Source organism: Vicugna pacos, chromosome 1, assembly GCF_048564905.1.
Source record: "Vicugna pacos chromosome 1, VicPac4, whole genome shotgun sequence".
Classification (NCBI taxonomy): Eukaryota; Metazoa; Chordata; class Mammalia; order Artiodactyla; family Camelidae; genus Vicugna; species Vicugna pacos.
The window spans coordinates 101447213-101735570 of record NC_132987.1 but is presented as its reverse complement, the minus strand read 5'-3'; the positions used below and the strand labels follow the sequence as shown (position 1 = coordinate 101735570).

The 288358-nt window shown below is 35.6% G+C and overlaps 3 long non-coding RNA genes across 3 annotated transcripts; 2 read left to right on the top strand and 1 right to left on the bottom strand.

Annotated features, from left to right (window-relative positions):
• The first annotated feature begins 78180 nt into the window (after positions 1–78180).
• Positions 78181–273084, top strand: LOC116278381 (uncharacterized). Its single transcript, XR_012075848.1, has 3 exons — positions 78181–78234; positions 122341–122409; positions 272955–273084. It is a non-coding gene; the product is annotated as an uncharacterized lncRNA (long non-coding RNA).
• Positions 130648–138692, bottom strand: LOC116278339 (uncharacterized). The gene is made up of 3 exons (XR_012077720.1): positions 138603–138692; positions 131799–131946; positions 130648–130786 (listed from the first exon to the last, which is right to left on the bottom strand). It is a non-coding gene; the product is annotated as an uncharacterized lncRNA (long non-coding RNA).
• On the top strand, positions 138821–165457 carry LOC140699470 (uncharacterized). The gene is made up of 3 exons (XR_012077683.1): positions 138821–139055; positions 142381–142760; positions 165390–165457. It is a non-coding gene; the product is annotated as an uncharacterized lncRNA (long non-coding RNA).
• Positions 273085–288358: the final 15274 nt, after the last annotated feature.

Here is a 288358-nt window from a genome sequence, read left to right as displayed (position 1 = left end):
CTTTGGGAATGGCTGTCTTCTTTTGGATTCTCTCACATTCTGGGCTTTTGAAGGGTGAGCTTTTAGCTCAGAAGAAGTTGTTGAAAAACAGCCTTTTTCATCTCCAAATGAAAATGCAATCTTTTTTATTTTTTTGAGGAGCAGAATGTAATTAGCCAAATTGGAATTGGGCCAACTAAGAAGTGTCAACAGGCTAAATGTGCCCCCAATTTTTGGAGCATCCCAAAGATGGGCTCATCCTTGACTGTCAGGAAGAAAAGGTAAAGCATCTACAGAAATCTAAAAGGGTGCCTGAGAGACATGAAAAGAAAGAAACATTTTAATTTTCTCACAAAGTAAAGATAACTGAGGCTAGCCACTGCCTGCCCAGTCTAAAAACTCACGTGACTAATTTTTCTAAGCAGGCACTGGAATGTTCCTGCTGGGAACAGGACGGATAATATATGTAGCTGGCACTCTCACCCGAGGGGAACTCTTGTTTCACTTGGGAAATGGAGGCCAGCTCCCTGCAACTTAGAGAAAAGCTAATTTAGGACACATCTGAAAGCAACCGAAATGAGAAAGGAAAAGAAATCTCAAGTTACTGTGCAGTGTGCCAGCTGACCAAATGTAAAACAAAACAAAACAAAACCAGATAATCTCCTCCTCCCCAGCTAAAGATGAAGGGGGAGAAGGGGCGGAGGGGGAGGGGAGGGGATGGAGAATATTTCTCTTTGTGCTTTCTCTGTATTTGCTTTGGCTTTTTTTTTTTTTTAGATACTTTCTGAAGTTTAAATTTGAAATTCGATGACTCCCAGGAGTAGACATGTTCTTTTCTCAGGTGTCATTTTTATATATTTTTGTCAAGCCCTTTAATAAGAAATCAAGAAGAACTATCATTTAAGTAAAAAAAAAAAAATACAAAACATGGTTGACTCCAGGATAAAAGGTAGTAGAATACAATAAATTCACCTAAAAAGGGGAGATTTCTTTGGTTAGTAGAAATAAGTCTGAGAACAGTGCCTTTTAAAATATGACATCTGGAACTCACTAGAATTTACTACTTAATGGAAAAAAATAACCCTCCAGATTTAAAGAAACAAACAAACAAAAACTTTCTACCCAGAAGTTTTATTTACCAAATTTATTTATTTATATATATACAGAGAGAGAGAAAGCAAGTGAAATTTAACTTTGTTTGCTATTTCATTTTAGGTAAAAAGATAAACGAAGTTTTGAGATAAAGAAGTGTTTATATGCTTTTGTAACTTAAAAGTGATTTTGATTTTAACATCAAACTCTTTCAGATTTTGGCTCATCATGAGAGCAAATGTCTTGGGGCATTTAGTCTTTAACTGAACTGCTTGAATGTGAAGCTTGCAAGAGACCGTCACAGTGTCCCTTGCAAGGACATTTCATACATGCAGTGTGGGCTGGTGGAGGGAACATTAGGCTCCAAGTTGAAACAACTGGATTTGAATCCCCAGCTGAGTGAGGCTGGACAAATTATGTAACTGTTTGGAAAATGGAGATAATAACATTTGGCTACTTATCTCATCCATTTATGGCCAGGATTAAATGAAATAATGAATGTGAAAGCACAGGAAAATCTATAAAAAGTTGTATAAATTAAGGTAATATTTTCCTTGGTGTGTGGTCTTTTCTCAATGCACTTGCTTTCTATTATAAATTTCTTTTAAAATCTTTGTTCCTATTTCGTTTCTCTGAGTTGTACTTATTTTACTGAAAGTTTCTTTAAAGAGGATTAAATGGATAGTCATTTACAGGGTTGAGTTTTTTTCTCTTCATGTGTTTCTGTCAATAATTTCTGGAGTTAATTTTAGAGATTTTGACTTGTGAGATGACTAACTCTCTGAAAATACCCTTTGTCCCATTTTACCACAATGCACAGGAATCCTGGATAGGAATGGAGGTGAGGGAGCCCAATGTGACTTTAAAGCTATTACCAACACTTTGTGTTCCTGATGAGAATATGAGCATTTATGGCTAAGTATGGAACGATTATAAAAGTGGGAAAGATATTAGAGGAAAATACACTTATAAAAAATGATAGCAGCCCTGGTAAAAAAATAGACAATGACATGGGACTGTGGAATCAGAATCAAAGAATGTTTTAGAATTATCTAGTAATACCCAGTACATGATAAATGGAAACTTTGAAATAACATCTCTAATGAGAGGTATTTATATTGATTTTCACTTTTCATTTGAGCCAAAGCTGTCGTCTCCTGAACAGCGTTTCCCAAACTTTAATGGGCATTCAAGTTACTTAGAGATCTTTCCAAAATATATATTTTGATCAAAAGCTCTGGGGTGGTGGCTGAACTAGTGAAAGGATCCAGTATTTCTGACAAACTCTCAGTCAATGCTGACTGCTGCTTCTCAGACTGTCTGGGTAGCTACACTGAATGTCACTATAATTATTTTTCCCTTGCAAGTAACACTTCAGGAATGATATCTGTGTTGGAGAAATTGTGGCTATGGAAATATTATTCAAGAAAAGTTTCCATTTTTGTATAGCTTTGAGATGAAATTGATGTACAACAATGTCATTTTAAAGTCTAAAATTGAATGAGTTTTGACATATGTATACAACAATGGAACCGTTACAGCAGTCCAGGTAATGAACATTTCTGTCACCCTCAAAAGTTCTTTACTCTCCCTTTCTAATCTTTCCCTTACTCCCCTCCCCCCTGCCATGTACCCACTAATCTGATTTCTGCCATTTTATGGTATTTTCCATTTTCTAGAATTTTATATAAAATATCACACAATATGATTTGTCCTGTTTTGTTATCTAGCATCTTTCACTCAGCATAAGTATGAGATCCATCCATTTGCTCATTTTTGAAAATTGGGTTTTCTATTTCATAATTGAGTTGCATGTACTCTTTTTTTCTTGAATAAAGGATTCTTTACATTCAGTAATGCTTTCCTATTTTCAAAATGTACTCGTTTTCTTGCTGGCTAGTATTCCATTCAATGTACGTGCCACTATGTGTCTATCCATTCAACTGCTGATAGACCTTGCATCATTTTCAGTTTTGGGGCTACAACATATAAAACTATTATGAACATGCAGGAACATATCTTTGTCGGGACATATTATTTTATCCCCAAGGGGAGAATGACTCAGTCATATAGCCGGTGTATATTTAGCTTTTTAAGAAATTATCAAACTATTGAAAGTGATGGTACCATTTTACATTCCTACCAGCAATGCTTGAGGATTCCATTTGCTCCCTTCCCCTCACTCAGCTGGTGTGAACAGTCTCTAATTCTAGCCGTTCTAGTGGTCACATAGTGACAACTCACTGTGATTTTTAACCTGCATGTCTGTAATAACTAATGACACTGAGAGGCTTTTCATGTCTATTGGTCATTCATATATCTTCATTTGTACAGTGTCTGTTCAAATTTTTTGCTCATTTTTGAAAATTGGATTGTTTGTCTTATTATTATGCCACACAAGTTCTTTACATATTCTGGATCAAGGGTTGACAAACTTCTTTAAAGGGCCAGAAGGTGAATATTTTAGGCTTTATAGGCTATGTGATTTCTGTTGCAGCTATTCAACTTGGCCTTGTATCATGAAAACAGCCACCTATAAGACATAGATGGATAAACATAGCTGGGTATTAATAAAACTTTATTTACAGGAACAGATCGCAGGTCAGACTTAGCCTGTGGGCTTTATTACGCTGATTCCTGTTCTAGGTGGAAGTTCTTTGTCAGACGCATGTTGTGCAAAGATACTTTCCTTGTTAATGGTTTACCCTTTCATTTTCTTAATAGTGTCTTATAAAGGACAAATGTTTTATATTTTCTGAAATTAGATTAAGAATTTTTCATCTACGTTCATAAGGGCCATTGATTTGTATGTATTTTTCTTTTCCTTCCTTCCTTCCTTTCTTCTCTTTTCTTTTTTGTAATTTTTTTTTCATGTTTTGTATCAGAGTAACAGTGGCCTCGGAATAAGCTAAAATATGAATTAGTGTTTTTTTCCTAAAATATTTCGTAGAATTCACCAATAGTCTTTCATATGCCTAGAATTTACTTTTGTGGAAAGTTGTTAAGTACAAATTCAATGTTTGATGTAGATACAGGGCTATTCAGGTTGTCTATTTCTTCTTAAATGAGCTTCAGTAGTTTTTAAAGAAATGTTTTTATTTCATTTAACTTGTTAAAATAATTGCAATGCAATTCTTCATAATATTCCTTTATTGTTATTTTAATGTCTGTAGCATCAGTAGTGAGTTTCCTGCCTTCACTTATGATATTGACAATATGTATTTTCTTTCCTTTCTCCTAGCTAGAAGTTTATCAGTTTTATTGATCATCTCAAATAACCTACTTTTGTTCTCATCGATTTTCTGTCTTTATTTCTCTTTCCCTCTGTCTCTCTTTCTCTGTCTGTGTATCTCTGTCTCTGTCTCTGTTTCTCTCTCTGCTTCTATTTATATATAGTCATTATTCTTTTATTGATTTATGCTCTTTTCTTTATTATTTTCTTTCTTTTGCTTACTTTGAATATTATTCACTCTTCTAATGTCTTATTTTAGAAGCTTAGTATATTGATTTCAGAGTTTTCTGTTTCTCTTACATAAGCATTTAAAGCTATAATTATCTCCCTACGAACTGTTTTACTTGCTTCCCATAGATTTTGACATATTGTGTTTTCATTTCTATCTAGTTCATATATTTTCAAATTTCCTTTGTGATTTCTTCTTTGACCCATCAATTATTTACAAGCATGTTGTTTTGTTTTAAAGTTATTTATGGATTTTTCCATATATTTTTCTGTTACTGATTTCTAGTTTAACTGAACTATGGTCAGACAACATACTTTTTCATGTTTTGAAAACTTTTGTATTCATTGAGACTTGTTTTATGGCCCAAAATATTTCCTATTTTGGTAAATATTCCAAAAGAATGAATATTTTGCTGTATTTTTCATCTTTAAAATTTCATTTTGATTTTTAAAATATAAAAAAATCATGTCTCTCCTTATTGTGTCCACTTTCCTGGACATATGGAGCATATTTATAGTGACTGTTTTAACAGTCTTGTCTACTGACTCTTTCATGTATGTCATTTCTGCATCTGTTCCTACTGATTGATTTTTCTTCCGCTTTGTACTCCTCGTGTTTTTTTTTTTTTAACTGGATGTCACATTGTGAATTTTATATGTGGTGTGCTACAGTATTTGCATTTCTTTTAATATTTTTTGGACTTTATTCTGGGAAGCAGTAAGTTACTTAGAAGCATGTTGTTCCTTTCTAGGTGTGGCTTAAAGCAATACGCTTCTAAGGACTCTGCCCAATGCCCCACGAGTTAGGAAACTCTCCACTCCTCAGGTACCAGTGATGCTCTTGCTCATGAGGAAGGCTCTAGGGGAACCCTCTGGAGACCTCTGTGTTCTCTCTCAAGTAGCTGCCTCTCAGCCCTGTGAATCCGAGGTGTATTGGCCCCTCTAGACTCTGAATTTGTCTTTCAACTCAGAAATACCTTCGGGCTCTCTTTCAGTTCCCTTTCCCTGTGCTATGTTATGAAAACTTCTCTAGATAGTAGTGTGGGGCAATTGTAGAGCTCACCTTGTCCCTCTCCCCACCTCTACCCCTGTACCTCAGAGGTCATCATTTCTTGCCGCCTGTTGTTCAATATCGAATATCATTGATTTTTAAAAATATTTTGCTGTTGTTTTTAGTTAAGACAAGGTATTAAGTCTTAGCCCTATTATTTCATTCTTTCTGGAGGCAGAAGTAAAAACAGATCACTTTTTTAATGCTAGTCTTACCCTAGACATAATGAGAAGTCTGATTCAGGTAGGTTCAGGTTTTGACAACATCAAGTGACCAATTATTTTTAATGCTATTGTATATACCTTTCACCCATTTAAAGTCTTTTTTTCTATTCTACCCACTTTAGGAGACAATCTAGGTTAAACCCAACTGTCCACATATTTAGTGTCTACACCTGTGCTATTGAACATCCTTGGAAAAAACACACAAGTAGGACAAATGTTCCCCCTTAAAATTCATGATCATTAACATATTCCTCTTAAGGTAGAAGACTAATATCAAGGTTGTTGAAGAAAATAAAACAGTTAAAATAGAGCAATTTGAAGAGTGTTACATAATCTTTATCTTCATAACTGGACAGAGTAAATGTTGCACAAGTGAATCCAATATACAGTTCTTGCCAAACCTGTACATTTGCAAAGAAGCCTCAGTGCAGGAGGCATTTCTGGAAACTGGTCAGGCACATGGAACTGTGAAGCAGACAGAGCTCATTTTGGCCCATGGGATCCTGAGGACATCAGAGCAATTAGAAGTGGAGATTGGGACTGAACTGAACTGGAGAGTAACATTAGATCTGTCCTCCACTGCCAAATACTTGTTAGAAATATGAGATCAAAGCCTAACTATTGGCCCAGGGCAAAGTCCTACGGAAGTCTTAACTAATGGAAAAAAAATGGACTCTATATTTTTTAAAAAAGCTTTTAATAGAAAATAGACTTAAAATAAAAGCTTTTATTGAATTCTGTTGTTTTTTCATTTATGCTAAGATTTTACCACTAATGGTAGGTGGCATTTTTTTATCAAATATTAATTGCATTCCATTTCAGGTGGGACTTAGTCACCATTAACTTGCACAACATGAATGTGCACATGTTCATTACACTCCTTTACTCACTTCTCTAATTCTGGCTTTGACACTTGGGCATACAATAATGCTAAGAAATACATGCCTAAGAAATATTTGAACTTTAAACATCTATTTAAAATTAAACAAAACAAATACTTTATTGAGGGTAAAAATGGACTCTAGACTCAGACTGAAGCAACACAAATTGTGACTTAAAAGGATGTTTGCCTTTTTAATTTTTTTAGATTTCATACTAGCCTAATTTTGCTAACTACAACCATACGTTAGAGTTAGAGTCAGGGCAGAGAGCAGAAAGTAGCTATGCTGTAAATTCGAGGAACAGTGTTAATGTCTTATGAAATATACTTACTGAGAACTGGGAGTTTTAGCACCACTTTCTGTTCCAAAAATCTATTATTATGTTAGATAAGATCTTTGATCATCTGTGCCTCAGCTCAGGCAATATTGTAAGGTTATCTTGAGACAAATGATTATTAGAGAATCTGAGGAATTTTCATGGGTCAAGTAACATCAGGGTGAGCCTGCCTGAAGTGGAGCTGTGGCAGGAGATCCCTTTTGCACACTAAGGGAGCTAGGAGCTATGATTTGCTACTTCTCACCATCTAAGGAATTGAAATTTATTTACAATATAATCTCTTTAGTCACTGTAATATCTGGCAGGCAATGCTGTTAAAACACAACTGACCAATAACATAATTTCCACTAAATAAATGTATTGTGGCTGCAAAAAGTTTAGAGACTCCTTGCCCACAGCCAGTTACTGAGTCAGCATTGGGCCAGGGATGGAAATAGAAAATTCAGTGACTTATATATCTTCAATATTTTTGCACACACAGAAAACTAGTCCATGAGATGAATGACATACAGCATGCTGAGTCTTTGTTCTCCCTCTAGATTGCATTAGCTTACCTTCATTGGTTTTTGCCCCAAGTTAATTTTACCTATTAGGTCTGTGAAAAACATGGCCATGTCCTTGAGGCCTCTGGACATGCACACTGAAACAAATCAATTATTTGAAATGCTACAGTATAAATACTATCAGAATAAGCTTCTTGGGAGAAGAAAGGTGTCATATAATTCAAAGCAATTTATAAATATCTTCTTTCAGACACAGTGTGAGACCTGATCCAAACTTCTTTGAAGGGGGTTTAAATAGAGCTGCCGATATTATGATTACATTTTCTCTTGTTTCATGCCTAGAGTAATACTAAGGCATCAGAGTTCAAGTGTTTTCTCTAATATTGGTGGAGCAGTGTAAAAATAATGTAATCACTTAGAAAGGAATATATGTAGAAAATTACTTTGAGTCAGATAGCTCAGCTTGTAAAGTAGTGATTTATTCCCACTGGGATAGTGGAATCTTCGTTGAAATTTCAATGCCGTTCTTTGAGTAATGAAAAATACAAGATTCTGAAGTGAATGCACTTTAGATATTAAGTGAACATGATCAAAGTTTTAATATATTGTTACCATGCATAATGAGGGAATTAGGGAAAGGAATTCTGAAAGTTAGCATAATAGCAATTGCAAAGAAGGCTTTTATGAGCAATGCATATTAAATAAGTGGAGTAAAAATATTGATTAAAATAAGTTTACATAAGTATTAAGGAAACTATAATTACGTGTGTAGTTCCTGAATTAAAGCACCTATCTATACAAACATAAGGAAGAAAATAGTTTAAACTCAGTATCCTGAAAAGTAAAATAGTTTAGTATCAAGATGACCATAAGCTAGTCATTAAAATTAGAAGCTGAGATTGATTAAGTACCCAACTTTCAATGTTAACGTTGTGTTTTGTGCTAGACAAATTGAGATCACAATTTTCTATCTCAAAGGAGATCAGCATTCACAACCTAGTGAGAGAAATAGACAAAAAAATCATTACAATGAAGTGGAATAAATGTATTTTCTGAGAGAGGTATGAAAAAGACTCTATGGGGTCTCAGAAGAAGTTATTAAATCTATATTTGTTTGGAAATGAGAAGGCTTTGAGTGGCTTTACCTGGAATGTAACTGGAAAAACATGCAGGAATTACATTTTTAAAATGTGCCTGGCCTAGGATATTAAAAATAAACCATATTCTTCATTTTATTATTTTTATTTTCATTATCATCTAAGTAAAATGAGGATAAAGACATTCTACTGAAGGTTGAATCACATGTATAAAATATGACAAATAGGAGATAGCATGGCATAGTTAAGAAACGCCAAGTGTTATGTATGAAGTGTGTAGGGTGTGAAGAAGAGAGGAAAAGGATGAGGTTGGAAAGAATCATCAGTTCAGATTCTGAAGGCAGAACTTAGATTTTTATATCCAAAGCAAGTGAGAAACATTGAAAATAATATGGAAAGAATCATATTTTATTTGCCTGTTTGTTGTTATTATTTAACTTAAAAAAGTAACATACTTGTGTGAATTAAGAATAATCATATCATTTAAAAGGATATAAAATAAAAATTAAGTATCTTCCTTCTTCCTATCATACGTCTGAGTCCAACTTCCCATTTTTGAACATTTTTAGTTGATTCTCTTTCAGGTCTCTGCAAGCTTACAATCTCTGTTTAGACGCCTCCTGTGTAACACTTCAAAACATCTCAGCCCCACGTTGACGCCAGCCACTGCTCCAGCAGCCAGTTCTGTGCAGATTTCCACCAGCCTCATGCAGATGTAACCTGTGAGCATCACTCCTCTGACCTGTGCTTACTTTTTGTTTCCTGTGCCAAGGCTTACTGATGCTACAGAGAACCAGCTCAGCACTCACGTGTGTGGAACACAGATATGTGGGGACTCCAAGCACATAGGGCCACTATTAGCCAAAAGTCGTTGGGAGTCAATGTGACAAATTTCATAAAATTTGTTAGATGATCCAGCAAGAAAGGGCACTAATTGCCTGAAGGAGTAGGCAAATCCATTGTTTGTCTTTGTATTAGCTTTCCTTACTCTCCTCTTTCACAATCCCTATGCCTAACTCCTAGTTCCTGAGCCTACTTCACAAATAAATTACCTGAACACACACCTCTGCCCCAGAACGTGATATGTGGAGAACCCATGCTACAACAACTAGCTCTGGGAATAGCCTTAAAAGCATGCACCCTGGATGGGATTTTGGAGCAGGATCATTTACTGTTAAAAAAGTAATAGTGAATCAGTTCCCACTCTTAAGAAGATGAAGATATCTCCTGTCCTGTCATAGCATAAAAGTACTGAGTCTCATCTCTTTTAGGCAGGATTCTCCAGAGAAGCAAAAAATAAGATGTGTGTATGAATAGAAAGATTTATGTTGAGGAATTGGTCACACAGTCATGGAGGATTGCAAGTCCCCTTCTTGTGAGGCAGCTCTAGTGGTCATGTACTTTCTCCGTTTTTGTTTATCTGAGAAGATCTTTATCTCTCCTTCATTTCTTCTAAAGGAGAGTTTTTCTGGGCATAGTATTCTTGGTTGGCTTTTTTTTTTTTAAATCAGTCTTTTGACTGTATCATCCCACTCTCAGTTGCCTGCAGAATTTCTTCTTAAAAACCTGCTAATGGTCTCATGGGGGGGGGTCTCCTGAATGCAATAAATCAATTTTTTCTTGCCATTTTTAGAATTTTCCCTTTACCTTTGACTTTTGACTATTTAATTATAATGTGGTTTTTGTGTAGATCTCTTCAGTTTCATCTTATTTGGAAACCTTTAGGCTTCATACATCTGGATGCCCATTTCCCTTTGCAGATTTGGAAAGTTTTTAGCCATTATTTCATCAAATAATCTTTTTTGCCCTTCTCCCTCTCTTTTCCTTCTGGGACACCCATAATGCATGTATTATTTCTTTTGAAAGTGTCTCATTAATCTTATAGGCCATTTTCACTCTTCTTTTTTTTTTTGTTTCTCTGACTGAATAATTTCAAACAATTTATCTTTGAGTTCACTAATTCTTTCTTCTACCTGATTGTGTCTGCTGTTGAAGCTCTATATTGACATTTTCAGTTCAGTCATTACATTCATCAGCTCTAAGATTTCTATTCAGTCTTTTTTTATGGTCTCTATTTCTTTGTTGAATTTCTCATTTTGTTCATGTATTATTTTCCTGATTTTATTTAATTGTTTTTCTGTGTTTTCTTGTTCACTGGGCTTCTTTAAAATGATTATTTTGATATTAAGTAGTTTATAGGTCTCTGTTTCTTTAGGGTCAGTTACTGGAGCTTTATTGGTTTCCTTTGGTGATACTATGTTTCTCTGCTTCTTCCTGATCCTTTTATCCTTGCATTCTGTCCTTGCATTGAATGTTACAGGCTGACTTTGTCAGGGAAAGCATTCACCAGTCAGCTGGCCTAGGATTCAGGGTGAGCCAGTTTGGGGGTATTTGTAATTGGGTAGAACATAATGCTGAGTGCTGTGATCAGCTGGGATTCTAAGGTTGTGGGGAATTTGTTACCAGGGTTCATGGTCAGCGGTGACCCACTGTCAGGGTTTCACGGTTGGTCAGAGACTACTGTTGGGGTTTCATAGTCAGGTGAGGTTCCTTAATGAGGCTCCACAGTCAGACAAGGCCAGTGGCAGGAATCCATAGTGAGGTGAGGCTACTGAAAAAGCTTTGCTAGTTGGGCAAAACCAGTAAGCAGGGCTCTGCAGCTATACTGGTGGGATTCCAAGATCGGATGAAGCTACTGATGGGGTTCTTTGGTCAGATGAAGCTTCTGGCAAGGCTTCTTAGTGGGGCCAGCCTCCTTATGGGGCTCCATGGTTGAGCAGAGACAGCAGGCAGGGCTATGTGGTCCCAAGTTCCCTGAAAGGGCTCCTGACTAGACTGTGATTAGGTAAAGATAATAAGGAGGCTCCTTAGTTGCAAGGCTGCTGGCACGGCTCCCTGGTGGGACAGAGGCTCCTGACAGCCCTCTGGGGTGGCTGGGGAAGTTCTTGGCCTGGTAGCATCTGTAGAAGGGGAGGCTCCCTGATTGGACAAAGCTAGCAGGGACCTGGAGGGGCTGCAGTTTGGCAGGACTGAAAAAGCCACTGGTGGAGATTAAGGGGCCAGTTTCAAGATTCCCACTTGCTGGTAACTGAAAGTTTTGATCCTTTTATTTGTTCCTGGCCCCCCTAGGCAGGCTATCCATGACAGTTACCCCAGTGTTCTGCATGAGTTGAGATGTAAGTGGGCCACTAAGATAGTGTCAAATGCTAAGGAAGTTAGATGTTCACCTTGGTCTTTCTTTCCCCAGGGGCCTGGGGGATCCTTCTCAGTCCTGTGCTATGGTGGCTTGAGGGATAAATGATACGGATAAAGTACTCTTCTTACCCATTTTGATGCAGTTTTTAAATTTGTTTTTTGCTCCACGGGTGTGCTGTAGCCTTTCCCCTGGGTTCCATAATTCTCACAAAGGTATTTTTATTCATGCATAGTTGCTTAATTAGTGTTCCTGTTGTGGGGAGGGGGTTGTTGGCTAGGACTGGGAACCTATATTCTTCCATCTTTCTGCCATCACTGAGACTGGCAAGTCCAAAATATGCAGGGTGGGCTGGTAGATGGGAGACCCAAGAAGAAATGATGCTGCAGCTGAGGTCTGAAGGTTGTCAGGCTAGGGAGTCAATGCTGCAGTTCATGTCCAAAGGCTGTCTGCTGGCAGAATTTCTTCTTGCTTGAGGGAAGCCAGTCTTTTGTTCTGCTTTGATGTGGTCCACCCACGTTATGGAGGGCAACTTTAATCAAGGTCCACCAATTTAAATATTAATCTCATCCAAAAGCACCCTCAGAGAAACCTCTAGAATAATGTTTGACCACATATCTGGCATCATCACCCAGTCAAGTTGACACAGAAAATTAACCATCACACACCTGTGATGGATTCAAATAAAAGTGTAGGGGGACGAGAAAGTGTTGGGTTACGCAGAAACTGTTGCACTTGAATGAAAGGGAACAATGGAAATTTTAAGGGGTGTGGAGCTGTCTGGCTATCGTAAACTGCTTTGGATGCACTGCAAAAAGGAAATGACTAGTTCATATTAGTTAATGATCAACCCAAGCCATACTGCCAAAGCCAGAGCTGCTGTATGCCAGCTTCTAAGGACATTTTTACCTATATTTGCAGGAAACATTGTTCTGAAAATTAGGCCCAGCATCTAATCGTAAGTGTAGTGGAGCGATGCAGAATGCATGGCCTTGGCAGTTCCCTTATGTCAGAAACAAGGCCTTGATGAAAAGGGACTGTGAGCCAGAAACGTAGGAAGAAGACATTATGGCTGGCAAATCTGGCACTATTGAACAGCCAGGTTTCCCCTAATTTTCTGTGCTAGCAAAGAATCTGCCTACTAGAGGGAAAAAAATGACTACTCTTGCTTGGAGAACATAAGAAATCCTCAACCAAGACCAGCATCTCAAAACCTGATGTTTTATAAAGTCTGCAACTTCCACCCTCACCATTCCCCATTTCCTCCAGCCCACATGGTGATAAGAGCTGAACACAGCCTTAGCTATGAAATAAAGTTCTTGCTATGGGAGAAAATAGCTCACAAACCAAAGAACTTGTAAGATTTGGCTAACGTGTGTCATGAGAAACCAGAGGAAAATGTGTGGACTCTTGAGGATGTCAGATTTCAAGGACTAAATGATAAACGTGGATAGGGAAAAACTTATTGGCATGGGGGCCAGGTTCTGAAGCCCTGGTAAGTTTAACCTATTCAGATATGCCTTGGAATGGCTTCTCATAGATTGTACATAACAATGGTCTTCAATAATAAAATGGAGATACTGAGACAGCTTTAACATGACATTAAAAAAGGGGCTGGAAACCTCAGGGAAATGGGCATGTTTGAATGGTTTTACTATGTGAGGCCAGAGAACCTATCTACTAATGGTATCCCAGGAGGTTCCAGAGGACATTCTCTTTGCCTAGACAATAAGAAATGTATGAGTGAGACAGATACGAGCTTCTTGGAGAATCGGTAGTAGTTAACATCTGTAAGTTGGGATTAGGAGTGGAAGACAATGCCGTGAGACTGGGCTCCCTATAATAAAGAACATGGGATTCAAGAAAGGTGGACGCCAGCTTGAAGCACATAATTAGATATAATTACTGAAAATGTGCAGCAGAATTGAAAATACTAAATACCCGGATTTCCCTAAATTATCTGTGCTAGCAAAGAGTCAGCTTGCTAGGGGAAAACAATCAGGATATTTTGTCTCACAATGAATTCTGGGCAAAACTAATGGATTATGGTATCCCACAGTGCCTGATAGACGATCAGTCAAGTATAGTACTTTTTGACTTACATTAACAACAAGAACAACAAAAATAGAATTTCTGGTGAGCAGAAGTCTGAAGTTAGAGACTGCAAAGGAAAAAATCACAGTGTCTCACCCAGTTTCCAAACATAAGTCAATTCACACACCCAGAACCCACTGATTGAAAAGAGGCCAGATTGCACTGAGAAACATCTCTGCAATAGCAACATATACAATTCTGAGAGAAATTCTAATCTTTCCCCAGATGGCTATAGTTATTTACCACAGTAGCTCTTCTGGGGAAAGGGTAATACCTAGACCCCATGAGGACTGTTTGAATAAAGACCTGAGATAAACTGATACCAAATGACCCAAAACGCCATTAAGGTCTTCTGGATAAACTGGGGGCTAATGGAGTCCAGGATATAAATGGAACTCTGGCTCAAGTTATTTTCTTGATTAACTCAGTGGTCCATGTATGTACTCTGAGCATATTTCCATGGCTACTGAGTGTATATTTTATGACTGGCAAAACTCTGAAATTTATTTCCTGATCTGTGAAGTAAGAGCCATCATTGTAGGGAGGGTCAAGTGGATACCCCTTAATCTGCTTCTTCTCTCCCAGCAAAAACAAACAAAAAAATCAGAAGCAGCAATACATCCCCAGAAGAACTTCATAGAGTAGTGCTGCCATGAAAGATTTAAAGGATTGTGGAAAGAGGAATCATATCTCCACTTAATCTACCTCTATGGCCCCTGCAAACACAAATTGAGCATGACATTGTGATGCAATAACATAGAGTTAAACAAATGGTACCCAGCTCTCAATTTCTTTGTTGGGTATGGTATCTTTACTAAAAAACATAAACACAACCTCTAGCACTTCATATATAGCTATTAATTTGGTGAATGTAATCTTCTTAATGCCAATCAACAGAGGATTAAACTCAGCTTGCTTTCACAGAAAGGACAACTGTACACATTCACTTGCCTGAGGTCTTTTGCTTTTGATCAGAGTCTTGATTATGTTGACATTAGATAGAACACATTGTTGGCTTTACCAGGGGGCCTGGGAGTAGATGGATAAATGCCTTCCTGTTTCATTTCCTGGGAGATTAATGTGAAATAATTTTTCTAATGCTCCCCAGAAAACGCATTAGAACTGAGTTTTAATCATCTGTTGTGGTAGCCAACTCAATAACCCGTTCATATATTTGCTTTTCTTCCTTCCCTGTTTCAATCACTGTTTTTCTCGTTCCTGGAATCACTTCCCAAATAAATTGCATTTATTAAAGCCTTAGTCTGAAGCTCTGCTTTGGAGAAAACCAGACTAAATATTTCACTACAGGACTAAATAATAAATACCTTTATCTTGAGTCACTGTATTATCCCCATTTGAGAGAGAATTATTTTAGGGTTTTTTCTCTTATCCCTTTCATTTTTCTCTTTCACCTTGATAAATATATTATTATTATAAATTCATCCATTGGTTTCCTGTAGCACATTAAAATATATTTATATTTCTATGTAAGAATTTTCAAATTTAGACAAGTTTCTACTAACTTCACTATGTAAAATGAAAAACATGGTACTCTAAAAAACCTTCCTCTCCATTCTCCTTGTTGCTACCTCTAGCTTTGTTTAATCTAGTCTCCATATCCTGTAATTTTTTTCCTCATGATTTTCCTTTCTCTCTTTTTTGATCCAGTTTATAAGAGAATTCCCTGACCCTGTCTGTTAGGCTAGAGTCTTTAGCTATTTAGTCATTTTTGTACTCAGCAATTTAATTTTCAATCTGGAAATGATACTTCTAACATTAAAAAAAATCCAAGTTTTCTTTATAGTTTCTTTGTGCTCCCTTTCGCATATGATATCCACCCCTCACTCCTGGAGTTCCTAGCACATAAGACTGCCAGATTCAGCAAATAAAAATACAGGATACCTAGTCACACTCAAACTCCAGAATAACAAATGACCTTTAATATAAAGATATCCCAAGCAGTACTTAGGATATGCTTATACTAAAAAAATCCTACGCATTGCTCACCTGAAACTCAAGTCTAGCTCAGAATCCTGCACTTTATCTGGAAACCCTACTAGCACAGTCCTATAGATGCAGAAAATATTAATTTGGTGATTTAATGGAACTTACATTTTTAATTTCTATGGATTCCTTGTTTTCTTATTCTTCTATGTCTGCAGCAGTTTCTTTTTATGAACTCAACATTCTCTTGATCTATTTGAGGATAATCATTGGCTTTTAAATACAACCATTTTCTCATCTTGAATTATTGCTTTTTTAATTTAAAGGTCAATTTGATTTGTTATTCTTTCATCTCTTCCTTGCTGCTGAATCCCTTTAAATGTTTAGTGATCCTGCTCTGACTGTTTAATAATCGTGCCTGAAGGACTACCTTGATCAGTATAGGTAGCTGCATTCCTTTTTTTCTTTTTCATTTGGCCACTGTGTGATTCTGTTTTCCTATGATGCCCTTCCTGTAGAGTATATTGACAAGGACCTGACACCTCTTACATGAACTCCAATAATTCATTATTGCATCATTTACCAAGATATTTGAAGATAATCAAGTTCCAAGGGAAAGAAGATACATTCAATGTTAGGCTTATTAAATTTGACTAAGCAGTGGATTATATTGTTAAAGAACTTATTAATCATTAATTAATCAACTGGAAATTCATCTGGAGCTTGGGTGAGTGGTTGCAGCTAGAGATATAGATATTGAAATTCCTTGTTTATAGCCAGTAAATAAACTTGGGAGAAATTCATTGGTACTCCATCCTAGTTATTAATGCTAGTGTTTACATAGTCAGAATCTTAGCTACCTATTGGCTTTTGATATACAAATAAAAAATAGCCTGGAAACAGATGTGCATTTGTATTTTCTGTCTGTAGATATGTTTCTGAAATCATGATTAGGAAACTGAATGAATCAAGGTCACATTGTTGCATCATTATGTATGTTTCTGAAACATTTCTGTTTAGTCAAACACTAAAATGAATAAATTGATGTCCTTGGTTAACAAAGCAGTAACTTCAAACAATTTTTAGAAATACCGGAATAGAACAACTATGCCATATAGATATATCAAATATATATACTTCCCAGAAGCTTTTATTACTCTTAATAATTTTTTACTTTCTTGCCCCCAAATTATTATTTTTGAATGAATACTTCTATGCTTACAGAGCATCATAGTGGAAAAGGCAGCTTACTATCTAGCAAAATGAATGCACCCTTTCAGGAGATAGAATGATGGCTGTTCCTAGCCTGGAACTGTATTTCTCTGTCCCATTTCCATCTGAGTATAACCTTGTGAGTGGAAGTCATGTGTTCAATTTCCAGGTAAGACTTTTAAGAGGCAAGAGTGCTTCTCTTTCATGTCCTAGGGCCAGGTAATGATATTGAAGTCCTGAGGGCACAGCAGAGTCACAATATGAAATTAGTCTGAGTCCCTAACTTTTTGCAGCATTAAGAAGAGTCTCCACCAGCCAGAAGCACACACCTATGACTGAGAAATAAACTCCAATTGTCTTAAGCTGCTAAAATTTGGAGTCCATTGACTACTTTAGCCTAGTTTACATAAATCATGTAATATTTCTATTTGATGCATTTCTCTTTCACTAGTGGTACCACATTTTAAATAAGTAGTTACGACTTAGAAACACTATCATTAGAGATGGAAAAAAACAGTTGTCTAATCTTGTAAAAATACTAAAGGAATTAATTTTGTATATTGAATCACTAATTATAAAATGAATATAGCACATATTTTCAGAGTATAATTTTTTGCCAATAGTTTCATCTGTGTTGATAAATTTCTGAGTATTATAAATTTCTCCTCCTGAAAAATAATTTGTAAAGGGGAAAAATAGGTTGTAATAAATTTGGGAAGTAAATACTATACAAAGACTGCTATGGACTGAATTGTGTCTCCCCAAACTCATATACTGAAGTCCTCATGATGGGATTAGGCCAGTGTAAAGGAGGAAGGGACACTAGAGCTGTCACTGCCATGTAGGGGCACAGGAAGGAGGTGACCACTCACAATGCAGGAAGAGGGCCCTCACCGGAAGTGGAATCTGCTGGCTTCTGATCTTAGACTTCCCAGCCTCCAGAACCGTGAGAAATCCATGTCTTGTTTCAGCGACCCTGTCTATAGAATTTTGTTATAGCAGCCTGAGTAGACTAAGTCATAGATGTAACATTTATTCTTTTTCTTTTGTTTTATTTTTCTAAAATCTTGGTCAGGTTATTGTAAGTATTTCTTGCTAACAATTTATTCTGAAGTGAAGTGGAAGAAAACTAAGCTATAAAAAGAACTTATAATATAATTGTGAAAATTGTTATAGGTCTTACATAGAGCAAAACCTTTTTAGGTTCCAGTGGGGGGAAAAAAAGTGTATGTGTGCATATGTGCTTATTCACAGACAGGAAATTAAAACAGTTATAACAGGTGGGTTGTAGTAGTAGGAAAGAAATGAAAGAACCCTACTTATAAATTATGCTCTGAATTCATCACTTATCATATCTTTTATTCTCCTCCCGTCTTTGGGTATAAACAAAGTTGTAAAATACCGCTCTAAAGCAGTGATTTTCTTGTGTATCCTCAATTATGCAAAAATTATTATGATAGAAACAAAGTCTACTCTTTCCATGTGTGATAGTTATATTCTTTTGAATCTGTTGTTGTCAATTAAAACCCTGGCCCTAACGGAGAGTCATGGTAGCCAATTCTACAAACAGAGGCCTCAGATGTTGTACCAATACCGATATAGGAAACTTCCAAAACAAGAAGTTTGGAGAGAACTGAAGACATCAGGCCAAGTTAGAAGGTTATTTTGTGCAGTTATTTACTGAGTATGTTCACACTTCGAAAGAAGAAGTAAAATTATTTGATAAAGTAGCTAACTTTGGTAACCAGAAATAGTTAGCCTTTCCATCTCCTGTCTTATGATTTAGGTTATCCGAAAGATGGAGTAAGGATGGGGAGAGGGAAAAGACAGATTGCCTGGAGCATAATATTTCTCAAAATCATTTTTAACTGAATATGTAGTAAATCTAATTTTCAGCGTGATGGATTTGCAGTTCATGACACATCTAGATGGAGTTTTTAGCTGTCTGGTTTCAAACTGTCAGTTGAGCATTTGAATAATATGTCTGGAAATTAAATGGAGAAAATTCCAGCCATGTAACAGCCATTATTTTTGATTAAATTTTACTTTAGCGTGGTGTGGCATAACTTCTGCATATGTATTTTTTGTTCCCCCTAAGCGCATACTCTGCACTGCCAGGGCTAATTGATGATTGAATCTGAGGACATGAGTTTTATTGGTTCTATGATGCAGATGCCCTCTGTAATGCCTCCAGCTCATCAGCAAATTCTAAAATAATAGTACTGTCTACTGCTACTAAACCAGGCCTTTGAGATGAATTTTTTTTCCCCCTCAGAACTGGATATGAGACAGTTTTTTTCTTTTTTTCATCTTTTTCTTATTTCTCAGAACTCTTTCAAGGTAGCTGATATCTGTAGATTTATTGACAAAGAGAAGAAAGAGATGGTACAGAGATTTCCTTAAATTATGACTTTTAAATTTTATTTTTATCCCCAAATTTCCTGAGGATAAGATTATCTTTTTCTCAGGGGAAAATGTGACAGTTGTCAATTTATTGTCTTTGTATTATTTCAAGACTACCTCAAAGGTCGCATAAGATCCTGGTCTGGTTTATCACCACTTTCTAAACAAATGCTCACACTTCTTTCTCCAGGTACTATACTAACAACTCTGGGGGTAATAAGTAGTCATCTCATAATCACTCTATTTAAATAGGTGAAAAAATATTCCAGTAATTGTTCTATTAAGCTTTTATCCTTTTTTCCTAGAATTACTTGGCAGGATATTATGTCTCTCTCAGTGAATGTATGTTATATCAACATGACCGATGGCAAACAACTTAGTGTTTTGTTATCTGTTTTCCCCAGAGTCTCTGGCAGTTTATCTTGAATTACATTTGTGAGCTTCAAGATGTACAGATGCCAAGAACATGCCTGATATTATTCATATATATTTTTTAATTTCAGAAAAATTGAAATGAGGCTAATGTGTGGAAAGCATTAGTGAGGACATGCCCTTAAAAATATAATGGTAGTTAAGAAGAAAAAGAGCCACTGGAGGGTAGAATTGCAAAAATAATTGTTTTTAATCCAATGAGTTGATTAAAAGAGACAATAATTTATATGTTTGATATTTTTACAGGGGAATATGTTAATATTTGCTTTTTAAAATTATTTAAAAATTAATGCAATGTGGACAATTATACTCAAGTGAGACAGTTATCCTTTTGGAAATGTTATTTTTCAATACCAGGAGGTGGGGAAAAGTGCAGTATATCTTGTTAGGTTATCAGATTTCTAGACAGTTTTTTTTTATCTTCTATAATGGTCAATTTAATCCTAAAATACAAATGCATATGATAGAGCTTTTGTTTTTAAACATAATAGCATTAGTCTTACATTGCTATACAATTTAGTTTTACCTGTGTTCAGGGTACATGGCAACAGAATTAGTGTTAAGATATTCACTCTGCTTAGATATATCTTCTGCCTTTAACTTCTTTATATTAGTATGGAACAAATGTGCGTTATGGTCTGTTACAGTTTGAACATAAGCAGTGAGACAGAGCTATATATTTCTGTAGTGGTGGTATCTTCATCAAGTTACTGCAATTCAGGATGAGCAGCTCAGCTCTGTGATTTTAGAAATGTGAGAGTTAATATGGGTAGAAATTAGAGGGCTCTGGGACTTAACTGGCTAAAGTCATAATAAATAAATATATAGCACTTAATGCTAGTTTTAAAATTTATAATAAAAGCCAATCACACCAGAGATCAGAGCTCACTAATCAGTATACTCACTTTAAAGGTAAATCACATGATGAAAATCACATAAGGTAATTAAAAAGTTGGTGGTAAGAACAGAATCGGAGGAAGGTGAGTTGGTCAGATGATTGAATGGCTAGCATTGCAGAGCTATGAACGTCTAGTGGATTCGTACCACCTTCACAGTCATAGTGGCCACTGGCTTCAGACAATTTCTTTCATGGCCCAGGACCTTCTTTTCTTTGAAGAGTGATGGATAGATTGACACTTCCTCCTTTGTTGGCATTCTAGTTTTTGTAATTATAATCATTGGCACCCCCTTTTGATGAATAGTTATTTCTTTAGTTATGACAAAATCTGCCATTGAGTTCTTGTATAGCCTCAGTCTAAGGACCATCTGGTTATTTAGTATGGTTTGGCATAACTCTTCTCTGATCCTCATAGACATGAGCTATCTTGTATACTTCATTCTAAATTCTTAGGAAGACACTTTATTATTGTGTACATTATAATACATAGCTTCATATATGGTTTCTTTCATGAGTTACTCTACATTCTCTCATGAGTATGTTCTCCTAAAACAAAGTTTAAGTTCATACATCCTTTCATGGTTTAGATTCCATTATTCTCCATTGATGCAACTCCCATACTCACTAATAGTCAGTGACTTCCCGTTGCTTGTAGCAGGAATAACATACCACCTCACATTGCTCTTTTATCAAGACTCTCTTACGAAGGCTGAATGTGGTCTCATAATCCCTGTCAATGTATTTTATCAGAGTTGGCATTAGAGATGAAATCAATTCACCATCTCTCAGGTCTGAGGGATAAAGTCTTAGTTTTTTACCTGACAGCAACACAGTTCACATTATGCTCCTAATCTGACTTTACCATTAAGTATGATGTTAGCTGTAGATTTTTCATAGATGCCTTTTATCAGTTTGAGGAAGTGCCCTTCCACCCCTAGTATGGGTATTTTTTATCAGGAATGAATGTTATATAAATTTATCGAATGCTTATGTTGATTCCATTTGCTAAAGTTTTGTTTAGAATATTTGTATCTATGTTAATGAAGGATATATACTGTTGATTAAAAAAAATTGTGTAATGTCATTGTCTAGTTTTGGTATCAGAGTAACCTTGACCTTACAGGATAAGCTCAGGAGTATTTCATCCTCTTCAGTTTTTTAGGGAAAGTTTGTGAGAATGTGTGTTATTTCCTTTTTAATTACGGGACAGAATTCACCAGTATAGACATCATGAACTGGGTTTTTCTTTGGAGAAGAGTGTTAAATAAAAAGTCCCTTATATTTAATATATAGGGCTATCCAGGTTATCTATTTCTTCTTGAGAGAATTTTGGCACTTTGTGCCTTTTAAGGAACTTGTCTATTTCATCCAAATTGTTGAGTTTATGGACACTAAATTTTTAAAATATTCTTTTATTAATTTTTTAAATGTGTGGAGTATGCTATAATATCACCTCTTTCATTCCTTATCTTGCCATACTAAATAGAACTTCAAAAGAATAAAAAAATTGGTTGTCATATTGTTTTGCATATGGTTTCCTTTGCTGTGCAAAAGCTTATAAGTTTAATTAGGTCCCATTTGTTAATTTTTGCTTCTATTTGTATTGCCTGGGTACACTGCCCCAGGAGAACATTGCTAAGATTTATGTCATAGAATGTTTTGCCTATTAAACTACAGATTTTCAGTGGGAGAACTTCAGACATAACAACTGGCTCTGTGTGTGTGTGTGTGTGTGTGTGTGTGTGTGTTGGGGGATTATATGTTTATATAGAGTATCTACTCAGTAACTTTCAAACCATAAAAATATCCCTGATTACTTGTAAGTGTGGATGACCACATAGGAGCATGTAAGTACTCCAGAGTTATAGAGGATAATCTCAATGAATAGCCAGGAAAGAAAGAAAGAAGACTCTTCTGAAACAAAGAGATGACTTAAAGAGGTCACTCCCAAAGAGTGAAAAGTTAGAGAAAATGTTATTTTAAATCTCTGAGAAAGGAACTAGCATCAAAAAACAGGAAACCCATCAAGCCTCAACTTGTTTTCAGAAAGCCCCTAATTAAAGCATAAAGGTGAAATCGGGCAGGTACAAAACAAAACCTCATTTTAATGACTAACAGTCCCATAGCTTTTGTTTGGGGGCAACTTTAACATGGGTTCCTCTACTGTTTCATATTCTAGAATCTTTCTCTCTAAGATAACAAGACAGGAATCAATAGATTTATTTTAAACCTTACATCTAAAGCAAGGTCAAACAAGGTCTTACGTCTCCAATAAAGTGATTGTTTCAAGCTGAACTTGTGTATTAGTGCTGAGGCATGAACAAACAGGGCATTTCAACACCGGAGCAGGAGGGGTCACACACAATTCCACACTGAGATTTCTAATGCTAAGTGAACAGAACTGATCTTTTTCAAATTAAAAACGTGGCTGCTAATTTTTGCTTTCAAGGTACAGAAGGTCTCACACACACACACAATCACAAGATTTACTGCTTAATATCCTCTTAACCACTGAAAGCGATTCTGTTTATGTTAGGAAAAAGAAGCCAAGTAGAAAGGTCATTATGTTGTGTCTGCAGCTCTCACTCCTAATATGTGAGTCTCATTTATAAGGAGAGGAAAAAATCAATAATCCTTTTAAGTTGCCTTGGATTCCAAGTGGAAAATGCTTTAACCCACTGCACTGTGATGACTTAGAGCCACTGTGAGATATTATGCAATGTTGTTTCACCAAGGAGCCCAGCTCACTTCAATAGCTTTTAATTGCATGGTTGAGTCTGTCTTGGCTGGCGAAGAAAACGAATGCTGTCACTGTTTCCTGAAAGTTTAACTCTTTTACTCATCAATTGTTTTCTTAATCACCTTCTTAAAAGTTAATTTTGCTTTCATAAAAGTTACCTGGAAGACTGAAGTTTCAGAAACACAGTTCCAGAAGCCCAGAGATGAAAACCTTCAAGCTTTTAATTTAAATATGTTCAACTAATATTTACAAAGCACCAACTGCGTATAAGGTCTTACATAGTAGGCGGAGCAGTGGACAAGCAGTGAGTGAGATGGCTCCTATTTTCATGAAGCTTTAATTAACCAGGGAATGAGCTGAAAATCCAAATTTGAAGTTCTGTATAAATGCCATATGAGGAGAGGAAATAAACTTTGTCCAAAGTTCAAAGGTTCAAAAGAGCTCTGTCTCATTCACATCAAGGTAAAGGGAAGACAAAGGTTTCTGAGCCTTTGAAGAATGGATGGAAATTTGAAATGAAGAGGCAGGGGGATTGCCATGTTGGGGCAAGTGAATTGATAAGGAAAAGTGAAGGCAAGATAAAGACCAGACCTTTCCCAAGCTGGGGCCCAGGCAACAGAAGCGGATGAATTTAGAAAGTAGGTGGAGTTCATTTGTGAAGGGTGCTAACTGTGGTGCTTCCCTGAGAAAATTAGTAACAAGATCCAGGCAAAAAGCCAGAAAGAAGGTTGGTGGTAGAGGAAAATTACTCTGGTTAGTAGATAATGAGAAGACAGAACAAGGCAAGTAAAGACACAAACTGTATTAGGTTAGACATCAGATGCTTTGGAAGTATAATTTAACAATATCATATATTGAATGATTAAAGATGTAACTAGTTTCCTGGAGAAAGTTCCTAATTTATGCCCCCAAAGCATAGACTCTAATGCCATTTTTCTTCCATGAAATGTGTGTGCTTAGAGAGAATAAATAGATAAGTAACTAACTAACTAACTAAATTAATTAATTAATTAAATGCCAATTATATGCCAGAGACTATTCTGGACACTCTATAAGTATCTCTAATTTCCACAGCGATTCTTTAGATAGACAACAATAACTTCATTCTACAGATTAGAAACTAAGGCACGGAGAGTGTAGGTAACTTGCCAAATGTCAGAGAACTGATAAATTGCATAGTTGAGATTTGAGTCAAATATTTCTGACTCAAGCCTTGCTCCTCCAACTCTATGTTTGACTCAGTTCCTGCCCTGCCTTTGCTCTACAGTTTTTTGCACATTACTCAATATCTTAGTTTCCTTACCAGTAAACTGGGATAATAGCTTTAAACTTGCTGGTTATCAAAATTGAATTAAAATGTCTGTGTCACAGTGCTCCATAAAGTTACTCTTTAAAGAAAGCTGAAATTAAGGAGATTATAAAAGAGTCTATAAAACTTGTTTATATGATGATACTTCCTTGTCTCCAAGTAAATGTTTCTATTTAACAGTGATTTTTAAAAAAAGAACTTTTAGTCCTTATAGCCTCTCCATAATTTATCTCTAGTTCATATTCTTTTATTAGCCAAGCTTTTTTAAAATAATTCCTCCATCTCATACTGTGTTGCATATCACACAATATTCCTACAAAATGTCTAACTATGAACATGTGAATGTTCTGAGCATGTGTAGTATAAACACAAAGTGCTTCATTAATACATTGTATGTAACTTACTTTAATCTCCCTTGGTGAAAGATTGGGTGACACTGAATTGATTTTCCTTTCCATTTATTTGGTTTCCATATGCTTTCACAAATAGTATAGAAGAAGTTGGTAAAGGTGAGCGTTTCCAGGTGGTTCTGGTAGCAAATTAGATGCACACTGTGGAACAATGTATTAAATGTATACGTATCAACAAAGATATATTTTTTAAATGTGTTCATAAAAGTAAATAATAAATTATACAACAAAATATAACTGATATGAATTTTAAAAATATGTGTGTACCAAAAGTATGCATTTTGAGAGAACACCTACACACAAAATTATGTTAAGCCCATTAGACTGTTTGCCTATAATAGGAGATGGAAGGGCATGGGCTATGAGAATGTAATGCAATAAGTAAAGCAAGTGTGGGTTTGCGTGGGCTGGTGCTGATAACATAGCATGAAATGAGGACTGTGACTAGTCAACTCTGCATCAGAAGTCCTTTCAAAACTAGTAAAGAATGGACTTCTGATGAACTTTCAAAGAGGAGACAATCCAAGCTGGAGTCAATAAAGTTATCCTATGTTAAAAGGTAAAAAAATATTTAGAAAGGTAGTGTTTGATGATACAGGGAAAAACAAGAAATAGCAGCATGACAGAGGGTTAAGGATGTAAAGCTGTTTCCTGGCAGTCTCCACTGAACCTTATAATTTTTTGAATTCTCTGCTTCTTAAGGTTGACTCTACCCCCTTGGAGACAGCAGGGTTCAGGAAGAAAACAGTGATCTTTGGAATCAAGGATTGTTGATTTAACCACAATCCTTTGGAATCAAGGATTGTTGCATTTAAACAATCGCCATTGCTTATAGTTGTGAAGACCAAAGCATGGTAGGCAATCTTTTTAAATGTGAGTATCTTCATATGTAAAATAGCCACTTTACTATATTGATGTGAGAAACAAATGAGTAAAAGACTTAAGCATAGATCTAGGCTCATAATGAGCACACTATCATTAGTGGTTCCTAAATGCTCTTTCTCTCATGTTGTCACTCATGCATTCATTCAACTAACATTGTTTGAGAGACTACTATGGTTTATGCACTGAAAATACAAAAATGGAAAAGACATACCCATGCTTTCAAAATGGTAGTAGTCTAGTAGCGAAAACAGAGTTAAATCAAAAACTATACTGTAGGTTGAGAAATGCGATGGTGACTATATTGGGTGGTAGATGGACAACATGAATCAGACAACATGTTTTTGGAAGAAAAGATAACTTGAATATGATCATGTAGATTTGGTAAGAGATAGGGTGCAAAGTTCTGGAAGCATTCTTTTGTGTGAAGAAAATTGCTAACCTCTATCTTATGACCATTCCAAGGGTTAGACCTGATAAATGTATTTTAGTTGGTTCTCCATTATAAGATTTTATTTTCTAATAAATGAATTTGTAGTTCCTGTAATACATAGCTACACTCATTTTCCCACCATTTTCTTTTGTATGTTCTTTCACTCTGCTTTGCTATGAAACTCAAATGGTCAGTGTGGAGCTAATCTTGTCTTCCATAAGGTTAAGATTTTTTTTTTCAAGCCTTGAAATCCCTGGGAACTATTTTTCTAAACTCTGATTTAATCCATATATATTTGTTCAGTGTTTGTTTTTCGTGCTTCTTTTTGTTCAGTGAATATTATTTTAAACACACATATATACATAGATTTGTGTATGTACAGAATACACATCTTTTTGCTTAAAAAGAGAACATAAGAAAGGTTATGTTTGGACAGGATGCTATAAACCCAATACCCAATATGTGACAGTGCTGTCGAAAATGTTTTTCCTTTACAAATTCTATTGAAATGGCAAGACTTTCCTGAAACAACACTTGGTGTTTGTTTTTAAAACAAACTCATGGGTTTACTTTGTAAAAACTCATGAATGTTTTTTTATTCATCCCAAATCCTTTTCGAGGTTGCTCTATGCCAAAGGAAATATGATTAAGGCAGCTCAGGAAGAGTTTTGGTATGCAATAAGACACAATGGATGTATCTTGTGGGGGATTCAAAAGGGAGAATGGGAAAATCTGTACGGACACTCGAGCTAGGGCGCAAGTTATAACTCTTAAACTCTTGTCAAATGATAACTCAGACTTTTAAAATACCTCCACCTTCAGACTGATAACTTACACTTAGTTCCAAAGCTTCTGTAAAAAACAAAACAGAAACAATAACAACAAAACTAAGTTCTAAAAATTTTATAAAGCCTGTGGAAACACTAAAGCTGGTATTGACAAAACACTTAAATAGATTAACTCCGTGAGTGTTCACTCTCGTGGTTCAAATAGTTTAAAATGCAGTTTACTCTAAGAATTTGTCTTCCTTCCCTTAAGTATCGACAGAGTTTGAAATAAAATATGTTTACAATGAAATCAAAGAGAATGGTTTCTGTTGAAACTCGCCTGCTTCCCACCCCATCCCAGACTGCTGAATGCATCGGAGTTTAGAACTTGCTTTGGTGTCGATGGAAATGGGGCATTTTGCAGAGATACATAAAGTGGACAAGGTTAAGAAAGGAGAATGTTGCCAAGAATGGGTATTTAGAGTCTAACATTTTAAGGTGCACAAAAGACATAAAATAGATACCTTCTCCAAAATATATTCAGCCATTTAAGTCACATAGATTCACATTTTCCACCTTCTCTATGGAAATCTAACAACTAATGGCTCTGAATTTCTTCATGTGTCTAATGTGAATATACACAAAGAACTGAATCTGAGTTGCTTTCTGCAGGTGAGTATTTCAACAGCTCAGCTGATGTGAATCAGTCAGTTTTAATAATGAAGTGAAATTCAGTAAGAAAGTCAGTTAATAGAAAAGTGGAAGAGATTAGATTGAAAAGTCTTTGTTGCACTTTAAACATATGGTTGTCTCTTGAAACTGGATTTGTGACAGAAGATGTGTTATTTGCAAATTTTTTTTGTTTTACAAGAGAAGAATTAATAATGATGTTGGCTACCTCAAGCAAAGAGCATTAAGAATACCTCTCTGTGCATATTTGTTTTAGGCAAACTGTAAAGTTCACACCCTCTCTAGAATGTTAGGGTGGTGTAACTACTGCCTGGCAGGTTTCCAAAGAATACTGGGTGACATGTTTTACCTTGACTTTGTATATGTCTTCTTTGTATGTGCTAAAGTTCAACTTTGATCTTGGGATTGGCCACAGATACCTCATCAGCCTTGGGGTCAGATTCAACACTTGTGATACTAAATAGTGAATGCCTAATTCAGTGTCACTTTTTCATCTCCAATTAATATATTATCAACAATTATTTGCTCACAAAGGTTATCATCACAGTCAATCAATTTCAACAATACAAAAAACTATATCATTTGAATTTATTTTGGGGATCTGGTTATGCATTATAGATGAATAGAATGTTCTAGATGTAATGTGGAGTGGAAAATTACTAAATATTTTCTGTATTGAAAATCCATTAATCAGTTGAAAAGGATAGATATCATTTCAGAGTTAAAATACTTTACTAATTAATGATGATAACAAAATTTTATATTCAAGACTATATTGTAATATAATTCAAGATTATATTAAGAACTTCAAGTCATTAAACTAAGAAAATAGCATCTATATCATTAAGCTACTTTAAAAACGTTTTTGATTTTTAACTATTTACTTTTCATTAGTATATCAAGTGTCTTTTAAGAAAAAAAACTTACTTGTTTATATTTTTACATCTTGCAGAAATGAATTATATGTAGCATGTCCAACCAAAACATATTTGATTCTTACTAATTAAACCTCAAAACAATAGGTTCTAACAAATGGTTTAAGAAGACAGTTTCTTCTAGACCTGAATCTGTGGAAGCTAGACATGTAAACAAGGGTTTGTCAAAATTATTGCTATGAAATGCTTAGCATTTTTAGCAGTGGACATTAAGAGTTTATAAAATTCACCTACGGTGTAGGTCTTAGCTATAAAGTTCCACAAGAAAACATGAGAGAAGGTCTTCCAAATTACATTTGCTTTGCACAAAATCATTAGTAATATTATTGAAATTGTTATGTTTATACCTTATGTATGGGACACAGAGAAGGAACTAGGTTTTTTGCTTAAAAAAAATTGAACAGCAGAATGAAATAATGACTAATTCCAGGCTTCTACCTTAATCATTGGTTAGGAATATCTGAGTCTTACACAGCTTTTACATTACACTGAGTGTAATTGTAAATATATTTTCAGAATGGAAAACTTTACAGAAAATGTCATGAATTTGTCACTGATAATGTAACAAGCATTGAATTTTTTTGTGTTTACATTTATCAGTTATATGTTCAGAGAGTAATTAAAATATAACATAATCTAACCAGATAACTGGCCTTAAGCCAAAGATGAGCCACATGACATAAGGAGATATTCTAGTACTTTTTCAGTAATTTTTAGAGATATCCCTTATGTATTATAGTTATAATTACACACAAACAAGTTGGACTACCTGGAAGACATGGATACATTTCTAGAAATATACAACCTTCCAAGACTGTATCATGAAGAAATAGAAAATCTGAACAGACTGATTACTAACAAGGAGATTGAATCTGTGATCAAAAACCTCCCAAAAAACAAAATTCCAGAACCACAGGGTGAATTCTACCAAATACTCAAGAAGAATTAATACTAATCTTCCCCACATTCTTCCAAAAAAATAAAAGAAGAGGGAGCACTTCCAAATTCATTTTATGAGGCCAGCATTACAAAAATCAGGCAAGGGGACCACAAGAAAAGAAAATTACAGGCCAATATCACTGATAAACATAGATGCAAAAACCCTCAAGAAAATATTAGCAAGCCAAATTCAACATTAAATTAAAAGGATAATACATTGAGATCAAGGAGGATTTATTCTAAGGATGCAAGAATGGTTCAACATCAACAAATCTATCAATGTTATACACCACATTAACAAAATGAAGAGTAAAAATCATATGATCTTCTCTATAGGTGCTAGAAAAGCATTTGACAAAATTTAAGATCCATGTATGATAAAAACTCTCAGCAAAATGTATATGGAACGAACGTACCTTAACATAGTAAAGGCCATATATGACAAGCCTACAGCTAACATTATGCTCAGTGGTGAAGAGCTGGAAACTTTCTTCTAAGATCAAGAACAAGGAAGGGATTCCCACTCTTGCCACTTTTATTCAACATAGCATTGGAAGTTTTAGCCAGAGCAATTAGGAAACAAATACAAATAAAAGGCATCCAAATTGGAAAGAAAGAAGTAAAACTTGTTATTATTTGCAGATGACAATTACATATAGAAAACCCTAAAGACTCCACTAAAAAGCTATTAGAACTACTTAATGAATTTAGTAAAGTTGCAGGATACAAAATTAATATACAGAAACATGCTGCATTTTATATACTAATAAGCTATCAGAAAGAGAAATTAAGAAAACAACTCCATTTACAGTTGCATCAAAAAATAAAATAGCTAGGAGTAATTTTAACCAAGGAAGTGAAAGACCTGTACACTGAAAACTATAAGATATGGATGAAAGCAATTGAAGATACAAATAAATGGCAAGATGATTCATGCTGATGGATTAGAAGTATTAATATTATTAAAATGTCTATACTACCCAAAGCAATCTACAGAATGAATACAATACCTATCAAAATCCAATGGCATTTTTCATAGAACTAGAGCAAACAATCCTAAAATTTGTATGGAACAACAAAAGACCCTGAATAGCCAAAGCAATCTTGAGAACAAAAAGAAGAACAAAACTGGAGGCATCATGATCCTTTATTCAAACTATGACAAAGCTATAGTAATGAAAACAGTGTGGTATCGGCATAAAAACAGACACATAGATCAGTGAAGTAGAAGAGACACCAGAAATAGATCTATGCATATGTGGTCAATTAATTTATGGCAAAGGAGTGAAATAGGTCAGACAGAGAAAGACAAATTCTATGAGATGTTGCTTATACTTCTGATATCGTATTTAAGAAACCTTTGCTTAATAACAAGGTAGCAAAGATTTACTTCTATGTTTTCTTCTAGGAGTTTTATAGTTTTAGCTCTTGAATTTATTTCTATAATCCATTTTGAGTTAATTTTTGTGTACTGTGTGAGATAAGTGTCCACCATTCTTCTTTTGCATGTGGCTATCCAGTTATCCCAGCATTAATAATTGAAAATATTCTTTCCTCATTAAATTATTATGATAGCCTTGTCAAAAATCAGTTGACAGTAAATGTAAATTACCAAACCTAACACAATGGGATTACTTCTTTACTCTCAATCCTACTCTTATTACATATATATGTACGTATGTATATATGTATATCTTTTTATGTCCGTCTCACCCTTTCTTTTATTGTGACTTTGTAGTAAGTTTCAAGCTAGGAAGAATGAGTGCTCCAATTTTGATTTTTCAAGGCTGTTTTGGCTATTCTAGATCCCTTGCATTTCCATATGAATTTGAAGATAAGCTTGTTAGTTTTTGCAAAAAAAAAGTTGAGATTTTGATAGGGATTGTGTTGAATCTACAGATCAATGTAGAAGCATAGTTATTTTAATACTGTCAAAGCCCTCCAGTGTATTAAAATGATATTTTCCTATTTATTTAGATATTCTTTAATTTATTTCAACAGTGTTTTGTGGTTTTCGGTGTACAATTCTTGCTCTTCTTTTGTTAAAGTTATTGCTAAGTATTTGTTCTTTTTGATGCTATTGTAAGTGGAATTTTTAAAAAATTTTATCTCTGATTGTTCATTGTTAACATATAGAAATGCAATTGGTTTTTGTGTATTGATCCTGCAACTTAGCTGGACTCATTTATTAGTTCTAAAAGCATTTGTGTGTGTACGTGCATGTGTGTTTATAGAATCCCTAGGATTTTCTTCATACAAGATTATATCATCAGTGAACAGAAACAGTTTTACTTCTTTCCTTCCAATCTGGGTGTCTTTTGTTACTTTTAATTGCCTAATTGCCTGAATTTTTCTTTCATGTTTTTTGTTCTGCTTTTTGTTTGCCCCAAATGGTATTGCTGCCTCTGGCAGCTAGGATGTTAAGTAATTGCCCAAATAATTCAAATAATTACCCAATTTTTTTTTAAAAATAAATGCCCTGGAGAAAATGCTGTTCACACTGAGGGGGTTCTTAGTCAAGTCAAAAGAAGAGAAGCCCTGTGAGGTCGAACCGTGGAAGATTCTCTAGGGTTGCAGTTTTGGAGTAGATGCCAAGCCCCTTCTGCACCTCACCCCACATTGACTTTTAATCTGCTGTTTTTCACAGTTTCTGTGTTTGAGTGACTTGCTGATTTCCAAGGTTATCATGGAACTGGGGAAGAGAGAATGGGAACCGGTCAAGTCAAAGCTCACCACTGTTCTTACCAGAATTCAACTCTTTTTCTTGATAAAGGGCCCTTGGAATATTGGAAGCCTTTGGTTAACTTCCAGATTTCTGGAAAGGTTGATTTTGATAGTTTATCTAGTGTTTTTATTGCTTATGTGAAAGAATCAATTTTTGAAGTTCTCTACTCTGCCATTCCAGAATTGCTTGTCTTTGAGGACTGTTATTTTAAATCTAATTCTGAAAATAATCAGAAGGCATCGTCAATATTGCACAAAGCTTTAATTTTTGGGGTTGCTTTAATGAAATTGCATTGCCACCATCAACCAAATCTTTGAGGCCAGAAATGAAAGCGAAGATTAAGTCATTATTTTTCATAGGGAGAAAGTAATGCTAAGTAACTTGGGGTGACTTAACCAGCAGTGGTAACATATATAGCAACAAAATGAGTAATAAGCTGTCTTGTTTCTTCAATGACTTCAGTTGGAAGTGGGTATATGTTTAGTTTCATAATGCACATACTGTGCTCATAGGGGCAAATTGTTTCCTACACTGAAAAACAATTGTTCTTGTATGGCCATGTTAAAATTTAGAACTCTGACTAGCAAAACTTTAATGATAAAATTATAATAACAATTGATTTTAATACAATTTCTGATTTTTTTTACCCTGTAGTTTATTCTATGTTGTTATTATGTGGCTTTGGCTTCATATTTAATTAAATACATTTGACCCTTTCCATTTATGGGTCCATATCCTTGTATTCAACCAACCACAGTTGGAAAATATTTGGAAAAAAATTCCAGAACGTTCCGAAAAGCAAAACTTGAATCTGCTGCAAATTTTTACACAGTGTTTATATTGTATTAACAATTATTTACATAATGTTAACATTATATTAGGTACTAAAAGTAACCTAGAGATGATTTAAAGTATTTAAGAGAAGGTGTGTAGACTATATGCAAATACTATACCATTTTATACAAAGGACTTGAGGTTCCATGGATTTTGGTACCAGTGAATTATCCTGAAACCAGTCCCCTGCAGGTATCAAGGAACAACTCTATTTACCATAATACTTGCTCACTCAGCACTTTTCCAAATTACATTTTTATCACACTTCTGCTTTCTAAGAATAATTAGAACAACTTAGGTAGTGCAGGAAATTGTAACTACATAGTTGGTGTTTTTATAGATTTTTATACTTGTTTTATATAATGGCTAAGACAAAGAGACAACATGCATCATATGACAACATGCATCATATGAGAAGTTTGTGTCTGAATTTTATGTTTTCCTTCCTCATTTCAAAAAGGGTTATGTGGAAGAGTAGAAGGTAAGAGTTTTCTACAAGTTTCTATGGCTTTTTTTTTTTTTTTAACAAACTCATAAGCCTTTATGGAAGAACTGAGGACAGTGAGGAGGTAAAAGAGAGATTGAATTTGAAGATACAGCAATAGCATTATTTTGGATTAACTTTTAACTTTGAAGTAATTTAAAATTTTCAGAAGTGTCATAAGAAAATGTTCAAAGAACTGCAGTATAACATTGTGATAGTTAACCTGTGTCAACTGATTAGGTCAAGTGATTGCGTCAACTTGACTGGGCCAAGGAATACTGAGATAGCTGATAAAACATTATTTCTGGATGTGTCTGTAAGGGTGTTTCTGAAAGACTTGAACATTTAAGTCAGTAGACTGAGTGAAGAGATCCAACCTCACCAAAGTGGTGGGCATCATCCAAGCCACTGAGGGCCCAAACAGAACAAAAAAGAGTAGGAAGGGTAAATTCTCTCTCTCTCTCCTTGAGCTGGGACATCCATTTACTCCTTCATTTCTACGTCGGAGTTCTCGTCTTGGGCCTTTGTCCTTGGCCTGGAAGCTACATTGTCAGCTCCCCTGGTTCTTGGGTCTTCAGACTTGGATTGAATACCACTGCCTTCCCTTGTTCTCCAGTTTACAGAGGGCATATCATGATATATTTCAGCCTCCATAATCACTTGAGCGAACTACCATAATACATCTCCTTTAATATATCTACATGTATCCTATTGGTTCTATTTCTCTGGAGAAACCAGACTATTATTACAAGCCTTCACACTTATTCCACAATTTTTAGAATTTTACATTATCTTTTCTCTTTTTGTCTTGAGCCGCATGTAAGTTGCAGATATAATGCCCAAAATTCCCAAATTTTTCAATATGTTTCCTAAAGACAAGGGCACTGTTCTCTATAATTCTAGTACACACAAATAAAAAAGGGAAATTAATACAAATACGATACTATAGTCCAATCCCCAGACATTCACAGTTTATCAGTTTTTCAATAACATCTTTATAGAATAAAATAGCTTTTTCTTTTCCTCATTTCTTTCCTGGTCCATAAACCAATCCAGAATCACACATCCCATTTAGAAGCTATGTATTTTAGATTCTTTCAACTTTATTTTTCATAGCCTTGACTTGTTTTTTTAAAATATAGGTTTTCTATGATGTTTCCATGTGATTTATTTCCAGTTGGGCAGTTTTTGGCAGGAATATTACAAAAGTAATGCAATGTTCTTCTCAACCCATCCCATTAGGGGGCAAACAAGTTGGCCCACAACTGGTGATGTTAATTTTTACCACTTGTTTAAAATAGTATCTACCAGATTTCTCTGTTTAAAGTTAAGTAATAATTTTCTTCTAACTTATTGATTAACATGTAAATAAAAATATTATGTGAGAAATTACCTTGAGACAATGTAAATATCCTGTTCCTAATCAAACCTTGGTCAACTAATTTCACATCATTGATGAGTCTTTCCTGAATCAATTTTATTATTGTGATAATTGCCAAATGGTGATTGTCCAATTCCACTATTCCTTCTTTATTTGTTAGTTGGCATTCTACTATAAGGTACAGATTTCTCATCCATTTCTGTTTTCCTATAACAAATTATTATTTTTATTTATTTAGTCAGCAGGGAACCTTTAGGTCAATGTCTCTGCTCTTTTGAAGTTGCCCTATCAACCTTTGAATAAGCTCTCTTACTTTCTGTCATGACACAATTTTCTAGGTTAATCTTATATTTTTCTTAGCCCAAGCCCTGGAATCAGCCATTTTCCCAAGAAACTATGTTTTTGTTTTTTGTATTTTTTAAATTGGAGAATGGACTTAAAATCCCCAATCTGGAATCAGGTGTGTATCCATTACTTCCAGGGTGACATTGCTTTTAGGACTTCTTGGAGGGCAGTTGGAAAATACACATCTGTGTATACACACTCACATCTACACATATCTATGTCTAATTGTAAGTAAAAACTGTGAGTTCACACCAATGCCTTAATTTCCTCTACCTTTTCTCTTCTTTTATATTTGTACCTTTTTATCTGAGCATCCAATCTCCTATTGAGTGCATTTCTTTATTTGTTCAATTCTCTTGTCTTTAACTAATCCTGCAATTCTACGTGCTGTTTCCTTGGTGCCAGTCTTGTAAAATATGCCCATTATGCTGACTGAATTCCTCTCCGGCTCAAAAGCCAGTGATTCATGCCACTGAGCAGCTGAGTTCCCACAGGAAAGGAGAAGGAAAGGAGCTAGCTAGAACATTTTGAAGAGTTGTTTCTATCACAGACTCATAAAAGTAATTACCTTGGCATTAATGATGTGAGAAAAAGAAGACTGTGAATCCAGAAACAGTAGAGAATATCTTCTGCTTCCCAGGAAATGCCTCTAAAGAGGGATACATATGAATTCTAAAGAGAACTGGCTACATGGTGATTCTAGCAAGAAGAACCAAAGAAGAACTAAAGACTTCAAAATAACTGGGTCCCCATCAAGACATGGAAGCTGAAGAGAGTTGATGGTCCTGAAGCAAGATGGTCAGGAATAGGAGATGTCAGTGGAGAGAAATGATTAGTGAATAGAAAGTATCCCTCCCACAGTGCCTTGGCACTGAGTCAAGATACTGGAACCATGGAATGGCCTTGGGGATGGGAGAAAAGCTGAGTGACTGAAGGGAAAGGGACTTGGAATTAGAAATAAAATTGAGTTACAGAAAATAAAGTACTCTGTGTTTGAGTACTCAAGTTTATGGACTGAGGTTCATAGCCACCACATATGGAAATGGTATAAGATAGCCACACAAATATAAAATAAAGGAATTAAATATTAATGCATAACTTGCAGTGTTCTTAAAAATCATATGACTAGATATTTTCCAGTAGAGTTAATGAAATCATCACTTACTTGTCATAGTCTGGTGAAACTGGAAGATACCTTTCACATCAAATTCCTTTAAAAATTTTGATATATAACTCCAAAACATCCTTTTTTTTTAGGATAGCTTTTTAAATTTTGACACATTTAAGAAAGTCTATTATGATAAAAAAAAAAGCTTCAATGGTAGATTTTCTTTTTTGCAATGACCTCTACACTCATAAGTCTTTTTTTGCCCTTTGAAAATCATAATCCTAGATTGAGTTCCCAAGTGAGAAACACCATCCTTTGACATCACCTTGATAAATGCTCCATATTATGCACATCTTCTCTGCCTCTGCCAACATCAGGAACAGGCACTAGACTGTAGAATCTATTTTTGTCAAACAAGCTTCTCATTTGTTTTGCATGTCACAGCAGGTTATCTTGGACTTCTTTCTGCTGACTCTGCCTTTTCCTTCTTGTTCTGCATAATGCACACACTGTATGTCCCAGACATTTCAGCAGTTACAGAATTAGAATCACAAAACAATATGAAAAATTATGTTCATATCCTATTGCTTTGACCTAACCTTGCAGATTGGTTCCCTACTGTTCTAAGTATCCACCTTGTTTCCTGCAGTCTCCTTTGCTTGCATAATTCCCTCACCAGCTCTGAAATTTTAATTGTCAATTCCCCATTGTCCTTTAAGACCCTCCTTAAAACATATTTTCTAAGAGAACATTCCAGATCCTTTCCATGTGAATACATTTTAAAATCTGTTTTTGTATATAGTGGCTAAAATTTGCAAATCTCAAACTCCCAAATTTATCCCTTCCAACCCCCTTTCCCCTGGTAACCATAAGATTGTTTACAATGTCTGTAAGTCTGTTTCTCTTGTAGATTAGTTCATTAGTGTCCTGTTTTTGTTTTTTTTAAGATTCTACATATGAGTGATACAAATGGTTTTTTGATGAGGAAAAACTGTCATAAAAGGATCTAAAGAATCAAACATGATAGGATAAATTCAGGAGTGTAGAACAGGAGTCAGCAAAATTTTTCTCTCAAGAGCCAGATAGTAAATATTTTTGCCTTTGTAGGTCATACAGTCTTTGTTGTAACTATCAAATTCTACCATTGTGGTATGAAAATAGCCATAGATAATACACAAATGAATGGGTGTGGCTGTGCTTCAGTAAAACTTTATATTTTTATACAAACACAGGTAGTGGGAGGGATTTTACCCATGGGTCTAGTTTCCTGACCCCTGGGCTAGAAGACCTTGCTGAAGAAGAAAAGAAAGCTTCAGTTGTCTTTGTCATAAGAATATTTCCAATATTGGTATAACCAGTTTTTTTTTAATTGAAGTATAGTCAGTTACAGTGTGTCAATTTCCAGTGTACAGCATGATGTTTCAGTCATGCATATACATACATACATTTGTTTTCATATTCTTTTTCATGATAAGTTACTATAAGACATTGAATATAGTTCCCTGTGCTATACAGAAAAAATTTATTTTTTAATCTATTTTATATATAGTAGTTAATATTTGTAAATCTCCGACTCCTACCAGTTTTTAATCTTTTTTTGACAACTGGATTAATTTCCAACTTCTCACTAGTTCCATTGTATGTCCTGTAGGTACTTCCTATTCACCATGCCTAAAGCTAAACTCGCTTTCTATGTAGGATAAGGGTCCCAATCTATTTACAGCAAATATTACATAATTTTACTAGCAATCTAACTACTCAGTCTACATGCTTCTTTATTTACTCAATGCTCTATAAGTACCTGAGTGTATGTATCTATTAATTATTGTTGGGAGAGTATTTTCCATGGCTTTCTCATTTCTGAACTTCTTGCAAGCAGAGGCATTCACAGTTTTTTTCCAGAAGGTATGTATAACAAACATCCTTGCAAGATAAAGAAAGGATCTTTTCTCTAGAGCAGATGACAGGTTTCTTTTTGTCAAGTATCATAAAGATAGTGCATTTCTCCAGGGCAAAGTTTGAGTAGGCTTTCTTGCAGCCCATTATAAAAAACTAGAGATTTCTAAGATCGATTTCTCAGCTGTGACTGAATCTTAGCTGTGAATGGGTGATTCATCTGGAGGTAAAATTCCTCTCCAGCTGTGAACCTGTGAACTAGACAAGTTACGTGCTCACAGAACATAACAGTGTGACAGGCATCAGACAGACATTCTCATTTTAAAAGGGAGAAGTTAGAAAGAAGAATCTAGTTATGGGTCCCAAGCAAGTAAAAAACCTAGTGGGGAAATTCCTTTAGATTTCAAGACTTGAGATAATCCTCTTTGCTTCAGTGCTCTGTCCTCCAGGCCTACCAGCGTGACCATGGCAGCCTCATCTTCTGGGCCCACTGGGATGGCAGTGTTGCTCCCTCAGCCCTGGGCCACATTTCTTTCCCATTGAGACCAAGGGAAAGATAGCTTCATCTTGTCACATGTGCCTTTGCACCTGTAGTGGCAGTGGCAACCCTGCTGATGATCTCTGTATCACCTTCATGGTCTTTCTTCCATTTCCTTGAAAGAAATGCATGTTTGCAGCCAGACAGCTTAATTGTTCTATTCTATGGAATACCAGAAGTCTGACAGACTTCCTTTGTTTCATTCCCTCTCTGTCCACTTTAGTCCAAGCTGGCAGTGTTTCCACCGGCATAACCCCTTCTCTATTCTTTTCTTCTTCTGAGATGGCCTGTTTCTCTTGAGACCTCTCTTCTTGGCTTGCAAATGCCACCTTTTGGCTGTGTCCTCACTTGGCCTTTCCTCTTCCTTCATATAATCACTTTCTTGCGTATGGTGGCCAATCTCAGCCTTCCAGAAGTTCTTTCTCATTTGGAAGCAATCAGGCTCAATCTCTGTATATCTCTGTACCTATCCATCCATCTAATGTCTATCTATAATGTGCATACTCATGATGCTAATTTTTTATGGTACCATCTAATTATAATAATACAAAAATGTTTCCTTCCATTTGGATAAGTTTCCTAAAGAGCTGATCTAGTGCTTTGAATTCTTCCTCATTTAATTTTTGTCTAAGACCTGAGAATAACAGCACTTATTTCCATTTGAAAAGCTTCTAAGGCTACTGCTGCTAATGGGCTCTGGTAGAAAATGGATGCTTGATCTTGTAAAATCCTGTGGTTATGCGAATTACACAGTCCAAGATAAACTGTATATTCTCTGATTGACCCAACCATAAAGCTGGATATGCAGAGCAGCATTACTTTATAAAATGGAGCTAATAGATTGAGTCCAAGCCAAGCTGCTCTGGGAGACACAGCAAACAGCACAAAGGGATGATTTACTTTAACATCTTACACGTTTCACTGTTTTAGCACCATGGAGAAGGAAAAAGAATAAATCTGTCTTACTGGTAGGTAGATATGATTGTTATACCAGCACCAGCTGGAAGTAGACAGTGGTTATAGTGGATGTCATGGCACACTGCACAGGTTCTCTCCTCTGGGACTGAAGTGCTTGTTTCTCCTGCTGCTAGGAGTCTTGGCAGCCAACTGTTTTCTTTGTTTTAAATTGAAGTGCAGTCAGTTACAATGTATCAATTTCTGGTATACACCGTAATGACCTAGTCATGTATATCCATACATACATTCATTTTCACATTCTTTTTCATTAAAGGTTATTACAAGATATTGAATATAGTTCCCTGTGCTATGCAGAAGAAACTTGAATTTTAAAATCTATTTTTATATATAGTGGCTAACATTTGCAAATCTCAAACTCCCAAATTTATCCCTTCCCACCTCCTTTCCCCTGGTAACTATAAGATTGTTTACTATGTCTGTAAATCAGTTTCTGTTTTGTAGATGAGTTTATTAGTGTTCTCTCTCTCTTTTTTTTTTTTATATTCCACGTATGAGTGATATCTGTTTTACTTTCTCTTTCTGGCTTATTTCACTTAGAATGATGATCTCTAGGTCCATCCATGTCACTGCAAGTGGCATTGTTTTATTCTTTTTTATGGCTGAGTAGTATTGCATTGTGTAAGTATACCACCACTTCTTTATCCAGTCATCTGTCTATGGACATTTAGTTGTTTCCATGTCTTGGCTATTAAATAGTGCTGCTGTGAACATTGGGATGTGTGTATCTTTTCAAATTAGAGTTCCCTCCAGATATATACCCAGGAGTGGGATTGCTGGATCACATGGTAAGTCTATTTTTAGTTTTTTGAGGAATCTCCATACTGTTTCCCATAATGGCTGCACCAAACTACATTCCCACCAGCAGCATAGGAGGGTTGCTTTTTCTCCACCTCCTTTCCAGCATTTATCGTTTGTGGACTTTCGAATGATGGCCATTCTGACTGGTGCGAGGTGAGACCTTATTGTAGTTTTGATTTGCATTTCTCTGATAATTAGCAAAACTGAGCATTTTTTTCATGTCCCTATTCACCATTTGTATGTCTCCATTGGAGAACTGCTTTTTAGATCTTCTGCCCATTTTTGGATTGGGTTGTTTTGCTGTTGTTGTCATGAAGTTGAATAAGTTGTTTATATATTCTGGAAATTAAGCCTTTGTCAGTTGCATCACTTGCAAGTATTTTTTTCCCATTTCATAGGTTGTCATTTTGTTTTGCTTATGGTTTCTTTTAAGCTGTGCAAAAGCATGTAAGTTCATTAAGTCCCATTTGTTAATTTTTGCTTTTATTTCTATTGCTTGGGTAGACTGCCCTAGAACATTGAAGATTTAAGTCAGAAAATGTTTTGCCTATGTTTTCTCCTAGGAGGTTTATAGTGTCTTGTTTCATATTTAAGTCAAAATAAGTAACTTTTTCTGACTAACCTTATTTATTTGAATTTGGAGCTGCTTTATTCTGCTGAGTCAGTTGCTTTTGTCAACAAATTCTTGAAACTAGCAAGTAATAAACCATAAATTTTACATATCATGATAAAACATTATAATGAGGTCACAAATAATAAATTTTGAGATCATCTATATCTCTATTGTCTCCTTTATAGTCATGCAAAATTTCTCATGTTTTTATTACAGTTGTCTTATATTATATTGGAGTGTCACTTTGGTTATATATTTCAAAGGCAATTTCTTTTAATATGGAAAACATTCTAAAACTTTAAAAATGTCAATTTTAATCCTTTTAAAAGGGAAATAGTCAAACTTGCATAATTTATTTTTGTAACTTTTGTTAAAGATATTAATAATTTTCAACAGTTAATATCAACTTCTTTTGAATTATGCAAATTCAGTGTTATTTTATTTTTCACCAAAGGACAAAATTTGCTTCAGTTTGAGTTTCTTTGGTTGTTTTGCTTATTTTTTCAAGTACACTTTTTTATTTTGGATATTTTCAACAGCATTTAGTCAGCATTCCTATCATGCTTCCAAGAATGTTTATAAAATTGATATCTTTCTTCAAAATACCACATTTTTAGGCAGATTCAGAAATATCACATATAGTCTTTGAATTCTTCCAAAGTATTTCATCACGTCTTTGGGTCCAGTTGCAGTCTTCCGATGACAAATTCAAACTATGTGCTTCACATGGCATAAGAATGTTTCAGGATTATCCGCCAAAATTCTAGTTTGTAAAGCCTCTGCTTAATTAATCATTCTAATGACATTATCATACTGTTGTCCTCCACAATCTTTTTACCCAAGGCTTAAAAATGCCAGTTGTTTTTTTCAGTTCTTCAATCAAAACATGTACTTTTTAAAATAACAAGTGTAAAAATATCAAAAGACTCATTAATTTCAACCTTCTTACTTTCTTCCTCTTCTAATTCAATAATATGCACAATAAATGTCATTTTCAGCTTAGATTTTTTTTCCTGTACAATCTGGCCGAACAGAAAAATAATACTAGCTTTTCAATTTTGTGTAGAATTTCTTCTCTTACTTTATTATCCATTAAGTTAATAGTCTAATTTTGATTTCTCCATTCTAAGTAGTGATAATATTTTATTTTTTTAAATATATCTTATGTGTTTGGTCATTTTAACATCAATTTTGAAGTAATTTCTACTAAATCAGAAAATTTTTATTATTTTCTGCAGCCACGGTGCTATTTGTGGTTTGGAAAGCATCATTAGGATTAGCTAATTATTGATCAAATTACATATTCTTTAAGAACATTATATTTTGCATTAGCGTTTATTTATATTTATTTAATACTATTGGCCATTTGCTATTTATTCATCCCCTTTTATTTAAGTTCTGGCAATTGAATGTGTGCCTTTTTTTTTTCTGTGTAAATGAAGTTTCACATTATTTTTTAATCAAAAATCAAAGTGTTTTCAGTAAAAACTTTGGCCAAAACTGATCTTGAAAATTGTTTATAAAACATATAACAACAACCTGAAATATAATATTCAAGTTCGGTACTTCCTTTCTTCATTTGAAATAATTTTGGTGTATAATGAAATATTAAATTCTCTATTATGTTCATCCAGTGGAAAAAAATCTCAAATTTTAAATTGAGTCAGATTGTGTTCAGCTAGAACCATTCTTATACTGTGAAAGGGTGCAATAGCCATTTTCCAGGATCATAATTTAATAAACATACTAAAGCTAGAGGTTTTATTTTTCTTTTCTCAACTTCATGTTTTTCTGAACCTCATTTTTGTTATCTTTTAAATAGCAGGCCAGAATTGCATTGTTGCAGATCTGATATAAAAATTCTCTTTCTCAGTCTCATTGTTTTGATCAGTAATAAAATATTTATTAAATCATTAGAAGTTGCAGTGATTTTATTTAACCTGTTCCAGTTGTGAGTCTGATGAAAATGATTATATTGCTCATTCTCATTGTTTTGATCAGTAGTTATAACTTTTTAAAATAAAAATTTTAAATGTTCTGTTTCTAAGTTTTGTGTTGAGCCAGCTACCTTTCATTATTTCCGTTTTTAAAAATTAAAGCAATTCTCTTTGAAGATATTCTGTTTCTTTTATTTTTTCAGATTTTAATCTTTTTTTGGTTCTGCATTTCTATTTTATATTTCTATCAAGATATCAACTTGTACTCATTCATAGTATCAGAGAGATTGCAAATTAAATACATTAGTACAAATTGATAAAATTTGAACATATTTTAGTAAAAATATTAAGTAAATGTAAAAATGAAACATTAAAATTAATTAATTAAAAATCTATTAAATGTAAAAGGAAAGTTATAATGAACAAATATGAACATTTTAAGGAAAAAATGTTTAAATCTAATAATTTTGTTTTCATTTTTTGGAAAATTTAATTAAATCATAATTTTAAAAAATAAAAAACTTCATAAAAATGTAACTATTAGCCATGCTAGAATTCAATGTCCATCTATCTGGAAATATAAAAACCAATATTACTGTTCAAGCATATTATTCTATACGCACTTAAATAGGAATTTAAGAGCAATAAATTGTGAAATATTGTCAAATGTTCCCTAGTCACTATTACAACTGCTGCAAATACAGCACTAATTTGTAAGTACCTCACACAAACTGATATATAAAGAAAAAAGAATGGATATTTGGCACTATTGGGAAATCACATTTTGTAATGCAAGAATTTATTGCATTCATGAGATCTGAGGGGAAAGATTTGAAACTGTGTCTGAGTTTTCCTTTCCTAAGCTCTTCTGTCATTCAGATCCTCATAACTTCCCGTCCCATCTTTGGAGTAACACAACCCAGAGACTTCGACAACACTGGGATGCAACTGCCTTTGTTTAGAGCACATAGAGCCCTGATCAAAAGTATGTCTGGGGTTACTAATCCATCTTTCCAGAGCTGAGGGCCAAATCCTGAGGGAAGGAGCCTTCTTTACCATAATGTGTGAATGTGCTTGTGGTTCCCAGTGCTCCCTAGAGGTGCGGGGGCCCCATCTCCCCGAATCTTACCTTATTTGATAGTGCTTTGCAGATACGTTGTTTCTTAAAAATTGAAGGTTTTTGGCAACCCTACATCAAGTAAGTCCATCAGAGCCATTTTTCCAGCAGCATTTGCTCACTTCATGTCTCTGTGTCACATTTTGGTAATTCTCACCATATTTCAAACTTTATCATCATTATTATTGTATTTGTTATGATTATCTGTGATCATTGATCTTTAATATTACTATTGCAAAAAGATTATGACTTGCTGAAGGCTCAGATGGTGATTAGTATTTTTTAGCAACGAAGTATTTTTTCTTGAATTATAGTTAATTTACAATATTGTTAGTTTCATGTGTACAGCAAAGTGATTTAGCTTTATATATATATATATAAATATATATATATAAATATATATATATAGCTTTATATATATATATATATATATATAAATATACTTTGTAGATTCTTTTCCATTATAGGTTGTTATAAGATATTGAATATAGTTCCCTGTGCTATGCAGTAAATCCTTATTGTTTATCTATTTTATATATAGTAATGTATTTCCATTAATCTCATACTTCTAATTTATCCCTTCCTCTTGCTTTCTCCTTTGGTAACCATAAGTTTGTTCTCTAGGTCTGTGAGTCTGTTTCTCTTTTATAAATAAGTTCATTTGTATTATTTTTAGATTCCACATATAAGTGATATCATATGATATTTGTCTTTCTCTTTCTGACTTACTTCACTTTTTATGATAATCTCTAGGTCCATCCATGTTGCTGCAAATGGCATTATCTCATTCTTTTTTGTGGCTGAGTAATATTCCATTATATAGATACATGTATACATTTATTTATATATGTATATATATAACATATACATTTATTTATATATGTATATACATATATACACACACACACATGTATCACATTTTCTTTATCCATTCACCTGTTGATGGACATGTAGGTTGTCTTGGCTATTGTAAATAGTGCTGCTATGAATGTTGGGGTCCATGTATCTTTTTGAATTAGAGTTTTTGTCTTTTCTGTATATATGCTTAGGAGTGGGATTGCTGGATCATATGGTAACTCTATTTTTACTTTTTAAATAAACCTCTATAATGTTCTCCATAGTGGCTGCTCAAATTTACATGCCCACCAGTAGTGTAGGAGGGTTCCCTTTTCTCCACAACTTATCCAGCGTTTATTATTTGTAGACTTTTTGATGATGGCCATTCTGACCAGTATGAGGTGACACCTCATGGTAATTTTGATAGCAATAAAGTAATTTTAAATCAAAGTATGTGCATTTTTTTTAGACATAATGCTCTTGCATAGTGTAGTGTAAACATAACTTTTACACAAACTGGGAAACCAACAAATTTGTGTCACTTACTTTATTGTGATATTTGCTTTATTACAGTTGTCTGGAACCAAACTCACAATATTTCCGAAGTGTGCCTGTACTCCCAAAGATATTCTCATTTTTAAATCCAGTGCTGTGTCTGTATTTTATTTCCTCAGCCTCTCTGTTACAAGCCATACAACATTAACTCCCTCTGCATTCTTGATAATGTCATTTCATCATACTCTCCTACTGCTCCAAATATTTGTTTGTTTTTTCTATCCCCTCTTACTCTAGGCAGACCTTATATACATTCTACCAAATTTCTTTCCTTGACTCTTCTTTGTTTTTATACTCTCACTGACTTCAACTGTCATCTGTAAGGAGATGACACCCAAAAGTATATCCTAAGCTTGAGTATTACATTTGTGGTTGTGTGTTGAACACCCGAACACCTCTTGCTGGATGTCACATGAGCACCCCAACATGGTACTCCAAAGTTGACCATATTATGCTCCTCAACATGATATTACTTATTGCAAATTTTGTATCAGTTAAAGGCATTACTAACCTCCTACTCATCGAGGGTTGAAAAGTCAGACAACTTTGCCACTACCCCTCTCATTGTTCTTCATCTAATCAATTTCCTGATGTTGTTGCCTTGATTTCTGGAATTTTTTTTATATCTGTCTCCTTTTCTCCACTGCCCTCTTTTACTCACCATACATTAGTCACCATTTAATGACGACTGGCTTTATATGTAACTAAAACGCATTTTATGTGAAAGTGATGACATTTTATAGTTTCTTTTATAATACCAGGGTAACTCAGTTATTCAAGGTATAACTTTTGAAAAAAATTCTTCAAGTACAAGTTGGCTATCGAATTTTTTTTATATCATCATGCTTTTATTCTTTCAAGTAGTCGGTCATAATCTGGCCCAAATAATTAAATATTTTACTATAGCAAACTTAAAAGTGAACATCTATCTGATAAACTCTATGAACTAAATACTCTAAAATGGGTGTTGGTGAACTTTTTCATGGAAAGCGCCAAATTGTTAATATCCCAGGTGCTATGGACCACACAGTGTCTGTCACAACACTGAACCCTGCCGTTATAGCACAAAAGCGGCCAGTGATTATATCTAAATAAGCTATATTTCAGTAAAACTTTGTTTATGACTATTTAGAGTCCACATACAGGAGAGATCATGCAGTATTTGTCTTTTTGTGTCTAGCTATTTCATTTGGCATAAGGTCTGTTAGGTCCATGATGTTGTCACAAATGGCAGGATTTCCTTCTTTGTTCTAAGGCTGAATAATAGTCCATTGAGTATATTAACCACATTTTCTTTATCCATTCATCCATCAATGAATATTTAGGTTGTTTCTACCTCTTGGCTACCAAGAAAAATGCTGTCATGATCGTGGGAATGCAAGTATCTCTTCAAGATCCTAATTTCAGTTTCTTTGGATAAATTCCCAGAAGTGGGATTAGTGGATCATATGGTAGTTCTATTTTAAATTTTTTAGGGAACCTCCACACTAGTTTCCATAATAGCTCTAACAATTTACATTCCCACCAACAGTGTATGATCTTGCTTTTACGTGGACTCTAAAAAAAAAATCTAACTCATAGAAGCAGAGAGTAGAATGATGATTTCCACGGGCTTGGGGGAGGGCACAGAGGCTGGTGATGGTCAAAGGCTACAAAATTTCAGCTCTGCAAGATAAGTAAGTTCTGGAGATATACTATACTGCATGATGCTTATAGCTAAACACTGCTATGTTGTATGCTTAAAATTTTCTGAAAGAGCAGATCTTATGTTAAGTGGTCTTACCATACAAACATAAGGATATTAAAACCAAGGGGGCCAGGGGATACACTGGGAGGTAATGTATTGATGGTGGTGACAGTTTCACACGTGTATACTTATCTCCAGACTCATCAAGTTGTATACATAAAATATATGCATGTCAATTATAACTTAGTAATGAATTTTAAAAGCACCTTTACTTATGGACACTGAAATCTCAATTTTACATAATTTTTATGTCACAGAATATTATTCTACTTTTGATGATTTTTTTTTAAACATTGAAAAGTTTAAAAATCATTCTTAGCTTTCTGGCTGTACAAAACAGGGTGGTCCAGATTTGGCCCATGGTTTGCCATCCCCGCTTTTAAAATAAGCATTTTTGAAATTCAGAAATCCCAATTCTTATTTCCAGAAGAAGCCTAAAAATGAATATAAAGGGGCACATACTTTTACTTTCCAAAGAAATTACATATTTATTAATTCATTTGTTTTTGAAAAATAGCATGAAATATGCCAATAGGTACTGAATAAGGTTTGTTGGGAGATGCAAAGATAAATAAGATGCAAACTTTGCTCTTTTAGAATTCATACTCTATTAGAGGGCAAAGCAATGAAGCAAATAGCTATAAAATAAAACAGCATTAGATAAAGACTGCTTATGGAATTAAAAAAAAATCCTAAAGGAATCCAGGACAGTGATTGACTGATTGGGAGAAAAGAAAATATGTCATGGTAATGTTATTTAAGTTAGGACTTTGAAGAGTGACTAAAACCATGATGGGTAGTGATGGGTCTCGAATCAGAGGAAGTCATGTCATGAAGCTTGGGGATACTAGACAGCCTTGCTTGAGAGCAAGGGTTAGTGTTGAGCAGACATATTTGGAAGGATGTAAGTTTGGAAATGTTGAGATCAGGGTTTTAAAATGTGATAATTTAGATTTTATTCTTTCTGCAATGGGATTCACTAAAGGATATCAAGGAGAAGATGTCAAAGATTCCATTTCAAGTCAGTTTCCTTTATGGTGGTGATTAAGTCAGGAATCTAATCTTTGGACAATGATGGAAATTCTAAAAAACTGGGCTTAGATGTTATTATAGAAATTTGCTGTAGAATCCACACAAAAACATTGTTTTTAAGCCAAATGAAGAAGGTTAATTGACCTAGAGTTTAAAATGTCAATTCCTTCTTAAAGCTTTGAAGATTTGCTAGAAGACAACTTTTTTTCTTGAATTTATTTCACTATTGAATCTTACAGCTGCAATTAGCATGTATATGTCAATGTTATACTTTAATATACAGTGTACTGAGCAGCCATTTCTTCTCAACCTTACTTACTACATCTTATACATATTATGAAATAAATTCTTGGCCACAGTTCAATTTTTAGTTTGTAGATCTCATACTTTTCTGAAATTAGTAAAAAAAAAAAATTCCAATTCAACTGGGTTGTATATAAACTAAGGGCAAGTGGATGACAATGTGAATGACTAATTCTTTCTCATTGGCTTATTGAACTGTGCGTTTCCATCTCCTCTTTGTTATTTCTATTACATAAGAAAATTTGTCAATACACACATATATGAATTAAGAAACGAAACCAAAGACCATGAAAAAGGAAGTCATAACTGGAGGTAAAAACCAAATTGCATCGCGGGATTTGAATGTTTCTTATTAATCTATGGCATTTCAGAATTATATGTTGTACTATTTTAGAGCAGTTGTTTGACAAGGGCATTAGGAAGAAGTGACACTCCCTCATGATTTAAATAACATTCATGTTTCACATTTAAAGATTTATACGTTTTAAAAATTCTACTGAATAAAAATGGCAAACGACTGCTTTGACATTTAATGATTGCTTGTCTATTATATGCATTTTTGTAATAGTGCCCAGGTCATAAGAATTAATGCAAACATCCTTCAAATTTCTTTTTAATTCCTGAGAGTTAATAATAGAAAAAGCTAAGAAAAGACTATGATGTTTATATTTCATCTATCTCATATTAAGAGTAATAGGAGCACACATTTCATAATTCCAGCAATGTTATAAGATACAACAGTGATTCTTAGACTGCAAACAGGTTATTTCTTCAAATTTTTGCTATCCACCGGCAGATTTTCCTTGTTAAAAGAAGGGGAAGTTAAAGTGGAATGGTTGCTTTCTAGAAAGGTAGAAAAGACAGGTTCTTTCTTTAACACTTTATCTGTTTATTTTTATCAGAAGCTCTTTCATCTTATGTTAAATTATGCTTACCATTCATTTCACACTCAGAAGAGAAAACTACTCCTTCAAAATATATTTGGAAAATGGCTGTTTATAGGGAAGGAACTCAGTTGTTTACAACATGACCCCAATCCATCAAGAGCCCTACATTAAGAAAGTAGATACAAAATGTACAGAAATAGCAACAGTGTAAATTAGTTCTTGCAATGACCCATTTAGTTAATCTGATTATTTGATATTACCAAATAAAATCCTGTAGTTAAATTCTTACCACTTTTATCTATTTGCTCATTAAAGACCAGAGTGGATTATGTTGAATACCTTCCAACAAATAAACAGCATTTCAAACTGCTGCTCTTGGCAGTCGACAGCCAATAGTTTTATTAAAACCTTCATAGCTGTATTTCAGCAAAGGAGAGCTTTAGTGATGTCTCCAATCACAATTCTCACATCACCTTTGGTCACTTATTTTTATTTTCCAAGCTGAATTTACATTGAGCATTATAAAGAGTATGTGAGGGGACAGAAAAGTAAAACAATGAGAAAATGAGACTATATTGAAAATTCTCTCTAAAATATTAGGAAAAAAGTTCTTTAGTGAGGTACTTTAATTTTCAGATTCACTAAAGATATTTTTTTGTTGAAGAAATTATCTCAACTTTAACCTTAAATCTATTATTAATGGATATAGTGAAGGACTTTGTTTGCTACAGTAAAATTTGTCTCCAAATGTTCTTTTAGAGTCTTAGAAAGTACACTTTTGATAATTTATTACCTTATTATTTTTTATTGTTATATTTGTCTCACATCAAATGTATTACATTAGCACTATGATTTATACTCACAATGTTTATAGTACTTTAGAGATTTTTCTATAATCAATATGGCTAGTACATTTTATGTGGCTTCAAACATAATTTTTAAATTATAAATGTTTTAAAGGCTTTAGAGATTTATACAATATATCCTTGCTTTTTGAAATAGTGTTCAATATAGATCAATAATACAATCCATCTCTAAAATCCTTCATTTTTAAAAAATAAGAGTAGGAAAAGACACATGTAAATCATAAATTTGGAAAATTAATATTTAGGAGAAAGTGAGTAATAAAGATAATAGAATCAGAAAGTTTCAAGGAGTGGAATTATAAATCTAAATAAATTTTTAATTGTAAGTGAGTAAGTTCAAAAATGATTCTAAAAAATAGTCAGTTAAATATACGATTGCAATCAGGCAAAAAAAGAGCAAAAGCCATTCACAAACACACCCCTCAAATTTTTGAAAATGAGAAGGTATGTGTGAAAACTGAAGAGATTACAAATACACATTTGAGAGTTTCCTTGACTTGGATAGGTTATGGATAAACATGTATTATTAAAATGAAGCCAAGAAGTAATAGATAACTAAATATAGTAATAACCTTGTAGGAGGCTTTAAAAATACATCAAAAATCTACTTTGATAAGAGGTTCTGGGCCCAGATATTGTTGGAGAAAATTATATTCAAACTTTTATTGCAGCATTCTCTTCTAAAATTGTTCTGTACACACACACGTGCACATGCACGCACACACACACACACACACACACACAATGGAGAGGCTTCAAACTGCTTTTACAAAGCTAGTGTAACCGATATCAAAACCTGTCAAACACTGCCAAAAGTAAGAAAACTCCTCAGTAATCACACTTACAGAGAATAGAATAATCCTAAATACTTCTGACCTCAACATAAATTTCATTCTGCAAGCATTCTCTGAGATAACTGATTGTGCCTATTTGTAAAAATGCTTTTAAAAAGCATTATCCTGAGTATGTAAAAACAAATGCAGTAAATATATAAAAGTTAATATATATATTCATGCAAAAATTTAAAAAGCATACAGAGCATGCAAAATATATAATATATGTCTTAATAGGTATGAAAACCAGAAAGCTAACATTTGATTTATCTGTAAGATGGGATTGCACCTGATTTCATTTTTCATTCTTGCTGGAAATTCTTTGCAATTCTTAGTCATTTCTGTTGTTATGAAGTACGTAAATAAATCATTCATATTACTATTATGATGTTCATCTTATGGAAAAATATAATCCAGAGTGTTGCATGATTTTTAGGAACTCATGATGATAAAAATGACTGCCCATGAGTTAGGTTTTGTTTTGTTTTTATGTTGTACTGTGCCTCTCTGAGGAAGACTCGCTACTAACTGGGGCTTCCAAAAATTCTTTGTGCTACTTATGTGCCTGAGGGTACCTGTGAGGGAGAGGGAAAGTCTACTAGGGGAGAATGGAATCACCAGTCACCCAAGGGGGTGGATGCCAACACAGCAGGTCCGGATTATGTCACCCTCTGGCTGTTCACTGACAGTTACAACCAAGAATTGTGTTTTCAGCCTCCACTGACTGGGAATGACTCACTGACAGCTCTTTGATTTCACCTTTCCTTGCTCCTTATTATTTCCACTTAATGTTATTTTTTTCAGTTTTAGATGTTACTATTTTTATTTAAATTGCTAACACATACATATGGTAAAATGAAAAGAAATCAAAAGTTACAAAGTGACATATTGTGTAAAAGAGAGTTGTCCTCATTGCCCTAAGTCCGTCATATCTCTCCTCAGTGGCAGCCTTGCTTTCCAGTTTTCTGTATATTGTTCCAGTGGTGTTCTCTGCACATATAAGCTTGTAGGTATGTATCTTTCTGAGAAAATTAATGTTAGCATGTTATCACACTATTTGACATCTTTAAAAAATTTTAACAGCACATATTGGAGGTTTTTCCCATATTAAGTCATGTAGAATTGCCTGACTTTTAGTAATGACTGCCTATTGTTTTATTGAATGGCTACACAGTAATATATTTAACTAGTTATTTATGGAGAACATTTAGAAAAAATGAACAAAGGATGTAAAAAAGAATCTAATGTCATGAAATAAACATAGATCAAACATTCATGATGAAACAAAATATACTGTGCTAGTGTGGGTATGTGAATGTCTGGTGATAAGACAATAGATTAAAATCATTTTCAATGGTTTTTAGACTATATTTTTGCACCAAACCATAGAGGAGGAGAAAGAGAAACTAAAGACAACACAGTTTCTAGTTAGTCACTTTTGCTTGGTGAAGACATTTATGACAAGATAGCAAAAATTCGACAATGCAAAAGATACAATTTGGAATTAGTTTTCAGGAAGGTTTATCTATGATTTCCATTTTCTTAAAATCTATCAGCTACCAAATGTATATCAACCTAGCTAGCGTGGGTGTATGTGCACTTGACTTTATTTCCCACCGAAGAACATGAAGATCTTCCCACTGGATAACTTGTAGTCACACAGGACACAATATTTAGAAAGAAATCAAGGTCATTAAAAGAGAATAAGAAAGAGAAGCTCTTTTGAAAATAAACTCACTTTTGTTATTGGTCAGGCCTTGGCAAACTACCTAACTGCCAACAACACCCACCAAAAGGGCCTGTTCTAAATGTGATGGCCCCTTAATTCTAGGCGCCTGATGCCTACTGGAAAAACCACTTTCCTGGGATTCCCGAGGAAATTCGCCTTTGCCCCTCCTTTGCCTCTCATGACTGTGTCATAGGGCAACTCTCTAAACTTCTTAGGGTCACATTTTGCTCTCCTCTAAATGAAGCCTAGATGACCACTAACTTCTTCCAGATTCTGGGTTCTTCTTGATTCTGGCTTCTCATTTCCTTTCAAGTGGATACAAGCCCTGAGGGAATGCTGGCAGTTGTCAGCATTCTAAAAAGCAGGACCTGGTAATTATATCTACTGTGTAAGTAGAAGCTGGCTGTACTAAAACATATGCCCTACTGATATTTAAATCTACATGCTTCAGAGTGCTGTTTTTCAAAATTTGAGATTATGTTTTCTGTGTGCCCACGAATTCTAGATAGAAGAGAAACCCTAAAATATGATTACTTCAGTGTGCATTTTGCTTCAGTTTATAGTCATTAGCTAAATGATTGCTATTTTCATTTATAAATAAACCAATACCCAAAATAAATGATATTTATCCGTGTGTCATAATTTGATCTAAAAAGCTGTTCTGAGGGAAGGCTGTAGAATTTGGGCAGATTACATAGCAGATAACCACCTGCTGGAGAATGCAGAACCAGCTCAGGAGCTGACTTTGACAGTGCAGTCTGATTGTGTTTTAGGTACATCCCTCTATTCTGTTCCGGTGATGGTTGTCTGCTGGCCGACTTTGAAATAGATGTCTAGGTTTAAACCAGGTCTCATTTAATTTTGCTATGTCCCTGGGCAGTGTAATTGTACTTTCACAGATTCAGACTTTGTGTACTGAAATTTCAGACAATTACTTATATCATAATAGATCACTATTGTGAAACAGTCTATGTTGTAGGCAGGACACGGTGTACAGAACATTATATTAGAGAAAAGTCTTCCTCACCACTCATGATGATCACAAAAGAGTTTAAAATGGGATCTAAAGTGGCAGCACATATCGACAAAGAAGATAAGAGTAAACAATTTTTTCTCTTTTTATTTTCCATTGTTTTGAAATGAGTTCAACTCGAAGAGTAAGTGAAAAATAATATGATATATAAATTAAACCAAAGGGCTTAGAGTTTTAGTAAACACACATCTATTTTTCATAAACATCCAATGGATTAAAAACACAGTCCTTTATTTTGTTTCAGTCTTGATAATTTGCTGTTTTTATTCTGAGTGGGATGTTTACTGCATCTTTATGTTATCTGCAATCTGGGGTCCTAAGAAGTTTGCCTGCAAGAGGAGACACAATATGTCTCATCCCAGCATGTCCTGCTGACTGTGTGTGTTCGGGCCTTTGGATGCAGATGACACCTGAATGCAGACATACAGCTGAGAAGCAGCAAGGAGAGCAGAACAGGGTCACGGACAGGACTGGAGTCACTTCAGGGCACTCTTGGTTTACATGGCAGTGTACACATTTTATGCTCATGTGTAATAACTCACACGTTGTTATGTAACTGCATATGTGCGCCTTTGTATGCATGTATGTGTATGTGTATGCCTATGTGTCTATGTATCTAAAAAGACTGTAAACTTGCAGAAGGAAGCAACTACAATTTCTACCAGTGTGTACAATTCCCAACATTGATAACTGATATTGAGAAGGAATAGGCAGGGATTTGTAGCTCCCCCACACCAAAAAAAAATTAATTATTCATGGTATGATTTTCTAATTCATGATGCAAACTTTTAAAAACTCCACATATCATTGTTTATTCAACAGATATTTGTTTAGTTTTTACTTTGGACCAAGCACTGCCCTGGACAGTGGGAATATTGCTATGAACAAAATAAAAGTATATAAGAAGCATATACTCCAGTATAATATCAATGATAAAACATCATTTACTCTGTCCCTATCTAAACATTCTTTTTAATATTCCTAAATCTCTAACCATATATTAAATAACAACACTTTATGATCAGTCAATAATAACAGGATTCTGTGCTTGTTGTTCTTCATATTACAAGTATAGAACATAGTCTTTAAAATTAAGAATTTATAATCAAACAAAAAACCCCACAAGAAATGCACAAATAAAAAGTTAATTAACTGCAATTTAAAACTAAATTTAGACAAAATAATAAAATGATGATGAAGATGATGATGACAGTGATGATTTAATGATGACAGTTTACACACTACTGAGCCCTTGCTAAGTGCCAGGCATATTGCAAATTATTTACACATGTAATATCATTGATCACTTACAATAACCTTATGAATATAAGTATTGTTTTTACTCTTATTTGATCAGGTGAGGAAACTTAGGCACAAATTTTGTATACACACACACACACACACACACACACAGAGAGAAATCCTGGTAGTGATTAAACTGGGTGTTCATACATTATATCCACAATAACTTCTGCTGGAAGGAAGGACAAATATAATTCTCTCCAGACCAGGGGAGCAGGAAATCAAAGAATCAGATGAAACTAAATAACTTCCAAATAAGAAAGCACAGAAACATACAATACATAGAAATACACTGAAAAGACAGACATAGGACTTCTACAATAAGTATATTTTATTAAACATACAAAACATGTTTGAGTAAATAGAAAAGTATACCATGTCCTTGGATAGAAAGACTAAGTACAGTTTGCCTTTGAACAACGTGGGACCCTTGAATTGTGTGGGTCCACATATACGTGGATTTTTTTTTACTACAGTACTATACAATCTGTGGTTGGTTGAATTCCTGGATACAGAGAAACCACTGAAACAGAAGGCCAGAGGGCCAGCTATAAGTTATATGTGGATTTTCAACTTCACAGAAGGTTGGCTCCCCAACCCCTTGATTGTTCAAGGATCAACTGTATATGTTACATTTTAAGGGTAACCACTGAAAAATACATAGAAGGTATATTCCAAAATAGTACAAGGAAGACAAAGAAAAGGCAATAACACTCACTCTAGTGGAAGACTGGAGAAAGAAAACAGTTCACATAGAAAATCATGGTAAATAGGAAGTATGTTTTTTTTTCAGTTTTTAAAAATTGAAATGTAGTTGATTTATAATATTATATTAATTTTAAGTATACAACATGATTCAATATTTTAATAAGTTGAACTCCACTTAAAGTTATTACAAAATAATGACTGTATTTCCTTGTGCTATACAATGTATCTTTGTTGCTTATTTATTTTATATATAGTAGCTTGTATCTCTTAACCCCCTCCCCCATTCCTTCTTCCCATTGGTAACAACTAGTTTGTAATCTATATCTGTGAGTTTATTTCTGCTTTGTTATATTCAATAGTTTGTTTTAGTTTTTAGATTTTACGTGTCAGATTGGCTATTTTCAAAAAGTCTGCAAATAAAAAATGTTGGCAAAGATGTGGAGAAAGAAAACTATAGTACACTGTTGGTGGGAATGTAAATTGATGCTACCACTATGGAAAACAGTATGGAAATTCCTCAAAAAACTAAAAATAGAAATGCTATATGATCCAGCAATTCCATTCCTGGGAATGTATCTGAAAAAAACAAAAACATTAATTTGACTATGCCCAACATTCGTAGCAGCATTATTAACAACAGTCAAAATATGGAAACAACCTAAGTGTCCAACAACAGATGAATGGATAAAGAAGATGTGGTATATACACACAATGGAATATTACTCAGTCATAAAAAATATTGAAATTCTGCCATTCACAGCAATATGGATGGACCTACAGGGCATTACTTTTAGTGAAATTAGTCAGACACAGAAAGACAAATACTCTATAATAGATTTATTTTAAATGATTAAAATAATCTTAAAGATTATATGGAAGACTAAAGACTTTAATCTTAAAGATCTTACAGAAGATCAAAAAAGAGAAACTTACCTTTCCAGATACCAGATCATACACTTTGACATTGTAATCAAACTAATAGGGACTGGCATAGAAATAAATAAATAGATCACAGCAGAATAGGGAATGTAGAAATTGACCCCACTATCAACAAAATTTAATATAGTGTCTTTAATAAATTATAGTAGTAATTAAATGTAATAGAAAGAAGATAAATTATTTAATAAATAATCCTACAACACTCAATACACTAAGGGAAGATCATATACACTACAAACACAAAATAATTCTAGATTGCTTTAAAACCTTATGTAAATTAAATCAAACAGTTAAAATATTTCCCAAAATGTAGAATCATACAGGTACAGTATGAGCTAACCCTCTGGGCAGTCAAAAATCCACATATAATTTATAATCAGTCCAGTTAGGGAAGAGAAATTCTTAACTAAAAAGCCAGAAGCTATATAAGATAAAAAAAAAAAGTAGACAAAACTCTTTTTATTAAAAGGTAAAATTTTGATAAAAATTTATTAGGAAAATAATTAGAGAAAACATAGATGGGAACACAAGATTTGTAGACAGATGACAAGAGATTAATATCTATAATATCCAAAATATTAAAACACTGACAAGAATAAGGTACTTGGTTTCATAATTACTGGCAGAAAACATGATGCCTAGATCAGAGACAAAAAACAGTTCTTTTTTTCCTCACAGTAATGACACTAGCCAGAGTAACAGCATTGTGCCAGTTCTTCAAGCCCCAATTTCTACAGGGTGATGTGATGAGAGGTTACTGTTGCTTGCCCATTGCATTGCAGGCATCATAGGAATGGAACACTGATATTAGGAATCCTAGATCTTACAGAGGGAGCTGTTGGCGAGCATGACCATATTCCCCTCTGGAGAGAAACATGTTCTTTCTTACTCTAGAATACAGTGCAATGGAAGAGGGCTGCTTCTGTCTTTACTATCCTGGAATATGGATATCTATATCTTCCAAGCATCCTTGAAAATACAGTCCAAAGAAATTAGCTGTTAAGTCTTTTGAAGAGATGCACAAATATTTGAGACTCATGAAGAATTGTCCCTCAAAACTCAGTACTGAAGCATAGGGTGACTAAAAGGCGATAGGGACTCAACTAGAAGAAGGAACATCATCCAAAGATGGATAAAGGGACTTGTGTCTTCTTCTTGGGAGAGATTGTCATGTGATTAATTGTACGAGGGAGATAGCGTCATATACTCCAGAAGCATGATTTAAGAATTGCCTTTAATCAGATGCTGAGTATGGTTCAAAGAGGTGCATATATGTGAGAAGTGGTCAAGAGGTTGATTGTGGTGCCTTTTTTTCTGTGTCAACGTAAGTTAAGTCACAGTTGCATGCCTCTAAATATCCTTCCGCTGTGGTTCCAGGTGAGGGTGGCCCAGAGGAGAAATTTGCATGGGATTTGGAAGGTGAAAGCAAAGGAGTAGGCTCTACTTCCTGAACGTCGCTGTAGGGCACCAGCCACTGCTGCAGTTTTCTCCTGTTCCTGTGAATCTGCTAGTTCGTCTCGTTGCTGTGCAGCAGCAGCCAGGCCAACAAGCCCTCCAGATTTGACTGGATCTTCCCCTTCAGTATTTCCAAGTTCTGCAGCAAGTACAGTAGCAGCTCTGCAGCAAAGGGCACCAGGTTCTCCTGTAGGTCACTTAGGCCAGGTTAGAAGCTGCGAAAATGAGGTGTGGGTTCCAATTTAAATTCACGGGTTCCAGTTTATCTGAATGGGCTCCAGTGTATCCCCAGTCTATTCAGCATGGCTTTCTGTCCCAGGAGCTGACCCTGAGAACCAGCAGTGACTTCCGGCCCAGCGTCTGATACAGGTGACAAGCCTTTCCATGGACCTTCTCACCAGCTCCATAATTGTGTAAATCTAATCCTTATAGTAAACTCCTTATTCTCTGTGGTTCTACTTCTCTGATCAAACCCTAAATGATTCAACTCCCAGCTTTATTTTAAGCTGAATTCCTAATACTATTTCTATTACTTTGTAACAGTAATTGAGTTCTCTGTAATATTTGTAGAGTTTAATCTTAAATAGTTAGAACCATATTACCATCCTTATTACTTATAAGTGGAAGACATTAATCATATTCTGAAGTAATTTCCTATGTTTTTCTATTGCTCCAAACATAGGAAGAATAAATAAATATTATTTCTCAAAAGTAAACTAGGACCTACTCAATAACAGCTAATAAAAAATGAATATATTATTGCTTGTAGGATACCTGGCTACGCTGAACCACTGGAAAGGATTTGAGTGTATTAAGTCATAGAAGAGGAAAATAAGGGAGAAAAGAGCTGGAAAGAGAAAAGAACACAAAATGAAGCAGCAAGGTAAGGAAGGAAAAATAATATTTTCCCGAATCTAGAATTGATTGTCTTTCATTCTCTAGGCAAAATCTACATGGAATAGAGAGAAATCATTTTCTTTATTAGTCATTTACTGTAGTAAATGAATATGGATTTTTAAATAATGTTTAGAGACCTATATGGTTGGTTTTTAAATGAGTCACCACTGCTTCATTACCTCCTGTGCTCTCTAGAATTTTCTGTGATTTTACTGCAAGCCATGGTCTCCCTTCCCTCATTTTTCTGACAGTAGTCATCTTATGCCATCAGCAGCGGACTTTATCCCGACCAGCTAATGATCCTTTCTATTGTTTTCTACCAACTTATCCTATCTCACATCAAACACGCATGCGTGTGCGTATACACACCCACACACACACACTCTCTTACACTTACATTCGGGGGAATTTTAAAGTTTAAGGGAGATAAAAACTATTAATGGAGTAGTAATTCTCCTTTCCCTCCACTTTTAGCACTTTTTAAATACTACAGCTAATACATTTGTCCCTAAAGTTATATTTTAGTTTATAGAGTACTTTAGGGACAAGCTCTTCAAAATAAAATTGCACAGTTATCAAGCTTTGTGTACTCCACTGACTCAGCCCAAAAAAGATACCATTTATGCCAGAGAAGATAAAAAATTTTGCAAAACTCACAAAGTCACAGTAATTTTGGTCATAGTAGGTCTATTGAATGGATCAATAAAACACAAAAGCAGGGCATCTTCCATTTAGATAGAATCAAATGTTAAAAAAGGAAAAGCAACACCTGTTCCAGATTTAAAGAGAGGAAATAACAAGAAAGGGACGGATGAGGAGAGCTAGAGTTTGAGGAATAGGCAAAACAGCCATGAGCAATATAACTACTAAATCATCTTCATTTATTCATATATGTAAAATGCTTCATTCATCCTAAGTACCACCATGGGCTGGGGCTACTAATCAAAATAAAATTCATGCAAATATATGTACATGACTTGCAGATGAGCCATGGCCTCCAGGTTTCTGGAAAGTTGCCAGTATTTTCCTTGATAAAGCAAAGTTTAGGCCCTTCCTAAGCTCTGAAATTGTTGTTTCTTTGTTAGAAATGCAGCATTCATGAACAATGACGAGGGGAGAGAGGGAAGCAAGAGGCAGGGAGGTTAACCGGTCAGCATCTTTATTAGAAGCATATACCCCACTTTTCTGTACATCACTGGAGAATTATGAGCTCTGGGATATGTAATATTTCCAGATATAAAAAGACTCACAACAGCAATCAGTATGAAAGAATATATTATTATTCATAAGCAGATTTTAAAATTGTAAACAAATTGTAATTCTTAAAATTTCTAAGCATTGAAACAATTTTATAATTTAAAATTTATCTCATCAAATGTTCTGTTTGGATACTGTTAATTATAACTGGATTATCTTTCTTTTGTTCAAATGAGGGACAGATACTGTAATTGTACATTGTTGGTTCCATATTGTGGGGATGCTGTCCCAGAGAAATAGTGGGATAGAGTGTCATATACTGTTTTTTACCATGAGTATCTTTTAAAATTAATTAATTAATTAATTAATTAATTAATTGAAGTATAGTTGGTTTACAATGTGTTAATTTCTGGTGTGCAGCATAGTGATTCAGTTATACATATGTTTTATCCTTTTTCATATTCTCTTTCATTATAGGCTATTATAAGGTATTGAATATAGTTCCCTGTGCTGTACAGTAGGGCCTTGTTGTTTATCTTTTTTATATAATTAGTATCTGCAAATCCCAAACGCCCAATTTATCCCTCTGTTGTGTATTTGTCAGGAAGAGTATAAGAGTATAAGGTAATTAAGTAGGTGTTAAGAGGGAATTAAGAAAGTTTATATAAAATTCAATGAAATATTCATGAATGTAGGGTACATTTTTCATTCATCCATTCTTTCATCATGTAAATATTATTAAGGTATTGAAGTAAGATGCTAAGAACATAGTAATTAGTGAGACACAAGCCCTACCTGTAAAGGACTAAAAATCCAGTGGAAAAGATAGATGCATAAACAAAGTGAGAGGCATGTAATGAAAGACATAACAGAGGGTGCTGTTGCTTGTCAAAGAAAAGACTAAACCATTTTGCAAAGCTGGTGTTTATTTTTACTGATCTCCAAAGATGGCTACTATCATTTTCTTCCCTCTGTGGACACACTGGGTGCTCTTTCCTTCAAGAGATGGCGTGTTTTTCCCCTTCAGCATGAGTCAGGGTTCTTCAGAAAAACAGAAGCAGTAGGATACATATATCATCAAATGTTCTTTGATGAAAATCTTAAAGGTCTCTTGAAGAATGTGACTTAAAGGCAACTTGAAGAATGAGAAAGAGCACAGTCTGACAAAAAGCAAAGAAATGAGCAACTGTAGACAAAGGTGTGGCAAGTACAAAGACCTCAGGTAGAAGAATTTGGCAAGTTAGAGCAATGAGAGTATCTCTTGAGCAGAGTAACCAGAGAAGAGTGGCAAGATGAGGTAAGAGAGGAAGGAGAGGCTAGTTCATGCAATGTCTTATAAGGGACTTTTAAGCCACTGGTTTTTATTCTAATGGCTGTTATAAATATGCGAGTGTATTAGCTTCTATAGCTGCTGTAACAAATTATGACAAATTTAGTTCTCAAAACAATATACATTTATTATCTTATAGTTCTTGAAGTCAGAAGTCTGAAATGGGTCTCAGGGGGCTAAAACTGAGATAGTGGGGCTGCTATCCTTTCCAGAGTCTATTTGGGAAATCTATTTCCTTGCCTTTTCCAGCTTCTAAAGTCCACCTACATCCCTTGGCTTGTGGCTGCTTCCTCCACCTTCAAAGCCAGCAGTTTGGCATCTTCAAATATCTCTCCCCTCCTCTTCCTCCCACTTGTGATTGCATTGAGCCCTCTCAAATAACACAGGAAAATCTCCTCATCTCAAGGTCAGCTGACTAACAACCTTAATTCCATCTACAACCTGAATTCTCCTCTGTCATCTAACCTAAATTAGTCACAGGTTCTGGGGATTAAAACATGGATATCTTTGGGGGGCCATTATTCTACCTGCAATAAGATTAGCAGAGTGGGGTCATCATGGAAGAAGCAGCAGAGATGTTGGACTGGGCTGGCTTTCATATAGTCAGAAATTGTACCCACATCTGTATTTTTGTATACAAACATGTCCACTCCATTGAAAAACCTGCAGAGCCTCTGAGCCATCTAATAAATGTGTCTTGTATGTGCTACCAGCTGAATGCAAAAACAAAATATTTTAAAAATCTGTTTGTTCTAGCAATCTTGTGCCAGGCTGTGTACATGAGCATGAGAATGTTTCAATTTGTCCTGGAAGCATGTACAATTGTGGAAACATGTTCATGTTAATAATATCTGACTTGTACATAATTGACCCAGAGGAGGCTCAGCTTCTCCTTTTGATTTGACAGCTCTTCCTGTACTGTTCACTTGACAAATAGAGTGGCTCTCTCTCACACAATGGGGTTGATCTAATTAACATATGGAGGACACCAAACCTACCTAATTATTTCCCAACACCTCTCTTTTAGAAAGTAAGTGAGAAGCTTTTTTTTTTTCCACAAGAGAGTGAGGATGTAAAAGATATTTAAACAGTCTCATAATTCTGAATTTGGTAACCAAGTTTGGGAAAGTCAATATCAAAAAGATTGATAAAAGGACATTTGACCATTATAGCAAGATATAAACATAAATTTTAGGTAACAAACTTGATTAGTATTCATCAGAGTGATAACATATTAAAATAACATAGCAGAGGGTACTGTAATAAGGTAAATTTAGTTCTTTCAGAAGTGAGAAATGTTGTCATTTATTATCAAATAATTCATAAGCATGATAATAAAACAACATCTCAGATGAGAGAATTCTGGTGAGTTAAGGAAACTCTGCTACCTGTGCAGAATTACAGAGACCAATTCCTTATCTTTAAAAAAAAAAAAGATTAAATACTTCAAGGACAATTTTGACTTATCTGTCCTCTACTCTTTATCCTACCAAAACTTTGTCTAATGATTTAGATATGAGTCTACATAAACTTTTAATAAACATATGTTTAAGATGACAAAGCTTTCACCTTTAGCTTTAAGATACTAACTTACCAGCGTATTATAATGATATGTATAACTTGTTTAAGTTTCCACTTTAGAGGGATTACTCATTCATTAACTAGCCCAGGGTCTTAAGTCAATTAAGAATCTTGGAAACTATCTTTAAATTGGTTTGCCAAAGCAACACAATCAAAATAGCAAAAGTTTGTTAAAGAGATAATCTTTTTACAATTTTATCAAGAGAGTGTAGATGTAGTAACTAACTTCACATGACTTGCAACACTGTCTCCAATTCACATGAGTATGTCTTTTAAAAGACATCAACATTTATAATTCAATTTAGCTTAACACATATGTTTCTATCCTCATAACCTTAAATAATTTTATGGAAATAATAATAATTGATCTTTCCCTTAAACTTAGCATAGGAAATTTACCAAGCTTTAAATGATTAGACTCACCATAAAAAATGATAACCAAGTCTTGTGTAAAATATGCTTGCTGTGATGGAATGCAAAAATGGCCAGAAATTATTCTACTCCTTTATGGATCTTGCTCTTCGTAGTGTAGCTTTGCAGCTCATCCATCAAGAAGTAGAATTCATCTTTCCACCTCTTGAGGCTGGGCCTGATTATGTGACTTGCTTTGGGCAAAAGGGTATTATCAAAGGTAGCATAAGATGAAGCCAGAAAAACATAGTGCACTGGGAACGTCTCTTGCAACTCTCATGTATGCTACTACGACTAAAGGGGTCAATGTTAACATGCCAGATGATGAGTGAGTCATGCCAAGGTCATCCCCATCACCCCAACTGATATCAAATCTACTCCAGATACATGAATTAGGCTATCTAAAAATGTCTAGGACTAGACAGCTGGACAGAGAATGAGAAGGAGCAGGCAAATCACAGAATCATAAAAAATAATAAGTGTTTATTGTTTGCAGCAAATATTTAACACAGCAAAAGCTAATTAATGTAAAAACTGGTATCTGAAACAAAACCTAAAGTACATAATATTGTCTTTTGAGTCAGGCTGTAGATGGAGGTTGAAAAACAATGAGGCAACTGTTAGTAGAGACTGAAAAAGTGGTGAGCCAGGTTATGACACAGTGGACCATTTAGCAAGACTTTCTTCTACAGGAATTTGGACAATAGAAAATGTACCTAAAAGACCATGGATCTATCTAAGGAGAATTTTGGACAGAATGCGTAAAGTGTCAGTTGACTTCTGCATATGATACTACATGGAAAGAGAGATGAGCTAAAAAATGAGGTGTTTGAAAGATTTTTAGAAGTAATAAAAATTATCCAAGACTTGCTGCATTAAAAAATAAAATTAGATTTTATCTTCAGTCTCTCAAGCTGTTAAAAATTCACAAAGAAGGAAAGTCTTAGTGTAAACATACAATCAAGGGTGTAGCTAGAAGACCCTTTGTAATAATCTCTAAATCTTCTAAATTAGACAGAAGAGCCCTAGCAAGACAAATAGGCTCTTAATAATCTTAAGTGCATTTTTTTTTTCCTACAGTGGCACACCACATCTGAAGTAGAGAGAGGCCTGTCTTGCAAAAAATTGGATGCAAAATTTAGGAGTAGAGAATTTTAAGAATCACAGAGAATGGATGTGAATCAGATTCATGGGCGATCCATGAGGTTGTTAAGACCATTATACTAATAAAAGAACTGCCTGCTTTCACTCAGGGATTTCCGTAGTTCAAAAAGAAATAAGATTTCCAGGCTCCTAACAGTCTATGGATAGAGATCAGAATGAGAATCACAGCCATTTCTTACATAAAGAGATGAAAATCCTAGATGAAAATCCTTTCTTACATAAAAAGAATCCAGAGTATAGTGGACAAGCAAATTACTCTTAGAAAGCAGAAATGGACTCTAAACAAGGAACATTCCCAGATCCAGAGCAGGGGAACATTTTAACCTGTGCTTGGATGGATTACAGAATTGGCTCAGACCGAGGATTGCTCTGTGCCTATAGTTCGTTTTCTTTTTGATTAGAAGCAATTATTGCAGTTCTCTTGCTCTCATCTCATCCTGTTATAGTAGGTTAATTGGCAGTAGATAACTTATGCTTTTAGTTCACAGTTGTCTGGGTGAAGAGCAGCTGCATCCAATGAGCCACATCCACATCCAGACAAGCAGATCATGAGAACCTGGACTTCGAGCCAGATGCCATAAATGGTATAACTGAATCAGACTTTTGGCATCTGGGATGGGTGAACATATGTTACACATAGTAAGAATAATTTGTGGCCAGAAGGCAGTCTGTGGTAGATTGCAAAAATTGCTACAAATTTTCCATCTGTTTAACATATCTCCTTGCAATTTGACTTTTATAGCTCCTCCCATCAAGAGGTAGAGTCTATTTCTTGAATCTAGCTCTTGAATCTAGGCTTAGTCAAGTGACTTGCTTTGGCCAATGAGATATTAACAGATATGACACAAGTACAGGCTCTAAAGGACTTGTATATTGGGACTTGCTACCATTTTCTATATGTGGAGCTCTGCAACCACCACCATGTTAACAATCCTAGTCTGTTACATGATGGTAGCCAAATCATCTCTATCATTCCAGGTGACCCTGAGCCAACTGCCTGAGGTCATCCTAGCCCATCCAGCTTCAGCCCAGACAAGAAAAATTGCTCAGCTAATCCGTTACTTCATATGAAACAGTAAAAGTATTGTTGTTTGAAATCACTAACTTTTGAGGTATTTTGTGATGCATGAAAAGCTAACTGATATACTGTATTCCTCATTTCATAGATAGAAAGATAGAAAATGCATAGTTCATTTAAGACAAAATCAATAAACCAATCTAATTCATTGAAAGGTTTACCTTGATTAGAAGGAATATTACACAAATGAGAATGCTTATAATTCTTCCATATTTATTTGCCAAATATTAGCCATTTTAAAGAAGATTTCACTACCTCATTTAATGACTGTCATTAGCTTAATGATCATTTTAAAGTTTTTTTAAACTTTTTTAAACTTCATGTCTGGAAATCAACCTTTAACGTCACAGTTTGGCTTTTCCTGAGAATACAGAGAAAGATACTTTTTCTTTAAGGGACAACATATTTAAAGCACAAAGTATCTTTTTTTTTTTTACTTAACTCCTTTAAATGAAAGAAATTGTATAATACAGTCTATTAATCCGTCCTGAGGAAGACAAAGGTATACCAATGTGTTTTCTCAGGAAATATTTAACATTCATACAGTGAAAGAATCTTATTAAACTTTTGGTCAAGCTAGGGAACTTTTGTATTTCCTCATTCCTCCAGAATATGTCGTTATTTTTCAAAGCATTAAACCTTGAATATTTAGACTGGATTAAGATGTATAAGCTAGGAAAGTGTGGTGTGTGGAGTTAAAAATATTGTTAAAATTTTTCTACCAGTTTTTCCTATATAAAAAAGAGAAAATTATAGACTTTTAGAGATTTCTTGAATAGTAATTAACAGAAGGTCATGAAGCGTTATACAAGCCAACAGATCATTACCGTTTCACCTACCTTTTTACGTCAATACTCTTCTTGGGCTCCTTCAAATAAATGTTGACATCAAAACAGGGCCCTTTGCTCTCTAGTCCATGCCAAATCTGCTTCCTTTTCTTTATTTGCAAATCTTTCCATCCTTTTGACAATAGGCCTACCTGTTTTATTAGATATCCCTATAGTGCATGAAAATGAGCTTCTTATGATCTATAAACTTTTAAGAATAATTCCAAATAAAAATGGCATTAGGTAAAAGGAAGCACAATTACAGACTTTGGATTGTACAAAGCTAAGTCCTTTAATTCTGTAAAGATGGCAGAGATTTTTCTCAGTGACAAGCAATGGCATGCAGAAAGTGATAGGTTTAGACAGCTCAAGATGGATTGATTATAGGAAGGGAGAGAAATGTAGGAACCAAAAAAGACTTCCATGTTCTTGATGTTAACAGCAAATTGTTGCTCTTATTTATGGAAAGACAAATGAAGAAGGGAAAGATTTAAGGGAGTAAGAAAATGAAGAGTTAGTTTGGTATATGATACATTTTCAATGCTTGTGATATATCAAAATAGAGACATCAAGTGGGGAGATGGCTATATGAGTCTGGATCTCAGAAGAAATTTTAGGGCTGGATATATAAATTTGGGACGCATATTAAAGCTAATGGAATAGATGAGATCATTCAAGGAGAAAGTTAAGGGGAAGACCACAATAAGGCTTAAAATTGAATCCTAGGAAATAATTTCATATAAACTCACAAAAGGCCAAGTATTTGGACACACCTATATTTGTATTTAAGAGAGTGACATACTCAAGGGAATTCTCTAGGAAATGACAAATACATACTAGGCTCAGTCAATAATGTTTCTCTCAATAGTAGAAAACCAGGAATGATATATCTAAGCTGGAGAAAACTGAATAAATGTTGACTATCCTTATGATATTTCAATTAAGAGTGTAAAAATCTCATTACAGTAGAATTTTTTGGTGTGGAAAATTGTTGATAACATATGAATAAGAGGGAGAAGCAGACTAACATCTGTGTATGACAAAATACTATTTAAAAATAAATATAAACATAAAAATGACTAGAAATACACATCTAGATACTGAGTGGTTATTACATGCTACTGTGAATATAGTTGTTTCTGTGCTTTTTTCCTTTGCTTGTGGTAAAGATTTACTGCATTGATCATAATCATGCTTGAAAAAAAGATTATCTGAAGATTTCAAATGGAAAATCATAATAATAATGATAATAATACAGTAAGCAATTGCAACCAAGGAGATGTAGGAGGAGATTTTGGTGAAAATAGCATTATAGTTTCTGAGTGCTTTGCTTTTGCTTAGGCACCATGCTCTGCTAAGTACTTCATGTGGACTATCTCACGCAATTCTTATAAAAATCATATAAGATGAGACTATTACTACCTTTCATTAATTAAAAAAGTACTAAGACAATTTTTTTGAGAGCATTTTTAGGTTCAGAGGTTACATTACTTGATCGTTATCACATAACTACTAAACGTGAGAGCTGGGATTCTGCACAACATGTTTAATTTCAGAGAGAGGTCTGCTCATATCCAGGACACGCGCATAGGGGAATGACAGTCCGCACTTCCTGAGAGTTACCTCAGTGACTGAAGGAGATAGAGGTTAGCCGTTTGTCTTCATTTCTTCAATAAAACAAGCTGTATCTACACCTGAGTCCAAATAAACATCCACATAGTAATAATGATTGGCATTTAATGTATCATCATTTACTTATAAACTTCTTTCTTTTAACCTTAATCCTAATTATAATGTCATATACAAAAATATATTTGTGGGTAATGGATTAACATGATGATGAAGACAGTTTTTGAGGGCAATGAGAAAATAGAAGTGACCTCAGAGATACTCTGATTGAACACGTTCATTTTGCAGATGAGAATGTTCAACCTAAAGTGAAAAATCTGGCCAGTGATAGCACCAGAAACAGAAAGGAGGTCTGCAGCATTCCAGTCTGGGGCTCTTCAGCCATTCTAAAGTGTGATCTGGGGGTCCGCGGGACCTTTGCAGGGACCCTTAAGGTCAGACTCTTTCTTTAGTAATGCCAGCATGTTATTTGCCTTGTTCTCTCCCATTCCCTCAATAGTTGTCAGTAGTTTTCCGGAAAATGCATTGCCTGTGACTTCACAACAGACTGAAGGCAAAAGCAGACATGTGATTATAGCCAATTAAGCCAACCAATAAAAAAAAAGTTCACACAAATGTAAAACAATACAACTCTTCTCAAGTATCTATTTTTTTGGAAAATTGCACACTTTTTCTTGAAAAACGTATTGTTTATGTTAACATGCAATCTGCTTATTATTTTTATTTTAATAAATTAAATATTTCAAAAGTTTCTGTTTTAATTTCTAATAGAGTAAATAGGTATAATCTACATACATGTACTTTGGCATCCTCAATAATTTTTAGTAATTTAAAGGGTCTTAAGGTCAACAGTTTGACAACTGCTGTCAGATATTTACTGAAAATATTTTTAAGCTCTGTGCTTATTAGGAAATCAGTATTGTTTTAATAAACATTATATTTCAGTGTTTCAAATCTTTATATACTGTAAGAGTTTTTTCCTTAATTTTTTTATATCTGTGACCAAAAAAACCCCCATATTATAGTGAAATTTACCTTATTTCTACACATTCCATATTTCAATGTTTAATCATGCTTCCCAAGGATTAAATTAAATTTTACATAAGTGTATTCTTTTCTCATTTTCCTAGAGAATATTTCAGCACAGAAAGCAATTCTATAACCTAAGTTAGATTACTTCTCATCTTTATTACTAATTTAAATCATATTTCTCGAAGTTAAAGAAGCATACTGTTTCAGGAAAATGAGAAGCTTTCCCCTGGTACTGTGGCATGCTTAAATATATGTTAATATTGCAGTGAGAATCATTATTGGGTTTCTTTATATAGTGCTGAAAGGAAAAACAATTAAAACTGCTTTCGAGTATCAATAATTCATGGGGGAAAAGTCTATTCCTACTAGACTGTGCCTTAAAAAAAATCCTAGTGAGACAAGAGGGAGCCTCAAGAGTCTTTCCCAGGAGAAAAGCCCTTCCTTTTATGAAAGAGTTCATTTCAAGCTGTCCTTGGGCTTTTAAAAAAGCTATATATCTTTCTATTCTTAATTCGTCTCCTCCTCAACTTAACAGTGGAAATGGAGCTTTACAAGAAGCCGCTTGTAAAAGTAAATGAATGAATGAATGCATGTGTGCATGCCTGCCTAGGGAACACCTTTTGCATCTTTTTGATTACCCAGCAGAGCACCTAGCATGATGCCCTCCAAGTTAAAAGAGCCAGTAGACAGTGTTTAGACATTCCATCCCCACCTACATTTTAGATTTCCACCCCTCCAGCTCTGCTTCTTAAATCTCCCACTTGCTTGAAACCTGGGGTTTCCTAAATGATTTCCAGGCCTGCTGCCATATCCGATTTTTAATAGGAATCTCTAAAGTGAACTATAATTTGAAAATACGTAATCAAGGACGCTGTGGGATTCTCAGCTTTAGGCAATATGTTCTGTCGGGTAAAAGAAAGCTCTGGCAAACAGCAGACCCAGATCCTTTCACCAGCTGTGCCCCCGACTTGTTCTATAATTTCAATCAAGTCACTCTAGCAGCCATTGTCTGTCTATTTCAGCAGTGGATTCTACAGAAGTCCTAGCCTGCCTGCCTGACTCCCTAACAATGATCATGTGAGGATTAATGAGATAAAGGCTGTAGAAATATTTTGTCCCCTTGGGGAGAAACACTCTGAAAATAAAGGTATTAGAGAAAATCTCTGGATATGGCTTTCAAGAACTCAGATTCCCAAGTCTCATGTTGTATGCATGTTTTCTGGCAATTAGATCATTATTGTTTTTTCTCCTGTAATAAAAACAATACCAAAAATAATCTCCTTTTGACATTGAACAAAGAAAGCACACATTTCTTTTGTTTCTTTTGTGTCCGATGTATTTTCTGAATATAAGCATATTGCGTTACAGCACTAGTTGACAGTTTTCCCCTCAAATACACTCACATCTGTTGACTGGACCTCGGTTTTACACACCCAATTGCACATTGTTTAATTGTCCATCTCTGCCAGTACCATAAATATATTATATATTTATATTAGTAAGCTCCTGTATATGTTTGTACATGCATATATACATGTGACTCTGCTTTTATTGAGTTCTTGTGTTGCATATTTTTTTAAATATGACCTGTCTATGCATTTTAACAGAAATAAACCCCTTCAAGCTCTCTTTAAAATCATGCCCACAGGCATAGACTGAGAGGCATGCCTGCTATGATTTCACCTTCACATACTTCAAAAGAATGTGTGCGTGTCTGTGTTTGGGGAACGGATAATGGAGGGAAAGGGGAGTCGGTAGAAAATCCTTTGTGAATATAAAGTATTCCCAATGTATTCTTCAGCATCTAAATATCTGAATTCAATTCTTTCAAATGGTTCTTCGATTTAAAATGTTAGCCTCAACTATGTTTTTTATCATGGCCTAATTTAGTATTATCCCACCACCAAATACCCTGGGAACACTTCTTCTTATGCACCAATCTCTCAAAAAAAAAAAAAAGATACATTGCTCTAAACTCCACATTAAGACTAACAAAGCCTTTTGAAGAAGCTGCATAGTATTGAAAAATGAGATCTAGCATGAAAATGCCTTCCAAATAAACCACAAAGTGCCTCTGTGATGGTCCATGATGAGGGAACCTGCTGGCCGTGTGGTCGTGACGTGAAGAATTCCAACAGCTCCTTCTGAGCTGGAGAGATAATTGCTTCAATAGAGTTCATAAACTTGCAAGTTCAATTCATCCAGTAAAAAATCCTAAATAAACGTCACTGGAAAATAAAATCTCTACAGATGGATGTCTGCTGCTTTGCAACGCAGAGAACTACTACTCTGAAAAGTGTCAGTTTTGAAATCTAAAGTAATGTATTACCCTGCAGGGCCCCATCCATGCCAGCCAAAACAGATGTAGCATATTTGTTTCCGGAGTGTGCTCAGCTGGGGAAAAATATCTTTTTCTCCCCCTTTTTCATTTAAAGATTAAAGGTTAAGAAAAAGAAAACTTGCTTTTAGATTGTGATTATGCTACATTTCAATATGGGGCAAATATGTGTAACTGCTTTATAGGTGCCTGAAAATACAGGATTAACACAGGATCGTTGTCACAGTTCATGCCGTGGTATTAGCATTTTCTACTGTTGCAAAGTAGCATTATTTTAATATGAGAGGACATAACAAAAATATAGCATAGTTAGGAAAGAATTAACCACATATGGCAAATGTTTGACTTATCACTAATGTTCTAGCCAGAAAACAAACCCTAAACAGCAAAGTAACTGTGAAATTCACATTTGTTCATAGACTATGAAGTGAAATCCATTGCTAACATTCTAAAGCTTTTAGAGTAGCTTTAAATACACTTCAAAACTGAATACTGGTTACATCTTTATGTAAATTAATGTCCCCCTCCCCGACAAAAGGAAAAGGAAAATCTATGTAAGTCAAAGAACACATATTAAATAAATTAAGTCTATCTCCCCCAAACAAATCAGGCAGGACTAAATCATATATATTTAGACAGAATTTAAATTGTTTCAACTTTTCATGTTAATTTCATTGATTAAGGCATATTAGATCTAAAAGATGGTATAAGTTTGAGACTAATTTTCCCTTTTTGTTTGAAAAGCTATCAGTTATTTATCTTACATGCAAAGTCTCTGTAACTTTTGTGATCTACTATTTCTTGCCACAATGATGGAAATAAATCAGTGCTGGGAGGGAGGCATTCTAGTGGAAACGAGAACACAAGAGTGTCAAAAAATAATGTGATTTATATCAAAGGAAATGGAAACCAGCGAAATTCTATTCTAAAAGCCTAAAGCCTAAAAGGAAAATGAGTCATATTCTCCCAGCGTTTACACTGGGTCATGGCGGTTAGACAGGCAAAGTTGGAGGTTAGTGACCACTGTAATACCACATAATCTCTTACTAGATAATGCATTACAGTAAAATAAATAAGAGTTTTAGAATCAAAAAAGCTTTTTTTTTTAAGTTTCAAAGATGGACATCTATGTCTCTACTTCTTATTTTAAGGGAAAACCTTGAAGTTGGTATCTGGGTTTCCCATTTTCTTCTGAAAGGTATTTTCTTAGCATTATTACACTAATGTAATTAACAATTACATTAGCACACTCCTAAAGAAGTTGACTCTTGCTGTGGAAAAAGAAGACAGTGTCTCAGAGTTTAAATTCCAGTTTATGAATAAAAGAGGGAAGCACTCAACAGTCAATTCCTAAGTCTCTCCATATTTACTTTGGTTCAAACATATATACTTTTATAATACAAGAGCACATCCTAAGAGCATCCCTTCAATTGCCTTGTGATCAGTAGGCAGAGAAAGGGTTGCAACCCGGTGAAAATAGAGGGGAAGGTGAATTTTGTAATCATAAGTTAGCAAAGATCAAGTGGACAGCTTTAAAATGTTCATAGCATTTGTCCAGTAAAACAAAAAGTGAAGGAACTTAGAGTTGTGTACACTGATACCCTGTAATGGAGAGGCTGATTTATAGGAAGCTATTCCATAAAATCAAGTGCTTTAAATATGCAGGATATTAAATAACACATAATGGACTGAAATCTGTTGGTGCTTCTTTTGGATCGCCAAGAATTTCTTTTCCTGGCCGCTACAGTTAACTGCTGCTTAGATCTTGGATTGGAGCCACCTTGCCCCTAGCCTTGGTTATCCAGGTGACTGTTGTAGGGATAAATAAGCCCTCCTCTCTTACCTAAAAGCTGGAACAGACCTGCAGTGTACGTTGCATTCCAGGGCCTCCCATGGGATCAGACTGGGGTGAGACTTCACCTCAACCACATCTTAGTTTCTCCCCTTTTCCTTATCCCACTTGCCTGTGCATATTTTTCCTGGGAACATTCCCATGAGAAATCACTTGCACAAGAATTCCCATTATAAGAACTGCTTCCAGGGCACCCTCTCTAAGACATATTAGATAGTAAAACTGGCAAAGTTCTCAATGTACCAAGTGAAGGAAGAGTTTTACAACTTCATGGTCCGGTACAACCCAACTACACCATGTTAGAGCTGGCGATGACACTAGAATCTGTTTACTGCTGTGGAAACTTGGGAAACTAAGGCCCCAAAGTGACTTGTACAAGGTCATTCAGCAATTTAGTGAAAAGGTCAGGACCAGGACCCCAAAGCCCTAACTCCCAGTCTGGTGCTCATTTCACTCCGATACCACAAGACTATTTTTCAAATGCATTCTTTTTTTTTTTGACTTCCAGCTCACAAAATTATTTGTAGAATCGCTATTTTCAAATCTAGCTGTGAAAATAGTCTTCCTCTAATGAAAGACTCAAGCATGTCAGCTCAATAATCAAAAATTTTCTGACCTAAAATGGGGAAGATCTGACTAGAGCCACTTTTGTAACAATAAAAACACATAAAGCAAAATAAAATCTAACATTCATTGAGGTCTTACCATGAACTGGGTTTTCTGTGAATTGTGTTATGTGTATTATTCCATGGTATACTTGGAACAGCCTAATGGGGCAGGTATTGTCTTAATCCTCTCTTTAGCGATGCAGAAACAAAGCTCAGAAATGAAAATGCATATTTTGTATTAGAGTTAGAAGGGATAAATTGGGAGTTCAAGATTTGCAGATACTAACTAACATATATATATAACATATATATAATAGATAATAAGTTTATATGGTATAACGCAGGGAACCATATTCAATATCTCGTAGTAACCTTTGGTGGAGAAGAATATGAGAATGAATGTATGTATGTTCCTATGTGACTGAAGTATTGTGCAGTACACCAGAAATTGACACAACATTGTAAACAGACTACATACTTAAGTAAAATATAAAAAAAAATAGAGTCAGGGTCAAGGCCAGATCTGACTTACTCACCCTTGTCTTTATAATCTCCAGATTGCACTGCCTCTCTGTAGGCTCTAGGATGAACATTTTACAACAGAGGACTCTCAGTGACCCCTAGGACACTCCTTTTACCTTTGGTCATTGACAGCAATTCTGTGATGAGATTAACCAAGGAAAGCATGGTAAGCAAATGAAAAAAAGGGTCTTTATTTGGATGGAAATATTCAAGAGAACAATTTATACATTTCTTAAGGTAAAACTAATGCATATTATTTCTGCACTGATCCAAAAGTAATATTACTGTATTTACTGATTTATTATTCTATTTATCAGAGAAATAATCAATTGAAAAATATTTCAGAACTGTTATAGTTACATTATACTGCAATGGGCTAAAATGTCAGCCTCTGTCTTGTGATGTCTTTTGATTTTAGCTAATTTTAATTTGGCGCTGTGATGACTTTATAATCCTTCCTCACTGACAATGCAAACATAATTCCCTACTACAGAATAGGACATTATCTGGGTGATGGGTGAGAGGAATTATGAGCTATAAAAGCAATAATTTACCGTGGTTCCACCTGGAGGACCTCCTCTCAGACTGGATACTACTTCTGACAGTGCAATAGTTTGATCATTGGATTGGATTTGCTCTAATTGGAATATTAATTTGTATTCTGAAACCTTTTTATAACAGGGACTCATTTCATGAACAGAATGGCAATATACATTCTTTTTTATTTTAAATTAACAATTAAATTAGTAAATGCCATGAAATTTATACTTATCAATTACACAAAAATCAACCATGGATTTTTAAACTCACTGTGATGGAAAATTCAAGATTAAAGATTTAAACTCCAGTAATCTTCATTTTTGGTCCCAGTTTTGACTCAGCAGGTGATGATCTACCACAGTATATTAACATCTGCATTTCTTTTTCCCCAAGTGAGTCTTCATAGTTGACACCTTATGACCATCCAAAAATTTGACTTTTTTTCCCTCAAGAGTAAAAACTATCCTTCACTATTATTTTTAAAAACCAGTAATAGAAACTCCATCCTGCTGTGAGTTGTAACAATTGATTGACATTTTGACCTATTTTTACAAAGTGTCCTGTGGATGATGTCCGTGACCATCCCAATTCCCTGCTACAGTTAGACTCACTTCCATGCACCTGGTCTTATACTGGGCAGGAGAAGGCATGGAAGCCCAATGGAGACTTCTTGGGAAGACAGTCTAGCAAAAATAAGTACATCAAAATGTTTTGCTATTTTCTTGAGGATTAGGAAACTAGACAAAATAAAAGTAATAGTATCATTCCTATGTAGTTATTTCATGGCAGGCAGTTATAGAAAGAAAAATCAGGAAAGTGAATTCTGAGAGAAAATATATCTAACCCACATGACATCTATACTGACCACTGTTCAAGAATCAGTTGGTTCTAGAGCAGCTATAATGAGATGGTTCATCATACCAAGATCCCAAGATAATTTTTACAGGAATCAGATTCCACGATAAATTCACCTATGCTGAATGCCAGTGTTAGCCAGCCTCCCAGGATAAACATTTTCTATTAAAATATTCTGCCCACCACCATATGTTCTACTCACCCTTGACACAGCCAGGTCTCCAATTTATTTGCACCATTTGTTATGGAATTCATTTAAATTTTGCCAACTCCAATCTAATTGTAGACCTCTTAAGAGATCTTCACTCAGGAAGATGTAATTATAGTCCGCTAGGAAAGGTGTTCTTACCTCATAATTAGGACACCTAAATTTTATTCCGTATTTTAACACAGCTAGCCGTCACTTTGGGGCTAATCACTTAAACTCTTTAAGCATCCACTTTCTCCTCTGTAAAATAGGTTGACTGAAATTATTACTGTTTAAGGTTTTCCAGTCTGTGATGATGGATATTAATCTGAGGGCTTTTACTCCCATGGATTGCGGGAGCCCTGACCCTTCAAAGCCAAGAAAGAATGAAAAGAGGCCTAAAAGAAAATCCGTGAGCTGGAATATAAAGGGCTTTCTACCCTAAGCAAAGTGTTAGCTTCCTAGGTGCGTATCCTTACGGGTTTTATGAGCAGTTCGTGAGCACTCCTCTGACTTTTCAGTATTTTAACTCCTTTGTCTTTCTTAAACATTGTGTTCTGCACCTTGAAAATGGCAGATATTATAATGTTAAGGAAGGTGTCCATGAAAAAGACCAAGGGAAGCTAATTCATGAGGTGCTGTTATTTGAGGCCACCACTTCCAGTTTCAAACTAAATGAGCATCACGAGAAAAAAAAAAAAAAAGATTCCTGAAATACTGTGCTCTCATTCGACTTAGATTTTAAAAAGTTTTTTATCTTGTGAAGCATATTGCTTATGTTTGTGTCAGGGCTGCCCTCATTATGCCCAATCACTTTTTAACTACATTTGGCTGAGGATGACTGTAGAATAACAGTTTCTAAAGTTATCTGTTTGCATATGGTTCCTTCAGGAAGGATTCAGAGGATACATTTATTGTGTTTATACAAAAGACAGCCCTCTGTTTCCCCGAAGTCTAAATATGTTTTTCTAAATGCACCCTCAAAATCAGTGCTTGCTTCTACATAAATAAACTGCAGGTCTAACTTTCTCAATCTAATATTATATTGGAAGAGGAGGCATTGTTTAGACACATAATCATGCTACTACTGACTGTTGCTATAAAAATGAAGTTTAATCTCTGCACAATTTCCATTGCTTTTCCTTTGAAATCTGGTGTTTATTGCAACAGAATTTCAGATTTTGCAACACGAGAGTCTGAAAGACAGGCCAACACAGGCGGCTCTTTGGAAACAAGAGACCTGGTACTTTCAACAGCCAAAAAGCTGGCTAAACACCAGGAGGAGGGGAGAGACACATCAGGTAGGTTGTATTGATTCCACATACCTCTCTTGGTTCTTTGCTAGAGGACTTCTTTTGACAAAGTGTAGACTTTTTTTTTTTTTTTTTTTTTTTTTTTTTTTTTTTTTTTACAGTTGATCTGTGTTTCTGTTAACCATACTCTCCTGGAAGAGACTTTGACCATCTGGATGTGGTTTTTGTTTCTGTGGGAAGGAACTTTTGTGTCCTTGACATGCCACTAGTATAAATAAATGTTCAATGAGGAGAACATGGATCAAGATACTATATATTTTCAGATCAAATTAGGACAGCTACTAGCAGTTATTTGGTGTATACAATTAAGCATGCAAGCATGAAAAAATGCACTTATTACAAATACGTTTATGGGATATTCCAGGATAACGTGACAGCTAGTTTGGAATAGTTACAATAAACATGACCCTATGTCCATAACATGTTCACCTATAGGATAAAAAGCAACTAAACATGAGTTTATGCACTAAATAAACTGCTGAGAATTTTATAATTTTATTTCCAGAGATTTTTATATACTTGTTTCTTACAAAACCAATTATGGACTTAAGACATAGATTTGAATTTTGCAGCAAACTGTAGCAAAAATACAAATGGACTTATTTACAAAACAGAGACAGACTCACAGATACACAAAACAAACTTATGGTTACCAAAGAGGATAGAGGGGGAGTATAAATTAGTAGTTTGGGATTAGCAAATACTAAATATTATATATAAAATAGATAAACAGCAAGGATCTACTGTATAGTACAGGGAACTATATTCAATATCTTGTGACAACCTATAATGAAAAAGAATCTGAAAAAGAATATGTATATGTATAACTGAATCATTATGCTATACACCAGAAACTAACACTAAATTGTAAATCAACTATACTTCAATTAAAAAAAAATAAAGTGGAGGAAAGATCATGTGGATTCTTTCAGAAAAAAATAAAAGACAGGCTAACAGGATAAGTCAAATCAAAGAATAATGTTTGAGGAGCATATAATTTTCTATTCTTCATCCTCTACTTCATTGCAATTCTTATGCCATAATTCATCCCCAAATATTGCTAAGTGCCTTTTCTGCTCATTGATTTTTTTTGTCCTGAATTTGAAAATTGAACAGTCAGTGAGGTAGATTCCTTAATTAAATCAAATTATGCGTATTGATGTTGACAAAAAAATAGACTTTTACTTTTTTTTATACTTGAAGTAAAGACAGAAATCCTATGTTAAGACTGAGTGTTATTTTTAGTTGGCTACTTATTTCTATACCCTCAACCTAAGGAGCTAAATCCCTATTGGGATATGATGAAGTTCTGCTTCATCTAGGTCTGTGCATAAAATTATGGGGCTTTCTGAAGCTCTGGCTTTGGAGACAACAGCCACCAGTCCTCTGTCTTTAGAATTTACGTTTCCCTGCTTTGGGTGGAGAGATATTATTGTGGCCTTTAACTCTGCTCTTGAGCTATACCTTACCTCTCTTTACTTTGGGCCTTAGGAGGCACAGAGATGATGTTAAAGTTAGCTGTGTCTTTGTCACATTCTGTGACTTAGCTTCTTTTCTCAAAGGATCACCACCTAAAGCCATGAGAATTTTTCCTAAATTCCACCATTGTAATTAGGAAATTACTATTTAATCGGTTGAGTTCATATAGAAATGTTACTTAGGTGATTTTTATTACAGTGTAGAAATATCATGGATCAAATAATATTATATAAATCTAATAAGTATGTATTGAAAAATTCCTGTAAAGGGGTTATTATATTTTCAAGGTTCTGCCTATTTAGAGAGTTTGTTTGTAATTCTGCAGTTTTTAATCACAGACACCATAATTAGTTTGTGTCCTCAGATACTGGATCTTTGTAAACATAGCAACAGACCTTTGAAATCAGTATGAAAACAGAGTGCACTGCACCTGAAGGGAATTCTGTTCTAGTTAATGTGTTTGATCACCTGGTCTGAATAAACAACCAAGTTATATCTTTTGCTAGAAAAGGTTTTGGATATTAGAACAAAAGTCATAATTAGATTTTACTTGAAGGCCTTACAATTATGAAATGAGTGAGATAAATGAGGTTACACTCCTGATTTTAGTCTAAACATCAATATTAGGCATTTATCATTAGACTCTTTAAAAGCCTCCACTTTTAAAATAGACATGGTGATGGATGGCTTAAATCCGGACAATAGCAGTTCTAAAAGCAAGATAAACCACAAGGAATTACTGTCTTTCAGTTTAAGGAAGCTTGAACCTCTTAACAATGATGATATATTATAATGATTTTTGTATTAATATACTATGTCTACCATTTGAACTGGTTGCATCATTCATAAACCCAATGGATAGATAGATTTGTCTAAAAACAGCTTGCTCAATAGCATGTTGTTAATAGAGAGTAAGCCAACCACTCAGTTATTTGGAATGTCAGTTAGGAATTGTTCAGGAATAGGTGTAGCTTTAGCAGCTATGTTGTACGTAAACAGTATCGTTCATAACAAGACAATAATGTTAGGTCTAGTCTAACTCTGGGCCTTTATTACTCATAATCGGCCCCTGTAAGTGCCTTTCCTCTTCTTTGGGAAGCTCTGCTATAAATCATCAGGGAGATTCTTATATAACAGAAGGTTCTGACCTATATTCTCATACTTTCCCTTCCACACCAGAGGAAGGAGGAAATTCTACATGGTGGAAACAAACATATAAACAAAATCCCCCAAAACCAACAAAGAAAATACCTGATTATAAGGGTGCCAAACCTTTTGGGACAGTAAAATCCAGATTACTACACTTCATGGGGATGTATTTCAAAGGTGTATCAACATCAATGTATCTAGAGAAGCTGTACCCTACTCTCTGGGGACTTTTTACTTAGAAACTTCTGTGTCAGAGAAGTTTGGCTCCCTGGACTTTGGGCTGCAAAAGGATAGGAGTGATTGTAGTGGCAGATGGTTGTGTGAAAAATGCAGTGACATGAAAGTGGTGGGCTGGCAAGTCGTCAAGGTCCGGAAAGGCAAAGGGGCCACTACAGTGAGATGAGGCAAAGGAAAAATGAGTTTTCCAGTTTCACAGGTCTGAGCAAACAGGAAATCAACTCGATATGTTTTTGAACCTTGAATCAGTAGACGATGTATTAGAATGATTTCCTGTTAAAATACTATTTCTATCATGTTAATCAGGAACCTACTCTAAAGAATATATAAACAAAAGGGAAGGAACTCCAAGCAAAATGTCTGAGTATAAAAAATGGATAACTTAGAGGTTCTTAGTAACAGGCATATAATATCAACTGCGGAAAAAAAAGTCCTTTGAGATTTTTGGAGATAATGGTATCTTTTATATTTCTGGTTTTGTATCAAGTATGTGTGTAAGGGATAGTCTATGCACTGTCTCCAGCTGTTCTATTGCCTTTCTGATTTATTAATGTAATCATTTACTGTTAGAACTTTTCTTCAGAGCACCGCTTTAGCTCTATCCTGTAGACTTTGATATATGATATCTTTCTTACTGAAATAGTAATGGAGTAATGAATAGTGGACAGTCAGCAAGTGCACTGACAGGGTGTTTGATGAAATTTAGTATCCATTTTAGATAGAAGCTCTTAAAAAGGTAATAGGTAAATACTATGAAGTGAGAAATATTATCTACCTCAACCTAAAATCTGGACTTATTCCCATAATTCAAATGAGAGAAAAAAGTCAGTGTTATGGCTATTACTTAACCTTCACTAGCAATATGTGAAAGCATATGTTTTCCCATATAGTCATTAAAACTTTAGATCTTTGCCAAAATGTTCAGAGTCATAGGGTAGTTTTCCTTTGTAATTGTCTTGTGAAAAATGATATTGAGCAATTTTTCATCTTTAGATTTTCTTTTATTTTCTGTCAACTATAGCCTCACAACTTTTATGCATTGTTCTTGATTTATAGGAGCACTATGATTGCAAAAATTTTTTATCATTTTTTAATTTGTCTTGTGACTTTTTTACAGTTGATTTTGCTATTCTGAATCTTTTTAGGGACTGAAAATTTATCAGTTTTATTTTTAATAACTTCTGGGTGTTTTTTGTTTACTTGGGTTTTTTTTACATTTTTTATTGATTCATAATCATTTTACAGTGTTGTGTCAAATTCCAGTGTTCAGCACAATTTTTCAGTCTTTCATGGACATATACACACTCATTGTCACATTTTTTTCTCTGTGATTTATCATAACATTTTGTGTATATTTCCCTGTGCTATACAGTGTAATCTTGTTTATCTATTCTACAATTTGGAAGGGATAGACTGGGACTTCAAAATTGTACTTGGGTTTTTAAAAAATGTTATTTTTGCTTTGAAAGGGCATCCTTATCTCAACAATACTAGTCAATACAGATAGAAGACATGAAAAGAATATAAATATAACGTCTTTGAAAGGTAAAATTATATTATTTGTTAACTTTATATTTTATACCTGGAGGATCTTGAAGAAACAAGTGTGCAAGCTTAGAATTCAGAAATGTATCTGGATATAAGATTAATGCACAGAGATCAATAGTCATCATATATATAAGCACTAAAATAGTTAGAATCTTCTTTATCCAGTCATCTGTTGATGGGTATTTAATTTGCTTCCACATCTTGGCCATTATAAATAGTGCTGCTATGAACACTGAGGTGCATATCTTTTCTTTTCTTTTTTCTCTAGTTAAACAATGATTTTATTGCTTGAGTACACAGACAAATTTATGCAACTAAGGCAGAGGCTGTGGATGACTTGTATTTCCAATTGTGGGGAGGACTTGTTTAGTCTTATAATATCGAGCCAACTGGTGAATATGGCTCTCAATCAGAATCAGATATAATTTAGTATCTTTATCCTTCCTGTTCCTCTCAAGATGCTTTTGAACAGCATCATTTAATTTAATCAATCTATCATTTAATTAAGAAGGCTGTTGCTATTTGAAAGCATATATCTTTTTTAATTAGATTTTCCTCCAGATATATGCTCAGGAGAGGGACTGCTGGATCGTATTATAAGTCTATTTTTAGTTTTTTAAGGAATCTCCATACTGTGCACCAAACTACATTCCCACCAATAGTGTAGGAGGGTTCCATTTTCTATACACCCTCTCCAGCATTTATTGTTTGTGGACTTTTTAATGATGACCATTCTGAGTGGTGTGAGGTGAGACCTTATTATAGTTTTGATTTGCATTTCTCTGATAATTAGCAATATTGAGCTGTCATATACTTTTAACTTAATATAAAGCTACAGTAATTGGAGTAATAGATATATACCAATGGAAAGAAATGTAAAGTTTAAAATAGACCCTCATACATTTGGGAATTTCATATATAACAAGCTATCATTTCTAATTAGTAAAGATTAGATTATTTTAAAAAATGATGTTGGGATAGCAAAGTAGAAATCTTGAAAAAATAATTAAGTTGGCAGTGGGTCTCCTGTATCTCATACTAAATAAAGTCCAAAAAGTGAAATATTTAAATTTGTAAGAGAAATAATCAAAATTCTTTTAAAAAGGGAAAATATGTTTCTTAAAGATGCCAAAATGTGGATGGCTTTCAAATAAATAAATAAATGAATAAATAAGTCAATGAATTTCACTTTCTATAGAAAGTTCTACTTAGCGTCTTGGGCTTTTATCTGGAGGAAACTCTAATTTGAAAAGATACATGCACCCTAGTGGTCATAACAGCACTATTTACAGTAACCAAGACATAAAAGCAACCTAAATGTCCAACGACAGATGACTGGTTAAAGAAGTTGTGGTATACATATACAATGAAATACTACTCAGCCATAAAAAGGAATAAAATGGTGCCATTTTTAGCAACATGGATGGACCTGGAGGTTGTCATACTAAGTGCAGTAAGCCAGAAAGAGAAAGAAAAATACCATATGATATCACTTGTATGTGGAATCTAAAAAAATGACACAAATGAACTTATTTACACAACAGAAACAGACTCACAGACATAAAAAACAAACATGGTTACCAAGGCAGGGGGAGAATAAATTAGGAGTTCGGGATTTGCAGAAACTAACTACCATATACGAAATAGAGAAATAACAAGTTTCTACTATATAGCATATGGAACTATATTCAATATCTTGTAACATCTCATAATGAAAAAGAATATGAAAAGAAATATATTATGTATGTATAACTGAATCACTATGCTGTACACCAGAAATTAATACAAAATTGTAAACTGACTATCCTTTAATTAAAAATAAAGTTCTACTTAGCAACAACCACCCAAAGGAAAGTCAAAAGGCAATTACAAATAGGAAAAAAAAATTGAATTCATTGATGTGCTCTTGCAAATTAAAAAAATTTTCAACAACCAAGAAAAGAAATGGGCAAAAGATGTGAGCAGAAAAGAAGCTGCAAATTATTTATAAGCATGAAAAAATTCTCAGTAACACTTGTCATATGATAATTACAAATTAGAACTATTCCATTGTATTACTTGCTTCTAGAAGTTTGGCAAAGACCTATCATTTTAATTATCTGTTACATTCTCAAAGATGTATATTATTTGTGAAGGTTTAAATTGGTATAATTTCTTAGAAGGATAACTTGTCAGTATCTACTGAAGTTAAAAATACGCAATTTTGATCCAGCAATTCCACTTCTAGGGCTTTATGCTATACTTAAATGCGTTTATAGGCAAAATTATATATGTATCCAGCTATTCAGTGAATAGCTTTTTTTCAGGGATCAAGAGACTTAAAACAATGTATAGTGCATTCTTAAGAGGATGGGGTAAATACATTACACATATTCAAAAATCTATTTAAAAAATAAGAAAAAATTTGTTATACTGATATATAAACAACTCCAACATTTGCTATTAAATAATAAGTTCTGTGTAAACAGAGAAAGTGTTCTATCATTTCTGTAAAAAAGCAAAAATAAGATGGCAATAATCTTTTGAAATGAGAATATATTAACTATTTAAACTAATAATAAAATACAGTTGTAAGAAATATGTGAATATTAGACATTACTATTCTTTAAAATACTTCCGCCGTTCTTCTTCTGAGAAGCAACTTTCCTCTCTGCTCTCCTTTTCACTTCCAAACCCAGTTTTTCCCAATTTAAGAGGAGCTGGGTTAAAAGATAAGGAATGACACAACATTTCTTTTACTTTCTTACGATAAGAGTTCAATTCTAAATCAAAATTATAGACTAGCCTCTGGATCTAACTTTGTACATCAACAAAACATTTATTAAGGTGATGTGTTAAACTATATGTAAACATTACTCCTTTGATCTTCTTTGTTAATTTTTTCAAAGAAAAGTTTACAAAACTATAATTGTTCTTAATTTGTACCAAATAAGTGCTTTGTATGCATTTTCTATCTCATTTAACAGGAGGCCATTAAAAAAAGTTTCTATTATATGATTTTTAGTTCTGGATTCTGTAACATTTTTTAGTAATCATAGAATAACTTGTAGGCTAATTTTAGAAAATGTTTTCTCCAGCTGTACCCAATTTGTTCACTTTTTTCTGCATTCAATGCCATCTCTTGCCATTAGGTAAGCCTGCCCTCAGTCTTGCATTTTTATAACCACTGTTGAGATCTAGGCAAATATGTTGATTTTCTTACCTTCTCCATTGATTCTTCCACTCACTCTCTGAAGCTTAGTAGGAGTGAAAGAGAAGGAAATGTGAAGATTTACAGTATAGCTCCCATTTGGGCTTTTAAACACTGAAAATTTTAATTATAGTCACCCAAGGATGGAGACAAAGACTGACTCAAACTAGAAGGTAGATTGGGAATAGACAGTAGACATATTTTAAGCAGAGAACAATGGGGTTGCTGAGCAACCTTCTAAATGATAAATTCTCAGTCAAAATGTTACAAATTCTCAGGATATCTTCATATGTAAATGCAAAATAAACCACACACTTCAAAGCTAAGGACAGATTGTTATTATTATATACTTTGTCAATAGATAATCTACAGCAAACTATATATTATAAAACAATAGGCATATGAGCACCATATGGTATCTGAAATCTTTTTGTTAAGCCCTAATGCTATCTACAAATGCTAACTATGTTTTTATCCTAATAATTAAAATCATATTATAACAATCAATGGTTCAGCAACATTTATCAAGCTTTTCATTTGTATTGAACCCCTGTTATAGAAGGTATGAGTGACAGAATAGAAACAGTCCTCTGATAAATTATCTGCATGACACTAATGTAAAAACATGCATGTGCACGCATGCACACACATGGAGCCACTTATTGACAAACATCTGTAAAAAGAGTAAATTGCAGAGTGAGATGCAAAGTAAAAGAGTGATTCATGTCAGTAGATAATGAGATGAAAATTATCCTGTAAGCTGTTAAGTTTTGATGCCTGTGTCATGATTTAGAAAAGGATAACAGAGAAAAAGATAAATGAAGATGGATTATTCAGAAAAGGAGATGGCAAATTTATTAATGGGAAGAAAATGTAAGAAGTTGTAGCAAACTTTGAACTTGACTGAAGTGAGAATATCAAAGTGGAATTAGTTCAATGGGACTTCAGTCTAGTCATGTTTAAAAAAATGCACTGGTATACTTATAGCCACTAAATTTATCCTGAGTCTTTCTAAGGGTCATTTCTAGTTATATTTGTATATGGCTCATTACAGCTTCACAAAGTCTACTTACATTTTCCCCTTTTATTGACTCAACCTAAATTTCTACCTTTTATTGCTAGGTTAATTTTTACCTGTCTTCAGAGTTTTCATTATAGACAGTAAATGTGTATATCACCTTATAGGTATTGTTTTAATATTGTCCTATTGAAAAAGTAACATAGAATACTTCAATATTTGAAAAATTAGGTTTATGAGATTGCCATATTGGAAATTGAAAAAAACAAGTCATTTTTTACAAATTTATGATAAAGTGAAAAAATATTTTTACAAGGGGATTATTTGATGATAAATCCCCTTTCTTATTTTCAAGATAGCTTTCTATTATGAGGTCTTATGCAAAATTTCATTTAGAAAGGATATCAAAACCATAAATGTCAGAAGAATAGAGAAACAACAGAAATAATTATGGAGGATGAATTAAAGTTAGATAACAGGATGGTTCACATACTGTTTAGTCTATGTGTAATCACAGCTGCATAGCGTTCCTTCATAGTCATTCTGACATTTATGAATTTGCTAGTATTTCATGACCCTAATTTAAAAGACTGATCATTTTTTCTACACTAAGACTATGAAAAACCATCTTTTGGTTTGTAACTATTACAATTATTTACAGAGTTTTATATTCACAGCAGAATTGAGTGGACAGTACAGAGAATTCCCATATAACTTCTGCCCTCAGACTTGTATAGCCCCTACCACTGCCTACACCCCACACCAGAGAGCTTCATTTGTGACAATTAATTAACCTGCACAGACACAGTATTAACAGCCACAAGTCTCTAGTTTACATTAGGGTTTACTTTTGGTTTTGTATATTTTATGGGCTTTGACAAATGTATGATGACATGTATCCCTCATTACAGTATCATGTAGAATAGTTTTACTGCCCTAAAAATCCTCTGTGCTCTGCCTTTTCACATCTCCCTCCTCACTGGCCCCTGAGAAATCACTGAACTTTTTACTGTCTCCATAGCTTTGCCTTTTCCAGAATGTCATATAATAGGAATCATAGAGTATGTGTCTTTTCAGATTGGCTTCTTTCACTTATCAATACATGTTTAAGGTTCCTTCATGTCTTTTTAGCACTGAATGCTTTTTCATTGGACCTATCACAGTTTATTTATGCATTTACCTACGGAAGGACATCTTGTGTTGTCAGTGTTCTGGATTTTGGCCATTCCAATAGTGGTGTATCATTGTTATTTTAATTTATAATTTTCTGATGAGACCTGATGTTGAACATCCTCTCACATGCTTATTTGCCATTTGTATATCTTCTTTGATGAGGTGTCTGTTAAGGTCTTTTGCCCACTTTTAGATCATTTTCTTTTTGTTGAATTTAAGAGTTCTTTGTATATGTTAGATATCAGTTCTTTATCAGATTTGTCTTTTACAAATATTTTCTTCCAGTTTGTGGCTTGTCTTCTCATTCTCTTGACAGGGTCTTTTGCAAGGCAGAAGTTTTTAATTTTAACAAAGTCCAGCTTACTAATTATTTCTTTCATGAATCATGTTATTGGTGTTATATCTAAAGCATCATCCTGAAATCCAAGGTGACCTAGATTTTCTCCTATGTTGTCTTCTAGGAGTTTTACAGGTTTACATTTTACATTTGGGTCTGTGATCCACTTTGAGTTAATTTTTGTGAAGTTTGTAAGATCTGTGTCTAGATTAACTTTTTTTGCATGTGGATGTCTAGTTGTTCCAGCGCCAGTTGTGAAAAGGACTCTCTTTGGTATACTGCATTACTTTTGCTCCTTTAGCAATGATCAGTTTACTATATGTATGTGAGTTCTGTTCTGTTCTGTTGATCTATATCTCTTTTCTTTCACAAAGACAGTACTGTTTTGATTATCTGAGCTTTACAGTAAGCCTTGAAGTCAAGTAGTATCAGTCCTCTGACTTTGTTATTCTCCCTTGTTATTGTGTTGGTTATTCTGGGTCTTCTGCCTCTCTTTAATAGATTTTAGGTCAACTTGTTGATACCCACAAAAATAACTTGCTGAGATTTTGGTTGGAATCGTGCTGAATGTAAAGATCTACTTGGGAAGAACTGACATCTTGGCAATATTGAATTTTCTCATTTATGACCATGAATATCTCTCCATTTTTTAGCACTTTAATTTATTTCTTCAGAGCTTTGTAGTTTTCCTCATGTAGAACTTGTTCATATTTTGTTAGATTTATACCCAAGTATTTCATTTGGGGAGATGTTAATGTAAATGGTATTGTGTTTTTAATTTCAAATTCCACTTGTTCATTGATGGTATATAGGACAGTGATTGGCTTTTGCATATTAACTCTATATCCTACACCTTCATTATAATCACTTCTTAGTTCCAGAAGTTTTTTGTTGTGGATTTTTCTGAATTTTCTACATATACAATAATATCAATTGCAAACAAATACAGTTTTATTTCTTCCTTCTAAATCTGTACACCTTTGATTTCCTTTTCCAGGGAAAGGAACTACAACTTCAACTACTGTTGAAAAGGAGTAGTGAAATGTGACATCTTTGCTTTGTTTCTAGTCTTAGTGGGAAGACATCTAGTTTTTCACCTTTATGTATGATGTGAACAATAAGGTTTTTTTTAGATTTTAAAAATCAAATTGTGGAAATTCCCTTTTATTCCTAGTTCGCTGAGAATTTTTATCATGAATTGGTGTTGGATTTTGTCAAATGCTTTGTCTAAATCTTTTGATAGGATTTGTGATTTTTCTTCTTTAGTCTGTTGATATGATGAATGACATTAATTGATTTTCAAATGTTGAATCAGCCTTGCATACCTGGGATAAGTTCCACTTGTTCATGGTGTATAATTATTTTTATACATTTTTGGGGGGTTTGGTTTGCTAATATTTTGTTGATGATTTTTGTATTTATGATCTAAGAGATATTAGTCTATAGTTTACCTTTCTTGTAACATCTTTATCTGATTTTGGTATTTAGGGTAATGTTGGTCTCATAGAATGAGTTAGGAAGTATTCTCTTTGCTTCTATCTTCTGGAAGAGATTATAGAGACTTGGTATAATTACTTCCTTAGATGTTTGGTAGAATGCACAAACCATCTGAAACTAGTACTTTTTGTTTTAAAAGGTTATTAATTGTTGGTTCCATTTACTTAATATTATATTTGCCCATTCAGATGGTTTATTTATTCTTGTGTGAGATTTGGAAGATTGTGTCTTTAAAAGAATCTTTCCATTTCATCTAGGTTATCAAATTTGTGGAGATAGAGATGCTCATAGTAAATCTTTATTGTTCTTTTGATGTTCATGAGATTGATAATGATGCCCATTCTTTCATTTCTGATATTAGTATCATTTATCTTTTCTTCATAGTTAGTTTGGTTAGAAGCTTATTGGTTTTATTGAACTTTTCAATGAACCAGCTTTTGGTTTCATTGATTTTCTCTATTGATTTCCTATTTTCATCAATTTGCTCTAATTTTTATATATTTTCTTCTACTTACCTTAATAGGTAATTCTTTTATTTTCCTAAGGTGGATGCTTAGGTTATTGATTTTAGGCCTTTCTTCTTTTCTAAAATATGCATTTGGTGTTATAAATTTCCCTCTAAGCATTTCTTTGGCTGCATTCCAAAAATTTTGATAAGTTGTATTTTCATCCTTATTTATTTCTAAATATTTAAAAATTCCTCTGGAGATTTCTTCTTTGACCCATGTTATTAGAAGTATGTGGTTTAATACCCAAGTATTTTGAAAATGTCCAGCTATTTTTCTGTAATTGATTTTTAGTTTAAATCTATTGTGATCTGGGAGCATGCACTATATGATTTCTGTTCTTCTAAATTTCTTAAGGTGTGTTTTATGGCCCAGAATGTGGCCTATCTTGGTGATTGTTCCACATGAGCTTGAGAAAAATGTGTATTCTGCTGTTTTGGGGTGAAGTAGTCTATAGGTGTTATTTGTATCCAGTTGATGAATGGTGCTGTCAAGTTTGACTATGTTCTTACTAATTTTATGCCTACTAGATCTGCCCATTTTTGATAGAGAGGTGTTGAAGTCTCCAACCATAATAGTGAATTTATCTATTTCTCCTTACAGTTTTTTTTAACTTTAGGTATTTGTGTTTTGTTGTTAGATACATACACGTTAAGGAATCTAAAGAAAAATACAAAAAACTTATTTACAAAACAGAAACAGACTCACAGACATAGAAAACAAACTTATGGTTACCTGGGGGGGAAAGGGATGGGAAGGGATAAATTGAGAGTTATAGATTTGCAGATACTAACTACTATATATAAGATAGAAAAACAAGTTTATACTGTATAGCACAGGGAACTATATTCAATAACATGTAGTTGGAGTTGATTTTTATCCACTCTGACAATCTCTGCCTTTTAATTGATGTATTTAGACATTGACATTTAAAGTAATTATTGGTTAAGTTGGATTAATATCTGCCTCATTGATTACTGGTTTCTATATGTTGCTCTTGTTCTTTATTCCTATTTTTATCTTCCACTCTTTCCCTGCCTTTTTTTTTTAATTATTGAAGTACAGTTGATTTACAATGTTTTGTTAGTTTCAGGTCTACAGCAAAGTGATTCATTCATATATGTATATATTTTTCAGATTCTTTTTCATTGTAGGTTATTATAAGATATTGAAGATAGTTCTCTGTGCTATACAATAAATCTTTCTTGCTTATCTATTTTTTATATAGTGATGTGTATGTTAATACCAAACTCCTAATTTAGCCCTCCCTCCCTTTCCCCTTTGGTAACCATAAGTTTGTTTTCTATGTCTGTGAGTGTATTTCTGGGTTGTAAATAAGTTCATTTCCACTATAAGTGATATCATATGATCATTTGTCTTTCTCTGTCTAACTTACTTGACTTAATATGGTAATCTTTAGGTCCATCCATGTTGCTGCAAATGGCATTATTTTATTCTTTAAATGGTTGAGTAATATTCTACTGTGTATATATACTACATCTTCTTTATCCATTCATCTGTTGATGGACATTTAGGTTGCATTCATGTCTTGGCTATTGTAAATAGTGCTGCTATGTCCACTGGGATGCATGTGACTTTTTGAATTAGAGTTTTTTTCCAGATATATGCCCAGGAGTGGAATTGCTGGATCATATGATTACTTTATTATTATTATTTTTTAGTTTTTTAAGGAATCTTCACACTGTTCTCCATAGTACCTCCACCAATTTACTTTGCCACCAGTGGTGTAGGAGAGTTCCTTTTTCTCCACACCCTTTCCAGGATTTATTATTTGTAGACTTTTTAATGATGGCCTGTTCTGACTGTTGTGAGGTGATACCTCATTGTAGTTTTGATTTACATTTATCTAATAAGCAGTGATATTGGTATGTTTTCATGTGCCTGTTGGCCATCTGAATGTCTTTGGAGAAATATCTGTTTAGGTCTTCTGGCCATTTTTTGATTGAGTTGTTTGGGGTTCTTTTTATATTAAGCTGTATGAGATGTTTGTGTATTTTGGAAATTAGTCTCTTGTCAGTTACATCATTTACAAATATTTTCTCCCATTCTGTAGATCATCTTTTCATTTTGTTTGTGGTTTCCTTTGCTTTGCAAAAGCTTTTAAGTTTAATTAGGCCCCATTTGTTTATTTTTGCTTTTAATTCCACTACTCTAGGAGATGGATTAAAAAAATATTGCTGTGATTTATGTCAAATAGTGTTCTGTCTAATATTTTCCTCCAGAACTTCCAAGATTTCCAGTGTTACATGTGGATCCTTAATCCATTTTGAGTTTATTTTTGTATATAGTGTTTAAGAATGTTCTGATTTAATTCTTTTACATGTAGCTGTCCAGTTTTCACTGCACCACTTATTGAAGAGACTGTCTTTTCTCCACCGTATATTCTTGCCTCTTTTGTTGTAGATTAATTGACCATAAATATGTGGGTTTATTTTTAAGCTTTCTATCCTGTTCCATTGAGCTATGCATCTATTTTTGTGCCAGTACTCTACTGTTTTGATTACTATAGCTTTGTAGTATAGTCTGAAGTAAGGGAGCCCAATTCTTCCAGCTCCATTTCTCTTTCTCAAGATTGTTTTGGCTATTTGGGGTCTTTTGTGTTCCAATACAAATTTAAAAATCTTTTGTTCCAGTTCTGTGAAAACTGGCATTGATAATTTAATAGGGATTGCATTGAATCTGTCTATTGCCTTGGGTAGTATGGCCATTTTAACAATATTTATTTTTCAAATCCATGAACAATATATTTTTCCATCTAGAGTGCTCTGAATTTGGGGTATAGTTCAGGGGTAGAGCATTTGACTGCAGAATGTTCTGAATTATTTCAAAATGATTATTTTTCCCTCCTCCTGCCTGAAATATGAGGGGATTTTCTATGATATTCAATGTGAGAATCTGATAGATCTCCTGGAGGTAAAGCTCACAAAAATGTGGTAACTTCCCCAGAACTGATACATCCTGGAGTTTTTAACTTTCAGACTTGTCCACACTGAGCCTCTGGCAATTCAGTCACAATTCAGATTTTCCTACCTCAGTACTAGTTTCCATGGAGGTTTCTGCTGGTGGGTTTCTGTTCTGGTAAGTTGTGATTCTGTATATTTGTCTGTGTCTCTTCAATTCTGGGCACAGCAGTTTGCCTCGTGACCTCATGTCTCTGGTGGATCTAAGAAAAACTGTTGATTTTTTTAGTTTGTCCAGGTTTTTACTTTTTATTAAAATGGAATGCCAGCTTCCAAGCTCCTTATGTGCCATATTGGAAAGCTAGATTTATTTGACTCCTTAGACTTAATTACTACTAAATTTTCATATTACGCCCATATTTGAAACCATGTAGAAAGACTTTTTTCATTGTTAAATGAATGAGTTTCCACTGGTTTCTGTTTCTACCTCATAGGAGAAAATCAGGCCTAATTTTAAGTGGGTGACATACTTAATAGTTTCATAAAAAGCATAAAAATCACATTTTGTCTATGACTTGACTACTTACTTTAAATTTTTCAGAAGACTAGAAAAGGAAAGAAGGATTTCTTAGTGTTTTGTTAACAGTAGTTTTTCTTTTTTCCTTTTGCAAAATTAAGTAGTGCCTGTACTTGGATGATGGCCATTTTGAGACAAAAGGTACTGAATCTCTCCAGAACAAAAGATATTTGACCACAAACTTTTGTTTAAAACTTGTGTCATTATAAGTGTGACAAAGTCTATGGAATCCAGGTAAAATGTCTTGATTTAAAATGGTTTCTTCCTGGATCTTACAGATAATCACTATAATTTCTAGTATTTACAGTAGGTATTTTCTTTACAACACTTTATTCAATTGAATATTGCTAATTGGTTTTTACAACTCTTTCATATATGATTTTCAAAGTTACTTTTTTCTAACTTTTATAATTTCTTAAACAATCTTCTGTCAGTTAACTATCACCAAATCTCTATTTTTAATAGAAAATATTATGCAATTCATGAAATTCTGTTACATTCATTTACATTTTCAATCTAGATAAATTTATTTAAGACATATTTACACATGCATTCAAATCCCCTTTTTCCTGTTCACTGTCTTTATAAACTTTGGGTAAATTACTTTACCTTTCCTAGTCTTGGGTTCATCTCTAGTAATATGGAGGTTGGAATGCCTACATCATAAAATGGTTGTAACAAGTAAGTAGCTAACTTCAGGACTTCTCTTAGGGACTGCTCCAAAGAATGCTCTCAGCAATTTTGAGCTTTTCATCCCATTTTCTTTACTTACAGTTACTCCAGGTTATGTTTATCTATACAAATATCTGGTGCCCCTCACTGGCAGCATGTAGCATTGGGTAGAGTTATAGTCCTAGAGTATCTGATTGCAATTTATCCCACAGTGCCAAATAATGTCAAATTATGCTTGTAGGACACCTGTCTAAAATGCTTTTCAAACTAAAGTTGGCATCTGTGAATTGTCCCAGGCTTAGAGCCATAAAAGGATTGAGCTCTACATTCTCCCTAAAGACCTATAGAATATCTGAAACTAAATGCCTCGTGTAAGTAGCAGAAAAATTCTTTCCATGGAGTAGGTAAGCAGAAAGCACTGGCTTCTTTATAAATGGGGAATTTTTCCAAATCAAATATAAGGAAGAAGGTAAGAGGGAAACGACCAGAGAATTTCAGTATCCTACTTTGTACTTTACAGAGGAAGAGGTAAAAATGCAGAAACAATTTGAAAGAATATCATAATTTATCAAATACATTTATACATTAGCTCCTTTGAACCTGATAGATAGAACTGTCACATAGCAAAATGGTAGGTATCTGTATCTTCCTCTGCAGATGAGGAAAGAATCACAGAGTGGCTAAGTGACTCACTGAATATACAGGAATCACTGATGAAACTTTCCATTACTCAACCCTTTCTAATACAATTTAGAAATTTCTATTATAATAACTATGCACATAAAGGAAAACCTCATTTAAAATGGAGTCAGGAAGCCCTGAAGGAGGAGCTTTCTCAGACCTCCCTTGTAACCGTCTGCATAACCAGCAGAAAGAAGGAAGATCAGTATTATTTTAACAAGGCCTGTTTGTATAGAATTCTTCATATAAAGTTCTCTCACTCTCAACTTATTTGTGATGAGAAAGATGTCACTTTTCTCCTGGTGCAAGGGAGGGCATTTTTCATACAGGAGTTTTATCTCCTGTTTTTAAGAAAAGGAAGGAAGATCCTTCCCAGCCCCAGCAACAACAAACCAACCACCTCCTGCAGCCAGTAAGAAACTGCCACAACTTCGAACTTGTTCTTCTCCAGTGAATTTTATTCAGAACAGCCCTCTCCAATCTTCTCCTGAGCCCTAATGAAAACTGACTTTCCCTTTGCCTCTTTGGGCTCGCCCATGGTTCAGCAAAGATTACATTTTTCAAATTGCAATTTCTCTTGCATTTCAAAAAAGCCTCATTTTGCTGGTAAAATAATTGGCTATTTTGTTTTTAAAGTTGACATAGTATGATTTCTTCATCCAGTTTGCTTCCTGGCTATACTCAGGCACTGATTAGCTCTCAGGTGTTTCCTATTGGTGCTTTCCTGAGAGGTTTTTGGGTTTTTTTTTTTGACATTCTTGGTAACTTCTCTGTTTATTTTTGAATGAGTATATTCATATTTTACTGGAGAGATTATTTTACTCACTGTGAGAATGCTTCAAATGACTCAGGTGGCTAATATCAACAGTAGGTAGTTTCAATCATAGATTTACTGGAAATCCATTTTTTACCACACCCTATCCTACACCTTAAATACTTGTGATATCATGTTATATGGATGTAAAACATTTCTTGGATTTTTCATTTTATTTCTGTTACAGAAATAAAAATATGTGTAAATTGTGGATAAATAAGAGTAATAGCCTTTTAATTTGGTTCTGTATCTTCCCATTAGTACCTCCAATAACAAGATAATCCTCAGAGGTATGATAGGCATGTAGACACATGCTGACCATGTCCTCCATTCCTGGGCATATCTGATAATTGGCTACATACAAAGTGAGCATCTTCTTTTTTTTCTCTCAAGCATTAGAGATTAGAGCCAAGAATGACTGTGTCAGGGAGGTCAACATATTAAAACTTGTCTTTACATATTTGACCATTAAAGAGATCTTGAAAAAAATGTTACAAAAGAAAAGAAAATAAACAAACCAAGGAAGAAATGGAAATTTCTACTCTTTTACTTTGACGGTTCTGGTGGTGTGGGAGTTGGGGACTATGGCCTGTCTGGGAGTACATGAGCCTCTTCATTCTTTTTGCGCCATTTGGTGAAGCCGTGCTCTTCTCCCTTCTCCACTTTTATCCTCTGAGTCATGGTCAAGCATGAGCAAAGGATTCCTGAAGAGTGAACCCTGCAGTAATCTCTCTGCTTTATAAGTTCTAAGGGTGGCCCAGGTCATAATTTTTACTTAAATGGGCTTGTTTCTTTTGGAAAACCAGGAGCTTTTTCCTCCTCTCCTGTAATGTGTTCACTTTTATGTTGCATAGGAAATTAATGTCTATACTTATCGAAAACTCCCAATTTCTCAGTATATGTAATGAAGACTTATAATGCCAGATGCAAATATTATAATTAGAAAATAGGAGAGAATTTAAAGTTTAGTGGCATAATTTAATATATATGCATTAGTAGTCTATTCATTTTAAAATGTAAGATCTTTATCACACTGCCTAAGTCCATTTTCTGTTTAAAATTTATATGGTTTCCCAGCTAGACATTATACATTTCCTTTCATTATCTAATGGGCTGAAGAAGTGGGCATAGATAGCATGCATCCAGCCAATCTCTTCTAATTGGTTCCAGAACTAGTGCTCATTGAGTGCCTGCTAGAAGAGGGACCCATTATTCAAATTTTACTTACTTAAGTCACACAAAATCTCCATCAAGCATATCATCCTCCAAAAGAAAATGACAATCAAAGAGGCTACACAGCTAGCAGTGACAAGATATAACCCAGAGTTCAGGTGTTACTGACTGTTTCTGAATTCCAAGCAAATCATTATTTTACCTAGAAATGCCAGTATATAGTTTTTACCTCCCAATAATAGTAGTTGAAATGCCTTTCCTTTTCTTTTTTTCCCCTTTTTTCTTTTCTTTTCATTTCCTCTCCTTTCCTTTCCTTTTCTTTCTTTCTTCCTTTCTCTTCCCTTCTCTTCCCTATTATTGATGTAACACAAAAGGCACAACAAGGGAATTCAAACTTGGAACAGGGTTTTGAGAGGAGATATCAGGGTCACACTGGCAATGTATGTAGCTACGTACAAAGAGAAAGGAAATATGCAGACCAAAGGAGTAGAGGTTGTCTCTTTGCATGATGGAACTTCAAAAGTCCTATATTTTGATCAAACATTTGGTTTGCTATTTTATATGGTTTGGAGGGATATGTAGCCATACCTCCACAAAGCACCTTTCACAATATTCAAGGTTCAATATACTTCTTTGTATTTTAGAAAAGTGATTGCAGTTTGCTCATATGCTACCTTGGTTTGACATTAAATTCCAGTGTAACTGAGTCTAAATTATATTTATTTCAGGGCACTTTCCAGCTGGTTGCTCCAGAATAATCTGCAGTAATTTAGGTAGGACATTGTTTTGATAGATCAAATGGTCCTGTCAACTTATGCTAGGTAATAATCTTGATACTGTCCTTGCAGGGGTCAGTGAAACTGAGCCCTGGCCATTCTTGCTGATAGATGAGTGTTTACTAAGAACCCAGTGAAACTGAGTCAACTCCAAGACTCATGCATTTTACTTATATTTTACTTTTTCTGATATTCCCACTTGATTTGAAAATGTTCCCATGTTTTATCAGACATTTTAAAAAGAATTACTATTATGAAGGCAATATATGTTTGATGTAAAGTAAATCAAGCTGCACACACACACAAACACACACACACCACAAATGTAAAACCTCCAGCTCATATCTCAGTTTAAATTTGGGTGTTGACCCCTGGATTTTAATTTCATCCAGCATGCATCTCTCTCTCTCTCTCTCTCATTTACTTTGTCTTCTGTGTAGCAGGCTACTCTATAAATCTCATAATATTAAACTTTTTGTCCATAGTCTCTTCCCAAAATACACAATGAGACAAAATCACTCCCTGAGCTCACACACCCATAGTAGTCTACATGTTGCTCTTTCAGTCTCCTTGTTGAGTTTACAAAACTCTCTTTTAATCTTTACAAGTGATCTCCAGCTTCTCAATTTTTAAGGCATTATCCCTTGGGAAAAGTGATTTCTCCCAATTTGGATCTGCTATATATTTTCTAACCGTTCATAGGTTTGCCATGTTTCATATCTCCTAAGCAAATCAATAGGGCCTATGAAATTGAATCCTTCCCAAGACAGATTCTCCGATCTCACCTCACTATTCCAAACTCAGTTCACATGATCCTTTGCAATTGATCCCTTCTCAAGATCAGGCGATATTAGAATAAGGAGAGTGTACAATGGCCTCAATTCTTTTTTTCATAACTTGGTGGGACTAGAGGAGAAGAGGGAGGAAAGTGAGAGGCACTGCCCCAACTTGTATAATGAGTTCTTCCCATGGGCCTGCTGTTCCTTGATTCTCTCAGGAGGAATCATGCCACACTGGGAAATATAAACCCTGGTTGTTTAGTGGTCAAGTCCCTTTAGTGCATAAATATTTTATACACAAATTCTTGAATGTATATTTATAAATATATTATATATAAGATTTTAATATAAAATGCATTTTATAAATGCTTTGTAAATACTTTTAAATATTTCACAAGGGCCTTGGTAATGGATATAGGAAATCAGGAAGATGCTAGAATACACTGCATGGTCACAAACTCCCCCAGCTTCACTCTTCTTATGTTCCTTGCTCTAGGGTTGCCTGGCAGGTATGTTCAGGTAGCACAAACATCATATTGAAGACTTTCTAGCATTTTCCCTAAAATTAGAAGTTGGGGGTACCATCAGACAAAATTAGGCTAAGGCTTTAGTCTTTATTCTGAAGAAGCCAATCATAATATTGGTGTTATGGGTTGGTCCAAGGCCTTCTATACCGTTTTTACCCCTCTGCTTACAATTATCAGGCACTGTTCTAATCAAATACTTAAATGACACATTGAGGCAAGTATCACCATTGTCTTCATTTTACAGAGTATGAAACTGATACACACAAAAGTTAAGTAATTTGCTCTAAGTCACAAACCTAGTATGTAGTAGTGCCAGGATTCAAAGGCAACATGGTTCCAGACTCTGGGCTCTTCAACATTACATGTCATTTCTTCTAGTAATAGATATTGCTATACTATATTTTTATTGTATGACCTTCTTCTATTTTGGAGGACTTAATTAGCTTTATGTGAACCTGTGGAATGAAAATTGTGCTACTGTGTTTTCAAAGATCAGTAATGGTGTAGATGCTGCACAGAAAACAGAACAAACTGTAAATGATAATGCAAACATCAATGAGTGGGAAAATATTAAACAGAAGTGCTTAAGGGCCCCTGGAGTATCGCACAGGCAAGGAACAAGAAAGAGGAGGGTACTGTATGCTTACAATATGGAGAATAATTTTATTTTTTAGAAAAGTCATATTAGGGATTTGCCTTTCCTTTTTCCTTGTAGTATACTCTGGCCTGAAAAGTATCTCTATTCACCAATCTGCTGGTTTCAGATGTCTTCAGTTTAGATCTTGTCTTTGTTACCTGTCTACGAGCTCTGAACCTAGCTGCAGAGGAAGAGAATTTATTCACCAATGGTCTAATGATAATATGTGGCAAGTCTATCATAGGCTCACAACTGTAACGGGTTCCCTTGACCTCATTGTGTTTAGAGATAAAAAGGAGACCAGAAAGATTTGTTTGACTCTAGTCCTAGTGGACTCCATTCTCCTATCAGACAAAGTTCATCAAAGGGACAAAGCATAACTGAAAACAACTAATACAGACTGACTTAGGATGTGAGCTCTCTGTCACCATGTTGTTCTACCCCTTCTCCTCCTCCCAAAACATGACTTTGTTATATTTTCCCATCAGTGTATTTCCTCTTCAAATGAGACTGTTTACTTTCTTACATCTCACGTACAGACTTCTTGGAATTGGGGTCGAGGGGTGATGAGAAGGAACCGAAAAGGAGGTAGGAGACAAATTCTATCTAATTTGAAATTCTTCTGTGGACACCTACTCTCCAGAAACGGAAACTTTTATGAATCTTTTACAGTGCTTCCCTCTTCATTTTGGCAGCTGTTAGATATTGTGCTGGCTATGTAAAGGAACTCATCCTTTTAAAACCTTAACCACAGGAATAAATTAAGGCAATAAAAGCTAGGGAACCTGATTGGCAAGTGAACAGGTAGTAGCCCATAGAGGAAATTTAAGAACTTCAGGAGATCCTTTTTGGCCAAAAATAATCTAGTTCTTGTTGCTACCAGAGTAGTTGATCACCCACCATTTTTCCATTGTCATCTAGAAATACTCCTAGACAGAAAAAACACATCAAATCCATTACAGCATACTGTGAACAGTGGCCAGGGACTCTGAACTTATTAGTACCTGGAACAAGTAAGGTGAAGTGTTTGAAAGAAGTATCACTGAAACTGTAAAATCGCTAGAAGAAAGCAGAGGGGACAAGATTGGCAATAATTTCTTGAACACGACACCAAAAGCACAAACAACAAAAGCAAAAAAAAAAAAAATGGACAAGTGGGACTACACCAAACTAAAAAACTTCTACAAAGAAAAAAACCCCACAATCAACAAAATAAGAAGATAACCTATGGAATGGGAGAAAATATTTGCAAACTGTTTATATGATAAGATGTTACTCTCCAAAATGTATAAGGAACTCCTACAACTTAAGAATACAAATTTAAAACCTGATTTAAAAAATGGATAAATCATTTGAATAGTTATTTCCTCGAAGAAGACATACAAATGGCCAACAGATATATGAAAAGATGTTAAACATCATTAATCATCAGGGAAATGCAAATAAAAATCATAATGAGATATCACTTCATCTGTTAGGATGGTTATTATTAAAAACAAAAGATAATAAATGTTGTTGAGGATATGGAGAAATTAGAACTCTTACACACTGTTAGTGGAAATATAAAATATTGCAGCCATGATAGAAAACAGTATGGAAGATCCTCAAAAAATTAACAGTAAAACTGCCATATAATCCAGCAATCTCACCTCTGGGTATATAGCCAAAAGAATTGAAAACAGAATACTGAAGAGATTTCTATGCCCCTTTGTTCATTGCAGAATTATTCACATTAGCCAAGATACAGAAACAGCCTGAATGCCCATCAACAAATGAATGGATGCAAAATGTGGTATATACATACAATGGAATAATATTCAGCCTTAAAAAAGAAGGAAATCTTGCCATAATTGACAGCATGGATGAATCTGGGGCTATTAGTCTAAGAATAAGCCAGTGACAGAAGGGCAAATACTTCATGATTCTGGTTATATGAAGTTCCTGAAATAGCCAAACTCATAGAAACAGAGTAGAATGATGGTTGCTAGGGGCTAGGGATAGGGAGAAATGCAGAATTGCTGTTCAATGGGTATACAATTATAGTTATGCAAGATTAGTAAGTGCTTTGTACTTATACTTAACACTGTATCATGCACTTACAATTTGTCAAGAGGGCAGATCTCATCTTGTGTTCTTACCACAATTTAAAAAAGGAAAAGAAAAGGTATGTAGCAGCATCCTGAATTGAAATGGGGCTTCCTCTGATACAATTCTCTAAAGGAACCAACAAGTGATGTTGAGGTACCTGGAGACTTACACAGTGGGAAGCCATTACTGCCTTTTGGTCTGAAGAGGCAAATAGAGGAAACAGTGTTATTGAAGCCATGTGAGAGTCAAAGACAAGGAGAAGCACTGCCTAGCAAAATCGCAGTCAGAGGAACACGACCAATGGATAAACCATGAAACGGAAGCATGAAGGGAGTAGGGGGAGAAGTGCCCTAGGTCCTCTCTGCTGGTGTCACCTGGACTTTTGGTCTTTTGGTCCTGGCAGAAACCAGGGAGCAATAACTACTCTGGTAGCAACAAGAACTAGATTATTTTTGGCCAAAAAGGATCTCCTGAAGTTCTTGGGTTCTACAATGTATGGTGCTAGTCTCCAGGGCAACACATGGGGAAGTGAGGGGGGACAACGAATCTGGAGGGAGCAAATGGAGAAAAACCAATCCAGAGAGAAACGAAGGAAGAGATGGCATATTAAAGACCAAAGCTCCTAAGGCACGTAGACCTAAGAAAGAGTTCCTTCATTTTCCTTTCCGATTCTATACTTGTCTCCGCGTACTAACGCCATTTAGTTTTTAGTTAATGCTACTATTTTAAAGAATTCCATGTGATCATGAAGCATTTTCAGTGTTCTTCATTACTCTTGGAATGGAATGAAAAGGAAAAGGTGAATCCTTGAAGGATACTTCTTCCGTGATGCTATCAGTATTCAGTCTGTGAGAAAGTTTTCAAGGGCTGAATGGGATGTCCTCAAGAAAATAAGCACCCAGGGCATTTCGTTCCAAGAATTCTACCTGTTTACAGTTCAAGTAGGCAGAGATTTGTTCAGAAACCTGACTCTCTTTAGATATTCTCCCTTTAAAGTTTAAGAGCAATTGTGGAGTGATTAATGTGCTATTAATGATGAAGGAAGCAAGTCACACATCTCTCTTGAGGAGGACTATTTTGTGTTTGATTCTTCTGAACAAACGGGTGGGAACGGAGATGAGATGTGTTTGAGAAAGCTAAATTTCAGATATTAAATGTTATTCTACTCTTAGTTTTAAAGCTACTAATATGAGAAATGCTTCACAACTTCATAGCAACTGTGAAATACTTTATTGCCTTCACATTCTTTTAGCTATGTGTGTGGCATTTTTAAGAGAAGTTTTTGTAGAAAAAGTGTAACGCTTGGTTATTTAAATGAATGTAAAATCTAGCTATTAAAATTTCAGCTTATATTTTCAAGCATTCAAGATTAGTTTTACTTTTTTTTTCTTTGAACAAGCAAAACACAGTTTATTTGACTAAAATAAGAGAGAACCCAGCATAGAAGGATTCTTAGTAGAGTCTCAGAAAGAGGAAATGAGGGAATGAGAGGGATAGGTCTTGTGGCTTAGATTGGGTGATTTTTTTTTTTTTGCCATTCTTATATTTAAAATTTTTTATTTTATTACTAATTAATTCCATAAATGTTCAGTGATTAAATTAGGCCTATGAGAGAGAAAACTGAGTGTCTTTAAAGAAAAGACACAAGTATCAATTAGTGTTCAGAAGGAAGCAGGTAGTTCATTAGGAACGAGGAGATAGAAACGAGTTGAGTGAACAGACTTTCTCACCATGGTACAGAGACAGAGCATCCAGGATAACTGATGAGTTGTGGTGAGGATCTAATGGCTAGAAACGTTGGAGAGCCTTTATCATTACTCCTGAGATTAAAGAGGTGAGGAGAAGGAGCAGTCATTGAGAGTTTATGAGAGCAGTAACTTCAGGAACAGTACATCTGCCCTCAAATGCCTTTTGATCAGAGAACGCCGCCTCTGCTAACCCTCAGCCAAGCAAGGAGAGAGTCAGGGGACCAAACACTCCTACGCCTCTCTCCTTTCACCTCCCTTGTCTCCCGTAGCTGAGCCAACTGCAAGTACAGAGGAAGAAAGTCATAAGGCTGTGATCTATAGAGACCATCTTGGGTATAGAGCAGGGTAGGAAACGCTGGAGAAGTGTAGGGAATTGATTTGGGGGGAGCAAATCTAAAATGTACAGCATAAGATGCATGCTTGGAAGCGAGGGGACCCTACAGCTCTGATAACGTCTACTAGAGTTAAGGTTTCTGCCTGAGGTTATGTCTCAGAATGGAATTTATTGCCAATATTGGCGGTAAGGCAGGGTGGTGAAAACAAACAGATTTTTGAATTCAGTTCACCCTGAGTTTTGAAGTTTTATCTTGGGCTCTACATTGAAGACAGCTACAGTTTTCCACAGGTAACCATTATTTTATACATAAAAAACAAATATATAAAGAGTAGTGGTTCTGTAGATAGATGCGTTATTACATAACAACTGGGCAGCAGAGCCACAAGGCAACCTCAAACATTACTTTTTCAATGTAATTGCCAGCAGAACTCCAGAAATTTAGATCAAGTAGTGTCTGGAGAAGGCTTCATTAGAAATAAATGATGGAAAAGGAACACCGCCAAGAAAAGATATCAAGGAAAGAAATAAGAAAATATTTTAAGAAGTAAAAACCAAGAAGAGACTAAAAACAAATAAAGCAATCCTTAATTTTAATCAGGTACAAAGAAGATGTCAATATAACAAATCAACTAATTTCCATTAATTGTCAATATTTCTACTTCTGTTGAAGAGATCCATGGTATTTTGGGTTGTATATCTTTGTGTTCCCTGTGTGTGTGTATGCACACACTCGCGTGTGTAACCATCATCTAGAAGATGGGATAGTTCCTGTCACCAGACAATAACTAGCCATTAGTTTGTGTCCTTTAAGTAAAACTTTTCATCTTATACTGACCAATGCAATGTGAAAACGTAGAGTTCAGTTCGAGCACCTGTGAAAATTTTACACCTTCATTTTGCAATTCAAACACTCTATATCATATTGCCAAGAATTCACAATTGTGATTAACCAATAAGTAAGTTCAGTTTTAGATGCTGGAAATGTTTAAAAAAAAAAAAGAAAAAAAAAGTTAGAATTTCAGCTCTATCTTGAAGTTACAGAGGCAATTATGAAATAAGGAGCCAAAAATGTAATAAATGCTTTTGGAATTCAGAAGAAGCAAAGAAGATTAGAGTGAAAAGGAGAGCCCAGGGAAAGAGTCAGAAAGTCAGCAGATCATGAGACAGATATTAAATTGAGTGGACATTGGGAGTGTGATGTGTGTGGGAGTTGAAGGCATTCCGAGAGAAAGCTCTACTTAGAGCAATCTTGAGGAAACTGAAGTACCGAGGACTTCCAGTAGGGGGTGACTATGCTTAAAGCACTGGTATAGGAAGGGTAGTCTGTAGTAGGAAGATGGAGGATAATAAGATTATTCCTAGGCCTATTCTTGAACTCACACTTTTTCAGATTTGGGAATAAGCAGACCTGTTTCAGGACATTGTTGAAAAGAGTAAATAAGTTAACACTAGCGAGCAATTAGCATAGCGCTTGGCATTGCAACCAGCAAATATTACTTATGGAACTTCCTTTCTCTGAGGCTTATATCAAGAGGATGAAGCAGAGGATGAGAAATGATGATGGTGAAAGAGAAGTTCCATTCCAGGATCAAGGATACTGCAGTCAAATTTTTGTGAAGATATTAATGGGCAAACTTCTGCTCCTGCTAGCTATCCCTAAAACTCCAAGGAGAGGAAGAAGATGGTTCGCTTCATTTTTAACTTGTACAGGTTCCAGATTTAATGGAGGATCCCAGTCTACAGTTTGGAATTTATCTAATTCCTGCTGAGTTTCACACACACCCCTTAAGCAGCCTAACTTATTTTTTTCTGAAGGTGCCATACAAGAAAGACTCCAGAAGCTGAGAGCTGAAATTTCATCTAGCACTGGGCACATCACTGTCACAGCCCATGGTTTCCTTCATCTCTTGTTCTGATGGCTGGTGACGGCTTTCCTTAGGTACACACCAAAAGGAATAGTCTACCATGAATGTTTCATCCCAGTTTTTGCTATACCAGATAAAAGAAAGAAGGGTGCATTGGTGACAGAAGCATGTGGAACTGCACAAAACGAGGGGAGTGCAGAAGACGGGAAGATCCAGATTAGGATAAGAGTCTACTGCTTCTTACCATGTGAGAAAACCCACCATGAAGTGACTAAAATAAGCAAGTGAAATGTTTACCTGGGTACCTATCCTCAGAAACATAGATTTTCCCCATCTTGTGACATCTGCAATTGTCTAAGTGTATAGTACTTTCTTGGGAATTACAATTCTTCTCAGATGCTGGTAGCTTCTGCCAGCTTATCAACTTTTGTTTTTCTTTTTTTGCTCCTACAAGCTTTTCATTGCTCTTCCATTTTTATTCCTTTGCCCAAAGTTCCTTGTAAAGGAGAAGGTCCTTTTATCACCTTGTCCAACCGTCTAAACAATCTGTTCTTTTCTCCTCTTCTTTACTCTCCTATCATTCCTTCCTTGATCTGTAACGGTTCCTTCTGATTGTGATTGGAGAGTCAGCTAACTCTGGAATATGCCTGTGTTCAGTGTTATCGAGTATCCCTTAGTCATCCCTCAGGAATATGGCTTTTCTTTGTTTGTTATTTGCTCTCCTTTCCAAAAAGGATTAATTTTTCAACTGTTTTCCTTCACGTTCCAGCCAGTCACCATACCTATTTATGAATATTATTTTCTGAGTATTTACTGAAATATAGGATTGTTTGCAGCCATTTTGAATATTGTTCATGATTCTTTTCTTGAGATAATAATGTTAGGCAGATTGTTTTTAATACCAGTATTTGTTGGCTTATACTAGTGCCAATATTAAATTCTTATTACACACCCCCGTATGTAAAATGTGAGATATATGTACTTGTTAAAACATGAGATTTGCCTAAATTAAAACTCTAATTGGATTAGGCGCGTCATTTTTTTAAACAATTATTGTTTAAAATTTTATAATTCACCTTAAGAAGTAATAAGAATTTAGTCAAGGATATGTCCTCTTGGAAGGACATGAATCCGAGACAGATCAACATGGATTCTTTTTCTAGATAGATTATTGTCCAAATAATTTAACATGAATCCATTTCTGTAAAATGGGCATGCTGTCTCCTTATGTGTTGCAATATTTAATTAATGATTATGTGCTTTTGCATAATGTGTGTTCATATATTAATAGGTTAATAATGCACATTCTCAGTGTACTTTAATAAAGGATATTGGGAGCTAATTAAAAGGAATGTAATTTGTGCTTTTGGGAGGAAACGTGTTATCTAAGTGTAAATTAGGGAGGGAAGTGGCAGTTAATTCTATACAACGTATCTATTACCACACATTCGAGGCTTAACTCTAATTACAGATTGGACATGTGAGCAAACAGCATCTGGGAGACTTCTATTCATTTCAGAAGGCCCTTCTTCACTTTTGTTACAGAAGGCTATTCTTTTAATAACCAAGATTATTAATAAGCCACTTTCTGCCCAGAACAAAAGGTTAGAGGGAAAAGACCTCTTTCAAAGTCAGCATATTGACAGTATTTATTGTTCTCTTTTGTAGACACTATCTGCCCAACAAGTGTCATGAGAAAGGAGTTTATTATTCAGTCCCTTAGATAGAATAAAGCGTTTTTGTGGCTTGATAACTCTACCCGGAAGAAAGGGCATTTACACCTGATGGAAGAGGAAAATTCTGCAGACAGATTTGTGCCTGTCTTCAAACCTTTCACCATCTGAATAACCCCTGAGGTTAAATAGCTGGTAGACATCTGTAGGCAGAAGTAAGAGAAATGAGATCATCAAGGAACGGTGTCGTGCTTACAACATGTGGCGAAATGAGGGCTCTTCACCATCTGTTATTTGTGTGTGTATTTTATTATGTAAATATTCGTACACACTGCATTCTAAACAAAGGAACATTACTTCCACTTTGTTGGTGCTGCCAAGCTTGCGTATGTGTCCTGGAAAAAGAAAGTGGCAGACAGAAAACTCAGGGTTCATCTCGCCACTTGTGTCCCCACTCCTTTCACCAAGAGGGTGAGAGACTCTAAGTAGGTTTGATTCCTTTTCGACATCCTGTTCACAAATACAAAGCTCGACTGTGAATGGAAAACAATGTCCTAAATACTACAGTTATGGTCTAAAGCTGCTTGTGCTGGCGTCCACGGGAAAAAGATACTGGAAACTAGGATGCCCTGGGATGGTTCCAATGTACACTTGTGATAAATCCAAGCTCGAAAATACATTTGGGCGGAGGAAATAGGCTCTGTTCAGTTTTCTCTCATCTGTTTAATTCCTGGCACACAGCTCTGGGTCATGGGAAGGTTCTGGTGGGCTACTGTCATTGTCTCCCCCAAAACAAGAGGGGTGTGTGTGTGCATGTTTGGGAGGAATGAAAGTGAGGAGATTTGGGCGACACATATTCTGGTTTAAATTTTCATAAAATTACCAATTTAAATTGAAATGTAATTATCCTAACTGGCATCTTTTTGGCAGCAGCTTAAAAAAAAAAAAATCCCTCGGCTTTACTGTACCAAGCAAAAGCCCAGAGGAGTCCTGACACTGGCCTTTAATCAAAAGCTGAAAAGACACAAAAGCTTTCAGATAATCTATGCCAAGCTATCTTGGACAGCACGGAATTGCCTGGAGCACCCTTCTGGTGGCATTTGAAACACCTGGCGCCCTTAGAAAAAAAATACATCTGCGTCTGCAGTTTCTCCTTCTGTAATTCCCTTCAATCTCTCTATCTCAACTCATTCTCCTATCTTTAAATGGAGGGATGCTGCAGTGACAGTAAAATGAAGCAATTTTATTTACCCAGAGAATGATACTTGTCATTGGCTGTGCCTGGAGGTGACAGACTCAGGTGCCCATCTGCACAAACACTTCCTCGCTGTTTATTTCATGTGGATTAATATAATTACACTATCATTGTGCTCACTGATTCAGCTCAAATTTTAATTTGATAATTGGGGGAAAGGTGTGCATTTGAAATGGAGGCAATTAATTGGCACTTTAAATGCACTTGAACAGAAATAATTTAAGTTACATCATACTTAGTGGTGACTTACACTGTTGTGTTTGTGCAGATTCTTTTATTTCACTTCTATCATTAATAGACAGAGATAAATCACCTTACTCAGCCTCAGACCTTTTGATACCGGCAGTCTAATTCTGCAGTCTGAAAATATTTTCACTGCCCCAAACAATTCCATTCATTTCATAGTCACTGGCTTTTTGAAAATAAAGACATTCTGACTTTGAGCAACAATCGAATCATTCATAACTAGTCTCACATATATGCAACATAATTATGCAGATTATCACATAGTTTTGTCAATAGACAGCGTGATTCTCATTCTAACAAACATCTTGCACAAAGAAATAATGAGAATAACAAAGACACAATTTCTCAATTATAATACCCATCGTTCCCAGGATTTGGGAAGAAAAAGAGCTAGTTCAATACTTAATTTTTCTCTCATACCCTTTTTGCTTTGATTTGTTCCAAGGGAATTTATATATTTTGGTGAACTTACTGAAACTTAAGAAGGAAACATATTTATGGATAAAGCACATTTTTTTTGTGTTAATGATCTTCCATCTGGAAACAAATATGCTTTCATATTTTTTAAGGATTTAAGAACAAAAGCTAGTTTCTTTTAGCTACTTGCAAAATCTGCTTTCTTTCTTTTTTTTTTTTTAAACTGGAGCTCTTTTATTCACAGAGCCTGAAATAAATACTTTTAATCAAAACCGAAGCAAATGCAATTTTACAAAATGATAACTACCACAAATTATACCTGTAGTAAATAAGGTTACTTAACAAGAATTATTAGTTGTTTGTATAGGAGCCCTGAGAGGGCTTCTTCTGAATATAAAATCTTGGAGGAACTGCTCTGCCTTTTAGATGAAAGCTTATGCTCCCGCTTCAATCTATTATTCAAAATTTTTAATATTCAGTGTAACCATGGATGAACCTAGAAAAGTTCTGGCAGGTCATTTCAGTTAAGAAACCACACTCTTTTTATTGAAGCTGGAAACTTCATTAAAAAAGGCTCTGTGAAGATTTTGTAAACTCCAGCTTCAAATCAAGGTTGGCAATAATGCTCCAAAAATCTTTTCATATAAATGTGGTTCTTTTGGCACTTTTAAGTTTCTGAAAGTAAGAAGTGCTAAAGAGCCAAAAAGCACGAAGCAAAGAAAACAAACAAAAGAACACACAAAATGCACACACATAACACACACGCTCACATTCATAAATGCGGTAACTCGTAGACAAATCTATTTCTCCTTTTTTTTTCCTATTATCTACTTTTAAGCAAAGTTCTGAAAAAACATCTTTCCTAAATCAGTTAATGTAATAAAAATAAAGAAAAGCATAATCCTAAATATAACCTTTAACCATACTTAAAAGGAGCCCTTGGTCACCAAGAAGAATTGAAGTCTTCTGAAAGATGAGAGAATTTTCAAGTTAGAAGGGGAACTGATAGACCACCTGATCTGATAACTCAGCAGCAGCAAAACGGACGGTGGGCCAGAGAGGAACAACTATGTAAACTCCAACATCTCGCCAGGGGCAGGGGCCAGGATCATAAAGCAGATCTGTGGGCTCTCAGCTGAACACTAGTTCTATATGGTATTGTCTGTTATTTCACCCCTGGATGAAGTGTCCATTTGACAAAAAACATCTGACATCTAGACTAGTAAATCTATTCATGATTAGAACAATTTTGTTTTGTTTTATTTTTTTACTTTTGTTTTTGTTTTGCAGAAAAGCCAAATTTTACAAACTTAGGGTCTAACATATCCTCATTTTTATCAGCTCCTTAAACATAAAGAATGTAGATACATTGCTGTTAATATTCTTCAAAATTTGAATTCATCAGTAATCTATTTTTTAAATCTATGTTGTTTGTTAATTAATTCACAGAAAGAGCCTTCTCTTTATCTCCAGCATTTTCTTCCCAGTATTGAGAACATTTTTTTGAAAACTTTTTAATCACATAGAAATACAATTTAGGCAAGTGAAGATATTAACCCTTAACTCACAAATAACAGCTAGTTCATAGGTAACTTTTCTTTGGTTCAGTCTCAGTGTCTCATGAAAATAATTCTTCTTTTGCAAAATAGAGGATCAGTTTAAGTGACCAACATATTTTGCTGATGATTATTTAAATGGGGCAAAGGCCATCTCTCATGAAAGAAACCCTTCCTTAGTTTGATTTTAGGTCAGCTCATCAAAGTTAGTATTTGGGTTTATAAGAAAAAAGAATATGATGGAATTATTCATTTCAAACCAGTTGAGCAATTCATATACATACCCAAAACCTGCTGCAACATTCAAGAAAGGTACAAGATAGAAATAAAAGTAGTTATATGTGTCGTAATAGTAACAACAGGTGTTAAACTTTTTTATCTGTGGAATAATTGAATGTGTTTTGCATTTTCAATTTTTTTTCCCTCAGACTAAATAGCAAGATAAATTATGTGAAGAATGTAGTTTCTGGTTCTGCTAAATAAACACTTTCTGGGACCACTAATTGCCAGGAACAGTACCAGATGAATAAAACACAGCGAGTTTATTGAGAAGCTAAAAACCTACAGTCATAAACATGCTTGGGATGGAAAGCTAAGAGCTGGGTTCCTCATACTGTACGGGGATAATTGAGTAAGATGCTTTTGAGCTATGAGGATATTTGGAAATGAGCAAGGAGTAGGTAGAAATGGCTTAATATAAATTTGGTACCTGGAATAAGACATTAAGATACTGAACAATTTACATATTACTAGTTGATATCAGTAATAATTTAAGAAAATATTTGGAATGGCTTTTTTCTAAAATTGGAACACACGATGGTTTCTCAGAAATCCTAGGCTTATTTACAAAATTATTTCTTCCACTTAGAAAAAAATAAAGTAAAAGGAAACTGATATACTCAGCAAATCGTGATTTCAATTTTCAGTGTTGGAATAACCCGAAGGTAAGATGGAACAACTCATTGTGGCCACTAAAAGATAATTGGCGATCATGTAAACATTCCCCTAATTTTCAAACCCTTGACTTTTAAACAACAGCTTTTACTTAGTTTTCCTCTCTTCTCCTCTCTCTGCATATTACCGTTGGCCTGCTGTTTTACAGGCTTTCCAAGTGTTCAGGAAGTTTGGCTGAGTTAGCAGTTTTGTTTTAATATATTCCTGGAAATTTTATCTCCAGCAGTTCTGTGTGCTTTCAGCAAGTGGCTAAAATGGATGCAAGTTTTCTTAGTCTGATGAGGTCATGACTATTAACACCATCGGTTGCAAGAAAAGTCAAGCAGCAGCAGGTCGAGATGGCGCACAAGGAATGGCGTGTGTCAACTTGCCATCTTCCCCCAACTCTTTTGCATTAGCTTCATTGTAATAAAATCAGAGGGAAGATCCTGGGGCACCGAAGCTACCCAAGCCACTTTTGAAAGCCTTAATAATTGCACTGACAACTTAGAGGCCTATTAAACCAAGACAGGCAATGCCTGCTTGACTCCTTTTCTAGAGGAGTGCCGGGGGCAAGGACCGATACTCTGGAAGGCATCACAATGTGAGCAGTGAAACTCCTCTGACCAAGTGTTTGTCCACTGACCAGCATTTCTGTGGTTATCAGAATACGTTTATGTGCCGTCTCAAGGAGAGCTTATCAAAATGAGCACAAGGGTAGCACTCAGTCTGCAGGCTGCAAACTACACTGAGGTATGGTGCGGGCTTCACTCTAACTTCCGCGCTCAGTATCCAGTTCAGAGCTGATGTGACTTGTTGTGACACCGAAAGCAACGAGAGCCATCTTGCCTCAGAGTCCTCACAAGAAACCGCTAGGACAGTTTCCTGATGGGCGAGGTCAGCCCTCGCCGAGGAATCGGCATTCCTCTCCTCCAGTTTCCCTGTCTAGGTCCACCTTCAGTAGGGCAGCAGCCTCTGCCTGCTGGAATTTGCCTTTGTTTTCCAGGTGGGAAAGATACGGCCTTGGCCACATCATTAGAAGAAAGGCACCCAAAGTTTCCACTGAAGTTAAGAGTCTGAAAAGCTGAAACCGACCTGCAATTTAAATTTTATTCCCAAAGAGTTTAGATTTAGTATGTTTTGTTTTAGACTGAGAGGCAGAGGCAGATGAAAGCTATTGTTCTATGTGTTAATAAGGGGAAGAATGGGTTTTCTGTAGTTAATAGCACTCCTCTGAATCACTGCCTTATTTACAGTGGAGGAACGTCGTAGATATCATATTTCATCAGCAATGATGGCTTGAATATGTTCCGTGAATAATTACAGTATCTTTTCATCTCCCTTTTGTTATAGGAAACCTTTATAGTAAAGGCTTTTAAATATGCAATGAGAATGTGTAATCCAAGTATCAAGTCTAACGAGAAATTGTTTTGGCAAGTTCAGAACCCTCTCAAAATTCATGGATTTGGAGTTTCATATCTAATTGGAAGCTTTTAATGTTGGAATAGATTTGCTCTTACGAAAATAGCATAAAGCTTTTAAGCAGGGGATGGGGGAGCCCTTTAAGAAATGCTCAGCAAGATTCTGTGACATTCAAATTATGTTTATTTAAAAACAGAAACTCCTGTGTTCTGGTGTCTTACCATAGAGACTCAAAAATAGGAATTATTTACACAGTTACAAGAGTTACAAGGCTTTGAAAAATTGCTTGTGCAAAAGGCTTTGTGAATTGCTATTGAGCCAAATCATTGAAAAATACCTTGAGAGCGTCAGGGATGGAATAGGGGATTCTGGTCAACATGTTGCTGTTTGCTAGAAAGTTTCTCACGAGAGTGCGTGGCAGCTGTACGAAGACCTAATTCAGGTTTTTACTCTCCTAACTAGACTGTCCTGAGATCATTGACTGCTGCATTCCTAGGTTTTCCAGTGCAGAGAACCACCTTCTCCCCTTTTTTGAAATTTTTTTCTTATCCTCACTTTTGAACTTTCATCTGTACCACAAGGTAGATACATTGGTCATGCTAAGTGGCCAAACAAGCAAACAAAGAAACAAACAAACAAAACCCCTAGAACATCTACCCTTCCTCATCTCCTTCCAGTCTATGTTCAGTGTAACCCATGTGGTTTAACCTTAGTGACAATGTTATGTGTATCGAGTAGGAAGAATTCTTCCTAAACTTTAAGCTTAGAAGGAAGTTGTTAACATAAAGCATCATAATAAACAGATAAACCTAGCTCAAGAAACATTACTTCATGTCAGGAACAAGCAAAAAAAAAAAATCTTTGGCAGCATTTACCAAATTGGGTTTTTGGAAAAATAGTTCTCAAAGATGGAAAGAATTACAAAGAATGTCTGGAGTGGAGTGGCTCCCTGGTTGTACAAACATAAACTTGATGCCCATTTTGGAGCTTCATGTTTTAATTTTGATCAAGTTTAACTTAGCCCTTTTTAAAAATGATTTGAGCATTTTACATTCTATTGAAGACATATTTACCTATCTCAAGGACACAAAGATTTACCTTCCTCATTTCTTTCAGTTTTTTAGTTTTAATACTTAGTAATAGAAATCCTTTTGGATTAAGAGTTGAATATAGTGTTGGTAAGGATCAATGTTCACTTCCCCATGTGAATATCCAGTTGTTGCAACGTTATTTTGGAAAAGGCATTTTATTCCCTCATTGAAAACCTTTATGCTTTTTTTTTAAAGAAAATCACTTGGCCAGTTATGTTTGGATCTACTTTTGGACTCAGTTCTCTTACATTTATTTATATGTCTGTTTTTTTCTGCAATAATATATTTCTTGATTACTGTATATTTATAGTATGAAATCAGAACATTTAAGTTCTCCAATTTTTTCCTTCTTTTTAAAAATTGCTTTGGCTATTCCTATTCATTTGCATTTCCATAAAATTTTTAGAATCAGCTTGTTAACTTCTGCAAAAACATGCTGAGATTTTGGTTGGGATTGCATTGAAATTATAAATTTGGAGAAAACAGAATTCTTAACAATACAAACATAATTATATACGATTAGCAAAATCACAGTATGAATATTGTTATGATACAATTACCTAAGCCACAGATCTTATTCAAATTTTATCAATTTCTCTACTATTGTTCTCTTTCTGGACTTCCGATGCAATACAGGGTCATACATTGCAGTTAATTGTCTTGCCTCCTCAGTCTCTCTTATTCTGAAAGAAGCTCAGTCTGTCTTTGTCATTCACGTCCTTGACACATTTGAAGAGTATTGCCCAGTTATTTTGTAGACCACCTTCCAATTCTGGTTTGTCTGATGTTTCCTCATGATTAAATTCAGATTATTAATTTTCAGTAAGAAAACCTTAGAGGTGACATTGTACTCTTCTCAGTGTATCATATTAGGAGGTAGAAGTTGTCACTGTGTCTCATTATTGGTAATATTAACTCTATCACTGGGTAAGAGTGTGTCTCCCATCTTCTCCACTGTAAAGTTAACTCCTTCCTTTAAATTAATAGTTATGTTGTAGGGGATATCTTTCTTCAGATTAGATGTGTTTTATTAATACATTTTCAAATTTAGTGGCCCTTTTCTCTCTATGTCTTTGGAGCCTATCCAGTGGATTTTTTTTTTTGAAATTTTCAGTTCTAAAATTTCCAGTTTTCAGTATTTGCACAGATACCTTATGTTTTCATTCATTACAAGGCTAATTTTCTTTCTGTCACTGAGCGTATTTATTACTGCTTCTTCAAAATACTTGTCTGATAATTCCAACATCTGCTAACCTCAGGGTTGGCATCTGTTTGTAGTTTTTTTCCCTTGAGACTGGATCACATTTTTCTTGCTATTTATATGCGGATAATATTGGACTGGATCCTGGGCATTCCAAATGCTAGATTGTGGAGAATCTGGATTCTGTTAGATTGCTCCAAAAAGTGTTGATGCTTTTGTTTTAGCAGGCAATTAACTTGGTTAGACTCAAAGTGCAAACAGGCATGTGTGTGGTGGGCGGCCGCTTAGATCTCAGATCAGTTCCTTCAACCATAGCTATGAGCAGCTTTCTGTTTGCCCCATTCAATATGTGGTTCAGTGGTCAGCCAGAGACTCGGGCCAAGTTTTCACACAGAAATTGGGATACTGTTTCTTTGACTCCCTACTTTCTGATTCTCATCTCACTCTCTGGTAGCTCTGGTTGCTATGTATTCCCTGCCCTATTTCCTCAGCCAGTAAGCCAACGGGCTTTCTGTCAGCATTTGACTTGTTCCTACACCACTGTCACCATGACTGAGGCTGCCTCACGACAAAACTGTAGAAAAATGAGGAACTCAATCTGTCTAATGGCTTTGCCCAACTTTTGGCTCTTTTCTAATATCTACCAATCATATTCAATCTCTAGAACTCTCAGGTAGTTATGACTGTAACTTTTCTAGTGTATAGATTTTTTTTCCCCCAGGAGGATGGATTTGTTGGATAATCATTTCTCCATTAACATGAAGACTTAAGAGATGGATTGGATACAGGATTTTGAATGGTGAAAAGATACTGCCCAAAAAATTATAGTAGGTATCAAAAGTCAAGTACTTGAGAAGGAGACTTTTAGATAAAACTTCACTTATATAATACAGCAGACTCCTTTAGGTATCTCTTGACTCGTAATTAACCACTTAATTACTCCCACTTACTTCAGACCTCCTTATTCCCTGCTGTTAGCACCTACCAGCCATATTTATACAATGGCACCGAGAGTCCCTGGCCAGAGTTCACTGGGAAATAGCTGGACACCCCACCTGGTCTGGGCCAAGTCACTTCCTTGAGAATTAAGCAGGATCCCAGAAAGTCTATCTCTCCATTATGGCTTGACTTGTACCATATATTGTGTCTCTTTTTTTCCTGCCATTTTGTGAATTCAAGAAAAGAAAGCAGCATGCCAAAAAAACAGAGCGATGAAGTAAATGCACAGAGAGAAACAGAATCAAGAGACGATAAGAAAATGGTCCCAGGGGCCAATAATCTTCTAATGCTCCTTACAATCCTGCCTGGCATCTGGCTGTACTATTTTCTTTTAACTACCCTTGGTGATGAGAAGTCCCCTCTTTTTTCTTAAGCTGCCTTTTGTAATTTGCAACTTTAAAAATCCTGATGCATCTATACACCTTCCACATTACAGGCATTGTGAAAAGGTTTATATAACTGTAGTAATGAGTATACACAGAACAAAAGTGTCAGAGGACATTAAAATGGCAAGAAACAGGCTAAAATTTCTTAGTGTTTAAAGTGAGATAATTTTTAAACTATCATTTTGTTAAAATCATCATATAGGTCTTAGGCAAAGATCCTATCTGTTAATTTGAATATAATCAGAAGAAAATAGAAGCTGTGGATTTTCCCCCTTTTTTAAAGTAAATGCTAAATAAGATAATGTGGTTAGCTATAAACTCAGTAAATGCAGTATTTGTGTCCCATCCTGGTACTCATTCTCCACTTCAGGATCAATCCCATTACTATAATTAAGTTTCTGTTTAATTAATTTTATTTCTGTACTTAATAAAAAGAGGCAATTTTTTCCTAGAGGTTCTGTTTTTCCAATAATATAACCACTAAGAAATCAATTGCTTAACAAAAGTTAAAGTAATATGATTTGGCCGTGAATTTCACTCTAACAGAAGGACATAATAAGTCAGATGAAAAATCAGAACCTGTCTCCCCATCCCCGCAAATAAATAAATAAATCTCAGCAAAAGCAAATCTTGGGATCCTTTGGATTTGTCAAACATTTCATGGATCTTCCAAAACATTTTGGCAGGATAATTCCCTAAAGTGATTCATTATCCGTCAATTCATATTTCAATGTCACTTAATATTTGTTGAATATTCACAACATGCTAGCATTGCACAGCTGCTGAGAACATGCTTCTCTGTCTCTCAGCCTCACACTGCATGTTTTTTTCAACATGAAAACATAACATATATTTTAAATTTTGTCGAGGGGATAGGAGAAAATTGGTCTAAAAACAGATCAGCACACACAGCCTTCAAGAATTAATCTTCATACCCATATTAGGAAGATAATCATTGGTTCTGTAAGCACAAAAGTGTGCCCCTTATATCCATTTATATCTATTATACATTATCTTATTTATATATAAACTTATATACATATATTCTTATTATTATCTGGAAATAAAATTTTTATTTAATTTTTATGTTACTTTTATGTATCTATGTGTATATTAATGCTACTATTACTTCTAGAGAAATTCGCTTTATCCACAACCTGATTTTTAAATCTCTATTTATAGATATATGGGTTTTCTATTTCTTAACAAACAGTGAAATTTTCTGTTACTTGTTCCTTATTTGTATTTTATTCTTAATTTGAAAATTATTACCTATATGCATCCATATTACTTTGGTTTCCATAAGGGAAGCTCTTCATCTCCACTTGCCCCATAAATCAACCAGCTCCACTCCCTCACTTCATCTAAGTACCTGTTTAGAGAGGTCTCCTCAGAGCCCGCTAACAAAAATAACATTGACGTAACTCCTGGCCATATTCTTGATCCTTAGACTTTGCTTTATTTTTCCTTCCCCTGATATATTGGAGTTTTGGTTTATTGCTTCTTTCCACCCCCTATAATATAAAGTCTGTAAAACAGGGACATTGTTTTTATTCTTTTCTTCACCTACACAGAGTAGAAATGTGGCCAGCTCCTGTAGGGGCTTCACAAACTTTTTGGAGGGGGGGTGGTAATTAGGTTTATTTATTTATTTTGAATGGAGGTACTGGGGACTGAACCCAGGACCTCCTGCGGGCTAACCATGCACTCTGCCACAAGCTATACCCTCCCCCACTCCGACAAACATTGTTGAATGAATGAATGAATTCTCCAAGAAAAAAGTGTTATTTTCCTTTTATGCAAATCTTAATTTCAAGACAGAACTCCATGTGCATATCAGCCTATGTGCTGTCCTCTACCTTCTAATTTTTCCCTCCCTTTTAAATTTAGGATTTCTTTCTTTCTGCCGAATGTTCCCTCCATGGTGATTATACAGGGCTAGCAATGTCCGTGTTTGTGAGAATATTATGACTTTTTTCTGGTGGAAATCCTCCTTAATCAATTTTTTTTCTTTATACTCAATTCCTTCACCAAGACTTTTTTATAAAGAATGTACATGGTGAGTGTTGAGAGTATAAGATAAATAAAATACATTTCCTGGAAAAAAATGTTTAGACTAAAGAGTTTAGACACCACAATAACAAGCTGATTCTGGTGTAGTTTCTCTAATATTTTGATGGATTCTAAAAGGCTTCCTTTAAGATACAATGTTAAAAAAATTTTTTTAAATGCTCACTTAAAATCTTTTTTTATTTGAATGAATATTAATGTTAGTTACATTTCATTGACCTAAAAGATAATAAGGGGTTAGAGCAATATTATTAGCTATTATGCAGCGTCATTCACTGTTATTTTTGTCTTAACACCAATGGAGACTTATAAAGAACATGAATCCTGCAAGAAGGTACAATGTTGGCTTTGGGAAAAAAATAATTCAATTTGTTTATTGCAGTGATTTCATTGCGATATAACTCTTCAGTATGGATTCAAAACATCCATCCCATTCACTGTTTTTTCTGCTTGAGAATAATGGACCGCTACTTCCCTCAAAACAAGAGGAAATTACGCTCTGGCATCTGGTTGCTTTCCTTTTGTTTCTTTCAAATAAAATCTAACGTATTTCAGTCCAAAGTTTCCTTAAAATGCTGTATTTACCAATGTGCTTTATACTGCCCAGCATATTTTAAATTAACATTAAAGGGAAACAACAGTCGATCAGCATCATAATTATTCAGTAATAGCCCAAACAGCTGCCTGACTTTCTTTTTTGTACTTGCTTGGAATTTCTTTTCATATTTTCAAAGAGGCAAAGTGTGGAAAATAACCTCTTTGATTGAAGGTGTGTGTTTTCTGAAGGTAGGAATATAAATCATATTACTTGGAAATTTAGAAAACAGCTTCTCACTCTGTTTTCTCCAAGGAGTATAGAAGAATAATGAAAGGTTATGGTAATGATACAACACATTTTTGTTTTTCTGAGAACAGTGTACTACTTCCCAACAGCCTTTTTTGCTGATAGAAACAACTTAAGGTGATGGTAGTTTTACTATTATCTGTACCAACAACTGTTTTTTTTAAATTCATTTCTTGACTGGAAAGTCTATGTAATAAGTGATCATTTGACCACAGATAAATATTGTTCCTGTATACTTTCATCACACCTTATGTATAACCTTCATCTCAGCTCCTTCCTTTTTGAATTGTGTCGACCTATTTATGGATTGCACCCTCATTAGACCACGTACTCTTAGAGGGTAGGGTTCATGGTCACTTAGCTTTTCACACTTAAGCACAAAAACAGGATGTGGATCATGGAGTCGCTGTGCTCACTGAAACAGCATGCTGTCTGAGGCTTACATGTTTCCTTCCACATACCTGACTAATAAGTAGGTGAAAGAAATGAGAAATTTTATCCTAGACATTTAACCATTGAAGTTTCTCCAAGATAGTTGTAAGCACTGTCAACCACTTATGTCTCTGTGATGATGTTTCCAAAATAATCTAGACATTTTCAGCCAATCTTATACTCTGTATGGGAGGTAAGCAAATAACTTGGGAGTTAATTTTCTCTTCATTTTCATGACCAGTATTAGAAAGAGCATTGGGCTGGGAGGTTATGAAATGTATTTTCTACTTTCTGTTTTGCACATCTGCTATGACATTGTGGGAAATCAGTAAACTTCTGTAGGCTTAGCCCTTACCATCTGGAAACTGAGAAGGGGGTTTATGCTGTCTCTATGGTCCTGTTCAATTTCAACATCTCAGATTCAAGTTCAATTTATTAGTTATCTTCCATAAATTTTTTGCATTTGAATTCTCACTGCTTCCTTGCAATAGATAATTCACATCCAAACTAACTTTCTCTAACAAATTAACTTTTTTATGACCTTAGAAACCACCATCTTCTATAGATAATAATGACAATAGTAATAATACTAATAACAACAATAATAAATTACCTCAGTCTGTATTTCATTTTGTTTCCATAAATCATATTCAGGTTGGCTTTACAATATTAAACAGGGTAATTTTACCTGTGATTGTAAGTGAAGACTCAAAAATGAAAGTTCCATATTAATGCTATTAAGAGCTACTATATAGTGATTGCCTAAGTGATAAGGACCGTGAGGTGACTTTTATATTTTTACTCTCACAAATACCACTTGGAGGTGGGTATAACTAGTTGGAAACCAAGGATCAAAGAAGTGCAGTCATTAACTACATTTCCAGGGCTGTGAATCCAAACCTATATGTTGAAGTAGGGATTAAATCCAGCTCTTGTTTTTCTTTTCTCAAATTAAAAAAGAAAAGAAAAAAAAAGCAACATCTTAAATCTAAAAATATGTGTCACATGGGCAGCTAGAAGTCTACAGAATAAATAATATATTTACAAAAGCAGCACATAAATCAACAACTGTGAAGGAGTCATTCAAAATTTAAAGTACGGAAGTGGAAAGCCTGTAAAAAGTGAATTTTGACAGAGTTAGAGAAAAGTATTTTTTCCAGCCTTCATTGTCGTTATTACAAACAACAAAAGTGTCATCACGTGTACTGCTCACACAGTCACCTTCCATTTTGCAGTCCTTTACAGATAACTGTGCCTGTGATTTCATGTGCATCTTTGACCAGCCCCCTTTCATGAAGTATTTATTTTGTACCTATTATTCCTGAAAAATAGTAGAGGTAGCATTCACCTCTACAGCCACCTCTATAAAAATAGTTTTATATCTGTATAAAGATGTATAGAAAGATAAATATTTTTAAAGATATAATGATCAAAGCTCAGCCTTCACTACTTATTGCCTTTTTCTTCAACCATCTTTTAAGCCATAATTCAAATAAACAATTTCAGCTAGAAATCACATATTATTTCAAATGGCTATTTTGTTTTTATAGTATGGCTTGTTTCCATCCAAAAATGATTCATTGCCCCAAATTATTTTGAAAGATATTGCCTAAGGAGTTGAAAAGTGCTCACATTTTATTTTATGATACAACAATTCATTAATACTGTACTAAGTACCAGCACACTAATATTTTGATGATTTTGCATAAATTTGCAGCAGTGGGGAGAGATGGCAGGTGTTCCAAAGAGACAAGAAAGTAAAACATTGAGTTGGATTAGATGTGGAAAGTGAGAAAAAAAGAACCTTCAAGGATAAATACTGGGTTTCTTGTCTTTGTAGTTGGATACATGGTGATGTCACTCAAAAAGCAAAGAAATATGGAAGACCAGATTGAGGGCAGAAAAACAGGTAAATATGGATGTCAAATATTGCTCTATTTTTTTCTTGTATTTGATTTTTTTTCAATTTTCTTGTTCTAGTAAAATATACATAATATAAAATTTACCCCCTTAACCATTTTTAAGTGTACAGTTCAGTAGCATTTAAATACGTTCATAATGTTTTACAATAATCACCACCATCCATCGCTATAACTCTTTTTATCTTGTGAAAATGAAACTCTGCATCTATTAAACACTAATTCCCCATTGCTCCCTCCTCACCAGCCCCAGGCAACCACCATTCTACTTTCTGTTTCTATGGCTTTGACCAATCTAAGTACCTCATGTAAGTGAAATCACACAGTATTTGTCTTTTTGTGACTAATTTATTTTACATAGCACGTCTTCCAGATTCACCCATGTTGCAGCGTGTGTCAGAATTTCATTTCTTTTTAAGGCTGAATAATATTTCATTGTATGTATATACACATTTTGCTTATTCACTCACCTAATGATAGATTGAGCTGCTTTCACATTTTAGCTGTTGTGAATAATGCTGCCATGAACATGGGTATAAAAATATCTCTTTGAGACTCTGCTTTTAATTCTTTTGGGTACATACCCATAGGTGAAACTGCTGGGTCAAATGGCAATTTTATTTTTAATTTTTTGAGGAATCATCGTACTATTTTCCAGAGTAGCTGCACTATTTTTCATTCCTATTAACAGTGCTCAAGGGTTCCAGTTTCTCCACATCATTGTCAACATTTTCTATTTTCTGGTTGGTTTTTTTTTTTTGATAGTAGCCATTTAATTGGGTGTAATAGGGTATTTCATTGCAGTTTTGACTTGCATTTCCCTAATTAGTGATGTTGAACATCTTTTTATGTGCTTATTGGTCCTTTGTATACCTTCTTTGAAGAGATGTCTTATTCATATCTTTTGCCCACTTTGAATTGGGTTGTTTGGTTTTTTTGTTGAATTTTAGACGTTCTCTCTGTGTTCTGGATATTAATCCTTTATCAGATATATAATTTACAAAAGTTTTGCTCTATTGAGCTATCTAAATGGAGGTGTTGAAAAGACAATTATATTGGTGGTTCTGAACTGGAGAGGGATGTAGGGAGAGTGTCTTCAGGAAATCGAGGCTCAGTTAAGACAAAGATGTGCTGAGAACGAATGTGAAGATGGCTGTGAAGACCAGGGGGCAGAGCAAAAGGGCATCGTACACATGCTCTGCCTGATTTCTTTGCTGGGAATGAATGACCTTCACAGTCATAAGAGCCTAGAGTGGCATAAAATTTATCTTTTTAAATGTTGTCTAGTATCTACTAACTTTTGTGATTTAGGCCTGAAAATTCCACATTAGAATTAATAGGGGACAGTTGCTGTACTGCATGTGACTGAATGGAAAATACAGTTCGCAGCAACTACAAGTATTTCCTCTCTCTTGCTCTCCTTTAAAAATGCATCTCAACTTTGGATGTGGAAGGAAAAGGAACAAGAACAACTCTGTGGATAAAGAAAGTTTTGAGCAACAGTAAAGACGTTTGAAGATGGACTGTGTCTCTCTAATGCTTTTAATTAAAACATAGACCTCATTGGCCTTTCAGGAGTGGGAAAATAACTAAAGAACTGATTTAAAACAAAAGCTATAAATAAAAATCCTTGCTACTTACAATCTTTACTTCTTTTTTACTACCCTAACTTAGTCCTTTAAAATAGTTTTACATTTTCTTCAGACAAATTCTGCTGTATTCTTACTTATCCAAATTCACTCACATATGCTTAACTATTAGCTGTCAATCAATGTAACAAAGTAGCATGAAAGAAATACATTGCCACATGGGATCAGTGATTTTCCCATGTAATCCTGTCAGCAAAATATAAGGCCAGCTTCCTTTTAGAATCAGTTAATGCTAGATAAACTAAACACTGTGAATGACTGGAAGTCACCTTAAATGATTAACAGATTGGCTAAATTTTTGGCTCACTCTACACTTGCTATCATCATGAAATCTCATCTAAGTTGTTTTAGGAATGCCTTACTCCCTGGTTAAGTAAATTATGCCATTATAAATTATAAATACGATGGAACACTGTGCAGGCATTTTAATGAGACAGATATTTATCTGCTGGCATAGAAAGGTACTCATGATATGATCTTTTAGGTTAGATTTCCAGGAAACATACTCTGAGGAGAGGCATGTATAGAATGTTTACTGGGGAGTTTGAGGGAATGAGAAAGACAGGATTATGTACAGGGACAATCTGACCTGTAATGTAATAATAACTGAAAGACTGTAATTGATATCACAGAAAATGTGGACCTGGGATGGTCCTTCAGAGTTACACAGTGTGGCAAAGTGGAGAAGGGGGATTGTATTCCTGCAGTATGCAGTCCTTCTCCATGGTTTCCTTGACAGGGAACACTGGGCAAGGGATTTCTTTGTGACTGAGGGCAATTCCAAGTTTGGAGTGGAGCTAAATCTATCAATAGCTGATATTCTGGGCCTCCATGGGTGAGTTCTTTCATCTTGATGAGGGATCTGCCCAGTGTCCCACACTATTCACTGCAGTCCTCTCTTTGAGTTGCTCAGATCTCCTTACTTGTTATGGTAAGTTCACTCCATTTGAGAATTGCTTCTTCAAGATTATGATTCACCAAATTTCCTCGGAAAGCTTATAAAAGAAGAGTTAAGAGAATGAATTGCAATCCTCAAAGATGTGGTTGATTTATAGTTCAAATTCTGAGATAGGAAATTGTATGCAGCACATTAATTTGTGAGTGATCTCAGGATTTACATCTATAAGCATAAAGTGAGTGAGGGAAACAGGATTGAGCAAAGGGAAAAGCTGCCTCATAAGCTTACAGAGAGCTCTGGACCTGGGATGACCCTTCAGAATTGTCCAAATTGAGGCTACAGAGGCTCAGCATTTGTGTTCCCATATCAGCCAGTAATTAGTGGTGGAGTATACCCTCAAATGTGAGCATAACTTTGTTCATAACAGTTCCATGTGTCCAAAGGATAACCACCAGTAAAGGGCATGGTCACGTGGTCATAGGTCATCAGAGTGTCCTGAAGAGGGAATGTGGACAGAGTGCCACATCAGTGGTACCACATCATTGTGTGATGACGGAAGTGATTACAGTGATGTTGATGATGATTATCAACATAGCAGCTAAGACTTTTACAGCACTTTGATGCTCCACCACTATCCTAAGATCTTGTTCGTTTAGTTCTTATAATGACTTTAAGAAGTAGGTACCCCTTACACCATATACAAAAATCAACTCAAAATGGATTAAAGACTTAAACATAAGACAAGATACAATAAACCTCCTAGAGGAAAACATAGGCAAAACATTATCTGACATACATTTCAAAAATTTTCTCCTAGAAGAAATAAAAGCAAGAATAAACAAATGGGACCTAATGAAACTTACAAGCTTCTGCAGAGCAAAGGAAACCAGAAATAAAACAAGAAGAAAACCTACGGAATGGGAGAAAATTTTTGTAAGTGAAACCGACAAAGGCTTGATCTCCAAAATATATAAGCAGCTCATACGACTCAATAAGAAAAAAATAAACAACCCAATCCAAAAATGGGCAGAAGACCTAAACAAGCAATTCTCCAAGGAAGACATACAAATGATCAAAAAACACATGAAAAAATGTTCAATATCACTAATTATCAGAGAAATGCAAATCAAAACTACAATGAGGTATCACCTCACACCAGTCATTATGGCCGTCATTCAAAAATCCAAAAATGACAAATGCTGGAGAGGCTGTGGAGAAAGGGGAACCCTCCTACACTGCTGGTGGGAATGCAGTTTGGTGCAGCCACTGTGGAAAACAGTGTGGAGATTCCTCAAAAGACTAGGAATAGACTTACCACATGACCCAGGAATCCCACTCCTGGGCTTATACCCAGAAGGAAATCTACTTCAGGATGACACCTGCACCCCAATGTTCATAGCAGCACTATTTACAATAGCCAAAACATGGAAACAGCCTAAATGTCCATCAACAGGTGACTGGATAAAGAAGAGGTGGTATATTTATACAATGGAATACTACTCAGCCATAAAAACCGACAACATAACGCCATTTGCAGCAACATGGATGATCCTAGAGAATGTCATTCTAAGTGAAGTAAGCCAGAAAGAGAAAGAAAAATACCATATGAGATCGCTCATATGTGGAATCTAAAAAACAAAAACAAACAAAAACAAAGCATAAATACAGGACAGAAATAGACTCATGGACAGAGAATACAGACTTGTGGTTACCAGGGTGGGGGTAGAGGGTGGGAAGGGATAGACTGGGATTTCAAAATTGTAGAATAGATAAACAAGATTACACTGTATAGCACAGGGAAATATACACAAAATGTTATGATAAATCACAGAGAAAAAAATGTGACAATGAGTGTGTATATGTCCATGAATGACTGAAAAATTGTGCTGAACACTGGAATTTGACACAACACTGTAAAATGATTATGAATCAATAAAAAATGTAAAAAAAAAAAAAGAAGTAGGTACCACTGTTAGCTCTGTTTCTTGATGGAAAAACTAAGGCATAGAGAATTTGAATAGCACAACTTAAAGTTACACAGGTATTAAGTGATGGAGCCAGGAGCTAACCCAAGGAAGTGGGACTCTATTGAATGAAAAAAAGGAAGTGTGCATAAAGTTAGAAAATACGAACCCATTTGCATCAAAAGTGTTTGTGTGTGTCTAGATGTAAATACACATTTATATCAGTAGCTATATGTGAACTAGAAACATATTTGAAATATATATGTGTATATATACACATATGCATATATACAGTTGACCCTTGAACCATGCAAGTGTTAGGGGCAGTGACCTTCTGCACAGTAATTGTGTGGTACTGTGGTATTTACTACTGAAAACCATCTGTGTATAACTGGACCCATGCAGTTTAAATCCATGTTGTTCAAAGGACAACTGTAGATGTGTGTGAATTTGGCATACACAATGCCACAGTTGTAACACTGCTTACCTATTAGAGACTAGGACTGGGGTCTAAAATAAGGGATTTTTTTACTCATAATTTTGGAAACTTTTTACAATTAGTGAATTAGTGTATTTTATTTTTGCGAGGATTCGACCAAAACAATCATTTAAATCCCCAAATTCAGGTTTTGTATCTGTTACTGGGCTAATGGTGCAGCCCTCTTCATGTAGTTTATTGAGGGCAAAGATATATTTACAGATATTGGAAAAAATTTGTTTATTTTGATTCTTACTTTTCTTTTTGATTCGTTTTATCAAACATTTTAATATCAACTCTGAGTCTTCTACCCACGGGGGTTTTATTTATTTATGAGCTCTTGTGTTTACAGCATGATTCACTGTCACTGGTCTTCATTTTTCCATCTGAGCTAATCTGTACATGAATGTAGGTCATGAGGATTTAACTTCTTGAGCAGTGAGATCGATTGCAATGCCATCATCATGTCTTCTTCCCCATGGAATTTGGGTCTCTTTTGAATGACGGCACTTGCCCACAGTGAGGGTGAGGGATGTCTTTGCAGCGGTGTTGGGGTTATTACTCATGACTCTGCAGAAGCAGAAGGGCTAAAGGGAGTTGTGAAAGCAGCAGGAGATCATGTGGCAGCTTTCTGAGGCTGGGGCTGGAGGAGTGTGCAATCCTTTTTCAAATTCAAATGCCATGTAACCAGACACCTCTAAGTTTAGTGCTTACCTACTTGACCTTGCTGACACCTCATTATTGCAAGTTCCCATCTTTAAGAATTATGTGCACTTGGTATTCTGTGATCTCACTTCCTCCTTTCTCTTTTTTTCTCTTACTTAAGTTGTTACTCTCTATCTTCACACTCAGCCCATTAATTTCCCTCTGTAGAAAGGTAGTAATCTATCACCCTAACTATCACAGTAAAGGAAATGCCAAAGCAAAACTGAGCTGAAAGAAGAGGAGGAGGAGAATATGAGGGTCCATGATTAACTCTGAAGGCAGAGAAATATCCAAGACCTTTTAATTTAACTTAATTTATGCCATTGGGGTTTCAAAGCTCATAACAATAATTATCACTTTGCAAAAAATTTTGCAAAGAAAGAATGTAAATTATTGGAGAAGGGATCAATTTCAGTAATTATCTCGTCTATTTACTTCATTTTACAGATGAGAAAATGGATGTAGAAATACCAACCAAATTTAATGTTGCCACACAATCCTACAAGGAAAGAGTTTTATAATCTCTTACATAAAATAGGACTGGGAGCTGGCGTAGCAGCCAGTGAGGTCAGGCTCTCAGAGTGACCTTTGGGGTCTGGGATATATAGTCCACCGAGGCAGAAACAGTTTAGTGTTCTGGATGAATCTGTGGGCCAGAGAACGTCTCTAAATTCATCCTCAGGGCCACAGACTTTTGTGTTTGTCCACACTCTGGAATTTCCTAGTTGATGATGACCCTGGACTTCATCTCCCAGATTAAATCCTAAATGTTAAAGAAAGCATCCCATTCTACACAAATGTTTCCAATGATGCTTTTCTTTTTTTTAAATTGAAGTAGTCAGTTACATTGTGTCAATTTCTGGTGTTCAGCACAGTGTCCCCGTCTTGTGTGTGTGTGTGTGTATGTGTGTTTTCATACTCTTTTTTTTTCCATTGCTGCTTAGGAAAGTACCTTTTTAACTGGGGGTTCCATCTTTGGGGTAGGAATGGGAGGAAGAGAGAGAGAGAGAGAAGAGGAGGGGAGGGCAGTAGAGAGACCTTTGGTTCATGGACAGTTCATTCTTGGCATGTTCCCTGAAAGAAGGTACATGAAAATTATCCAAAGGACTTTTTCAGACCACCCATAGCTCGCTCATAGGTGAGCTCTCTTCTCTTCCAGCAGTGTTTCTCAATCCTGGCTGTACATTAGACTCATCCAGAGGCTTCTAAAGTAACGCTGATGGCCAGGCCCCACCCCAGACAAACTAAATTAAATTCCCAGGGATGAGATCGAGATACTAGTAGTGAACATTACAGATTGCTCATGTGCAGCCAGAGTTGAGAATTTGAGAATCCCTTCCTGGAGGAACATGTATCAAATAACCCCCCTCATCCCACTGAGAAATCCTAGCCATTGTGAGCTATCGTTACTAAGAGTTGAGTTGGAAAAATGTTAGCACCATCACTCCTGCTGTTTTTTTAAGGACAGGATAAGAGCCTGACTTAGAGCTGGCCCAGTGATAACCAGAAAATTAAAACTATAATTTACCTCATTATTGCTATTATTGTAAAAAGCAATATTAATGAATAGTTATTTCTCTCATATTTGTCAGAATTAGTATAATTATTTCACCATTTTAATGACTGGATTTATTTTTCACAAGTAGGTGAAAATTACAGTTTCTTGAAGTTATCATAAGGTCATTATTGAAATTAATTGATATAAGTGAAAAAATTATAATGAATTTAAAGCATAAACAGTAACAGAAAGTATGCTGTTAAAAAAGGTATAGATAATGGGACACCCGCACAATTCAAATTCATAAAGTCCTACATGAAAATAGAATTATTTAGAGTTTGTCTCTTAATGTTATGCTGGAGGATCTCATAATGTGGAAAACAACTTTGTCTAAAGCAGTAAATACATAAATACATGCTAATAACTGTGGAAGTAGTTTGCTTAATAAGATTTAGCCTTGTTATAAATACTTTCGAAAAGCCTACAATTGGAAAATGCATTTCTAAAATTTAAAAATAGAAAACTATCATGAAATAAAAATTATGTATTCAGGATGTTATTTTATGTTTCTTTTTTTTTAAAGCGGGACTAGGACTTCTCCCACTTACGTGATACCATCTCTACCAGTGGTTCAGAAATGGGGACAACTTTGTGCTCCCCCAGGGGACATTTGGTGATGTCTAGGGACAGTTCTGATTGTCACGGCTTAAAGAAGAGAAGTGTTACCAGCGTTTAGTAGGTAGAAGGCAGGTGTGCTGCTAAATACCCTACAGTGTGGGCAGCTTCCTGCGGGGAAGAATGATGTGGTCCAAAGTGGCAACAGTGTTGAGGTTTACTGGTTTTAAACTAACTCGTTAGAAACTTCATCTGTTCTTTAAAAAGCCAATAATTATGGATATTTTCATTGATAATGTAATTCAGTAACTCTTTAGAAATGTCAGAAAGTGTCAACTTGAATCTCTAAGATAAAACCTTTACTTTGTTATAAACCCAAATAGAAATATATCACGTACCTGCTAGGGTGTCCATACCTTGTTTGTGATGATCAGAAGTCCCGTACGTGATCTCTTTTCATTGGTAGAGAAGAGCAGGTGCATGTACTGGCTCCACGACCACGAATGGGCACGCTCAGCCGGCATCCAGCCTCCTTTTAGCATGTGGAATCTTCACTAGGCCTTTGCAAAGGAAGTTTTAGAACTCAAGTTCACTTGGATAAAACTCACATTATAATTTCTTGAATTCTTTTCAAGAATTCATCAATCATTCAAGAACTCAACAATCCATCCTTTTTCTTTCACCTTTATTTCCCTAGCATTTAAATAAAGTGTCTTGGATATAGTAAGACTGCCACAAGGCATGTTAACTTTAATCGGGAGGGGAGCACTTTTCCAATTTACACTTTGCCTTGCTCAGACTACTTTTCTTCATAATTTACTCCTGCTCCGCTTGGTCTAACCAACTCAGGAAGGAGGGAAGTTCCCTAAAAGGTTTTCATGGTCTTTAATGAAGCAGCCTTCATAGTTGTTGTTGTTGTTTTTTTTTTTTTTAATGCAGCAAAGAGGTCTAAGAGAGAGTTTAGTTGGAGATAAAGCAGGAACAGAAACCATATGGCAGTGTGGAAGAAATTGGGGAAAAGAAAACATGTGCTTTGGATGTAAAGTCTTTCACATAATTTTGTCAGCAAATAATTCTAGACTTTAAAATAAATTTGTCAGCAAATAATTCTTTCAGCAGGAGGAAGGTAGCTATTGGAAGCCACAGGTCAAGGGACATTTATTTTTAAGGAAAATAGAACGTAGAAGGAATAGTGTTGAATACACACTACAGAGCTGGAAGTCAAAAGCATAGAGACAGAATTTGAAATGTGTAAATGGAAGAACGACTTAAATAGAGCAGAGGGAGAGAAGAGCAGAAAGCCAAGGATTATATCTTGGAAATGAGAAAAAGAAGTTCTGTTCAAGGTGACAGAGGAAAAGCAGAGAGGATCTTTGAAGTATCTTTAAAAATTTCTTTAAATATCCCTGAGGCCAGAACCTGTGGCATTCACGTGATCAGAGAAAGCACAATGATGTGATGCGTATTGCGGGCAGATGTAATTTCCAGGGTCAGACAAAATTCCATCAGTCTCCCACTTCGCTTCCTTTGTTCTTTTTCAACTTAAAACTCCCACACATGACCTGTACTTACATACTCAGTGTGTGCCTTCTCTTCCAAAGTTCTGTAGTTCTTCTCCTTGTGAATCTGAGTCCACTTCCAGACAAGAGCCCCCTGAGCGCGGACTACGCTGTGCTGCAGTGTCTTCACGGTCCAGGCCGCGATCAGGAGAGAGGCCAGACTGCAGAGATTAAGGTCGGTCAAATGCGAGGAACCTAACAGGGGAGTGCCTAATAGCCAAGTCATAGACCAGCCAACTGAGCCACGGTTCAGAAGGGAGACATGCACACAGAATTGAGAAGGAGTGTCTTTAAAGGCAGAGGACTAAAAGAGAGATTCTGACTGGAAAAAAAAAGGCTAAGTCCCTTTGTAAAGAACACCTGGGGCCTCTGGCATGGGCCTGCAAGGAGCTGCTAAAAGCTCCTACTCAGCTGTTACCCTACTGTGTTTCTTGCTCCAAAACTGACTATTCAACCCCGCTCCTCTCCAATTATTTCAGCTTTGTATTAGGAAAAAAACAAAACAAAAGAAAACTGCTTAGGAATATCTGATTAAATTTTATGATAGATTTAACCTCCCCAAGGAGTAATTTGTAAGTTTAAAAGGGGTGCTTTTTTTTTTTTCCAAACCCAAGCGAACCTCTAATCAGTAGAATGTGTTGGAGGAAGTAAAACCATGGCCTGAATGTTGGTAAATCACCAACCAGTTAACTTGTGGCTTCAATTTAGCTAGGTTTGGATCGGAAATCTGTATCTTATTAGGCTAAGCCTTTTCTAATTTTGCGTTTTCTTTATTTTCCTTTACTTTCTTCTCAGTTCTTTATTTTCCATTCTTAGCTTTTCTTTGTTAAGTATGGCGCAAGATGGGAAAGGGGTTTTTGTCCATTTCTGGGTCTGGCAGCAAGGAGACGACTATGTGTCCATGGAGGCTGAAGTCAAGACAAAAGAGCCAAGAGGGAGGTGTAAATCCTTGGAAGAGAGAAACCATTCCTACAGCCATGCTATTTTGCCTGTGAGAATCTGTCTTATTCTATTCAGGCTTCTGTAACAGAATACCATAGCATGGGTGACTTCTAAGTAACAGAAGTTTATTTCCCACAGACCTAGAGGCTGGAACATTCAAGATGAAGGGGTGGGCAGACTCTTTTTCTGGTGAGGGCCCACTTCTGGCTGATAGATGGCTGTCTGTGGTCTCACAGGGTGGAAAGGGGCAAGGGCTCTCTGGGGTCTTTTTTATAAGGACACAAATCTACTTTATGAGAGCTCCACCCTCATGGCCTAACCCACCCAAAGGACTCCACCTCCAAATACCATCAAACTGGGGGCTAATTTTCATTATGTGAAATTTGGGAAGGGGACATAAACAGTCTATAGCAATCTCTCATATAGACCTTTCTCTTTTCTTCACAGAGTTTTTGTATATTTATTTCTAAACTGTAGCTCTCTGTAATACTATTTTAAGAACCTGGCTGCTGAGTCTTGCTAAAATAGCATCTCTAAGATTAGGGCTCAAAATCTGCATATTTATCAAGCTCTTCCGATGACACTTAAACTGCCAGGAAGCATGCTCAGTGTGATACAGTGAAGTAAAACTGTACTCTGAATGAATCTTGTTTTGTTTTTGCATTTCCATCAGACTCTTTGAAAGTTGGAAAGGATTCAACGTGAAGAGTGTAAGACTTCAGTTCTTTCATAAGGGCTAGGAATTTCCCAAATGAAAAGATATCTCTCTAACCACTTTATCACTGACTGAAAAATTTGACCACGGTTGATTTTTTTCTTCTGTATTAATTTTTCCAATTTTCTTCCAAATGGTAAAGAAAAAGAAACACATTAAGTTCAAATAAAGCTTGTAACTCAGTTAACTAGATAGCTATCTGCCATCACACATCAGACATGAGAAACTTGAGATTTCAGGGCTTCCTCTATACTGAATGCTCACCAAACATTTGTCTGCTGACTGATGAGAAAAAGGAACATTTTATAAAGAGGAGGAGACAAAATTGAGTTATATGATCACTAAAGTTTTAATTTTGTTCTGACCTTCCCAGAAATGTTACAGTGTGTGGCTCTTTAGTAGTTTCTTGACATATAATTTTACTTCCTATTTAAAAAAAAAGTTTGAGATATAATTTTTACGCAGTGGAATATGCTAATCTTGAGTGACGAGTGTATGAAAAATACACCTGTGGTACCCACTCCCCTATCAAGATAAAATGTTTCCATCACCTCAGAATTTTTTTCCTTCTCCCTTCTCAATCAATCAATCCCTCAGAGGTAATTCTTTTCTGATTTCTGTCATGATGCATTAGTTTTGAAAGTTCTAGAAATTCATATAAGTGGCATACTTCTTGGAATCATCCAAGTTCTTGAGTGTATCAACAGTTCATTCGTTATGTTACTGAGTAGTATTCCATTGTATGAATGTACTATTTGTTTATCCACTTTACTGTTGATGAACATCTGTGTTGTCTCTAGCTTTGAGCTGTTATGAATAAAGCTCCTATGTACATTCTTCTAGGAATCTTTTGTTTGACACATGTTTTCATTTGCTTGGGTAAATGCCAAGGAATGGAATTGCTAATTGAAAGGATAGGTATGTGTTTAATGCCATAAGAAATGTCCAAATGGTTTTCCACCAGCAGAGTATGAGAATTTTGGTTGCTCCAAAAGTCAGTATTTCAGGTTGTCAAATATTTTAGCTGTAACCTTTCTGGTTTGTGTGAAGTGCTATCTCAATGTGGTTTGATTTTTGTTTCCTTGCTGACTAATGATGCGCAGCACTTTTTTACATGCTTGTTTGCCTTTTGTGTATCTTCCTTAGGTTCTTTTGCGGGGTGTTGATTCATGTGTCATGCTCACTTAAATTTTTTTTGGTTCTTTTATTGTTATTATTAAATTGTAAGAGTTTTTTGTATATATTAGATTTAATCCTTTGCCAGATACAAGTGTTCTGAATATTTTCCCAGGACTTTTCACTTTTTTAACAGATGTTTTATATGAGCAGCTGTTTTAATATTAATGGAACCCAATTTATCTTTTTGTTCTCTTTGTTATTAATGCATTTTGTGTTCTACCTAAGAAACTTAAAAGGCTTGAGGAAATTCTCCAATAATTTCTTCTATAAGCTTTATGATTTTGGTGTATTCTTTTAGATCTATGATCCATCTCAAATTAGTTCTTTTGTATGAAATAAGATAGTGGTGTAGAAGTCAATGTTCACTTTTTCCGCATGAATGTCTGCTTGTTTTAGCATCATTTGGTGGGGAGATTTTTATTCTCCATTAATTTGCACTTACAGTTTGTGTTGAAAGTCAATTAACTGAGTGTACATATTGAGTCTATTTCTCAACTATCTCTTTAGTTTCATCTGTTCATCCTTATACCAAGCTAAATTGTTTTCATTAATGTAGCTTATACTAAGTCTTGAAGTCAAGAAATGTAAATCTTCTAAATCTATCTTTGTTGAGATTATTTTAGACCATCTAGATACTTTTTATTTACATATGCAATTTAGTATCATCTTGTGAAATTCTGCAAAAAAAAATTGCCAAAATTTTTAATGAGATTATACTGAATCCAAAGGACACTTTGGGATATTTGTCACTTTAGCAATATTAATCCTTGCAACTTATTAATATATGTTTCCATTTATTTAAATACTCTTTAGTATCTTCAGCGAAGTTTCTGCAGTTTCCTGTGTATAGGTGTCACAGGTCAGACTAGGAGACAGATCAGCTTGCAGGAATTGTGTTGCAGCGCTCTCCTGGAATAAACACCTACCTATGGTGAAAGCCGTGAAAGTGGGGCTAGTTACAAGTTGGGCTAAATGCAGTCACAGCAAAGGCTTCAGCTGATCTGATGGGAACGTCAAAATCTGGGACAGACTTCAAAAGTCTTGAACTGGAGCAAAATGATTGGACTTTCCATGGGCCCGTTTCAATCAGTTATTGGTTTTGGGTCACAGTGGGAGGATGTGTAGCTTTAGATGAGGCAGCTCTCTTTAGCTGAGAGCAATTTGCAGAGACAACTCTGCAGATGTGAATCTGAGAGCTGTCTGCCAACAACACTTCCAGCAGCTAGGAGCATAATTCCTTGAGTCTTAAAGGGCTGAGGTGCGGGGTTGTACAGGACTGCTTCCAGTATATGTCATCCGTTGTGCCACTTGGGTCCAGTTGATTCATAAAATTCCTGGGAACAGATCCGTCAGGACACTGGTGGGCCTCATTTCCCAGAGGAAGCGTGTAAAATAAAGTTTAGTGGGATAAACTATAGCCTCTATCCCTGAAGTGAGCCTTTTGGCCACAACTGATACCCATCATCTCCATCCTCCACTAGCCATTCAAGATTCCTCTTACCTTTGGATAGCAACTCAAATCTTTTAGGAGGTTTACTTGGTAGCATAATAGGAACCTCATATCTGATGATACTGAGAGCCTGGTCACCAAGCCATTCTTTGGGTGTGGCTGCTACACTCATTTGTTAATTGGTAAAATTGTGCAAAGGAGACAATAGAAATGTTCAGGTATGTCATCTGAGTGCCAGACCTACTCCTCTGTTGTGTAACAGCAGCTCTGTCTCCTGGTGATAATCAGGGACTTACCCCTTCAGATCAGGGACTCTTCTGTGTTTCATCTTGTTTCTTGACATGAGTTCAGACTGGCCAGAGAATATTTCAGAGAGTTAAATGTATTCAGACTGTTGTTGGCACCACTGGAGGAGTTAACCATTTGAATAAACAGGATCTCCAAAGACCTTTGCAGAATTCGGTGTTGCAAGGACCAGGAGCATGGATTAAGAAAAATGATGGTAAACAGGTAGATACTTTCATTTTCACATCTTGGTTTTTGGACCCATATCTTCTATAAATTGAAAGCACAGAACCATATATTGGTTATAAATTAAGCAGATATCTTGCATCCTTGAGGGTGGTACTCATTCTCACATAGTAACATATATGAGCTGGTGCCTCATTTGCAGCTTCAGTAAGGCATTCTATTGGAAGGTAGGTCTGGCAGCTTCTGGGAGGTGTTGTATGTATCAGGACCAGTGGATCCAATTGTTGTGTACCCACTGCCATACCTCTTGCTATAAATGAGTCTCTTGGTTTCATGCAGTCTGTGATTATAGATAATACTTTGTAAACGCTTGGATGTTGGTGCTGGCTGAGGTCCTGTGAAGCAGAAAAGGCAAAGCTATACAGAATATGTCAGTTCCAGTCCAGATGAATCATTCAGGGTGAAGGGGGTCTAATGTTGTCAAATTGACACTATATAACTGTTTGGTCTTCTGAAATGGTGACATACTGGGAGCTGAGCATTGTTCCGTGTTTCTGGCAGGTTGGATATTATCTGTTAATTGGAATGTCTAGTCTACTTGCATTTAATACAATTATGATTATTATTTGGTTTAAGTTTTCATCTTGTTATTTGTCTTCTATGGTACCATTTGTTCTTTATTTCTTTTTTCCCTATTGTTTGGTATAAGGAGGTTCCTGCCTCATTAAATACATTGCCTTCTGTTGGATTATTCAGATACATTTAGGAACCCACTTTACCTCCTACATTATGTAATTAAATACACCTTCATCATTTATTTTTATTTTCAAAGTAAGTTACATTTTAAACATCACTATCTGCCTCAAAGTAATATTCTATTACCTCATATAATCTAAGAATCTGATGACAATATTCTTTTCCTTACCTCTTTTCTATTTTTGTGCTGTTATTTCATACCATTTATTTCTAAATATGTTATAAACCTCAAAACATATTTTTATTAATATTTATTTCAAACAGTCAACTGTGTTTTAAAAATTAGGAAAGTATAACAGCGTAAATAATGTTTAACCACATATTAATCATTTCTGCTCTTCATTCTATCAAATAAATTTGAGTTTCCATATGATATCTGTTCCTTCAGGAGAACTTTCTTTAACATCAATTGAATTTTAAGTCTATTGGTGATAATTTTACTCATATTTGTTTAACAAATTTTTTTTATTTTTGAGGGTTTTTTTGTGCAATGTATTGAATTCCAGATTTACATACTCCTAAAAAATACCAGCATTTAAAAATATTCCACTGGTTCCCATCTGGGGACACTTTAATATAGTTTCCTATATTCAGTGATTTCTCTTGTACATTTTTCCTGTATAAAATGTTTTTGACTTCACTGCCTTTATGATTTTTCAATTTATCTTTGAGCTTTAGCCATTTGACAGTGATATGCCTAAGTATGCTTTTCTTTGTGTTTATCCAAATTGTGTTTTTTCTTATGTTTTTGAATATGTGGGCTAATTTTTAAAAATATTTTTACACATATTTACCTGTGCTTGATATTGACCTTTACATCACTGGGGCTTGTTTTTGTTTTTATTTCTTTGTTTGTCTGTTTTTTTTTTTTTACAGTTTGCACTTCAGTTTGCATGGTTTTTATGGCCTATTTTCAATTCACTGATAACTTTCTTCAACAGTGCCCAATTTGTGATTTTTAAAAAATTTCAGATGTTGTATTGTTTAATTTTTAAAATATCTTTTTATAGTTGTCATTTTGCTAGTAAGATTTTTCATGTTTATTTATTAAATCCATTTTGTCCTTTAAATCCTTTAACATATTTATCAAAGCTATATAAATGTCCTGTCTCATAATTCTACTATCTGTGTCATCTCTGTGTCTGTGTCTATTGACTATTTGTTCTTTTTTTCTCTGTTTATTCACATGTCTAGTATTTTTATTTGTATTCTGAATTTTGTGAATGTTACATTGCTCAAATTCAAATTATATAGTCTCTTTTAAAGAATATTGTTTTGTTCTGGAAAGTGATTAGTTTACTCACTGATAAACTTGATCTTGTCAAGGATCGGGCAAGTCTAGAATAGCCCTACTCTAAAATCTTGATCTTCCTGAAGTCTGAAATGGAAGTCATTGGTTTTTTAGTAATGATTATCTACTATGACTGGTTAGAACTCCAGTATTCTCAGCACTGGGAAAACTCTAGAATTTTTCTTTGGCTTCCATTTAGATCTCTTTCAGGTTCCACAATATCACACCCTGTGTAAATGCAGCTTAGATTTGTAAAAGAATCAAGAGATACCTTGTGCAGATTTCTGGATTTCTTTTTTCTCTGTGTATGTCTCCCCTCCCCAGTATTCTGTTTCATAAATTTCAGCTACCTCAGTAGCCCCAAATCCTTCTGATCTGTTTCTCTGCCCAGCAATACTGTTGCTCTGCATTTATCTCCAGTTCTCTATGGCTCAGTTTAGAAAGTATCCCCAGATGGGAGGCTGAGGTAGGTATGGATTCCACCTGGCATGTGTTCCTTTTTTTAAGGATCACAGCTCTGCACTATCTGTGAATGACAATACCATTTTATTGCTATTTATGTAAGATAAAGTCAACACCTGCTATTCTGTATTGACTATAATCACAATTTCTCTCCTTTCTCTGTAAAAACAAATAGTTACCTTTGCATTGTGGCCTATTATTTTTAAAGCACTTTCATACATTATCTCATCTTATTCTCAAAGAGTTATCAAGTGAATTAGCACTAGTGATGATAATCAGGAAAGAAGGGAATTTTTAAGTTCCGTATTTCTGATAAGGATAATAAGCTTCAAGGAGAGTAAGTAATTTTAGCCTAAACTATATGGATTAATGTCCAGTTTTCTAATTTTTATTTTGGTACTCTGTCCATTGAGAAATGCTCTCTCAAGGGAAGACAAAACTCTTTGCTCTTTATGTTTTCTGGGTTTATTATTTATGTATTTTGTTTAAGCATATGCTTTCCTTTCACAAGTTATAATTTATCAGAAATATAGAGACGTTTTATCATGTTTTCCCTTAGGCTTTTCCTTTTCTGGTTTTGCTTCTTTCACACATTCTGAGACACTCATAGCCATTTATGTCTATTTTTATGGCTGACTGTATTAGAAAATTATATGAAAACATGAATGACCACTAGTTTTATTGTAATTACAATTTTGATATGGATACTAAAAATACCAGCATAATTTCAGATATCTGTAATGTAACTATTATGTCCAGAGAAAAACATTTCATACCTATTCTGATTATAAACTTACCACAGTTGTAATTTAGTATTTATACCATATTTGACTTCAAGCCTCCTAAGGCAGGTAAAGGCTACCTGTCTTGTTTAACCACTGGTCCTCACTACAATATCTGGTTTATAATAGATGTTCATTAAATATTTATTGAAAGAGTGAACCATGCATGCTAATTAGTTTTTAATGGAAACTTTGCATTTCATTCTAAGGATTACAATTTAACAGGGTTATGACAAATTGGATAAAATAAAGGGAAGAATGGCCTGGGTGAGGAAGGATATACAACTAATGGTTGAAATTAGAGATATTAAACTGAAAAGAGGTCCCTCAGAAGGAAAATAATGACTGCTTTAAAATATTTCAGGTTATCGTCTGTAAGTTGGGTGGTAGATTTTTTCTGTGTGCTTCACAGAAAACCATTAGGCCTAATGGGTGGTGTTTAGAGAGGTAAATTTTCAACTCAGTGTAAGTCAGAATTCTCCAGATAAACGTATACAGTTGGAATCAAGGACTTACGAATATAGGGGGACCCATCCATGCTTTTTCTTGGTTCTAGAGACCGAATTTGTCAAGTTGGGGAACATAGAAGGAATTTCTTTATCATCTTGGAAAACAGATCAATTGAGCTTTCAATTTAACCCCTAATTAAATTTATAAAAATATGATTCCATCACTCAACAAATGTTTATTGAGCTCCTAGTATGTACAAACCTCCAGGATGTAATTTACATTATAAAGAGGGTTTATTTTCAAACTCACTTCACAAAGAATTCAGAAATTCTTTTCCCATCCCCTTATTTGGAATTGTGGCTTCCTTTGAGAGATATTTCTTCTAGAAATGTTTGATGCAAGTAAGAACATGCACGTGCACACACACACACACACACACAAAGCCACAAATAGCAGAAAAAAAGGGACAAAGAAGTCTCAACAACAACTGTTGACTTGGCATGTTCTTTGTAGAGAATTAATGTAATTATATTTTCAAAGGATTGTCACATTTCAGACAATAAATTATTAGGGAAAAAGATAGTTGAAACAGAACTCCTGGAAAGCATAAAACACTTAGGTAAAGAAGGACTGCTTCTCTTGGCTTATGCTGAGAACAATCCACAAATCATATTTTGGATCAGTTTTCAAAATATAATCTTTCTAAAAGTTTTCTATCCCCTGGTATGCTTTGCAAACAATTTATGGGGGAATCAAATTGCCCCTTTAACTGCCAGTAACAAATATGCTGCATAATTTAATACAAAATTACCTATATGTTTGAAAATAATGACACTAGGAAATGTGAACTTTCCCAGCCTCACCAGCTGATGAGTATACATGAGGTCATATACATGCCTAAATTAATAAGAAAGCTGATTATCCTCATCTACTAATCATGCATGTACTTTGCTTCCTGCAAAGACTCTGGATTCATACATGCTAGTCTCCAAGGGTCCATCACATGTTCTGAAGTAAACACACATGTCCAGAAATAACTGGACAATGCCAAAACTGCTCTGCATGGCATAGTTGTTCCTTGCTGCTGTGGCCACTGTCCAAGCCTGGGGGTCCTCAGATGTAGAATGCTCTGCCACTTCATCTTGCCCCTGCTTTAGGCAGCACAGCTTATCCCCTGATGACTGCTCCAGTTCCACCAGTCATAGAGCGTATGCTTGCCGCTCTCCGGGTGTGGTGGGAACGTTCGCTGCTATGTGCTAGCAGATCCAGCATCTCCTATCTGATGGCTGCCTCCCCTCTGCCAGCAAAGCAGACTCTGTCATTCTTCTTGATGTAGCAGGCCCTGGCATGACTTATTTTCCACTTTAGACTGTGGTCGTTGGTTTTGTTGCTCTGCTAGGAGGAGACATTCTCTTTTAGTGGTTTGGAGTCCCAAGGGATCCCGAAAACTGTGTGGCAGTTATAGAGGAGATTATAGAAGAAAGCTCTCTCTTTTGTGAAGTTCAAACTCAGTGTTTCTTGGGCACCGGTGTGTGACAGAGTTCAGCAAATCTAGCCTTTTAGTATGCTTTTAGGCTTCCCTCTCCGTAACATGTGAATTTGCATGCAAGGGCTGGGGCCAGCATCAGATTTTTACAAAAGCTGTCACACGGTACTCAGAATCACTATTCCCTGCTGATAATGGAGGTCTTATAACTAGGTCAAGTCGTAGTTCCAGGATCCATGATTCTCCAGGAATAGATTTTCCGTAGGAGTATTCTCACTCCCCATTAAATTGATGCTGTTTTGTTTTGTCCTGTTTATAATCCCCCAAATGCTCAGTTATGTCTGAATGTCCAGGAGTAAACACAGTATAGATGTACATGGTAAGGCAGGACACAGGACGCAGTAACATGTTTGGAAGAATCTCTGAAGTTTGGAAAACATTGCTAGAGTACTTGATTTTCCTGGTGCACATTTCAGAAATAATCTGTAAAGCATAAATAAAGCTCAAAGGAGCGATAGATTTCACACTGGAATAGTGGAAAAGTCAAACAATCAGGACTCACTCTATAAAAGTAACCATACACTGATGTTACATTTTTTTCATCCTTTTAGACAATCTGCAGTGTTTCCTCATTACTTTCTAAAGCAAGTACTAATTGGGTGAAGAAACAGCTGTTTCCTATTCTCTGTGACTCTCATAATACGCTCACTCTTTGGGAAGATAATCTTGGACCCACTGACTCTCTATACCACGTGTGAATCATGGCGCTAGGTCGGAATCTGATCTTCCACCAAATGATTTTCCTGCGTAAAATTCGGACACACTGAATCTTGATAACACCCTTTTTAAAATAAAACTTGTATTCGTTATTGGGAGATTTTATGAGTGAAATTAAAGTTTGGATCCATCCAGTCTCTCTCTCTCAGTCCTCTGGAACATGAATGACTGTGATGAGCAGAATCCTCATGCTAACTGGCAAGGCATGAACAAGGTGAGTAGAAACAAAAACTTTTGTTATGAGAAGCCACTGAGATGGGGGTGTGCTTGTTAGTGCACAGCCTAGCCTCTGCTGATTAGTACGCTCATTAATGTAAATTAAAAAGCTACTTTCTTGGTGTATGATCCCGTTTAAATTACAATCATTTATTGAAATTCTCTGTGCATAAGGAATAGCACTAGGTATTTATCTAGGATGCAGATATAAAAATTAGCAAGACTCCTTGCTCTCTTTAAGAATTTATTCCCATGAGAGGGTCATCCTTAATAGTAGGGCACAGGTCATGTTATGCTGGGCAATTGGATTCTGTATGATGGTGAAGTCAGCATAAAAATTATCAAGAGGCAGAGTATTCACTCGTGTGTGTGTGTGTGTGTGTGTGTGTGTGTGTGTGTGTGTTGGGGAAGGAGGTGGTGTTTTTCTAGAAATCAACTCCCTACGTACAAAGTATAGCAAATACAAAATCAAATGGTCCAATATCCAAGGTGCTGAAACCAAAGCAACAAAGTAGGAAGTAGCAGAGGACACTACTAAGTGTTGGATATCTCCCTGGGCAACATGATGCCAGTAAAGGATCCCCAGGGCAAGGGGAAGGCTGAGGATACATAGATGAGACTCTCAGTTGCTTCAACTTGCAATATTGAGGTTCAGTGAAAATGTAAGTGTAAAAAGAGATCTGAGGTGGGGACCAGAGATCCAGAAAAAAGGACAATCAGAAGCATCTTCCATAAACAGGTGAGTGTTCCATAGGGAAGCTGCAGCCCAAACTCACAGAAGCAGTACTCCAGGCGAAGAGAGATCACAGGCCCATGTGGTGACTGGGCATCCAGTCAGATCCCTACAATACGTGACACTAATATGAAAAACGGAGGTTCTGTCTTGGTACTGCCACTTCTTTGTTATGCATGTTACATAGCGTCTATGTGCTTTAATGCCTTAACATGTACAATAAGAATAACTTAATTGCTCCTTCCTCATAATTGTATATGAGCAATAAGTGAATAACCCTATACATTTTATGATAGTGTCTGGCAGATAATATATGCTTCACACATGAAAAGATACTCAGCATCACTAATCATCAGGGAAATGCAAATTGAACCACAATGAGAAATCACCTTATACCTGTCAGAATGGCTTGTCGTCAAAAAGGCAAGAAATAACAAGAGTTTGCAAGGATGTGGAGAAAAGGGAACCCTCCTACACTGTTTGGGGATTGTATATTGGCACAGCCACTTTGGAAAACAATATGAGGGTTCCTCAAAAAATTAAAACTAGAACTAACAGATGATCCAGCAACTCCATTCCTGGGTATATATTCGAAGAAAACGAAAACACTAATTTGAAATCATACATGCACCCTAATGTTCATAGCAGCACTATTTATAATAGCCAAGATATGCAAGCAGCCTAAATGTCCATCAACAGATGACTGGATAAAGATGTGGTGTGTATATATATGTATTATATGTATAATATATATATATATACACACACATACATACATACACACACGCACGCACACACACACACACATACACACACACACAAATAAAATATTTCTCGGCCATAAAAAAGAATGACATTTTGCTATTTGCAACAACATGGATGGACCTGGAGGGTATTATGCTTAGTGAAATAAGTCAGAGAAAGCCAAATAGTGTATATTTTCACTTATGTGTGGAATCTAAAAAATAAAACAAATTAGTGAATATATCAAAGCAGAAACAGACTCACAGATACAGAGAACAAACTATTGGTTATCAAAAGGGAGAGGGTTGGGGGAAGGAGAAAAATAGGTAAAAGAGATTAAAAGGTACAAACCATTAGGTATAAAATAAATTAGATAGAAGGATATAATGTACAGCACAAGGAATATAACCAATATTTTATAATAATCTCATATAATCTATAATATACTGAATCACTAATAATTAGCAAAAATAAACTATCATTTTTTATTACGGCTATCATTATGTGATTCTCCTTTCCCTGGAGTTTCATGCAGTGAGTGTACTGGTTAACAAAATTTGGGTGATTCCACTAAAAATAAACATGTAAAATAATACTGAAGCTTGGCTGACTTATTGGAACCAACATGCAATGTTAAGCCTAGTAATTAAATAATTATTTTTTCTTTATTTGCTGTGGTGTCTAGTTTTATTATTTTGGTTATATGAAAGTCTAATTTTGACTTTCATACGAGGACTTTAGCAAATCTCTCTAAAGGGAAAAGAAAAGCTTTTGGTGATGCCATTACCAACAGTTGCTTTTTCTGATTTTTATTCCTTCCTTTATAATCCATAATACTTTTTTTTTAATTCATTCAGTACAATTTGGTTAAAATTCTTTTTCCTTCTTCCCACTTGCTCCCAAAAATGCCTTTGCTATTAAACTCATTTTGTAAATGTGGTATATTGGTATGAGTTTCCTTCACAGTTTTTATGATGCTGACACCAGCAAAAGCTAAGAGGAGATTGAAACTCTTGGGGCTTTATGTGACTTTGATGATAGATATTTTTAAGGCTCTCTTTTCTGCTGTCTGAATTTGAGCAGTGTAGCATTCCCCACCCCACCCCCAATGTATAAAATAACTTTCCTGCAATGTTAAGGAAAGAAGCAATGATTAGAAAGATTAAGCAGACACCCTGGCTCTGCGATAGGAAGGCCTAAGGAAAACAAAACGCACAACTTAAATTTAGCAAGGATATTTCAGGGCTCTTGAATGTTTTTGTCAATGATTATTTGGATAATAAATACTTTATTTTCTCTTATAACAAAGCCAGGTCGGCTTCTGAGTTAGATAGTGTGGTAAACAATGAAGAAGAATTTTTAAACATTTTTTGCTTTCTTAAGGATTGTAAAAAGGAAAATGACATATACATCTTTGCATATATTTAGTCTGAAGCCATACTACAGAAGGCTAGTATTTGGAGTAATAAGGGATTCCTAGAAAAGGAGGAAGACCAGGAGAGAATTATGGTGAAGAGGTAGGCTAACTAATTTATGCAATAAGGAAACCATAATATTTAGCAATGACACTCATATTTTCAAAACTGTATTCCTCTTATGCCTATCCTCTCTCTTCTTTCTGAATATTAGTCATGTACATTTGTTTATGTGCTGATTTAAAATTCTTTCGTTTATTTACAAGAATCCCCCTCCCCTCCCCCACCTTTTCCCTACCCACCCAGTCCACTCGGATGTATTGCATGCCTGTGAATTATACCCCAAGTGTGACAGACGATGACTATTTAGAGGATGCCAAGTAGCGGTTGCCCTAGCAACAATAACCAGGGGATGCTTCTCAGAACTTCTGCCTGCTCTCTTCCTCCATCATTTTCCCTGTTATGAGAGTTAGATAACATGGTTACCGGAATTGGTTGAAGCTGCTTCCTACTCCCCGACCCAGCATAGTGAAAGAGAGAAGGCTTAGAAATGTCTGCTTTTTACTTACTATCGAGGGAAATTCAGCATGTCTATGCCGTCAAGACTGAAAAGAGGGGCACTCTTAGGAAGAAAAGAGCTGGGTGCTCTCATACTAATAAGTGCTCGATGGTGGGAGAATTGATTGTCAGAACTGCTACTGCGAACCACTTGTGAGGAATGAAAAAAACCATTGTTGAATTTCCACACGTGGGCTAAAAGAACAGTATGTAAATTGGATTGCAAGATGCTATGGTCTGTGAGTGGAAATTTCTGGTTTGTTCTGAATCTGATATAGCAGATTTAATTTTACTTTCTTTGTCAAATGAAGAAAATCTAAAAAAAAAAAAAAAGGGAGTGTAATCTAGACAGCAAGATGGAAAACTTTTTTCAATTACCTATGACTTCATTGATATTTGCATCTCCTCTCCTAAATAAATATTCAGGTTAAAGCAGACAATGAAGTTTAAGGAAAATTCTGTTTGCTAAGAAAAGCAGAGTGGATTTTGTGAAGCAAAAGGAGCTTAAGCTTCAGGGTCTCCCACTTGCAAAGGCCCCTTTGAAGGCCCTGTATCTCAATTTGCATTTGTACATATATTACTTTTATTCCTAAAAAGCCACTCCCTGATTGTATACTCTTTAAGATACATAAATTCTGCATCCACTCCTCAAGAGAGGGGGAAATAGAAGTGATTTATTTGTACCATTTTTTATGACATTCAGATTTCTAGTCTTGTATTTCTGTTTTGAGTACTCATGTCTGTTTTTCCCTTTTTCTCTCTTGCTTTGGGGATATTATAGAGCTTTCATGGATCTCAAGTTTGCATATGTTTAAGCAACAATAACAAAAATAATGTAGTTTGTATGCATCAGTGTTCTTTCAAAACCATTTAATAAAACTATGAGTAGAAAATGAAGTGGTCACTAATAGAAGATAAATAGAACACATTGAGTTATTTTAAAATAGTTAATTTATCTGTGAACTGTGTTATTGGGAATGTATTCTATGTTTTTTTGGGGGGAAACATTAGATTTCTGACTGGGAGTTTTTGTATAATCTTAAGAATAAATATAATTAAATAAATGTTTAATGCAGATTTCTTTGGAATTTCTTTTCCATATATTTGAATGAATAGTTTTCATCACGTATATGCCAGTAATATTTGAAGATTCTGTCCCTCAATACCTTAGGGGTTTACTTAAATAAACAGTATTTTATAAATAATACAGTTGAAACTTTCAGTAATTATTTAAACCCAGTAGTTTATGGTAACTCTGGAAGAATTTGGAAAGGTATAGTGAGACTGTAAAGTCCTTGTTCTCCTACTAATTACATTTATCACCATTTAACTTTGATAGAAATACCCAGTTCCTCTTTGAGATAGATGTATTCTCTGAAAGGCCTTTGTTTTAATTTTATATCCCAAGAGCATAGCACCTTGAATCTAACAGAGTCTACCATATATTATTTTAATTGGACTTGATATAATCAATACATTTCTCAAGAACTTTATTCTTGGACCCTGTAGCTTATAGGCTAGTAATATGAATTGCACAGTTGAGACACTATGAGGAATTTTCATTTTTCTAAAAACATTTACATATTTAAAAACACAATGTATTTGCATAATTCAAAATTTACAAGATACAAAAGGAAATATGTTTATTGGAAAAACTCTCCCTACTATTCCACACTCAGAGCTATTTTGGGCATATACAAACAAAAATATGCACCCTTTTTCTTAGCATAGTATGTAAACTGTATGGTCTTAATTATTTTCACTTAATACTCTTATAGATTGACCAGTATCTGCAAGCAAACAAAAAACTGTGTTCTCCTTCTGTTTTATGGCTACATTGCATTCTAATTTATATATGTAGTATAACTTATTAAACTGCTATTTCATTGATGGATGCTTAGATATTTTCCAATCTTGCTTACTAAAAACCCATTACAATAAATAACTTTGTACGTGACACCATTTTGCACAAATGAGAAAGTATGTATAGCCCATAGTGCTATTTCTGAAATGAGGGTCAAAAGTTATGTTTTTTTCTATATTGATAAATATTGCCAAATTACTTTCCATACAAGATGGATTGATTGACATTCATGATCAAAATACCTTTTTTTCACTCTTACCTATACTATGTGCTATCACACTTTTCAGTCTTTATCATTAAGGTGGGTAAAAAACACTATCACTGTAGCTTTAATTTATATTTTTTGTTTTTTGAGTTTAGAATTTCTTTTCATATGTTTAAGAACATTCAAATTTATTTTCGCTTTATCATAACCTTGTTTTTATCTCCTTCTTTGCATTCAATACATGTGTAGTTATGTGTAGTTATTTTATTCATTTATTTGTGTCTTTGGTCATCATTTGTCTCTTCAGTTGTTGTATAGGCTTCTTGATGGTCAGTATTTGGCTTTCTTGTTCATCATTGACTTGTCAGTTCCCAGCACAACACCTTCCTTAGCAGACATTCAGTAAATATTTGTTGAACAAAAGATTTAAGGGCGTAACATGAGGCCACCAGGAGGCCTTCAGGGGGCTGCCACAGAGCTCTGCACTTGCTTCTGTGCCCAGTTACCTCTGAGTATCCTAAAACAAGTGTATCCTTTACTATTTTTTGAAAGCTTGCTGAGCTATTTGAGATGGAATTTAAAAACAGAGCTCTTAGACTTGTGCTTCCTTGTGGATTCTCCAGAATATCTAAATTGCAGTCATGGTTTAGTTTTCCATAACGGAGAGGGCTCTCTATTGAAAATTCTAGGTTCACTTAATTTTCAATACTATCATAGAAAGGAAAACAAAGATGAATCTAGGAAACAGAGAAAGAATAAATACATTTCTTTACAGACCCCAATGGGACCTACTGGGAACTGAAAAACTTTACTGTTAAATGGTACACAAATTTTGCTACACTGAACTTTATCACTGCCTAAAAATGTAGAGTTTTCAGGAATGTAATTATTTTAAAAATTAACTATCAATTAAAATATTGGATTCCAGTCATAAAATGGATAATGGTTTTAAACTCTTTCCACAGAAGTACGTACCCTGTACTGTGTGAATTCTCTCAGCAATTACAGATGCATAGGAATTGTTGAAATGTAAGGTAGTTTTATATTGTATTTGCATGAGTAACACCAAAAAATTGATACATTGTACTGCATTTTTGAGCAGAATTCAACAAATAGTGTCTTGATTTTTTTTCTCTCATTTGAATATTAAAGATTCCAGTGTAAAGAACAGGTAGTTTCAGGGTCTGCCTAGTTCTGCTAATCATATTAGATTCCTAGAAGCCTAGAAATAAGTCTTTGTTTTCCTCTGCAGTGCACTGGAGTTATAAATCTTAGTAAGACCCAAAGCTTACTCTGTAGGATGTGTTTGAGCTGAGTGGGTTTAAAGGGCTTTATCAATTATATAAAAATCTGGCTTTATTTGGATCAGGGCCACACCTCTGAGATGTTGTCATGTTAACTAATTTTGGGGTTTGCAGTGGGGAAACCAAAGAAAGGAGGTTGGAGATCTCTGTAGTTGGGAGGGAAGGATATCTGACTCCAGGGGAAAGTAGAAGGGTCTTACAAAATGGCTTGGGCAGAAAAGAGCCAGCGTAGGGAATGTATTTCAGGGGACATGTTACTTTATAACCAATTTTAAGTTTATTTTTCTGCAGTGTAAATTTTGATGCAATCCTTAAGACTTCTGTTCAATTTGTTAAACCAACACAATCTCAAGTAAACTGTTGTAGGGAAGACAAAGTACGTATCCATGGGTATAGATCCAAGTCTTGGGATGAACCTTAATGGGCAGAACAGGCTCAGCAAAGAGATCCAAAAATGGGATGGACAGAGGCAATAGCTGAAGAACCCTGGCCGTGTAGTCAATACTGAGTGGTGACAAGTGAGAGTCTTGATGTATAAGTGCATCCGTGTTGTGGGGGCCTCAACAGCCGAAATGGTGCATGGACTTCCTGTGTTCATGAGGGTGGGACTTGGATTATAGGTAAACAGTAACAAGTAAGCTCAGAAGACTGTGAAAATTGGGGGATATACAAATGGCTTAGAGAAATTACTTATGGATATTTGTTACAAATCTTCAGTGTAGTTCAGGAGTGGTTCTTGCCTCATATTTCAGCCCTTGCATTGTGCACTTTTTAACATTCATGGCTATACATTAGTGTACATTAGTATCTTCTCCCTGACAAGATTATAAACTCCTTGAAAATATGTGGATTAATTCATTTACATCATGTTTATCTCTCATAGTATCTAATATGGTACTGAGCCAACATTGTGTTCAGAATATATTTATTAAATGGAAAATTTATTGGACATTTTATATAGCCTATAGTCTCAAATGACTGTAATCACATAAAATGGGATCTTAAATATGTTTTCTTTCTCTTTCCTTTTTGGAATGTGGACTTTTTTTTTTTTTTTTTACTTTTGATGAATTTGCTTTTTCCCTTTCATTACCATATTCACTGCACTTTGAATATCTTACGCTCCTTTAGTAACACCTGATTTTTAGGGTTCCTTGTAAAGAAAAGATAACTGAGCCAAATTCTTCTCTTATGCTAAAATAAAATGAACAGTTAATTCTCATCTCAAATGCATACTCATATTTCAGGCATAATTCATGAATGCTTAAGTCCATATGTCAGGGGGCTGTCCAGCTATTTATACAAACATGAAGTACAAACATGTTTTGAAGCTCTGAGCAGACCTGTGACCAGCTGATACTTCTACAAAAAAATCTTTTTTTTTCTCCAAAGGATCTTATTTTCCAAGTTTTATAAGTTTAACTTATATAAGTATTCTCAGTTATGTAAGTTAAACTTTCTTTTTATGACTATGAAAGCCTACAGATGAACAAGTGTCAGGACAGCAGTGAATAAATAACACACATCACACCCCTTTCTGGGTGGGAAGGACTGAGAAGGGGAGGAGAGGAAGAGGAAGCAATTGGTGCCCCAATCCCAGGTGCACAGTCCCCTCTCTGATGGCAGTGGCGAGTGTGGTGAGCAATCCTGTCTGCTCCAGCCCCTGAGTTAAGAAAACAAATCACCCACAGGATGGTGCTTTTCCAGTCTATTTCAGGAATAATACAAGCTCTTCCAGTCAGGCTGGGCATTTCTGGTGGCTACATCATGGTTTTGAATAGTGCATTCCCAGGATTGGTAGTTCAGAAAAGTTCTTCTCAATAAAATATTTAAAATGGGGGATGGGGTGGTGTAGTAGTTGTTTCCTCTGTTGCTCCTCCTGCTTATGCATGGCACGTTCCCAGAGACCGTGCAGCTGACGCACAGCAGACTTTTAGTTTTTGTTCAGGTCTGGTTTTGATCTGCAGTGTTCAGGGATGAGCAATTCCTTTCAAGTTATTTGCAAACCTTGTCAAAGCTTGATTGCAGCATGACATTGATGACAGACTGATTATTACTTGTCTCAGAACGCAGTGTAAGAACATATTGGCTTTCATGCAAACATCCAGCTTGTCATTAGCGTACAGTGCAAATGGCAGCGGTTTTATACCGGGAGCACAGCAAAAAGAGGCGTCTCTTTCTATTGGTCCTAGAAGGATTTCAACAAAATTTTAAGGACAATCTTTGTGAAGTGAAATTCCTACAGTAAGACAAATATTCTAGCTTTGAAATTTCCTTGGTTATCTTGAGGGACGTTTATTCCAGTAGGCTAGACAGAAAAAATAAAGACATATAAAATAATATTAAAATATAAATAACTTTATTTTTCTAGTAAGGCAAATCTACTGAAGTTTAGAAGTGAATTCAGTTTCAAAGTTCTGCTTACTTAGGAACACTAAATGCTAACTGAGTTTTGATAATTTCTTAGTATCTTGAGCCAGATCCACCCAGATGAATAAATTAGCTACTTGAGATGTGAATTAGACTTGCAAGAGGTACTTTCCCTTTTAAACCACAGGAACTCAATTGTATTAAAGAAGCATATGTATTGTGAAATCCTTTCCAGGGATTAAAACCTCTATAATTTCAATTATATTCAAGAGTCACAAAATTTACCTACATGTCTACTTAATACTTAGGAAAAAGTTACTGGTTGGCAACCAATGATATCAACAATCAGAATCTTTTATTACCTCCTGATATATGTTCCTTTTGCTCTTTCTTGCTTTTTTAGGTAGAAAAGTTAGGGGATGATCCCCTTCAGCCACAGCTATATTCACAAAAGAAATAACCACCTCATTTTCTTTTAAAAATATTAACTCTGTGAGGAGAGGATTTATTTAAAGTTAATTGGAACTTTTAATTAAAAATATATGTACATGGCAAAATTTAAATAAAATGTGTAAAAGGATATTTAATGAAAGATAAACCTTTCTCTCCCTGCAGATTCCCAATATTTTATCCCAAGGAGCAATTACTGATACACATATATGTGTTTATTGTCGCCCATTTTTTACATAAATTGAAATAAAGCTTAACGTAGTATTATCATCTGTGTTTTATTCTCTTGGCAATATTGGAAGCTATGGAGATAGGACTTCAGGCAGTCCTGAATTTCTATCTTACTTGGGATGGTCAGAGCCCAGAGATGACAGGGATTGAAGTTTGATTCATGTAAGTCTGATATATTTGCTCATGAATGTCCTTGAACTGGTCCATGTTAGCCCACAGATGTCTAAAAGAGGCAGAGGTAATTTAAAACTCTGACACATTTGAGTTTCAGTTTGTGGCAGTCAATTCTGAGCTACAAAGAATAAAGGACACTCCCCCCTCACCCTGAGCAGTACCTCAGCTGACCTTTCTCTGATCCAAAATGATCACTACTGTCCTCAGCCAGCTCAATCACCAACATCCACAGAAGGGAAACTTGAAGGACAGGGGGGCTTGTATTTCCAACATGGAGAGCGAGGCTGAACCTCTAGCTATGAGCAACTGGCTTAATGTAATTAAAATCTCACTTCTGATACCTAAATGAAAGACCTAATATACTCTGCCCATTGGAGTCTTATGAGTCACCTTCATCTCTGTAATAATTCAGATGCTATACTTCTAAACCAGTTTCTTCCCTAACCAAGAGTATAAGATAGAGGCTTCCAGTTCAGGGTGGTGTACTCAAGATAATATCTAACTCATTATATTTCTAAACCCTATTAAAATAAGAAAAAACTATTCAAAAATCATAAATATACTTATAGCTTGAAAATAATAAACTATAAGCCAGACTGGATTCTTTCTGAAATCAGAATTACATGGTTTTACATTGATGGAGGTGATGGTTAATTTTGTGTATCAAATTGGCTGGGCCATAGGGTGCCCAGATATTTGGTCAAACATTATTCTAGGTATTTCTATGTTTTTTGGGGTGACTTTAACATTGAAATTGGTAAACTGTGAATAAAGTAAATTGCCCTCTATAACGTAAGTGAGCCTCATCCAATCAGCCTAAGTAGAACAAAAGACCAGCCTCCCGCAAGCAAGAGAGATTCTGCAGAAAGAGGATTTGGACTTGAACTGAAACATCACCTACGCTTGATTTCTGCCTGCTAGCCCACCCAGAAGATTTTGGACTTGCCAGTGTCCATGACTGCAGAAGCCAATTCCTTAGAATAAATGTCTTTATATATCTATATATCTATAACTATATATAAATATATGTGTATACACTCACACACACACACACACACACACACTTATCCTATTGGTTCTGTTTCCTGGAGAACTTTGGCTAATAAAAATGATCAAAGCAGAGTTAGCAGCTGTCTTAAACACGCACAGTTGAAGTTATACTTAAAGTAAGCTGTTTTTTTTTTCCTTTAAAGTTAAGAAAAGGTTTTAAGTATTGACTTGGCAGATAGAGAATAAAATGGACAATAATATCAAAGTTCAGATTTGGTAATCAAAATGATAGATTAAAAGTATGCTTACAGTCCAACTGACATAGTCAACTGTGTGTGTGTGTGTGTGTGTGTGTGTGTGTGTGTGTGTAATTGCTTATTTATCTGAGTATCCATCTACTATTTATTTATCATCTATGTAAAAAGCTAACATTTGAGGGCTTACTATGCCGGGTGCTGTATTTAATACATTACATTAGATTATTCCATTTAATTCTCACAACTACCCTATAAAGTAGTACTATTATTATGTTTATTTAACATATGAAGATAAATTTTAATATAGTGAACTAAATATTTAACATAGTGAATAATTTTTTCAGGCTCACATAGCTTGTCTCGACTCAGGTTTCTGACACTAATGCCTAGAATTATTTGATCAAAATTATGCAGCCACTAAATGAAGGAGCTAAAATTTGAGCTGAGGCCATCAGAGATTGTGCTGTTAAATCACCATGCTCCATGAAGAATGTTACAAAAATTACATGGGGCCAGCATATCTTTGATAGCAAACCCTGATTAGGACATTATGATGAAAGAAAATTACAAGCCAAAATTTCCTATGCACTCTTTCACAAAAAATCTTAGACAAAATATTGGCAAACTGAATCAATCAATCAATATATCTATCTACCTACCTACCTATCTAACTACCTATCTATTTATCTATTATCTATTTATCTACCTAGCTACCTAGCTATCTGGTAAATAATAACATAGTGTTGTTCATCAGAGGATTAAAAAGTTGATTTTTAATATTAAAAAATCAATCAGTGTAATTCACTACACTAACACCATAAAGGAGAAAACAATGTGATCATCTAAATCCATTTAGAAAAAACATTCAGTAAAATTCAATATCCATTCATGGCAAAAACTTAGCAAATTAGAAGTGGAATGGAATCTTATTAATCTAATAAAATATATCCAGAAAAGTGAACCTATTACATAGTAGCAAGTATTGTTGTCTTTTCTCTAGAGGTGGAAAACAATTGTCACCATTTTAAATTTTATTCAGCATTATACCGGAGGGCCTACCAAATGCAATAAGGCAAGAAAATAAGTGAAAGAGATAGAGATTGAAAATAAAGCTTTAAATTGTCATTATTCAAAGAAGTCATAACTATGTACTTAGAAAATCCAAAAGAATCTACAAAACATTAGAATTAATGTCAATTTTGTAACTCACTGGATATGTAATCAATATATAAAAATTAATTGCCTTTCTATAAATTAGCAGCAAATATTGAAAAAGAAATGGATAAATACCATTTATAATAACACAAAGAAAACCTTCAGATATTCATAAATAATTCCTATGGAATATATCCAAGTTCTCTACACTGTAAATAGCAAGACAACGTTGAGAAAAAAGATTTAATCCAGTAATTGGGGAGGTAGAACATGTTCTTACATTGGAAGACTCAATATTAAGATGTACGTTCTGAAATTGATCTAGATACTCAAAGTTATCTCAACAAATAACAGAAGGATATTTTATTTTTCTTTTTTTAGTGGGAGAGGGGTGACTGGCCTACTGATACTAAAATGTATGGAAATGCAGAGAGCCCAGAACGGCATAGCAATTTTTAAAAGAGAACAAACTGGCTGAATACTAACAGAGATCAAGTCTTATTATAAAGATGTAATGATTAAAACAGTGTGGTGTTGGTGTAAAAGTAAACAAATAGACCAGGAGACCAAAATATGGTATCCAGAAACTGACCCATATATATGATCACTTGATTTGTCACAAAGATGACACAGCAATTCTGTGTGGAAAAGATAGTTGTTTCAATAAAGGATCGAATCAATTGGATATCTATTTGAAAAATAAATTTATCTGTACCCTTCCTCATTCCATTCACAGAATTTAATTTGAAATGGATTTTATTCATAAATATAAAAGGCCAAATAAAAACAATTCCAGAAGAAATCATAGGAGAATACCTTTATTATGTTGTGGAAGAAGGATTTTTTAAATTGGATGAGATTATTAACTATAAAAGAAAAGATTAATAAATTGGACTTCTTTTAAATTAGTTAATTCTGTTCATTAAAATATAGCATTGATAGTGTGGAAAGTCAAACTAACAAATGGGAGAAAATAATAATTTATTTTATATATACAAAATCAAACAATCCATATGCAAGATGTATAAAGAATGCCAACAAATCACTGAGAAAGAAAATTTTTAATTAGCAGAGTACTTGGTCACTTAAACAAGAGAGGATATGAGAGAATACCCAAATGATCAGTGAGCACATGAAAAGGTAGTCAGAATCTTTAGTTATCAGCTAAATGCAAATTTCAGCCACAGTGAAATAACTTATCTCAAGCAGAATGACTAAAATTTTGAAAGACTGAAAATATCAAGTGTTAGTAAAGATAAGAATCAAATAGAATTCTCAGTATTAATTAAGAATATTTTTAAGACTTAATTAAGAATTAATTGAGCTAATATTCCAATTGGTAATCACTTTGTTGGAAAATTGTTCAGTAGTATCTACCAAAGCTAAATATACAGAAAACCAACTCTGTTGAGTGATATACACAATAGAAATAAATGCTTATGGCAACAAAAAGCATGTACAGTAATATTTTCTGGCTTTATTCATAGTGACCCCAGACAGGAAACAACCCAATTATCCATAAGCAGAAAAAGAAATAAACACATGATGGTTTATTTATGTAATGGAATATTTAGCATCCGTGAGCACAGAAGATTTTAGCACATAAAATTACAGTGCACACTGGTAATGCAGAAGGAAAGAAATTGCTTGATAGAAGTGAGAGAGTCAGCAGGAAGGGTTAGAAGGAATTGGAATTCTAATTTTTCATTTGCATAGCAGAGAGTAAATAGACATTTTCTAATATTGATGCATCAATAAGAGTGAGATGTAAGAATATTATTTAGGGTAATAACTAGAAAAGACTAAAAACAACTGATTGAGTGGGAATTGTAATCCTTTATTTCTTGTTTTTAAACAATATGTATGTATTGTTTTGTAAGGAGCATTTTAAATTTGTAAAACGTATTTCCTATTCGAGCTTACTGCATATGAATTAAAAGCTGCAGGACTCCGATTTCGCTAATGTTGATGCAGATACAACAGGACAGCCATTAAAAATAAAGCAGAAGCCAAAACCTGTCCAAGTCAAGACTTCAAATAGGCCACAGCTGAAACTCTTCTCACCTACCAGCCTCAATAAAGACCATTCCCTGGAACCTTACACAAACAAGCATATGCATTAGTCAGTGCGTGAGATTCAGTGGAGAGGACTTGGCAGAAAGACAAAAAAGAGTCTCCAAACTTCTTTGGAAAGTGTTTTGCCACTTATCCTAAAGCTATAGCTCTGCCAACTGGAGTCAGTGGGCTATTATAAATTTATATATGCATTTAATCTGCCTGGAGAATTTTTTTACTTATATGGTACATCAACATTTCAAAACAACCTTTTAAGATACAGAATCTTCCAAGAGGAAGGCTCTTTATATGTGAAAGGCAGCTTTCCTTCTGAGGGACAGCAATGACTAGTTTGTTTGAGTACAAAACTGACAGTTGGGAAAGTCTGAAATATAATTCTGGCTTTTCTACTCCCTTAGGTTGGCCATACAGAATAAACACGAACCTGTTAAGCAAGCAGAATTTTGGAGGAAGTACATATACATATTAATGAACAGCTAGAAACTCTACTGTAATTAAGGTTAGAGAAAGCCCTTGACCGCTATCTGAGTGACCATGTCTGATTGGGTTTGGATGGAAACCACTGGCAAAATTAGCCCACAGACTTCATGAGGCTTTACAAAACGAATGAGAATGAGATAAAAGGATTCTGTAAAAACAAACAAACAAACAAACAAAAAAACCCCACAATTCTCTGAAATTGTTTTGCATTTATAATCTGAAAAGAAAGGCATTTAAAATATTGCAAATGAGTGATTTGTTGAAATTAGTGAAAATTAAAGAAAGAATTAATAAAATAATGAAATAATGCTGTAGCCTGAAAGAAAAATTCTTATAAAAATCCATTTTGTTGCATTCTGTTAGAGGAATCTTATCTTTTGATAAGTCTGCTCTATAGATAATATCCTCGAACAGGATATCGCCTTTAGCCTTTGGCATCTCAGAGAGATTGTGACCACTAGTTGCTGGTTGAGGTACACTCTGCAAATAGTATGACAAGTTATTTATGGAGCATATTTGCAGTCCTTTTAAGTTGACTTGCTGTAAGGGATCAAAATTCACCATAGAGTTTGAGAAAAGTTACTTCAGACTGTATCTGATGGAAAAAGGGAAATCAAACAAAAGGACCCAAAATCTCAACAGCAAGCAACTGAGGGATTGCAGGATTAAATAGAGGATATGGTTAAGTGGATAGAGATGTCAGCAGAACGATTCCAATATTAGGGAGACCCCTTTCAAATGGGCCATCTAAATCCTGGCTTGGGAATTGATGGGATTATGAAATTGATTAATCAGATAATGAGATTATTTGACAGGGATTCGAACTTCTCCAAAATGGAAGCCTAGTCTCTTAAGGGATGGTTAGCAAATTCAGTCCTGAGCCAAATTTTTGAAGTGGGCTAAGATATTGGAACAGGAAATGAAAAATAATTAAAGTAATCATGTATGATTTTACTAGTTCTAAAGCCCATACCTTAAATAAGTATACCTGTGACCATTTCAAAAATGCTGAAGTTAAATATCATAACTTTATTGAGGAAATGTAACAACTTAGAGAATCTTTATAACTTGTAGGAAAGTTAATGATGATGATTAATCATGTTGTAGAACTTGCTCATACAAGGATGATTCCAAGCTCTTTATTGTTCTTTTATTGTGTCCATTGCAAGAGGATTTGGTAGAACATTAATACCAGGTTTGAAATATTTTATCCATCTGTGGGGTGTTACCTGATCTAAAATACCTTGGGCTGTGTTGGAGTATGTTTATGATTCATTTTTAAATTAATTTACATTGTAGGATTACCCTAGGCCAAGATTTTCAATTTCCATCTTTCTGATGACTTCCAGTCTCTGAGATCTAACTAGTGAGCCTCCGACCATCCATTAAACTATTAGCATCTGCACTTAGATATCTCAGAGGAGTGACTTCAGATTCCTGATGTCCAAACTGAACTCACATTTTGTTCAAACCTTGTCCTGTTCCTAAATTTCTTATCTTAGGGGCTTAGGCAGCCACTTTCTGACTACTTGGAGAACATCCTCCTCTCCTACACCACCTTTCCCACCTTATCTACATTCTTTTCTGTGACATGGGGGGACTATAATGATTAAATGGGAAATTAAACACTCCATTCACTTTGAAGAGTTCTGACAAACTCTTTTATTAGACATACACACACATATGCATTTACCAACATACAGACACACATAGTGTATTTAGTGAAAGAAAAGTAACCAAAATACCATTCATTAGCATGATCAAATTTCAGAAGTGCTGTGGGCACGAGAAGTCTTTCAAGGAAAATTCTAACTTGAGGAGGATGGAAGTCTTTACAGGGTTTTAGCAAGAGAGGATCAGGGGAAGTTCAACTAACTTACAGAGAAAAGTTAAGCAAAGATGGTTCTCAGAAGAGGCAAGAACTTCTCTTGGGGAGGAAGAACTGGAGATTAACATTGTGTACAAAAGGGAGTGAGCAAGAACATCACAGGGACAATGACATGTAAGCGCCACTGTGGAGAAGTCCCTCATCCCTTCACCATTTCCCAGTTTCAAAGAAGAGAATAATAAAAATAAAGGAATCCTGAATAACCTCTGTATTAAAATACAACTAGCAAGCTCACGATGTCCGCTTCTGCTGTTGTATTTCCAGTGTTTCTGATTTGAAGTCTTCCTTGATTGCAGCCCTTACTAAACAGGATATGCTTGTATTTATGTAAATATATTTAAATTGCTTAAATATATCTATTTATATCAAAGAATCATGTTTCAAAAACATCTCCATAACCTACCTTTCAACAGAAGCATGAAGTAGTAATTCAAAAAGTATATTTTTATGAATTTTTATAAGTGTTTTGGTATTTATTAACAAAGCCCTCTAATATATCATTGTACCTCTCATTCTAAGTGTAAAGGTGGAAATCAAGCAATGTCTTACATGATTTCATTATTTTAAGAAAAGATATCTGAAAGATCCTACTCCCTTTACTTTTATTTAAAATGCATTTCTGGTGGGAGTGGGATTAAGTTAAAGAATTCCAGAATTGGTATTAGCAAAGCTGGTATACATACTCAAAAAAAGACATCTAAACGAAAGGAATAATATATAACATGCTGAAACAACTGCAGTAAGAAAGGGGAAACACAACTAATATGGAAACTCCTCGACAATATCAATACTGATGTTAAGAGAGATTTCAACCAAAAACTAGGATCTAGAATTGAATGAGATACACTGAAAAATAATAAAGAAATCATGAGTAAGTTAAAAATGTTGTCAGGTTAAATATCTGATAAAATAAACATGGTACTGGGTTGTGTGTAGTAGATAGAGGGGTTAAAAGAAGAAAAATAGGAAAAAAGTGTTTAATAGACTTGCCATAGATTTTAAGTGAAATCAAATATTGTATCTAAGCAGAAAATCTGGAATATTAATATTGAAAGCAAAAAGAGAAAAGATTTAAGAGTAGAACTATGGTTTTCTGTCTGTCCAACGTGCCTTCCATTTCTGATCTCTTTCTTAGTTGTCAGATCTCAAGCCCTTTCTTCCAGTTACACTCTTCTCACAGTCTAAAGTTTTGTGGAATACCAGCAGACTTTGGAGAGTCCTCTCTAGCTGCTTCATCTTATAACATTTCAGCAGGTATACATTTTCTAACACATGAGACTGAAATTTCTCTAAGATGAGCCACATGTAAGTGAGGATGATTTCTTGGCATCCAGATCACTGAGCTAAGAGAGGAGTCATTCATTCAACTTTGGAAAGAGTATCACAAAAGTGATAATTATGTTCTTCTTAGCACATCAGATTGGGGGCATGTGATGGTGTTTTGTCCTATATTGAAGACACTAACTTTGATCCTTTGACTAAGCCCTCTAATACATGCTTGTACCTCTCATTCTAAGTCCAAAAGTGGAACTAAAGCAAGGTCTTATATGATTTCTTTATTTTAAAAAAAAGACATCTGAAAATCCTACTCCCTCTTATTTTATTTAAAATGTGTTTCTGGTGGGTACATCTGCTAGGTTTATCCAAAGTGAAATTGCTATTTTTCTCTTAGCGATTAAGAAGTGATTTGTGGTGAGATTCTTTGAGACTCTGAAATGTCCTTTATTTTTTAAATTAAAGTATAGTCAATTTACAATGTTATATCAATTTCTGGTGTATAGCATAATGTTTCAGTCATACATATACATGCATATATTCATTTGTCATATTATTTTCCACTGTAGATGTCTACAAGAGTGCTATACAGAAAAAACTTGTTTATTTTATATATAGTGGTTAGTATCTGCAAATATAGAACTCCCAATTTATCCTTCCACCTCTTTTCCCCTCTGGCAACCATAAGTTTGTTTTCTATGTCTGTGAGTCTGCTTCTGTTTTGTAAATAATTTCATTTGTGTCTTTTTTTCCTTAGATTCCACATATGCATGATATCATTTTTTTCTTTTTCTGGCTCATTCCATTTAGAACGATGATTTCCATGTCCATCCATGTTGCTGCAGATGGTATTTTTAAATTCTTTTTTGTGGCTGAGTAGTATTCCATTGTATAAATATACCGTAACTTCTTTATACAGTCATCTGTTGATGGACATTTAGCTTGTTTCCATGTCTTAGCTATTGTAAATAGTGCTGCTATGAACATTGGGGTGCATGTATCTTTTCAAATTAAAGTTCACTCTGGATATATGCCCAGGAGTGGGATTGCTGGATCATATGGCAAGTCTATTTTTGGTTTTTAGGGAGACTTAGCAACTTCAAGGGCCAAACTGTTTTCCATAATGGCTGCACCAAATTACATTCCCACCAACAGTGTAGGAGGGTTCCCTTTTCTCCACACCTTCTCCAGCATTTATCATTTGTGGACTTTTTAATGACGGCCATTCTGACTGGTGTGAGGTGATACCTCATTGTAGTTTCAATTTGTGAAATTTCCTCTTTTTTAACCCATCTTTCACACATTATTTTAGCATCCATTAATTATCAAAGATTGGTTATTAACATTATCATTATATATTTATTAGTTGGTATTCTACTGTAAAGAAAAGTATTCTACTGTAAGGAAAAGGCTAGGTTCCAGGACATCTGAACCAGCCCTCTTGCTTTCTCCTCCTCCCTTCCTTCCTTCTTTCCTTCCTTCCTTCCCAACCCCCCACTCCTTTCTTATTTCAGTATTTTATTCAATGAGTTAATTATCATTATGTATTTTGAGCTCAAAATAGTCAGACTTGGTTCCTATAAGTCCTTCATCCTCCTGATACATTCACATTTTTTTAATTGAAGTACAGTTGATTTATAATGTTGTGTTAGTTTCTGATGTATAGAATAGTGATTCAGTCTTACATATATATTTTTTATATTCTTTTTCATTATAGGTTATTGCAAGGTGTTGAATATAGTTTCCTGTGCTATACTGAAGGACCTTGTTGTTTGCCTATTTCATACACAGTAGTTTTCATATACTAATCCCAAGCTCCTAATTTATCCCTCCCCCTGCCCCTTCGGTAACCGTAAGTTTGTTTTCCATGTTTGTGAATATGTTTCTATTTTGTAAATAAGTTCATTTGTCTCATTTTTTTTAGATTCCACACATAAGTGATATCATGTGGTATTTGTCTTTCTCACTTTCAGATCACTTTTGAGCATTCCCCTATTTTCTGGGCACAAAGATATCCTTAGAAGGATTTCTCTTTGGCTAAGATCTCCTGGAACCCAGCCTGTCCTCACACTTGGAGTTAAAGGGGGTTAGGTTCTTCTGGGTCTTCACCATCCCCTTCCTCCTTGATTTTGTGCGGAGTCTAGCCAGGAGATTCTGAATCAGCCCCTTATGTATCCATTGATATGAAATCAGTTATACTCAGTCTGGCATAGTCCTTAAAGAACCTGGAAGGTTTTTGACAGCTCTTTTAATTTCTGTAGGCCATGCAGACTTCAGTCATTTCCATGATCTCCCAGCCTTTGCCATGGATGTCAAAGATGAAGGCATTTGGACAACCTTGCTCACAATAGCCCTCCTACTAGAAGCCCATCAATCACTTCATGGCTATCTGGTGGGCCATTTTATTTAAGTGACCATTAATTTAAAAAAAAAGTTGCTTTCTTTATTATTTAGGATCCTAGCAAGGCACTGCCATTTGTCTCAGATGGTTCACATGAAAAGTTTTAAATAAAAGAATAATGTACAGAGTTGTGAGCAGGGATAAGAGAGCAAACAGGAGTTGGTGAGGGACCCAAATTCCAGCAATATTAGGGAGACTTAGCCACTTCAAGGGCCAAATGAATAGAAGAAGGACACAGAATTATGGTGGACCACTGGAGTGAGGACCATGGAGGGAAACATTCATTATATAGCGCAGCTACCGCCACACTTGTGGCACCAAAGCAGGAAGAAAAGGGAGAGTAAGTGCAGATTTCTCTCTCTTCCTACTCTCTTCTCCTGCTGATGCTCTCATTGGTCAAACCTAAGTGAAGGTAACCCTGGAGGAGAGCCAAGGACATAGACAGGCGTCAATGTCCTTGCAGCCACGGAGAGTGCAAGGACCTGGCAGCTCATAACAGTCACCTGTAGGAGCACTGTATTAGGGGTCTCCAGTCAAACAGGACCAATAAAATCCATCTATCTATCTATCTATCTATCTATCTATCTATCTATCTATCTATCTATCTAGGAGAATTAGTTATGTAAATTGGCTGACATGATTATGGAGGCCCAGAGGTCTCACAATCTGCCGTCTGCAAGCTGGAGAGCCAGGAAGGCTGGTGTAATTCCATTCAAGTCTAAATCGGCCTGAAATTGGGAAAAGTTGGAAGGCCTGATGGTGTATGTCCCCGTCTAAGTCTGGAGTACCAGTGTCTGAGAGCAGGGGGAGATGATACAGGAGGTAGATGTCACAGCTCAAGCAGAGAAGTGAAATCACTTTCCTCCACTTTTTGTTGTGTTTGGGCCCCTCAGTGGATTGAATGATGTCCACCTGCATTGGGGAGCCCATCTCTCTGCTTTACTCAGTCTACTGATTCAAAAGCTGATCTCTTCCTGAAGCACCCTCCTAGACACTCCTAGACACACCTAGACATAAAACATTACCAGCTATCTGGGCATCCCCTAACACAGTCAAGTTGACACAGAAAATTAACCATCACAAGCACAGAGAGGTCAGAGAGGGGAGGGAAATGGGTTCTAAGGGCAAAGTCACAAGAGCCAGGGCACACGCTCAGAAATATTTTCTTTGCCATCAGCGGGGAGCTTGGTGCAATTTATTCTTTAGCAAGCTTGTAGATGCCGAATTTACCATTCTTACTGCTTCAAAAATGCACTTTTAATTTGGCGCAAAAGATTCTTCCATTCACAAGTGGTGTCATATTTACTTTATTAGAAGGAGCTTGTACCTTTCTGCTGCTCTTGAAAAATCCAATTTGTTGTTCCACTGAGAGAAAGCGTGTCAGGTGCATGGGTGGATAAGGCAGTCATAAACAAGAATGCATTCGGCTCACACAGTCTAACCCTGTTAGAAGCTGTCAGTTAGGGTATTTTCAGGGGGATTGAAGTTTGTTATGAGAGAACAAAAGAGCGAAAGTCATACTACATAATAAAAATGGAAATTAGTTTAAATTCTCAGCTCCATTTCCTGAGCCAATGAACATAAAGTTCATGTTTTGCACATCTGTTTGCTGAGATGGATCTATAGTTATGTCAGGGTAAACTAAAATCAACCCCAAATAGGTTTCTAGGGTCATCCTCTAAGCTGAAAATACGTATCTCGGTCTCTCTGTGGGCAGATTTGGGGACGTACTCCTTGGGGGTTTTGTGCATGTTGTGATTTCCTCATTTTTACAAGAACTGTAAAATTACAGTATTTTCCCATTATATTTTCCCTTTTAAACTTGGCAAGCAAGCTGCACTGATCTGGTGCCAACATTACATCCATGAGATACTTAAGGCCAAATGTCTGCATTTTAGAAAACTTAATTATAAGGAAAAGAAGAATTTATAAAAAGCCTGCTACTGATAGAAATGTTTTCATTAAATATATTTTCATCTAATTGTGAACCAAAGCAGTTTTCTTTTTTTTTTTTTTTCTTTTTCTTTTCCTAAATCGTTTTGCTGCTGTGTTTACAGCCTGGTGCTGTAGCGCTGTGCTAGCCAAGGAGAGGGCGACTAAGAAGCAGACGTGACCAGACACAAAGGTGATAAAGGCTTGTCTCATTTGAATGTTCAACCAGAACGGAATGCAAATAGCAAGCAGCGCATGACAAAAGTAAATTAGATCTTGAAAATCCTTCCTTTAATAATCTTAGATGATGCTGGCAGCTCAGGTAAGGCTTTTCTACGAATATAGGATTTTTAGCTCAGCAAAATCGCCTTAAAAGTCAGATAAGGGGTAATATAGTTTTGTCCCTTCAATAGAAATGACATTTCTTCCTTTTCCACACTGGCTTTTAAATGCACAAACACATACTATATTTTTCTGATGGTTTCTCATTCTTATATTTTTTAATTATATACTCTCATAGCAAATGTTTTTAGTAGCTACTATGATAGCATCCTGACCTGGGCACTGGAAGCTCAAAGGTCAACATGATACAGAACGTCCTTTCTGGACAGTCACAAGTTGCCTGGAGGAGATATACACGGAGACAAACAGCCCAGGACAACATGGGGAAATGACCTAATACAAGTTCAATACTGTGTTGTTGGAGCACCAGCAAGGGAGCAACTAGTCCTGCCTCTCTAAATTAAGGAGTTTGTCGAAAAAACATGTATCAGAACTAGGCTGTGAAGGAATTTGTCAGACATGATAGAGGGAAATACTTTCCTGGTGGAGGGAACAAAATATTCAGAAACACAGAGTCCTATGATGATAAAGTTCCTTCTACTTTGCATCCGTTTTGTTAATTTCACAATGGTGTGATACCTTCAAGAAGACTGGACTAGTTCTTTGCACTCTCTTGAGTTCAGGTCAACAGAGCTTTCAGACTGGCAGTGAAACACACATTGAGGTTGACCCGTGTCTGGATTTTGATGCCGCCTTGGGCCACCTGGCTGCTGAGAGCTTTCGTGTTTTAGTTTCAGAAATAGTCAGAATAATAACCCATTAGAGGACTCATTTTGTACTGATTAAGTGATACAGCTTGTAGAAGCAGAGGGCGCCTGAGAGACCGCTGCAAACTGACTTATTTGTGAACAAAGCTGATTTGCAATGGTTTTGAATCGGATAACCTTGGTTTCGAAGTCTCCCTCACACTAATCAGCAGAGGGAGCCTGAGCAAGTTAACTAGCTGCTCTGAGTGTCCGTGTTTTTATCTGTAAGATGGGCTCAGTTGGGTTTGGTAGCACTGCTGGGGAGGCTGGAAATACGGACCTGGAGGTGGGGCTTCTAGCATGCTGCCTCACCCCTAGCAGCTGCTCAGTAAATGAGTGAAGGGAAAACGTTTGATTTATCCTAAAGCATTGATGCAGGAAAGAAGGGCAATACTGTATTTATAAGAGAAATTATCCATTCCACTTTGTAGGGAACCCACGCCATCCTACTGCCTTTCTAAAATAATATTTTGTAGCCTCCAACGCTTCTGCGATGGCATTTAGTATCTGCCTCCTCTATTTTGGTTTGTGGAGAAGATGGTGATGAGGAGAATGGTAAGTACCAAGTGGCAGGTGGAGGTAAAGAGGCAAGAGATGAACAGGAAGTTCTTGTTTTTGCCATCCTAGAGCCTTCTGCCTCCATCCTCGCCTTCAGCAGAACAGGTTTCTGACGTAAGAGTACAGTAGGGAGGCACACACGTGAGGGCACAGTGAGAAGGTGGCTGTCTGCAAGCCAGGAAGAGAGCCCTCACCAGGAGCCGAAGGGGCTGGCACCTCGATCTCAGACCTGCAGCCTCCAGGACTGGGAGAAAGATATGTTGTTGGTTAAAAAAGTAGAACACAATGGAGATGTTATAAGAGGTTCCTAAAACATGTGTCTGGGGTAGATTAAAATTGATGTGAGGATCTCCTCGCCTCTTTCCCTCTTGGAGCAGATTTCTTTGTCTCCTGCAGCCATGCTCAAGCTGAGCTTGTCAGCAGTGGCAGGGGAAGATTTGTGATCTGAATCTCGGGCTTGGAGTTGTTTACTGTTGAGTATATTCAGGCACCATCGCATTTTCTTCTCTCTTTAATATGTTATTGGCAGTCGGGTGGCTTAAAGCATTTCTGTCCAAATGGAAGCTTTTTTTTTTTTAATGCTTTGTTCTCCCTTCCCTCTGCCTCAGACACATGGCCACCTGGCATATGCTGTGTATTTTCTGTGCAGAGGCTGCCAGCTCACAAACAAAGCCGGGGTGGACACGCACGGCCAGAGCAGCCACGATGGCTGTCAACTCAGTCAAACCACTGGTCATTTGGTCAAACATTCAGATCGAATGGTTTCTTTGACTGAATTAACCATAGGAACAGTAGATCCTGTCTTCATTTAGACACAGAAAAGAACAGTAGTTCACAGGTTTCTTTTCAATGCCCCATGTCGCCAAAAGACAATTCCCTAAATACTTTGATATTTAAAAAATTCAAACTAGATCATTACTGGCCAAATGAACTCCAATTACTTTAGAATTTGCTGAGAAAAAAAAGGAAGAAAAGCCAGAATCATTAGTTTTAAAAGATAGACCCCATATCTCCCTAGAAATTGTAAGGATTTTTAGAAAGCTTTGTCATAGCTATTCTAGACATAACAGGCAGTATTCAAGACTGGTATATTTCAGGAGGTAATTTATCTGTGTCTAAATTCTAATAAAAACCATTTGTAAAGAAAAGGGAACAAACTTACAAATAAAAAGAGCTACAAGGATTTTTTTAAAGTGGTAGCCACCCATATTTTTGGAATTTCTTTTATCTCAAGGTGTTACTTTATACAGCACAGCTTGCTTTTCAGAGAGAGAAAACTTAAGAAAGAGGGCGTAAAAGATCCAGTATCTTAATTCTCTTGTTTTTCTAAATTTAAATTTCACTATTGAAAGATAAATACAGTATTTTTTTGGAGCTTTAGATGGATGCACCATTGTTGCTATTTTTGCTAAGAATAATTTGTTAGCAAACATGGTACGTACGTCTCACAAAGTTAAGCATAAAACAATGTATTTACTGTTGCCATAAGACAGTGCTTCCTCAAGTTGGTGCCTTTTTTTTCCTTAATGTGTAGTAAGATTAAAAGGCAGGGGCCATTGAACTATATGAGAACATTTTGGTCCTAGGTCTTTGAAAGGCAGTGTATGGATTTGATTTGTGGCCAGAATTTATGGGATAAGCCACTGACAGTTACTTCTAACATAGCCATGCCTCTGCCATGGCCCAGAGAATCCAAATTTCAAAGAAAACAGTCACATGCTATAGATGGCAGCAGCTGTAGACAGGAGATCACATTAACTATTCAGCTGTGGTCAGAGCAGTTCAATTTTATCTATTACCCCCAAATTGACCACACCCTATGTTGAGTGGTAGGGTTTCTCAAAAGGTAATGGAGGGCTTTACCTTCAGGAAACTTGTCTTGCTTATGCAAAGAAAGCAAGTTAATAGTCATAATAGAAAAAAAGATAGCAGATCCATAGGTTCTTTGACTCATCTCTCTCTGCCGTCTCTCTTTCCTTTCCACTACTTCCATTTCTACCAAGGAGCCAAGGAGATAGGTTATGTAGGTTGCCTCTCCTAGAATTTTATATACCCTCAATTACAATTATCCAAGATCAAAATCCTTCTACTCTGTGTCAACATCTTACTATTTCATTTCTTGGCCTTAAATTTGCCAGAATATCTATGTCAGTGTCTATATCTGTGCCTGTATCTATATCTGTATCTGAATCTGTATCCACGGCTCTGGCCGTAGCAGTATCATCTATTTTGTTTTCTGATTGAAGCCTAGTCAGTTACAATTTGTCAGTTTCTGGTGTGTAGCATCATGTTTCAGTCATGCATATACATACATATGTTCGTTTTCATATTCTTTTTCATTAAAGGTTACTACAATATTTTGAATATAGTTCCCTGTGCTATACAGAAGAAATTTGTTTTTATCCATTTTTATGTATAGTTTTCCTTTAATATATTCATATTTTCTATAGAAAAAAACATTGTAAGTGAACTTTCATAATATCTTTCCTAAGCTAACTTTCCTAGTAAAGTTATTATAATTTCTTTTCCCGACAGACTGTATGTGTATCTATTTTTGTGTGTAAAGACAGGACTCCATCAATATATCCCTAGTTTATTTCCTAGAGAACAAAACTTGAACTTACACTCTTTAGCCAGATATTCATAATCTCTAACAATCTATTCTCCACACTGACTTTCCTACTTTATTTATTAGAGTCCTCTATCTCACATCCATTCTCAATTCAGGCCAGTTCCTCATTCGTATGAAATATAGTTCCATCTTCATGTTATTGATCATGCCGTTCCCCAAGCTAAGCGTTTTCCCTTTCCATTTCCATGTTTGTTAATTCTATGCACCTTGTGTCTGACTCAAGTATAGCATATCCTAGGAAGCCTTTCCTTATTTCTCAGCTTGACATACTGTCTCAGCTTATATGTAATTATTATAGCATTTCCACATGCTGCTTTAGGTTATGACTTTATAATTGTATTTTTAATTCAGTATTTGTTGCGAACCTACTGTGTGTCTAGTGCTGCAGCAAGAGCTGGGATATAAAAATGAAAAAGAAACTCATGTTGTCTCTGCTTCCAAGATGTTCACAGTCTAGTGGTGAGACAGACATGAGAACAAATATAACATTGTGCTGAAAAGTCTCTGGACCCTTCAACATGGTGCTATGATATGAATATATGAACAACAGATGTTATTGTATGAATAAATGGCTGTATTATTATTTGAGGCATTATGAAATACCACTTCGACTGAAAATAAAAGATGAGGAGAGTTCACAGAGAACCACATCAGGTATACAGTGCAGTGGCTTAGCGCATTCCAGATGGATGAACATATGAAAAGGCCCATGTTTAATCGCATATTTGAGGACAACTAAACAATTCCAATGACTGGAACTTAAGTTGCACAGAGGGAACTGGTAAGAAGTAAGGGGAGAGAGGCAGTGAGGAGTGAGATGGCAAAAGCCTTATCTTTTACAGGCAAGAGCTTGGAGCCCAGTTTGTAGATTACTGATAAGGAATATGATTAGATGTGAAGTTAGAAATGTCATTTTGAAGAAGCTGTGGGATGAGGGGAACTGGTCAGATAGTTATTTGTGGGCACGGGAAATGAAACTGTTTTTCAATCTAAAACATGGGAATGGGGAAGAGCGGCAAAGCAGAGGCAGGGGTCAGGAAGGTCGCCACGTATCTGTCTTCGGAGGTACTATTACTAAAACGAGAGAGATGTGAGAGAGGCACAGGTTCTGATTCAAGGGAATGAGGTTAGCTCCAAATTAGGTGCATTTATTTTTCACTGCTTATGCAGATGTTTGTAGAGAGTTAGTACCTCTGCTCTTAGACTATTAGGTCCTTCAAGGCAGGATCTGTAGTTTTTTTAATATACAGATTCCCACTGCATGTAATCCAGTCTTGCACTTAGCAGTTGAATTGGGAATAAGCAGACCTGGAAGAACTTCATGCAGGTCTCAGAAACTGTTCTAGTGTGGCTGCTTCGGGGCCCTTGGTCTGCAAACCTCTACATCTTCAGGGGCAAGGAAGGTTTAAGAATATATTCCCTTCTGCCTGAGGGGTGTCAGGTGAACTCGGTGATTGGCATGAAGATGTTCCAGATAAGCTGAGTTCTCTTTCAGACAGTGTAGAGTCCCTGGAAGGCTTTTGCTAATTCGTGCATCCTGTGAAATAAAATGGTTGGTGATCAACTATGATTTAGCTACGACAGCTCCCAAGGAAGATCCCAGGAAGTACTGAGTGGTTCTGAGTGATAAAATATTAATGTACCAATGCCACCAAGGCTTTATCACCTCTGGAACCAACAGGGTACTTAGGCTAAGTTAAAAAATGCCTGGAAATATACATCATAAAAATTTCCCAAATATTTTCTCCCAAAGATTTTCTCAAATATTATTTGAGCAACAAAACCACAACAGTTTTCTACTGAGGTTGGAAAATAAGGAAGCATTAGAGATAATCCATCACAATATGTTTTTCAGTTTGTGTCCATCTTATACTAATGTCATGATTCACTTATGGGTCTAACATAATATTTTATATTTTAAAAGTCAGTTCAGTTTTTCTTGTGTTTTCTTATGGTCTACTCTGGAAAGTGACTGATTTTGTTTCTCATATCAACTCTCCAGTTTTAGTAGCACTGCAAAACAGCATTTTCGTTTCAGCTATTTCTCAATAATGAAAACAGTAGTTTTCTAATTGGTGGGATTTCAATTTCCTGAGAACAATTAATCCAAATTACAATTTTTAAAGCATTTTTTTTCTTACAAAGCTGCTTATTCAAATAAAGATATTTTCTTGTTCAAACTTCTGGTATGTCTGAATGCTGGGAGCAAGAAGAAGAAAACAATTAAACAAATTGAGGTGCTATTTTTTAGTTTTAGTGGAAATCTTATGTAAACTTGAGAGAAAAATAATTTGTGAAATTATTATTGCAGTATTACATTTTTTGGAATTGTTTGTAATAACATTATACAACATTCTAGTTTGGATATAGCTCTAATAGGTCCTTACATAGCAACAGTATGGTAATTTAACAATAAAAAAGAATAGAGAAGACAAATAGAGAGTATTTAGATACATTTTACATATCGGTGATGTGTTATATGCAGACACAAATCTATAATGGAAAATTAGTCAAGGAGTAAGAGTGAGAAACTCAAAACAGGTGATATCCATGATAATTGAGGGTAATTAGGACATAATTCTTGAGTAGAGCTGCCCAACCTTCCGTTAGCTCACGTGCTAAAACAGCTGTTTCAGACCTACAAACAAGTAAGATGCAGTTTTATTGACATGACTGAAATTTGTTTTTTTGGCCCCTCTCTGTCCCAAAAAATGATCACTTCTACGACTCTGATTTTAGGGAGTTATACAGTTTTATTAGGTGATGCTGATGAAAAAAAATCACAAAACATTTACTTTCAGGTATAGGGAAAGAAGATTGTGTATAAACTTGTAATCATACAGGGGTGGGAATATGTGAGACTGTATTTAGGTAAGGAATGCTGATTCGGACTACAGTGCAAGATTTGAAATGGTTTTATCATTTCCTAGATTAAGCAAGTCCTGGTTTCAGGAAAGTCTCCATGGGAAAGCAGAGTACCTTTAGATTAATGAAAAAAGAAACTCTACCAAAATGGCATACCAGTCATATTTCACATTTCCACAGGATATATGGAGATTATATTGAATGTTGCCATCTTGCTTTCAAGGAACTTCATTCAATCTGCATTTTGAGGCAGTTTGTTTATAAAATTCACTGTCATCCCTCTGTTGCTATTAAGGGAAATATCTGGGTGTCAAATGCTTCTTGGATCAAAGAGCAAAAAATACCATTATTTTATTTTGTGACCACACAAATATTTTTACTGTATAAGTGGTAGGATCTTATAGTTGGACATTTTTTTTCTCTTTGAGAAAAGCTGTTGATCTAGTAGACATGAGAGACTTTGCTTACTTGGCCTATTTGATGATTTGCTCATTTGCATCAAGGTAGGAGAATTTAGAAGTCATTCTCTGAAAGGGCTATACATGACCTTTCACTTCATGTCCTTCTTCATATCGTGGATCAGTCAAGATAGAACCATATTTGAACACATATTTGAACACACTTCTGCAGAATGTGCTGTGGGAATTTTCAAGGAAATAAATAAGATCTTACTCTACGGAGTTAATTCCATAAAATTCAGAGACAGGAGTTAGAATCTAGGCACATAACTGTAAGACTAACGTAAATCATATTACATCATGAACTGCCAAATGACATAGAGAAAGGAATATCTCACCCAGTTTTAATTGAGCTTAATCTTAAGATGAACAGAAAATTTCCTCGGGCTTACCCCAAAGCTATGGCAATCTACAAGAGAAAAAAAAGGTAATTTTTGCAGATTTATATTAAATATATATTAAAATATATTCATGATTTTATGATGATGATGATGAGGCCAGAAGGGATAGTCTGGTATTATTTTGAGGGGGGTGCAGTTTTTCTATCGTTGTTTACTTTTGAATTCCTTTGAAAAAAGTGCTGTTTCATGAGTTTTCTAATAGTTATTCTTTATGTGATTTGATTTATGTGATTTTAGTGTTAGAAAAACAGTTGTTCATTATTTGTGTGTTGCAAGGAAGCAGGGAACTGAGTGCTGATAAAAAGGTTGAATAACGGCTAGACTCCAAAACTATTTTCCTAGGCCACAGTTTGGTGAACACTGTATTAAATCACAGACCCACAGAATATTAAAGGAGGAAGGAATCTGAAGTTTGCTTAATCCAGCCCCAACATTTTTACAGATCCAGAAACTAAGTCCAGGAGATTAAGTGGCTCATCCACAGTCACAAGCAAGTTAGTAACTGAACCCGAACCAAAACCCAAATATTCTGTCTTATGTTCGGTTTGTTTCCCCAAATTGTCCTGGTTCCCTAAACGGTACATTTTAAATTTTTTTGAAAAGTACTATAAACTACATTGTTCAAAATTTACAGGAGATGTAGAGTGAAAAGTGTAGTTTTTACTCCCTGCCTCTTTTATCTATTTCCCATCAGCCGCTCTCTCCACCTTCCTTTATCCGGGTTACCTCTTTCAAAACATTCTCAAAAGCACCCTTTCATTGAGGTTTTCCTTGGCCATTCTAATAAAATTGAAACTCACACCCCAGAATTCCAATTTCTCTGTAGAATCGATCATGTTCTACCATGTGGTACATTTTACTTTTTTCACTTACTTTTTATCTCTCTACAGTAGGACACAAGATGCACAGAGGGAGGAGTCTTGGTTTATGTCTTTAACTGCTGTATTCCCAGGGCTTGATGGGAGCTCAGTATATATTTGCTGGGTTAAGTTAAACTGAGTAACTGTGTGTCTAACTGCTGGTGAGTTTAGTACATTTCTGCTTGAATATTCTATGATTTCTGCCTTCTGAATAATGGTGTTATGCTATTTGGTACATGGATGTTCATAACGATCCCATCTTCATGTGAAACTGTACCTTATATAATTATCAAGTTCTCCTTTTTGTACCACTTTATGCTTTCACCCTGAGTTCTGCTTTAGTTGGTAATAAAATTATGCCTGTTTCTTTTATTTTGCATTTGCTTAGTGTACTCTTGTCCATCTTTTTAATTTTCATATTATCTTGTTATTTTTCTGTTTTTATGGCTAATGTTTTTTTGTACTATGTGTTGCTTTGATTTTGGTTTATTAATGGTGTGTGTGTTTGTCTGTGTGCATGTACACGTGCATTTAATGTTTAGAAATATTTGGTGGTTTTTTTCCCCATTGCTATACTTACAATCCTAAAATCTCTCTCTTTTTTAAATTGATTTAGACAGTGTTGATTTGTTTTCTATAATAAGAAAATTAGTACTTTTTTCTCTCTCTTCCCTCTTCTCTCTCTTCCAACGTTTTATTATTTTTCTTACTTGTTACCTTCATACTGTTAAATATGCATAAACTTACATCACTTGACTTGCCAAATTCAACCAGTATATTTAGCTTTCAGGTATTTTAAATGAGACAATCAGCAAAACTTTCTGTGCAGCCAATTCATTTTCTCCATTCCCCTATGAGTGTTTGTGTCACATTTATTACAGGAGGTTGGAAAATTAGTGAGAAAATAATGATATAAATTTGGGAAATTAATAACCCATGTGTGTGAATTTTCTATTGCTGTTGTAACAGATTACCACACACTACTGACTTAAGCAACCCAGATTTATTACCTTACAGTTCTGGAGGTCAGAAATCCAAAATCAGTCTCACTGTCTAAAGTCAAGATTTTGATAGGACTGGTTCCTAAGGGCAGTTCTTTGAAAGAATCTGTTTCCTTGCCTTTCCCATCTTCTAGAGTCTCTTCATTCCTGGGCTCATTACTTCTTTCTCGGTTTTCAAAGCCAGCAGTATAGTATCTTCAAATCACACCACCTTCTCTGACTCTGATCCTCCTGCCTCCATTTCATAAGGACCCTTGTGCTTGTTTTGGACACACCTAGATGACCCAGGATAATCTCATCTCGAGATCCCTAATTAAATTACATCTGCAAAGACCATTTTGTTATCCAAGGTTAATACCCTCAGGTCCTGGGATTAGGATGTGGACAGCTTTGAGGGGACATTATTCAACCTAACATCCTATGTTGCACAGTTGCAAAGTATTTGGTAAAACTGTCCCTTACTGTAAGTTAAAAAAGTTTAAATGTACCCAATAATGGGAATAAAATTCCATGTCTTGCACATTTAAATAATTACCTGTAACTTTCATACTTGAGTACAGCTGGCTGAATGTCAAATCCATGGTCCATGGTTTCTCTCCTTAAATATCTTTTAGATATCGCTCCACTCACTTCTGATGTTGAAAGGTTCTGTGGAGAAATCTGAGACTAGCTTGATCTGTTTTTCCCTTTACATGTGTTGTGAGACTGTTGTCTTTCTCTCCATCTTCAGTTTCCAATGTTTTTAATGGGCTGTCTTGGCCCGTTCTAGGTCAATTCCTTTACAACACAAGATGTTCCTTTTTGTTATGAAAAGATAAGTCCTCTTTCATGATTTTTTTTCACTGTAGTAAAATATATGTATCATAAAGTTTACCATTTTAACCATTTTTAAGTATACAGTTCAGTGGCATTAAGTACACTTACATTGTTGTGCAACCATCAGCACCCTCCATCTCCAGAATTTTTTTCATCTTCCCAAAAAGAATTCCATACCCATTAAACAAAAACTCCCCATTCCCTCCTCCCCGCCAGCTTTGGCAACCACCATCCATCATCTTACTTTCTGTCTCTGAATCTGACTATTTTAGACACATCACAAAAGTGAAATGATACAGTATTTGTCCTTTTGTGATCTTTCATGAATTTTTAAAAATTATATCTTCAAATACATTTTTCTGGATTTTTTTTTTGTTTTTGCCTTCTTCATCAGAGACTCCAATTATGCATATATCAAGGGTATTTCACTTTTACCTAATTTAAAGAGCTAATGTTTTAAATTAATTTAGTCTTTATCTTTCATTTTTCTCTTTTACTCTTTACCTTATTTATTACCTTTTTTTTTAGTGACCAGTCTTCATTGCAGCTTTCATTTTTTCCTTTGTTTCTGCAATTACTTTTTCTACTTCTTTTCTAAGATAAGGCAGTTCATGTTTCAGCTCACACATTTTCTTGACATCTCTTACCTGAGTTCTTTATTTGTGTGTCTAGTCTATTGTTTTAGAGGCTCTTGTTTCATAAGGTCGTAATTTTCAATCCATGCTGAAATAGTTGTTCACATTTTTCATAGGCACTGTGACAGTAGGTTTATTGTGCAGTGTAAACCTTTATGTCTTGTGCTTCATTTTGTCTGTTGTCCTTTTGTAGGTGCTGTTCTACACAAGGTTGGATAATGTCCTCTCAAAGATGTAGATCACATCACTGAATAAGTTGGAGTTTTCCTGGACAAACTATTTGCAGGAAGTTTCTGTACTGTTAAAATCCAAATTTTCTTCTCTGACAATCATCTCTATAGACTGCTTTGTGCTAAAATTTCCCTTCTGGGAAATTATTTTTTTTAAGCCCTCTTTTCTCTCCTTTTATCCGAATACAAATGGTTTTTGCATGATTTCTAGGAAGAGAAAAGGAACTTATGTGTGGACTCATTTGGGAAGATTCTCAGTAGTTTCTTATCTGAGCTCCAAAAAAATCTCGTAAGTTTCAAATTGGGAAATTAATAACTTTCATATTATATTATATAGTACTTGAAGTTAGATTCCTGACATTATCTGTGGTGTGCTTCTTGGATCACTTCAAATATTATCTTTGTCTTTATCTTTTTATTTATCTCTGTATTCCAGAGTGCTTACTACAATATCTGTCACATAACAAGTGCTTAACCAATGTTTGTTAGAATCTAATAGTTGAGTGACTAGTGGATATTTTGTATCCAACTGATGCTCTTCTTACTCAAAGTATGAGAAATTCTCTACTGACCGGAGAATCTTTTGCCTAGTGAATTACCTCTGCCTAACCAGTCAATGCTTTATCTACCCAAATATTTCTTAATTGATTTTTGTTTAAATTGTAAAGCAATAATTTTAAATATGACCATTGATATACTACAAATTTAGACAACAATAGTGCTGATATACAGGGATAATTCCAATGCACTATGAGAACTTACCATATAAGTTTAATTTGATGTGCCAAATAAACAGAGCAATAATATAGCAAATGTTTTACATTTTTATCTGGATCTGAGAATTAGCACAATATTTATTTACAACTTTCAAATGTATCTGTTCTTCTTCACCTAGTTCAGTAGCTTACAAAGTTTCACACTATGGAAATGAGCTGATCAATAAGGAATTGAAAAATCTTTGATATTTTTCTGATAGAGGAACACTATGAACTTTTCTCCAGCAGTTGAATGATTATTTATTTTAACTTTTCAGTTTTCTTGCTCTATCTTTATGTAACATTTAAATTGACATGATATTAGAGAGGCAATTTATGTAATTACAAAGAGTTTTTCTAATCTCTGGATTTATACTGATATGTAATCTTCTCAAGATGAAATAAAAGCCTTTGGTTAGTGTGCTGGGTAAAAAGATGTCAGTTTTCAATTATAATCCAGTTTAAAGTAACCCTACTGAGCATGAACACTATATTTTATGTTAATTATCTTAATTTAATTACTTTTTATTAATCTTAATACTTAACAAATGGGATCATATCTGCAATGAATTTTCAAGAAGCTTTGTAGAGGTTTATCATTACCCTCCTTTTGAATTTTATTTTAACAAATATGAAATGTAAAAGCATTTTACATTCTTCACCATTGCAATTTTTTTTCCTGAGGCGCCGAAATTACTTTAATGGAGTGTTGGGCTTCCTTATTTTTTTTAAATTAATTTTTAATTTTTAATTTTTTTTTCCTTTTTCAGTTTTATTAGATAGAATTATTACAGTTTGACTGCACATACACATTATACTGCATGCAAATACACATATAGAGTATACTGCATTTTTTTTAGTTTACATATATGTACTAATCATTGTTTCTAAGAACAGATTAGATCTTTAGCTTTTTAAACTTACATAGTTATCAAAGGGATAAAGCCAACTACATAATAAGAATCAATAGAATGTGGTAATCCAATCATAAAGGACAGTCAAATATGCTTACACATATTTAAGAAATCAAAATAAAAATTAGTTCATTTGTGTCATTATTATTGTTATAATTTTTTCAATTCCTCATATAAATGATGTCATATGGCATTTTTCTTTCTCTTTAATGACACCATTGCATATTTAAAAAAATTTTCAATTCTCATTTTTTAAGAATAAAAATGTTTCATTGGTGAAAGCTAAGAATATCAATTCTAAAATATAATATAATTATTAATATCTATTATTCCTATAACATTTGCAGTGTCCAATACAAAGGCATTGCTTGACTTATTTCTGTGTATGAAAAAATACTGTATTTTATCATACCCCATTTTGCCATATGGGATTATATGAATGCATATACATTTAGCTGAATTCCCAAAGTAATATGTTTCCAGTTGAGGAGTAAATAACCCACATGTTATAAAAGAAACTTATTAATGAGTTCAAGTTCCATGACATTTATCTCTGTATCCCACAGAGTGCTAACCACAACGTGTGTGTGTGTTTATATATTATATATGTTTAATATTAATTATAACCCCAAAATTTATAACTGGGAGAATTTATGTACCCTCATAAAAGTTACATTAATATCATTAGGGACTCTTTTTTTAATTGAAATTAGTTGATTTACAATATTGTGTTAGTTTCAAGCATACAGCATAGTGATTTATTATTTGTATACATTCCATTCCATTATAGGTTATTACAAGATAATGGATATAATTCCCTGTGCTATATTTATTGCTTATCTATTTTATATGTAGTAGTTTGTATCTGTTAACCCTAAGCCCCTGAGTTATCCTTTCTCCTTTCCTCTCTCCTTTTGTAACCACAGTTTTGTTTTCTGTACCTTGATTACTGTACAGACAGCCTTTAAAATGGCTCCCAATAATTCCTGCCTCCTACAATTCACAGATTTGTGTAATCCCCTCCCCTTGAGTTGGCTGGGCTTACTGATTGACTTTTTAAAAATTCTTACCTCTTTTTTAAATCTTTATTAAAGTATCATTGACAAATGAAAATTGTATATATTTAAGGTATACAACTTGCTATTTTGATATATATATATATATATACACATTGTGAAATAATTGCCACAATCAAACTAATTTACAAATTTATCACCTCACATATTTACCTTTTGGGTGGTGAGAACACTTAAGATCTTCTCTCAACAAATTTCAAGTACATAATATGGTATTGTTACCTGTAGTCACATTGTCGTACATTAGATCTCCAGGGCTTATTCATCTTGCATAAATGAAACTTGGTACCCTCTCATTTCCCCCTCCTTCCAGCCCCTGGTAACCACCATTCTGTTCTCTGCTTTTGTGATCTTGACTATTTTAGAAGTGATAGGATGGCCCTTTCAGGATTAGGTTTTTAAAAGACTGTAACTTCCATCTGTAATAGTCTCTCTCTGTGTGTCTCCCGCTCTGTCTCTCATATTACTTGCACTGGGGGAAACAAGCTGCCATGCTGCTGGCAGTCCTGTGGAGAGGCCCCTGTAGCATGGTGAAGAACTGAAGCCCTCAGTTCAGTAGGCTGCAAGATATGGAAACTCTCTGATAACCACTTGAGAGAGCTCAGAAGCAGACGTGTGAGCCCCAGTTGAATTCTGGGACGTAGCTCTGACCTACAGTTTGACAGCAGCCTCAGGAGAGATGTCAAACTAGAGGCACCAGCTGAACTGTGCCCAGATTTCTGACCCACAGAAAGTGTGACATAACAAACGTTTGCTGTTTGGAGCTGCTAGATTTGGGGATAATTTGTTATGCAGCAGTAGACAACGACAACAATTACCAATAATCTAACCTCTCTAAACAAGTAATTTTTCTGATACAAGATACTATGCTAACTTTTCAGAGGCTATAGACAATAGTTTCTTCACAAATATGAGATTAAATGGATTATTTATGCTAAACATTCATAATTTTAAAATGTATGCTCTAAGATAAATTTGGAAGTTAATAAAATGGAAATAAAAAGCCTATCTTTTAGCACTTGAGATTATCATCAGTGACTTCCATTGTGGGGTTCAAGGCAGTATTTCAAATGCTGACCATCTCTTGGTGGGCAAAGAGGAAAGGCAGGGGAATAAAACATGTGCTCAAACAGTAGCGATACCAGAGCTTAGTCACAAGAACACATCAAACTGCAGGGGAGTTGCAATCCGAGAATGTAGCCTGAGCTGACTGGCCATGAACCTAAAATTCAAATGGGCTAACATGGTTTGGGATTATGATTATAGACTCACAGGGCAGACAGCCTGTGTTCAAGTCCCTGGTCTATTACTTACCAAACTGTGATCTTGGCGAGGTGTTTTGCTTCTCTTTGTGTCAGATTCCTCATGTGGACAATGTGCATAATCTCATCTACTTCATAGAAAAAAATATGAAGTCTTTAGGACTGTGCCTAGTACCCTTAAGTGTTTTTCAGTTAAAATGAGTAATATTAAACCGGAGACAGTAGATTTGGTGGACAGCAAGCACTGAAGTTTCAGTCCCTTTCACTTATTCTTCATATTTAATCTATCACCAACTTTTGCTGATTCTTCTTCTTAAGCTGTCTCCTTGTTGACTGTAACCTCCTTGAATCTACTCTTCCTTCCCTTCATCCTAAAATCTGCTCTCCACACTGTGAGAAGGGATCCATTCAGGAGGGATCCATCCTCATAACTGAACCACCTCCCAAATGCCTCACCTCCAAAAGCCATTATATTGGGGTTAGGATTTCAACATGTGTATTTGGTGGGGGGACCTAAAGACTCAAACTGTAGCACCAGACATGTGTATGATGATGTTTTGAACTCTGCAGATAAGCCCACCTGCCAGATGACTGGCACTGGGTGACCACCATGTGTATCAGAAGAACCAACCAGCTGAGCTCAGACTAAATTCTTGACTCATAAATTATGAGCTATTATAAAATGATGGTTGTTTTAAGATGCTGAGTTTCAGGGTTATTTGTTAAGTAACAATAGCTAACAGGTACCTAACAGTAAATATGCTTTTCTCAGAATTGTCTTGAAACTTCTAATCCTTGTGTAATAACAGTAGGTCATTATTCACCTAAAATTTACAACACATGTTTAGTAGAACCTACTAATACAATACAAGGATATAATAATTTAGCTCTGCCATTTTTTCCCATCTGAAAAAAAACACTTTCTAACTTTTATTCTGGAGTGCACTGATAACTCGTGTAGTTAACTACATTTTTGTGAATCATACTACCAGGTTTCCTCTTTGTTTCCAAATTCAATATAGCTGTACAGCTTATCCTTGAACAATGCAGAGGTTAGGGGCCCCAGCCCTCCCTGAAGTCAAACATTCATGTGTAAGTTTACTGTTGGCCCTCGCATCCATGGTTCTACATCCATGGAACTCCATGCCGGCATTAAGGAAGACTGGACCCACACAGTGGACCCACACAGTTTAAACTTGTGTTGTTCAAGGGTCAACTGTATTGTGAATACACATTTGAGTGGACACTTTGTAAAAATGTCTATTCTGATGAGGGTCAAAGAAAGATGAAGGGAAAGAATTAAAAGCCAGAGAGATATTAAATGTCTAGCAGTTAACTTCTAGACTGCTTTGTGCTGCTTTAGGCCCTTATACGGGCTTCTACTTGCTCCAGCTTCCAAAGTTTAACTAACTTCATCATATGAGTAAGTGTTTTTTTAATTTGTGAGAAAAATGAATTATTCTAAAACTTGAATTTTTTATACATTTTTCCCACGAAGGGCTAAGTTCCACTTGGAGGATATCAAAGGGTTAAAGGTTGAAAAACTAGTCAGGTCAGACATTTTTCATGGAGTTTTATCCAGGCCAGGAAGTGAGAGTTCAGATAAAAGAGATTCTTCACAATATCCAAGTCTGTGTATCGTACTCCACTGACAAGATGTTCTGGTGCTCTTAAGACTCCTTTCTCTGATGCTTATCCAAACAGACTGTTCACTTCAGTATCTGAAAATATAAGCATATACAGAGCTTTCCTTCTAAATTGTCCCTTACAAGTTTAATTTCTTTTTCTCATAATCATCAAAGTTATTCTCTAAGCAACTGAGGCCAGTTTCTTCTCTGTGCCATAAAAGAGCCTAACATTTCATATTTCTAAGGGCAAACTAATTTTTTTGAGTCACAAGTATATTGTGAATCCTTGTCTTACAGTATCCATAAAAAGATGCTATAAAAAGTTCCTCTTTTTTTATCCCTACTTCAGGTGCTATTTCCTGAATTTCCAACAGCTTTCCTTTTCTTTTTTTCCCCCCTCCATTTCTTTGCATTTTAAACAACGTCACCCTATGAATCTGGTGACCAAGCATAGCATAACCAAAGTACAAGGTATCTGATTCTCTTTCAAACAGACAAGAACATATGTCTCTTTGGAGTGATCAAAGGGACAGGGCAGTTGGCAAATTTCATAGCATGATTATGGGTTAAACATTACCCTGTTCCCTCTAAAGCCAGCTGCTGAAAGAATCCATTGGCTAAGAAAGAGTCTGACTTTTTTGGATAAAGTTTAAATGTTATTTATCTGGACAGTTATAAAATGCATTTTTTTCTTGTGGTTTCCAAATAATAAATTCTATCTATCTATCATCTATCTATCTATCAATGGCAGAATGAAAACATTAAAACTTATTGTACATTTTCCAGGAGCCAAATAGCTGGCAGCCTGCTGAGGTATCCACAGTTAGAAACCACAACTGAAAGGTCTGTGGTGATTCCCACCAACAGCAAGTGCTAGCAGGTTTTCTGTCCAAATGTCCCTCGTAAAAGACAGCTATGGGGCACCCTATAATTGTAGATCCCTGATTGCCTTCTAACAGAAGGATCTGAAAAGCACCAGGTTAGCACCTATAGCAAAAATAGTCACTTATCTAATTTATATGATTTAAAAACCCCAAAAAACAAACAACAAAAAAAACCACCTAGTGAGCTTCCAAATGAGTCAGCTACATCCCATTTTCAATAGGAAGGCAGCTAACTTCCTTCTTCTTTTAGTTTCTGGTAATATTTTACCTCCACTCATGAACTAGGAGAAAGAAAAAGAGCATACTTGGTTTAAGTCTAAGTTAGCTGTAATTGCTAAAAAATAAAAACAGTAGAGTACAAGTAGGCAGGCCTGGAATTGCTGCTCTATGGAAATTCATTTACAATGGTTAGATAGCTTTTAACTCACTCTGTGTCTGCTTAGAAAAACTAGTATTAGTTGCTTAAGGCATTTTGGTCAAGTAGCAAAACAAATCTCATTCCCGCTGTGTAAAGCCTAGGCTTTGAAGCTATGGGAGCAACAACAACAACAACAAAAAACCCCAAAATAATCTCTGCCCTTGATATATTTTAGAAAAGAGAAATCTCTATAGCTGACAGTACATACAGGAGAGGTTTTGCATGGTTGACCAGTTCTCTCAAAAACAGAAATGCCTAGAAGAAGGTAGAGATGTCAATTGCATTTAACCTGGACTGATGTCTTTGGAGTCATAATAGCCTGAAATAGAATCCTGGGTAAACCCCACAGCAGCTGGCGTTGCCTTGGGGCCTGTTACTTAACTTCTCTAAGCCTCAGTTTCTTTACCTCTTTAGTGGGGATCAAAGAACACATTTCTCAGGGTGACTGTGAATATTATATTACAGGAATAAAACAAATTCTGAGCAACATGTTTTACGTTACCAACTTTGACTTTAAGTTATATAAACTTTTATTTTAAATGAAGGTATTTTACTGAACTGGAACTGACAACACCTTAGTAAAAATTTAATAGCTAACATTGGAATGGGAGTTTCCTTAAATGGTAACATTTCCCCAAACAGAACTTTTGCTAAGCTTAAATTGTCAAGTTATTAAAAAAAAAAAAGTACAGTTGGCTAACTTACACTAAAATTTAAAACCCAAACTTGAAAAATGTTTCAAGATAATTCAGTTTTATCTGATCGCTTAGTGGGGCAATTTTCAGCTATCATGGAGTGTTAAATTGGAGACATAGGTAAGTAGTACCTAGTGCATGCCAGTGACAGATGTTTGTAATCAAACTAAGCTAACTGCAACTTTCTGAATTTCCTGGATGAAATGTATTTTATTTGGAAAAACAAATCTGAGACCTTGTTAAATGCGTGAGGATTATTTGGAGTGATATGAAAGGGCTAACAAAATGTAATGGAACTATGATATTGTAATTTGAATAAGTTATAGCTCAACTGTGCCGGATCTTCTGTATATTGGTACTTAAAATTGTAATATTGTAAACTTTTTATAGACTGTATAAAACATTGTTGCATGTGATCTTCAGGGTGGATGTTTCCAATTGTCTGTTATATATTTCTTCTTAATTATTCTTAGTACTAAACTTGTTGCATGTCAGCTTTAGTTATAAGATTATTCAAAACAGAGGTATTGAATATCTGTGTGCATATATTCAAGCTTTCTAAAGGATCAGAATTTAGTAGTGGAACTTGCTGAGATAAAACAATATTAACAACAACAATGACAACAATGGGAAAAGCAAAACGTAAAAGAAATAAGGGACTTGATTTATAGGAGTAAGTTTCTTTATATTCATTGTGCTACTTTGTGATGGGAAGTGGCTGGAAGTGCTTTTTCAGGGAGATTGTTTCTGCTAAAATAACAATAGCTAGCAGATTCTTCTGGTCCTTTCCCTAGGAATCCCTCTATGTTGCTTTAGTCACCAGTCAAGAAGAAATAATATGCAAGCATCATTCAGTAATAGCATACTCTACCCATGTAGTCTTATCTAATTATAATCCTTGTTAGCATACCACTTTTCCCCAAAGCTAGAATGGGACAAGAAACAGAGATAGGGGAGGAGGATGACTAATGAACCATAAAAGCTCCTTTATGGTTTATTCAAATAAAATCTAATCTTATAACAAAAAATTAAAGTTTCTAGATCTTTGGGGAACACTGTCATTTAAACACATGGCTAAGAGCGACAATAAGTAGCACAGGGGATAGAAAAAGAAAATCACGGAGATCAAAAAGATGATGAGGATGAATTTTTAAATCCATTTGGAAAAAGAAAGCAAATGACACAGAGAAACAGCAGTCTGTGACTTTAAAAATTGTCATCACATAAAGCACACTGCTTCTAGGATTACTCACCTACCAATTTAGCACCAAGATGTTGATCTGTTGAATACTACTTCCCTGAAAGGGACAGACTTTTTGTTTGTTTGTTTTTAACAATTATCTGCTAAAAACAGGAAAAGAAACCAGCCTAAACTAGATTTCCAAACATAGTGAAGATCTAATGGTAACAAGTTAAATATCAAAAGTTTGATTTTGGTCAAAAGGAAATAAATAAATGTTTAAAAGCTTTGATAGTTAAACTCACATGGTGCTCTGGTTAACACTAAACATATAAAATGTTGTTGTAATATAAGGAAGAAAATGACCAAAGTGAAACGTGTACATATCTCATTAATTTCAAAATAATTGGGAACATTGAACTACAAAGGTATTCTCATAAAATTACATTCATATCCATATATGAAATATAGTTACAGTCTTATCTGCATCTGTGTAAGTAAGTAGGGATGGATATTGGGAAAAGTAAATATGCAAACTAGTTCCAGAAAACAGAAAATGAAGTCAAGAAAGAATGATCGCCTCCGGTGGCCACATGCAGTGATCAGATGGGAAAGGGTCCGATCATGTGTAGCAAGATGATGAATTAGCTGCTGTAGGAAGAAGGTGGCTATCTGGACCCTAACTAATCCACCGTCCTCAAAGATGAACCTTCTGAATTAACGTGGTTATCATAGGGAGATATTAAGGGAGTTAAATAAACAATAAACTGAAGTGGGCGTTGTTTGAGCAGCTGTTGATAGATGTGGCAGTGACAAAAGGAGACCTAGGGGAAGAGCGGGGACAGAGATGGAGAAAAATACAAGTAGAATTCCTTACTAGCTCAGTGGCTTCAGAAAGGTTTTCAGCTCCGAAGTGATTCATGGAAAGAAGTCAAAGTGACTGCTGCTTCCATGCCTTTTCTGGTTATTAGGGAAGATGGCTGACGATATGAGGGACGGATGGGAAGTGGTCTTTATGGCAGAACTGATTTGGTAATAGTAGCTTGAAATTTTGTAAGGGTTTAGTGCAAGGAAAATATATCAAGGGAAGGAGGGTCAATGAGATCATTTATGAAACATTTACCTATTTACCTCAATTCCTAAAACATGATAGATAATTACTGTTTAGTTCTTTTTCCCTTTATACATGCATGTATATTTTAGTCATGTATATATATATATATATATATATATTTAGTTGTGTGTGTGTATGTGTGTGTATATATATATATATATATATAATTTTGTATATAAATATGTATATTTATTTCTGGGCCAGTCACCTAATCTTACGATACCTAAATTTCCTCATCTGTAAACTGATGCTAATTTATGGTGTCTTTTTGAGGTATCAAATGTTTGGCAATTTTTGAGTCACCTCTACTGTAATTAGAAATCGTGACTGAAAACGGGTTCTTCCCAGGAAAGATTCACTTTAAAGTTAGCATTGCTTCTATTGTATCTTTAAAGTGCCTCTGCTGGGTTTTATATAATCCAATGTGCTGGCAAAAAAGGAAGAATAATGACCTAAACAGGAAAATAGCATTTAAGTTTAGCTCCATTGCATTACTTAAGGATTCTCTAAGAATAATAGACACCAAAATAGTACAAAACTACCTCGACTTTAAGAGATCATACAGTATTCATTACCCCAGCTAAAATAACGCATAATAGAAGCATTCAGCACTTTCTAAACCATTTCACTTTCCCTTTGGCTGATGGCTTTCGAGCCATTGTTTATGTTAAGCGTAGCAACGTTGAGGGAGATAATATGTGTTATTAAACCCTTAACTGTGTATCTGCATCAGCCATCCCCTCTTGAAAGGTCTAGCAGTGTTAGGCTTAGACATTTCAATTAAATTAACCATTTCGTGTCCTATTCTACATAGTAAGTATTTGAAATATCAAAAACTGAAAGTTTAATTTTAAATCATCCTTTTACTTTAAAAACAAAGAAACCAAATGGGGGCAATTCTATGTGATCGACATCCTTAGGCTCACTAGTTTAATAACCAGCAGGGTCCAGCTCTATTCGGATACAACGTCGTCAGATGCTAGACATAAAGGGGGAGAAAACTCCAAGCGATTTGATCCTCACTCTAATATACCAAAAGAAAGTCACAATAGAAGAAACAAGCAGAGTCAAATGCACAAAAGCATGTTGCTGTCTGGCACAAATTGTGTCATTACAGCCAGTAAATAATGATGACTCTTTCTTCCTTAAAATTATGGAATTATAGAATGAACTGTCATAGCTTCTGTATTTGTCACTTACAGAGTAAACTTCTTCGGTGACTACAGACACGCTGAAGCTTCCATTGGGCTTGGAATCAGTTCCAGAATATCAAATACATTTGGGTCCAGGTCCTATTTTTCAGCTAGAGGGAATGGAAGGGACAAAGATATAGGGTTTATTTTTTTGAACTGGATGTAGCCCACACTTTCTCTGGACACTGTGTAATGAAATAGATGCAGGGAAGGGAGTTCAAATAAAGAGATAAGAGTATAAATGGAGATGTTGGTGATATTGACAACCAGTAGCACTTGAGAAGGAGAACCAGGAATGAGATGCAGAGCAGCTGGATCAGGCATTTCAGGGTCCAAGTCTATGACTCTGGGCCTTCTCCCTATGCTTGACACAGCACATCTAGAAAGGATTAGGGTATCTCCTCTTTTAAGTATAATTAAATCTGATCTGCACTAGGAAAACCAAACTTTTAAAAAATATAGAGAATGCAATATCCAGTGACAACTTAATCTAAGGGAGAGATTTGTGCTCAGTTAATGAAAAAAAATAGGTAAAATCTAGAAGACATAGCATAGTGGAGAAAAAGAAATTTAAGTAGAAATTGACAACATTACATATTAGGTTTAGTCAGCATTCTAGTGTCAGAATATTTGACTCCAGTAAATATTAGAAGTATTGGCAAAATTTTGCTGTACATTCAGAATTTATGTACAAATAGTCATATGAATAACTTTTTAAGGAGAGTGAAAAATGCAGTATGTATCTTTATATAAGATACCAAAACTCTGACAAGATTATATTCTTTGATTCTAAATTCTTTTGTCTTTTATTACAAAATTAATATCGGATCCTGGACTTCCACAAAGACTGTTTGTATTCAAGAAACCTCAAATTCATGACTGCTAATATGGCATGTAATTGTCCACATAAAATGGAATAAAACATTACAGAAATGTTTAAGTGATCCTTCAGACACTTAATGAGAAATCCTGCTTAGTTGATAATGCCAGTGTCAAAGAAGTTCAAGAACTCTTGGCTGAATTCAGGGTCCCCAGCAAAAGTTGTGTTGAACAATCTCATTTATCTGCTTAAGTGACTCTTTTTTGCATGCTGACCTTTATATTCATGGCTCAGCCAAATAGCATATCACAAAATGGCAGCAGCCTCTGGAGTTTGTTTTGAAAGTTCCAAATCTCAAAGATTAAATTGATGAATGCTGTGGTCTATCTGCAAAGCATTATAATTTGGAGAAATTTTGCATCTCACAAATCTGTTTCCCATCAAATTCAAACATTCTTTGGAATGTCTTATACTATAGAGTAAGAAATATGTGTTAAAATTATTTCCTGAAAGAGATGTGGGGTGCACTGTATATCAGCACAATGCTTATTTAGATATTTAATAAAATGACCTGGGTAACATTATAGCTACATATTATGCAATGTATACATATAATATATATACATATATATATGTACAATACAATACTACACATACACTATATATATATATATATAATTTTTGTTGGATTTATCCCCAGTTTTTTTCTGTAATCACAGATGATGCTTCTGTTTGTATATACCCTTAGGATGGAGGAGGGATCTTAAAAAGGTTACCCAGTATATTGTCACCTACCAAGATTATATCACTTATTCCAGGTACAATAGCTACAATATCATAGACACCTGGAATTGAAAATAACATGTGACCCATTTTTGCCTATCTGAATATTGAATCATCACTGCAACATTCCAAACAGATTTTAATCCAGTCTCTGAACATATCCAATTTGTTTTTGAGGAAAATGGTGTGTCCTTTGAATCTAAAGTCCAAAAGTCTGAGTGAGGTCCATCCTTCCTTCAATCTCTTGGACTTCTGACCTTTTCCTCTTTGGTATAAAGAGTGTGCTGTCAAGACAACCACTGAGATTTTGTATGACTCTCAGGTTTTATGACTATCTCACTCTCTGAGAGCCAAGGGATCTTTTCAAATCCTGCACTGCTCTTGCTGTTTGAGGGTATTCCTTGGGTCCAGCTGAGATGTATCCCTGTGTCCTTTCAGCATCCTTTCTCTGAGTCATCTCTCTTAGTCTTCTGAGTCTCAATTAGGATCTGCATCCTTACACTGCTCAGGAACAAGTCCTAAATTCTAATACTCTTTAAGAGCCAGGGCTTTCTCATTCGTGTGTGACAATATTCTTTTTGGTGCAAGTGAAGTCAGTCTTTGGCTCTCTTCTTAAAGAAGCTAAAACAAAAGGGGCCATCAAATACACTCTCTGCTGGATTACACAAACTATTATGTATGATGGAGTGGACCCCCTTCAGTAGGCATGGAGATCACCTGGAATGTCCAGATGGTTCCTCAGAATGAGGGTTTTCAAAAGACCATTGCGAGACATATGTGTCTGGTTAGAATGTTTAACCTTCATGGTCTTTAATCATGTAGCATTATGTGAAATGCCACTGGCTGAATGGCTTGATGGAGTGTTTTGAGGCTGTAGAGTTTCCAGTCTCCTGGCCACCACCAGAGGCCCTGCAGACACTGGGAACGTGGTTCCTGCAGTCTGAATGCCTCACTGTTGGTCTATGAGAAAAGAAGGCAGATGGGAGCTGGTCTTCACATTGTGTAGCACGGACATAAGGGATGCTGTGATCAGATAGTGAGTGAGACAGATAGACAGACAGACAGACAGAGACAGATAGAAAGAAAGAGATCGACCCCTGGGGTGGGTCAGGAAATACCTATCTCCATTCTTCATTAGTTATCGATCATCTCGAAGATATGTTTCCCTCAAAAGTAAGTTCATATAAAGAAGATACTTTGGGGGAATTTTAATTCTCTGAGGGCAAAAATACCACCTGTTGTGCAAGTTCATTACTCTGCACACTGTAAAAACGGATGGAACTAGAGAGGATGAAAAGCCCATAGCTGTTCACTTTAAGGGCAGCTGATGTGTGTGGGAAGTGGTTTCACAATGGGAGGCATTTGCAGTGGCCCATCCTCTCAGTGAGTGTCGACTCCGCTACTATTAGCTGGGGTGAGTATCTGAATGTCTCTGAACTTCAGTATTCTCATCCATAAAGTTGGAATAATTTCTGGGTTATGGTGAGAATTAGATAAAATACACCATGCAAAGAGTGTGTCACAGTGCCTGAAACTTACTGAATTCGTAAAGCAGGCTATTATTAATTCTTTAGTAGGATCTTAATGCCCAGAGCATGCTTGTTAGGAATGGTGATAAAGTTTTAGCAGCAGAACTTAACCTAGGACCCTTCTGTGTATGCAAATGCCTTGTCCTGTACTTGGTGATGATTTAGGCCGTTTCAGTGTTCATCTCTCTGACAGGAAGTTTTTCTTCTTCAGATTTTATTTTTCAAAAACGTTGGTTACCAGACCTCGCTCTGATACTTCCGAAGAGCATTGGGTCTTGATGGCAGCATCTCTGATTGCTTTGCAGAGTCCTGATTGTATCCGAACAGGAGCATCTGAGCTCTCTTTCATGTACTGGGGTGGGGGTGGGGTGGCATGGGGTCAGCATCTTTGTTGTTGTTGCTGAAACTCTGGAAAGAGAGCTGTACGTGGAGCTGTGCTGGCCAATTTGGCAGCGTGCTTTTTTCAGCCCACTTGGCTGTGCACAATATTCTGTCTGAGTTTGGGAAGATCTGTCTGCTTTTTTTCCTTTGTAGAGAGGCTATGAGAAATGAGGCGGTGGATTTGTCTTATACAACAGCCTGGAAAAATAGGCCAGGGCCGAACAAATAAGAAGAGTTCCATGGCCTCATTCCAGAGAGTTCCTGGCTGGAGACCGGGCGACAGGTTGAGACGCCTTCTGATAGATTTTGCACTAACTGCCCTCTTTCCCGAAACAAGTCCTGCTTAAAATAAAAGGTGGGGGGTGGGCAGGGGGAGGTGTGGATCCTTACATAGAGTGAGATCCCTTTATGAAGAATCAGTATTATGCAGATTTAGAGGCCGCAGGTCGAATCTCGTATCCCAAAGCCCAGCAGTAAACCCTGCAACCCGCCTGTATGGCAGGGAGCTATGGAAAGGCACAGGTGTGACCTTGCCCCCTCCCTCCCGCCATGTTCCTCATTTGAGAATAGCCTAAACCAGCTTCATGCCATAGAACCTCAAATGACCACACACTGTCCCTTTCTGCTGTGTTTATCGATGCAAAGCCCCGTGTCCTTGTAGGGTCTGCCTGTTCCAGGCGACTTGTTATATTTTCCTCCTTGTTTTCTTTTTCAGTTGGTGAGGGAGCCCCAGACATGAACTGTAACTGAGGTTTCTCACTGTGTATCTGCCCCTCTCCACACACACACACACACACACACACACACACACACACACACACACACACTGTCTGCTGTTTGAATTACGTTTTCCAGTGATGACTGAGTGAGGTCTTTCCTATCAGGCACCCTTAGTTATTTTGGTTTAGAATTCAGGGAATGGGAGAGGCTGGAATATCATCAATCTCAGAGGCAGCTGATCTGACTCAGCGTCTGCATCAAACATATTGCTCTGGAAATGCAGTCCCCTCCTCACTGCGAACACCTCCAGTTTCTGCCTTCCCTGAGCGTCGCTTACTTAACTCTGTGACTGCTTGTACGGGTTGTGATGGCCGTGGACTGAAGCTCTGTTTCTTCATCTCAGAATAATGCTCCCAGAGCTGCTTTATGGAAGCCATTCACAGAGAAGAGCAGTAACGAGCCCAACGGCATGGCTTCCTTTTCTGTATTCTGTAACGTTCTCGTCTCAGCCGACTGTGTCTGGCAGCCGCACAATGAGTCCCTGCATGTGTCAGGGAGATGGATGAGACCTGCAGTGTCTGCATCTCAGCGCTGGCTCTGTGAGCTCCTGCTGAACCTTACCTCGGGGATGCTAGATTCTGTGCCATTGAATTAGAAAGGCAAACCACCCCCTTCCAAGAAATGTCTTATTTTCTCCCAACACAAAATGCTTTAATGGAAATAATGACACGCATTAGGTCCTTTGATGGATAGCACAGTGTACTTTCGTCCTCAGTATTTCTGATTATAGGACTCTCTGTTTTTGCCTCGTTGCTCTGTTACTGTTTTTTCGAAGCTAGAACAAAAAGAGGCTACTGGTAGAGGTGGTAGTTCCTCCTAAGCACTTCACACATCTTTGCTCTCAGAATGGAATCAGAAAAAAAAAATTGCAAAAGATATTAATGAGCCCCCCCATTTCCTTATCAGGGAAGTAGCCAGTGAGTTTGGGGAAAGTCTGTTCTGATCTAAATTGACTGGTTTTTGTTTCAGTACGAAATCAGTTCTGAACCGTGCACGAATGTAATGGATTATTAGTAAGATCTCAGTGCTGCTAGAACCATTCAGGCACATCCGAGCAAAGTGGGATTATGTGGAATATGAACCAAAGGACGAACAACAATGACTCTTTCTACTATCTGTTTTCTAGGGCTGACTTCACGTAACTTGCACTGTCACACAGGGCCCCGCACTTAGATGGCAGTTTAATGCTCTGCTAGCATTGTATCGTCTTGAAATTCTTGATAATTTGTGAACAAGAGGACCTGAATTTAATTTTGCACTGGCCCAGAAAATTATGTATGTAGTGTTGGGGCCAGGCACCACTCTATGCTTTGTAATAAATGACAGGATTCCACCTTGGTTTTCCTTCCTTCTTAGTTTTGACTGAGAAACGCAGGACAGACCCCAGCGTAGGTGTCAGGACACCAACATGAGCGTGAGCAGCCTGCCCACCCACGTGAAAGCTTACGCTGGAAGTGGTCACGAGAAGTTGTTCCATATGCCTCGGACCCTTCAGCCAGATCAATGGTCTAAATTAAGGATTTGAGAGAGAAGATGTGTGCAGATACATCTTCAAAGAGAGCAATTCCCCCACTATGAGTTCCCCCTCCTGTTTGTGGTTAGGAGGATAAGGACCTTTCTCTTGCCTGAGAAAGTTACAACAGACTATGGCTTAGATCCAACTCATACTTGGAAATTTATAAGTTAAGGGAAAGATGAAATAGGGGATCAGAAGGAAGTGATCTAGTTTTCTGGAACAAGGGATGATGCATGAGATCTGACTGTGGGCCACGTGGAAGAGAGCCTTGGTGTAGAATCATCTTAGGTCTTCCAAGGCCTATCTTGTGGCTTCTGTTGGCATGAGAAGACCCCAGGGAGAGGATGTTCAGCTGGTGAGTAGTAGCTAATTTGGGAGCCTAGGCCCTGGAATAGAAATGTATTTGTTGGGACCAAGGGAACCATGAGAGAGATTAGCCAAAGAGAACATTCAAAAAGCCCCCTAGGGCAACCGTGAGGACAGAGGTCAGCTGTGAGCATCTGCACAGCCTTCCACTAAGAGCTGCCACCTTGAACTATCTGACAGACCAGAAAGCATCGAGCCACCCAGGTATTACTTCTTCTCTTTCATTCCAGCTTTGATCCCAAAATGAAGCTGGGGACTGGGAGAGATGGTGAACTGGAAGGGAGAAGGCACCAGAGCCCTTCTCCCTTCCATTTCACCAGCTTGAAACAGGTGCCAGCTGGTTGAGGGTTTCAGTTGCATGTTAAATCAGATTTGGAGTTTTCACTGTTACATCAGACTGAACATTCTGGTGACTGAAAATTGAGCCTGTGTTTCCATTGCAAGTAATAGTCATATCACCTTTTACTCAGTAATGAGAGGAAAGGCAGAGAAGGCTGTCTGAGTGTTCCCTCCAGGGACACAAGAAGGTTATATCTTCTCCCACTGTCTCGTTCAGCTTTACTCAGTGATCACAGTGCACACACATCATGCTTGTTGACACATCAGTCACATCTTTATTACCCATTTAGTCACCCCAGTGTTTTGCAGAAAGTTCTACCAAATGTTGGACAGGAGAAAAATAAGAAATGCAGAGGCTGAGATCCTAGCAAATCGATAACTGACAGAGCTAGAATTTAAAGCCTGATTTGTGTTTCTTAAGGCTTATTCTTTCAATCACTAATTCTCTCTCCTAAATTAGAAAATAATACCATCTATTAAGTGCCTACTAAATGCCAGAAATAGTGCTAATGGCCTCACATATATGATTATGTTATTACTCCGTACATAAAGCATGTGTTAGATGTTTTTCTTGTTATTTACAGGAGGAAACTGAAACTTAGAGGGTTTTAGTCACTGATCAGTAACTAGTCTGAAATTACATGCGTAGCTCTTGTCCACCTGATCCACAATTTGTACAGTTCATTCAGAGAAACAGAAGGAGAGAGCAAAAGAAAGAGAGAGATTAATTTCTCCCTACTTTTCTTCTCCAATAAGTCATATCTTTGCTAAAATAAAATGCATAGAGAGGTCCTCCTGATTACACAGCCAGAGGTAGTCACCAAAAACAACAACATGATTGTTAGCTAGACATGGTCCCGTGAAGAGATACCATAAATACAGGAAGAGAAAGCTAACAGTCATGGCAGCCTTAGCCAAGAATGAAGTGGCCAGCTGTGTTACTCACTCTAAGTGAACCTGTAACATTAGAGAGAGGGCTGCTCTGTCCTGTTTCTGGGAATAGCCAGAGAAGTTTCAGGGAAAAGCTGAGTCATTAATAATAGTTCCGTTTAAACAGTTCAAGAACAACCACCCAAAAAAGCATCCAGGTTGAGGGGTGGCAGCAATCACAGAACTGGAATAAATATAACCAACAGAGGGAGGAAGCAGGGAAAGAGTTTTCTTTTCAAAAGACTGCTCTGTGTTCTAGAAGAGCAGGACAAACGTTGTGGCTACATTATTTATGCAGAGAGCCGAAGTCAGGCTGTTGGATGTGAACGTGATATGGTGGGAAATGAGAGTCCACGGCAGGTTCTTCATCAAGTGATGAAGCAGTGAAAGTAAAATTTTAGAAATACTTTTCTGACAATGGTATGCTGGCTGGAGCGGAGTGAAAAAAGAGAATAGTGTCAGTGGGAATGACCAGAAATTGTTTAGTAAAGCTGTCCCAGTACAATAGGAGACCTCATTTTTGCCTCTGCAGAATGGACTTTTGGAGTCAGCTTTCTTTCTTGAACGAGAGTAGAAAAGAATGGGGGTGGGGGGCGAAATATCCAGAATGCAGATACGTAGATTCCAGATATTCATGTATCTGCAAACTCCACGCATGAGAAGAGCTGTAGCCCTGAAACAGTGTGGGAGTTTTGATCATTGCATATTAAACAGTGCATGTAGAGCTCACAGTTCAATGAACGAAATGAGCAAAGCACATGGCAAATTTCCAATGTCTGCTACAGTGTAGAGAAACATCATCATTGTGGTACTGGGACCTGTGATGCGGTAGAAATAGCAGTGACTTAAGAACCAGAAATTTGCATTTTCTTTCGAAGCACAAAATTGCTATAGGGAGAAAAATTGTCTTTCCTCTTCTCTTAACGTTTTAAAATTAGCATACAATTCCAGTTTGTTACCTGCTGGGCTTGAAGACAGTGGAATAGTCAAAGAAAATCCTGAATATACTGAGCACTTAAGAGTAAATGACTTCTATTTAAGATTCCCTAACATACTTTCTGGAGTTGGAATGCTGCATCAGATCTTATCATCAAAGGCTTTCTTGCAAAATGCCGGGATGCTATTGAATAAGGTAACAATGAGGCAGGGAGGGGACTCTTAATTTGCCCAAAACTTCTCTTACAGTATCTTGGTAATAGGCTCTGATGTACTCTTGGAGGGGAGGAAAGGAGTGGCGGGGGTGGGGGAGTGTAAGTCATTGATGTGGTGCATTTTCCAAATCTCTCACCGGCAAGATCCATACTGCGGTTTCTATTCGAAGTGTTGACAATGGAGGAAGCATTACTAAGAATGGCTGTCGTGGGTCAGCCAGTAAAGCTCCACTCGGCCTCTCCTCTCACATCCACTTGTCTACTGTGTCTCTGACATGAAACAGAATCAACTCAGAAGGGGCGAAATCAGGTTACCTAGGATCCCGGACAAATTTCTTTTAAGTTTGGCTTATTCCTTTGAATGATTTCTTAAAAATTGACCTTTCTGTTGAGGCATTTTCTAGAACAGTAGGATATCTTATTGAAGCATGCCTGTTGAGAGTCTTTGAACGCCCTTTTTTTTTTTTTTTCCCTCCCACAGCTGCCCAAGTCTACTTCGGCTTTGGACCAGAAAAAACAATGTAATATTATTTTTCCTCTTCTCTGAAATATTCAGTTTCTTTTCTCATGAATTATAATTTATGTGAAGTAATGAAATATAAATGTATCTTTGAAATCAGATGTTATTTTTGTTCTCACTTTCAAAAACACTTTTTTGTTTGTTTCTGTACAAATTATCGGTCACTTATATTCCTGTGGATATAATGCACACATGGCTGAGTTCTTCAGGGATTTATGTCTGGAATAAAAATACATGCCATCCTCACAAACCTGCTTCTGGATTGGTAATAGATATATTCAACCATTTGGTTAAAATCAAAAATCTCTCAGGAACATCATCTACAATACTTGGCAGGCAGCTTTACTTAGGCTGAAATCATGCATCTCTATGAAAAGCTTCTAAAGGGCACAAACACTTTGCTCAAAATGTAGGGTCATATAGGACTTATTTTTGCATAATTTTTTTTTTGAAATTTACACAAGTCAAGATGATTGAAATAAATATTGTTTGAGAAATCTCACAGTGCAAATAAACGTGTAAGTAGCAAGTGGAAGGAAAGAAGTTGGAATAGCAGTGAGAGAAGTAATTGTTCAAAAGAAAAGCCACTTTAGAATAAGTCCCCGGCCTTACTGACACCCTTTGACCGTAAGCTTTGTTATTGTCACTATCTCAATTCATTCTCAGTAACTTAAAATAGTTTTGTCACTGTCAGTAATCTATACTGACACAGAGCTGCTTCATCTTGTTTTTTGTAATTATTCTCGAGCCAAACAGAAATTATGTAAAAACTAGAGGATTGATGCTATTAGCATCCTATAATATAATCCTCTTCCTATCCTTCATTTCCTTCATGTTTTCATATACTACGACTGTTCTCCTCCCAAGATTATTACAGATGCAATGTTTGATGCTAATAATAGTCATTAGAAGTGGCTAATTATATGACTCAACAAGATTCTGAGTCACCCAAAATTATAATGGTAGAGAGAAAACTTTAAAAGTGACGTTCATTTGAGTCATTCTGATTTTATGAAATCCTGTTTTATATCAGTCAATATAATTTTATTTGATAGCTATCCAGTTATACAGATATTATGCATATAAATATGCTGTTTTATTGAAATAGCCAATATTGATTGTACTGTGTTTGGCATAATAATGGCTATGGACAGTCCTAACTCCCTGGATCTAGTGGTCTCTTTAACCCTCCTTATGACACAGGCAGGAATATTATTAACTGAAGTCAGAAATCAAATAGCTTGCCCAGGCTTCAGAACTAATGAGTGAGTATCTGAGACATTCTTACTCCCAGCTCAGAGTTATAGTCAATACACGTACATTTCTCAGATTGTGGTCTTCCAAAATAAGCTCCACAGAAATGAGTTTGTATTGCCCAGCAGCATTAGAGACATTTTTGGCTTCGCCTTCTTTGGAGAAGATTCAGAACACACATTAGCACATTAAACATGCTGAGAAACAGTTCAGTAGAGAAGCATTGTTTAATTCAGTGAGTCCCAAACTAGTAACATCTAACTGCATAGTTTTTGAACACAAAGCATCACACGTATTTTCAAGGGCCAGGCTTGTGATTACATTTTCTTAGTCCATTAAGTGAGAGGATTGTCAAATCCATTTGGCCTCCTTGCCTGGAATTTCCTTGGCCGGAGGGGTACTCATTGCCGTCACATGGTACCTCAGTGTTGGATAAATCTCAGAACAGTAAAGTATATAAACTGTTTAAACTGTGCATATAGCCTTCTTTGTTTCTTTGGAAAGGAAGAAAAGGTCTTTAAGAATTATATTTACTATTTTTAATGTTTAATATTTTATAAAGAGTTCAATCCTTAAAATATTGTATGCTGGCACAGTATTTTATAACCACACCACAGATACTCAACCTTCTAGAAAGAGATGCCTAGAATTAATTACATTTTGGTTTCTTCATCATTTGGATGGATGGGTGCATAAGAGGAACCCATGTCTTGTGGAACAATGCTATAGTAAGGCATTACTATACATAACTTTATTCCATAAACTCATCCCAATGTTGCTGTCATGCAATCTTTATAAAAGAACATGCTTATGATAATTTGTATCACAGTATTTCCTGGAGGTGATGAGGTACCATTCCCAATGAAGCTTGCTGTAGCAAAGTTTAAGTGTAATGTAATATTTACCAGATGTATTAAATTGCATAACTTATTTTTAAATCTCTTTATTGAGCTATGATTGACAATATAAAAAGCTGTAAATATGTAAGATATACAACTTGGTGAATTTGGGGATAAGTACACACACAGGATACCATCACCACTATCAAAGCCATAAAAATATCCATCATCTTCCGAAGTTTCCTCCTGCATCCTTTACTACTTTCATTGTGTGTGTGTGTGTGTGTGTGTGATTGAGAGATAAGAACACAACATAAGATCTGCTTTTTTTTTAGCAAATTTTAAGTATACAATACAGTACTGTTAGCTTTAGGTACTAGGCCATATACTTCATCTCCAGAATGCATTTATCTTATATAACTGAAACTTTGTACTCCTTGACCGTCACCTTCTCATTTTTCCCTCCTCTGACCCATGGCAATCACTATACTACTCTCCCCTCTATGAGTCTGACTATTTTAGATTCCACACAGAAATGTGATCATATATTATTTGTTCTTCTGTGTCTGGTTTATTTCACTTAGCACAATGTTCTCCAGGTTTATCCATATTGTAACAAATGGCAGGATTTCCTTTTTTTTTCCTTTTTTTTAATAGGGGTACTGGGGATTGAACCGAGGACCTCATACATGCTAAGCATATGCATTACCACTGAGCTATACCCTTTCCCCAGGATTTCCATCTTTATTAAAACTGGATAATATTCCATTGTATGTATATACATTTTCTTTATCCAGTCACTCATGGATGAACATTAACTTGCTTCCATGTCTTGGCTATTATGAATAATGCTGCAATGACATAGGAATGCAGGTATCCCTTTGAGACCCTGATTTCAATTCTTTTGGATAGATACCCAGAAGTGGTATTGCTGGGTCATTTTGTAGTTCTAGTTTTAATTTTTTGAGGAGCCTCCATTTTGTTTTCCAATATGACTGTACCAATTTGATTTCCCATAGAAGTGTACCAGGGTTCCATTTTCTCCACATCCTTACCAACAGTTGTTATCTTTTTTAAAAATCATAACCATTATAAAAGTTGTGAAGTGATACTGTGGTTTTGATTTGTATTTCCCTGACGATTAGGGATGTTGAGCACTTTTCATATACTTCTTGGACATTTATTATGTGTCTTCTTCGGAGTGATGTCTATTCAGACCCTTTGCCCATTTTAAAAAATCCACTTATTTATTTGTTTTGCTATTGAGTTGTAAGAGTTCCTTACATATTTTGGATATTAACCCATTATCGGATGTATGGTTTACAAATACTTTATTCCACTTTTCAGGGTGTATTTTCATTTTGCTGATGTTTTTCTTTGCCATCTGGAAGAGTTTTAGTTTGATGTAGTCCCACTTATTTTTGCTTTTGTTGTCTGTGCTTTTGGTGTCGTATTTAAAAGATCATTGCCAAGACCAATGTCAGGGAGTTTTCCCCTATGTTTTCTTTTAGGAGTTTTATGGTTTCAAGTCTTACAGTTAAGTCTTTAATCCATTTTGAGTTGATTTTTGTGTATAGTGTAAGATAAGTTTCCAATTTCATCCTTTTTGCATGTGAATATCCAGTTTTCCCATCACCATTTATTTAAAAGACTGTTCTTTCATTTTGTATTTTTGGTACCCTTGTTGAAGATTAGTTGAGCATATATGCATGAGTTTATTTCCTTTTTCTCTATTTTGGTCCATTGGCCTATGTGTCTATTTCTATGCCCATATACCATGTGGCTTTGATTACTGTGGCTTTGTAATATAGTTTGAAATCAGGATGCATGTTGTCTCCAGCTTTGTTTTTCTTGTACAAGATTGTTTTTGATATCTGGGGGTATTTTGTAGTTCCATATGAATTTTAGGATTTTTTTTCTATTTCTGTGAAAAATTCTATTGGAATTTTTGATAGAGACTGCATTCTGTAATCTGCAACTGTAAAATGCTTTAGGTATGGATAGTCTGGTGATATTAGTAGTTCCAACTGGTGAACATGGAGTATCTTTCCATTTATTTGTGTCTTCAGTTTCTTTCATTGATGTTTTATAGTTTTCAGTATACAGATCTTTCACCTCCTTGGTTAAATTTATTGCTAAGTATTATATTTTTTCTGCTGCTATTATAAATGAGATTATTTTCTTAATTTCTTTTGCAGATAGTTTATTGTTTGCATATTGAGACACAATTGTTTTTTGCATGTTGACTTTGTATCCTATAACTTTATTGAATTTGTTTATTAAACAGTTTTTGAGTACAGTCTTTAGGGTTTTCTATATATAAGATTATGTCACCTGCAAACAGAAACAATTTTATTTCTTCCTTTCCAACTTGAATGCCTTTTATTTTCTGGAAATACAGAGTACCAAAATGTGGGATGCAGCAAAAACAGTTTTAAGAGAGAATTTTATAGTGACAAATGCCTACATTAATATAAAAGAAAGATCTCAAATAAACAACCTAACATTTCACCTCAAGAAACTAGAAAAATAACAAGTCCCAAGCTAGCAGAAAGGAGATATTAAAGATTAGAGCAAAACTAAATGAAATAGAGACTAGAAAACAATAGAAAAAATCAATGAAACTAAGTGTTGGTTTTTTAAAAAGATCAATGAAATTGACAAAACTTTATCCAGACTAAGAAGGAAAGAGAGAAAACTCAAATAAATAAAATTGGAAATGAAAGAGGAGAACTTACAACCAAAAACCACAGAAATACAAAGGACTATACTAGACTACAATGAACAGTTATATGACAACAGATTGGATAACTTAAAAGAATGGAATAATTTCTAAAAACATTCAACTTACCAAGATCAAATCATGAAGAAATAGAAAATCCTTACAGACCAATAACAAGGAGATTGAGTAATCAAACACTGCCTAACAAAGAAAAGCCCAGGACCACATGGCTTCACTGGCGACTTCTATGAAACATTTAAAGAAGAATTAATTCAGTCCTCTCAATCTCTTCCAAAAAACTGAAGAGAAGGGAAGACTTGCAAGCTCATTTTAGAAAACTATCATTACCAATACCACAGCCAGATAAGGACACTACAAGAAATAAAATTACAAGAAGCAAAATTTCTATAAAGCTACCTTGAATAATGGTAACTAAGATATATATGACCCATGACCACACTTGATTCTTTAGCACTTTATTTACCTATAACCTTTGAAAAAAGCTTGAGAAAAAAATTAATCATTATCTAATGGACTAATACTGTGATTGAAATACGCTAAATGGTCAATGAGTCTATATATTAGAGTGTGAGAAATACTCAGTTTATTCAGAAACAGAGACAATTATGAGTAAACAATAGAAAGAGAAATGCTGAAAGCCCAGGGCAGCAAAAAGTGTGTTGATAAGAAGGAAAACAGACAGATCAGCTGCTGGTGAGGCATCAGCTGTTAAGCAACTAATTTCCTAAGCACTTTCAACCCCAGTTTCCTTATCTTTAAAGTGTGGATATTAATACAACTCTGCTTAACTCAGGAATACTGGGAAGAAAAATTAGGTTAACTTATGTAAGACATTTTGTGGTCAAAAATTATACTCTTAAGGTCATTCTGTTAAAGAAGCAGAGGCAAGCAGTTTCACCAAATTACTCCATGAAAGCCGTTCTACCTCTTAATAGTTAAGGGCCAATGGAAAATTGTTAGTAGAAGGACCTATGTTACAGCTATGGTATTCTGTGGTAGCCAAAACAAACAAAACAAAACAAAAACTATGGTTTAAAGTGATAGAAGTATATTTATTGTTCACATTGTAAATCTAACATAGTTCAGCAGCGACCTCTACTCCACATAATCACTCAGGGACTGGTCTGATGGCCAGAATGACATCTTAGCAACGGAAATCTCAGGAGCAGGGAAGAGAGACTGTAGAACTGTAGATGGGATTTTCACTGCTGGGCTGCTCACAGATCCGCTGGCCCTTAATTGCACTGGGGCTAGGAAGCATAGGAGAGCAAATGGAATTTGTTAAGCATTACAGTTTCTACTGTGGTACTTAATTTACATTAGTGAGAAAGAGGAAGAAAGGAGGAAGGTTTCTAATAACAGTTAAAAGAGCATTACAATTCTGTGATTTGTTGGTTCTCCAATATCAACTGAATGTCCAACAATTCAATTTAATTCTGGCACTTGCTGTCTGGAATTAGCATAGTCCTCAACGCTTAAGGACTTAGGCTCACAAGACTGCCCACACTTCAGGCACCAAACACAAATTCCAGGAGTACTTCTCACCAACCAGCAATAAATTTGACAGTGGCCACAGTCCCCTCCTTAAGTTTGATAATTTGCTAGAACAACTCACAGAACTCAGAAAAACACTTCACTTCACCTTACTGGTCTATTATAAAGGATGCAGCTCAGAAACAGCCAAATGGAAGAGATTCATTAGGCGATGTACAGGGGAATAAGGTGGGTGCATGGAGCTTCCAAGTCCTCTGAAGACACATGACCTTCCAAAGCACATCAGTGTGTCATCAACTCAGAAATTCTCTGAACCCTATCACATAGAGATTTTTATGGAGGCTTTATAACATGGGTTTGATTGAATAAATCATTGATCATTAGTGATTGAATTCAATCTTCAGTCCCCTTCCCTTCCTGGAGGTTTTGAGGTGAGGCTGAAAGTTCCAACTCTCTAATCATGCCTTGTTCTTTCTGGGGACCAGCCTGTTACTGAAGATGTCCAGGGGCTCCTAGTCACCAGTTATATCATTAGCATACCAAAGACACTCCTGTCACTTGGGAGATTTCAAGAATTTTAGGAACTGTGTGCCAGAAACCAGGAACAAGGACAAAAACATATTTTTAAAAATTATTCTACACATTCTAAAACAAATAGAACTCACTCCACATACAAAAGTTAATTCAAAATGGACCAAAGACTGAGCTATCAGAACTGACACTATAAAACTCTTAGGAAAAAAAGCTAGGCATACGAATTTATGACTTTGGATTAGATAGTCATTTCTTAAAAATAGTACCAAAAGCACAAGCGACAAAAGAAAAAATTGATAAATTGGATATCATCAAAAGTAAAAATTTGTGCTTCAAAGGATACTATCAAGGAAGTGAGGTAGTAACCCAAAGAATAGGATAAATTTTGCAAATCATGTATCTGAAAAGGTACTGGTATCTATAATATACCAAAGAGTGCTTACAACTAATAATAAAATGACAATCCCAATTAAAAGCGAGCTTAGTATCTGAATAGGTATTTCTCCAAAGAAGATACACTGGTGGGCAATTAGCATATGAAAAGATGCTCAGCATCATTGGCCATCAAGAAAACACAATCCAAACAAGATGAGCTATCATTGTACATCCACTAGGATGACTATAATAAAAAAATAATAATAACAAGCATTGGTGAGGATCTGAAGAAACTGGAAACTTTATACAGTGCTGGTGGGAAAATATTTTTTAAAATGGTAGTTTGACAGTTCCTTCAGAGGTTAAACATAGTTACCATATGGCTCAATAATTCTACTCTTATGTATAAACCCAAAAGAAATAAAAACATATTTCCATACAAACATTTGTGCATGAATGTTCATAGAAGTATTATACATAATTGCTAAAAAGTGTAAGGACCCAAATGTCCATCAACTGATGCATAAATAACAGGGGTATATACATAAAATGGAATACTATTAGGCTATAAAAAGGAATGTAATACAGATACATGTTACATTATGGATGAATCTTGAAAACATATTAACTGAAGGGAGCTCCCTAAAAGGCCACATAGTTTATGATTCCATTTATAAAGATGTCCAGAATAGGCAACTAGAAAGAGAATATAGATGAGTGGTTGCCTGGGGCTGGAACAGGGAAGAGGAGGAGTTGAGGGGAAATGAGGGTACAGGATTTATTTGTGGGATGATGATAATGTTCTAAAATTGATTGTGATGATGGTCAAATAACTCTGTAAATATACTGAAAAGCATTAAATTGTACATTTTAAATTGATGAGTTGTATGGTAGGTGAATATCTCAAATAAAGCTGTTTAAATAATAGTAAGCACAGGAGAGTTAAAAGAAAACACTGGGAAAATTTGTGTGTGCTCTGAATTCTCTTCCATAATTTAGTATAAGGGTATTTTTCAACACAGCCTTATAACATCCTTTGCAGAGCATAATGCAGGTATTAAAAGAGAAATTATTTTAGACCAATGGTCTTAAAATGATATAACAAAACAAAACTTTATATTTATTTTATATTAAAATAGAAAAGAAGGAAGTCCAGTTTTACTGAAATTTAATGTACAGATTGACATGTGTGCTCCCACTTGTCCATGGGTGGTCTGAGGGTCTCAGGCACTGACTGATGGCATTCAGGATATTTTGGAGGAAGAGAGTGTGGAAGTTCAACAAGTCAGTGGCATTACTAGATTAACCCGCCTTCTGCCCCTTATAATAAATCTTAAACTATAGGTTTATCACCTGTTTTTTTTCAAACTGCCTTTCTGCAATCTTAAAAAGTAAACTAGATAACAGAATTTTGTAACTGGTTTTCCAAAAAGTCTTCCAAGTGAACATCTTAATTTGAGTTGGTGAACTGAGTCACATCCATGGGTGCCATGGGTGAAGGTGTGGACGGAAAGCTAGAGAAGTAGAGAAAGGAGTGGGAGAGGGGGAGACACAGACAAACAAATAGATTGCTGGAGAGAAAGAATGTGTTTAGAGGCACAGCAATGATTCAACACATGTGATTCAACTACCTCTTACATAGAAATGCAGTGTGAAAGTTTTGAGGCTATAGAGAAGAACACAAACTCTCTGTAAGTTATGGAATACATGGTTTGACACACAGGTTTGGGCTTCCCAATAATGAAATACTATCTGTAATCAAGTAATTATGAATATCTGGTTAATGGAAATAAGAATTCACTTTGCCTGGAGAGGTCCAAATAATGGTGGAATTGGAGTTGGCTATTGCTGGTTGTGAAGTTTTCTAGACTGAAAAAAAAAAAAAAGGCATTACCAGGAGAGGGATTTACTGTGTGCAAGTGTCCGAGGTAGAGAAGAGGGTATTTGGTGGATATTTTGGTGTAGTCAGAGATCATGATACCTGATGGAAGAGAGAGAGATTCTGGGGTGTTCCACATATTATGGATTAGAAAATAGTTAGCATTTCTCGAACACTGAAAAACCACAACAGGAATAATCTACCAGAGTCAAGTAAATTGTCATATTCTACCAACTCCTTATAAATAAAACTGCTCTTTGGCCCTGGAAACGTATTGTTTCAAATTTTTACACTTGACACTGCCTACCCTTTATTTCTGAGTTCAACAAATCATTTTGATTTTAGCTGTTTTCTTCTACAGTATATTCATTTGCAGATTTTTAAATATCAGCTTGCATTCCAAATATTTCACTGCTATTTAATTCCATCACTTGACTTAAAAAGTTGCTTGACCTTAGAAGGAGAATTTCAGCTCTCAAAAACCTGTGGTCTTGTAAAGAACAATCCGTTTCTAAGACAGATAGCTACAACCTGTTTGCAGTTTTTTTCCCCATGGATAAAAGGGTTACTGTAAAAAAAAAAAAACCCTGCAATAATAGCTATCTAAGGTAAATATTAATCTTAGAAGTTAAGCTATTTTACAACCTAAAAATAAATAAAATGTATAGAGAAGCAGCAGCAGCCACAGTACACACACACACACAGCATTCACTGTTCTAAAATTTTCCAAAGAAATTATTTAATTTACTTCTTAAAGTTCTTCTTTTAGGTCAAATGTCCTGATTATTTGTAGCTTGAGGAGGCAGGCGAAATGTCCCAAATCGTCAAAATTATGAGCCTCAGTCTGTCTTGAAGCAGGAAATTTGTCTCGACCTCTGGCACCAAAGAGGATTTTGTAAGAAAATATGTTGTCTGGATGTCACAACTTTGTAATCACCTTTCAAATAATTGTAGTAGCAAATACGAGTTATAGAACTAACTCAGCCGGAAGGGTGAGAGAGGTCCTGCCTTCTCCAGGGGGTGTGCTCTCCCAGCTGTCCTGCTCTTTCCCCTTGGCGCAGGTCAGATTCATAAGAGCATCTTCTGGGACATGGAGTTGCTTGGCATTGAGAAATCCATCAAGCCTGGACACCTGATTTCCCTCCCATGTCAGGGTTTAACACTGAGAATACAGCTGCTGCCTCACAAAAAGCAGAGCAGATTTTTAATAAATATTTAATTATTGTGTCAATACTCTGTCTCCTTCGCATGGATACTTGAGAGTGAGTATTTGGGCTAGTTTGAAAGTAATTTACTCTATGAATGGCTTTGCTATCTCATATGACTGTACTGAATTTCTGGTAGAACACTTCAGAGACTACAGTAAAGACTGTATTCTGTGTTTCTGAATTTAACTTTGACTATGTTACAATAAATTACCAGTAAGTGAAAACAGAGTTTTTGAATAATCAATTGTTTTGTAAGAATCAAAATGAAATGAGGAGGTTTTGTTTTATTTTATATATATAAAAGATGAAAAATAAAAAAAGATCTCTAACATATGGAAATACAAAATCTCTAAATTACATCAGGGGAGATTTCTATGGTGAATTCAGAGATGAAAATATAGCTGTTGGGGAAAACAAAAACACATTTAAGTTGCTTTGTGGTTTGCAATGGACTTATTTTGCAAATTATAACCACTATATATAAAAACAGACCAAAACAAGTTTCTTTTGTATAGCACAGGGAACCATATTCAATATCTTGTAATATCCTTTAATGAAAAAGAATATGAAAACAAATATATGTATATATATGCATGACTGGGACATTATGCTGCACACCAGAAATTGACACATTGTAACTGACTATACTTCAATAAAAAATTAATTAAGAAAAAATAGATGGGCTTATTACCATAAGAGTACTCTCTCAGAATAGTAACATAACAGCCACAGCTTCTCCTTTGGCCTTTACACGGAGATCAAGAATGAACTATTTTATCATCTTCCAATTTTCATTGAGTATAACACTTCAAAATTGTATGGAGGAATTGTGAGGAGGAAAAAAAAACGTTAAAACAACAACTAAGGATCAAATTAACAGCGTCTCTTTGAAAAGTACTGCCCAGAGCCTGTGACTTCACCAGGGAAAAGCAGAGATGGAATAGCATTTGAGGTAAAAATGATACATTTTATTACCTTTGTCTCCCCAGAAGCTCCTTATTGGAAATCCACTCAAAGGAAATATATATAAAAACCAGTAAAGCTACAATCCTTTAGAAATGTTTTTAGTACTACCTAATAAAATTTCTACAGGTCCAGAAAGCATTTTGTCTTATACAAAAATGGGACAATAAGCAAAAGCTTCATGAAATGTATAGCATCAGGCAATTTACGTGAGTTATTCATTCAGTCAGGAAGAGGAAGCACAGGGTTCTTTCTAGCAGGAGGAATTAATTAAAATGACTCAAGTGAAATCCTGTGAGGGGTCTGCGGAGATGGTTGATATTTGAATAGGACTTTTCTCAATAGCTAAAAGCTTTATGGTGCACTGTATGATAAGTTGGAATGTTTAGTCCTTGTCATTATGATCATTTCTATATTTGCATGTGGATGGCTAAACTGAATCTATTTAAACATACTACCAATAGTTTAACAGAACCAAAATGGTGTCTCAGTTTTGTCAATTTAGTAACACTTGTCTAACTGGAATAAATTGCTCAATTGGACCAATCTGTGAAATAATACAGTAGAGGGTAGTGGGGTTAGTATAGAGTAGAGTGGAGTAATGGACTGGACTGGATGGACTAGAGTAAAGTCGTGGAGCGGAGCAAGATATCTGTTATAAGAACGGTCAAAACCACCTACCTAATATTTGTGGAGTCTGAGGCAAGAGTGAAATATGGACACACATACATCTAAATATCTAAATATTTACAAGTTATATTTCTAGCTAACCAAATGTTAAGCAACATATTTTATCATATACAACTGAATAATAGCAAACCAGAAAATATGTTTAAATCTATGGTTTTTGAATGACTGAGTCATCCAAATACTAGAAATTGCTAAATTCAATTTTTAATGCATATAGCTGGATATTCTGTTGATTGACTAAGGATATCTGGGTAAGTATGAAGTCAACATGTATAATTCATAAATTATTATATTTGTATCCCATACGTAAAATTTTTGCCTTTGTTTCAGGAAAACCATGAATTGTGGTATTATTACAAAGATATTCACATAATTTGTGTTCTAATGACATCTAATGATCTAAAGAACTAAAATAATAATACTTAATTATATTCAGAGTTCACAATAGTTGAATTATTTTCATCAAGAAATATACACTAAAGGAAAAATAAAAATTAAATTAAATCAAATTGTCTTTCATATATGCTTCAGAAAGTTATTTTTTCCTCTAAAACACTTGTACATGCATCAGAAAGTTATTTTTTCCTCTCAAACATTTCTCTACTAAAACTATGGGCAAGATACAAATTATACTGATGAATATAATTTTAAATCTAGATTTTTTTACACAACTGAGTTTTTAAATTTAAATATTTTGTATTAACTTTGGAGTATAATTGATAAAAAATATTAAATTACTATGCTGTACACCTGAAACTAATATAATTCAACTATACTTCAATAAAATTAATTGAATTCTACTAAATTATTTTATGAAAATAAAACTATTCATGATTCTAACATTCAGTAGTAATCCAGATGGCCATGTGGCAAACAACGTTACATTCCACATACACCTATTGCAAATATCATGCTCCGTCTTGAAAACCCCCATACTATAAATTGGAATTTATTTTGTTTTAGGTAAGAATTTGTTGCAATCCTGTTGAGAGAAGCGTTTTGCAACTGTCTTTCTCTTCCCCTCGCCTACGTGCTTCAGCTGATTACATTCTCCCTGTTCTGAGTCATGTCTGTCTCCTGTGTCAGCAGACCGACAACCCACGATCATGGCTTTGGAAATAGGACGTAAAGAAAAATGTGTACAAAAGCATTTTTTCTGAGGTCCAAGCAGTATACGGTCAAGAGAGCAGTTGTTCTGGATTGTAAGTGGTGTTGTTCCAGAAAAAGGGGCACCCATGTGTTCTTTAATAATTTATTTTGTGTGTATCTCTGTGACGTGTGTCCTACCAAGGCATTAGGCAAGGGCCACGGTTGCCCAAGCCAAAGGGCGACACTGACTATATAGGATCTGGCCTCGGACTGCCAGCATTGAATTAGGGTTTCACCATTTTATTAGAGGAATACACTGGACTTTTCGTATGCACCTTTGCTGACCCTTCCAGCCACACCTTCTCTGGGGCCTTTGGCGGACGTTTCGGCCGAACCACGGCCATAGCAATGGTCTGCGCATGCGCACGGGCTTCAGCTGGCTTCAGAAGGAAGCAAATCAACTCTACCTGGAGTCTTCCCCCTGCAGTGCCCTCCTCTGAGGTATTCCTGTTGATGAAAAGACATAAAATGCAAGGGGATCCTTTGGACAACTGTGCTTGCCCCCTACAGAAATAAATATAGGAAAAAATTTGACCCATGAGACATATGAACCCGTGAATAATTCTTCCCCTCTCCTCTTCTTCAAAGGATAGATAGTCCTGAGATGCATTCATTGTAAAGCTTCTCAGAAGATGCCTGAGGGGCCCAGACAGTTGCACTTACTGGCAAGTGCCGACCAGCTCAGCAGCGCTACCTTAAACTGACTCTCTCCTTCCAGTCTCAGTCCTTTTTCCTAATTCCTGCTGCTTCGGTTTTGTATTACCTGATAAAACTTCAGCACATAATCCTTTACCTCAGACTCTACTTTTAGAGGAATCCAGGCTAAGAAACTACATAACCTTGGGTAAATAAACTCTGTATTTCAATGTCCTGATACGGAAATGGGTAATAATGGCACTCATCTCTTGGGGTAACTGCACTGCCCAAATGCATTTATAATAAAAAATTCTTAGAACATTTCCTGACACACAGTAAGCAGAACACGAGGCAAAATTTTATGTACCAATCATGTTTACATCTCCTTTTCCCAGTTGCAGAATTTTTTTTTTCACAGAGAGGCCAATATTCCTGGTTCCATAATGTTTTTTTTTTCATTCACATACATATGGTGAGCATAAAACTTGCACTAGACACTATGCTGTATACCAGAAATTTTGATAAAAAACATAGTCCTTCTTTTAGACAAGATCTTAGCCTTGTGGAGGAGGCAGAGAAATAAAAAAGCAATAAATACAGAGTAATAAATACTGACAGAGATAGTCACAACACTATGGAAACGAGAAGCTTGAAAACTCATTTTAAATGAAACTGTAGCTTAGCTAAATTTTGAGGGTCACACAGTAGTTAACTGAAATAAGTAAAGTATTGAGATTATTTCAGAGAGAAAGCAATGAATGTATAAGCATTGCAGAGATATGGAAAAGAGGAGTACATTCAGGTACTACAAGAGTACAGGCAGGTATTTTTATATGTAAAGCTCAAAGTGGGGAGAAGGAAAAGGTAAAACTGAAAAGTAGCAAGGGCAACATTATGAAGAGTTGTGTATATTATCCTAAGATGGTAGTTTTTATCTTAAAGACATTCTTAGAGCCATAGAGAGAATTTAAGTAGAAGAGAGACTTTTCGGGGAAAAAAAAAATCCGTCTGTGATGGTAGAATGAACTGGAGGGGGCAACACAGGAGGCTGGAGTCAGTGACTCAGGCCAAAAAGTGACCTGAACCCAAGAAGTGGCAAAGAGGGTAGGGATGGAGAGGAAGGAACTGATTTGAATTTTATTAAACAGCTAAATAGACACACAGGTAAACAGATAAAGGTATGATAGGTAGGTAGATAACAAATAAATAGGGATAGGTAGGTATTTATGACAGGTATTAAAGACAGATAGGTATTTATGTATACATAACTATATACAGATGTGTATGGTGACTTATGGAGTATTGGATTGAGAAAGAATTCCATACCATTCTCAGATCTTGGCTTCGAAGTGGTAGAAGATGGTACCAATAATTAGTTTAGGACACATCAGAGGAGGGGTCATAGGGAAGAGAGTGGTGCTGTAAAAATGCTATCAGAGGCTTTGAAGAACTTTTTTTGAAAATCTATTCATAGACTTTAATATATAACTAAATACAATTAAACACTAGCTTTTTAAGTTCTTTGACCTTATACATTCAGCCAAGAAAATCGGAACAAATTTGCTTTGTTCTCATTAATCTTTTCTAATTTTCCACAGACTCAGGAAAGGGAAACAACTTCAAAATGTCAATAAACATATATCTGAATTACAAAGAGGAAAAACAATAGGAGCAGTTGACAGTCTCCATATACTTAGAGCCTTTAAAAATGTGTTAATGATAGATATCATAGATGATAAATATATTACAGTGATTTAAAATAATTTGACATAGAGAATGTTCTGTTGGAAGCTACAGAGATCCTTCAGGAAAGGACACCTAGGAATTTAAGCTGATATTTAAGCTGAAATCTGAAAGATGAAGAAGACGCAGCCATGTAAAGGCAAGGGAATTTTGTAGAGAGTTATGTTATATAGACAATTTAACTGAAATATCTCTAAAAACATACGTTCTATGGAAATTATAGCCTCCACAAGGAAATGCTTAGAAATTATTTCAGTAGCATGGCTTCTCGAAACTGAAGCCAAGCGCTCAAAAATAAAATTCAGCTTCTTAATTACATTCAAAAATTGTACGCTTGGGCAAAAGACCAACTTAGAACTGGATCCCCAGACTTTGGTTAATTATGAAAATGTCAGAGTTCCATAGACTACGGCACAGAAGTCACCCACGGAGTTCGTTAGGCTAACTTGTGGTGTCTATTAGGCTACAGAAATGTCTCAACAGTGTGGGAAAATACAAGTTAAACATATTTTAAGACGTATAATTTCATATCCCAGAGTACATGCCATGGATTTCATTGAATCGGTATCAAAACCAGAAGGCCATTATCAAATCAAAATAAAACTCTATGCCCTGTATAAATTCTGACTCTCACACAAGCAGTATAAAAACTTAAATAAATGTATTATTGCCCAGAGTTCATGGGAGCCAAATGAACTGGCTGTTTGAAAATGTGCAAGTTTCAGCACTGCCATTTTTGATGGGATCAGTTCTAAAATTAACAGACCAGTTAACAGTCTCCCCTATTAATTTCATGTGTAATCTCCAGCTGTTGGTTGAAATTACCATCTATTTTCTTTTAGTTTTCTATGCCCCAATCTCAAAATCACTGAAATAATTGGAAATAACTGAACAAAGATAACAGTAGCAAAACACTCATATACATAACCTATCAACATAACTGCAAACAGCAAAGCAGTATAACATACACGCTTCTAACACCTAGTCGTGTCTAGCTCCAAGTTCACCTGGCGACTATTGCATTAACATGCACATATTATATACCTAGCACATTGTGGGTATTTGCTGAATGGATGATTAAGATGGAAAACACACAATAGCAGCCCTCGAAATACTTTCAATCTAATAAGCTTCATTCGAAGTTCTTGAGGCGAATTCTTATAAATTTAATGATAGGCTACTCTTTTAAGAGCTCATTAGTTATTACAGACATATTTAGAAGCCAAACGGGTATATTTACTTAGATACTGGTCAAGTGGCTGAAATATTGAGAGAATCTGATTAATTAAGAAATCTGAAGCTTGGAGCAGGATAGACATGCATTATAAATATAGGGGTAGTGAATATTAATGAATCTGTGTCTTAAATTTTTCCCAGTATGAGAACCAGCTGCAGTATACATTAATATATATACTATAAAAAAATCTTCGTCTCAAAAAAAAAAAAGAAATAGTCAAACAACTGAGTTTTGAATTAAAAAAAAAATTGATCTCCACAGAAAAATCCACCCCACACACCAAAACTAATTTTAAATTTTTATGAATTTTAATATTTTCTCTTGTTGCTTAAAAATGACTTCTATGATGTAGAGTAATTTTAGATCAAAATTTCATTTTAAAAAATTGCAATCATCTTTAGAGTCCTCCTCTGTTAAACCTTCCTGGCAAATTTTTCTGAACAGCATTCTCTTCTTTCCTCATCCTGTACTACTTAGTTTTTTGTTCTATTTGGTTTTGGGTTTGGGTTTTGGTTTTTTTTTAACGGCCTAAGCTAACACTTACGTAATGCCTCATCTACACCAGACACTGTTCTTTAAGTATCTTGATTTACAAATGTGAATCATATTGATTCATTTAAGCCTCATTTAGATTATAAAAGGCAAATGATTTATTTTTATCCCTGTTTTGTAGATGAGGAAATTGAAAGGTGGTTTAAGTCCAGAGGTACCCAGATTGTAAGTAGGTGGTAAAAAAAAGGGTTTGACCACAGGAGAATGGCTCCTAAATCCTCATGTGAATCCACTACACTCTACTGCCTCTTTTTGAACCTTGTAATTGCTTATGAACCATGATACTATCTTTTACATCATGAGTTTCTCTTCTACACTGGAGACCCATGATAAAAACTTGCATTTTTTCATCTTTGTCTTCAGAGCCAATTATGATATCCTATGATATCCATTACCTTGTAGGGAGGCAAAAATATTTGTTAAATAAATGAATTAATAACTTTGACTGGAAGGAGCATCCTTGTCAAGAATACATAGTTTATATATATATGTATATATATTCTTTTTTAAATCGAAGTATAGTCAGTTATAATGTGTCAGTTTCTGGTGTACAGCACAATGTGCTAATCATGCGTATACATACATATATTTGTTTTCATATTCTTTTTCGTTAAAGGTTATTACAAGATATTGAATACAGTTCCCTGTGCTACACAGAAGAAATTTGTTTTTTTTTAAATCTATTTTTATATATAGTGGTTAACATTTGCAAATCTCAAACTCCCAAATTTATCCCTTCTCACCCTCTTTCCTCTGGTAACCATAAGATTGTTTACTATGTCTGCAAATCTGTTTCTGTTTTGTAGATGAGTTCATTAATGTTCTTTTTTTGTTCTTTTTTTAGATTCCACATATGAATAATATCTGTTTTTCTTTCTCTTTCTGGCTTACTTCACTAAGAATGATACAATGGAATACTACTCAGCCATAAAAAAGAATAAAATAATGCCATTTGCAGCAACAAGAATACCTAGTTTTTAAGGTTTCCATAAAGAAGTGAAATTTGCAAATATGATAATACTATCAGAATAAGTATTGATTCTTGAAACTTTTCAAAATTGTCATCATACACAATGGTTATTTACTGATGATCAACTTTCTGTAAAAGGAATAAAATGTGGCAGAAGAAAAAGTTCATTTGCTAGATAAGCACTATTTCCTATTCTTCTAAATATGGAACAAGATTCTTTTGAGTTAAATTTTCAGTCTGGCATGTACTCTAATTCTTTTCTTTTCCTTAAATTCACTGTGAGTATAAATTCTGCTCAAGAGAAGCTACTCTATTTTCAACCACTGAAGCCAGATTCCTTTTTTGTTTTGTTTTGTTTCTTTCCTGCCATTGTTGTTTTCTCAGCAGGTTACAGCTGGCATTTTGTTGCTTTCAGCTATAATATAAGTTGTCTGTTTCCCAAACCAGTTTTTCTCACTCTTTTAACCATGGGTTTTCTACTGCTTTTCATGCCTTAAATATAACCTGTTCAGATAAACTGCATACGTTCTTGACCCTCAGTTCTTTGTTATGTGAGACCTTTTTGAAAAAAGAAGCAGAAATGGAAACAGAGGATAGTGCACCACCCTCTGGGCGAGTGCCATCAGGTGACAGCAGGGTCTGGTCCAGGTTAAGTGATTCCAGAGTATCTGTAACCACAAAGTTTCCTCTACAGTCTTCCAGTACAAGGCACTGCTTCTTTCTCAGGAAACAAATACTTCCATAAGTAAGATTTTTTTTTTCCCATTCAAAATGTGTTGAATGACTGCTTAATTTTTCTCTTCATTCTCTGTTTTATTTCTGGCTCTTCTGTTTCTACTGGTTGTATCAAGGGGAAATAATTCAATTGAATTCAATTCTGATGGTCCCCAAGTACACAGTGTTGCTTTGTAGGATCACCAGTGAGAGATGGGGAGGGTAGAGCTGAGGCTGCCTCACCAAGTTAGAGAGTCAGATTTGTAATGGGCCTTTCACGTATACATTGAATATTTGGTTGAGAAAAATATTTTATGGTGAATCTGTAGTTTACAAAACCTGGACAGACTCATGGAGAGTGGGAATATAGAAGAAATTCTAATTAAAAAAATTTTACGTTGACTTTTTAGATACTAAAATGCTACATGCTCTTTGTAAAACATTTAGAAAATATGGAAAAGCAGAAAAGAGGAAATGAAGATAAACCCATAATCCTACTACCCACAAGTAAACACTGTTAATATGTTAATATAAACTTTCAGATTATTTCGTGTGTATATACAAATGATTAAGACCTGTAAACATTTTTTATTACCTATTTTGCTTTACGATTTTGAACAATTTCCCAAAGCATTCAATATTGTCCTAAAGCATATTTAAGTGGATGCAAAATACTTTGTCATATAAGCTATACACTGTAATTACCAAACTCTACTTTTGTGTGTATTTGACTTATTTGGTTATTTCCCAGTTTTTGAACATTATTTTAAAATAACCACCGTAATGAAGGTCTCAAACACCTCTGATGTTCCCCCCCACCATGATCTGGATCTCACTATTGATTCCAGCAACAACTGTGATCAACAGTTCTGTTTGGGCTCCAGTTTGCTATGGGCTGATAGTATCTCTCCTAAAGCAGTGGTCTTTTTTATGACTGTGAGGCCAAGGATGCCCAGAAATTGGCACAATCTCTAAAGACTGTAGGGGGATGGAGAACAGAGGTAATAATGCCTGCAGAGTAGCCCTCAACCAAATGGAGATGAGCCCTCATGGATGGACGCTTCTCCCAGCTGATCCTTGCGAGAACTCTGAGAGGTACTCTACTGGTTGTCAAAGAGTTCCCAAGTGGGAGGAAGTCCTAGCTGGTGACCTTGACAACAGACCCTGAAAGCTTTTTCTCCATCCTTCATATTCTCCTCCCCTACAATCCTGCATCCTAGTTTTACTACACAAACACAAGTCCTCTTCTCAGGCTCTACCGGGGGTAAGGAGAATCAGGCAGTTCAACTTGCATCCTCTCTACAATTCTTTGTGCATATTTCTAATTATGTCCATGGACCGATTGCTACGGATAGAGTTGCAGAGGTGAAAGCCATGAACAGAACTTAAAACCAGAATTTTGATACATATTACACATTGGTAAATTTTAATGAAACAGAAAAATACCCATTGCCTAAAATATTTCTCTTATATTGATTTGTTTTTATTTTTATTTTTTAACTTGAAAATGTTATTCTGTATTTATTCAGCAAATACCAATTTTACTATCTTTGGGATAATCTTTAATCTTAGAAAAGTTATCCAGGGAACAGATATTTGCTGTCTAAACTCCATGACAATGCCTCTGATTTCTATGAAATGTTTTTCTCAACCAAGAATTTCACTGACCTTTCAGACTCGAACATAACTAATCTTCTCAGAAAGAATAAAATGCCACAATAAAAGCTGTCAGCATTGCATTTCTACTCTTTTAGAAAATTGGGAGAATTCACCTTTGTTGAGAGATACCTATTAGTAAAATTTTCCATTGCCAATTCTCAATGACTTACTGTCTGGTTTATAATATAATCTCCCTGTGAAATGTATTTAAAAGCAGGATATTTATGTGAATCCCTACGTAAGAGCTCTGCTTCCTTTCCCTTGGAGGCTCAACCTCATCATCCCCTAGACAGCTAAGGTGCAGCGCCATAATTTTCAATCCACCTGCTCTAGCTCACATCCAGTGTTTCTGTGATTACATCACAGCCCCGTGGTGATAAGCTGTTCCATGTATTCTGATCAGCAATGCTTTACAGCAGGTGCTACTAGAGCTCAAGGTTAATGAGGGCCTTTCCCTAAGGAAATTGACTCCTTTTACTTGAAAGGGAATTCAACTGTATACAGTCTGTTAGGCTTTCTTGAACATCATTTTATTATTGCCCTCATGGTGCTAGATTTTTATTTTATAAGAATTATGTATGTCTTTAAATAATCTGTGTATAAATACAAATGCTCTTTATCTGCCAATGTTGACAGTTTATATATTTTAGATAACATACTTAGTCATGCAACTTTTATTTGACTAGGTGCATGGTTATGGGTTCTTTGAATTCCTTTATGGCATCCTTTAACAATAAGATAGCCAATATTATTGCCTACATCTTTAATTTTTATTGCAATTATATACATTCTTTTTTCCCACAAGGATATAAGATATCTCAAAAACAAGGCGTAGGTATAAATGGAAATGGAAAAATAAAATTAGAACCATGGTAAAAAGAAAAATATAAATCTACCACTCTAATGATTAATGTGGGTGCTGTGACCACTGTGGTGTCAATAAAGCCAAGAAGAAAAATTGTTTCAAGAAGGAAGGGATGGAAAACCTTGTCAAATGCTGCTGGGAGGTCTGGGGAGATGTGAACATAGAAGTGTGCCTTGGAGTGGGCATCCTGAAGGTTGTAAATGATGTTGGCAAGAGTAGCCTAAATGACATCTTATGGGCCATGTCGGGGTGAAGCCAGATTGGTGTGCTTTGAAAAGTGAATAGTTGTTGGGAAAGGAGAGACAGTAAATGTTGATGACTCTTTTGAAAAGGTTTGTGTTGAACAGGATTAGAGTGAGATAGGAATATAGCTGAAATACAGTATGCAGTGTAGGAGCACCTAGAAATCATTATTAATTTGGGAACTACTAAAGTGCTTGCATGAATGCGGATATCATAAAATGATTTCTCCTTGTGACCTTCCATAAAAGTCAAACCCATACCCATCAAAAAATTATTGCAGCAAACAGGAGTTATCATAATTCTTCTTTTAAAGAATTTAATATGCATTAAAAACAAGTAAAATATTTCATTGAAGTTAATTTGAAGATACCCAACAGAACATTTAAGACATATGTGGGTAGGTGAGGAAGTATTTTGATGAGGGTGATACACAGAGGAAGCATCCCAAAAGGAAATATCATTTGACTTTTTCCCACCATGAACATACTGCTGATTCATGCCTCAGTCTCTAGTCCTTCAAGCTGGCAGAAGGTATCAACCCAGTGGCTTTCTAACTCCAAATGCCTCACTTCAAATCCATCCTTCACCCTCTCATAATCCTAAGACCCAATAACATGCTAGCCATCCTCCAATTCTGTGTCTTAGTGACTTGCATGGGCATCCCTACGTAAAGAACCAAAAGATTTCAGTGCCTCAGAGACTAAACTTGCAATGAAAATATCCACAGTCTAGCCTATGTTTATCTCTCTAGCCCTCTCCTCTCACACTCTACGCCTGAGATGGACTATACAGAGATGGAATGCCCTTGCCTCTGTGAAATCAGCACAATCTTAATTGAGATGACTTACAAATATGTATAAGTGGATACTCCTACCCCTGAATGATTTCCTCATGTTCCCAAGGATAACTGACTCCTCTGCCAGCCTTTTGTTGCATTTCCATTGTGCTCATTATGATTTCTATCGGAGACGTGCAATAAAAGAGAGAAAACAAAGCCTTGTATAAACTATCTCTCATTCCAAGACTGTAATCTTCTTGGCAAGGACCACACATTATTTATCTCTTTGTTCTCATAACTCACACTCAGTAACACTCAAAATACACTAGTTGAAGAAATAAAAAGAATTGATAAAAAAATTATTTGAGGCACTTCTACGTTTTTATAAGATGATTATTTTCTTATCTTATTTAGTCATCTAATATATTTTTGTTTAATCCATTAAACAGATTTAGCCATTCATTTAACTCCTCCCTAGGTTCGCACCAAATCCTTTGTCACTTATTTTTTCTTTCTGACATAAACAAATTAAAAATTTATCCTCCTTTTGTCACCATTATTTGTTCACTTTCTTTGGTATATTTATTTTTATATAATGTTCACTGTGAGCAATGACATTTATATGTTTCAATGACCATCACATAACATATTTAAAATATCTCTCCATCTATTATATTACCATATTCCTTTGTGAGGAAATAATCATACAATTATGCAAAATGCTCTGAAGTGACTTTTGAATGATAGAATTAATCAAGAGTATCTGGAGTTTCCATCTCAGGGCCAGAGTTAAGATGTTATTAAAATATCTGACAACTAGTAAAGTAGCACTTGGAACTGGAGGAAAGAGAGAGCATTCCATAATTATTCATGAAATTAATGCCTTCATAAATCCAGAATAAACGTATAGTAATGGGATTATTTGGAAAGAATAATTGGATTAAAGTTAATATGGTAAGAATACATGATATAACCATATTTAAATGAAATATAAATAATGTAAATCACTAGACCAAGGAAGAGAAGGTTAATCAGGTTTTTAGTCAACCTAAAGAAATTTTAAATAAAGATAAGGGTGACAAGCACATATCAAAATGAGAATGCTGCTAACAGAGAAGTTCAACAGCAAGAGATCTCATAGCGTGGTCTTCTGTGATAAAGGTAACATTTCCCAAGGCAGACATCGGCTCTGATACTTGCTGATAGGGAAAAATTAGATGGACTTCTTAGAGTAGAAGGGAACCTTGAGGAAACAATCACAAATTGATGAAATTGAATTCCTTTCCCTAAGGGAAGGGAACGGAAATGTCAGCAAGATTAAGACAATTAACTTTAGGAAGCTAATTGTATCATGCTTGAAAACTAGCATCCTGGATCCTTGGGCTTCTCTTAGAACGTGTAGTGCAAAAAAGTTGGCTATCAAGAAGAATATAGTTCTGCCCATTCAAAACAAATTATACCAGGATATTTGAAAGCCAAGAAGGAAAACCAGCCAATATGACTAAACTCAGAACTTTGGGTGAAGTTGAAGGGCAAATAAGAAGGTCATACGTAGTTACATTTAGGAAAAAAACATTGCAAAAGGGAATAGCAGAATCGGAGCAAATTGAATACCAAATAATCAAATATAAAATAGAATTTTCTTTTTTCAGAGAGAGAGAAAAACCATAGCTAAAGTGATATGAATATATTCATTCCACAGGTATTTATTGAGAGCCTCCTGTGTGTCAGGTATTGCTTTAGGCACTGGACACTCGTGAGTGAACATAACAAAAAACATTCCTCCCTTGTGGACTTAACGTTCTTAATATATTATAACCACATCACGAAATTCATTAAAACGTCTCCCACTATATTCCTTGATGTTGTATTCAGTTCATTTCCGTACACTTTTCATACATGTATTTAATTTTTTGTAGTGATTCTTTCTAATCTAAAATGATAACCCTGGGAACAGATATCCTTTATAAATTCTGTTCATTCAAGTAAGAAGAATTAATACATTTTTGAATATTCAATAAGGGTTGAAATGCAAACTTCTTGTTGTTGTTATTTATCCACTTAACCATATAATCCTGATACAGTGAACACTACTTTTTGCCTTCACAATATATCTACTCTTTTTTTTTTCCCCAAGAATGTCCTACCCCACCCCCAACGCACACGCAGCTAGGTATCTTGATGAGGTAAATTCCACTCTTCCCTCAGGAAGAGAATGATGATGGTTCAAGGGATAATCCCATTCGTCTTACCAGTGACTGGTTCAGTAATGGACATGTGACCCTCCTTTGGTTCATTAGCATTTGCTTATGGAGGCTCCAAATTATTCTATTGACAATGACACACTTGTCATCATTGAAAAATACATACATAAAAAATAAAACAAAACCCCACTTTGATCTCATCCCTGAAAATATAGCAGGGCATATTTTTTAAAACCTTACTTTAACAAGTCTGTTGATGTTTCTTTTGTCTCATCTATCACTTAGTTAAATTTAAAAAAAAAATTACAGCTGGTATGAGAAGGTCATGATTGCTCAGTGGAACTGCTTTCCTAGGTGATTTAAAATTGATTGATGTTCTATTTGACAGTCCTTTCCTAACTGATTTTACTCACACTTCCCAAATAGTTCCCAGGAGACCTATGACTCAAACCCTGGCTCCCTCTTAAGTTTCAGACTTACACCCTCGACTGTTTCTCTGAGTGTAAAAGACATGTCTTGCTCATACAGTGAACCTAAAATGTCTTAAACTGCGCCTCTGGTCTTCTTGGCCTTAGTCAGCCCCACTACCTTTGTTTTCCACCGTGGTTTACACAGCCCCGCTACCCTCAGGTTAATTGACTAGAAGCCACCCTATCAATTTCTCATTTATTCCTGAAAACAGCTTGGCTATTAGGACTTGGTATTTCTAAATCTAAATTTTTCTCTCAAATTAATCCACTCATTTCCCTTTCTGTAGCTGATGCCTTATTCAGGAACCTAATAAGCCCCTGGATTTCTCAGTAGTGATCTAACTGGTCTCGCCTCCTGCCCCCTCTTCCTCATACTGCTATTAAGCCATTTTCCTACCAGGGATGGATGTGTGTGTGTGTGTGTGTGTGTGTGTGTGTAAGTTCCAAAAGCTTGGCAGAACATCAAGGTCAACCATGATCTGACACTTACAACTTTTTCCAAACTTGACCCCATTTTATTCTCCTTCATGAACCCTGTGTTACTGTCAACCCAGGACATTCATCATTTCCAGAACATGCTTTTCTTTCTTCCTCTGTTCACAGTATTTCGGGGGATGCTATTTCCTTGGGGCTGTTTCTGTTGAAATACCATCCACTCTCTAAACTTTACCTTCACTTTAGAATTTTTTTCTGATTTCCAATTTTTTTCTGATTCCATTCTCTTCCTCCTTGTCATGACAACAGGTTTTGTTTAGGCTGCCTCTGGATTGGCAGAGTCCTGAGATGAATAGAGTGTGATTCCTTGAATTATCACAAGAGGAGAGCAGCCAGATGAAAAGTAGCCCCTTTCTTGAACTCTTAAGGGTTTAATAAATAAATGTCTATTGTTTTTGATCCTTTGTATATGTTGGGATATATTTCTTAACACAGACCATTCTACCAAATATAATACTACAATATTTTCTTCAGTCTTTAATTCTTATGCAATAAAGCACTATAAACAAGAAAAAATCAGGAAATAACAAAGATTTTCCAAAGAATTACGTGGAATAAACAGAGGGAAAAAAATGGAAAATACTCATTTAAGTATTACAGCTTTTCAAGGCTGTTTGACTTTGCCTGGTTTATTATAATCCTATTTGTCAAATAAGCTTTCTTCCAGTTAAGGACAGCTTCCATGCTATCAACTCTCTGAACATTTGGCTTATTAATTCTCATTCACTTTAGAATGAAGAATTTTATTTTTGTTATAAGAAAGAAAAAATAGTTTTGTCCACATCAGTTATGATTGAAACGGCTCTGCCACTTGGTGCCATGTATTCAAATTTCAATTTTAGTACTGTTTTCTAATATTAAAACTGCAAAAATAATGGGATAATGTCTGTCATGTCAAATTGTGTAGCCTTTCATATCTTTTTCTTCTGCATTTCTCAGCCAGCTAAAGCATTTTTAGTTCTTATTTTGTATTGAATGTTTTAAATTGGCTGCAGTTTCTTAAAAAAAAAACAGATGTGATTCATTTTGTTCAGGACTTAAATGTATAAATTTCACAAGAGTTTAGAGGCCACTAAAATCATGGAAGAAGCATCTCATGACTTATAAACACAACTCATTCTAGGTGAATAACCGTTCAAGGTGATAAGGGCAAGAGAAATATCTGTGAACGCTTAAGGTGCACTATTCTTTTTTAAAAATATTTTTAACTTTATTTTTTTCTTTCTTTTTGGGGGAAGGAGGTTATTAGGTTTATTTATTTATTTGGAGGTACTGGGGATTGAACCCAGGACCTTGTGCATGCTAAGCAGGCACTCTACCACTGAGCATACCCTCCCAAGGTGCACTATTCTTGGCCAAACTGCAAGCCAAATTCACGATGATTTCACATTGTTATAAATTTTTTTTTAATTTAAAAGAGCAGAATTTGATTTGTTATTCTCCTCCCTCCTTCTGCAGCCTCCTTTGCAGGCGTCACTCTCCGTGTTTGCTCGAAGTCCAAATATCAATCACATTCCAGGCATTTCTTCTGGCTTTGTGTGTTGTTCTTCTCTTTCCACCCATCTGCCAACCCTGCTTTACCCTAAAGATTTAGACTTTTGCAATTTAAAAATTATAAGGCTCTATAGAAGCTAGATCCTTAATAATCTTATATCAAAACAGGTTTCATTGTGGGGGGAGCATGCGAAACTACTTAAAGCAAAATGCATGGATGCCTGGGTGCACTTTTTTAGAAAGGAACATTGTTATCACCGAGCAATCTGTTTTTTAAAAAAGCTATTGTTATAAAATTCTCCAGATTATATATTCACACATACAAAAATGACTGTGCCTGAGAACATCAAATTACATCACTTGACTTTCTTCAAACATAGTGGAAATATAGATTTTAGATTAGGAATTTTAAAAATTTATTTGCATTGGGGTAAGTTCAGTGTATTAATTAAAAAGTTCTTATTCTGAGAAATCACAATAGGTTTACTTGTAACTGGGTTATTTATTCAAAGACTATGACAGTAAAGTTATCATAGAAATGCATTTTTTGGTGATGTTAAATCTATCAATTATTAATATGCCTAAATCGAATAGTAAACTCATTAGTGCAAAGGTATGACCCGTAATAATGGGAATTTTGTCATGATAATTATCCGTAGTGTGGAAAGGTATTTCCTCAGGATAAAAATGTGTATGTTCCAGCCGGATCCTGTGGCGCGGGCCCCAAGAGTGAGGCTTTGTTGTTATAGCTGTAAATGCCATTTTTTTTTTGCATCATTAAAGTACAAATAAAGATCTGATGCGTCAGTTAAATGAGGAAGAGAACAAAGTAGGGTTATTTCGAAGATTAAAATCTCATCTAATCAACATGAGGAGAAGTTAGAACTGAATGCTGAAGGATTTTGTAGTGTTTTTAGAGCTAGAAAAATACTGTTAACTTCTCACTTAGAATTATTTGGCAGTCATAACTTACTACATATTTCAAAATCCTTCTTTGTAAAGAATCTGGTTAGTCCACAGATTCACATGAATGCTATGTACACTCTGAGAAAGAATAAAATTGTTCATCATAATTTGAAAATTTCTTAAGTAGAGTTTGCCCACGCAGGCCCTCCCTCCAATTCATTGCCAGAAATGATACCAAACACTTCAACAAATTTATTAGAGTTCGTTACTCTAGTCTGGCACCAAGTATCGTGGATTTAAGTGTGAAGGAAGTGTAAAGACAGCCTAAGATATTGTACTGAGGTCTTGTCTACCATGTTGAAAGTATTCATTCCAAAATATTTAAGTAGTTTATATAAGTAATATTAAATTTATCTCACATAAAGCCACTGTATAACATGAAAATGGCTGGGAAAGTTGTTCTTTTGATTTAGGAAAACCATGTTAAATTCTTTAATGAATAATTATTGAGTTTTTAATTTCTTCTTGTGCTTTTGTCAGTGCAACTTTTTTATTACAAAGAAATTCTCTTCCATTTGGATCTTTGGAGCTTACCCATTGCTGTACCTGAGATTAACATTGCTTGACCTACAGTGGTTTGATAAACATTGTCTTGTCTATTATTCCCCACCCTTTTTTTAAAAAAACATTTTTATTGTACTTGTCTCCCTTTGCTTTCATCTGGAGATTTAGAAATTATATATCCTACTTTCATTCTTCTCATTTCTGTTTTGGGTACGGATATTTAACCCTAGTACAGTTTTGTATCAATATCTAAAGTTTATCACCAACTATAACCTCTTCCCAATTAAATAAAGAATTTAATCATGCTTTTACTTGCCTCCTACTTCAATTCACCCTTGCCAACACCGGTGTTCAGATCACCTGGATTTTCACCTCCAGTTTACTCAGCTAGTCAGTGTTACTGTCAACATTTAGTTGGTAGTAAATATAAGTTGTACTTGCTTCTTGGCTTATCATTTTCCTTTGTATTCCAAGTCATCTTCTTTCTTGAAATCTTTTATTGTTCATTTTGTTTCCTTTTGCTCTAGAATTGTTTAGTGAGATGCTGCTCTGTGATTTCCCCCCTCATACGCCTCAATATTCTTTGATTCCAAGCTTGCATTTTCCAGGAGCCATTCCTACATATAATAGTGAACATTCTCATGGCTTAAAAATCTTTCTTTCTAATAAAATCCAATGTTAAAACACATGAGTATGTTTTAAAATCATCTGAATAGATTCAAATGTGTATTATAATTTTCATAGAAGAATCTCCCATAAAGCAAGTTGAGTTTGTGAGTTAGAAGCTAGAAAACTGAGTGACAGAAAATCTCATTCTGGGGCTCTGTCTACTGATTAGTTCTGTGATGTTGAGAAAATTACTAGATTTTTATCAAGCTGAATTTCCTCATGTGAAAACTGAGTGATTTCCAACTTGATATTCTCTAATATTCCTTATACGTTTAAATTAAATTTAATACATTTGGGCAGGATGCTATGTTGCATTAAGATACACTTTATCTGAATGTCTAGGGCTGGTCCTGCTCTAGTTTCTATGATTTTTTGCCTTAAATTCTGAAGGGCACAAAAATAAAGAATAAAGAAGATATTGTGGTATGTCATATATTTACATGAAGTCAATATTTGATAAGTAGTCCAAAAGTTTATGAATATTATTCTTCCAAACAACTTTTTCTTATCTATAATTATATCATGAAGGTCAATTGAAAAAATGTATTATGTCTATCATTCTACATATATTAAAATATCAGGTTTAAACTAAAAATGGAGCAAATATAAATCCTAAATATTGAATAAACTAAAAGCAAAAAATAATTGCATTGAAAGTCCTAAAGCTGAATTTGCAGTACTTACTTTTTTTCCCTTAAAAATGGCAAAAAGCATTGTGCTCAATAAAACGAGAAAAGAAAAAAAAAAAACAGGAAGAAAGAAACTTTATTTACCAGAGAAGCCTTTGTTGATCTGCAGATAATGTGAAGTAAAATCACTTGTCATCAGTATTAGTTCTAACAGCATCTGCAGAAACCAAAGGAGAGCCATGATGTGACAGCTCTTTTGAAAACATCCGTCAGAGTCATCTGCTTCCTCTTGTTATGTCTTTCCTTTTCAAGTATTTCCCCAGCCTGTACATCTGGAGAATCTCCTGTTCTGTAGTAAATTATCTTTGTTTCATGAAATCTATGCAATTTGTACAGCACTCTCAATCATCATTAAAAATAGACAACACCCTGTCTGGGTCACACAGATTGGGTCACTGAGTGAGCACTTACCATTCCTTTTTAGCCCCTTTGACCATGGATAATGCCACCACCACAAGGCTTTCAATTTATTTAAAATAGTACTATGTCGTGTGGTTCACAAATCACAATGACATAAAAACAATTCTTGTTCCTACCCTCTCCATACCCACCAGGTTTCTCATCTGTTCTCCAGCTCCCTATAGTAAACATTTCAGTTCTGCATTTTTATAATGAATTTTTTCAATTATTACAATGCCATGGCGATTTTTAAATAGGCAATAATTTTTAAATATTTTTTTTTAAAAATCCAATACTTAGATTCTTCTAACCCTTAGAGTCCTGAAAATAAATTTCATTGTCATTTATTTGTAGGCTGAAATAAAATAAAAGAACTGGTCTTGACTCTCAAATGTAATAAACAAATATCAAACGTATGGTTGGTTTTCATTATAATCCACAGTAAAAAAAAAAAAAGAGGAATGTACCAATGGAAACTTAAAAAGTTCAGCATAAAACCCTTTTTATAATAGACCAGACCCTTTTAAAAGAAAAAGGCAAATGTTTGGGTCCATTTACACTGATCTGATTGCATTGGATTCAGAAAAATAAAGATAAAAAGAATATGTATTGGTAAGAATAAACTTTAAGAAAATGTAACTAGTAGAAAGTATTTGCTATGTGAAAGTAAAGTTTCAGAGGCAGAAAGGCAGTGACCACAAGTATGTGAGCTTGTGAAAATCTAGTTACAGGAGAAAGCACAATATCAGTAAATCAAGTCATAAGATCTGCCCACTAAGATGTACTGTTTGCTGTAACTTGGAACTTCAGGGAGAAAATAATTCAGGATGAATTATCCAATCTCCTTAGACGATTTGAAGCAATACAACACCAGAAATATTTCAAAATAAAGTCATTCCGATAGCTGAAGTTTTGTCTCATTTAAACTAAACAGAATCAATTACCGTGGGTGCTTTAAATTACACTTGGTTACATAAATTGGGTCTTTGGAAGCAGGTACACATACTGAGAGTGAGCAGTTAAATTCCTCAGCTTAATCTCGAAACTTTCCCTTGTGTTTCTGTATAGCTGGTACAAATCTTCCTCTTGAGCCAGAGCATAATTTTTCTTCAAGGTCCGTAATCTCAGGTCTCCAAATAGCAGGTAAAGAATCAGCTCTGCTATGTTGACAGCCTTAATTGAATATGCTGAATATTAGATTAAAAAATTAAAAGTATAATTCCCTTCACCTTGCAGGGATGTTTTAAATTTAATTACATAAGCCAAAGGAGAGAAAACAATCAGCCTCGTCATACATTAGGAAATGTTTTCATCATTGCCCATCATTCATTAGGTATCATGTCATGTCAGATGATTTATTACCAAAGTATTTAGAACATTTTCTTTTTTTGTCAAAGTTTGTTACTAAATAGATGATGTGAAAGAGTAAGATTTGTTTCCTTGCCATGAAACTTAGTTTATCATTTAAGTAAAAAAACACAAAAAACAAAAAAACAAACAAAAAAAACAGAAGAGAGTTTTTTTTTTAATTTCACGTTTTGTTTATTTTAACATGGCTACGAATTTACATATTATATTTCTATTGTTCAGTGTCCACCTAGCGTATTCCCCAAAGTGGCCATCCCAGACTTCTCTCTGCTCAGGTTTGAGCTGAATCCCTCTTTTTTTTTTTTAAATTGAGTTATAGTCAGTTTACAATGTTGTGTCAATTTCCAGCATAGAGCACAATTTTTCAGTTATACATGAACATAACATATATTCACTGTTGCATTCTTTTTCACTTTGAGCTACCACAAGATCTTGTATATATTTCCCTATGCTATACAGTATAATCTTGTTTACTCATTCTACATATGCCTGTCAGTATCTACAAATTTTGAACTCTCAGTCTGTCCCTTCCCACCCGCCTCCCCCCGGCAACCACAAGTTTGTATTCTATGTCTATGAGTCTGTTTCTGTTTTGTATTTATGTTCATTTGTCGTTTTCTTCCTTTCTTCCTTCCTTTCTTCCTTCCTTTCTTTCTTTCTTTCCTTTCTTTCTTCCTCTCCTTCTCCTTCTCCTTCTTCTCCTTCTTCTCCTTCTTCTCCTTCTTCTCCTTCTTCTCCTTCTTCTCCTTCTTCTCCTTCTTCTTCTTCTTCTTCTTCTTCTTCTTCTTCTTCTTCTTCTTCTTCTTCTTCTTCTTCTTCTTCTTCCACATATGAGCCATCTCATATGGTATTTTTCTTTCTTTTTCTGGCTTACTTCACTTAGAATGACATTCTCCAGGGACATCCATGTGGCTGCAAATGGTGTTATGCAAATTGTTTTTATGGCTGAATAGTATTCCATTGTATAAATATACCACATCTTCTTTATCCAGTCATCTGTTGATGGACATTTAGGCTGTTTCCATGTCTTGGCTATTGTAAATAGTGCTGCTATGAACATTGGGGTGCAGATGTCTTTCTGAAGTAGGATTCCTTCTGGATATATGCCCAGGAGTGGGATTACTGGATCATATGGTAAGTCTATTCCTAGTCTTTTGAGGAATCTCCATACTGTTTTCCGCAGTGGTTGCACCAAACTGCATTCCCACTAGCAGTGTAGGAGGGTTCCCTTTCCTCCACAGCCTCTCCAGCATTTGTCATTTGTGGGCTTTTGAATGATGGCCATTCTGACTGGTGTGAGGTGAAAGAAAGAGGCTGGAGGAATAACCCCCCCAGACTTATACTACAGAGCTACAGTAATCAAAACAGCACGGTATTGGTACAAAAATAGAAATATGGACCAATGGAACAGAATAGAGAGCCCAGAAATCAACCCACAAACTTTTGGTCAACTAATCTTCAACAAAGGAGACAAGAACATACAATGGAATAAAGACAATCTCTTCAGCAAATGGTGTTGGGAAAACTGGACAACAGCATGTAAAACAATGAAGCTAGAACACTCCCTTACACCATACACAAAAATAAACTCAAAATGGATCAAAGACTTAAACAAAAGACAAGATACAAGAAACCTCTAGAAGAAAACATAGGCAAAACATTATCTCACATACATCTCAAAACTGTTCTCCTAGAAGAGTTATTTATTGCTACACTATTATGAAAGGAGAGAGGACATGGAGTGAAGGAGAAATATCCCCTTCCTCTGTGCTGTCTTGTGCCTGGGGTTCAACACTTTACAGAGTACTTTTTACTTCTTCACAGGGTCAGAATCCCAATTTCCTTCCTTTGGGATGTGCTTGCTTTTCAAGACAGGAGATAAGATTTTCCTTTTTCAATGTTTTTTTTAATATTTTAAAATTCTATAAAATAATAAATTCATACAGTTTTATTAAGAGATATTAAAATGCTTGTAATGAAATCCATCATTCTCCTGCCCTTCCAGTCCTTATTTTTTAGTTTTGATCCTCAAAGGCAATTGTCTTCAAAAGTATATCTGGTGAAGAAAGTTGAAAAATTCACTTTGGCAAATATCAAATTTGTCTAAGTGGAAGTGTCCAGAGAAGCATTGGATATTGAGGCCTGAAATTTAGGAGAGAAACCTTGGGTACACATAATGCTTTGGGATTTCTCAATATATAGGTGGTATTTGAAGCTATGAAAAATATCTCAGAGGTTGCTTTTTAAAATATGTGTAGAAGAGTCCTTTGCAAAAGTATGATATAAATATATTCTTAGAGAATAAACAGGTTTGTGTGTGGTAATAGTAAGCTTAGTACTAGTAAACCTTGGCGGACTTTGTACATCTTGACTGCAAGTAGCAATAGAAAACAAGAACAGAGAGATGATGTAACAAATGGGATGAAAATCATAGCTCAAAAAAGAACAGCAGGAAAGGAATGGAGGAGAAGAAACGGGAACCCAATCTTAGGTTTTCTTAAGATCAAACCTAGACTCCCTGTCCTGCAGTGGTTTGGAAATTGGAAAGAGGAATTTTAGGGTAATGATTCCTTAGTGAGCAGTGCTGAATACTTCACAGGATTTTCTATGGAGATGGATATAAATAAAATGGAATATTCTTATATGAAAAACTGGGCAGTAAGTAAAATTTGTCTTTGCCTCTTTTGTCCATAAGCAACTTTTATTGTTATGCTATGGTTTCCCAGAATTCTCTGCATCAATTCTCTCCTCAGTTTAATCCTTCAAGGTCAAGTTCCTTCATCCAGAAATTCTTCCTTCCCTTTCATCAAAACTCACCTGAAATTCTACTACTACCCATGAAAGATGAACTGCTATGAGAATTATCTTTCTGCCAAACACCTCTATAAAATTGGATGAAATACAAAAGATGACCAATTTCACACATTGAACAAGAGCCAGTGCACAACTGTGATCTCTGAGGTTAGGAAATAAATGAAGTGAATCCTAAAATTTCCCCGACTTACACTTTTGATGGTGCAGTTTGTGGATTATAGGGCATCAAGGGGAAATTCAAACAGGGTCTAGCAATTTAGCTGAGTTAATGATTGAGATTAGAGCTAAGGGAGGAAATTGGCTAACACGTGTAGGGCAAAATTTCCAAAGAAAGGGGTTATGCACATACAAATGCAGAGTTTTGGAGGTCTGCAAAGGTGTCTTCTTGTGTCTTTGATTGCATAGAAATTTACGATGCATGAAGAAAAATTTTGTGAAGCCAAGAAAAACACCAACTAGACAGTAGTATATGGGAAATTCTCTGGAGCTCACCTGTGGCTGAGAAGAATATGTGTTCCCACCAGCCAGAAGTGATAAATTTCCTGATTCCTGCAAATGTTGGGTAGAACCCTCAGAAGAGTAAAGGCTGTTTTAAAATTTCAATAAAAAAGTGAAAAATCATACCTTGAAAGCATCCAACTTATTCCAGGCCAGAAAAAAGTTCAAAATTATTTAAAGAAAAAAAAATTACCACTTAAAATCTCACAATTCGCGATTTCTTGCATCTAATAAAAAATTAACCAGCATGCAAAAGAGCAGGACTCCATAGCTCATTGCTGGTAGAAAAGAAATCAATAGAAACAGATCCAAATATGACAGAAATATTGGAAGGATCAGACAGAAATGCCTTAAGCATCTAGTTGAACCTTAAAACAGATCTGAAGATAGTAAGAAAACATGGTAAGAAATGGAAGATATTAAAGTGAAAACTTTATAACTGCTAGACTTAAAAACACGGTATCTGAATGAAAAATACACTAGATACGATGAATCGCAGATTAGAAATTGCAGAAGAAAACATCAGTGGACTTGCATTCAAATAGAAAATATCCAAAATAAAGCACAAAGTGAGGAAAGAAAGAAAACAAGGTTTGGTTCATTAGGGACCTGTGAGATAATATCAAGTTGTCTTGTAGGGATGAAATTGTAATTGGGGGAGAATGATCAAAATATTTCAAATTTTTAAAATTGTCACATTCAAAAAAGAGCACTGAAGCTGAATAAATGCAAACAAAACCACATCATGACACATGATCAAATTGCTGAAAACTACTGATGAAAGAAATAAAAAGAAGCCAGGGAAATGGCTCCCACACAAATAATCACATACAAAGATGCAACTTTTTCAGTTCAGGGAAAGGCTCTGTAAGTGATTAGCACAAAGTTAATGCATTTTTCAAATCTCATCAAATTGCACAGTAAAGTGAGTGAAATAGTCTTAGGCAACTCATTCTTCAATAAAGCATCTGATTATTTAAATATGTTTGCTTGATCTGTTAGGTAGTTAGATAAGTGAGGGCACCCGGCAGATAGAGGGAGGAGAGAGAGGATGGTCCAGAAGATGGCGCTGTGCCCGCCTCCAGCATAAAGGGACTTTACTTCTAAATGAGTGCCAGCAAAAAAAAACTGATTAAAACCCGACAGCCATGACTGGGCGGTAGCAGAAAGGACTTAACCAGACACGAGCCAGTGTTCCTTGTATTATAATTTATTTTGCTATTTAGGCTCATCATGGGCTTTTCTGTGTGCACCATGGGTAAGGACATGCGCAAAGGGCCCAAACATGACTAAGCACTCCAGGGACAAGAGCCGTCAGTCCATCAAGAGGCCACCTATAAGCGAGGATGTGAGAGAAAGGAAGACAGACACTGCTGCTTTATCGTCCCTTGGATCAGCCCGCCTCCCATTCTTGGGCATGTACTTTTCCTTTCTTTTCAAATAAATCTTTAAAAATCTTTGGCTACACAACACACCGTCTCCCAACTGCCAACTTGTCTTTCAGGTATGACAAGAACCAGGGACTTTACCTTTTGGGGTAACAGTTCTGTGTCCTATTCTCTATCTACTCTACTAATTATAACTGTATTAAGGACTAACAAAACATAAATAAACTTCTTTTCTAGAGTACTTTAATCTCAAAGCAAATTTTGGAGTGAAAATTTTAACCTGAAGGACAGAACTTTCCATGTAGTCATTTTCAGTGCTGTGATGAACGTATTTGGGAACAGGAGAGATTTTTCTAGCACTTTTCAAATCTCACCAGAGGGCTACCTCAATATATTCAGTCCTGCAAAAAACAGACTGGCCTAAATGTAAAATGTCAGTTCAGGCTCTCATAGGGAGTAGAACCTCAGGTTACGGCAATTCAGCCACTTCTCAATAATTTGTTCTAATGAAGAATTACAGTGGCACTAACCTTTCACAACAGCCTCAAGTCCTGAGAAAACTTCTATTTGGTTTTATAATGTATCAGATGATTTGTAGCAGAATTTATCCAAAAATTCAATTTTGCATAATAATATCATGATATAAAGCATAGAGCAACTAAACTTCACAAAAGAGGGGACAATATAACAACAAACATTTTACACATCCTCCATGATTGGACTCTGTGAAAAATACTGGGAGTAAAAAGACATATCATCTTAAGTCTAATTAGCATGATATCTGACACATGTCAATTACTCAATATCATATGTGGAATAAATACATATGATAAATACAATCTGCGTCTCGTCTTTCACAGAACCAGACAGTTACGATGGCTGGGGAGCATTGCAAAGATGAGACTTTCCTTGGACAGCCCATCACGGCTTTAGATGCCTATTTTTTCACTGAAACATACATTCCACTACTTGAAGAGTTCCACTTCCCTTTGAAGCTCATGCAAATTTAACCTGGTATGAAACATTTAGTTTACAAAACCTACAAAGTGAAAACTTTGCATATGAGTTCTCAAGAACTGCCCAGATGGTAAACATAAATTCTGATTAAATAATGTCAGGATACATCTATCGTCACAATTGATCCACACATCTATTAAAGAGAAAATTGATTCTGTTCCAGGTCCTGTCAACCTCTTCTTGTGTTTTATAGGTCTAGGATTGATTTGCAAATAGCATCAGACTTACTGGAAAGACACGGCTTACCAAATTGAAATATAAGCCCATAACAATCTTCAAAGAGATGGATGCTTTATAGATTTTAGGTGAAATAAGTTAAAGTTAAGAGTGGATACTTGTTTCTCTCAATAGGCTGCATTTCCGAAAAATGCATGAAAGAGAAAGTTCATTGACATTCTTGGGAAGCAACGTATGAGAATAACTTATCTAGACAGGCTAAGCCAAAGGAGAAAAAAATGCCGGCACACTAGCAGAGTAACTGGGTTGTGACACTGATTTCTACTGAGTCAGTAATTCAAGTGTAGGAGTGAGAGCCTGAATCTCCACAAAACTCATTAATCACTATAACCACAAAATTAGAATTTCTGGGACAAAAGTCTTTATCAGAAAGTTGATAATGGCATTTGAGTTTAACATTCTGTGTCTCATAATATACCTAGGGACTTAAACCAATGACTTTTGACCCAAGTAATTTCTCCTAGGGAGAAAATGAATTGGATGGCACAGACTGGACAGATATCATTAAAGAATTTCAATTGCAGTCTTTGGCCTAAAAAGTATTATAAATCTATCTTTTTTCTACATAGGCAGTAGTTAAATTATCTAGACAGGTTTTCAGGGTAAATATTGCTGATACAATGGAAAAGTTACAGTTTTTGTCTATTCTTGTCATTTATCTACTCAAAGGGCCTAGCCATGCCTCTTGATAGTTTTAGCTAGATTTCCTTTAAACAAAGTAAGTAAGTTGTAATTTAACCCAACAATGCCATAACCCTTATTGTAATGCATAGCCATAATATATACTCATGGGTGTAACGCATTCTCACTATAGACTTGCTCTACACACTCACTGATATAAAACACATTCACTGAAATTAAATTTATTGACCCCATGGGGATTTTATATACAGTATGTATGTTTTGTCAAATGCATACTCAAGTTCAGAACCAGTCTCAGACCAAATGGTGGCCTGAGTTCCCCTGATACCCAGCCTCTGTCATCATTTTTCCTCTCTACCGTGGTGAATAAGAAAAATTCAAGCAATAAGAAGGGAAATGTATAATCTTATTTTTTTATATTTGTAAAGAGAGCTGCTCATGCCCTAATTTAATATGACTCTTCCGTCCATCATTTGTTCCTCTTGTTTTAATCCCGACTCCTTCCTCCTCCCTCCCTCCCTCCCTCCCTCCCTTCCTTCTTTCCTTCCTTCTTTCCATCTTCCTCTCTCCCTCCCATTCAGGTCTCTTGCTATTAACTCTTCACTTTCCTTTTTTATACTCTTCCCTCATCTACAATGAGTGTATTTTTCATTTTAGCACATAAAATTGAATCTTCTTATGTTAATGTTCTTGGCAAGCACTTTTTTTTCTGTAACCCTGAGTAAAATCTAACTAAAAAGCTGCTGTTGAGACTTTTTAGGAAGCAGCCCACCTGGCAGGTGAAGGGATTAATAATGTGTGAGCTGAGGTTGGGGGGGACCAGAGCTATCAACACTTGCTGTTTAAGATTCTTGTTTCTCTTTGTCATTGATGTCCTGGATCCCTGGCATCATGTATGTGACTCTGAACCCTTTGGACCAGACTTACCATTCCTGCATCTGAGCCCCTGAATTTCTCCTGTGACTGCCAATCTGGCTGTACAATGATTCTTACTCCTATGTATCCTGTGTTTCAGTTGTGATCCCCTCTTTTGGACAAGTAGGTAGTTTCCTAATTTGCTGGGTTTGGTTTACATTCTCCTACATAAGCTGGACCTGAGTATGATTACCTCCCTACCAGGAATCATCAGGAATTCAGAGTTCCCATTGATCTAAGAAGTGTTTCAGCATCTTATAGTGAATGATTATATGGTGATGAAGTCTTTATAGTTTTAAAAAATCTTGTTTTTATACAATGTATCTGGTGCCATGTTCATATAGCAGTGATTATCCAGGAGATAATGATGATGGTACACTGGATATGTTGTAAATGTTAGGGGCAAGGAGAAGTCAGCTGTACTTTTCACTATTTCTGTATCTTTCTTCTAGCAGTATTTAGATTTTTTTAGAAATCCAGTCACTGCCTCAAACCTACATTGTGGTAGACTGTATTCATGGCCCCAGTTCTTCCCCTCCTGCTACATCCATGCCCTTTGTCTTGTGACCATGCAGTCCCTTTTGAAAAGGGGGGTTGGGGGTGGGGGCTGTATTTCCCCATCTCTTCATTCTGAATTTGGCCATGTGTTTTGCTTTTGTCCATGGGATGATTCAGAAGTGCAAGTGTTCCTGTTTTGAACCTACACAATAAGAGGTCTTACATGTTTCAGTTTCCTCTTTCATAAGTCTTTGTCTTTGCCGGAGGTTAGTCTGGGTCAGCCTACTGGGCTTAAATGGCACATGACAAATGCCAAGTTGCCCTGGTCACCCCAGCAGGAGCCAGACTACATCAGCCAAACAGCCAGCTGAGCTCCAGGTATCTGAGTGAGCACGGCTAAGGTTAGCAGAGCCCCTTAGCTGACCCCCACTTAATTACAGATGTGTGTACAGTGGACAATTATTGTTGATTACCGTGGAAGTTTTGTGGTTGGTTGTTTTGTGGTGTTACCATGACAGTATTATTGTGACATGGATAACTGGTACATAGAAATTTTCAGAAGACAATATTCAGATCACAAACTCATCACCAGTTCCAGAGGTGACCTCTGACTTCCTTTTCAGCCACTGATAATAAAACATTACTGTGTCCTAGTCCATTCACTCCAGGAAAGTCACATGACCTCTATTTTTATCTCTAAGTTCTAAGGGCCAGGAACATCATCCTATCTTCCATGATTTGGTGCCTATTCTTAAGGAAACATTTCTGCCCCTTTCTTTGTATCTCCACGTGGAGTGACAACCACTAGCGTGAAACCCGCAGCTTCTCCCTACTTCTTCACTCACTTCTGCTTTGAAGTGGAGAACTGAATTCCAGCTGGGAAATCTTTGAGTGAAAACTAGTTACAGAGTCAGTTGCCTGCGGGAAGTATATGACATGCTGCTTCTTTGCCTGCTCTTTCTGGCAGAGCAGAGCCTCAGTGTGAGTCTGTATTCACTCTGAGTGTGAATGGAAAGACCAGATAATTCTGAGTTTCAACGTTTAGAAACTCATTATTGCTATTCATATAAGCAGCCTGGTTTAATGAAGATAACATTAGCATTCCATTTGCCTGTCTTCATCACTTTTTCATTTGACTTAAACTCAGATGGGGAAAAGGAGGTTTCTCTCCCTTTCTGTCCAATCCCACTAACTTCTATTCTACCCTTAATATCAAGGACCCTTACCTATCATGCGTGCTCCTCTCGTGTGGGCTGCCATTTCTCCAGACACTAACAACAGCAACATAAAATGTAGATTGCATCTAGTCAGTGGTTTAAGCCTAAGATCTGTCAATTCATTTGGGCTTTTGCTTTCTTTCTTTCAATTATCAAAGTTTACTGGACAGCCACTGAGACACCAAAGGATGAGACAATAGGTTGCCAAAGTGCAATAGTCTTGACCTCAGCCTTTGAGAATTGAGTCGATCATCTAATCCACCAATATTGTAAAACCACCAGACTTGTTTGTTTGAAGGGAACCTCCATTCATTTTTCAATAGATCACAAACTAGCATTTTTCTATTCTTAAATGTGCTTCCCATCAGAATTCAGCTATATATTCAGCAAATATTTGTTTAACATCATCATCTACTAGATGGCAGGCACTTTCCTTAGAAATGAGGAAAAGTCATGAGCCACCGAGGTTCTGTATCCCCATGCAGCTTTCATTCTCTTAGAGGAGATGCAATAGATTCATATGTGAGCAAATACGCACTACCATTTCCAGTAATCACTGGTACTCTGGAGAAAAGTAGAACAGGCTAGAGGAACAGATAATGAGGAGGGTAGGCACTGTGTTCGAGATGGAGTGGTCAGGGGAGGCTTCTCTGAAGAGGAGATCTTGGAGCAAATGCCTGAATGATATGAAAGAGGAAACGAGGTCTGCTGGAAAATGTTCCAAGCAGAGAACAGGAAGACGGGCACCCCTACCCCAGCCCCGGGAGCAATGACACAGACTTCAGCGGCAGATATGAGTCAGAAAATATTAGCATCTGATTTCAGAAAGAGTAGGGAAAACTAGAACATTTAAATCTAAGTTTGATAAGAATTAATTGAAGGGTTTTGAACAAGGGAGTGATAATACAAATTCTCTAAAAAGATTTTTATGCCGGTACCTGCTATGTGAAGAATGAGGGGGGGTGGAGCCTAAGGATAGTGGGGAATTTGCCAGGAGGCTGTACCATAGAATCTGGCTGCAAAATGGGGGCTGGAAGCTTGGAAAAGTCTTGGTGAGAGAGGGGCTGGGAAGAGGCCAACTGTAAGGAATGTTCTGAAGATGGCATAGGCAGGGCTTGATGAGGTGTCAGATGTGAGAGTGACGGGAACAGGAAAGTTTAGGATGATACCTAGGTGTTTTTTTTTCATGAACGGCAAGTGAATGGTGCTATGGTTGTGCCATTTACTTGGTAGGTTTGGAGGGAGAGATATGAAGAGTTGGTGTTGAAGGGGTTGAATATGAGAAATTATTTGGCACCGAGATGGAGGCATCCAGGAGGCTCCAAATAAGGAGTGGGGAATCTTGGCTCATTTATACAGGTGCGATTTATACAAGGAAGATGGCTTGGGACTCCACTTAGAATAGCTACATTGAAAGACATGGCCTTGGCCTTGCATCAAGTCTTTGGTGAGTGGATATGTAGGTATAAGCTTAAGCTACAATAAAATGTAAGACATACGTATATCCATAAGATGTTCTACTTTAAGTATTTTTTAGAATGACTATTGATCATGACTGCATCCAGTGAAAGCATTTCTGCTGAGTTAAAAATAGTTAATGTTGACTTCAGGTCCACGGTGTGCCAGGTACTGTGATTGGCATTTTACGTACATGTCTCCTGAGTTTTCTCATAATCCTGTGAATCTGTTCATTCTTGATGAAAAGAATCTGAGTCAAGAAAAACATCATGTAATTTTCTCAAAGTCATACAGATGTTACAAATGACGCCCAGTAAACTCTAAGTCCACTACTGTATAAGGTGACTCCTTTAAGTTAGTGGTCAAACATTATTTTATCTGGGAAGCTTTCCTCATTCTTTCCCCACGAAGTGCAGGCTAGTTAAACATGACAGTTTATATGCCATTTTTTATATACAAGCTTGTGACTTAACCTCAGAGAGGGATGTCCCAAGACTCGAGAAAGGGTGGAGATTGGAGTTCAGATTTCATATAGTACCTTTGAGGTCACAGAGGCTCAGGTACCTAAAGTGGCCTTAAAGAGTATCTGCCCCAGGAGACATGTCTGCCTTCATGTGGGCCACACAGATCTGGACAGTTGACCCTGAGATTAGCAGATAGAACGGGAAGGAGTCAGACAGCCTTCTTCATTTTCTGGGTAATTTCCAGTATTCTCATAGGCTCCCACAGGATTGGGGAGAGTCAGGAATAATAACTAAGGCTTGACTTTTCATTAATCTTGGTAAATGAGTGCTGAGATAGATTAAATGTTAGACAGAAAAAATAAAGAAATATGCCACCTCAGTGTCACTCCAACTTATATGCATATTTAAATGTGTACAAACATATATATTTGAATATTTATGTGTAAGGTTTTTGTGTCTGTTTTCAGATGCAAGTGACAGAAATCTAATGTCAAATAACTTAAGATAAAAGAGGAGGTATTGAAAAAGTGGGGGCAGTTGAGGGAATTAAAAGAAGAGCTGAAAGGACAAAGGCATTTGTGGGAAAATCTGCCATTTTTAGAACCCAGACCTTGAAGACTGTAACTGGGCCTTTTGTTACTTCTTGTTTCTTTCCTTCTTTTTTTTTTTTTTCCCACCTACAAGTAAGTCTCATCCTGTCAGTCTTCTGTGCAGCAGGAGACACGATCAGCAGAAACCCTAGGAGTCCTTCCTTCCCAGTCCAAGACCAGAAGGTAAAAAGTACTTCACTTTGAACCCCAGCTCAGAACATCCAGGACTCCAGTTGGGCCTCTAGCCACTGCTTGAAAGGACTTTAGCGGCAGGGTATACAGGACAGGTATTGGCTCAGACGAGGCACGCTGGGTGCAAGCAACCTAGAGGCTGAGAGGATAAGGTTTCCTTGGGAGCTGATTAGTTTTGTGAATAAGATTCCAGTTGAGCTGGGACTGAAAGAGTGAGAAAGATTCAAAGAGGTGATGTGAGTGAGAAGGGAACATACTAGGAGCAAAATCATGGAAGCACCAATGCAGGGGATACAAGGCATGTGACCTGTTTAAAGAGGAGGGTAAGGGAAGGGGTGTCATTTACTGTGGATCCGGGGTCTGCTGGGTAATGGCTGGTGCTTCTTGTATATTTTCGTATTTAATCCTCTCGGATGAGTTGGGCTACTTTTGGCTACATGTAACAGAAATCCCAGTTAAAACTGAGTTATAAAGAAAATGAGTTGGCTCCAATAAAAGTACAGATGTGGGTCAGGATTTAGGATTGACAGATCCAGTGGCTCAAAGATCGACTCACCGTTCCACATGGGTAGCGTCTTTCATTGAACTGTGCTGTGTCCTTGCACTGAAATGGAGGGTCCACCCAGTTTCTACTCATACTTTTGTGTTCAGTTCATGGGCTAACCTGCACAGACGAGTTTAAATGGAGTAAAATAAAACATTTCGTTCTTCAGTCATACTAGCCATACTTCAAGTGCTCAACAGCCACATACGATTTGTGGCTGCATATTATGTAGCACATGTAATTATTTCCATCATCACACAAAGTTCTGTCAGTTGGTGCTGCTCTGCATCCCTGAAATACTTACTGAGAAAGCTCACTTTTTAGCACATTTACCTCTCAGTGCTAAGAGTTTTTTGGTCTTATCTTCTCATTTAATCCATTAATTGTACATTGCCCTTGGGTTTTTCTTTTAAATATTTCTTCCTTCTACATATATTATCTGCACCAGATGGTAAATTTCAAGGGTATTGAAATTTTCCAAGCTGAATGACAGATAGCCACTTGTTGCTTTGAATTTGAACACTATTATAAGACTTCAAATTGATATCAAATACACAACATGATTTGTAGAAAGCCAGCATTAAATTAAATTTTAATTTTAAAACAGTTTTAGATTTACATAGAAACTGGAAAGATTGTACATAAAATCTCCATATACCCTACATGTAGTTTCCCCATCACTAACATATTAGTAGGGCGTATTTGTTACAATCAATTAAATAACATTGATACATTATTATCAACTAAAATCTTTACTTTATTTCATTTTTAACCTGATCTTTTTCTGTTCTAAGATCCCATCCTGGGATACCACATTATATTAAGTAGCCATGTTTCCTTGACTGTGACAGTTTTTCCAGAATTTTCTTGTTTTTTACAACCTCATCATTTTGAGAAGTACTGGTCAGGTATTTCATAGACTGTCCCTCAGCTGGGATTTGTCTGACGTTTTTCTCATGATTAAAATGAAACATTTTAACATGACCATTTAAAGGCTGATTTTCAGTACTTTTCAAAATAAAATGAAAGCAAATGACAAGAACAGCTATCTAAGAGTTGAGACTACAAAGCATTATAGTCATGACTGGTACATAGAACATGTTGTCCCCAAAACGATTTATACAGGTAATAGAGCTGAACAGAGTTACATACCTAGTCCTAACTGAAGTCCCCAAAGAACTGGGGTGAAGAGTGGCCAGAAGTCTTCATCCAGGTAACGTTATAAACATGAGATGGGGAAACAAGATGCCCACATCTTCTATTTCAACAAACTTTCTTTTAAAGCAGCCATTTTCGTGTTATTCTGAGCAAACATTTCCAGGGAGTTGAATTGTTCATGCCAATGTCTATAATAAAAGCAAGATAAATCTAGCAATGTTCTTGAGTCAAATTTTTCTAAGAGAAAAATGAATATTAGTTTTTCTTTATCAAATAAACAGCTATACTGAAATGTCCCTAACAGTGTTTCCTAATACTAATTATACTGATAATCACTTAACCTTTCCACTCCTTCTAGGACCACCGCCCCACATGTTTTCTGCTTTGAAAGATTAGGTGCTGTGTTTAATAAGTAAGCACAGCAGAAGCAAGAATATATGTGTTTTTAGGTAAGTCAGGAATGTGAGGCTGGTTGCTAGTTTTCTTGATTTATCACATTTTTGATCATTGCTACTGGGTGTAAAGGTGTATTTTTTTCAGAGATATTCTTATAGATATTTTAGAAAATTTTTTTTCAAAAAAAATAAAAACAATTATGTCTGTATTTTGATCTAAACTTCATATTTTTGCTTTAAAATATCATTCAGCTTGATAGCCGGGCTAAGTACCTGTGCATGCAGGGTGGTGAGGCTGAAGAGGAGAGTACAAATCCTCCAGGGGAGGGAGAAAAACAAGTAGAAAGTGGATCAAAGAAGGGGAGGGAATGCAATTACATAGAAAAGTGGAAAAAGATTTTAGTTCTATGTAGTTTTTATTTTACCACCCTCATATTGTTTATTTCATCACTCTTCGAATGAACTACTCTCAGAATCCAAACTTCTCTTTCCTTACACTCACAAAGGAGGAAAGCTGATTTATTTGGGTGCCTTATGTTCAGTTTGCTATGTCAGATAATTATAAGCTTTGTCCTGTTTAATTGCATCTTACAAACCCCTGGGTAGTTTTATTATCTTTATTTTATAATGAAGAAACTAAAGCTTTAAAATTACATGATTTACCCATTGTCAGAGAGCTGGTAAGGGATGAAGCTCGTATTTATGTCTGGGTAATCTCAAAACTTCTGTTCTATCTACTGATAAAAACATTTCCAAAATGACTGGATTGAGTCAGGTGAATTCCTAAAGTATATGTTCAGGGGCAATATAGTTTCAACCCTGACAGTTACTCTATTTTCAAAGATCAGGTAGCAGAGATGTTAAATTTAAGGTTGGATCATCCAGTAGTTTAAAGATCAACACACTGTTCCACCAGCATGGTATTTCAATTATTTATATTCACTCTGCCTCACAGCTGAGACAAGGTTTCAGCTAGGCCTCCACACAGCGGACCAAACAGAAGGTTTAAAGGTCATTGCAAGAGTTTGCATTTACACGAAAGGACAGGTTTTCTGACATAGAGAACTCCTCCCAATTCACTGAGTCACGTGCTCCACAGGAATTTAGGAAGTCATCTAGGACACTTATCTCCAAAACGCTAATCCAACCTAAACCTAGGAGTGTGTGAGTAAATACTATAGAGTCAGGAACACTAGTTGTTTTGGGCTGATCAAGTAGAATCTTGGCTAAATGTTTTGCCACACCTTATTCTAGCTTTTCAAATGATTTTTTTTTCCTTTTTTTTTAAGGGAGATACTCGTGATTGAACCCAGGACCTCATGCATGCTAGGCATACTCTCTACCACTGAGCTATTCCCCAGCCACCCCCCATGAATGGTTTTCAATCTGAGTTCATTAGACCCTGATGCAAATGATAGATCCAGCAGGGAAAATGATCTTGATTAAAACATGAATGTGTCTTAATCCTGTTTCTATAATGTTTGATCACTGAAATATGGTTAAAATCAGGGGATAGAAATGTGCCTACTCCCATAATAATTTCAAAAGTCAGTAGAGAAATGATTGTTAGGAAATATTTATGTGCTGTGTGAGTGCGCGCGCGCGCACATGTGTGTGTATACGCGCGCGTGTGTGTGGCGTAGGCACCCTGCAGAGGGTATTGCACTTAAATAGCTATAACACTCCTTGAAGGCCAGATGATGATTTTGATGTCACGTATAGAAATAGGAGTTTAAGAACATGGAGGAACTATTTAATAAAACTCTTACTTTTGTTCCAAATTTCAATGTATAATTTTCACAGCCTTTCTCACCAAGAAATAAGAAAACCTATTCAAAATTTAATTTGCTTCCTATTTTAATGTATATGTATCTGTTACATTGTATTGAATTGGCAGTTTACTTGCTACATAAATAAAATATTGGGCATATCTACCTATATTACCACAGTTGACTATGAACGACATCGAATATTATTCGGACATATGCAGGAACAAACATAATGGTTGTGGGGGAGAAGTTCACGATTATTTTGGCTTTTCATTCTAGCATATTTTAAGAAGTTGACCTGACTATAACTTTTCTTTGGAATGCTTGTTGGAAAAGCATAACTGAGAGTTTTAAAACTTGGATTGAAACTTAATCTATATGGTAATAGAACTTGGAAGAATCCAAGCTCAATTCAGACTAAAATGTCAGAAGAGTTTTTGAAAATGGTACATCTCATACAACCTAAGGATATAAAGAAATAAACCATCTATCACTTAGTTTTTCAACAAAGGGCGCAACATATAAGGAAATGAAATAAAGAATCTAGAACAGTTGCTTACGCATATGCCTGTCCCCTTTGATATATTTCATCTGCAGAAATTATACAGGGTGGATTCCACAGTGGTTCCTATGTTCCTCTGCTGTTCTAAACCTTTCAGATCTTCCTTAAACACTTTTAATCTGCTTTCATGCAGAATTCTGTCACACGTGTTCCACCTTCAATATAAGTTGTGGTTAAGTTGCTCTTAAACATACAGAATTTACAAAAGAGCGTGTGTTACAATTGCAGTGGTCATTCTTTCCCTTCCTGCTGTCTTTACCAAGGCCTCCCTATCTCATAAAACCAAAACAGCACACTACCACAGGGTACCAATATAGCTAAACTGATTTTCAACATATTACTTGTTCTCAGACTTTAATTGATTTTCAATTAGAAGCACTAGTTCTCAAACTTGCCTACATATTGGAATTACCTAGAACATTTAAAAAATGCTGATCCTCAGGTCCCACTACCTGATTTGCTGGCTATGGAGTATGGCTTTGAATTTTCTAAAAGAAGTTTTCAAAGCTCTATAGTTAATCCTAATGTGCAACAAAGTGAGAACCACCAGTTTGAGTAGTGGTTGCCAAACTTGCCTGCACATTGGAAACTTCTAGAAATCCTTAGAAAGATTGGTGCCAAGTTTCCACACTTGAATTGGATACAGTTATCCTGAGGTGTAGCCAGAACATAAGAAGTATCTCCCCACACCCCCACCACCCCTCTGTCCAGGTGTTTCTAGTAAATAGCCAAGCCTAAGAATTAACATTAGCGTTTCACTTTGTGTTGGATCAGAAGATCACTATGCATTTCATATTTATAAAGTTTCTCACATTGAATTTTTAAAGTATATTATATGGAAATTCTGAGTTTTAAAATAGATTTTACTTGAGTGTAGTTTAATAAATCAAGGCAAAAAAACCCTGATTATTACATGTGAAGATCTCCCAGAAGAAAAAGTTTACCCTCATAGTAAAGGTGTTAGATTCAAGGGCAAAGTTATTGCTATTTGAAGAAAGAAAATTGTAAAAAAATAGAATCCAAAGAAGTTATTCTTAATGCAAGTATGACAATTCAGATCATCTTTGAGAGAACTTCGTTACTCATAAGTAAAAATGAGATCCAGAAGAGAAAAGGAATTTTTGCCAGATTCACCGCTTTTAAAAAGAATATGATCAATTCTCAGATAAATATTTTCAGATGTGTGAAAGTCACCTATAAATGTTTATCCTACTTAAAATTTTCCTAAGAACACAAGCTCTTGACAATTAATGTAAACTGTCAATTGCTTAAAAGTGGAGTGGAGAGAGGAATATCTATTTAAAGCCTACAGCATGCTTCTGAATGAAAGGTACAGTGTTGATTTTCTTATTTAATGAGAGACTTGATAACACATTCAGAGAGAAGCCAGGTGTAAACTGTTTTTCCACACTTGTGCAGTGGGTTTATATGATTGTGTTACTATAGCTTGCTGAAGTGTTGTGTAAACACGGGATGCGTTACTTATTACTTAGTTTATAGATGATAATGCCCAAGGTATTTTTGTCCTCCAAAAACATATCCATCCAATTCATATGCTCGAAATGAGTCTGTGGAATGGGGGAATGTTCTCTTCAGTTTCAATAGGAAAATTCTACTAAAAAATATACATTTTCGATTTGGGTGATGTGTTGTGTGTGTGTGTTGTATTTGATGATAGGAACTTCATTTCTCTAAACAGATTATTTTTCTTAAGAATTGTTTCTATAATTCTACCATCTCACTGCAGAAGAGATATTTTGTCAGCAAAACTAATGCTAACTCCTCAGTGTCTAAATATGCTTGATAAAATGCCTATAAATAATATCACCAGTGTATAATGCTTGAAGAAATTAAGAGTTTATTTGCCACTCACTAAAGAGAAAAAAAAAGGTTAAAAAGAATAGGCAAAAGGTCATTGGCAGCAGAGTGACCATTTAATCAGTATTGATTAAAAAAGCCGTGCAAATGCTTTTGTGTGCCTGGCAAACGTAGGAGAATTGATTTTTAAAGAAATTATCTAATCCTGGAAACTTTCTTAAAGTAATGGATTAAAATAAAAAAATACAACCTAAGAGATAAAGTGCAGCCAAGATAATTCCAGTATTTTAAAGCAAAAATACTGGAGCTTTTAACTCTATTAAAAGTTTATCTTTTACCTCATTAATTATGCATTTATTGGGTTCTTTTGGTTGATCTACTTTGTGATCCATGTTCCAGCATTATTTATTCTATTAACTGAGCAAAATAAAGGAACAATTAATACTCCGTTTCCAGTTATAAAAACACAGTAAACATTAATGTAGCCAACTATTGAAGTAGCTCAGTGGGCGCCAAGTTTCCACTTGATTATAAAGTTCAACATATTGTTGATCTTGGCTAATCCACAAGGTAACTGAAATAACCAGAATGCAGAATAGTCCACTTATTTGTGTCTTATAGACATGACTTAAAGAACTGGAATACGTCGAAATTTTATGAATTTGACAAATTTTGGTTAAAGGCACTATGTCTGATACCAGGAATACAAAAAATGAGACACGGGAGAAAGTGTCTCATTCACTTGAATCAGAAAGATTCTTCCACAAGATGGTTACAATCCAGTAGATGAGCGAGAAGGCAGGAAGATGCTAGGAGATTTACCGAAGTCATAAGGGATCACAGAGGAGAGGCATCTGTCCCAGACTAGAGGTAACAGGGATGGGGACAGGTAAGAGGAAAGGTTCTTGGAAGGAAAGGCTTTCATGCCCAAGTTGGAATCTTAACCTAAAATAACAATACATTTGTACAGTGGAGGGGCAGCTAATAGGTTTGGTGAAATAACATTCTAAGCAGGAGGCAGCCTGGAGGTGAGAGAGGTTTAAAAAAGATACTGAAATCACATAAATGAAACTAACTGAGTATGAAGATTTGATAGGCAGAAAAAATTGAAGATAACAATAGGTAAGTGTGTTATCATCAGAATAAACAAATGAAAGCCAACAAAATATTTTAAGCATTTATGGGATGGAAGATGTTGGTAATGGTGTTGATCAACTTGATCATATTTGGATTTAGGAAAAAAGTGAACTATCTGGCAGCAGAATAGAGCTTGAAGGAAGTGGAGAGGTCAGTTAGGAGGGATGTGGTAAGCAGAATTCCAAAGTGACTCCAGTGACCCCTACCCTGCTTTGTTTGTGGATGGAAGCTGTGAATATGATGAGACATTTGTGACAATGTTGTATTATATGACAAAGGGATTTTGCAGATATAATTAAAGTTTCCAAATAATTTGATCTTAATATGGGAAGTTTATCTTGAATGGATTGGACCTAAAGAGCCCTTAAAAGAATCAAGGTCTTGCAAAAGCGATTCAAAGTGTGAAAGCAATTTAATGAGAGAGAATACTCTGTTTTTGGTTTCGAAGATGGAAGGAGCCGCCTGGCAAGGAATGTGGGTGGCTTCTAGATGCTGAGAGTGGCCTCTGGGTGAAACAGAGACCTCAGTCCCACAATTGCAAGGAACTGAGTCCTGCCCAAACCATGTGTGTTTAGAAGAGGATTCCAACCTCTATCCAAGAGTGCAGTCAAAATGACACTCTGATTTTAGCCTTGTGAGAGTCTCAGCAGAAAACCCAGTCATGAGCTGACCATACTTCTGACCTATAGAATCACAAGCTAATAAATGGTTATTGTTTTATGCCACTAAGTTTGTGCAATTTTCTATACAGCAACAGAAAACTAATGCAAAGGAGATACATCATTCAAAGAAGAAAATCAATTTATACCATAATTTCTAAATGGAAGAATTTAGAATTATCTTCAAGCAGCAGTTGCTCATGCAAAACTTAGCCACATCACCCATTAAAAACAGAACAAGACAAAAATGTATTCATTTAGGTGGCTCAATGACTCAATGTATGTGGGGCTATTTCTATAATTGAATCACCTTTAATACTGAGGATTATCAAAGTGTTTAATAATCATCTTATGTACATCTGCCATTCTCCCCTCTAAAACTCCCCTCCCTGAAGAAATGCTTCTAACTGTATCAAAATTTTGATGACGTCTTGTCCAAGAACCTGGATTACATATCACCATTACCAATTTTTAGTTAAAAAAGGTAACCTTTGTTTCCCCCTTATATGAAAAGTTTTTCCAAAAAGACCTTCTGTAGTTACAAATTTACTTTGAAAGGGAATACTCAGTTAAAATTTTCCTGTGTAATGACAGATTTGGCTTTAATTTTGGAACCTAATCTTCACCTCCCCACCATCACCAAACTCATTTCCACTAGAAATATAAGAAAACAGAATCAATAAACACAAAACCCCAGAATTTTTTTGTAGAGAAAGATGACTTTTCCTAACCTCTGTTATATTTATTTTATTATTATTAAATATTTATTAATATTTATCATTATATGGAAGTTATATATGAAATACTATAATAATTTATATAGATTGAAAAGCAATATTAGGTAATTCTGCTTTGTAATATAAGTGAAGCTGTTTACTGAAACTTTAAAAAATTTTATTAAATAATAGCCTCTAAGAATATATTCTGATATGTATATTTTAGTGATGGTCTATGGAATAATATTTATCTATTTACTGACACATAATTTTCTTGACTACCTCTAAATCAATATACCGTACTATTATAAGACAGCAGATTTTTAAAACGTGCTGTTTCTTGAGTTTCCTTTATAATACAACCTTTCTTCCCCACTGTTTTTTGTTATGATTAGATAATTTCTATTCTGCACCAATTCTTTGGTTATTACCAGCAAATAAAATTTTTTAAAGGTATAGCATATGCTTTAACTTCGTGACAAATAAGTTTTATTCTCTGAAAATATCAGACAGACTTCTTATACATGGGAAATAATATCATTGGGAACTTATTGTCTAAAAGAGATGTATTAGGTAAGAGATTTGGAACTAAGTAATAGAAATATCTTTAAAAAGTAATCTAGAAGGATGCTATCTTAAATATGTGACTATGTATCACATTTATTATTCCTTTTGCTTCTGGGAAGAACATGCTTTTAGTTTGTTACTTTGGTCACTGTAACTCATTTTATCAATGAGCTGTCACTGTATTTAAACATCTGGAACTCATCACACTGAACAATGCCAATGCTCATAACCAATCAATGAGAGTTTACTGTGAATGATAAACATTAACAATATGATCCCAGCTTTGTTACAGTAATCATGTGATGGAAAACATTCAGTCTCAGACCCTTGTATCTTACCGCCTGAAGAGCTGTGATTGCTACTCTCCTTAAACTTTAAACATCATCAATCATTTTATTTCAAAACTCTATTTGTACAGATTTTTAAAATTCTAAATGACGCCTAAGTGATATCTAGTGATACCCTCGCCACCCCCCCAAAATAAGAATATTGTAATTAACTGAAATATTGAGCAAAAGACTCCATGCAATTAACTTCAAAAATTTTGGAGGCAACACTTCAACAAACCACTTAGAAGAAGAGAGCCTTTTAACTTCTTTCAACAGAATTCCATTCTACTTTTATCTCTGGAGAGGGTTTCCCAATAATTCCAGCACTTCAGCCAGATTGTTTGCACACGGCTGAACAGAAATAACGTATATTTTTACATCAGCATATTTAATATCGCAGGTTCCTCAATGTACTGACACAACGTTGGCAGTGTTAACAATGCAGACATCATTAGCTTTCCAAAAGATCCGTAATTGAAAAGTCAGACTGCTGAAAAATGTCATCTTGTGTGTACTATGCTCAGGGAATAAAGCTTTGCCTAAGTCCTTCAAAGGGCAAATAAAGACTCAGTCATGGCCTGTGTTGAATCCATAGGCACTAAGTTCCGTTAGCTTTAGCATGCTGTTTGGAATTTCCACCTCCGATGAACCATTCTCCTAAATTTGCAAGAACTGTTCAATCTCCATCCCACCTCATCCTTATGTTCTAGCCAAGTTAGAAAGCAACAAGGACTTACACAGTAGATTTGAAAATTACGTTTCAACTAATAGGTACCACATATTAAAATTTTTGTGAGCCTAGGGAAAAAAGGGACATTTTACAGATTTGTTTGTTTGTTTACTAGAACTAGAGTTCTTGGCAGAATATATCTAATTCCTTTGCCAATTCAAGTTACAGAAGATGTTTAAAATTTAATTTTTTTAAATAATAAATTTTTCTATGTAAATTAAAATTATACATTTAAAAATGTTCTAAAAGGGGAAAAATTGCTTTCAAGTTTTCAAATTCACTTCCTGTTTCTTTTATCTCTTGCTCTTTTCCTTCCCACGTTCTTTTTCCCTCAATATTTCACTCCCTTTCTTTACCTGCACTCTATACTTTGGTGGGGTGGAGGGGAGCCTTTGACATTTAGAAAAAAAATGAAACACCACATATTCAAAGTTCTCACAGAAGCTCTGTGTCTGCTCCAGTTTAGAGGTTTAAGCCGAAACCTAGGCTGCTCTTTTGGTTCCACAAGGCAAGCGTGGTCTTGTATGTGAGGTGGGTCTGTGGCGGGGTGGGACTGAGTCTGCTCATAGCTCAGGTCTACAATATGTTTAAAGGAGGGGAGGAGTGTTGAAATTGTCTATGTGCTACTAATTTCATTTTCAAAGATACTAATGCTGACTTTCAAAAGTCATATCTCTGTATCTTTTTCCCGCCAAGGCTTTTTTTAAATCTATCTAAAATCCAGGAATGATGACTTAAGTACAGGCTTCTGTGAATCTTTCTCTGGCACTGAATACCTAAGGGATTTCTGCGAATAAAACATCAGAAGACATTAGGAGAGTGTATCATTTTGTTCTGAATTGTATGTTTAGATGAATTCAATAAACCCTTGAATTCAACTAACCCTTGTGCCCAACCATTTTGAGTACAACTGACAAAGTCATATGAACAAAAACTCTGGGGTCGGACTACCTAGGTTTGAATCGAAGCTCTCCCTCTTAGTAGCTGTTTGGTTGGTTGACTTTGAACAAATAACAAACATTGGTGTCTCTTTTTCCTCTTCTGTGAAAAAGAGGTAATGATAATTCCTATTTCATGGATTTGTTCTGAAGATTAAATGAGTAATTCAACTAAAGCAATGGTTCACAACCAGTGGTGATTCCCCTGCCCCCTACCCAGGTGACATTGACCGTGTCTAGCATTTTTGTTTTTTTGTCATCAATAAGCGGGGGCTGTGTATAACTGGGCAGATGAAGGCCAAGGATGCTGCTACACATCCCACATTCCCAGGACAGATGCTTACAACAAAGAAGTCTCCCGCCCAGTGTGGCAACAGCATTGAGGGTAAGAAGCCCTGATCTGAATCACTTGAAACAGTGCCTCACGCAGAGAAGACACTAAAGAAAAGTTAAATCTTACTTGAATAACATTAAAGTTTATTTACTTTCCCTTATTGTAGACAACTTTCCCCGTCACTTTTAATTTTTTCATTGTTTCTATAGTTCATATTCTCTTTCGGTGTTAGTTCTACCAGAACTCAAAATTTCTTAAGCAGCTGATTTTCAGAGTCAAACAATTCAAATATTTGTTAGTTCACCCCCAAGAAACACATTCACAGACACTTGATAATGGATGAAAGCTAATAATTGCCAGCCTCTGGCTTCTGCCCCAGGTCCTTTGTACCGTATGCGCTTCAGAACAGTGAAAAAGTGGAGTTAGGCATATGTTAGAAAAATTTAATCTTGTGCTTTCTTTAATGATATACAAATTTAAAAATGAGAAAGCAGGGAGAGATCAGGATAGAGTGAAATGGTAGCAACATATAGAAAATTCACCTGCATTTCATGGAGTGAATGACTGAATAAAAACATATGCATCCTCAAGACTGACACTTTACTTTTTAGATGAGATAGTCTATCAGTCAGGCTTCTTCACTGCAAGTGACCGAAACAAACTCTAGTCTGAGCAGAAAGGAACTGAGTGGAAGGCTATCAGAGTGCACAGTCAATGGGGATGCCAAGTAAAGAGGCAGAAACGGGGAAGGACCGGCAGCATGAAAAGAGCAAGGCTTTCATTACCGGAGCCATCCAGCTGGGATGTCCCCTGTCACTGGACATGGCGTTCTCAGGACGCCGCAGCTTGCATGGCACAAGTAACTTTGGTCATACTGTCAAGATTATAAATCTCATACGAGGTCAAATGCTGCAGCGGTAGCTGCCAGAGACAAGAAGACAGAATACCTGGCCGCTAGACTTCCAAAACTGAGGAAGAGAAAAAGCTGTGCAGTGCAGACTTGTAACAGATAAGTTAGGCACTTCAAGAAAAGCCAGTCGAAACATGTGGGGTTTCAAGATGCAGTTAAAGAGTGCCACGCTGGGGAGTATTGTTCAATATCCAGCTCTGGGCGTTCCTGGAGAAGGGAGGACTTTCGCAAAGATTGTATGAGGGAGCTGTGGTCTGCACTGATTGTATTTTTAAATGAAAGGTTTTTCCATTTGAGCAATTTGTTTTGTCACTTGTAGGTCTGTAAACATGGGCCAACACATTTAAAAGGCCCTAGATCCTTTGTTAGATAGGAATTTCACATTGGGGAAAGGTTGGCTGAGTTTGGCTAACCACTCCAAGACATGAGCCTGGACACGCTGCTGACTCAGAGAAATGAAAAGGAACGAGGCCCAGAAGGCAACACTAAAATGTTATTTTCCTTTTCCATGTAATCTCAGTTTACAAAAGCTTATTAAAGTTTTTCACCAGCTATAAAGTTTATACAGTACATTGCTAACAGATGTAACTGTTGGACAGATAACACACTCGTAAGCCAGTCTTTTTAAACTTGAAAATGTGTCTCCAGGCCATAGGAGCTGTGACTTTAGCCAAGGGTGTAAATGTCTGTCATTATGAGTCTCATAAGTAATGTCAATATGACCTTTTACACGATTTTTAGTTGAATTTGGCAAGAGAAACCAAAGGCTAGTATTTAGATTGTAGTTTCAAAAGGCATTTTTCCTGGGTAGGTGATAACCAGTGCCTCTCAGAAGAAAAGCAATAGAATTGCAATTGTGTCCATCAGGAATGGTGGGGGCTGTGGTTTGCCACATAAAGTTTGATGATAGAGTCCTCTAGTTGGATTTCTTCATCATTTTGTGCTTTGAAAATTTCCTGATGGCGAGAAGCATTCTGTGCTTACTATTAATGTAATGATTATGTCTGTGGCGAGCTGTTGCTGGTTCTTCATAACTAATTAGACACTTTAGCAATTAATGTCTTTTGATATTTGAATTTTCCCCCAATCAATGATATTGCCTTAACTATTTTATACATGTTTACCTTATATTTTCTTGCTCAGTTATTTTAGCATCTGATAAACAAAATGATTTTCCTGTGACTTCTATGATCATAACTTGTGTCTTTGTGTATTTGGCATTTGTTAATAATTAAATCCGGTCGCTGGCTTTCATCTTTGAAATGTCCTGTTCTACTAGATTAAGGATCTCCTGAGAAGAACTGAGGCTGCCTCTGTGAGTACCTGGGTGCTAACAACCTGGAACTTTGAGTTAACTTCTCATGTTGAGGATCCCCTGACCAATTCAGGTCATGTACATTAATGGGGCAGACCCATGCTAACCAGGTTCCGGAAACACTGTTTTGAGCCCTCTCAGAGCCATAGGAGAAACAGACAGCTCTCATTCTGGTTCCATGTGTTGCTGTCGCTGCTGTTTTGACCCAGGCTCTCACTGAGCTCATTGTTTTTTAGGTGTCCCCAGCCTCGTGCAGGGCTCTCAGATTTAATTGCTCATCTTCTGAAGACCCAAGAGGTGGTCATTAATTTCCCCCAAACTCAAGGTTCCTGATAACAGCATTTGGGCTCAGGACAATCATAGCTCCCCACATACTCACCACTCTGATTTCAGCTCCTAGGGGTGTGTTTGTGTGTGTGAGTGTGTGTGTGCATGCGCATTTGTGTGTGCATGCCTGCACACATGTGAATGTACAGTGGGCACTAGAAAACTTAGGTTTGCTCTTTATATTCAGGGAACAAAGTTAACATAATTGCAATTAGTACATCTCCTTAATTTTAAAACATATAGAAACTTATTTCACAACTACTTGAGCACTTAGGTGAATAAAAGTTACCAGCGGCCAACACATTTATACCACATTCTTCAGGTATTTTCGTTCTTTTTTTTTTTTTTTCCTGCTTGACTGCTGATGCTACAGTCTTTTGTATAGAGAAAGCTATCTGTTAGATGCCACTGTGGGATTTCACCCTCATTCATTACACAGTGGCATATCCTTTCATTTTCAGTCTCTCTGGGTCAGTTTGTTTTAGGAGATTCGCTGGTACTCACTATAAAGATTCATATTTATAATGATACAAAAGTGAGTTTGGTCCACTGATAGTTTTTAAAATTAAGATATGTTTCATATTAGTTCTGTTCACGTATATATACAATATATATATAACTAGGCTACTTGTATAGTTTTTCAAACAATCTCATTACATGAATCACAACAAAATGTAGAAAGTGTCTGCACAAGAGGGGTCTTGAAGCCTTTGCTTCATTAGCTTCATAATAAATACTCCAGTTTATTATTTATCTTTGTAAAATGACTTTTTTTATTGTGGTAAAATATAGAAGACATAAAACTGACCATTTTAACCATTAAGTGTACAGTCAGTGGCATTAAGTACATTTACATTGTTGCACAACCATCACCATCATCCGTCTCCAGTACTTTTTTCATCTTCCTAAACTGAATCTCTACACCCATTAAACAATAGCTCCTCATTTTCCTCCCTGTAGTCCCTAGGAAACACCATCCTGCTTTCCATCTCTACAAATCTGACTTCTCTAAGTACCTCTTATGAGTGAAATCGTGCAGTATTTATTCTTTTGTGACTGGGTTATTTCACTTAGCTATTGTTTTCAAAGTTCATCCATGTTGTGGCATGTGTCAGCATTCCCTTCCTTTTTAAGTCTGAATAATTAGTTTCTAAATAACAGACTAATTCTTCTGTATTTTATGTGGTGTTTATTGACTCCCTACCAGAAGCAATGATGTTTATACATTATTCTCTCTTCCTCTTCTCTTTCCTTTTTTCCACCACAGAACATTAGTTGATTTTGTTATTTACTTTTGACTTTATACTTTTGGTATTTAATTAAAGATAATAAATGATCTCTTTGGATTCTTAGCCTTAAAATGAAAAAAAATGTAACTACACTACCTATGGCTTTCTCATTCCTTTTTGTTACCAAATACTATTGTTTTATATCATTTTGGCCGTGTCAGGTTTACAGTATTGATATTCTTTTCTTTAAGTGTAATTACTTGATTTACTGATGTATAATACTTTCATGATCCGTTTACTATTGTTTCTCAATTCATATCTTGGTTGTCTGAAGCTGGTTCTCAAAGTTTCTACAAAGTAGCTTCCAGAGAACAATGTCCCCTGAGTTCTATATACTCAAAAGGGTTTTCATTTTTTGTACGTGCACATAAATTAGCTTTGTGTACATTTCTTTCCAAAGTTATATGTGGCATTGTTTCACAACTTTCTAGTTGTACATGTTAGAGAAATGCAAGGTCAGTGATTATTTCTTCTCACAGAAGTCTTTCATTTTTTCCTATCTACAAGCAATTTTCCTCATGAATTCTGTTTAGTTTTCCTGGAGGAATATATAGATCTCTTCTTCTTTGATTCATTTGTAATTCTTTCAACTTCATTTAATTTTTTTTCTGTTACATTATTTCATTTATTTTCCTAATGTGATACAAATTGTGCATATTTGAATCCTCTTTGTTTGAATCATCTAGGCATCACTTTTTCTGTAATCCTTTGTACTTTCTAATAGTCATCTTTTCCCCCCCTTGCATTATTTTTGTTTTGGCTCCTCTTTATTCATTTTATTCCAGCTAATGTTAGAGGATTTTCTCCTGGAACACATAGTTGTAAAAATTTCATATAGGCAAGGGCCAGGACCATATTACAAGGCAAGCAAATATTTTCCTACTACTCCAGGTTGCTTATGCAAATGAAGTCCCTTGACTATTATGACCCTTCCACCCCGCCATCACCCAGTCAACTGAGATTGACATCTGTGGGGTTACTCAGGATTAAACCTCTCTGATCCCTACCAGCCTCAGTAACACACTGCTTCCTGCATATATGGCTTGAATATTTTATTGTTGAGTCTCATCTTCTTAGCTTTTCCTTGAAATTAACTCAAGCACAGAGACTCTTTCAAGTATTGGATTTATACCCCAGATATACCACTTTTTAGACAACATATGCTAAGGGTTTTATTTTTTCTTCCTTTTAGCATCTTCCCACACTACTGTTTTTCTTCATCGATTTAGGTAGCCATTTTGTGATTTAGCATTTCAGATATCCCCTGGTTTTGTCCAATATGTTTTGTTGATTTTGCATGCTCTCTTTCTATTTCTGTTGCTTTGGGGCAATTTCTAAGAGTAGAAGGGGGAGATTCTTACCTAATCCCATCATGTTATAATCACATTCTTTCCAACCACTTTATGAAATGAGAATGTTTGCTGTGAAAAGGAAGTACCAGCCAAATGCTTGCTTGCCTGAACTTACTGGTAGGGTCTGGCTGAAAACCTGAAGTTTTTTGTTTCATCATACTTCCTCACATCCATCACAACAAGGTCCTTATTTTGGTAGGCTAACTGGAAAGGAGAATCACTCACACTAGCACTGATTTTTTTTTTTAATCTCCATCTTTACCATTCTTTGACTGTATCTCAGAAAAGAATTTGAAGAAAACCATGTTTGCTATCTCTCATAAATAATACAATTCCTTGAGGCACTAAAATAGCTTTTGTGCTTTCCAAATATTTATTGATCCTAGCACCATACTAGTATTGTGAGAGAGAAAGCAAAATATAAAACATAACCTCAGCTACCCAAGTATCTATAATCCATTCAAGGATAAAACTTTAATAATAAAAAGCAATCTTTAAATTTCATGGTGCTGGTTGTAAGTGTAATGGATCAAAGACAACTCAATGAGTAGACTGAAGGGATAAAGGCTTGACATGAGTATTTAAATAGAAGAAAGAAAAGAAACGTTTCTAGATGGAGTCAAGCAATTCGTGAAAACTGGAAAAAGTGAGATATGTTTAGGGAACAGAGGAAAACCACCTGACTGAATGGAAAGGAAATTAAGCAGATAAGTAAAGGGCAGTGTGATTATCTTGAAGTCCTAGAAGAGGCCCTTGGTTCTATCACGGTAAACAATAGGGACCTTTGCAGGATGACAATCTCAATAGACAAACTGAGAGTAGGAGGATCAGCTGATGATCCAGATATGAGAAGCTTAATCCTTGGGTGATGGTGGTTGTAGACCAAATGGCAAGGAAGCTGTGATTCCAACAGATAACGGAAAAAATAAGTAGGCAACTTCGGTGATTAATTTTTTAAAAGATGGAGAAAAATGGAAAAAAAGTCAAGTTTCTACTAGATTTCTCACATTAACAGTAGAAAAGAATAATGGCAGTGTTTTTTATAGGTTTGTAGAATTTGATGAAATTTGTAAATGACGAGTTCAACTTTATACAAGTTATATTGGAGGTCATGATGAAATATTTAAATATTGAGTTTCCTGTGATTTTTTTAAAGATTGTTCTTGCTTGATTAAGAGTTAAAAATAAATAAGGTCTTTTATCAGCAACTGTTAAAGTTTGTTGAAAACAAAATTGGCTCCAGAAAATAACAGAATGAAAAAGATATGGGACAGTAAAATTGCATTGCTTATTTTTAATGGTATAGCATATCTTCTTTCCAAATATGTTTGGAATTCTGAATTAATCTTGGAATCCCCCAAATCTTCTGAATGTTAAGTGTGAGCATTAATGAGCAATATTTCTGTTTATCACTATTTAATTAGTTAAATGATAGAAGTCTAATTCAACTTTGTATATTAAAAATAATTTTTACTAATTTTTATTACACAAGTCCTCCTTGTTTATTACTGAAAAAAATTAAGAACACATACAAAGCAGATGAAGAAAAGATTTAAAAACCCAACTTTAGTTTGCTTATTTGTATAATCGATTTTTCATAGTGGCATCAGTTTAAGCAACAAGGTGTACAAATAATTCTAGTAACTTAATTCTCAGTGGTGACCTAATATAATATATTTCAGGTTCTTTAGAGAAAAACTCTCTGTAGATTGTCATAAAGATAATTAAAGCAACAGCAGTATAATTTTTGAGAGCTAAAATACTATGTAAGTTTTGTAATGGTTTTACTACCAATGCTTATTTGACTACAATTACTAGTGTTACTACTATTACTTGGATTTTTTAAAAAAAAATTATATGTCTAATCTCTTTATCTCATAAATCTGCTCAGTTTGTAGGTTCAGACATACTTCAGAAGCAGCTCTTACCCTTTCTTTTCAACTATAAATTCTTTCTAGAAAACATTGTTATTTAATAATTTTACTCTAAATTTCTTTTAAACAATGATTTGAACCTTCAAGTTCTATGATTTCATTTTTACTTTGCACTCAAGTTGCAAAACAGTCATACTGGCGGCAATTTATGTTGCATTTGAACTTTGTAACAGGCTCAACACATAATCAGAGGTGATTTCTATAGTTACTGAAAAAAATATGGTTCTTCTGATGAATGGTTGGTGTCATTGTGAATATAACTATTATTATTTTACATTTAATGAAAAGCAGTTTTCTTCTGAAAAGTGAAAGGTGCTTAGTAAGTCATAAGCAATTTGCCACCATTATTCAAATAAGACCAAGCTGGGAAGCAAACGCTGAAACCACCCACTGGCTGTGGCTGGGAAGACCTCCATCTGTTAGCATTTATGAAAGTAGAAATGCCGGTGCTTCCTTTGTCTCTTTCTACTAGTTTCAGATCATCTTGTGAAGTAAGGGACCACGATAAGGGACAACAGGAGGGACTCTGCACTCTCCTAGTAGTTCCAGAAAACAAAGGAGCTAAGGAGAAGAAGTATTGATGCATTTTCCATGTATTTTGATCCAAATACAATCACACAGAACCAGAGCATCTCTATTGTCCAAAAGGAAAGTTCATAAATTAATGAAAATATTTGTTAAGAATGTTCAAATACTTTTACTTTTTAAATGAACATTTATTTTGGAATAATTTTAGATTTATACAAAGTTTGCAAAGATCATACAAAGCATTCTTGTGTACCTCCTCAGCCAATTTCCCCAATGGCTAACATTTTATATTGTTACGGTACATTTGTCAAAACTAAGACACTGACATTGGTGCATGACTGTTCTCTTCTTAACTAAACTCTAGACTTTATTTGGATTTTACCAGCATTTAATTGTCAATTCTCCCCAGTCTCTCTGGTCTATGACTGTTTCTCTGTCTTTTTTTTTTTTCCCCCTCTCATGAGCTTCTTAAGGAATACTGGCCAAATATCCCATTGAATGTCCCCCAATCTGATGCTATTTTATGTTTTTCTCATTACTACACTAGAGTTATGTTTTTTAAAAAATGCCAACTGGGTGAAACATCATACTTGTAACATCAAATAAGGTGTTGCATAACATTCACATGAAATCACTAAAAATCTTAACCTTTATCATTTGGTTAAGGTGGTGTTTGCCACGTTTCTGCACTAAAAAGTTACTACTCTTCCCTATTCATTCCCTATTCTATTCTTTGGAAACAAGTCATCAAGTGTAGCCCACCCTCAAGTGTAAGGGGTGGGATGGGAATTAAGTTCCATCACCTGTAAGAGAAAGAATCTACACAAATTATTTGGATATATTCTTCAATAAAGATTTGTGTCTTCTCCCTATTTACTTATGAATCATTTATTTATGTTATATGGAGTCATTTATATTTATTTTATATTTTGATTTATATTTGATTTATAATAGAAAAAAAAGAATAAATAGAATAAATACAGTATTTATTTTGTTGCTTACATTTTTTGTTGCTTTGGCTACTGGGGTCTTTTGGGTTGGCTCTTCTTGTTTGTTAGACAATTACCCCATCGTTTTGTTTCTGAATACTTCCTTACTTTCTGAACCTATGAGGTGCTCGAGGCTCATCTTGTATTCTGCTGCCTCAACCCCAGAATCAGCCATATGTGGTATATTTAGAAGAGAGTGATATGTAGAAACCAACCTGTGGGTGCTGGGTGTGCTTGTTGTCTCTGGGATGCCATTGTTTAAAGACTATCTCGGCATAAAGAATTAGGTGATATATTTATGCATAATAACCAGTGAATATACAGGCAACTGAGTGCCTTCTTAGATGACTTGCATATCTCATGATCAATTGTCATCTCTCATTCTAAATTAATATATGGGCATTTTGTTTGTGAATTTGATCTTCTGCATTTGGATAATAAGAATCAATTGCCAGAATTTCTTACAGTCTGGGCCATGGACTTGTAGCTCACTCCTCTCCTTCAGACCTCTTCTTCTGTTGCCACACTAGTTATTTACATCATCCAAAGATCTGTCTGAAACAGCCAGCTGGATTTATCCGGAAATCACAAGCTAACAAATCTTCTCCAAGACCAATTTACTCATCTATGACTAAGAGGACATAGTTCTCAATGATCTCTGAGCAATCTCTCAGAGTTAATTTTTGATGACTTACTCTCTATAAGTCATTTATCAAACTGCACGGTACTCGCCAGCTATAATAACATTCTACCTTTTTCCAATCAGTTCTGGTTGTGAGCAATGAAACTGCTCATCTTAGTTTAAGAAATGAAAATGGAATTTTTTTTATGAACATGACTGGAAAGAATAATGAAATATCTAAAAGTGAAATCAAAAGAGTTAAAAGTGTGTTTTAGGGACTGGAATTGGGTGACCAATGCCATAAGCTCCCTCTTAACCCTCTCAGATCAGCTATGTCCACATTGCAGGAACAAATCTTATATGGCTTCACTAATACACAGTTAGGGCTTTTCATTCAAGAGGAATTAAGAGCTTCTCCCATTCACTTTCTGTTTAGAAAATTTCAGGAAATTTCTCTGACTGAACATGTTTATTTTTTAGAATAATCATTGTGTCTAGGAGATGCAATATTGCATATAGAAAGAGTGGAGTTTCCCTAAGATGATTGGTACTGTTAATTCAAGGACAGTGATCAGAAAGCATTCTGGATAGCTTAAAGCAATTGCTGTGATAATATAGGGGTGGGGGTAAAGGAAAGGGAGGTAAAAACTGTTGGGTATAAGATAGGCTAAGGGTGCATTGTGCAGCATGGGGAACACAGCCAATATTTTGTAATAACTATAAATAGAAAGTAAACATTAAGAATTCTATAATTGTTTTAACTTAAAAAAATTTTAAAACAATTGCTGTGATAATAGCCATTACTATTACTACCAGTGCTACCAATAACAACTAGTATGCGAGCTTAGCATGAGTGAGTTCTAGTGGATTGTAGAAGCTTATCTTTTTCTAGAACTTCATTTGCCAAGCTCTTTATATTTGCCAAGTTTACATACATTAACTCATATTTCCTCACAACACTGTCAGGCAGGTATTATTTTTATAATTATTACTCCTACCTTACAGATAAGATAGAGAAAATTAAGTGCCCAACATCACACAAGCAAGACAATCATATTCAAGTAGACCATTTGGATTTTGACATAAGAGACTAGAAGAGAGGAACAATGTTCTTCTCTGAATTAACAAGTATCTTTTCTCTCTGAATAAAGGAGAACTTCTCTGAGAATTGATCCAACACAGAGGGACGCAGAGCAAGTAGTCAGAAAGAAACTGTGGCATGTGGATTTCATTCGAGTGCCTGGATATATAGCCCAGATGTTCCTTGGGATTTAAGTTCCATAAATGAATAAGTTTTTTTTTTTTTTGCTCAAATGAATCTGAATTAGATTTTGTTAGTTAAAACCGAGAGAATTCAACCAGATACAGGCAGGTCTGCAGGATAGTTCTTTCCCATTTCTTCAGAATTCTCTCCTCTCTGTCTTCTCTTCCTCTTGCCAACAATCCAAGATCTTTGGGGGATCACATAATTTAATGCTTCATGCAAAATGGCCAGTTCCTAATATTTTTGTCCCAAGCTAAATGAGGGCTAAATGAGGAGAGGCAGAGAAAGAACAGATGACAAGGTCCCTCAACAAACCTGTGTGCTATTCCCATTCTAATTTTGGAGGGGCCAGTTTATATAAAGCTTGTGACATCAGTTCAGGACCTTATTGAAGGAAAGGATTTAAATCTACTCCACAAGTGCTGATATTTTCTAGCAAGTTTCCTAAAATTTCAGCCTCAGTAAGCATATGGAACCCGAAGTGTTGACAGGTAACTTTTTCCTTTCAATTTTAGTATATGTGTTGCCGAAGCAAGCACGACAGGTAACTTTTCAGTATGCTTCTTATGACATAACAAAGGTTGCCAATTTCCATCCTGGGATGATGGAATCATCTTGTAACTTAGTCCACCTCAACTCAGCCAATTTTCCTCTTTAGGGTCTTCTTTTTCCAACATAATTTTAGTATTAATTTCAAGCTTGGGTTTGTTTTGGTTGCAGATAACAGAAATTTGTCTCAAATTTCTCTTGACACTAAAGATTTTATTTGTTTATGTAGCTGGGCAGACAGTAGAGTAGCATAAACCAGGAGCATAAAGGTTAGAAATGGAAAAAAAAAGTCTTTCTTTGCTTCTTTATTTGTCTCTAAATGTCTCTCCTCTCTCCCTGTCTGTCCTCTGACTCCTTTATATGTGTCTGTAAATCTCCTTCACATCCTTATTCGTTTCCCTTGTTCTCATTATTTCCTTCTGCAAAGTGGATTCTTCCAAATGTCAGTAAATGTGGATGCAGATTATTACGGAGTTATGCACATAAAGCTCACTTAGCAAAAGGAAAATAAACCTATATCTCTGTAAGGAAAGCAGATAATTCCAACAGGAAATTCCAATTACTTTAGTCTGAGTTGCTTGGTCACACTGGTACTAAACCCAGTGTCTGTGGAAGTGGATGGCGGTTTCAGGTTAGGGTGCACCTGCTTTATTATTGACAACCACCTGAGAATCACGTGGAGAACCACAGGCCAAACTTCCCCCAAACTAGTAAGATGTGTTCTGGAAAGAAAGGGATGGGAAATTTCCCAAATAGGTAAAAAGAAAGGCTCTCCTTGCTCATCACATAACCTTTGTAATTTTATTGATTATTTGTGTATTTAGAAGTTATACATTTGTGCGCGTGTGCACACATGCTCATTTACTTTTCCTCCTTAATACCTGATCCCACTGGAATGTAAGCTTTATGACAGCAGAGCCTTTGTCAGTTCTGTTCTCTACTGCATCCCCATTACCTACCTAGATGGCATCCTGCATACAGTAGGTGCTCAATAAACACATTTTGAACTGAATTAATTAAAGAGAGGTCCATGTTAAGCAACAATATTATATGGTCACTGAACTCTGTGGACTTCTCTTGACACCTTGGGGTCCATTTAGACACAGTATCGTACAATCCTGGAGTCATCAGAGGGGAATATTTGCATCACAAAGTTAGTAAATAAATTTTCATTTTATTATGCACATCGCTGAGGAAAAAACTTTGCAGGATGTGGTAGGTGACATAACAGATATAAGAAATAAATTGTTGACTTCTAGTTAAAGAGAAAAGACACAGACCCAGAAATGTGTTACATTGAGCAGCCCAAAGCTGTGTGATACACGGCCACGATGTGGCTAGCTGCCTCTGAGTGGAGAGAGGAGTCAGACTAGCTCTTCAGTAAGGGTCAGATAGATGTAGGATGGCCACAAAGGAGGAAGGAAACACTTTAGAAGGGGGTACATGGGGAGCAAAGGCATGTCACAACCAAATGCATTTTTATTTTTTTTCAATTATAGGTTCAGAAAAATAATATTGATTTTTCACTGTTCTATTTCAAGAGCTTATTTAAAGACCAAAGACATAGCCTGATGCATTCTAAAGCAAAGTCTTTGTTTCTAATTTCCTGAAATATATAGATTTGTCCTTTTTCTAGACCTGCTATTAAAATGAGACTAGCAAGTAAATATTATGGCAAGGTTAACTCATAAATTAATTAAATTTTCAAGTAAGATAACAAGGATACATATTATTTAACATATTGTGAGGTCTCCAGAGAGACATTTGCTTCTAGAAATAAGAAAACAAGAACAAATTAAAGTGCTTCCGAAAAGCAATAAATTTATCTGTCATCTTAGATCTCGGAAAACATGTTAATAGTCATTTAAAAAATGTATAGATATAATCCTTAATTTCAAACTGCCAAATTTTTCACATTCCTATGAAAGAAGGCTCAGAGAAGGTCAGTACAATTTAATTTGTCATACAAAGCTCTCAACTGAGCTAAAGAGACTTCGGTTCCCTGAAGAATCCATGGTAACAGTAAACCAAAAAGAAGAAAAAAAAAGCCAAAAACCTCTAACTTTTTAAATACACTAACAAATTATCAATCTATGGTTTTAATATGTAAGGGAGTTGAAATATTACTTTAAATTTGTACAATGACTGTTAAATATGTATTAAATAAAAGAGAGTTTAATTAGAAGTTAAATTTGGAAAAAAATAACCTGAGTTTTGAATATATTCATGCAGAATTGTTGAGAAATGGAAGGGATATAAGAAAAGGCCAACTGAAGCATCCTGGATGCTTTGCTAGGTATTTTTAATCCAGAATCTCTAGAAAAAGTGCCACTAGGTTTTTATTTGAAGTATTAGTAATTTTTGAGGCATGATGAGTTTGAAAATAAAGACTTTTTAAAAGGCACAATTTAGAAAAAAGAGCTCTGGAATCAGGGACAGGGCTATAAACTAAAAATGAGCAAAAAGAATTCTATTTACTGCTTTTGAAGGCTAGATGATTTACTGTTGTCTAGCCAATGAGTTCTAAAGTTTCTAAGCAATTGACTTAGGATTTAAAAGCAAGCCATCTTATTTTGAAGCATTTTAAGAAATATTTCTGTAGTTTTTTTTTCTAGTTGTAGCTGAAATACAGGGGGCTTCTCACAAGCATATTTTATTGCCATCCTCCTGCTTTTGAAACAGAGATCATTGTGTGGGTGAAAAATGTATCCAACCAAAAGATGCCAACACCAAAAAAATGGATATTTTACTGAAAATTTTGTTTGAAGCTCTGATAGAAGATTTTAACCATGTACCATTTAGTAAAATTCCATGAAACATTTAAAAAAACATGTCTATTTCTCATAATATCTGACCCTGCAAACCACTTCACATCTATCCTTTCTCTTCCATTTCTGAATAATTTTCTTTACTGTGCTCCTTAGCATTTGAACCAGCACTTGGCTCGTAGCATCCACTCAAGAAAATGAAAGATCAATGATTTCAGCCAACCAGAGGTTCCAGCATTCCTCAGGCATGCACTTGGAAGACTCTGAACATCCTCTCACTCAGCCTGCACTCCTGTTCTCCATCACCATGAGCAGAAGGAACAGCAGCAGCATTGATGTTTTTAGCATGTGTAACATGCACCTTTAATGGCCTCGCGTTACATAGTTAAACAAGCCTCAGCCATTTTTAATTCTCCAGAGTGAAACTAATGCTTTACGATGAATGAGCTGGACACAAAGTAGAAATTTAACAGTACACAATGATAAGTTACTAGCCACAGGCAACTATGGTTAGAAATACAAATTCTACAGCCTATAAACATATTAATAGCAATACATTGAGATAGGTGAAGAAAGAAAAGATCTTGTGTGCTGCTATTTCAAGGAGTTTGGGAAGGAAGGGAAAAAGTACTCCAGGTGGAATGATGGCAAGGGTTTCTTACTAAAAATATGCAAGGTATTCAAGATAGGCAGGCACTGAATTGTACTGCATATGCACAGAGTTCTACTGAAGAACAATTACTTTCTTAAGTTAACTTTTGAAAATAAATACCAAAAATTGAAAAGAAGTTAAAGCATATAGCTAACTTTCTCAGAAAATGAAAAAAATGTATACAACAACTCATACTAAGAAATAGAACATCATGATTTCCCAGAACCTCCCCATTATGTCCTTCCAATCACTGTTCAAAGATAACTATTATTTGTACTACAAATACCATGAATTAATTTTGCTTGATTTGGATTTTGTAAAATTAAATGACGTAATTTGGATCATTTTTATCTGCCCTCCTTTATTCAAAATTATGTTCATGAAATTCATCCATGATGATGCATGAGTTTGTGCATTTTCATTGCTGTAGAGTATTCCATTGTACAAAAATAGCACACTTTAATTTAGGCATTCCAATGATGGTGAACAATTGGGTTGTTTTAATATTTAACTGTTATTTATCTTTTGATGTAGCCACATGCAGTTATTTTTGTTGGGTAGAAGTTTTGTACAAATATGCTTAATTTGAGTAGACAGTGCCAGTTTTCTAAAGTGATTGTATCCATTTAAATTCCTAATACCAATTTGTTAGAGATCAAGTTTGTCCACATCCTTGTCAATACTTACTATCATCATTCTTTTGCATTTTTGTTTTCCTTCAAAAATTTAGTAGAGTTGCCTGTTGAAGGTATCTGGATATTTCTCTATGGGAAAGTTTTTGAGATCTGTAGGAAAAGACTTAAGATTTTTCATTCTCTCTCTGCCCATTGGCTCATTTTGTAATTTAAGAAATGTATCATTTCATCTAAAATTGTCAAATTTATTGGCTTAAACTTGCCTCAAATGTGTTTTATTGTTTTTTAAGGCTCTAGGATCTATAATGATTGTCCTTTTCCATTTCTGATATTAGAAATTTCTGCTTTTTGTTTTTATCCTTGATTCATCTTGCAAGGTTTTGTTTATTTTGTCAAAAACCAAACTTCTAGCTTTGTGGTTCCCCCCCCCGCCCATTGGTTTCTGCTCTTGTGTTTATTATTCCTTCCTTCCTAGGCTATGGACTTCCTCAGGTGTTTCATTTTATTTAGATTTCATTTGTTAGTTGGATGCTTAGATTACAGGTCTTTAAGCTTTTATGGTTGGCTAATGTAAGAATTTAAGGCAATAAACTTTTCAGTAAGGACGGTATTCAGTACATCCTGCGTGTTTTGATATGTAGTATTTTCATTGTCATTCAACTCAAAATATGTTCTGATTTCAACTGTGATTTCTTTTGGCCCATGGACGATTTAGAAATGTATAATTTCCAAACAGTGTGAAAATGTTCTAGTTATCTTTCCTTCTCATTTCTCGGTAATTTTCACTGTGATCAGAAAACATGCTCCATAAGATTTCTGTCCTTTCGAGTGTTTAAATAAGTTTTACGACCCTGCACATAGTCAAACGCTTCTTTATCCGTTTATGAGAGAAGGATTTTGAAATCTCTCATTTTGATTGTAGGTTTGGGTTTTTTTTCTCCTTTTAGTTTTATTTTTGCTCAATATATTTTGAATTTTTCTTATTACAAATTTAGAAGTGCTGAATATGTTTGGTGGGTTTTACCTTTGATCATTATCAAATACCCTTGTTAGCATTAGTTAGGCTTCTAGAATTAAAGTCTTCTTTGTTAGTATAGCTATGGCAGCTTTCTTCTGGTGCTGTTCAAGAGTACAGCATTTTCTATTCTTTTATTTTCAACCCTTTTGTATACTTATATTTCAGTGATATTTGTTGCAAGATACACACATTTGGGTGTTTTTCCCCCATAACAATCTTTGATTTTAATTGGAGTACATATTACATTTAAACATAATTGTAATGATTTGGTTTAAATATACAAGTATTTGTGTATATACAAATACACTATTTATAGTTTAATTTGAGTTACTATGCCTATGGTTGCATTTTGTTGGATCAGTAGATTTTTTTGTCATTCTGTTTCCCAATGTCTATCAGCCTTTTTGTTATTCTTTTAGTTATCCTAGAGATTGCAAAATAATTTTTTAAAATTAAGATCTAATATAAATTCTAAGATACTTGTAGGGAAATGAAAAGACCTTAAGTCTTTAATTCTATTTATTCCTCCCTGATAATGTGCTGTTGTAATCTTATATTTTGATACTCTATGTACTTTATACCCGCAAAGCCATCACTATTGCTAATTTATACTAAATTTTCATTTACATTTATCCACCAATTTAAACTTCCTATCGTTCTTCACTCCTTTTTCTATTTCAAGCTGCCATCAGAGGTCCTTTCCAAGGGTCTAAAAGACTACATTAGTCTTCTAGTGACAAATTCTCTCAGGTTTTGTCTCACAATATCTTTGTTTTATTTTACTTTTGGAAGAAAATTTCATTGAATGCAGGACCTTTGGTCATTAGTTACGTTCTTTCAAGCTAAGCGTGACGTTCCCTTATCTGTTAAATTTCATCGTTTCCACCGAGAAGTCAGTTCTGTTCTATGTTTGTTGGTGGTTGGGATTTTGCTCCTTTGAAGTTAAGGTGTCTTCTCCTTTTGGCCGGTTTTTGAGATTCTCACTTTGTCTTTGGTTTACAGCAGTTGAAATCTGATGTACCAGAAGTTTTTTTTATATGCATCCTGCTTGAATTTTCTAATTATTGTTGATCTTGTGTTATATCTTTTATAAGTTGGGAAAATTCTTAGCATAATTCTATAAATAGTGTTTCTATATCTCACTCTTTGTTTTCTCCTTCTGAAAATCCAATTACACATGTGTAAAACCTTTGTTCTGTGCCCCACTGGCCAATTATGCTCTTTTTTTCTGTGTTTTGTAGACTTGTTTTTAACCTCTTGTGTCAGTTCGTACATTTTCTTCTTAGCTATATAAGCTCACAACATCAGCTAAGCCTCTAATCACAGTCCTGTGTATGTCCGTATGTCCTGTGGTGCATGTATGACTCAGTTTATATGGGGATATACAGGCATGCTTCATTACATTGTGCTTTGCTTTATTGCCCTTCACAGATACTGCATTTTTTACAAATTGAAGATTTGTGGCAATCCTGCATTGAGCAAGTCTACTTGCATCATTTTTCCAACCGCATTTGCTCACTTCCTGTCTGTGTCATGTTTTGGTAATTCTCCAAATATTTCGAACTTCTTCACAATCATTACGTTTGTTATGGTGATCTGCGATCAGTGAGCTTCGATGTTCCTGTTGCAAAAAGATTTGGACTCCCTAAAGGCTCAGATGATGGTTCGCAATCTTTAACAATAAAGTATTTTTTGATTAAAATATGTACATTGTTTTTATATACACTGGGTCTTAGAACTTTGTGAAAATTCCTTAGGGACTGTGTTTGGAGCATATTCTCTTTGAAGGGTGTGCTTTTGCTTCAGCCGGTTGACTAGAGGCACGACCCAGGACCATGTCCAACTAAATTCCCAAAATGAGTCTCTCAAGTTGCCCATATGTGCTTGAATACAAGCTTGTGGTTATAATTCTCAGGTGACCTTTTTTTTTTCCCTACACGATGCAAAACCAATTCCAAGACAGATAAGCTAAGAGAGAGAGTGTGTGTGTGTGTGTGTGTGCACCTACCTGAGTCCCGTGTTGGCCAGCATCTCTGGTTTGAAGTCCCACATTGACTGAGGCCCCGACTTAGTCTCTTGTGCCTTGCATTCAATGTCTCATTCAAATCTAAGCTTTAGATCATAGGGACCAGGAGATAACTTTAGTGTTAGAATCAGCTTTAGAAATTTCCTGGCCTTGTGATACCGTATTTTTTCCTAGTTTATGTCCTCAGATTGATCCGTTTAGCTTATACTAGCTGAACAGTTCTCTTTGAAAAGCTTTTTAAAATTCTTTTTATCAGCCTGTTTAGATGCTCTGAACTTGGAGAGTTCTCTTCACTCATCTGGTCCATCATATTACCTGATGATTATTTTTATTAGTATAAACATTTACAATTAAAACTTATTAATATAAGTCATCCTAAGACAATCTGTTCTTTCTCATATAAAAGTTGCTTTGATAAATTCTTTAGTTAGCAAATACTAGTCTTAGCTTTCAAATAGTAGTTGAAATTTAGATGAGATGTCCTAATTATAAAGGTGCAGAACTTCAAGGGAAAAAAAAAGGAATAGCTAATTTCTTTTAAAATCCTTCTATTCCTACGAAGAGTAACTTAGCTATCAGATAGTATTAAATACATTTCAGAATCTAACAATCAAAATTTCAGAATGATATCTAAAGTAACATTTTATCTATTCAGCAGATAACCTAGCTTACAGGTACCAGCCTAATTTTGGCACTTAACTGTGAAATTACTTGCATTATTGGCATCCAAGGCTTAAAACTTTTTAGTGAAATGTGAAATCTTGCTAAGTGCTAACAAATAGGAAAACTCAATTATTTCCTTTATAATGGGAATCACTGGATAAATGTTTGTTACAAATGTATGTATTACACACACAATAAGTACTACTGTAAATTTTTTAGGGAAAGAAGGACTATACTTTTCCTTATCTATTAATATATCTTTGTATTCACAAAACAGTGAAGACACACAACATGCAAATACTTGCTATATTGAAAGCAAACTACAAAAATAGTTACTATGACTGAAAATAGAGCATCTACTGACGACCTTATGGGATTGTTATGAGACTCAAGAGAGTTAATGCACATGAAAATGCATAAGATGCTCTCACTAAAAATATCATCATTATCAGTAGTAATAACGTGATTTATGTCACCTTAGAAAAAGAGGTGCATCCTTCAATGCTACCTCATGGAAGGTAGTCAAAGGCTGTTACACATGAGGCTTAATCTAAGTTACTCTAAGATCAGGTATGACACAAAACAGTTGTGGTTTCAACTAAAGAAATATTTGAGTGAATACTTTTCAAGAAAACATAGCGATTTAAGAAAAGAAAAGAAAAGATATCTAAACACTCTGTCAAGCTATTTTATATGATATATGTCATTTTGTATGCACAATTTCAATATGTAAATAAAATTCAGTTTAAAATTGAATTATACATACTACCTCAGCTTGGTAATCAAGGTTAAGCTCAAGAGTGATGCATCATGTTGGTGGCACATAATCTTGATACAATTTGTTAAGATTGGCATGTTATTACCTCTGTAGTCTTCCTTCCCAAATTCACTACCTCAGTCTAATAATGAGAAAAACATCAGAAAAATTCCAGTTGAGGGACATTCTACAAAATACCTGATTAGAACTTCTTAAAACCTTCAAAAACAAAGAATATCTGAGAAATTGTTGCAACCTAAGAAGATATGATGACTTAGTGTAATATGGTACCCTACATGGGATCCTGGAATGAAAAAAAAGACATTAGGAAAAAACTAAGGAAATATGAATAAAATATGGGCTTTCGTTGGTAATAATAATAATAATGTATTAATATTGGTTCATAAGATGTGATAATGTATTATACTAATATATTAATCATGTAACATAATAAAGTAATTAATTAATAATAGGGAAAAAAAGTTGGCATATACTGAAAATCTCTGTATTATCTTTCCAACGTTTTTGTAAATCTACAGCTATTCTAAAGTAAACTTAAAAAAAAAACTAATTGCCTAGTAGAAGGAATTTTCTTTTAAATTTTGCAAATAACCAGCTTGGTTGATTTTTATTTCTGTCCAAGGGAGAAATGATCGATTGGTTCTTACTTTCTAATTTGGGAGTTATTGAATAATTTGGATGTGTGGCTAAGTTTAAATAGCTCCTGGTCTTTTAGGGTAACCTTGATTCACGCACTAATTTTAGCTATTGAGGAAACTCCATGTGTCTGCTGGAGTGTTTTTCTTTCCCCCAGACTCAGAGTTATATAGCTTTAGCTCCATTTGAGGAACTCCAGATTAAGACACATCAAAACGAAGCAGAACACTTTGACCTGATTCTGTCAGCCCAGCCTCAACTATATCTTCTCTCTTGCTTTCCCAACAGAAAAGTCTGCAGTTTCCAGGCAGTTCTAAGGCACCACTAATCTCTTTGCAACTCTACAAAAGCATTGCTTCTGTTGTATCATGGCCTTTAAGCCTTCTTTCTCCCAAAGTTCCAGTCCTCAGCATCAACCAGGTAGGTTATTATTTCTGGCTTGATGTAGTTCCAGACGGTATCATGCACATACTAGAAAACCTCAATATGTCTAAATTTATAACCAGTGCCAGGATTAGAAAATGAAACTACAAAACATGAATTTAAAGTCAGATTGTTTCAAATCATATTCTGAAAAGATACTGCATTCAGATCTAAAAATATGAGATGTTCTTTCACTTCTTGCATTAATTTGAAAGAGTAAAATATTTTTTTCAAGAGAGTTCCTTCTGCAAACTGCTTGGAAGCCTTTTGCTCTGACAACTTTTTTATGTGCTGATGGCTCTCAATATTCCTCCAGAAAATGCATTTTGTGTTGTAATTATGTTCACTAAAGGAGGAACTTATTAAAGTATCAGCACAAGTTTTCTCCACTTTGGCATTGGATAATCCTTTGTTTTGGGGTGGGGGGTGCCCTGTGCAGGACAGTTAGCAGCATCCCTGACCTCTACCCTCAAGATGCCAGCAGCAACCACTCTCCAATTGTGACAACCAAAAGTGTCTCCAGACATTTCCAATCATCTCCAGTTGAGAACCACTGATCCTTTGCAATGATCAGAATTTAATTCTATTTGAACTGTTGAAATATTTTAATTGATCTGGCTGTGAGAATCAATATATTCCACTCCCAGCGTGCAGGAAGGGCACCTAACTCATTCCCTTTGCTAGATGAACACTCTTTGTATCTTGCTGTGCGGTGCCAGTTGCAGCATTGCTATGGATGGAGTGGAGCCTGATTGGAAGGAGGTTTACGGAAATTGTATGGATGCTTCCTTTGAATTGCCGGCACGCTTTTTCCCTATAGAGATATTTATTATCAGAAGCTATGGGAGTTGGAGTTTAACCTCCCCTTTGACAATAAACCTCGTCATCAACCACTTTCATTCTCACTCCCCAAGAGCCGCGCTTCGGCTCAGCTCTGGCAAACTGTCAGTACTTCAGGGCAGGAGTTGTTAACACTTCAGTGCAGGTGCACAGCCACGCCCATTATTCTACATATGATTTGTTACTGCCTTCCTGCTCCAACAGCAGATTTCTGTAGTTGTGAAGAGTATGGCTCACAAAGCCTAAACTATTTACTATCTCTCCCTTTACAGAAACAAATTGACAATTCCTGTTTTAAAATCCTAAAATGGGCAAGTAATTTAAACTGCCCAGCCTCAATGCTTTGTTCCACACATTGCTTCAGTCTAGCCGTAACAGTTAACAGCCACATTTGTAGAAATATGTGATTGTCTATAGTTCATGCCACGGGCAGGATTAATTTAGACACAATCCTCATCCTCATGGAATAAGCAGCTTGCCACTTCACATACAAAAACAATTTTTACACTTTTGCTTATTCTGTTTTGTCCATGGGCTCGGCGGATCCAGTACCTTTTACCTTCTGTTGTAGGTGTTCTTCCTTGAGATCTTTCCTGTCATTTGTGGGAGTGTAGTGGCAGACTGAGGTCACTTAAAAGACTGGTGACTGTAATTTACCTTTTACTTAGGGTCAGGTGATAGGGAAAAGCAGATGACCTTGATGTAGGAAAGAGTATCTAAAACATTCTTTTTCCTTCTCCGAATCAGTGGTCACACTTTAACTTTTCGGCATTGCTTTGTTTTTGTTGTTTAAAAAGAGAGGAGACAATTCTGATAAAGTTTGTCTAGTTAGTCTGTATACTTGTCATTTTGTTTGTTTTCTGTATTAATCATGGTTCTGAGATGGTTTTCTTAGTGAGACAGGGGGAAGGGAGCAAGGCACAAAAATTAAGAGAATGACACAGCAATTGAGGGTAGGACATGAACTAGTTAGAAACAACTTGGCCCAAGACGGCAGAAAATTTTACTTCCAGTTGACCTTGAGCTTCATTATAGGCTCATTGTAATACAGCAGCAGGCTAAATGACACATCCAAAGGCACCACGTCAGTTCCCAGGTGTCCTACAGTTCAACTCAATTCAGCACATTCTCTATGTGGAGATAGCATCAGATTCCAAACTTTAAAGGCTCAGTCCTACAAGACTGCCTCCCACTTCAGGTGCCAATCACAAACCCAGGTTGTCTTCTGTGCTTCTGACCAATTGACCATATACTGGAGGTTCCAACAACTCCTTCTCTGGGTTTGATTAATTTGTTAGAGCAGCTCACAGAACTCAGAGAAACACTTTACCTACTAGATTATTGGTTTATTATAAAAAGGATATAACTCAGGAACAGCCAGAAGAAAGAAATCCAGTCTCTTGCAGAGAGCAAGATATGTGGGAATGGGTGCGGCGCTTCCATGCCTTCTCTGGTGTGCCACTCTCCCCACATCTCCAATTGTTCACCAACACCGAAACTCTCCAAACTCCTTTCTTTTGGGGCTTTATGGAGGCTTCATTACATAGACATGATTGATTAAGTCACTGGTCACTGGCCATTTAATCTTTAGCCCCCTCCACCTGGAGTTCAAGTAGGACAGAAAGTTTTAATCCTCCATCACTTGGTTGGCTCCACTGGCAACCAACATCCTTAGGTGCTTCCCAGAAGTCATCCATTAACGTAAGAAAAGACACCTTTATGCTCTATACTTAAGAAATTCCAAGGGTTTTAGGAGCTGTGTTCCAGAAATGGGGGTGAAGGTCAAATATATATCTTTTGTAAATCATAGTATCACAAATATCACACTCTTATATTAGATTGACTTCATAGTTCACTAGCTAATTACTGAATTTTTCACCTCTTCCTCCTGATCACCACTCCCAGGTCTACCTCTGAGCCTTTGTTCACTCTGGTTTATCTCCTCTTTTCCTTCTGAAGTGTCCTCCATTCTGTCCCTCAAGCCCCAAGCCTTTCTCAAGCTCCCTCTTATATACAAAACTTTGCCAACTGAATCTAGATCTTCCTTGTTTAAATTAACATGCCCATCCATTTTACAACCACTCCATTACTGCCTTTGGAAATCTGTTACTTTGCTCTCTTGTGCAGAGTTCTGATTATTTGTGCATTATGACTTACCAGTAACTATACTGAAGGAGAGTGGTATCATTCTTTTGTGACTATTATAGCAAATGGTACAAACCTGTGTACAAGAAATCTCTCTTTGGAAAGAGAGAGGGAGAAAGAAGGAGAGAAGTTTTGTTTCAGGATATCATAGTCATACAGTCATTTCCCAGAAAGTTGGATTTCCCCATCACAATTTCTAGTCAGTTTGTAACATAAAATGTAAAGGGTCTGTTCTAAATGACACTCTCTTCATTAGGTCTTTTAATGGGTTGAATTGTGGCTCCCCAAAATATATGTCCACTTAGAACCTCAGAATGTGGCCTAATTTGGAAAAAGGATTTTTGCAAATGTAAGTAGTTTCAGGAGCCCCCAGATTCCAGAAGCTAGAAGGAAAGATTCTCCTTAAGGAGAGCCTTTCAGGATGAATGTAGCCTTGCTGACAACCTGATTTTGAACTTTGGGCCTCCAGAACTATGAGAATAAATTTCTGTCACTTTAAGCCACAAACTTCATTTGTTATGTCAGGCTAGGGAAATTAATATAGATTTTTTTTCTTTCAAGTGGGTGACATATGGAGAAATCTAAGCCATTACTATATTTTAGGAAAATGAAATGTTCGAGACCTGCTTTGAAAAAGTTAACTCTATTGGACAGAAACAGAAGTGTTATAAAATCTTCTGTTTAATAACATAAAATTAAGTTAAAAATACGATTTGTTAAAATATGATTCCATAAAATATCACTCACCATTCTGGTATAATCTAGTGACCAAGAAGTCACTATCTTTGCCACATAACAAAACATGGGTGTCCCATGACAGAATCTCCAGACTTTAAAACAATAACTGGACACTGGAAAAAAATCTTGGGAAATACCAGGAGCTTCACAAACATGCTTGCCCAGAGAAAAAGAGTGAGAATGAGGAGGGGGAGGGCTTCTGTGTCATGATGAAAGAAAATATCCAATTTACTCTCTTACATTTAGCAAAGAAAGAACTATACAAAATATATTAAAATACATTAAACTACTGCTTGGATGGAAGTGGCCGAAAGGTACAAACTTCTAGTCATAAGTATTAGGGATATGATGTACAACACAGTGACTGTAGTTAACATGGCTGTGTGGCGTATCTGACGGTTGTTAAGAGAGTAAATCCAAGAGTTCTCATCACAAGGGAAAAATATTTCTTTTCTTTTTTTATCTATATGATTTGTTGGATGTTAACTAAACTTATCATGGTATGTATTTGACTATATATGTATATATGTCAAATCATTATGTTGTGCACCTTAAACTTTTACAGGTAAGTATTTCAATTATAGCTCAGTAAAGCTGGGGGAAAAACACAGATAAGGTGATAGTAAATAAAAAAGTACTAAAGATACAATTAAAGAGAAAAAAAGAGTAAAATTAAAAAAAAAAAACCTCTACTGTTTCTGTACATTAGACAATAGCCAGTGCAGGATTGTAAACCTTGGAGACTAGAAACAAATGAAGTGACCCTTGCAATTGCCCTAGATTTCTATCTGGAGTTACAGTCTAGAACCTGGAGTAGGGAGGATGGTTCCAGGTAAATCATGGCTGTCTTACTAATTTGAGAAGAAAGAGACTGGAATTCAAGAATTCTAAGAGGGATGGAAATAGTAAATTAGAGTTCCATTGAGGAGGGAATTACGCAGAAAAAGAACACTGGCAATCTTAATAAGGTCCCTTGAGACTTAGCTGAATAATATGTATACACATGGATGAAATCCCATGACAACAGGCAAAAATTGACTGGAAGGATGGAGATCCTTTGGTTTGCTCCAGCCACCATGGAGAGTCCTCACTGATGACCCTTGAAATTCAACAGAGATGTCAAAAAATCACATATTATTAGGGAAGCTAAATTATACCTAGAGTAAAGGCTACTCCAGTCGTATACAAAGAAAAATGAAAAGAAACCTAAAACAGAGCAAGATAAACTGCAAGTAACTTAACTGTCTTCTAGAACAAAGGCCACCACTCTTTAAAGAACAATAACAATTACTAATCATCACCACTGTAAAATGTACACATCGAGCATCCTGTCAAAAATTACTATGCACGCTAAAAAAAAAAGGAAGAGGAGACATAGAACCAAGAGAAAAATTAGCAAAATGAAGCAGAACAAGAAATAACAGAAATGATAGAATGATAATTAGAAGAAAAATACTAAAACATCTATCATAATTTTGTTTGTTGTAATCATGTTTGTACATATAAGCTGTGTACAGAAAAACATAAATGTAGTGTGGAGACAAAGGAAGCATTTAAAAAGGAACAAAATGGAATTTCCAGAGATGTAAAATAGAACATCCAACATAAAAAATTCATAATATGGGATTAACAGCAGATTAGATACTGCAAAAGAAAAGCTAGAGAACTTTCAAAGAACATCAATAAATATTATCTAAAATGGCACACAGAGAGGAAGACAAGAGTGAAAAAAACTGAAATCCATTTCAGTGACATGGGACACCAATAAGCAGTTGAGAACCTGTATAACTGAAGTCTCAGAAAAGGGTGGTAGCAGAGCAAATATTTGAAGCTATAATGAACAAGATTTCCAAATTAAGAAAAAGCTATATTCGATGCACAATGAATCTTGAGTAGGAAAACACAAAGGAAAATCCACTGAGACAAAGAGGAAGACATATGTCAACAGTATCAGAAATGGAAAAGGGGACATCGAAATTAATTCTACTGACGTTAAAAAGACAGTAAATGAATACTATGACCAGTTTTAAGCCCATACATTTAAAATAATAGATAAAAAGAATAAATTCCTTTAAAGGTACAAATCACCTAACTGACTCCAAAAGAAATAGAAATAAAAAATCTGAATAGCCATACATCAATTAAAGAAATTGAAATTAAAATTTTAAATGATCCCACAAAGAAATCTCCAGATTCAGGTGACTTCACTGGTGAATTCTATCACAGATGTAAGGAAAAATAACACCAATCTTATGCAAATTCTTCTAGAAAATTATAATTCATTTTCTGAGATAACCTGATTCAAAATATTATAAATATAGACAAATAATCCTCATGATTTTAGACATAAGAGTCCTGAACAAATATTAGCAAATTTAATCCAGTAAATCTTTTAAAAGGGAATATATAAACATATGGGGCTTTTCCAGGAATGCACAGTTAATTTAACTTCTTAATATCAATCATTATAATTCATCAAATTAACAGACTAAAGGAGAAGAAACATTAGATATTTCGCAAGATTTAGAAAAAGCATTTGACAAAATTCAACACCCATTTATGATATAATATCTGAGTAAATTAGTGATAGAAGGAAACAATATCAATCTAATGAAGAACATCTATAAAAACCTACAGCTGACATCATACTGAAGAGTGACAGGTTGTTTTTTCCCTAACATTAGGAACAAGGAAAGAGCCTCCACAGTCAACATCCCTAATCAACATTGTATTAAAGTGCAATAAAGCAAAATAAAGAAATAAGGACACACAATGTGAAAGCAAGAAGTAAAACTTTTAATTAGCAAATAACATGATGATGTATGTAGACACTCCTAAGGACTCTACAAAAAAAAAGCTACTAGAATTAAGAAGTGAGTACAAAAAGACTGCACAAGATAAGATCAATATAAATATCAATTGTATTTCTATGTACTGGTAATGAACGAAAGATAATTATTTTTTAAGTATTCACAATTGCATCCAAACAATGAAATACTTACAATTTAACAAACTGCAAGACCTGTACACTGAAAACTATAAACATTGCTAAGGAATTAAAGAAGACCATTATGGGCAGTGATATGATGTTCATGGATTTGGGTATGCAATGTTAAAAGTTACCATTTCTCCTGAAACTGATCTCTAGATTCTATACAATCTCATTCAAAATCCCAGCAAGCTTTATTTTTGAGAAAATTTGACAACCTAATTCAAAACATTATAGGGAAATACCAAGGACCTAGAATAGCCAAAACAACTTGATAAAAGGACAAAATTGGAATACTTAGATGCCAAGATCCCCAAGAAATCTACAATAATCAAGACAATAGTATGGTGAAAAATTCACATACAGGTAAACGGAACAAAATACGTAGTTCAAAAGTAGGACCACGCATATGTGGTCGTTTGATTTTAAACATAATACTTCAGACAAAATAATTCAATGAGGAAAGGAGATAGTTTTCAACAAGTGGTGCTGAAAAATTGAAAGTATCTACAGATAGAAAAACAAACATCAACCTTCACTGCAAAATACACAGAAAAATTAACTCAAAATAAATCACAGATGTAAAAATAAACGCTAAAGTCACAGAACTCCTGGGATAAAAATTTAATATTTTTTGTCTTGAAACAGAAATGTTTTCATAGATTACTCAAAAAGTAACAATCATAACAGAAAATAATGGATAAAAAGTACTTCATCAAATATAAAAACTGCTTTTCAATAAAGTGTTTAAAATTGAAAACACAAGCCACAAACTGAGAAAAAGCATTTGCAACACATATATCTGATAAAGGAATTGTACTTAAATAAAGAACTCTTAAGACTCAATAACGGAAGTAAAACAACTCAGTTTTTAAAATGAGCAATTTATTGAAACATATTTCATAAAGGAAGATATACAAATGGCCTCTAAGTAAATGAAAAGATGCTTAACATCATTAACATACCTAATATGCATTATGGAAATGCATATTAAAACCATAATGAGTACCATTATATTCCCATTCAAATGGCTACAATTAAGCTGACTGACACTTTCAAGTGTTTGTGGAGCTATGGAACCACTGGGACTCTGATACGTTGTTGAGGAGTTGGTCATTGCTGTGATCTTCGGAGGCTCAGGGTCTCTCCTAAATTCACTTGGTTGTGGACAGAACTCAGTTCTTTGTGGTTGTAAGACTGAGGATGCAGCTTTCTTGCTGGCTGTCAACACAGGTCTGTTCGCAGCTCCTAGAGATTGCTCGGTGTTCTCTGCCATGAAGCCTGCTCTACAACATGGAAGTCCTCGCTCTAAAAAACCAACTGCAGAGTTTCTCTCATATTTCAAATATCTCTAACTTTTCCTAAAGGATCATCTGCTTACAGCATACTCACCAAGGAAAATCACCCACTTACAGCAAACTTATTAAAGATTCTAATTACATCTGAAAAATCCCTTCACAATATCATCTGGATTAGAGTTTGATTGAGTAACTGAGAAAAAGCTGTGCATACCAGAAGGCAAGACTCTTAGGGGCTAGCTTAGAATCCTGCCTACCACATCAAGAGCATGGATAAACTTCAGAAACCGTCTGTTGAATGAAATAAGCCAGATTTAAAGAGGATACATATATGATTCCACTTACTTGAATCTCTAGGAAAGACAACCATGATCCATGGTAATAAACAGCAGATCAATAGTTGCCTGGATCAGGGGTGGAAGACTATCTGGAAGGGAGCACAAGAAACCTTTCTGTGGTGAGGGAATCATCATGTACCTTTGTATTGCTACTGGTTACACAGGTCTGCTAATCTGTCAGAACTCATCAAACTAAATGTATATTCTGTATAAATATATATTCTATACAAAGTGTATGCCAACAAAGCTCATTTATATTCTTTATAATGTGTACCCCAATAAAGGGCATTAGAAATTAACAGAGCCAGCCAGCCGTGTGACCTTTGCCTCACTGTCACTTGCAAGTGTTATGTGAGAACATCTGGCTGGTCAAACATAACCTCACCCAGAAACCAAGCTGCAAAGCAGTCTAGCAAATGCAATTTTAGTTTTAGGTACCATTCCTTTATCTTCATGGTGAAGGAATGGACACTAGAGAGTAGACTGTACAGATGTTGAGCTAAGCCAGGTCCTTTAGTTCAAGGTATAAATATTTCTCCTCTTTCCTTTGCTATATTTAATAGGCCAGATTAATGAATCAAACAGACACACATGTATGCACGTGTGTATACACATCCATGCACATACTCCCCGCGGACAAGCACTATAATTCATAAAGAGAAACAACGTACATAATGATGGCTGCCTATAATAAATAGCTTTTCATGTGATTATACAGAGCAGTTTTAGTCCTTTTACTGTTCCACAAGTTAAAAGACAGAAGTCTGGTTTCTAGTCCTGAAGCTCACTAACCAGAGACATCACCTCCCTGAACAAATGTCACTACAGATATTATCACTGCTTGTTTTAAAACTGTGTTCTAGTTTTGATACTTAGGAATGCAACTTTTTCTAGAATCATATTAATGGGAAAAAAGACTAAGTTATACACAGCAGATCCTGCAGAAACCTTTAACGTATTTTCCCTTTCATTTTTAGATGAGCTTAATTTATAGGGCAGGGATTTCTTCAATAATCTCTATTTGAATAATAGAGGTAGAGTGGGCAGGGTATAAATCAATTATTCACAAGGCCAGATAATCCTCTGGGATTAAAAGAAGGGTGTTTTCCAGTCACAAGCATGTGTACTTATCAAAAATAAAATATACACATTAATGAAAAATCTTGAACGCATCTGGGAAGGATTTTCAGAGGATGAGCTACAGAGCACACCACTTGAGAACCACTGACACAATAAATTACACAAATGGGACAGAGAGCAAGATTTAAGCAAATCACCAATGTTCATTGATTGTGTTTCTGTAATATGCATCACACCCAGAGAGAACTAAACTTAATTAAAGCCATATTATGTAAGGGATGGTGCTTATTTGATTTTTGCCAAAACTAAGCATACATATAGCAATTGAATTTATCTACTGAAGCCCACAGAAATTACATATTTACTTCTAAGAGAACTTTCATGGGTTCTTTAAACCTAGGTTTCAGGAAAAACTAACAAAGAAATGTTCAGACCCCACGTGTCATTCAGGACAATTCCCTTGCACCATAAGCAGAGATGGAGTTGTTCCAATAGAGTGGTTTTGACCATGGAAAGTCTCATCAGACTCCAAAGTCACGTGCACCCCTTTTCCCTGGAAGGACAAACGTATCAGGGCTGTGTCTGGTTTCAAGAAAACCCAACAGTGACTTAAATAAGTCAGTGGTTACTTGTCTTATGCAACAAGCCCATGGATGGAAAGATCAGGGTGAGCACTGTGGCTTGATGTCATCAAGGATGCAGATTTCTTCTGAATTCCTCTTGAAACCAATCCTAAAATGTGGATTTAATCCTCATGATTGCAAGATGGTCGCATCTCCAGGCATCCATCTGGGAGGGAGGTGAAGCGAATAAAGAAACATCCCAGTTGAGTTTCTCTCTTCTAAAGCTTTCCTAGAAGCCTCAGCAAGAGGCTGCCACTAATTTTATCATTGGCCAGAACTCGGTCACAAGACTACATTTATCTACACGTGAGGTTGCCAAAGCAAGGTTTTTAGCTGAACACATTTCTCCATGATTGGCATGGCTGTTAAGTAAGAGAGGAGAAGTGGATGTTGAGTAGGCATTGGGTTGTGGCTGTCATTGCTGGTGACTAGCAAAGGCAAGATCTGCTATTTTGACACTGCCTTCTCCCATCTAACCTTCAAATCTCTCTCTCACACACACACACACACACACACACACACACATGCACGCAGCTGGGCCACTTAATTCTGCTCACTTATATTCAGTTTCTATGAATTTCCTCAGTAGATTCTTTTCCTGAAAGGCTTAGTATACTCTTGGGGGAATATAAAAACATAAATGCTATTTGCCCAGCTTTTCTATGTCTCTAAATCAAGTTCTGAAAAGGTCTGGGGTTCAAGTTATTGCTAAATCAAAATTGAAATCAAAATATTTCTGGAGAGTCCTAATTAACCTTGTAGCACTTTTCCAGAGTTAGTCTAAGATTAATATTCATTTTGATGGATTGAACTGGAGTAAAGAAACATTTTTTTGAACACCAACAACGTGCCAGGCCCTGTTCTTAAATAACCAAGCAGAAAAAGATGAAGTGTCTCCCATCAGGAAACTCCCTGTCTGATACAAAAGATGGGTGCATGAACACACAACTACAATAGAGGAAAATGTGAAAGCAAACTGGAGGACAGCATGGCTGAAGAATGCTTAACTCTCCTGGGGGAGGGGCACAGGAAACATTCTCTGAAGACATGCTGTCCAACCTGGATGAAGTGATGTCAGGACCAGGTCTCATGTTTCCTGATTTTCAGTCTAAAAAGGGAAATTAAAAAGTGGCAATGAGAAACATACCTTCAATAATACTTTTAAATCTATCTATGAATAAACATACAACCCAAAGTGTTGGTCTAAATTTTAACAAGATATTTGGACTACTGCTTTGGCTCACCCAAAATGCATTGTTATCTTCACAGTTTGTCTTATGTTTCATAAATATAGAACATCTCACAATATGTTGGCACCTGCTGAAAAACAAATAGCAGAGTGACTAATAATCCAAGAAATTGTTGTCCACAAAGTACACTAGGCATTTTCATGACGAGCTTGAGGAATACTTCAATTCCCATTTGTTTTCTGTACTAAATATGTCAGAATAAGAGAGGTTAAATATTTTTAAATTAACACTACCACACAGTAATGGTCTAAACTGTAAGTGGCACTGCAGTTAAATCTCTTGATGATCAAATTACACAGTCTAGAAGGTCCATATATCCATTTAGATTTGGGGGTTGGGGGTGGAATTTCATGGCAGCCCTTAATGATTGTGAACTGAGGCATGTTGCCCCTTCTCCCAGTGACTCCCTATTTTCATCATCATCTGTCCATCCAGGACACATTTCCCAAACCCAATCCTGTCTGCCTAGAAAATAGTTAATGTTTAAAAAATGCCCCCAAACTCTCAAATATTTTATTCCTTTAATTCTCAACAACATACCTGAAAGTTTGAATGAACTATTTTATGTGGGCTTTGTGAACTTAAGCGACTTCCCTAAGGTCATACAGCTGCTAAGTGAGGAGGCCAACCCGGTCTCACCCTGATCTCAGTGCTCGTCCCAGTACTTCTGATATCTCCCTACTAGGTCTGCTGTGGGTGAGCTCTGTGCTACACAATCACAGCCAATTTTCAATGACCGACAAGGGGGTTTTCTCTGTTATCTTATCTAAAAATCAAGTATTTTCATTGATATCCTTTTAAGTACCTTGCAGCTCAAATACTCTCCCACTCCGTAAGTCTATACTTGCCATGTTTCTTTCACCGAGGTTCCTCAGACATTCCTAATATTTTAAATGTAGTATTTATTTTAATAATCCAAGAGTTTTTATTGATCATCTATGTGTATTCCCAGCACTCTACTAAGAGCAAGACAGACACAATAAGCTTCAGTTTTTGCCTTCTAGGAGATTACAGTTTATTTTACTAAGTTAATGTAAACATCCTGATGGCTAGCACTTTAATAACCACTTTATCTTTTGTGCCTAGAACAGCACCTGGCACTTAGTACATTTTTAATAAGCATATTACAATCATACATGTAATATTTAAGTGAATTTTCAAGACTAGAAAGCATATTATGGGTGTAACTGTGAAGGAAAAAAATGTAGCCAATAAGATACAGAGTGTAAAGTGGAAAACCAGTAAAACTCTAAGCTCAGACTCTCAAAGAGCACACAGACGTTCTGGGGTCATTAGCAGTTCTCGGCAGGCCCAGCCAAAGTGCAGAAAGGCCAAACCTCTTTTGGACTTGAGTCTATCAAGAATCCTAAGATAAACTTTGAGCTAGTCACAAATTTTAGAACACTTCTCCCAAACAATACTATGTGTTTACAGGCATGAAAGTAACAACGTATCACCCCCATCTGTGTATAAACATGACGGTAACATGTTCTGAAGCAGGAGGGCTAGACTAGAGTGAGGCTCTGAAAAAGGAAGCACTTTCACAGTCAAATGAAAGGAGACCAAATTAGAAATAACAGAACTATTATCTTAGCTAAAGTTGGTGCAAGTTTCAGGGCTCGGGTAAATTGGAAAGGATACTAAATCTCACTGGATACCAATTAAAGTTACATTAGGTTTCAGTATATACTGCAAGTCTTATAAGAACTAGTCATTGTTTTTGTCTCCCAGGGTGGGTCTAATCATTCTCAATGAATTCTCTGTCATCATAATATGTCTCTTTTTTTTCTTAGAGGTAAGTGCTTAGTTTATATAAACTTTGCCTGACTACTACAAGTGGGCATTCTTCGCAAGATGTTGCTTCAACAAAGTGTTAGATAAAATATACTGAGCACATCCTCTGTGACAGGCAGATAAAGGAACTGAGGCACAGAGGTTTGTATAAGTTCCCATAACCAGTGAGTGGTGGATCAGGACCTGAGCTAAGGATGCCTGGCTCCAAAGCTGGCATTCTAAACCCAGAATCAGGGCTTGTTTCTGTCTACAACTGCTATTCATGATACAAGTACAGATAAAGGCCAATTTATGCAAATGTATTTTGCCTACTTGGTGGATTTTCATGACATGAGTTTAACTCTAGAATGATGTCCCCTGGCCATGCCATATCGATTGTTTTGTATCTCACAATGTCATCAGTTTTTGTACATCTAGGAAATATGATTTTAATATTAGCTTGAAATCAGCAAGAAGGAAAATTACGAAGGGGAAAAGTATGTAAGATAATTTCAAAATTCTACCCAGGAGGAGATATGATGGCATATGATGAATAAATCTAGGAAGTTTAATGTTCCAGTCTTCCAGGAATATTTTAGAGAAGTAGGAACCTAACAAAAGTCACCCACCCAAAGTGGGCATGAAATTGTTAAACTACAGACCCAGTTGATTAGAGAAGATTTGGCCCTGGAGTGGATGCATCTCCTGTAGGAAACTCCAATGAGACAAATTAAAAAGGTATAAGGGAAATGTCTTTTATTTCAATAATGGAAGAGGGATTTAGGACGTCCTCAATCAAGATGTTCTCCAAGCCTGACCCTCCTTAACAATGGTTTGCAAACTATATTATGCGAGAGAATCACCTTCCTAAAACACAGATTTCTAAGCCCCATCCCCAAAGTTTCTGATTCTAAAATTGGGCCCAGGAATTTGCACTGGTAACAATTTCCCAGGTGAAGTTGATACTGCTAGTTCAAGGACCACACTTTGAGAATCACAGCTCCATGGTAATTGCTCTCTCTCCCTCTCTCTCCTCTCTCTCTCTCTCTCTCTCTCTCTCTCTCTCTCTCTCTCTATATATATATATATATATATATATATATATATACACACACACACAACCATCAGAAGCAGTCATCTCCATTGTAAGATTATGCCTTTACAATTAGGATCAGAGTATATGCTAGAGAAAAAGGCCAGAATGACTAAATCCCTGGGCAATAGAAGAAAAAGAGAAAGAAAATCTACCAAAAATCGTATCAGCTGAGGGGTAGCAAAAAACTTGTCTGGTGAGGGCTGCTCAACTAAGCTAACAAAAAGACACTAACCAGACCAGAGATGATAACCACCCTGTCCACTCTTGGCTACACTGCCATCAAGAAACCAGCGAGAGGGAACACCATCCCCATATTGGTGGTATTGCTGGTAAACCTACATATTAGTTTTTAAGTGGATAAAGATTTGGACTTTATCCTATATGAAATGGTGACTCCTGGAGATTTTTAAATTGGACCATGACCTACTAGATCTGAATTTTAAGAAATGAAAATATTATATCAATCAGGACTCCAGTTGAAAACAAAACTCAATTCAGAATAGCTTTAGCAAAATGGAAAGTATATTGTCTCCTATACTAGGAATAAGTTGGAAAATTTATTCTTGGTTAAATCTACCCTCAAACAGTCTTCTCAAGATTTAGCTAATTTTCCCAATTGTTCATGAGACTAATTGTTTTTTTTTAATCAGACTTTAGTCTAATGTTCAACCATGAACCAACGTTTATGGTCTTGAGTAACTGGAGGATCGAGTTGATTCGAGTCCCAGAACCAGTCACCTTGGAACATGAGCAGCCTTGTCCAAAGTCCCAGTTTTCCCCTAGTTTACCCAAAGTGTTCCATAGAAATATGACCATTGTTAAATGCCTAGAAGTGAAAGAGTTTGAGAAACAATGTCCTAGAGAATAAAGTAGCACAGGATAGGAAATAGGCCATGTATCTTCCAGTTATTTGTATAATGATCCCATTGAAAAGAACCTCCAGGTGTCTTACAGTCGGGTGTATAAAACCAACATCCCTGACTGCTGCGTTGTAAATCTCTTACAGAAGTGGCTTCCGCTCTCTCAGAAGACGGAGAAGTGGGGGTAGTGGCTAGGGAGGGCTGAGAGAGGACCTTTGGCCTCCGGTGCTGCTCGTTTC